Genomic DNA, 267,498 nt, shown 5'->3' on the forward strand with positions numbered 1-267,498 from the left:
GTTTCAAAAGTTCTTTTTGGAAATCAGCAAAGTGTACCCCATGCCCCTTGATTGCACATAGAAGTTCCCAGGCAGAAAGCCAAAGCATACCCGCTTATTCTCTGGCAGGTTAATAATTATCAGAACATCTGAGGTTATCACCCCAGAGGCCATCTACTTTCAGGTTCTCAGGAAGCACAGAGGTATAAGGAATGGTTGAAGGTGCCAGACTGCCAGCTTCCTCTCAGCTCAAGTCCTTCTTCATCACTCTGTAATTTGTCAGGTTGTCTTCTGACTAGTGACATATAAATATGTTTTCTGCCACCAGCCTTCTGGGTTTTCCCCATGACCTGCATATCAGCTTTAACTCCTGCCATTGTCAAAACTTCAATATCATTTCTAATTTCATGGAAACCACTGTTGGAGAGAGAAAGAAAATCATAAAGAGCAAATAGAGGAGGAGGATCACAAGAACCAGTAACAGTTGGGTGGGTGAGAACATGACATGCGTACGCCATAAAGTCCGCCCTCGGGACGACACAAGGGTTCTCCCTGGCTCACAGAAGGCAGGCTTAGTAGAATTTCTGGAGGGGCAGGTCCGGAGGGATCAATATCCTCATTCTCGGGTACCTCCAGCACAGATGCCACTGGCAGGCTTTTCATACGCCGTCTCTGCAAGTCATGTCAGGAATCAGTGGAGTCTGAAGATGAAGGCATTGCAGACTGTGCATAAGCACAGGACTCTTAGCTGGTAAAATAGCTTCGCACATGGTTAGTGGTTAGCGGTCTGGCCCTACTCTATAGAGGTATGCAATTAGGTAAGCAGGTTCAAGTGGGAGCTGAGTTTCTTGTTGTTTGTATAGGAGTTTACAGATTCTATGCAAGAGAAAGAAATAGGTGGGTATATATACATATATATATGATATTCTTTATATACATTGTTTATACACTGATGGTATCATTATATTCACATCATTTTCTTCAAGCATAATGCAGGAAATGTAGTTAAGTGGACAGAGAATTCACAAATCTCAGTACACTTTCTGAAACAGGTGTGATGAGTCATGCCTTTAATCCCAATACTGCAGAACTAGAGGTCAAGAGTCCAGGAGTTCAAGGCCAGAGCCTGCTACATAGCAAGTTTGAGGCTACTGCCTCACACACCACACACACACACACACACACACACACACACACACACACACACACACACATAGTTATAAAATTGTCGTTTAATTTGTTCTAACAGATTATGCTCTGTGGTCTACAGGAGCTGAAAAATTCAGAGCAAATTATTATAAATATATAAAGCAAAGAAAATTATCTACTTGTCAAATAGGGTCTGAAAATACAATTAGCTGGCCTATGTGATATCAGAAGTGTAGATGCAGAGTGGGAATCTACTTTGTTTGGCATACTACTATATGTAGAGGGTTCTATCCCCCATTTTCAGCATGGCATAGATCGACCATTGGAAAGTTAGAATTTTTTTTTCCAGACAGTAATCTTTTTTTCTTCTCAAGGTGATAATCTTGATATAGAGTAGGCACTGGCAGAACTTCAATGTTAAATCATTTCCAAGTGCTCTTAACAGCTCTTAATTAAACATAAAATCTTTCAATACTATTATCTCTCTCTGTTTTAATGTGAAGCTATTTTTCATATGTTCAGGAAGTAGAAAGATGTCTCCCCTGAAACAGAATCCTTCAATGACTCTACAAATTAGTAGAGCCTGAAAACTACCTATACAGAATTCATGGTTCAGACACGTCATTAACTTACCTCAATGCAAAGGCAAATAATTTATGGCAGATCAAAGTTTTGTTCTGTTTAATCAAACTACCTGCCTAGTAACATATATGAAACACTAAAAATGATTATTATGCTAATAGTGCATGTGTCTGCTCACATCTTTTGAAAATAAAGCAAGATAAAAACACAGACAGTTATGAGTGCACCATTGCAGGATCTACACAGACATAGTTATGTACATACCATTGCAGGATCTTCTTGAAGAGTTAAATGACAAAATCAACTATCTGGGTTGATTGGGAGACAGCAGTGTGGGTAACTGCCATGCTCAGGCCCATCATATGCCAGGATTCCCTACATTCTTCTTGCTCAGATTTATGTCCACACTTTCTGTAAGTGCCATAGAACTGATAGCATCAGTGTTTCCTGGAGTCATCATATTTCCATAATGTTTCTCTCCTTCCATCTGAGTATCCTCCTGCCCTCCCTGTATGCCATCCGCACATACAAAGGGTTGTAAATAGTTGGGGACTTCAGTGCAAGGAAAACAAGCATCACACAACTCCTTTCCCTTAATACTCTTGGATCGTTCATCGTTTTGTCCAATTAGACAAATGAAATGGAACTTTGATTTGATTTGATCTGTGATTCTTTTGCCATTCATTCATGTGCATGACAGCACGAAAGAAGAAGAAAAAAACAAAAAACGGTACCTTTGGGCAACATCTGATTTGTCAGGAAATCCCTCGTGCTATGATGTGTGGGTGGGGAGAACACGGGTGATGCGATCCAGATGCTGGAGCTGCCCTCCACCAATGATGCAGATGTGCGTTCTCCTCACATGCCCAGATGGTGACCCCTCTGGCATTGTTAATATGATCCACATGCCAGGCATCCTTCTTTGCATGTGTACGCCTTGATCTCCCTTAGTGCATGTGTTTATTTATGAGACACGGCATTCCTACATTTCATATGTGGCAGTAACTATTAAAAACGAAGAGTTTTAACTGCTCTGGAAATTGATAAAGAATCTTTTAAATTGCTATGAAATATGATCCTCATTTTTGAAACACCTCCTCATACAATTATTCAATTCGTAATGTGAGTTTTTGCCTTTCTCTTGAGAAAATATGGTGATGGAGACACAATTTAAAGATAGTTTAAACCCAGTATTTCATGCTTTCACATTACGATGATACCTTTGCTATGTTCTCATTTCTAATCTCTGAAACCTGTTTTTAAGAATTATGTCTGTACACGGAATGCTACTATTTGTTGCTGGTTAAGTCCAGGCATGAAGGAAACAGAAAATTGGGGTCTTCTAGAAGTGGCTCCTTATTTTTTTTAATTTATTATTTCTAATTATGTGTAGTGGGAGGGAATGTGCATGTGAGTACACGAGTCTATAGGACCCACTTATTGCCCTTACAGAGGACTCTGGTTAGGTTCCCAGCACTCACACGGTGGCTTGGGACCATCTGTAACTCCAGTTACAACTGGAGGGGTTCCCTGGTAGAATTTTTGGGGTCACTTATGTATAGTATCATATTATCTTCAGACAGCAAAAGTTTGGCTTCTTCCTTTCCAATTTGCATCCCCTTGATCTCCTTTTGTTGTCTTATTGCTCTAGCTAGAACTTCAAGTACTGTATTGAATAGATATGGAGAGAGTGGACAGCCTTGTCTTGTTCCTGATTTTAGTGGAATCATTTTGAGTTTCTCTCCATTTAATCTGATGTTAGCTGTTGGCTTGCTGTATATTGCTTTTATTATATTAGGTATGTTCCTTGTATCTCTGATCTCTCCAGAACCTTTAATATGAAGGTGTGTTGGATTTTGTCAAAGGCTTTTTCACCATCTAATGAGATTATCATGTGCTTTTTTTCTTGCAGTTTGTTTATATGGTGGATTACACTGACAGATTTTCATATGTTGAACCATCCCTGCATCTCTGGGATCATGCATCTTGATTTTGGTGGGTGATTTTTGTGTGTGTGTTCCTGGATTCGGTTTGCCAGTATTTTATTAAGTATTTTTGCACCAATGTTTATGAGGGAGATTGATCTTTAAATCTCTTTCTTTGCTGCATCTCTGTGTGGTTTCTGTATCAGAGTAACTGTGACCTCATAAAAAGAATTTGGCAATGTTCTTTCTGTTTCTAATTTGTGGAACAATTTGAGGAGTATTGGTATTAGCTCTTCTTTGAAATTCTGATAGAATTCTGTGCTGAAACCATCTGGCCCTGAGCTTTTCTTGGTTGGGAGACTTTTAATGACTGCTTCTACTTCCTTAGGGATTATAGGTATATTTAAATTGTTTATTTGGTCTTGATTTAATTTTGGTATGAGGTACCTATCAAGAAAATTGTCCATTTCTTTAAGATTTTCCAGTTTTGTGGAGTGCAGGTTTTTGAAGTATGACCTAATGATTCTCTGGATTTCCTCAGTGTCTGTTGTTATGTCTCCCTTTTCATTTCTGATTTTGTTAATTTGGATGTTCTCTCTCTGCCTTTTGGTTAGTTTGGATAAGGCTTTGTCTATCTTATTGATTTTCTCAAAGAACCAACTCTTTGTTTCATTGATTCTCTGTATTGTTCTCTGTTTCTATTTTATTGATTTCAGCCCTGAGTTTTATTATTTTCTGTCATCTACTCTTCCCAAGTGAGTTTGCATCTTTTGTTCTAGAGCTTTCAGGTGTGCTGTTAAGATGCTAGTGTGAGATTTCTCCAACTTCTTTATGTAGTCACTTAGTGCTATGAACTTTCCTCTTAGCACTTCTTCCCTTGTGTCCCATAAGTTTGGGTATGTTGTGCATTCATTTTCATCGAATTCTAGGAAGTCTTTAATTTCTTTCTTTATATCTTCCTTGACCCATTGGTGATTCAGTTGAGCATTGCTCAGTTTCCATGGGTTTGGAGGCTTTCTTCATTTTGTGTTGTTGTTGAACTCTAGCTTTAAGCCATGGTGGCCCGATAAGATACAGAGGGTTATTACAATTTTTTTGTATCTGTTGAGATTTGCTTTATGACCAAGTATATAGTCAGTTTTAAAGAAGGTTCCAAGAGGTGCTGAGAAGAAGGTATATTCTTTTGTGTTTCGGTGAAATGTTCTATAGATATCTATTAAGTCCTTTTGAATAATAACATCTGCTAGTTCCCTTGTTTCTCTGTTAAGTTTCTGTCTGGCAGACCTGTCCAGTGGAGTGGACAGTGGAGTGGGGTGCTGAAGTCTCCCCCTATTAATGTATGGGGTTTGGTGTGTGATTTAAGCTTTAGTAATGTGTCTTTCACAAATGTGTTTGCCCTAGTATTTGAGGCATAAATGTTCAGAATTGAAACTTCATCTTGATTGATTTTTCCTTCAATGTATATGAAATGTCCTTCTCCATCTCTTTTGATTAATTTTAATTTGAAGTCTATTTTGTTAGATATTAGAATAGCTACACTGGCTTTCTTCTTAGGTCCATTTGATTGGAAAATCTTTTGCTAACTCTTTACTCTGAAGTAATGTCTGTCTTTGAAGTTGAGGTGAGTTTCTTGCACATACTAGAAGGATGGATCCTGTATTCATATCTATTCTGTTAGCCTGTGTCTTTTTATTGGTGAATTAAGTTCATTGATATTAAGAGATGTTAATGACCAGTGATTGTTATATCCTGGATTGTTTTGTTTGTTTGTTTTGTTTTGTTTTTACTTTGGATGGTGGTGGTGGTAGTAGTATGTGTGTTTCCCTTCTTTGGGATTTGTTGTGAGATTATCTATTACCTGTGTTTTTGTGGATGTAACTAACTTCCTTGGGTTGGAGTTTTCCTTCTAGTACTTTCTGTAGGGTTGGATTTGTGGATAGGTATTGTTTAAATCATGAAATATTTGTTTTCTCCATCTATGGTGATTGAAAATGTTGCTGTGTATAGTAGTCTGGGCTAGCATCCATGGTCCCTTAGTTTCTGCAAAATGTCTATCCAAGACCACTGAGAATGTCTATCTCCATTGAGAAGTCAGGTGTAACTCTGATAGGTCTGCCTTTATATGTTACTTGGCCTTTTTCCTTTGCAGCTCTTAATAGTCTTTCTTTACTCTGTATGTTTAGTGTTTTGATTATTATATGTCGAGGGGAATTTTCTTTTCTTTTTGGTCCAGCCTATTTGGCATTCTGTAAGCTTCTTGTACCTTCATAGGCATGTCCTTCTTTAGGTTGGGAAAGTTTTCTTCTATGATTTTGTTGAATATGTTTTCTGTCTTTGAGTTGGATTTCTTCTTCTTCTATCTCTATTATTCTTAGATTTGATCTTTTTATGGTGTTCCAGATTTCCTGGATGTTTTGTGTTAGGAATTTATTAGGTTTAATATTTTCTTTGACTGATGAATCTCTTTCTTCTATCGAATCTTTAATGCCTGAAATTCTCTCTTCTATCTCTTGTATTCTATCAGTGATGCTTGCATCTGTAGTTCCTGTTTGCTTCCCCAAAATTTTCCATTTCCAGAATTCCCTCAGTTTGTGTTTTATTATTTCTATTTCAATTTTCAAGTCTTGAACCATTTCCTTCACCTGTTTGATTATTTTTTTCTTGGCTTTCTTTAAGGGATTTATTGATTTCTTCCAATTTTTTGTTTGCCTTTTCCTCAATTTCTTTGAGGGAATTTTTCATTTCCTTTTTAAGGGCCTCTATCATCTTCATAAAGTTATTTTTAAGATCATTTTCTTGTGTTTCAGCTGCATTGGAATGTTCAGGTCTTGCTGTTGTAAGATCACTGGGCTCTGGTGGCGCCATATTGCCCTTTCTGTTGTTGAATGGATTCTTACAGTGTTCTTTACTCATCTGTTCTTCCAACTGGTGTGGGTCATGCCTGTGTCTATGTAGTCTGTCCTTCCAACTAGAGTGTGTTGTGCCTGTGCCTATATAGTCTGCTGGGGTTTCTGGGGAGGGCTGGACACGGAGAGGATGTTCAAATGTGTGGGCTTGGGTGGCAGAGTGGGTCTTGAGGGGACAGAGTTCACTGGGTGGTGGTGGTGGTGGTGCAGCCTAGAAGCAGGTCTCTCACCTGCTTGCTGGCTGGTAAGGATTGCACCAGAGCAGTGGAGTTCCACCAGAGTTCATAAATTTTATTTTTATAGGGGAAATGTAAATAATGAATATATTCTTATAAGGATGAAGAGGAAAAAAAATCCAGATGATAGAATTGTGAAAGACACCCATCTTCTTTAATATCAGAAGTAATAGGTCTTAAAAGTCAGAAAAATGTGTAATTCATGATATATAAAAATGATCAAAAATATAGATGAGGTTTTTGGGCTGATCATTTTTATTGTTAATATCAAAATTCTGCATGTCACCAATTATGAGTACTAATATCTGTGTATCTTTAATCTTGGTTATCTAGCAAGTGATCTCAGGCCCTTATGAAAACTGTTCTATTTCCTAAAGTAAGGCCTGTTTCCTCCTCCATACACACACACACACACACACACACACACACACACACACACAGGCACACGCACGCACACACGCGCGAGCGCACGCGCACACACACAGACACAGGCACGCACATGCACTTGTGCACACACACACACATACTCCTATATGTGCACACATACACACATATGCACACACATGCACACTCACACACATACACATGCACACACACACACATACACATGCACACACACACACATTGACCATATCCACAAATAGAGTGGAAAATGCAATGATCTAATTTGGGAAGAATAAAGAGCATTTTCTCTTTCCTGAAGTAGTCTCTGAGAAGCATAGATAGCTGAATATTTTCACCAAAACTGTTCAGATATTTTTTTTTACCCTGCAGGCACTTTCTTTTTCAAGTGCACGTGAAAGATTACAACCTTAGCATTTTCTGAAAAATGATTTGGAGCAATTTTGTTTCTGAAGCTGGAGGGAGTGAAAAAGGACAATCAAAAGCCACGGAGTTCCTCATTATTTGCTTTTTTCTCACACCTGGATGTCTTGTCCTGTAATTTGGTTTTGTTTTTCGACCTCAGACCATCACAACTGAGACCTTATTTAAGGGAGCCACAGACACAGACAGCCATTTTCCCCTGAGCTCTTCTCTTGTGCTTGGGATAATAAATATGCAGTATATGCTACCAACCTTCCCACCTTGCTGGAAGTGAAATGAACAGGCAGGGGCTTCTTTAGTGTTAAGATAGGATCCAGGACCCAAATCTTCAACAGGGCTCTACAAGATTATCCTAAAATGTAATTGTTCCCACCTGGAGATGAAACCTCATTGGCCATCCTTTGTGACATTTCTGAGCAGCTGAGAGGTGCGGATGCTGTAAAATGCCAAAGACCGAAAGCTTTACTTTCCAGGTCTGCTTTTTACAAGAGAAGTGGCTAGCTGATAGATAGGCCTGCTCTGAGCATACAGCTGTTGCCAGAATAACCCTAGCAACCAGCGGTCTACAGCCGGTCAGTTTAGTCTGTCCTCATCCCCGTCATGTGGGGTTGAGCCCAGCCAGATTAAGTTTACCCTCTGGAGGCCACTTGGCCTCTGGTCAGTGATGCAGACACAGAGCGTTCTAAAAGAGTGAGGTCCAGACAGCATGCTTCCCAGAAAGAGCGCCAGTAGCTGCTGAAGAGAGAGAAGGAAAAACGGGAGAGGATCTAAACAGAGGCAAGAGTTGAGCTATGGAACACACTGTGACCCAGGCCGACGTCCTGGAAGCCGCTCTGCGTCACTGACCACCGCTTCCTCCTTTGACAGCACTGTGCCCTTTTACATGGGCATGTGCTGGTAACCGCAGACCCTGGGCTCCGTGTAACACAGTGTGGCTTTCAGAGCGCCTTCCTCTCTGGGTTGTGTTTTAACTCGACGTCACCCTGCAGGATACGAAGGCTGCAGAGACATCGCTATTCCCAGTTTTACAACTATGTTGACGCTTGCCTGTCCAACAGTCCTACACAGCTTGTAACTGAAGTAGCCAGGCAAAAGGAACAGCAGGGCTGGGGCATTCTGGAACGTTCCCCCGTGACCTCCCTTGGACCCATCTCAAATGTACCAATTCTCCGTGGCTTATCTGTAGAATTAACTCACAGCTGGTAGGTGAGCCAATGTTATGGAATAGACATGATGGCAAGGGTGCTTTCCACCAGAAGGAGTCCGAATCATTTAGTGAGTGGTGGAGGTCCCAGGCCCAAGGTCTCATTCAGAGATTGCCAGCATCAGACAGCAAACGGGGGTGCCATTGGGGCCCGTCTTTGAAGGAGACTTTCTCCTCGTTTCTCTGATAGCTGGTGACCTTGCTGCAGATGTGGGTTGTCCCTTTGTACTTCACAACGAAGCTCTGCTGGTGGCGGTTTCAGTCTATGTGGGGAATGTTCTCCCTTCTTACTAGTGACATCCTCTTCAGAGCTGCCCAGAAACCGCTTTCAGGGCAGACTCTTCCATGTTCTACTCACTCCTTCCTCACGGTCTCTTCGATTTCATTTTTAATTTGGGTTGAAGTTTCCATGTGGCTGCTCTTGGTTTTTGTTTGTTTGTTATTGTTGTTGTTCTTGTTTTATTTCGAGACAAGAATTCACAATATATGCTAGATCTATGCCTAGAACTTATAATCTCTCTGCCTTAGCCTCTCCCAAAGCTGGAATCAACATTTTATCTTTCCTAGTATGGTAGATGATAAAACCAAATGTTTAAGTGGGTAAGTGATCTTGAAAATATTTTACAGACCTCTACTACCATGCCTGACTACATCTCTTTCTTGTAAAGAGTAAAAAGTATATTTCATTTCCTTTTGTCTTGAAGGGTCCACAGGTTTCCGGTCATCCTTTGACCCATTTTTACCCTTGCAGAAAAACCATCCAGAGACTGGCTATCACACTCTTAATGCACATACCCTGTGTGATGGTGACTCAGACTACCCTCTTGTACAGCTCATAACTGCAGACTTTAACCGGCAGAGGAAGGGGAAAAAGGAAGTGAAACTTTTTTTTTTTAATCTCTAGCGCACTCTTTGCATGTTTATTTTTAGCTCCACATTTTGTTTTATTCTCTCATGTCACATACACATTAAAACAGGGCAAAGACTGAAAGTTTATGGTCGGACCTGGCCACATCTAACACATCAGGCATGTAGAGAAGCGTGTCTAGCAACTGGGGTTGGAATATCGCAGGCTGCTGTCATCCTCTTGAGAGTTACGCAATTCCATGAAGTCGAAGCAGGTCTTTCACCAGAGCTTATACGCCTACAGGCTTGCTCTTGCTCCCTCTGTCTGGGAGTGGAGTGCAAATCCTCACCACTGCACCAAGATAAGGAGAAAGTGTGTTGTGTGCAGCGGTCATGAGACAATGGCCAAGTTTTACTCTGCTGGAGAAAAAAAATCATAGGCCTGAAGGAAACATTTTCATGATCATTTCTCCATTTGTGTGTTTGGTTTTCTCCTGTTAAATACTAGAAAAGATGAAATAGTAAGTTTTCCTTTTAGCTTGGAAAAGGAAAAGTATACAATGAGAGATATTTAAATAAACATGATGATATATTTGAATTCACTGCTCTTGAGGAGGACTATGGGTTTAGGCCAGCCTGGGCTGCATAGTAAGTTCCGAATGAGCCTGAACTATATGATAAAACCCTGTATTGTTGGCTTTTTTACTTCTTGCTCTTTTTATTCTTTGGGGGACCCACCACCCAGGCTCCCAAAGAAATCACACATGGAGGCTTATTTTTTCTTATAAAAGCCCAACCTCAGCTTGGCTTATTTCTAACCAGCTTTTGTTAACTTAAATTATCCCATCTATCTTTTGCCTCTGGGCTTTTACCTTTCTCTGTTCTGTATACCTTTCTTTACTTCTTACTCTATGGCTTGCTGGTAGCTAGGTAGCTGGCCCATGGCATCCTCCTCCTTTTCTTGCTCCTCAATCCTCTTTCTTTCTCTCTTTTCCCTCTTCCATTTATTCTCTCTGCCTGCCAGCCCTGCCTATCTTTTCTCCTGCCTTGCTATTAACCATTCAGCTCTTTATTAGACCAATCAGAAGTTTTAGACAGGCAAAGTAACACAGCTTCATGGAGTTAAACAAATGCAACATAAAAGAATGCAACTCATCTTTGCATCATTAAACAAATGTTCCACAGCATAAACAAATGTAACACATCTTAAAATAACATTCCCCAACAAACCTATCTCAAGAAAAAAAAAAACAGTTAATGAATGCAGGTTTGCAGATAGTTAACTTAATTCCCCATTGGGAAGAACTTGGGAGTAGAGTCAGGAAACAAGTTAAACTAGCCAGATAGAGACTTAGAAAGCCTTTAAAAGTCAGTGAAAAGTGGGCACATGGCTCCCTTTCTCCTGACTACCAAATATTATAAGCTATTTAAGGTTTGTCAAAGTGTTTTGAGTTTCAGAACCCAAATGTACTTGAGTTCATCCCTTGAACACAATCAGTACAAGTAGTTCACTTCCAATGAGAACATTTTACTTCCCACTGCATAATTGTTCAATGCAGGCTCCTAAGTAAATGAGTTCACCACAGCAGAGACCCTTCACGACAGGAATTACCCAAATGTGCTTTGCTACTCTTCATGGCCCATATATCTCAGATGGCCAGGGTATCATGCCATCAACATCTCATGTCCACAGCAATCTCTTTCAGCTTCTGCCTGCACAGGGCTCCACATATCTCAAGTCAGCTCATGAGCCAATGTTTTCACTGTATTCTAAAGCAGAGTTTCTTAAATGTTTTCAATAAATTTTTATATATCTCCCCAATACACTGATTTATAAAATATGTGTGTGAATCAACATGTACTGATGATAAATTATAAAGTTTTTTTAACCATTATTTGATGTACCTACAATTTTACCCTTTACTAAAGATGAAAACAAATGTACATGCTGAGACGGATGTGGTTTTCCAACATGGCACAATTCAAAACTATTAACGGGATATTTACATTCAGAAGAACGACAGTAGGATTATATTTTCATATGGAGGCTTCTCTGAGGCAGTAGCACAGTTCCTTACCTGGAGTAAGTTCAAGAGGCCAGGAAGCTCTGGGTTCTACTATTCCCGGAAGTACGTAGCCCAGTGAGTAGGGAAATGAGCATAGACATAATCTAATACACCTGAGACGCTGATGCAGCATGTCGGGGACTTAATGTGTCCAGTCTTTTAAAGTAATGCATTATATCATATAGACTCCAGGTCAGTGTTAGGAGTCAGCCCCATCCTCATCACTTTACAAACGAGGCAGTCATGGGAAGAACAGCCAAGGAAGTTGACCAAGGTCTACAGTGTCAAGCCAGGGTCAATGCAAAAATGACACACTACAAAGCTCTGCCTCTAACACCATGCTGTGGCTTCCTTAAATCTGTAAATCACTTGGCACAAAGTAGCCTTGCAGTTAAATAGGCTATTAGCTGAGAGCATCTTCTATGCAGGCTCATGCCTAAGAGAGGCCTTGAATATGTGTGGAGTCCAAGAAACCTACTCTGTGGTTCTATCTGAGGCTGGGGCTGGGCCAGGAGGACCCCCTTAGTCATTGTTAATGTCCCAGCATACCCACTTTATAACATAAACCTGCACTCTGAACTGGCTGCTCTTGCAGTGATATGAACTGCTCAGCACAGGCAGATCGGAAGAACTGATTACTCAAGTGTCTCTCAGCAGAAGGATCCTGCCATCTTCTCTGGCCTTTTTATAGAGACACAACAGTCTCATAGCATTTGCAAACCAATCTGTGCAGCTGTACAATTGTCTGTTCCACGGACCCCACCATTGCCTAACCCTAATGGGCATGAATGCACCTGGGGAGGAGGCGCCAGTGCACGTGACTCTCAAGTGTCTGTTTCTTGAATGTGGAAAGATGTTCATCATAAAAATTATATAAACAACAACTCAGTTCTCAGGCTAGCCCACATTCCCTATTCAAACAAAATTCAAATAAGGATTCAAAAAGTCCTTTCTAATTGGAACTCAGTGAAAACAAAGTCATAAAGTATGGCCGTGGCAATGCACACCCAACACTTATTTCCAAAAAGAGAAAGAAAGTATCTTTTAATATAATAAAGAAAGCTTAATTTATTAATATCAGAGATTTTAACTATGTATGTGGATACATTGCTTCCAACAGAAAGCAAAATTGGGAAGGTGGAAGGGTTAATAAGCAGATGATTTGAAATCACAGAGGAAAACTGGGGTTTGGAGCGAGGTAAAGAAAGCTGAGGGGCAAGCAGAGTAATCTCACACTCCAGAAGCGGAGGCAGGAGGATCTCAAGTTTAAAACAAGCCTGGCTGCCCACTGAGACCCCATCTTAAAAGACTAAAAACATTTTAAGATGCTCAACCCAAAAATCTATATAGAAAGATTTGGTTTAAAGGCTCTTTGAAAGATAGAGTGCTTTATTTGCTACTCTGTGTTACCTCGACTTTCTGTGTTTCCCACAGATTGGTCTACAAAAGCTTTCTTCTAATCTATAAATCAGCTATACGTTTGGTGTAGTGGGTTATTTGGCCATTGTGTTGACAATGTGTGGATTCAATCTAATATTCAAGTAAGTATCTTCACTTAAGACACTAATATCTCTAAGTGTCTGCTTGGATCGTTCACCTGGCCATGTCCTTCTCCCACCTGGAAACACATGGCCCTGGCATGTTCCATATACATGTTTTTCATAGTAGGTATCTACATAGAGTTTTATCATTGGAGAAGCCAAGAGAACTGCAAGAAAGGAGCATCTTACAAAATAAAACTTTTTAAAAATTAAGAGCTTTTATGATAATTGTTGTGGGATATTTATACACCATGTGAAGGTATATTGTTGTGATGGGTTTAATAAAAAGCTTAACAGCCAATAGCTAGGCAGGAGATATTGGTGGGACTTCCAGGCAGAGAGAGGAAGTGGGAGGAGGTATAGGCATGCAAGAGAGACACCAGGAGACACAGAAGAAGCAGGACAGGCAATATGTGACAGAACATAGATTAACAGAAATGGGTTAATTTAAACTATAAGAACTAGTTAGGAACAAACCTAAGCTAAGGCCAAGCATTCATAATTAATAATAAGTCTCCATGTTATTATTTGGGAGCTGACTGGTAGGAAAAGACTCATTACATATAGCATCCAATGTGGGTTTTGAATATCCACATAAGGCCTGAGAAAGCAGTCTCTTGGGTAGGCCTTGACGTACAGAGGCAGAGGTATGGCTCCTTTAAGAGGTCCTGCTGTACAGCTGAGAACTTGAGCAAGCAGCACTGAGTACAAACTCCTGTTTCAGGCAGACACAAATTCCCAGAGCTGGGGCAGGTAAATGAGGCTAGGGTGGTACCCACCAACATGAGACTAAGCACTCACAGAACCGAGAGGGGCAGAGCCAGCCACCAGCATGCCATATTCTAAGAAGAACCATGCAGCAGTAGCCTAACAGTTTAAGATTTGGCTCATGTGGTCAGAGGAGGCTGCAGACATGGAAAAAAAAAAAAAAACAAGTCCAGACTGACAAAACCTCTGAACAGGTTACAGTGTGTTTAAAAATGTACTTATATGCTAAATAAAGAAAATGGGTATACAGAGTCATAGAAAAAATAGTTAAAAGTAATAAAGTCTTTCTTAAAAAAAAAAAAGTAAAGCAATATAAAAAGAATAAGCCACATAAGGATGGGAAACACACAGAGCACCTGAATCCTGTATGGTGCTTTGTTCACTTTGAGTTTTTTTAATGCTAATGTACAAACAATAGTAATTGCTGAGAGACACTGGATTATAAAAGCTGCTAATTTAAACCAAGTTATATATTTTAAAAATGTCTTCACTTCAGAATGGAAGTAAAAAATATGTTATGTTGGGGGAGAGATTATGTCTTTGTTTCCACAGAAAACAAAAAGTTCTGGTTTTCTTCAAAATTAATGAAGATCAGAATTGATCAGAAGAGACCTTAAAATCTTGACTATGGACATGGAAAAAGAAACCAAGAAAGACTACAGGACAGGTGATGTATATGCTGACCTCTCTACTATGGGAACAGCTGAGATTGAATGAAACATGATAAAACTTGTTGGCTACAGAGTCCTCATGACTTATTAATACATGTCATCCTTTCCTATGGCATGGATAGAGGTTTGGTTATGCAGTCCAAACGGACTTAGAAAGTTGACAGATACCTTTTACCTGCTCAAACATAAAACAAAAAATCATCTTCAACTAACTTGTAGATACTGCACATTCCATACTTGTGTTAATGCAGATATATATTACCTTTAAAAGTTTCTGTGTTTTTAGAAAAGAAGGCCCAGACACCAATAAAGTAGCCCAGGTGATATAGCTTCTCAGAATGTCTCTGTCTGCAGTTTCCTCAAAATTCCAGAACAACTTCAAAGCTGCTAGCTGAGATGGTCTAGCCTCACAGACTATCCAGAAAAGACTTCAAACTCTCTCTACATTTTCCCATCACACAGAGACTAAACAAAAATAATAATAATAATAATAAAGCCAGCTCTCCCAGGACTTGACCATTATCTCAATTTTCTCAGGGTAACCTAAAGATTTCATCACCCCTAGACAACAGGAAGCAGTCAAGAGAACACAACATCCACATTGCCAAGATGTGGGGTTGGTGGGTATTTTTGTCATTTGGTGGGCTAGGATGTTTGTCATCATTTAGGGGGGTTGGTTACAAGTTGTTATTGGTCATGGTCAGGAAAAAAGGTAAACAAAGAAAATTAGATTCAAGGATCTCTTTCTGAAGGGAAAAGGGGATATAGTATAGAAATGATGAAATAAAAGGGTGGATTGTTGAATCTACTTTTGAACAGCCACTCGTCTCAAATATTACACCTTGGTATGGATTTTTGTATATTGATACAAAATTTACAAATTTAAGGTTATTTTTGTTGTATTGTATATATTTCCATTCTTGTTTAAGGTAGTGTACCTATACAGCTAATTTAAAAATGCAGTGTAAAGTTTTAATTTTTGAAAGCTATTTAGGATAATAAAGAAAGACAGGTTAGTAGGTAATCATCTATAACAATCAAACTTATAGTCATGTTAGGTATGTTTTCAAGGTCAAACAAAGATACATTTTAAATAGATACATGATCTTCAGACACTTCAAAGACCTACAGAATATAACATTTAAAATGGTTTAATAACATAAGACTTTTCGTGACAGTGAGAAAGGTCTGCTCCTGACAGCACCAATTTACTTCAAAAAAGGGTGATGGACATGGAAGAATCTCCATATGGAATTTGCTTCCAATGTGGCAAAACTAGCCATTTGGGCAAGAAACTGCCTTTGCCTTGACCACTGACAGTATGCTGTACAAACTGGACAACAGGACAAAAAGAAGGTGACTGCTGAACTTGGCCAAGACAAGGTATAGCAGCCCTTCAAAAATTTCCTGCTTCCTCAAAAAAGTCTGTCAGATAATTTAGGCCTATAGGCCAAAGATGGATGCCCCAACATTATAGAGAAACCCTGGTTGACTGTCCAGGCAGCTATATGTCTCTGTCATTTCTATAGCTTTGGAAGTTGTTTGCTCTGTACTTTCTGTTTAGTTGAATAATATTATATCCTGGGTCTTCTGATGGGCTTGAAGAATAGATAGTTATGGTTACAGTTTTTTTTCTTAGTTATGATAGAAAGTAAATTAGGTATAAAACTTTGGACCCATCAAGATAAGACAGATAATAGAGTAATTTTTCTGAATTTGTCAAATACAAATGGACAACACATTGTGAATGTAATTCTTACTTGATAATTGCTCTTACTATATATAATTTTACTGTATTCGAGTTAAAACATTTCCTTTTTATTTAGACAAAAAGGGAGAAATGTTGTGGAATACTTTTGTACACTATGTGAAGGTATATTGTTGTGATTCGTGTAATAAAAAAATGAGCAACCAATAGCTAGGCAGGAGGTATAGGTGGGACTTTGGGGAGAGAGAGGAAGTAGGAGGAAGAATCTAGGTGAGAGAAAGAGAGAGAGATGCCAGGAGACATGGAAGAAGCAGAATGGGTGGTACATGACAGTACATACAAACCTAAGCTAAGGCCGAGCATTCATAATTAATAATAAGTCTCCATGTCATTATTTGGGAGCTGACTGGCAGAACAGAAAAAGACTCATTACAGATAATATATAGTTCACCTGCAAAGTGAGACCACCATTGAAAGTGGGCTTCTAGTGGTATAGAGTAACTAATTAAAGTGTGTGGTCCATTGCCGTGAAATTTTAGTGTCTAGAGCTCCTTTGAGTATCTTGTTTCTTAAAATCCTTAGAACTGAGCTGGCCATTGCCAAATCCGCTAGCTTATGTGACTACTGAGCATTTAAAATATGAAATAAGATGCACCACACATGTAAAATGCACAATGGATTTCAAAGGCAGTAAGATGAGAACAAGGATTTGTATTGATCCCATGTTGAAAGGGGGGTATTTTAAATATATTGGTGGGATAAATGTCACCTTTTCCTGTTTACTTTTGAATGTGGCTGCTAGAAACTTTTAAATTGCAGGCTTGGATTGCTTAGTGAGGATGATGTGCTCTGAGAATTGTGTCAGGCAGTTTCATCGTTGTGTAACTCACAAGTATGGCTGCATTTTCATCCAACATCACTCATCTCCAGTGGAGGGGGGGTGGGTATTTAGAGATGGGAACAAAAACAAAAAGATACCAGAAAAGTAAAGTCTTGTGAGGAAATAAGCTGGGGTAGGCAATCACATTCTATGGTCAGAACTGCTTCTCCAATAAGAAGGTAGCTCAGGAATTAATAAGGCCATGCACCGTGCCTGTGCTGTGGAATGGAGATTTAAGAAGAATCACACAGCTACAGAAAGCCACTCAAATAAAAATTCCCCAGAATATCCCTCACAGTGAAGTCACTCCAAGTCTCTGGGACCATAACGAAAATTAAAAAGCATAGACTGGCAACTCTTGAGTCATAAAACAAAGAAGGTGAGTGGGTGAACAATCAGCCCTGTGTTGCCAAAGGCACTTCCTTTGGCCGTGCAGTGATCCAGTTTCATAAGCATTTCATGGAACTTGCAGAGAGAGCTCCTAATGTTGCTAGCAGAGCTGAATAGGAAGTAACGGAGCCAACCCCATACTGCTAGCTCAGACGTAGAAGGACACAGACGGCTTCTTCTTCTTCTTTTTTTTTTCTTTTAGCACAACACGTCTATAATGCTTCATTTTTGTAAGTGTAGAAATATTTGAAAGGGTTTTCATGAAACATTTGGGACTATAGTTGTTCCAAAACTATTACTGCTTAGGATTTTCAGACCTTTATCCATGAACTTTCCTACAAGAAGGCATACCAGGAACTTAGCTCTTCAGATTCAGAGGGTACTAGTTTTTCACTGCTAATGGTAGTGAACATATTACTAAGATTCTTCTATATAAAGCAATGAGTTAGTTACTGTACTTTTAATCAATTAGATGATACATACATGCTGCTCTTTATGTAAAAGGAAGATAAGAGTTTTTGTCCTCCATTGTCCTAATTCTTATAAATACATGGGTGAATCCTGAAAGAGTGAATAACCATCTACTTCGGAATTCCCAGTTCATATCACACACACACACACACACACACACACACACACACACACACACACACACACTTGTTTTTTCTAAACATGAAAAGTCTCTACTATGTCCTCCTTAAGTTAATGACCATAAAGTTGATCAGAAAAGCTGGGCATGATGATGAGTACCTGTAATCCCAGCACTTGGGAACCTGGGGCAGGAGGATTGAGAGTTCTAAGCTGGGCCTAGCTCTGGTCACACAGTTTGTTCACTAGTCTTGCCTGATAAGTGTATCTCTCAGCCCTCATCGAAGAAGTTTTGTTTTGTTTTGTTTTGTTTTGTTTTGTTTTGTTTTGTTTTGTTTTGTTTTTGCAGCAGCAGCAGTAGCAGCAGATGAAGACTGTTACAGAAATCCATAACTGGTCAAAATGCAGAAAACACCCGCCTGTAGCATGCCCAACCCGACTCACGTATCTTCAATGCAACACCTATCTCGAAGCTCAGGAACGTCTTAGAAGAGAGAGCAGAAAGATTGCAAGAAGCAGAGGTCTCCTGTGGGATAGTGTCTTCTTCTGTACATGATCGGGAGTGCACCCCTGAAATCTCAACCGTGTCCCCCAAACATAACCTACATGATGACACCGGTTGGCAGGCCAGTGTGGATGGAGGAAGTCTCATGAGGCTCCACTCCCAGATGAGGAACTCCAGGCAGTCAGCGGCTACTGGGGGAATCAGTCCTCTCCAGGGACCGGCCCTTGATAGGTTATCCAGTCCCAAATGGTCAACCATAAATATGTATGAGTGACACTAAATGGACGTGTGTGTGTGTGTGTGTGTGTGTGTGTGTGTGTGTGTGTGTGTGTAAAACAATAATAATTATAGTAGAAGAGATCATGAATTTGAAAGGGAGTGGGAGAGAGAGGAGGAGTCAACAGAGGAAAGGAGTGTGGAGTGGAAATTATACATAAAAACAAAACAGTACTCATGTATGAAATTCTCAGCAACAGATTTGAAGCCAGACAAAAGGAAAAAGTGAGCTCTAGGTCAGCTTGGGCAGCAGAATGAACTACTATTTCAAATAAATAAATAAATAAGGCCGGGCATTGGTGGCACACGCCTTTAATCCCAGCACTCAGGAGGCAGAGGCAGGCGGATCTCTGTGAGTTTGAGGCCAGCCTGGGCTACCAAGTGAGCTCCAGGAAAGGTGCAAAGCTACACAGAGAAACCCTGTCTCTAAAAATCATAAATAAATAAATAAATAAATAAATAAATAAATAAATAAATAAACAAACAAACAAACAAAATTATCTCCACCTCACTCCCTTCCCCAGATCAGTGAAGGCTAGCAGGCCACTGCTGACATTGGAGAGTGTTTTACAGATAAAACACACCAAATAATACGCAAGAGTTAAGATTCATGAATCAAGACTAGAGCTAATTGTATGGTTTGTTTGCTTAAGGTCTTTCCTTTCCAACAGGGGAGGGGACTGTCCCAGAGAATCCTGGTGCATTTGAAATGTAACTCAACTCGCAGAAACAAGCGTCTGTTGCCCTGTGGTCACCACAGCAGGGGAATTAAGGGCCTGAAGACCTGAGCTTCCCTCTTGACTACTGTCCCTCCAGTCTCCATGCTTTTGCGTTCGAAGAAGGAGTGATATCTATTCCAGACACTTCTTCAGGCAATTCAGAGTATTTGCAAACATTCCACAGAGCCCAAAGTCTATGGCAGAGCATCTTCAGCCTTCGATGTGCCTGATAGTCGTTCCAGCCAACCTTCTTCCCCAACTCCAGCATACACGGACTCAGGAGCAATGGAGGAAGGCCCCCTGCATCAGGACATCAGAAATCTCCCCCAGGTGGTCCTAGTCTGTGTTTAGGTCAGGAACTATTTCCCTAGTGGCTGCTAGTGTTGGGGGCCCTTAGCATCCCTTGGGGTCGAGGGACCTTCAAAAATTATTGCTACACAGCCTCTCATCCCAAGACCTGTGACCCCATCCTGGGATTCTTATGTAAATGGGATACAGTGTCCTCTGGAGATGGTTTTCCTAAGCTGTCCAGGCCTTTGGATGTCCAGCCAAACCTTGAAACTGGTTAGAACAGGCTTGTCTAAGCACCACATTACAAAGAAGCGTTTCATGACTCTAGCAGTCCCTCTTCATCCATAGTTTCACTTTCTGAGGCCTCCGTTACTCATCATCTACAAAGATGCGGTACATGACGTGGACAGTTCTGTGAACGAATAGTAGCATTGACTTCCACGCCGTGCTCGGCTCAGCAGCCTGGGCCATCCTTCATCACGCTGCTCCATCTCACCTGAAACGTGAACCACCCTTTGCCCAGCGTTTGTCCGCCCATGCATGTGCTACCCCATACTAGTCACTCAGCAGCCTACTCAGCCATTAGATCAGCTGCCACTGAATCACAACACGTGTTTTCAAGTAACCCAAACTTTCATAAACTTCATTCTCAAAGCACAGACCGTGTTTACTACACCATGTTGTTTCATTGGTAATGTTTTTTTTTTTCAATTCTTACAGTGCTTAATTTATAAATTAAACTTCACAATAGATACATGTGGGAAAAAACACAGCACACAGAGGGCTCGGTACTATCCAAGCGTTCATGCATCCATGGTGGCTTTGGGGCATATCACCCGAGGACAAGGGCGACTCATCAAGGATTCCTTTGTCCACTGGCACTGAGTGATACAATTTGAGAAAGAGAACTTTACAGTCTTTAGTTTTAAAAATATAAAACAAAAAAGTTATTGAACAAATGTATAAGCTGCAAAGCTCTGTTAAATAATATGGCAATGGTATTCCCCAAGCTCCAGCCCTCGTTCCTTCTTGCTTCCACATTTTCCCCCACCGAATCAAATCTAGAGATGCCCTGGAGTTGGGGATTGGAACCTTGTTCCATGGCCTTTACTATGGAATAATAGAGTGAGACTTCGCTGAGATCTGTTCAGACTACGTGGCATCTACTATGGGGCAAGTGTCGTTTTCTTTGTTTGAAACCATTTAAGATGGAGGAAGAAGCATCATCTTCTTCTGTATCTGCATCATTTCTTTTGGTGTTGCCATGGCTCTCCAGGCTCATTATTCCCCGGAGTCTCATTCTATCAAAAACTATTCATTGTTAGTTAATTAGAAAAATACATTCCTGGGGCCAGCAAGACGGCTCAGTGGATGAAGGCACTTGCTGCTAAGGCTAATGACGTGCGTTCCATATCTGGAACCCACATGCTCAAAGGAGAGAACTGACTCCTGCAGATTGTCTTCTGACCTTCACACATGAGCCCCAGGGCGTGTGCCCATCCACTCCACCACCACACACACAATACATTCTTTTTTTTTTTTTTTTTTGGTTTTTCGAGACAGGGTTTCTCTGTGTAGCTTTGTGCCTTTCCTGGAACTCACTTGGTAGCCCAGGCTGGCCTCGAACTCACAGAGATCCGCCTGGCTCTGCCTCCCGAGTGCTGGGATTAAAGGCGTGCGCCACCACCACCCGGCATAACAATACATTCTTAAATGTAGGGAAAATACACTCTTAGTATGGAAGTATTGGGAAATACGTTATTTTCTAAAATAAAATATGCTACTTATTCAAGTTACCATGCCTAGCATATTCCAGTTGCCAGCATTTATGGAATTAATCAAAGATGAGCCATACCAAAACCCACTTACTTCTGACAGAAGCACCAACTAATAGGATAAAAATAACATGTAAGGGGCTAGGACAGAGCTCAGGAGTAGAGCACTTGACGAACGTGTGTGAAGGCCTGAGCTGACTTCTTAGCCATGTAAGAAAATAATCACGTTTGATGCTACCTAAAATATTTCAGAATCAGCAGTAACTCAGGGTAAGCTGGCCATAAAGATTAGTCACCATCATGCAACATGTAAAGAAGTGGAAACATGAAAAAAAAATATGTTTGGACTGTGCATTTGTGACTGGATTTTTTTTTAATCTCAAATAGCTGTGTTGATTTTTTTAAGTTCTTAAAATTAATATTCAGAATGGGCATAGCTCCTGGCTAGGTGAGTTCCAGATTCAGGTATTGGGAACATCCACCTGTGTCTGGCACATGTGCATCTCTGAACACTCTGAAACCGAGGGTTCCGTGTTCCTGTGAGTTTCCGTCCTGCTCTTCCTGTGTCTTGTGCACAGCCCGTCTGAAGTGGGGACTATATGTAAGTGACAGAGTGTGAGGTTCTGGCCCTTCTTCTCCTTTAAGGAGCAGGACTTGAAGGGACATGCACTTGACTTCCTCAGCACCTTTTGTCTCCATCTGCCCCAGGCTCGATTGTACCCGCTTTCCAGAGCCTGCAACCCAGCTTCCGAGGTGAAATTTTGAAATACCACACCGTGTGGTTCCTCTCCCGTGTGTTGCCTTAGGGACAAGTGCAGGAAACCACACTTCTCATAATGGTCAAGGTGTACACAGAAAACAACATTCTCACTCCCAGCTCCAACAAAACCCAGACATCCTGTCTCTAAGATGATCACTGATACCTCTTGTGCTTGTTGATGAACATGAGAGGGAGAGAAAAATTGTATGTGTTCTGTCTTCCCATGGACCAGGAAGAAGAGCTTCAATGGTGGGACAGCCCAGTCATGAAGCATCAACTCTCTAGACATCTCACCAGATCCCACCCCACAGTCCTATACATTATTGTCTTCTATCATCTTCTTTTCAGCTTCAATATCTACTTTTAAAAAAATAACATTTTTTTATAGTCACCAGTAAGTTGGTGTATACATACGGGTGCTTTTGTGTACACAAAGGCTCACCCTTGTTCATGTATTTGGGACTGAGGTGGAGGTGAGGGAAGAGCAGACCTCTATTCCCGTGCCAGTATCTGAGCCCCACACCAGATCAATTAAGTCAGAATCACTGGGAGTGGGGCCAAAGCATCTGCTTTGTTTTAAAACCTCCTAAGAAAAAGGAGTAAGCTTTTAAGCCATCCACAAATGGATGGGCCTTAACTGCATATTTCTGAGTGAGAGGAGCCAGTCCAAAAAGGCTCCACATGATCTGATTCCACTCGTTGGACATTTTGGAAAAGGCACCGCTACAGAGATGCTGAGCAGATCGGTGCTTGCCAGGGGGTCAGAGACTGAGAGGCCTGGCAGGGTGGAGCCTGGGGAGACTTGTATAGTAGTGGAATTGTTGTTTAACACCAGACTGATGGACACATGACGCTGCATTTCCAAAAATCCACAGAACCACATAGCAGAAGAGATGTGTCCTCATGCATGCAAAATTTTAAAAACTATTTATGAAGTCAGAGAATCCCAGGATAAAAAAAAATTAGTCTGACAGAAGGAATCTAACTGTTTTGCAAATGTGTGAAATTGCCATACTGAAGATGGTGTGTGTGTGTGTGTGTGTGTGTGTGTGTGTGTGTGTGTGTGTGTGTGTGTGGTGTGTTGGGTGGAATGATGGTCTTATGCTGACTTTAAACTGAGTGGAGAATATAGGTCTAGAAGCAAAGAGAGACTATATAGCAGTATATTCTCACTAATATATGGTCATCGCCCCCAGGGCTATGGATTAATGAATCTGATCTTTTTATGGGCACATTCTAGAATGGATCCATTAAATAAATGGACAGCTGATAGTGGAATCTGAATTTCTCCTTGCCAGAACGAGAGATTACAGACAAGCCAGGAGAAATGGCCAGAATCCTCCATATTAGCACAGGGCTAGAATCAGAGCTATCAGTACAAATTCCTGTATTGTCTAGTAAAGATGCAGAAAAATACATACAAGAATATTTACAGGCATGTATATATACACACACACAAGTTAGTATGTGCTGATACTAACTTGCTCTCTTGGCTAATAGATCCTGGAAGCAACGGCACTCCGGTGCCCAGATCCTGGTTTCTCACATCATCCTACAATAAAAGGGCTCGGGTCTCCTTAGAGAAGTAGCTGATTATAGATCTGGGTGAGGAATAGTCAGTATGAGCCTGGAGCATCCTAAGCACCCAAAGTTAAGAAGACACTGAAAACAAACGAAACCCACAGTGACAGGGAGGTCAAAGGGAAGAGAGCCTCCGATGTACCCAGCGGGTCGCAGACACAGCGTTAGGTTATGACCTGGAGTGTAAAATAAACAGCCCAGAGTTCGCACTGATATAAAAACATGAATAACCTCAACAAATGCGCGAGAGTAGGCAGATTCTTGCCTATCGCCGCCTCACTGATGATAGACACACACACTCACGAAGCTTGCAATGGCTGAATTTGCTGCAGGCTGTGAAGCCCAGCCGCTTGTTGAAACACTAGTCTAAATGTAGCTCTGAAGGTCTTTTTTTTTTTTTTTAAGCTTGAAGACAATTTTATTAGAGTCTAAAAGAAAACCCCCAAGGCAGGCAAGCTGTAAATCTTGGCAGCTGTCCAGAGAAGAAGGGGGGGGGGGAAATGGGGGGGGGGAGAAGGAAAAAAAAAGAGCTGTGCCATTTTGAGTGAGCATGGAGGTCATCCAGGTGATGAACAAGCCACAATATGGGGGTGGGAGGCTTTAGAGAAAGAGCGGAGAAGGCCAGAGCGACAGGACGAACACGCTTAGAACACAGACGGGGAGAAGGAAAGAAAAAGTGGGCTGATGTGAAGGCCTTTTTCGGAGGGGTGGGGGAACTAAGTGAAAAGCGCCTCCCCTCTGCAGTGAGGGTTGACCTTCAAGCATCCAGAGAAGGAAGCCTGCCTCCGGGGTCGGGAAGAGGGGGCGGGGTGTCCACACTAGCCCCAGTCTTAGCCAGGCTGCCCTGCTTAGCTTCATAGACTTGTCAGCCGGATCCTTCAAATAGATCTCTCCTAACAATAACAGACAAAGCCGTGTGTGGCGCTCTCTGTCCTGTCTCTGAATATTTTCTTTTAACCTAAAACTATCATAAGATAAATGCTATGTTCAGAAGGAACTTCTTCGCTTTGTGAGGGTTCTGGTGCGTTACCACTGTTGATCCAAAAAAGCTCATCGGCGGCTCTGGAAAATGAAGGTTTCCCAAGTTCAAATTCTCCATGTGTTGCTCTCAGGGGCTGATCCGGCTGAGTGCGCAGATAATAATGTGGAAGTCTTGAAAAGGAAATAAACGCTTGAATTTGATCCAAGTCTCTGACTGGGAATCTCCAGGAGGAAATAGATCATGGAGGGGAGGGACTGTATAATAAGCTCAACAGCGGCCCCTGGGGCAGAATCGCCACCCCATGGATGGCAACCGCCACTCAGGGAGAGTAAATGCAGAGGTTGGATGGATGGCTATAATCGCAATGCACTCTGGGTAGGTTGGCACTACTGGGCATGCTCAGCACCTCTGAGCGTTGCCCCTACAGGAAAAGGCATCTCAGATACTAGCTCAATTCAGAAGCAAGGAAGACCCCAGGTCCCAAGGACTGTCTAGTACAGTATGTGCAGTGGCTGTCCTGTGTGCACCCGACGGCAGGCACTGTCCTCTTCAACACCGTTCCGTTTCCCTTCCTTGGTCGTTCCTCTGTGTCGGCGGGATGCCCACCAGGAGTCTGTCTGGCAGTATCTGTGCCATCTGTGGACAGAAGGTCTTTGTGGCACTTGACAAGAAAGGCTACCCGAAAACACCTACCAGTTGTCAGGTGTCCTCTCCACAGAACCCTTTCCTGAAGCCTTTGGCTTCCCATCGTCCCCTTCTGTTCCCATCTCCTCTGCCTTGCTTGATTCCCACAGTCAACCCCCGACCTTTGTCTCCTGGCCTGTTTGTACTTGAGACTTTCTGAGGATCCCTGCTGCACAATGAGCGGCTGATTAAGACAAGCCTCCTCCTTTATTGTCATTTCCCTTAAAAAGAAGGCTTTTCATCCCTCATGGACAAGAAGGCTGATGCATTTGAGCAGGGTGCAGCCTGGAGAAGCTGCTGGAGGCCATAAGTGAGCAAATGGACAAAAAGGAGCAGAGAGAAGGGGCGGTTGAGAGTGAGAAAAAGAGCCAAGTATAGTGTAGGGTGTCATTCAGAGCCGGAGTATGTGTTCAGTGTGCAGGAGGCCCTGGATTCATGCCAGCACCACAAAACCCTGTGGAGTATACCAAGTCCAGGACTGAGGAGAATGCAAGACTTTCAAAGAGAGCAGTGCTTCCCAACCTTCCTAATGCTGCGACCCTTTAATACAGTTGCTCATGTTGTGGTGACCCCCCCCCAATCATGAACTTATTTTTGTTGCCACTTCATAACGGTAATTTTTCTACTATTGTGAATATCATAATGTAAATATCTGTGTTTTCTAATGGTCTTAGAAGACCCCTGTGAAAGGGTTGTTCAACACCCAAAAAGGCTTGTGACCCCCAGGTTGAGAACCATTGATGTAGAGCCTGGTGTCTAAACCTTGGTAGAACAACACACACAAAGTCCACTTTGACTGGAAATCATCTTAGGAACCCACTTGTAGCAACAGAGGGGGAGAAGAAAACCAGACCTCTTGTAAAGTTTCTAGCATAGGGTCTTTGAGAAGGGTGACACCATAAGGCAGCCCAACACTTTGGGACACAAAAGCAGGGACTGGCTTTTGGCATTTTGTTTTTGGACCACCTAGCACTACTGTGAGGTCCTGATCCAACAGCTCCCTGCTGGCTGAAGGACCTGGAGTGGTAGGAGCTTGTATTGGTCACCTCCACATAGCTATGACCAAACCACTTCATGGTAACAACTTGAGGGAAGAGAGACTGGTTCTGGCTCACAGTTTCAGGGGGTCCCAGCTCATTGTGGCGGGGCAGGCATGGCGGCAGAGCATGTGGTGTGTGTTGTGCATATCATGGCTGACCGTAATACAGAGGGCAAGGCTGGAACCAAGGCTCAATACAACCTTCAGTGGTCCTACAGTGACATTCTTCTGCCACAGAGGCCTCACTCACCCCTTCAGGATCCATTTGATTTGGTGCCACCACCTTGGGAACAAGTGTCCAAACACATGAATCCATGAGGGATATTTCACATTCAAACCACAGTGGATAAGCCTGGACCTATAAACCAGGTTTCTATGAGAATAGCCCCAGTTAGAAAATGCTGGCTTAGGACCCTTGAACAAACCAACCCATGATGGCCAAGACTGAGATTGTAGATACCAAAGTTGTGTTTGGTTGGCCAGCAGTCCGTGTTTTCATCTGCCTAAGCATACAGCAAAGCATCGCTCATCTTCACATTTACAGCACTGATTTCATAGCACGATCTCCACATACCTGATCAGACCAACGCTCTGGTGTGGTGAGATGCTTGAACCAGGTATCCTTTGCCACTGTGACCCACTTAATCCAGCCAATCATACCTAATGCCTTTGATGTGCATGGCCAGTGATGTGCATGGTCCTTTTTAATCTGAACACTTACCACTGGTTCAGCTATAAGAGTCAGAAAGTGGTCCAAATGCATCTCAAATGTAATAGGAGCCTTTCCTCAACATTTAAGCCTTAAAAACTTAGGGGAAGAAACACAAAGATATCCCATATGGAATTCTACAGTGTTTTTTTTTTCCTTAGTGTGATACACACACCCCCAAGAAACTATCATTCTTCATAGAAATTTTCCAAGTCTGGCTCTAGTTTTAAGTATGATTTACTTTTCAAATGTTGGAACAGAGCCTCCTCTGCCATTTTCAAGTGAAAATATTTTCTCTCTCCATCTTTAAAAGCCCTTAGGGATTGCTGTACATGTGTGCATATGTAATCTAAAATGTAGTCACCTTTAAATATGCTTTGCGGGGAGTATTATTAATGGCCCATTTTAGCATGAGTCATATTAGCAAGGAGTGAGCAAATATGAGTCATATTAGCCAAGAGAGACTATCTGAGTTTCTCTCTGTAGCAGCTCTGCAAGTTTGCAAGCTTCCAGCATCGAAACTTCAAAGATGAAAGGGCGCAATATAGAGGATGGGGCCGTTTGGCACTGGCTCCCTGACCCCAGAACTCTGTACCTGTCTGGAAGGTGTGGCTCTATGCCAGCCTTTTTAAATAAAAGACTGGCTGTATGGGTTTGAGCTCATGATCCTTCTTATAATATACCACTTTATGTTAATCCAAGCACATTGCAAAAATGTCCCAGATTCCAAGAACATAAAACAGTGGAAACTTTTAGTTGCATAGAGAGCTAGTCTGGAGGCATTAGATCGATGGCCTCACCAGGGTCCCCTCTCCACAGCCCTCTGTTTCTTAGGGAGGGAAGTTTTATGCCATTGCTGTCAACACGGATGGGTAGCAACCTGGCTGGAAAACCATATGCTCTTGGCCCCCAAACCACATTGAGACCAAGGACTGTATACCATTCAGTAGTTAGAGTTAATCATTTTCCCAAATCTGAAATACTGGAGAGCATGGAAATACGAATTTCCAAAAATAATTAGTTTTGAAAGATCCATTCAAATATGCATTTGATAAAAATTTCCTAGACTCCTGCTTAAGGTGGCAAGGGAAAAAGATGAGTAGCATGTGATCACGCGGTACCCTGTAACCTAAGAGGCCATGAGTTTTCACAGCAGGTTCTGGTGTCTTAGAGTCCATCCCTGGTCCTGTCAGAAAGCAGGATTCGTGCCCGATGGAGGACTGTGGGCAGACTTTCTAGAGATGATGTGTATAAATGAATTTGTGCATGCTTGAAGATGAGATGTTTATTATGTTAAAATAATTGGCCCTTTATCTATAATTTTTAAAAGTTGAGGAAAACATTTAAGAAGTTATTAGAAATATTTGCAATTTAGTGGTAATGGTTAGCATGTATGAGGCCCTGGGTTCAATCAGGAGGGGTTTGGTGGGGGAGGAGGAAGATCAATAAGCTTAAGAACACACGTAACCCTGGTGCCTGCCAGTAGGACTCAGACAAGATGACAAGTAAGGTGCAGAATCTATGACTGGGAATGCCAGAGCACACGGAGTGCACAAATGCAGGATCAGGGAAATGCGAAGACGCCTTTGCATAAGAAATCACTGTACCAAAGAGTCCTCACGGTCTTCATCTAATTCTTATTGTAATCAAGCAAGGTGAGAACAAACACGGCCGAATGGTTAGGCAAATTCAACAGGTCCATGAAGCTGGTGCAGCCCCAGCCCCACCCACCCCGGTGTGCCACCCCACTCCATCCTAACTGTCCCTGTCTCTCCCTAAAGTGAGGATATGCACACTCAGAGTGAGTCCCGGTGGCCGACAGACTGCCACTCTCAGCCTCCTATTCCTGGGCAGAAAGATCCTTTCCAGGCCTCCATTATTGGGGTATTGCTCTCTACTGACCTTCCCTAACAAGGTGTTTAGCTTTCATGAATTCTGCATCCGAGGCTGGTGTATTGTCAGGAAGAAGCAGATCCTGACTGCAAAGAGAAGGTTGATCTGAAGAGGATGATCAGCAACCCGTATCCTTCTAGAAATGAACAAAATATTAGCTGAAATACATCTAGGGATGCACTGTGCCCTCTGAACTGCCATCGTCTTTGTTTGGCTGTGGTAGAAAATGTTCGTTGTCTCTGACAACCTATTTCAACATGACTTTATGGATTTCCCATGCCCGTGTTCCGATTCTGGCTAGGAAATTAAATATTCAAGACTATTCCACCTTTTATGGCTCATACTCTCTGTGTTAAGAGACTTAGTGGAAATGTGTTGGGCCAGTTCAAAAAATGGGCACAATATGAGGAAGAATAATGGAAATGATTAGTGGATGGGTAGGTAATTAGTTGAGTTATAAGGGTTTATGGCTAAATCATAGATAAATTAAAATTAAAACTTTAAAAGCTCAAACTGTGAACTAATGTGGAGAGAGATGTTTGGGGGCAAAACAAACTTTTATTTTTACCAGATATGACTAGATTTCTTCTTGTCTTGCATCTTAGCTTTTTTAAATTTCTTGTTATGCCTAGTCTCTTTTTAGACTAAATTCTGGCAATAATGATATTGAAATGAAACAATGACCCACAGACCCAGGGAGCTCATGACAGCAACTAGGACTTTCAAAAGAAATGTATGTGTTTCAGTATTTGGCCTGCATGTATGTCTATGCAACAATTATATGCCTGGTGATTTCAGAGGCCATTGGATACCTTGGAAGTGGAGTTACAAGTAGTTGTAATTGCCAAGTGGGTGTTAGGACTTGAACTGGAATCCTCAGGAAGAGCAACCAGTGTCCTTAACCACTGAGCCATCTCTCCAGCCCCAGCAACTAAGACTTTTATAGCCACCAAGATGCCCAACAGAATAAGCACAAGTCCCATTAGGATCACAAGAGGGTAACAGCCCTCAACCAGAACTAACTAGAAAGACTTAGTCCTCCATATCTCTGTCCCAAGACCACAATATGTTTCTTCTAATGATTAAAGGGATTTGAGCACATTGCCTCTTACGCAGAAGGGCACTGAAAAGGTGGTGTCGGCCTGCTAGACATCTTCTCGTGGAAGGCTGCCCTTCGGGACCTGCTGACAGTCGGTGACTTCACGGTGCTGAGGAAGCAGCTTCCTCCCTCTCCACTCCTCTGCTCCTCACCAACCCAAAGCATGTGGCTTTGTGGTGGCTGTTGACAATGTCTCATCTCTGACTCCTCCAGACAGGGACTCTTTCATCTAGAACATCAGAAGAGGCTGCATCAGTGGGTCTCTGGATCTCAGGGCCAGGCTGTGGGTGAGACCACCTGCCCTGCCCAGAGGCTTGGCCCAGCTCAAGTCTGGAAATGCGCTGTGTGCATGGTGTCCCCTCTCCTTCTTATCTGAAGTCCCTGCAGTTCCTGAAGTCCCCTTCTAAGGTGAGATGATTGGGTTCGACAACTTTCAGTTAATAACTTACAAAACTGTGTTAAGTCCATCTGTTAGAAAACCAGTTATCAAGTTAAATAATAACTTAAATAACAAAGAGCGATCTGTTTCCTTGTATTGCCTAGAAAGAACAAACCACTGGGTACAACATACACTCTTACTGAGATTTATACAAGGGGGGGGGGGGGCTGGAGAGATGGCTCAGCGGTTAGGAGACTTATACAAGGAAAAGCTGTGTGAGAAATTCTGCTGGCCTTCGTAATATTGCAATCAGTGATACTGGGCATCAGTTAAGCTCCCTTGACACAATTTATTAGTGAAACTAGAAAAACAAACCCCGAAAGATGTGTCCTATGGAATAAACTGATGCCACTCTTCCTAGTGTGTCCGCTGTTGGGGAATCCAGAGCTCAGGTTCTGCTCCCATAAAGCACCTCCTGTGTCCCTGGGTTTTCCATAGATGGATTCCTCTTTTCCTTTGTTCGGCACAGACCCTTGCCTTTATCACTGTTTGAACTTACCATGAGTGATCCTAATTTGTTTTCAGAAAATGAGTGTGGTGTAAATAGCAATATCCATAATGCTACAAATTTCCGGGAGATGCTTTATTTATGTATTTACTTTTTTTTTTTTTAACTTTTCAAGAGGCAGGCTCTCAGTATGTTGCTCAGACTAGCTCCAATCTCTCTGGCTCAAATGTTCCTTCTGCCTCAGTCTCTCTAGCAGCTGGGACCACACACATCATGGAACTCACCATGCAAAACTCTTTTAGGAAATCACATAGAATTTGCCAGAGGAATTGCCCCTTTGAGACACTGTTTGTTATATTTACAAGTGACATTGATGGGTATTGCTTCTGCCTGGCTCTGTAGAGAACGAGCCCTTAACTAAGCCTCAGCTGGGAGTGCACACACATGCTGTATGCAAAGGTCTTGGATTGACTTCATTCCTTGGTGGCCTGGCAGCCTAATTGGAATAGTTCAAGGCATTAACTATTTCCTGAAGCTGGAATAGCATCACAGACTTCCGCAATGCATTGCATGGTGGGAATATTTTCAAATCGTTGGTCCTGCCTTTAATATTGGTATGCTGTTTGGAATTTGGAGATGATCCAAAGAGGTCAGGAAACAAAGTTTGATGTCACACTTAACACAGCTTATCTCTATAGAAAGAATTAAAAGCTAAACAATGGGATAAACAAAGTGTGCGTTTTCCTCTTTCCTGGAACACTTACTATTTCGCCCGTGCTTGGAACACACTTGTTAGATCTCTTCCTGCCATGGGCATTGCACCCCTGTTTGGCTGATTAATGATTAGATCTTCAAAGTGTTTGAGAGGCTTGTGACACACGTCACATACACAATGGTGACTGTCAATCCAAGATCATCCAAATGTCAGTAGAGGTGCTAAGTAATCAACAGCTTAAGGAGCACGTCTTCTCTGCTCTTTGTATTTGCCAGCACATGCAGTTCTGATAATGTGAAGCCCCTGTGTACACACTTAGCTACCATTCTCAAAGGTCTATCAGCAAGGCCATGGCTTTTTTGGGGACCCTGGGTACTGCCTGAGGGCTGCCCAAGGGCTGAACTCAAGGGTAAAGAATCACTTCTAGGTTCACACACACCAGCACACATGTACACACACAGATAGGCAACACAGTTCTGTTTTGGTACCTGATGGTACCTTCTCCAGAGAACTCATCAGTATCTAAAATCAAAGTCGTAGCCTTGTGTTTGTCTCCCACTCCATGAAGCCAAGTTTCATCTGTTTCATCCACCACTACCTCCACAGCATCTCAAGCAGTGCCCAGCATGTAGAACCCTTCAGAAATAGTTGTTGAGAGAGTAAGTCCATGTGGCAAAAGATACTAAGTTAACAGAATACATAAGACCAGTTGGAAAGAATTGATGCAAGATATGCTGCATTCCTCTGGTTGTCTGAATGAGGATGCTCTCTCTGGGCTCAGGGTTTAAATGCTTGGTCCCCAGTTGATGGCACTGGTTGGGAGACTTAGGAAATGGGGTCTTCTTGGAGGAAGTCTGTCACTGGAAGCAGCTTTAAGAGTTTCAACACTTGCACCGTTTCGTGTTTGCCCTCTCCGCTTCATGCCTGTGGTTTAAGATATGAACCCTCAGCTTGCTGCTCTAGTACCCATTCCTACCTGCTGCCATTCTGCCCTATCTTAATGATGATGGACTCTTAACCTCTGGAACCACAAGCCCAAATATACCCTTACTTCTATAAATTGCCTTAGTCGTGGTGATTTATCACAGCAATGGAAAAGGAACCAACACTTGCACAGTTAATGGATCTGACATTAGTGATCACATGTTAAACAGCCAACACTTTCTGCACAGTGGTAGACACCCATTCTACAGTTCCCAAGGCTGTGGCACTTTCATGAAGTAGAGGGAACTACACCCATTGCTTTTCTTGCCTTTTATATACCAGCAGTGTGCCATTCAATGTTTCATCATCAGAGTAACTCACTTTGCTTCCTGTTCACACTACACAACACCTCATATTATAATTGGTTCACTGTTCGAACTACTAGATTTAATTCTGGTGTTTCTTTACTTGGAAAAATATCATAATAATTAGACACTGGTTGTGTGCATTGTCTACTAGGCCTATGCAAGGACTAAGAAAAGAAAACGTTCTTCGTATTGTTTGAGCATGTCACACATATGTTTCGATCACATCTTCTCCCCACTCTCTCCCCTCCCTCTTCTCCCACCATTTCTCCACGGGTTTCCCCCTCCAACTTCATGTACTCCTCTTTTTTCTTTTTAACCCACTGAGTCCACTCAGTGCTTGACCGTATGTCCATGGATGTGGGGCCATCTCCTAGAACATGGCCAACCTATCAGGGACTGAATCCAAAGTAAATGGATCTAGGGGTGGGACTTTGTGGTCCATTCCCATTCCATGCTGGGATCTCAGCTGGCTTGATTGTGTACAGGTCTTGTCTTTGCACTCATAGCCACTATGAGCTCATGTGTGCAACATCCTGGTGTGACTGGGAAGCACTCTTTCACAACAGTTCTCTTATCACCTCTGTGATAATGGTGGCTCCTCTTCCATGATGATCCCTGAGCCTTGGGGGGAAAGGGTGTAATACAGATGGTCCAGTTGACAGAGGAGCACTCTGCAGTACTTTGACCAGTTTTGAATCTTTGTATCCATCACCATCTACTGCAAAAAGAAGGTTCTCTGACAAAGGTTGAGAGCTGCACTAGTCTATGGGCATAAAGTTAAGTATTTAGAGTGCAGTCTAATACCACGTCCAGTCAGTTCAATAATAGTAGTTAGTTCTCCCCTAGAACCTAGAACCTAGAACCTAGAACCTAGAACCTATTGAGCCACAGGTTCTTGGCCTAGTTAACAGTGCCAGGCATGGGCGCTCTTGTGGGACAGGCCTTAAATACCATCAGACAGCAGCTTAAAAACATTCAGGCCATTCTTTCACCGATCAGCGCATGCTGTCAGGCTGGTTGTTACCGAGTTGGTTAGGTTCCCAGTCATGTAAGACTGCTGATAACTTTTCTCACCCAATAAAATGCACTGCCCCCTCTGGTACTGTGAAAGCTAGCCAGTGAAAAGGAGCCTTCAAGGTCAGTACTAGCTTGAATTCTCCATGTCCTGTGATTTAGGTATACAGTGTCTTCAGAGACAGGATTCTACTCTATAAAGTTCTGGAGGGCAACCCAAAACAAAGGCAATTGCCTATGTTGTAAAAGAAGATTCCTAGGCTTGTATCACAATTACAAAAGCTTTCACATTTGGAGAAGTGCTAAAAATTAGTTTTATTCCTGAAAAAAAAAAATAGAGAGCCTGTAGGGCCCTCCCATTATGAGTAAACTGTTGCCTGCTTGCCAACCTTGACCAGATGTCCTCCCTATGCTGATTCCCTGCCGGTTTCCTTCTTCCTGAATGATCACCAGAGGTTCTTTGTTTGTGTATTCTGCATTTGGTGTAAACAACTTAGACGCAAGAATGTAGAACATCAGTAGCGAACCTCTGTCCTCTGAGGATCCTCCATTGTGCTGTAAGACTGTATTTAAGGTTTCCTCCCTCCTTCAATAAACGGCATTCGGCATTCTGCTGTGGCGAAGACTCTCTGTTTCTTGTCTCTATTTTTTAATCCACAGCCCCTTGCTTGGACACGGTGAACGGGTGGTGGTCGCGCTGGCGTTACCGCTACAAGAGCCCTTACACTGATCTCTGGCGCGGATATGTCACTCAGCTTTTGTGGACAGTCACATGAAAAGTAGCTTCAGAAATGCTCTGGAACTCTGAGTGGGTAAAGCGATATTGATTTGGATGGAATCCAAAATTACCCTCACAGTGAAGAAATGGCATATAGTCAGAATATTAGCTTTCTGTCACTGTATTGAGAACTTGAGATAACCAACTTACAAGGATGAAGAATGTTTTGGGCTCATAGTTGTTGTTGTTGTTGTTTTGGTTTTGTTTGTTTTGGTTTTTTGGTTTTGGTTGGTTGGTTTGGTTTTTGAGACAGGGTTTCTTTGCGTAGCTTTTGGAGCCTGTCCCGGAACTCACTTTGTAGCCCAGGCTGGCCTCAAACTTATAGAGATTCACCTGCCTCTGCCTCCCGAGTGCTGGGATTAAAGGTGTGCACCACCGCTATCATCCAGCCAGGCTCACAGTTTTAAAGGTTTTAGTTTGTGGTTAGTGATCTCTGCTGTTTTGAAGTCTGTGGGAAAGCAGTAAACCATGGCAGGCAGTGCATAGGAAGGAAGTGACTTCCTTCATGGTGACCAATAAGCAAAAAGCAAAAGAGGAAGGACGGGATCTAGCTACCAATACCCTTCCAAGGGTACACCCAGTGTGAATTAGCTTCCTTCCGCTAGGTCCTACCCACGTCCTAAGGATCCCACATCTCACTTTGTCTGGAGAGACCTTCCCCAAGGTCTCTCCAGAGATTCAAGGCAAACTCATAATTATGAGCTCCTGAAAAATCTAAACACAAGCTACATACTTCTAATTTAAAGCCATTACACATTCCCATTCCCAAAGAGGAAGCATGGGGACATAGGAAGACAACACTGGACCAAATCCCAGCAGGGCCAGCACCAAACCATGCAGCTTCGTGGTAGCTGAGGCACACTGTAGCATCCTCTGAGCTCCAATGGGCTTGGCAGCTCTGCCCTGTGGGCTCCCATTTTTCTTCAGGGCCACCAGCCTGCAAGGACAAAGGGGCAGAAGAGCCTTGGATGGTCCTTGAACATGACAGAAATAGCCTTCCGGGAGACTGCTTCAGTGAGACAGCTCAGCTTTATTCCAGAGTATAGGGGCTGTATAGGATTGGGAATGGTAGCTGGGGAATCACCTAATTTGCATTAAACAGCACACTCCTATTATAAAGCTCCTAGCACAATGCCTAATTACCATATAGGGAGGGGGGAAATCTTCTGCCCGGTACTGTATAAGTGTCAAGGGTTTATATTAGAGATAAGTCAGGCATCAGGCCTAGAAACTGTCTCCAAATAAGGTCAGGTAGAGAGCAGAGCACCTTCTGTCGTGGGAGGGAGTCCTCCATGTTGCCGAGCTCAGGGAGAGCTGCCAGGCCATGGTCGACCGAAACCTCTGACCAGCAGGGCCTCCCAGCACTGCCCCCCTGCCCCTGCCCCTTGAAGTACTTATGAATTCTGAGAGCAGCTCCACTTGATGCCTGCAAATTTTTCTGCCATTAATCTTAGGTTTTTACTGCAACTTATATCACACATAGGCCTCTCGGGACTTTCCCTCAAGGAATCCAACCCAGCTACACACTGCTTCCCCTCCTCTGTTTGTTTGGGTTTTTTATTGTTTGGTTTCTTTGTGTTTGTTTCTGGAAACCTGGTGAAAGCTTTGATCACCAACTACTCTTGTATCTCGCATGCCTATAAAAACAAGCACCGTACAGATGATCCCAAGTCCTGCCGCCAGCTTAGCAAGGATCCAACCCCCCTTGGACTATGACTACTGCAGCCTCCATGGCTGAACCTCCTCAGGCTGCTGTTTCTCAGTAGCCCTCCATATGAGCTCTCAGTACAAGTCCTTCATTTCTACATCAATGGATGCCTTCAATGGATGGAATCTTGCCCTCGAGTTACATTTCTTATTTGACCAGTTCAGGGTGTATGGTTTCCTCTTTATTGTACTAATCCCATTAGCAGCTGCCATTTTCTTTCCTATAGCACTTGCTTTGTTCACAGCTTGAAACATGTTCACATTCTTTCCCTTGCCACATTACAGAGTTTTCAAATCTGCTCTACTTTTTCCTTCTCTTCCTCCCTATAAATGTGGCGCTAACACCAGCAAGCAAAAACCATTTCCCAGCCTATCGGTTACACTGTCTTGGTATTTCTCCCACCAAATAAATTAACCCTTCCTCAAACTTTCGTAACAGAGGCAGACTCTAGACCAATTCTTTGCTGGACTGTAACATGAGTGGTACCTCTCCCCATTCCTGGTGAATCCGTCTTCCCATGAAACCTCACGGGCTGCTCTTTCTTGTCTGCTTTTCTATTGCAGTCTGGTCTTCCAAACTCCTAGTGGAACGGCCAGTAATCTCTGAGTGTAACATTCAAGGACTTGTCACACCTGCAGTTCCCAATGCTTCAGCGTTTCTCCTATAAACCAGTTTCCATGGCCTAAACAGTGCATGGTAGAAATACCATTGCAAAGAACCCACTTCCTGGTACCTTTTTCTCTACCAGTTTCATAGTTTCTCATATCGAGGTCCTTGGTCCATTTGGAGTTGATTTTTGTGCAGAGTGAACGATAAAGTGTAGTTATATTCTTCTATGTGTAGATTCCCAGTTTTCCTAGCATCTTCTGCTGAAGATTTAGTCTTTTCTTCAGTGTGTATTATATCTGGAACCTCTACTTTATTCCATTGCTTGGCATATCTGTCTTGATGCTGGTATCATGCTATTATATGACTATGGTTCTCTAATATAATTTGAAATCAAGTGTAGTGATTCTTCTAGCAGTATTCTTTTTACTTAGGGTTGCTTTGGCCAAGTGGGGTCTTTTGTGCTTTCCTATGAATTTCAAGGGTTTTTTTTCTTTTTTTGTGAAGAATGGCATATAAACTTTCATTGATGTCACACTGAATCTGTGGACCACTTTTGGTAGGATGGCCATTTTCAGAATAGAAATTCTTTGGACTGCCCATTTTGAAGACAGAAAAATATCTTGAGTTAGGTCAAGTGACTTGCCCAAGATTGCATAGTTAACCCAAATGTCTCTGACTCCAAAACCCAATTAACAACACAAACCTAGCTCTGGCCAGGAATTTAACACAGGTCAAAGGAAGTTCAATCCCTTTTTGAAAGTGGTTCCCAACACAAGATAAATATTGCTGAAAATCAGTGAAGAACTCTTAACAAATAGCCCATTAAAATTGATGCACTATCAAATTTTACTTAAAAGCATTAACAGCAGTGTTATTTGTCTTCAGATTACTGCATCTTGTAATAATCGTAAGAAACCTCTAGGTATATAATTATTTTAAAAATATTATGTTCACATGTATTTTTTTTTCAGACAAAAAAATAAAAGAAAAGCTTTATAGAATTAGAAACAAGACTTTTCACCGGAGAAAAAGCAACAGATTGTCCAAGGGGGGCAGGAGCCAGAGTAACCAGACACTGGGAATGGACAGCTGAAATCCAGGTCTGCACCAGAACATGGGAGACTTTCTTCAGCTCCTTCCAAATCAACATTTTATTTATACTCACTAGTTATGCTCTCATGGCAAAAGAGGATTTACTGTATCTTGTGTTGCATACATTATTTCAAAGAATTATGTCTAGAGAAACCGATCAAATACTCAGAAAGACAAACCCAGTTTACATGAAAATGCAGCCCGTGTCATGTATACTGAGAGGTCCGATGAGGGGACAGAACCCTCTCTCCAGGAATAGAAACAAATTTGTCTGAATGCCCCCAATATTGTGACCGCTTGCTCTTGAGATGTTACACAGAGGGATGACATGTGAGCAGACTGGCAAATCCTCCACACCCACCCCCTGTGCTTCTGTACAAAAAGCACACTGACTCAATGCAAATATTAAATCTCCAGTCTACGTGTGCCATTTCCAGATGTGCTAAGGGAACAGGTTATTCAGATATTAGTACTGGAGAGAGATCTTGGCTATCTATAAAATAGAGAAGAAAAAAAAACATTCTCCTAATATAAAATATTTATATAACAGCGTTCAAGATAAAGCTCACAGTTATTAGTCATACTTAAATCCTCAAGGGTACAATTCTATGGTACTTAAATAATTATGTCAGAATAAACTTCGTTACAGTTCATGTCACAAAGACCCATGGTTAGCGCAGGACAGGAACTGGGTGGAGAATCTAGGACTTTATTGCAGTTCTCAGATTTACCCAAAACACGTCCTGCTGGGCTTCATCCCGGGGCCACTCCAGGTAGGTCTTGGTGTTCATTATCTTTCGAAGCTTGCAGAAGCGCTGGGGGATGGCTTTCTTCTCAATGGGCTCCAGCAGAACAAGGATGCCCGAGTCGTTGTTCTCATCAAAGAGCCTGAAGTGGGAGAAGTCCAGTTCGTACTTGCACCACTCGCTACGCACGAAGTTCTCGGAAAGCACAAACACGGTCTTGCGGCTCCTTTCAATGGAGTCGATGATGTTGTCAATGATCCACTTGCCAGGAACGAAGTCCCGCTTATGGAGGCATAGCTTGAAGCGCGGGTCGGAGTTCTCCAGCTGCTGGACCATGAGGTTCTCCACCCAGTGGGAATCCTGTTGGCTGTAGGAAACAAAGGCATCATAGCAAATGTCCCTGCATGGAGCTTTCTTGGGCTTCCTCTTGGCTTGGAGCCACGCCCACATCATTCTCAGGTACCACAGCCCGTGGAAATGGTGGCACAGGCCGACTATGAGCAGGATCAACAGGAGAAGGGCACAGCAGACACCAGACACTAGTAGAGCCTGGTGGCACTCCAAGACTGAGGGCCGGGCGTCGCGGACCCTCTGGCCACGCAGGCGGGGCGGAGAGTCACACAGGTAACTGTCCGGCCAGTCAGCCAGGACCTGGAGCGGGGCTGACTGCTCCATTGTGAAGGACAAGAGTTCACAGGAGCAGATGAAGTGGTTGCCACCTGCTTCCAGAGTCTCCAGTTTGGGAAAAGAACCAAGTTGGTCTTTTGAGAAAGTACTTATGGCATTCTCTCTGATCTTCATGACCAGTAACACGGGGAACAAGGAGGCGTCCGGGAGAGTCTTCAGCTTGTTTCTGGAAATGTGGAGCTCTCGAAGCCGAGGCAAAGACAAAGAAAACGAATTGAGGTTGTTGTTACTAATATCCAACACCTCCAGCGTCCGAGGGATGCACCTTTTCACAGCCTGTATCCCTGTACTGGACAAGTTCAGGAAGCGCATCTTTTCTGGCCACTGACAGGTGTCAGGCATAGGATGAAGGCTGTTCCTGCTGATGTCAAGGGCAGTCAGGTTTTTCAGAGTCAGTAAAATCTTTCCAGTCTTTTCTATTGACCTCAAATGATTCTGTCTCAAAATTAAAGTTTGTAGAGAAGGCCAGCCGCTCTCACAGGCTGAGTTTCTCAAATATTCTTCGACCATCAAATTTTCACTGAGGTCCAAGAATTCTAATGATTTTAAGTGCCGTGAAAACAGGCAAGGGACCAGAAAGACCTTGCTGTTCTCTACTGTGATTCGCTTAACTTTCTCCAGGAGGGGATATACGCTACTCAGATCATAAAATGAATAGAATTTGGGGATGTGCAACCTCCGTATCGTTAGTGTTTCTACTTTGCCTAGCTCTCTCACGATGTCTGACTCAGATGGCTTAAAATCGCCCACTCCATTGAGGGTGCAGTCATCAAATTCAACCTCCGACAGTTCCGGGACATACTGCAACAGCTTCAGAAGTTCATTAAAACTCGCGTCAGTGATATCTGCACTTCGGAATGCTAGCTTTTTCATCGGTGAATTTATTTCATCCGTGGACAGCTCTGAAAAGTGGAAGCTGGCCAAGCTAGCATCCCTCACTTCTAAATATCGTACAGAACTCAGAGTATCTGCAAAAATCCTCAGCAGGAAAGCAGGCTGGCTCAGGTGAAGGGTCAGGTGGCGGATGTTTTGAATCGACTTCAGACTTTGGGGCTCATAATTCTGGAGACTTGGCACTTGGATTTCAAGTTCGTCCAGAGAATTCAGTCCAGCAAAATCTATTCTGCTAATCCTGCTGAAGGTGGCAACATTTCCTACCCTGAGGGTTTGTAAATTTGTGAGGCTGGAAAAGAGTGACGTTTCCCCCAGTATCCTATAAGGATTTCCCAGTAAGTTTAAGTATCTCAAAGAGGACAGGGGACTGAACCAGGAGGAAGATAAACTGGATAAGTGGTTATCAGACAAGTCCAAATGTTCAAGACGGCTCAGGGAAGAAAAGGCACCTTCCGCTATTGTGTTGATTCCACTGGACTGCAGCATCAGAACCTGGAGGTTCACACACCCCCGCAGGTCATCATGGCCAATGGAAGTGATCTTGTTGTGAGACAGGTCAAGGCTCCTCATGGCTGCTGTGAGTCCTGAGGGAATGGAGGTGAAAGACTTGGAGCGGCCATCACACACACCAGCAGCATCACATGACAGAGGTGCCTGAGCAGAACAGCCCTCCCTGGAGAGGCCTGTCATGGCCACCAAGATCCAGAAAGTCCACAGAGCACGTAGCATCCTCCAAGATTTGACCTTAAAATGAAGGACGCATATATGAGTGATCAGTTGTATGGTGATTCTCACTCTCGTGTGCATCTCCCCGCTCTTGAGTGCATGTGTACAAGCAATGTGTTAGAGGCAAATGCATGAATGAGGACTAAAACTTAATTTCCTGATATATACAATAGCACTCACAGATATTCGTCTGCCAGTGAAGGAACTTAAAAACACAGTCATCTGAGAAAAAAAAAAAAAAAGCAGGACTCAGTAAGCACGGGTCGAACAATAAACCAACGAATACATGGAGGAATGAACAAGCAAATAGTTAAAGACATGAACTAGACTTGGCCATATGGGTTTTTAGGTTTCTTAAATGCCCCTGGCATGCCTCATCAAGCATGTCTCTTCCTTGATTCGTTGCGCCCTTGGCTCATGATCCCAAAGGACTAAACCACCTCTCTTATTGGGCACGTGCACCAAATGAAGGTCCGGAAACAGCCCATTCTCTGACCAAAAGCAAAGTTTCATGCCCGCTAAGTCTGCCTTGCATCTACTACTATCGGACAGGAGGATGGTTTGGAGCCCTGGGCAGAGGGGGTTTGCTGAGATGAGGGGCATTTAGATCTTCTCTTTCTGCAGAGGTAAGTCCAAAGAGCTATGTCCAAACCCACAGGGACTGCTTAGATGAATGTGAATGAAACATGGCAGTTTGTCTCGCTTCGCCAATACGCTTCCATGGGAGAATCCAACACTTTTTTCCCGGTGTACCTTCTGGGCCCGATACCCTGTAGCTATTCCGTGCATCCATGTGCCATGGCCATATCTGCTCAGTTAAATAACACCACGATTTTCCAAAATACTTTCTGCACTTGTTAATTTTGGGGAGGAGGGGCATACATGTGCCACAACACATGTGTGGGGGTCAGAGGACAATCTGACAAAGGCTGTTCTTTCTTTCTACCTTGTGGATTCTGGAAATTGAACTCAGGTCATCAGGCCTGGTGGCAAGCACTTACTTTATTATATATATATGAATGTTTTACTTGAATATATATACATGTGCGCCATGTGGACCGTGCCCTAAGAAGCCAAAAAAAGGCAGCAGATTGTCCATAACCATGTGGGCGTTAGGAACCGAACCCAGGTCCTCTGGAAGAAGAGCAAGTGTGTTTTATGGCTAATCTATTTCTCCAGCCTTTATAGCTTTCTCTTGATAACTGGTGGTGCATTTGCCCTTTTGATTTTTAGTGTCCTTAAGAAATGTGTCTCTTGGAATCAGCAGGTGACGGGCCTGGGATAGAGCTCACCAGCAGAGTGCTCTGTTAGTGCACACAACGCCTTTGATCCCCAGCACTGAATGACAGGGCACAGTGGTGCACACTGTGATCCCAGCACTCCGGAGGGGGAGGCAGGAGGAGCAGGAGTTCAAAGTCATCCACAGGCAAGTTCAAGGCCAGCCCATGATGGATCAGACCGTCTCAAAAAGATAAACTAGCAGATGATTTCTAGGTTGTGCATGTTAAGTTGACATCTCTAGGTTGTAGATGTTAAGATGTTAAATGAACTCCCTCTTATTCAGTATAATTAATATTTTGAGGTTTCCAATCATTGCCTATGTACTTTTTATTCTCCCCCTACTTTGTGTGTTCTCTCTTAACTTGACTTCCTTAAACATGGGGGAGTGATTTTTTCATTGGGCATTTATCCAGTTTAAATGTTAATTCACTTACAAATTTAGAAGTACAAAAAGGTTAACTGATAGTTTAGATACTTCCAAAACATACTGTCAACATCTGGCAATTTTCGTAAAAATTAAAAGTTTAAGGTGCAAATATTCCTTTCTGTTCTTGGAACAGAAAGAAACTTGGAATATGGCGAAATAAGACACTTCCCAATAGTCATGATGTTCGCTATTTCCCGTTAGGGGAGGAAGAGGGTCACTCTGTCTAAGCCAAGCCTCCCCACCCATCTTTTGTTCTTTGCTAAAGATTCGGCAATACTTGGGAGGCAGAGGCAGGCGGATCTTTGTGAGTTCGAGGCCAGCCTGGTCTACAGAGCGAGATCCAGGAAAGGCGCAAAGCTACACAGAGAAACCCTGTCTCAAAAAACCAAAAAAAAAAAAAAAAAAAAAAAAAAAAAAAAAAAAGATTCGGCAACACAAGCAAGACCTTCTGTCAGATCAGCAAGCTGAGCGTTTTACATCCGAAGTAATTTCTCTTTTTTGAAAACAGAAAAAAAAAAACTTTTCCCAGCGTCTAAGATGTAAATACAAGGTTCTCGTTTATGGAACCGAAGAAGCCTTAAGGTCCCCTTCAGAGAGTCCTTATGTGAAGAACTCCACACACTGCGTTTGCACGCGGTTTCGTTAAGCTGTTTTCTGACTAGAGATGCGAGGATGCTTCAGAGGTAAGGAACACAGAGAAGAGAAGCCCCGACACACAGAAGCAAGATCACAGTTAGAAAGGAATAGTCTGTGCACCGCCTCGTGAGACATCTTTTTTCCACTTCTAAAAAGTTACAACAACCTGCACTGCTTCCTAGTTCGAAAGGGTGATTGCGGACACACCTCCAGCAAAAGAATGTCCTTACCGACTCTGCACCAGGCTCCGAGCCAGGGGCCAAGAGAGGGCTGGGCTGGAGGACAGCCCTTTCCGGTAATGCTGGGACAGTGCCTCGGTCAGCAGGGTTCAGGGGCACTGCAGAGGCTCCCCTCGGCGACCCCGGAGCTAGACAAGCGGACAGGACACCTGTCACACTGCCCCGGGCTCCGGGCTCCGCAGGCGCCCGCCGCAGCTCTATCCTACTGCTCCCCTCTCTGGGTGTCCCTCTTCCTGCAGGGTTCACCACTAGAAACACGCCAGTCTCCAAAGCTGAACCGCTCGGCTGGGGGCGCATGTGCATCAACGTGGGAACCGGGTGCCCGCACCACGGAGCTCCCAGCGGCCGCCCCTTCGTCCCTGGCCCTGCCCCCGAAAGGGGTACGGAGCGACCGACCTACCTGGGGGACACCTGCCGCCTCTCGCCCGCTCCCTCTGGCTGTCTGGGCCTCGGTCCTCGAGGACCGGGAAGTGAGGGAAGGGGATGTCCCGAGCTTAGGGCCCGAACTTCCCGGTTGCCAGCACCGCCCTGTGCGGCTGGCGCCGCCTGCAGGGGTCTGCACAGGGAGCTAAGTGTGGCACCAAAACTTGGCAGGAAACCCAGAACTGAGAGGCCAGTGGCTCCATGTGGGATTTCCCCTAGGCTACCAAAAAGAAAGCTGCGTCCCAGCTGGCTTTTTAGCTGAGTCGAGCACCCTACTGCAAGGGTTCTGGCAGGAAGGAAATATTTCAAAGGGACACTTACACTCTCCCTTTGGTTAATAGATTATTTTAATAATGAGCCTCAAGAAATTGGAATTCTCCCCCCGCCCAGGTGTCTCCCGCTGCGAGAAGTTAAAGGTTGCAACCTCATGCCAATCACAGGAAGTTTTTGTCAGCACACCATGGGGGAGAGACTGGAAGCCTGGACAACCATGGCTGAATGACTAGAGGTACCACGCCTTCATCAAGACCGTCTGCTTATGGATAGATACTTCTTGCCATACCTAAACTTAAATCTGTGATAGGCTGATGGACTTAGGATGGGGGTGCCATGTGCCTCTTTACTTAGTCGTCTTACCGATGTGGCTACATTGAATAGATATTTCTCTGCTCTCGACGCTTATTCATTGAAGTAGCTTGTTGATGCCCAATAGGAAAGGCTAGCTAGCCAGGGCTGCCAAGACCCAGGTTCTAACCCTAACTCCTCCAGTCACAAAACCTCGCCTTGCCCTCGAACACACCTTTTGAACTCTTTTTCTGATTTCTCTCCATTCTCAAAAGCTGCAACTTGGGCTCCCTCTTTTCAACACTGTCTCCCTGCCAGTATATCTCTAGCATCCATTTCTGCTCAGCATCTGTTAAAAGAGTCTACTCTCCAGTCTACCATCCAGACCTGCACCACAGCATTTTGTCTAGGACACGACTGGATAAGGACAGCACAGATTTCTTTCTTTCCTCCACCCAGACCAGTCCCTGCTGGTGTGCTGAACAACGGCCACCCATCCTCCCTCCTAGCAGGAAGAGTCCAGGCTCTCACTTCTACCTGTGTCTTTGAAGCTAAGTACTTCCCTTTCCCTGGCCCATGTTTGCATCTCAAGTGATTCTAAAAACTGCCTAGACAGAAGACATGGCTCTATCTTCCTCAGCAAGGAATAATTGTAAGCGGAAAACCTCCTACGTTTAAACAAGTTAATAAACCCCCTTTGTGCCTATGATTCCATTTGACCTTTGCAAAGGGAGATCAGACACAGAGCAGGTATCCTTATTCCTGTTTACCTAAAGAAATGTCCTGTAAATCTAAGTGAGATTTGAAGCCAGACTTTTTTCTTAAACCAAGGGTTCTCTTCTGTCCTCAGTTTCACATCTCATCCTTCTTAAGGCTCTATAGAGAGTTACACATGCCTTCTCTCTGTCTCTCTGTGTGTCTCTGTCTGTCGTCTCTCTCTCTGCCTCTGTCTGTCTGTCTGTCTCTCTCTCTGAAAGCTACATCCTTGAACCTGCTGGAACAACCTGAAAGACCTCTTCACATACACACATGCCTGGGCGCTGTACAAGACAAGGAGATTCAAAGAAGGGCCAATGTGTTGGTGCCTTAAAACCTTTTCATGCTGAGCATGGTGGCACATACCTTTGATCCCAGCCCTAAAGGAGGCAGAGGCAGGCGGATCTCTGTGAGTTCGAGGCCAACCTGGTCTACAAAGCAAGTTCCAGGACAGCTAGGGCTGTTACACAGAGAAATCCTGTCTCGAAAAAAAACAAAAACGAAAAGTCGCTTCATGGGAGAGAGGATATGTTTGAAAGGGATTTGCTTCTAGGACAAAGAATGCACCCAGAGAAGGTACCATTGGGCTCAAGTATGATTTGGTTTTCCAATCTCCATGGGTTTAGTCTTTGAAAGAGTAGGTGACAATCATGTTCCTCCTTGGCAAATCCAGACGTTGTGAAGATAAGAAGACTCCCAGAAAGCCCTATCCTGCATTTGCTGCCATCTAAGCTGTGAGTTTGGATTCCAAAGTGACTTCTTACGGATTTCTAACTGACCCTTCCAAAATCAGTGAAACTCGATCAGTAAGCAGCAGTGCGAATTCGAGAGCGAACTGTGTTCTGCAAAGTCGGATTCTACAGGCTGACCACGTGGATAAGCATTCCGGCTCTGCAGCAGCTGCCTGCCTTCCTTGGATTTCTGGGACACTTGAGCAAACATCTTTCAGCCCCCTTCCCCTAACGCTGCAAACTGCTCTTCTTTGTGCTTCTCTCGTTGAACTTCCCAGGTCCACTGAGTTTGCTCATTTGTAATCCTAAAAGCAAAGCTGAGGAAATGCCATTGATTTCTGCCTGGTGTGGTGGCTCACACCTATAATCTCAAGATTTGGGAGGCCAGGGAAGGAGGAGTGCAGGAGTATTAGGCCAGCCTGGGCTACATGAGATGCCATCTCAAAACAAACAAAACCATTCATTTATCCACAGATTCTTAGCAGCAACATCTACATACGGTGTAGGAGACCCTACAGTGATGGCTAGCCTTGACTATTAACTGCACTGGTAGGTGCCAGTCACCAACAAAACACACCTCAGGTATATCTCTAAGGCTGCTCCAGAAAGGATTGACATGTGGGAGAACTATTTGATGTAGCCATATCAGGAAGACGACCAAATAAAGAGGGGCATGACACCCCCATCCTGTTGGGATTCTACCACCACTCCAACTCCAGCTGCGTGACCGTACATGCACAGTTCAGGAGCTAAGCAAAGGGTCTTGTGTCTTACATCATCAGTGTGCACTGGTGATTACATGCATGCAGCATGGTCACACAATCAGCGCATGCGTGGTGTAGCTCCATAAGCCTACCTGTGCCTTAAAAGGCCGAACACAGACTCCTCCTCTCTCTCTGTTCTGTTCTCTTTCCCCCATTATCTCTATCTTTCTCTCTCTCTGCACGTGCGTCTTCCCCACTCCTGGTTCTTTTGTCCCCCCACCCCCCAATAAAGCTCTGATCCTGGGTTTTTTCATGGCTCATGCCTTGTGACCTTTCTGCACGGAAACAAGCGCCGCTTATCATTTTTAACACATTCTAAACCCACCAGCCTGTCACAGGTTTAAGTTTAGGTATGGCAAGAAGTACCCAAAAGTAGGCAATCTTGGTCAAGGTGTGGCACCCCTAGTCATTCAGTCATCATTGTGCAGGCTTCCAGTCTCTCCCCCATGGTGTGCTGACAAAAGCTTCCCATGATTGGCACGAGGTCGCAACCTTTAACTTCTCCCAGCGGGGGAATTCCAATTTCTTGGGACTTCATTGTTGCAATAACCCAATAACCAAAGGGAGAGTGTAAGTGTCTCTTTAGAATATCTCCTTCCTGCCAGAACCCTTGCAGGAGGGTGCTCGACTCAGCTAAAATGCCAGCTGGGACTCAGCATAAACTTCCTTACCCAGATCTCTGCTGGACTTCCTCTTGGCCTGGAGCCAGACCTACATCATTCTCTTGTGCCATCTGTAGAAATGGTGTCACAGCCCCACCCCACCCTTAGCCAGCTCCTTGGAGGATGTTTATTTTTTTCAAAGGCTCTGAGAGACTCTTAAGCATGCATCTAAAAATGTATTGTTCAAGTTGTGACTGAAGGAAAGGTTATGGTGTGGCATCCGGAAGATCCTGAGTTAAATTTGGCCGCCTGATGCTCCACTTTATACTAATGACCTTTCCCACTGCTATGACAAAGGGACCTAATGAAGGGAAGGGTTCCTTTGGCTCACAGTTTGAGACTGTGCTCTAAAGGGTGAGGAAGGTATGGCAGCAGGCATGTGAGGCTGCTGGTCACGCTGTGTCCATCGGCAGGAGGCAGAGAGGTGAATGCTGGTGCTCCACTCACTTCTCCTCGGTATTCAGTCTGGGGTCCCATCACCTGGAACAGTGCTGCCCATGTTCAGGGTGGGTCTGCTCTCTTGAGTCAAGCCTCTCTGGAAATGTCCTCCGGGTGTGCCCAGAAGTGAGTTTCCTATATACTTCTAAGTCAGTAGTGTTGACGAGGAAGATTAACCAGAACACACTCCTTCTGGCCACTGGTAAGTGTTCAGGGAAAAAAAAAGTGCAGATGTATGGAGATGGAGGTGAGCCAGTGTTTCTAGACCAAGACGCATCTTCAGAGTGTAGCAATATTTTGCACTAAGTTCAAGGCATCGAGTGAGTGCCAGGCATCCCTTTGGAGTGAACGCTTCAGTTTTCAACCATCAAAGTTGCATCAAGACTCCAAGCCTAACTTTAAATATGTGTCAGAGATGAAGTCTCCAGTAGGTCTTGACGCTTTCAACTGTGAGGCTCCATAGTTCCCATAAGAGCAACTGCAATCCTCAGTTCAGCCACCTTGAAAAATCCTCCACGGCTAACCTCTGCTGCTGCTATGGCAGCCTCGGCAGCTTCCGTTAAGCCTGGGCTGGGCCTGCTGTCCAGTGTTCCGTCACCCTGGTCTTCCTCCAGCAGCTGATTTACGGGTCCCGCTGTTCTGCTGCTTCAGGCTCTCTCTCTGTTGGTGTTCACTGAACCGATGGTAAGGCTTTCTTCTGTTTCCTTTCATCCTGTGGGAGGGATGGCCGTTTTCACTCTTGGAAGTTTGGAAGACTCAAAACTTCAGTGATTAAAACTGACTGTTTCCGGAAGCTAGCCCAAATGACAGGTCTACTTGCACTTCAGGCTTCAGGGTTCATCTCTGGTGTTCAGAAATATCTGTCTTGACCCAGATGCAGGGTGTGTAAAGAAATCCCATTGGGTTTTGGTTGTTGTTGTTGGCTTTGATTTGAATTCTGGTGCTGGGTTTGAATCAAGGACCTCACATGTGCTAAACACATGCTCTACCATTGAGTTCAAACCCCAGCACCGATATTTTTTATTTTGCTTTTTTAGAGAACTTATATTTCAGGAATATAAAGTTTAGGAGAGTAGAGAAGAACAGAGAAAGAGGGAAGGAATGAGAAGGGGAAGAGAAGGGAGAGAGGGGGAATGGAGAAAGGGAGAGTAGAAGAGGGTGGGAGGGAGGAGGGGAGGCAGAGTGGAGGGGGAGATAGAGAGACCTTGAGTTTCTTATACTAGAAGGGCCAGTCTGTATGTGATAATGAGGTGAGCTACTTTAAATCCAAATATAGAAGACTTCCAAAGACAAGGCAAACGGTTTTCATTCATTGCATGAGTTCTTTTAAACAATAAAAAGAAAGGAGCTTCCAGATCCACACACTTCTGCTGAGTGTGACTAGATGGAAATACCCAAGGCGTGGGTTTTGCTCTTCTGAAAGGAAGTGTGCTAGCCTCTAGGATGCAACAGGTGCCCATTTAGCTCCCCGGAGTCATGCATCCCCCTCCCCCCTTTTCAGAGCTTAAACTTGGCACTGAGGAGTCAAGTGGAGACACCTGAACCAGCTGCTGACAGACACAAGGACGACAAGAGAGAGAAGCTCAACAGCAGTCTCTTGTCCTAAGTGACTCACTAACTTGGTGACCCATCAGCTGTCCCCACTTCAAGAGGAAAATGAAAGAACACAGGGCACTGTTTTCACCCAGAGGACCAGGCAAAGCTGACTGACCAACTGACATCATTTCGTACCTGTCATAACACCAGGCAGAAAAGTATGAAAAGAAGGCAGAGTTTTACTACATCCTAAGTTCTTTGGAACACCTTAGAATAAAGTAATCTCAAGGGCCAATAACTACTAAACCCAGCCATGTGGTACCGTAATACAGCAAGGGTTGCCAATTTCCATGTAGATGGAAAAGATGAGTCATTAAAAAAACCAGACGCATGACCTGTGTGACTACTGTCTTGCTTAGGTTTAGTTTCTAATTATTAAGTGTAACTGGAGTGCAGTGCATGACAGTCAGGGTCACAGACAGAACATCACCAACTTCTTGACCAGCATTATTGAACAGCTAAGAAGGAATTCCCCAGTTATGTAAATGTAATAGTTTACTGTGTGTCTTTCTCAAAGCCTAGGAAGTGATTGTCCTCTTGACAATTTATACAGTTGTATGTGACCAAAAAATAAAAGTTTCCAGGTGACTTATAATTAGCATTTGCATTAATGTTTTATATAAAGGGATCCACGGATGTTTTTTCTTCCTTCTGTGCTAAGGATAGAATCCAGGGGCTCATGCCCACTAGACAAAAGCTGTCGTACTTGCTCTAGATATTTGTTTAATGTATTTCTTGTATTATCATTTCATGCACACATATATAATATTTTTGAGACTTTTAAAAGTATTTGTCACATTTAAAGGAATTTTGGCTCATTGGAGTATAAAGTCAGACTTAAATTTCCAATTTTAAATATATATATATATATATATATATATATATATATATATATGTAGAGTCTACACCTATAGATATAACTAACTGCAGATCAAAAATGTATTTTTTACTTACAGAGGATTCCAAAAAGCAAAACTTTAATTGCCACACACCAACCACTGTGCCAGATGTCCATGAATGAAGGGGTGTGTGGGCATACTCTGTGGAAGCCTACCACTGCTTCAGAAATTCTGAATCTCCTGCCTCTCCCCGCCCCCTCTCATTTGTTTCAGACCCCATTCATGTGTAGTCAACCCTCCATATCCTTGGATTCTACTTACACTAATTCAACCTACCTTGCATTTAAAAAAAAAAATCAGAACAATGTATGGTGATATTTTATTTGCGCTGAAATGTGATTTTATTTGTATGTTAATAAATAAAGTTGCCTGGAGATCAGGGGTAAAAACAAGCCATTAAGCAGAAGTCCAGCAGTGATGGCACACACCCTTAATCTGATCACATGGCAGGCAGAGTCTCTGTGTGGTCAAGGACACAACCAAACGTGATGACCCAAATCTTTAATCCCATTACCAACCATAGAGACCTGGAGGTCTGTATAGACAGGCAGTGATGAGGAAGTCATGTGGTTGGGTTTAGAGCCAATGAGAAGGCAGAACAGAAAGGCAATAAAAAGACAAGTCACACAGGAAGAAGGTCTCTCAGGGGAAGCGACAGCAGTGAGTGGTAAGCTAAAGGTAGTCTTGGCTCTTGGCTACTGCTCTGATCTCTTGGGCTTTTAACTCGTTATTTGGCTCTGTGTTTTTTATTTAATAAGACCGTTTAGAATTTCATCCACAACAATGTGTCCACACTGAGCCTGTATGGACTTTTCTCTTGTCATTATTCTCTAAGTGGTGTACAAATCTTTACACAGTGTTTACACTGCATTGGGTATTGTATGTGACTAGAGGTGATCTGAAGCATTCCCAGTATATACATAGTTTATATGTGTGGGCCAGGTCATTTTAGAGAAGGAATCCTGGAAACCATCCCCTGTGGACTGTGAGGGACAACTGTATTTCATTATACTTTGTGATTTTTTTTTCTGTTTGTAGAAGCATATGTTGAAATTTGTATTCTCTCGTAAAATGCTTACAAGAACTTAAATTTCATTGTATTTATAATTTTATTAATTAAATTTAAGAACTCAGAAAAAATTTATTTCAAGTAACTGAAATATATTTAAAGTATGTCATACAGTATATATATAAATAAAGTTAAAAATACTTAAACGTTTAAACTCTTCATGGTAGGACTGGCTGTAATCCAAGTACTCAGGAGGCAGGGTTCGGAAGATTTCAAATTTTGGGCTTACCTAGGCTACACAGCAAGATCTGTCTCAAAGAGAGGTAAGCAAACACTAGTCCATTCTGATAAGTTTATAAATAGGGATAAATGTATGTCACGGCCTCTTTTAAAATGTTACTTAAATTTTGGGATGTTTCTAAATAAGTAATTAACACTGAAAAGCTTAAGGAAAACAAGTTCCTAACTGTATAACATTAACTCATAAATAAAGTCAAAGTCAAGTCCCGAGTTCTCTCCACTACAGAGAACAATGTTCAAAGACTTTGGAAAAAATAGGAAATAAACACAAGATTAAGTGTGGGTCCTTAAAGAAAACTGTTTCCGCCGAATCTTTCTTTCCTTTCTCTTCTCTGGGAGCCCAATGCTGTTGTTCTCTGGCCTGGATCAGTCAGGACCAGCTCCTCTTGTCTGCTCTGGCATGTTCCTTCTTGTCCTGGGCACCACTACAGCAACCATGCATACGTTATCTGCTATCCAGCAGTCTGAGACTGCTTGGGTTACTGAGAGATAATTTGTACTAAACCAGCCTATATGGTGAGAGCAACTTTATCTTTTCTATGAATTTCAGGCTATTCTACACAAAGCAGTGTGAGTGGTAGAACTCACCTCCCTAGCCAGATGTTCCCACCTCGATTGGGTGTGAGAAAAACAGTTCCTCTGAGGCCTGGCCTCCTGTCACCTGCCCGCACTGTCCTGTGCCTCTTTGTCTTGGTCACCTCCTAGACGTGAGTACCTGTTGGCAGTTCTCTTCCCGAGGCCTTCCAAGTGTGGGTAGCTTCTCTGCAAAGATCTTGGCCTCTGACCCTGTCAGCTGCCCTGGACATGGCCAGTGCCTACAGTTGAAGGTCCAACCTTCAAAACGACTCACTCAGCCCATTTGCTTCTTGGCCAGAACCCACCGATCCTGTCACCTGAATAGTAGAGCACCAGCCACCTGTCCCTCCAAATGCCAACGAGCAGCCCAAAGGCTGGAAATCCTAAGGGGAAACTCTCTCCCACTCACCTCCAGCCAACAGGTTTATAAGAAGGGAGCAAAGGCAGTCATTCATCCCAAAGCCCAGCCTCGTCCCTCTGCTTAGATGGCCAGCCACGTTCCTGAGGCTTGTGACTTCTGTGCCTCTCTCATTATCTCTCCTTGTCCATCTTCACCATCATGTCTGTGGACATTTGGGGTTAGGAGCCTCTTGGAATTCTTAGTTGCCTTAGTTTCCCTGGGTATCAGCCCCACATTCCTCCCGGCACCTCCTGACCTAGAGAGCTGACTTGGAACAAGCAAGCTATTAACAGTGTGCACATGCTAAGCTACTGATAACACACACACACAGATTCCTTTCTACTGTGGAGTGCAGCGGTCCCCTATCCACATCCGTGCCCTCCATCACTCACCACTGTCAGGAGCAACTCTTTGGAGATCTGTTTCACTCGGAGGGTGGCTCCTGCCACCATGCACAGTTAACTCTTGCACAACCTCTAACAGTATGAGAATTCTCCAGTGCACAGTTGTACACATTGGGGTATACACCATATGCAACAATGATAATTGTGCAGAAAACAAGTAAAAAGTGAAAAGATCAGGAAGTCTTTCCTGACCCCGTTAGGCTCAGAAGCTAGAAGGTAAGAAAGGACATGCGGAAATGGAAGAGACCCTCCATCTTTTCACTGTCTTTAGTCGTTATTTTACTTGTGTTTATGTATATGTGTATCTGTGTGTGGGTGCACATATGTGCAGGTAAGTGCAGTGTCTGTAGAGGCCACAAGAGGGCATCTTCCTGGCACTGGAGTTATCAGAAAGTTGTAAGCAGCCCAATCTGGGTACTAGGAACTGAACTCTGGCCCTCTGCAGCAACAAGAAATGGTCTTGATCACTGAGCCATCTCTCCAGCCCACACATCCATCTTTATGTTAGAGATAATTTCACAAGCTTATGCAACTTTCTGCTCAGTCAGCTGGGCATTGTTTTCGTGTTCAGGCAACACATTCCTTCAGAATCCTTACATCTGTGGCTATGGATTACTGAGAAGCAACTACTGTAACACTATTTTCTAGGAACACTTCCCTGGCTTGCCCCAACTCCTGTCCAGTAGCCCTGTGGGTGTGAGATGTTGTGTTTAAGGCTTTTCCATAGCACAGTCCAGATGCTCCAGATGGACATTTAAGAGTCCTATCACCACCGACATCACAGAGTTATAGCCACACATTCCACAGTGCTCCATGACACCCTTAGTCATCACAAGCTGATGGAGACACAAGCCTCTCTAAAAAATTTTGAAGTTGGGGGGAGCAAGCCCCAGGGCTGTTTGGAGGAACCAGCCCAGCAGTAGGTGGCCTATCAACATGACACAGAGACGGTATTGCTACATACAAGCTATGTTGTTTTGGTCTGCCAACTTGAAACAGTTTTTCATTTAAAACATCATATTGATTGATTGATTTGTGTGTGTGTGTGTGTGTGCACATATGCATGCATGTGCATGGCACAGCACACTTGTGAAGAGCAGAGAACAACTTGTGAGTATCAGTTGCTCCTTCTACCGTGTGGATCTCAGGGCCATCAGGCTTGGTGGCAAGCACCTGCTAGTGGAACCAACTCACCAGATCCAGACTGAAGCAGTTTTTAACACATGTGAACTACAACGCCTCCTTTAGCAGGAGAAAGAAACACTTAGGCATTGGAAGGTGAACATTCCCTCGATTTTCCAGCCATAGCCCAAGTACAGGTATTGTAGGCATAGCTTTATCAGGGTGCCCAAATCAAGTACAGTTTCACAGGCCTTGGAGGCATGTGAATGTCTGCTCAGCATACACCTCACCCCCATAAGGCAAAAGTCAGAGATATTCAAAACATTTGGTTTTTTCCAAGTATACTCATATGTTTTCTTATCAGCTGAATGGCATGATGTCTCCCTGGAGGAACAAAAGGCACCCCCATTAACAGACACACAAATGTTGTCTCAGCTGTAGTCTGCCAACAAGGTGGCCCTTTAAGTTGTAAGAAGTAAGGGGAATCTCTTCTGGGGAGACAATTGCCTCCTCTGGCTGGCACCAGGATTTCAGCCTTGCCTTCCCTACAGCCTGGGATTCTTGGAGAAATTTAATTATTTGGGGGTCTGTTGTTTCTGTAGTCTGATCGCTGTTGGGGGTGGCAGTGGACAGGCTGATCACTGAGGCAAGAAGTGGACAGTCTGATCACTTAGGAGGGAGTGGACAGGCTGATCACTGAGTGGGGGTGGACAGGCTGATCATTACAGAGAGAGGATGAACACAAGTGTATCTCTGTAGAGTACCCTGTCTCCTGCAAGGGTGATTACAGTCCCTGACTTTACTTTTAGACTTTACCCTTGAGGGGTTTGGGGGTGATCTTCTAGACTTGGTATGAAATTCCTGAAATATGCTCATGCCCGACACAAATACAATGGAGAACGCTGGTGAGAGTCAGTGTCAGAAAACAAGACTGGTGTCAGGTGGGCACACAGGAGCGCACCTTCTCCACAGCCTCTCCCGTACCTGCTTTTGAAAAGAGACTCCCCTTGTCGTTGGCTTAGAGACAGAGCTTCACCAAAAGGCTCAGGCTGGCCTCAAACTCACAGTCTGCTGCCAGCCTCCCAAGTGCAGGGATTACAGGTGCGTGCCGCCATGCTCAGAGTGATTTCATTTCCACTCTGACTTTTCCCTTTGCCCCTCAACAGTTTGCTCTGAAGACATTGCTAAGGAACCGCTGCTAAGAAATCTTTGCTGCCAGTTCGGCCTTGACCGCCGCTCATGAAAGGAATGAAATCAGTTCCAATTGATCTCATCTGTCCCCATGGTGGTGGTAAGTGGACAGACATAAGGAGCCAGGACCTACACCCTCCCTGCTTTTCCATCAAATTCAAGGAACAGGAGAGGCTTTTGGGCCACACCCGCCTGGCACCCATTCCCGTGTTTAGCTCTGTCTGTCCTGCTGTGGCTGATGTTCAAACATCTCAAAAAAGAAAAATGACTGTGTGGGTTCTATGGTTAGATGCTGTATTTCTGTGTCAACAGGGAAGCGTCACAAAGCTTTGCAGAGGAAAGGCGTTCAGCAACCAGCGACAGCAGATATTCAGAGGAGGCTAGTTTGTAAAGCAGGTGCTTAGAGGGGGTTTTCAAGAGTTTCATAGTACACTCTTTAGAAAAGGACCAAAACTGTGCATGAAAAACAGCTTAGAACCACCAAGGTTAGGATTTTGCAGAAATCTTAGCAACTGGCCAAACTGTCTAGTTACCTTTGCCTCAAACGGACAGTCAGGATACAATTAGGGAAACCTGAGCACAAGCCTGGAAAAGACTAGCATCGCTAACAGTTCTAGTTTGGAGGACCCAGCTTGGCAATATGTTCTAATCTTTTATATTCTTGGAGGGTTATATATTTGAGGAACATGAGCATATTAACATACAAAGACCCAGCAGCAAGCAGTTAGCACACAGTCAGCATGCATATTAATAAAGAGTTCACACACACACACACACACACACACACACACACACACACACACACCTGGTACTCTAAACCTGATCAAAAGCCCATGACTGGGGAGGACACCATGCTTACTAGGAAAGCCACGTCTGTTGTATTACCGAATGGACTTTATGTGCCTACCAATTGCTTCCCAAACAGTTGTTTCTGCCCACAGATCAGTGGTGCTGTCGGACTTGCTCAGAAAAGCCTTTGTTTGCAGTAGGCAGAGGTAACTACAAGACCTCCTGACTGGTCAAAATGCTGATAACGAGACATCTCTGTCACCCCCTCCAAGGCTCAGGGAACATTGTGGAAGAGGGGGCGGACAGAATGTAAGAGCTGAGGAAGGGGTGGAGGGGTGTGGAACAGATGTGGCCTGGTCATTACACTTCTGAACTCTTGGCAATTGTGATTACCTACATGAGAACTACAGAAGGTTGGACCCTTCAGCACTCCTTCATGGAAGGAGGCAGAGCCCACCCCCAGGGCCTCTGTATGATTTATGGGTGGCAAAGGGATGCTGGGGTACGTGTGTCTCACTTCCCTGAAGACCCATAGGCGGTTCATGTTTGGAAACATTTTCTTCAGTGGTGTAGCTGCTGGAAAGTTGCCCATGTGTCTGTTAATAACCTTTGGCCCATGCTGCTGTGAGAAAGCCTAGGGAGTTCTCTGGGTAGCAACAATAACAACACATCAAAGACAGGAAAGCAGAGGGGGCCTAATTGGGAAAAGGAAGAGATCAGTGAGAACGGAAGGAGACAAGAGAGGGTATTTGGGATGAATATGATCAAATGCATTATATACATTTGAAAATGCCACAATGAAATCCATTATTATATATTAGTATATAATCGTGTAAAGTATTTAAAAATCAGTTCCTTTTTCATAAACTAAAATCTAACAAAATCAGCAGAAAACAAGCAAATATGTTAATGAAATACAAAATCATTTAATATTAGGTATTTTTAAATTTTACTAACAGTAGATTGATATTTAAGAACATCTAATTGCAGCTGGGCAGTAGTGGCACATGCCTTTAATCCCAGTACTTGGGAGGCAGAAGCAGGTGGACTTCTGAGCACAAGGCCAGCCTGATCTACAGAGTGAGTTCCAGGATATCCAGGGATGTCTTGAAAAATAAACAAAAAAAAATCTAATTGCTTTGAAACAAGCATAAAACCTTTATACACAATATTTTGGTCATTATCATAATCTAATAACCTAATGTACATAAACCTTAAAGAATTATTTTATAAACTTCATATAAATTTGTATTTGTTTTTCTGATAAATTACAAAAGTCATTTATAGCCACAAATAGAGTATATACATATGTGTGTGTGTATCTATATGTATGTATGTATGTATGTATCCCTGAAGCAGCCACACATTTGATAATCTGTTATTTTCAGAAGGTCCAGGAGTTTAATCAAGTTTTGTTCCATGCTGTTTTAGACACAAAATGACACATAAAAACAGTGACATTAATTCAGAGTGAACTCTTAGTAGACATGAGGTAGGAAGTTTGCATCTCAGAACTTCCTTAAGTGAGAGCAGATCAAAGATGGGGTTTGCCGTGCAGACTTAAGGTAATACCTGTCCTTATTCAGTCCTTGGCAAAACAACAACTTTGAGATTCATCTAATGGCCATTTCCCTCAAGAAGCCAGTACGTAGAGTAATCAAACTATATTATGATAGCACAACATTTTCTTCCTTTTCAATGGGTCATAACCACAGTCAGACCACATTTTCCACAACGCATTCCAAGAGGCTGTCACCAGGAATGGTCACCACCCTGAGTCAGACCACTGAAATAAACCAGACAGAACTCAACAGAAAGGCCCCTATAGACTAAACAGGCTTTATCCCAGGAAGGAAGTGGGGGGAAAAGTTTCCCAGATGGGGGAAGAAAAAACCGAAAGCACTTTCAGGCCAGAGGCCAGATGAGCTAAAACCCAGGAACAAACCCAGAAGGTGCATTGATTGAACAAAGTGTTAGGAACCGCAAAAGGGAGAGTGAAATTAGAGCGGCCGGACAGCTCAGCATCCTGAGACTCCTCATTAACTCAGTGACTGACAGGAGAGTTCTCCAGCCACTACAGTGGAGTCATCAAAACATCTGACCAGACTCCAGGGCTCACGCTGCCTGCCATTGCAAACACCACTGAACAGAGACATGGCTGTTTGAGTTTGCTTCATTCAGCCAGCCAGCAGAAGGCAGCAGGTGAACACTTCAGGAAACAAAACACCTTAAACCCTACCTCCAGCCAGCAGGCTTTACAGGGAAGGGAAAGGTATCCAGTCGGAGCTCAGTCTTGCCCCTCTACTGGGGTGGTCAGCCATGTCCATGAGCCTTGTGCTGTCAGTGCCGTGATCCTGACCACCCCTCTGTACTTTTCTATCTCTGGACACTTGGGCTCAGACATTCCTTTGGAATGTTAAGTCTGGTTAGTATCTGCCAGTATCAGCCATGCACTCCTCCAGTAGGCGCTGAGTTAGAACAAGCAAGCCATTTACAGTGTGTTCATGATAAGCTATTAATAGCATGCAAATGCAGACTCCTTTCTACTGCATGGATACAAATGTGTACCAAGACTATGGTCTACACCCCCTAGCACCTGTCAATCTCTCCTTCTTCCTCAACCCATTTGCTAACTCCTTTCTTCTCAGCAAGCCCTTGGTGTCAACTGAAGCTCCGAGGTGGATGGGTCTGCAGATTCTTTGGTTTCTGAGTCCCTCAGTGTTAGATGGGACTCCACATTTTCCCCAGGGAACTCTTGAGGAGGAGGAGGGAGAAATATTTAGATAGAAAAATCGAGAGCAAAGAAACAGAAACACATGATAGCCTCAGGAGGGCCTGGATCAATATCCACCGGCCCCTCCTGTATCTTCTAATGCCAAGGGGTAGAGCAAAGACCTCCCCCTAGCACAGCCAAGTGCAGACCTTTCCAATCACCTGGTAACCACACACAAGGCCAAGCCATCCTCTAATGCAGCCCTGCTGGGTAAAGCAAGCTCAGATCTCACTAGGAAACCTGTGTGGGCCTCCACAGCTTGGGTGCAGCCGTGAGCTATTCTGAACACGAATGCCTAGTGAAGCTCAAACAGTGCACAGTCATCCTATTGCCATATCAACGCATCACTTCAAAAGCCGAACATTCCAGAGCCCTCACTCTCTTCCTTATGTCCCTGGAGGACCCCGATGTCTACCTTCTTTGAGTTGCCCAAGCGCTCCATTGTGTTTCTTAGACATCCCTGCCTTCTCCACAGTGGTATCTCAAGCTTGCTCCATGCCCCTTCGGCCACAGGCGGGCTCTACCTCCTGGTACCCTCTCTGGGAATGTTTCCTTTGCATCTCAGAAAAGTGTTAAACCACTCAAAGAAATGATTTCAATTATCAGTTCGGACCTGCCCACACCCATCCTTTCTTTCCTGTCTCAGTAAAAGACAGGGCCTCTACCGGGAGCATCAGCACACCCTATCCTGACCCGGGAGCTGTCTGCATCCTCTGCTCTTTACCCATGTGCACTTTCTCTCCCTGCAAGCCTCATATATTTTCTACCCCTCTGTCTCAGCCACGTCATCATTACATTGTATACCTTAAACCCCTCCCTACACACATCCATACCACCGCCATCATCTCCACCCATTCTCCCCATCAGCAGCCATTCTGCCATCCCCCACACCCCCAGGTGCCTCACTACTATCACCAATAAGTTCACCACCATAATTTCCATCAACTCCACTATTGCCATCACCTCTATCAACTCCACTACGCTCTACTCCACCATCACCACCATCGCCATTCCCTCCACTGCCCTCTCTCCACCATCACATCCCTACCTGACCTCTACCACCATCAGTACCAGATCTACCATCATCAGCAACTCTCTGCTGTCATCACCACCACTGACACTACCCCCACCAGCTCCACTTGCCATAGACAGCTCTGGATCCTCCTATAGGTCCTCACGTTCCTTACTCTTCAACTTGGCATGTGGTTTTCTCCTCTATGACTAGCCTGATGCTTATGTAACTATGCACTATGCCAGGGACAGCAATATATATATATATATCCTCAAGCTAACCCTAGTAACTTTGTGAACAACAGCTGTTCAGTAAATACATTGGGATATATATACATATATATATATATGTATGTATCATATAACACACGTTATGTAAGGCAAGGCAAGTAGAAAAATAACAGTAAATGGCATCATACATAATGTGAGGGAAAGATGAGAAGGCAGCAGACACTTCAAGGTTTCATAAATAGACCCCAAAATGGGGATAGAGGAATAGAGAGTAAACTCTACTGACACCCTAGCTTGAGCTAGAATCTATTTTTTTTCTTTTTCTCTTTATGCCATTCTTCAACAATTTCATAAAAGAGGTATTATCTTCTTTTCTGCCAAGGATGCTCAGAGAGTTTGGGAACTTGCCTGGGTTTGGTTCTTCCATTTGATCACAAAGCCCACACACTGTACCCTTCACGGGCTTCTCTCGAGGCCAGTGCCCCAGCCTTCATAACCTCCTCAGTCAGAGGAACATAGCCACACACTCAGGTAGTTCAAGAGGCTGAAGGGTTTTTGTTTTGTTTTGTTTTGTTTATAGTGTGTGAGTATCTTCCCATTTTGCTATGAGTTCTCTTTACAGGAATGTTGCCCAATACATTTTTCACAATTCAACTTCGATTGCCACACAGGAACATTTTAAGTCATAAATCCTGCCTAAAACAATGTCATTTAGGTCTAAGATAGAAGTCAGTGATAATTGAATAATGGCTCAAGTATGAGATATCACTTCAATAACAGGTGGGTTTCCTCCCTGCTTAAATCAAGTTATGCATACAATATGCTCAAAAATGTTGGGTATACAGAAGGAGCTCAATAATGGTAAACTATCATCATTATCCTCAGCCTGCAGGTTGTAAATCTTCATTGCAGATCTAAAATGCAAGCCCTCTACACTGGCTCTAAAGGATTTGCAGCTGATCACTACTCTAAATCATCTCCTGGACATACTCTAGGCGACCTTCAACAGGAGCCCATGTGCCTTTAATCCAGAGCTATGTCAGCTGACTGCTGGGTACCAGAATAATGCCCGCTATGTTGTAGAATATTATTTTGAGGTGTGTTACTTTTGTTTATGTTGCATTTGTTTAACTCTGTGAAGCTGTGTTACACCTGATGGTCTAATAAAGAACTCAACAACTAATAGTGAGGCAGGAGAGAGAAATAGGCAGGGCTGTCAGGCAGAAAGGATAAATAGAAGAAATCATGGAAGGAGCAGAAGGAGTGAGAGAAGGAGGAGGACATCAAGGGCCAGCCACCCAGCTCTACAACCAGCAACAGAGTAAGAAGGAAAAGTATACAAAAATAGAGAACAGGAAAAGCCCAGAGGCAAAAGATAGATAAAATAATTTAAAGTTAAGGAAAGCTGGTAAGGAACAAGGCAAGCTAAGGCTGGGCATTTATAATTAAGAAAAAGTCTCCATGTGTGATTTATTTGGGAGCTGGGTGGCAGGCTTCCCAAAAGACTAAAAACAAACAAACAACAACACCCCTATAATCCAGCCTCCAAAGCATTGTGAGGGCCATGTACTGTGACTCATAAGGGTAAGGGCTTCTGTCGGGCAGACTTGAGCTTAAATCTTGATTGTTCTACTTACTGGCTGTGTGACTGATAGATTACAAGACTCCGCTTGCACATCTGGGAAGTGGAAATATCCTTGTCCATAATGGGGGCCTGGAGCAGAGCAATTGCTCAAGCTAGCCAGTGTTTTCAAGAAAGGCTTTACGATTTAAATTAGTTTCATCTCTAGGTTGCAGTTCATCCAGACTGGTCAAACTGTTGAAGGATTGGAATAAAAATGATGGGGACATTTGTCCTGGAAAAAGAAAAGCATCATGCAATCCCTTGCCTTGTTTACATTTAGCCTTCTGTTTTCAGATTCAACAGCTTCTGCTTTGAACAGATACCAGAATTTGCTAAATGTGGCAATCTCAACAATACCATTTCACCATCCCTGAGCATGTCCTGGGTGCAAAAGGACAGAGTCCCACCACTGATTTGTTTGGTCCAGACTGGCTTTGTAAAGGCTAGGACACCATGACTCCGATATAAAAGATAATAATCCAAAGACACATCTGGCCACTAAAAGGAAACTAAGAAGCAGTTCCTGATTATGAAAGGACTCTCTCAGCTATCCTGCTAGCTGTGAAATCTCAACCAAGTCCTCCTCACTGTGAAAAGCATGAAAGGAAGTATGTGCAGGGTACAAATGGTGCTTGGTGCTCGTAAGTGCTGGGGATGAGTCGGACTGTTAAGAACAGCCATATAACACGTTTATTTTGTGGAAACAAAACTGCCCACCTATACTCATGCAAAAAACACCAGGCAGAAGAGTAATAATAATAATAATAATAATAATAATAATAATAATAATAATAATGCAGAAAATATATAGTTATGGGAGGAATAGGCTAAGAAAGGGAATTGTAAGTCAATTGGCAGAGGAACATTTAGACTCGTGAAACTGCAGTACTCCAAAGTTATGTTGGCAAAAGATAAAAAGTATAGATAAAATATAACAGTGTGAATGGGTGGCAGCAGCTAGGTTAAATTTTGACCTACCTTTTCCTAAAAAGCATTTGTTTCTAAGAACATAAGCTGATGGTCAGGAAAATTACCAGGGAACAATATCAGTGTCTCCCCTCTCTCCACATCCACACCCCGTGTCTATTCTACATGGCTCCTTCACTGAGGGCATCTGTGGTGCAGACCAAACAGTGGGCCATGACTCTCCCACCCATCATTGGACTCTTAAGGAAATAGACTCATCAACAGCTATTACTTGAGAGACCTGGGAAGAACTAATGAGCCAAAGGTCGCTTCTAGAATTACATCATTGAAAGTACTCACTTGACCATGTGTGGTGACTCACACATGGAATTCCAGCACTTGGGAGAGGAAGGCAGGAAGAGCAGGAGTTTGAAACCAGCCTAGGCTGCATGAGACTCTATCTAAAAGAAAACAAAACAAACAAACCTCACACAAATTAACAACAAAAGGAATGTGATTGTCATCAGACTTTCAGTCTTTTATATTTAATTTGAATTAGGTCAGGCTATTTTCTTCCATCAAGAACTGGCTCGTTGGCTGGGCAGTGGTGGCGCACGCCTTTAATCCCAGCACTCTGGAGGCAGAGCCAGGTGGATCTCTGTGAGTTCGAGGCCAGCCTGGGCTACCAAGTGAGCTCCAGGAAAGGTGCAAAGCTACGCAGAGAAACCCTGTCTCGAAAAAAAACAAAAACAAACAAACAAAAAAAAGAACTGTCTCGTTTCTCTCAGAAAAAGCCGGTGTTGGTGGCTTACATAGAACAGGGAGTGTCATTTCCCAGAGAAATGGCCGGAACAGCGCAGGAAAAATAACGTAGAAAGAGCAGAAATAGAGAGTCCAGGCAAATGGAGGGGGCCCCCAACAAGTGAGGCCTCCCGTTAATAGAAGCTTGTCTGTGGCAGTATTTTTGCCTCCCTTAAGGTGGGGCACCAGGCTGAAACTGCCAGCTGAACAGCAAATGAGACTTCCCTCTCAGAGAGGACCAACACTTAGCTGGGGAGATGCAGGGGATTTCCACGGTTGTCCAAGGATAACAGACTGACCTGGACAAGTCAGCTAAGAATGCTGGCACCCCCTCAGAAACTTGCATAACCAAGAGAAGCCCGGCTGCATCTGGAGTTACCATAGGACCCGGAACCCCTGCTCAGGGAGCTCCAGTGAGTAACAGCTGAAACTCCCCTGTTGCATAAGCCGCTTCACACAGGTTGAATTTCTGGCCTGATTGAGCCCTCTCCCATGCCTGGCCTCATGTCAGGCAGAGGAATGCTCGGAGAACCACAGCCCTCAGGCGCCAGAGAGGTGCTGAGTGAGTGCTTACCGCAGGGAAGGATGTGTATGTTACCCTCTCCAGAGCCAATGTCAGCAGGCCAGTGAGGGTGACAGTCGGGGACAGAGGGCGACAGGCAGGCTCTGCCCTGGCGAAGCTCACAGCATAGAGCATATATACAGAGCTCATAACAGAGGGAGATTGAGAAATTTATACCAAAGAACACCCCACATAGTATGTGTGTGTGAGTGTGTGTGTGTGTGTGTGTGTGTGTGTGTGTGTGTGTGTGTGTGTGTTGTTTTAAAAGATTGAATTACATGGTAAAACATGGTGGGACTGCTGAAGTGGTCTATTCTAATGGTGAAGTGGTTTCTAAAGGAAAACCCATCATTCTTGGGCTTGTCACTCTGTTCGGCAGCTGGACACAGTCCAGAGTGCTGCAGAAACGGGAAAGCAGAGTGTCCATCCAATTGTCTGGCATTCAGTACCCTCTTCCTTCCGCTGGATCCACTGAGTCCCGATGTCTTTGTTTCCTACCTAAGATCCCTTCAGTTTGCCCTGCAAAGCATTTTGAATTCGGTATGAAGGTGGATGCCTTAATCCCAGCAGAAAGTTGAAACCAGCCTGAGCTATGGAGAGATTCTCTCAGAGCAAGAAAATAAAAAGGCATCGTGTTCTTCACAGCAAAGAAAACAGTCAAACAGTGCAAGAATGAGTGGCAGATGGGAGAATATTTGCAAACCATATATCCAATAAAGGACAATGTGCAAAGATACCTCATACAATAAGTACAAATAACTAGATTTTAAACATGGATGAAGGAGGGCTGGAAAATTGCTCAGAGGTCAAGGACACTTGCTGCTCTCTCGGAGATAATGGTTTGGTTCCCAGCACCTGTGCCAGACAGATTACAACTCCCCGCAACTCCAGCTGCAGGGGATCCAATGCCCTCTAATACCCCCTCTGGGCACCAACACTCACATGCACAAACCCACACATATGCACAGAATAAAAAAAAAATCTAAAACAGAAAGATGAAGCCATTTGATTGACATTTCCCTAAAGAAAACAGAGACATCACACAGGTGTACAAAACCGTGATTAGCATGACTAATCATGAAGGAAATGCAAATCAAACCACAAGGAGCATCAACTCCCCTCTGTTAGAGTGGCTGCTATCAAAAGGCCGGAAGATAGCACGTGTTGCCAGGGTGTAGAGAGGGAAGCCTTGCACGCTGTTCAGGAGAGAGTAAATCAGTGCAGAAAAATCATTACAGAAAACTCGGTGGGGATTTTCTCATAAAACTAAAAGTAGCTGCCAGCTGAGCCTCTGGTTCCACTATTGGGCACTTGGTCAAAGCAAATGAAAGCAGTGCATTGAAGAGACACCTGCCCCCCCTAGCGGATGGCAGCGTCGGCTCATAGTAGCCGAGATGTGGTGTCAACCTGTCTCCAGTTGCTGCTGATGAAGAAAGAAAGAAAGCGGGTAGATATGCAGATTTATACTCCACAGCCTCGAAAAGAAATCCTGCCATTTGAAACAACATGGGTAAACCTAGAATATTTCACGTCCTGTGAAATACGCTGCCCTCGTAAGACATACTATAATACATGATCTCACTTATGAAACCTTAGGAAGAGACTCAGGAAAGGAATAGGAACGTCAGAGGCTGGGCCATGTGGGGAGTGTGTGAGGAGGCTGAGAAGAGGGTACAGACTGACGTTTATGAGGGACAAATTCTGGAGCATGTCATACTTCACAGCAGCCTTAGTTAAAAGTGCTGTGTTAAACACTTAAGGCTTGATAAGAGAATAGATCATAAACATTCCCCACATGTATGATTCACTGTGGAGAGTAATAAATGTTCATTAGCTTAATTCTGGTCATCATTATACAAAATATATGAATACCAAAGCTTCTCATTATACCATTAAATATATGTCATTTTCTCCAGCCATACTTTAGTGACGCTAAAAACAACAAAAAGAAGCCCTGGAGGCTGACTGACAGGTGAGTGGGCCAATCAGAGTTGATGGAATGCTGTTCAGAAGCTCAGCTTTCCTTCTGTCCACATTAAAGCATTTACATCTATTTGTAGTAGACTTTTTCTTTGGGCCACCAACTGGCACTCAAAACACGACAAGGAGACTTAGTATCAATTATGAATGCTCGGCCTTAGCTTAGGCTTGTCCCACTAGCTCTTATAACTGAATTTAGCCTGTTTCTCTTCATCTAAGTTTTGCCTCAGGGCTTTTTACTTTTCTTTCATTCTGTATGTCCTACTTTGCTGCTTTCTCCATGTCTGGCTGGCTGGCCTCTGGTGTTTCCCTCTCTTCCTACCTCATTCTCTCTTCTCTCCTATTGAGCCTAAATTCATCCTTCTACTTATTCTTTCTGCCCACCAGCCCCACCTATCCCTCTACTGTCTGGCTATTGACCTTTCAACTTTTTATTAGACCAACCAGGTGCCTTAGGCAGGCAAAGCAACACATCTTTACATCATTAACCAAATACAACATACCTTTACATAGTTAAAGTAATATTCCACAACATCTATTCTGCATAACTGAGTCAGTTTCATATCTAAACACTATTCCACATAGGACTGTGTGTATGTGCATGTGTATATATGTATGTGTGTGTATATGAGTGTATGTGTATATATGTGAATGTGTGTACATGTCAGTGTGTATATGTATCTATGTGTGTGTATGTGTATATGTAAGTGTATATGTATGTATGTATGAGTGTGTGTGTGTGTGAGAGAGAGAGAGAGAAAGAGAGAGAGAGAGAGAGAGAGAGAGAGAGAGAGAGAGAGAGAGAGAGAGAGCGCAGCCACTTCTTACATGGCTTCCAGTCATGGCCATGTTCGAGACTTTGCTGAGTTTGGTAGAAAGCACAATTGTGGCTATCATGATCTGGTTTAACTGTCTGTCTTACCATTTCTTTGAAGATACAGCCTAAATTCTCCCTTGAATGTGTGGATAAGCAAACTCTTTACACTATATACTGTTAGTTGGTTGGCTCCTAGTATTGCAGATGCTGAAAAATAAAACCTTGGACAATGAGCCCAACTGAAAACAAAAATGGCATTCAACTCCCCTTGTGGTTAGATATTCCCATGTCTACATAATAATAGGCCCCATTTGTGACAGCTTCAGTGACACATTATTTGGGCTTCCTGCTTTAACAGTGTTCATCTAGAATTGGCTTTAGGAGAGATGCCGTCTCCCGCCAGAGCAGAAGACAGACTCGCAATAGTATTCCTTGATTGGCGACCAGGGTGTGCCCCAACATACCTGTCACAAGATGAAAATATCAAGTAAAAAATTCATCACTGCCCCTAACCTACTGAGTTCCGTGGCTCAGCCTGGTTAATCGTAACTGTGCTCAGAACACAAAACCATCCTCAAGTGTTGCCTGTCTCATGCAATCTATTGAAAATGGCACTGGAAAACAGGAATGTTTATGTTGGGACATTTCCACACCATCTAAAGTTGAAGGCTCATTAAGTCATTCAGTTAAACCACACGAGCCAGTTGTAGAATATCCCTTCAGGCATTCTTACTGTGCACTGTCAAAGATCTGCCTACCTCCGGATTCTTCTACTATGACATAATCTACTGTGAATGTAGATGTCACATGACTTATCCCCATTGCTCTGAGAGTGTCTGAGTTCAACAAACCTCTACAAAATGCTAATCCCTTGGCTTCTTCTATTGCTGTGGAGTAATACTTGCCCAGTGTCTTCTACCAGCAACCAGGAAGCTGACAGGCAGACTGGTTAACGAGTGTGGAAGTTAGTAAGTCTCCAACATCGCTGTAGCCGCTTACCACAAACGAGGTGGCTTGAGACAGCACAGGTCATTATCTTACAGTTCTGGAGGGCAGACACCCAGAATCTGCCTCGTTGGCTAATATCAGGATACAGCAGGGCTGCTCTGCTATCTGGAGACTGTAGGCCTAAACCCGTGTTGCCAACTTTCTGGACCATTAGAAGCTACCAGCATTCCTCCATTCTTGACTTATTCCTTTGTTTTTAAAGCCAGCAGCATAATACATTCAAACTTTGCCCGACTCAGAACCTTTAGCCTCTTCCTTTTACCTGGGCCCACTCAGACGAACCAGAATAATCTCCCATCTCAAAGTCACCCGACGGCATCCTTCATCCCATCTGCAGCCTTCAGGCCTCTCCGCTATGTGCAATCTGTGTTAGTCTACAAAGGAGCAGAATTCTTAGGATGAATATATATTAAAAGGGAATTTATTATAATGGCATACATGATACGGTCTGGTTCAACCATGGCTGTCTTACACTGGAGCATCCAGGAATCCAGTAGTTGTCCAGTCCACCAGCCTACATGTCTCAGCAGTCCCAATCTGGTGCCGAAGGCCTAGAAGATTCCTGGAGCGTCTACATCGGAGGCTGGTCTAGCATCAGCGAAGTAACACAGCAACAGAGTAGATGATCTTACCAGCAAGAGTGAAAGCAAACAGGCAGGAGTTCCCCCCGAATTCATATTCTGAAACTTAATTTCCAAGGTGATTTTAGTAAGAGGGTGGTCTTTAGGAAGTGATTAAGGCATGAGGGTGGAGCCCCATGGGGATGGACTTCAAGGAATAGCTTCACTCTCTTCTGTAGTGCGAAGATACAGATTTATTCCCTCTGGAGCAGTGGTTCCCAACCTGTGGGTCATAATCCCTTTGGCAAACCTCTACCTCCAATAATATTTACGTTAAGATTCATAACGGTAGCAAAATTACAGTTACGAAGTAAGTAGCAATGAAAAAAATGGTATGGTTGGGGGTCCCTACAACATGAGGAACTGTATTAAAGGGGCGCAGCTTTAGGAAGGTTGAGAGCCACTGGTCTAGAGAATGAATCATCAGGCACCATGGGAGACGCAGACAGCAGCCCTCGCTGGACACCAGGCTGCGGTACCTTGACCCCAAACTTCCCATCCTCCAGCACTGCCACATACCATTCGATTTATAAGTCCCCCAGACTTTGCTGTTTTGTTGTGGTGACGCCAGAGGACTAAGACACCACTCAGTACAACTGGGATGAGTGCCAGGGACTGGGTGAGGATGTCTAAGGGAGACCATAATTGTGCTTACCCAAAAGTAGATGAAAGGTAACCAGCATGCAATAGTGGCCAGGAGGAAGCCACTCTGAAGTACAGCGTTCGCCATATGACACCCCAGATAGGAATCCAGCTCTGAGCTTCTGTGCTCAGAGGGAAGAATCCTAAGCATCAGTGTGCAGTGAGTCCCAATGGCATCTCTCTGACACTGCCCGCATCTTCCCCTGCTGCCATGGTTTCCACCTAGACTGTCCTCCAAAGCCCCCTGAGTCAAAGGCTTAAGCCCGAGTGCGGGGTTATCGGAGGTGGAAGAACAGGTAAGCGGTGGGGCCTGGTCGGAGGCCTTGGTTCACTGGGGGTGTGTTCTAGAAGGAACGGCCGGATCCCAGCCCCCTCCTCTTCTTTCTCCTTCACAGTCTGGCCTTTGCTGTTGCCCTTCAACCACAGTGTGGGCTGTTCCTCTACAGCCAGAGGCTGTCACAGTGAAGGAAAACTCACCAACACTAATGCACTAATGGCTTTCCCTTTGAGGCCATTTTACACACACACACACACACACACACACACACACACACACACACACACACATTCAATTGTTGTTTTTAGGGGTTTTTTTTCTTTCATTTTTTTTGAATCTCTTAACATAGTCTAGGCCTTAAGCTCATATCCTGTTATCTGAGGCCCCAAATACTTAGATTATAAGCATGCATCACTGTACCCATTTATAGTCTATATTGTAATTAAAAACTTCCAGACATACTCTACAAGTTTAGTGGAAAGACCAATCGTCTATTTCTCGTGATACATTAAGGCCAATGGAATTTTTGTTTACTTATTTATATGGATTGAGAAATACCCATTTTATGTTAAAATTCTAATATTTCTTTCTTTAAATTTAGTTACTCTATGGATCAATACTTATTTCTTAGATATGAGGAGAATGGGGACTCAGAAATAATCATGGTAGATTTTTTTTATCTATTTTTACTTTAAATTTTTGTATGGATATATATGTGTGTATGGTTGTGTGTATGTTGGGAAGTTTTGGGCTGGGGTCCCAGGGCAACACTGGTGGATTGCTATTTAAGTTTGTGGTGGTTTGAATGATAATGGCCCCCACAGGTACATAGGTTTGAATGCTTGGTACCCAGTTAGTGGAACTATCTGGGAAGGATTAGGAGGTGTGGCATTGATGGAGGAGGTGTGGCCTTGTTGAAGGAGGTGTACCTCTGGGAGTGGGCTTTGAGGTCTCAGACCCACACTAAGCCCCTCACCTCTCTTTCTCTCTCCTTCCCCTGCTGCCTGTGGATCAGATTAAGCTCTTAGCTACTGCTCCAGCACCATGCCTGCCTGCTGCCAGGCTCCCCATCCTCAGAAACTCAGAAAGCGAGCTCCTAATTGAATGTTTTCTTTTGTAAATTGTCTTGGTCATGGTGTCTCTTCACGGCAATAAAACAGTAACTAAGATAAGGTGGGAGATATATTAGAAGAGTTACTAACACCACAGACAGACAACAACACAGACAGACAGACAGACAGCATGAGGGGACGTCAGACACATGTAGTGGAGTGCAGGTCACTGATATGCTTTCACCAGAAGTGGGTGGGAGATAGATTGAAAGGTTTACAGTTAGCCATTGCTAGGCATCATCACTGAGTGCTCAGTTAAAGGATGTCAGGTAATCAGCAAACATCTTTCCTGGTCAGCCATTTCCGGGGGTTGATGAAGCAGAGAAGACAAGAATCTAAAGAAATGAGTTACTTCAGCTCTGAAAACCAAATTACTGTAGTTTGGGTATTGTTGTAGTTCAACCAAAAAGAGGAACTTTACAAAATGGTGTGGCCCTGGCTAAGATATACATGTGTCTTATTTTGGGTTTCTATTGCTGTGTTGAAACACCATGATCAAAAACCAAGTTGGGGCCGGGCGGTGGTGGCGCACGCCTTTAATCCCAGCACTCGGGAGGCAGAGCCAGGCAGATCTCTGTGAGTTCGAGGCCAGCCTGGGCTACCAAGTGAGTCCCAGGAAAGGCGCAAAGCTATGCAGAGAAACCCTGTCTCCAAAAAACAAAAAACAAAAAAACAAAAAAAAAAACAAAAAACAAAAAACAAAAAACAAAAAAAAACCAAGTTGGGGAGGAAACATCACTGTTTATTATCAAAGGAAGTCAGGACAGGAACTCAAACAGGGCAGGAACCTGCAGACAGGAGCTGATGCAGAGGCCATGGAGGAGTGAGTGCTGCTTACCTGCTTGTTCATCATGGCTTGCTCAGCTTGCATTCTTATAGAACCCAGGACCACCAGCCCAGGGATGGCACCACCCACAATGGCCTGGGCCCTCCTTCATCAACCACAAACTAAGGAAATGCCCTTCAGCTGGATTGTATGGGGGCATTTTCTCAACTGAGGTTCCCTCCTTTCAGATAACTCTAGCTTGTGCCAAGTTGACATAGAACTAGCCAGGACAGCATTTTTCCACATTTGTGGGTACATGTGCACATGTGTGAACAGCATGTGGAAGGCCTAATGTTGATATGGAGTCTCTTCCTTGATCACTCTCATCTTGTGTGTTGAGGCAGGGTCACATGCTGCCTGAAGCTCACTATTTAGGTTTGTCTGGCAGCTCACCCTGGAAAGCCCCTGCCTCTGCCCCCTGCAGGAGGGCATGGTGAGTTGCCACTCCCACCTGACTTTTTGAGTTCTGGGGGTCCAAACTCTGGTCCTCATGCTTTTGCAGCAAGGGCTTTAAGCTGTCTCCCCAGTATCATTAAAAATGTTTGTTTTTTTTTTTTTTTTTAAGTTCTGGGAACCTAACGCATAGCCTTTCATATGCTCACCATCCACTCTACCATTGTACCATACTCCCAGCCTCTGCATGACAGACTTTTCAATTGCTATAGGCTTTTTTGTTTGTTTGTTTTGTTGTTTTTCGAGACAGGGTTTCTTTGCGTAGCTTTGTGTCTTTCCTGGAGCTCACTTGGTAGCCCAGGCTGGCCTCGAACTCACAGAGATCCGCCTGGCTCTGCCTCCCGAGTGCTGGGATTAAAGGCGTGCGCCACCACCGCCCAGCACTATAGGCTTTTTAATAATACCATAGTTATCCAGAGTATTATATACATATATATTACAAATTATATTACACTAAATGAATTCATTAGGGACAATAATCCCACCCCTTCTCTTTCTCTGTTTCTCTCTGTCTGAGACAGAGTTTCACTATGTAGTCCTGGCTGTCTTGGAACTCACTATGTAGACCAGACTGGCCTCAAACTCACAGAGATCCATCTGCCTCTGCCGGTCTCCCAAGTGTTGGGATTAAAGGAATGCACCATAATGCATGGCTACAGTAAACTACAATAATCTCTCTTAAGGAAAACAAAGCTTGTCCCCATTTGTCCATTCATCCTGTGAACATTTAGCAGATATCAACATGTAAAGCACTGGGTGAGGTGCTGGGAACGCATGAGCAAGCACGGTATTTTGTTCTTACTGGGCTCACTCTAGTCAGAGAAGTAGGAGGTTGCCATGGTGGCCACAGCTCAGCTAGGTCCACTCCTCAAGCCTCATCAGGCTGCTATCCCAGTACTGGCTGGGCTGCGTTCTCATCCAGGGCTGAAGAGAGACAGAGTACCCCCAGGAAGCCCTTAGTTCAGAGCATCACCCATTCCCTGAGGCCGTGGGCAAAGGGCTCAGCTCCTTGCTTGAGGTGGTTTTAGCTTTCTGCAGTCTGCTTATCACTCAGATTCCTCCAAAATGACTGACTTGCTAGAGAGCTGCTTCTTCAAAGCCAGCAACAGAATCCGAGTCTGCTAATAAGGCAGCATCTTACATATCATAGGCGCAGGGATGACAGCCTACCACCTTGATGAAATTCCATTGGTTAAAGGCAGATTATAGTCACTTCCACTCTCAAGGGGAAGGGATTTTTACAAGGGACTACCCGCCAAGAGGCAGGGATCATGGAGACCACCGAAGTCACACCCAGCACCCCATAATGATCCCCAGGGGCCAGCTGTACTGAGTGGAGACTCTAGGTTATGGACCCGCCTAACCACAGTCCTATGACATGTCCTTACCACAATCCGACTGTGTGTCCTGAGAGAGGAAATGTTTGGTAAGAGCAGTGCTGGCCTCTACAAATAAACAAACACATACATGTTAGGTGAAAGTAAGTACTAAGGAGTAAACAGAGATGCTGGGGACATCGTGGTGATGGTGGTGGCGGTGGCGGCGGCGGCGGCGGCGGTGGCGGCGGCGGCGGCGGCGGCGGCGGCGGCGGCCATGGCGGCAGCGGTGGCGACAGCCACAGAGCATATTGGGAATACAGCCAGGTCCCCAGTGGAATTTTCCTCCAGGTTTTCCCTTAGAATCCCGGCAGATGTCCTTGTACCTCCTACAGTTCAGCTACCTGAATCACATGACCTCAGGTGGGTGGGACAGGGCCATCCTAGTTCACTTTCCGTTACAGCCTTGCCGTGATAAAACACTGACCAAAACCAGCTTGGAGAGGACTGCGTTTATGACACCTTACAACCCAGATCACAGTCCACTGAGGGAAGTCAGGGAGGGAAAGAAACAGAAGAGGCCATGGAGGAATGATACTAACTGGTGTTTGCCCCAGGGCTTCCTCAGTTTTTTTTCCTTATATCATCCAGGACCACCTGCCCAACACCACCCACAGTATGCTGAGCCTCCCCACATCAATCATTAATCAAGAAAATGTCTTACAGACTTGCTTGTAGACAATCTGATGGAAGAAAACTGTCAGTTAAGGGTTTCTCTTCCCAGATGACTCTAGCGTGTATCAAGCTCACACATACATACACATACATACACACACACACACACACACACACACACACACACACACACACACACACACTAACCAGCACACAGGCAATGATTACTTTCATACATGCTTCAACCTAGAAATGACAGATGTAAATTCTGTTCAAATTCATAGTCTAAAGCATTAATACTACACAGGGAAGTAGCATCTGCGCTGACCACGATCAGGAAAGTCCCCTGGTAAAGTAATAGGTAGCCGTCAGGGCATAGGATGTGTCGTGTGGATACACAGGAAATGAGTGCATCAGAGAAAACAGAACTCACAAGGGCTTGTGGGCAAGAGCATCCCTGGTGTATATAAGAGATGGCAAGGAGGCGGTATGGCCAACCGTGGGAAATAAGGATGTGGGAGGGGAAAGCATGAGCCCCTCGGGGCTACGGCACCTCAGCGTCACCGGAAAGCTGGGCGCTGAGGTGGAAGTAGGAAGTGCTTGCACATTTAGGAAAGGGCATTCGTGGCTGTTTGTTTGCTTTCGCTTCTTGGGGATATGTAGGCCGAGCTGCCCCGACACTTGCTGTGTAGACCAATCAATCCTCCTCGCTCTGTCTCCCAAGTCCTGGATTGCAGGTGGGAACCGATACGGCTACCAGAGCTTCTCTTTCAGGAATGGACTGTCCCGGTAGCCTGTTTCTCACACTAAATCTTCTTCACCCCATGGCTGAAACTTCGTTGGGTGTATCAATTACTTTATTCATTGTTGTGATAGAAATATTTGAGGGAAATAGAGAGGGCCGGTTTATTTTGGTTCACCATCCATCATGATGAAGAAAGCTTGGGCCATGGAGGCAGAAGGTCACAGTAGAAGCTTCTCTCAGGGCCACCCAGGAAGCAGAGGTCATTCCAGTAGAGACCAAATGTTCAAATACATGAGCCTATGGGAGACCATAACATTCCACCACCACCACCCCACATAGGCTCATGAGCATCTTGTAATACACGACCCATTCATCCCACCCCTGCCCCATAGGCTCATGGGCATCCCATAATGCAAAACCCATTCATTCTAATTTTAAAAGTTACCATAGTCGTAACAATTTCAATGTTTTCAAAAGCCTTGTCTAAGACTCGAGATAAACTACAAGCCCCTGTAAAATGAAAATAAAAATAAAGTTGTCTCTTTCGATTATATAATGACCCAAAGTAATATCCTTATTCCAAAGAGGGCCAGGAATGGAGAAATGGAGGCATAGGACCAAATAGATTGGACCAAAGTGTGACAGACATGCAGTAGGGCAAGCTCCATATTCATCATCCAAGGTATGTGGTGACATCATCTGAGCTCCCACAGACTTGGGTAGCCTGTTGTCCTCAGGACCCATGGGCTCTCTCTCTGGTCAATTTCACTGGTGTCTACAGGTTTCCTTAGTAGATACCTCATGCTCCTGACCTCTCCAACATCCTGAATCCTCCATTACATCATAGACTTCATCCTCCCCACTCACACAGAAGCTCTTCAGGGTTTTTATTCAGGGAGTTTGCCCCAGCAGCACATTGTCTGGCCTCATCAAATGTAAGCCCCGAGACTCCATCTTGCTTACATTCCAAGTGCCTACAAAACTAGCTCTTGCAGGGACATTGAAACTCTGCTGTCAACTTGATATGGAGCCTGTAGACATTTGACTGTCCCAGGCACAAACAGCAGCCTAGATCTGAACCTGCCACTCTGGGACAGACGGAAGGAGTCATAGATTAAAGGAGCTGGTTATACACGACCCACTGAAGATGGGATTGGAAGCTGGCGTATTGTTACTCAGCCCCTCATTTCATGGTCAAAGCAAGGAACTGGGTTGGTCACCACACTGATATGCCAAGAAGGACAAGAAGAGGGTTCACCAGAAGCCACTTTAGAGGGTACCCACCATAGTCAACAAGAAAACACAGTGGATGGGAGTCTGTAGCCGAGTGACCCCTGGTGTCTGGGGGGGGGGGGTGCGCACGCACGTGTGTAAGAAGTTTTAGGTGTTGAAGCACAATACAGGCACGAGGGAACCCTTCCCAGTAACCTACTAAATATTTTATGGTAACTGGAAGGGGTGAGCCGGAAGACTCCAAGCACAAAGACAAGACAGAAATGCTATTACACTGATTTAATCAGAACACACTGCATTCATGCATGGAAACACCACGCTGTGCCCAATAAAAACTTATAATTATTAAATAGTAATCAAATGATTTTTAAAATGTTGAAAGAGATGGAAACTACCCTGATTCGATCGTTGCATGCACCCAGTTGCTGTACTGTGCTCCATATGTTTGTACAATGAAGATGATAATTCATATTTTTTTTTTATGGTTTTTTTTGAGACAGGGTTTCTCTGTGTAGCTTTGCGCCTTTCCTGGGACTCACTTGGTAGCCCAGGCTGGCCTCGAACTCACAGAGATCCGCCTGGCTCTGCCTCCCGAGTGCTGGGATTAAAGGCGTGCGCCACCACCGCCCGGCCTGATAATTCATATTTTAAAGAGAAAAATAAACAAGTCCAGGTCTTTTTTTTTTTCCAGAAAGAAAATGGGAATGAGACAGAGCATGTGGGGGCACTGAGGGACACTTTTCTGAGGCATGCTGGGTAAGCAGAGAGGAGCGGTGAGGAAGGGCCCACCTGGGAAGGCCACCTCCACAGCAAGCCGTGTGAGAGGTCGGGGAGGAAACAGATACTGAGGGCGCAGGAGAAAGTGCGGAAGTGGGGGGCCTGGTGAGGGGAGGAGGTGCTGACAAGTGCATGTGGTGCCCACTGTGTTTTGAAATATTGAGCAACTTCCCTAAGACCACACAGCATGTCAGAGACAACGCGCACGAGGGTTTGAAACCTCGGTTTCTCTCCTGCTCAATCCATGCAGACCACACCGGTGTCTGGAAAGCTGATTGCAGAATCTACCAGGAAGGATGAGGCAACACTCGCTTGCAACCAGCCACTCACGTCCCAGGATATGACTTTCTGGCTAACACCAGGACAGGACTGGGGATATGGGGACACTGAGTCACCCTGCAGTGAGCTCCTCGCTGTGATGTCAAACCTGGCTGAGCGAGTGGCCTTCCGTCAGCCTGACAGGGACGTAGCTGTGCCTTTTGTGGCCGGGAGAATAAACTGTGGCCAGCCACACGCTGTTCCAACACTTCTGTTTGGATGCTTCTTTTTTCTCTCCAGTTATGTGTCTCCCTGCACGGTGCCTGTGAGAAACACCAGTCCTGGGTGGGGAGGGATCTGGGCTAGTCCTAATGGATCTTAGTCACCAAAGGCTTAGGGGGGCACAGGGATAGGGTCCTCACTCACTTTTTTATAGGGCCCTGACTTAGCAGGAAGTCACCATTACCTCCTAGCATCTGCCCGCACCGTGTGGACCCAGCTCCTTGAGTTCCTCCCCACAACAGAGCTGTGTACTCCCCACCTCACAAGGGCTGGCTGGTGGGAGGGTGTTCATCAAGTTCCAACAAGATGGCTCAGCAGGTAAAAGCCGGCGAGATGGGGGTGCGAGCGGGGGAGCATGCTTTCTGTGCAAATCTGCTGGCCCGATTTCAGTCCCCAGAACCCACCACGGAAGGAGAGAACCAGTTCCAGCACGTTGACCTCCACACAAACACTGTGGTGCGTGTGCACCCCCCACCCCCGCCGAGATACATTCAAAACTGGTAATTTTAAGAACAAAGGTCGTGACAGGGCTGAACAGTTCTGTCCCCCAGTGACAGCACAGAATGGCTGTCCCATCCCAGCGCAGTGCGGCTGCTCCCACAGTGGAGACCAATCCTCTGCGGCACACGTGGGAGTCCAGCACATGCATTTGCGCACAGCACACTCGTGAGGATAAGAAACGACTTTGCTGCAGTTAGTCGGAGTTCCTATCAACACAGTGTGCCGTGTCATCCCAGCAGCACCCTCAGGCATCTGGCGTTTACTGGGTCTCTTGATTGTGCCTCCGGATCTCTTGATTATTGCACACTCTCCCGCTGTGTGTAAGGGCCGCCCAGCAACAGCTTTCTCGGGTTACAACCCAGTTGTAGAGTGATTCATGGCTGTGCACCAAACACTACGTGCTTTAGAGTGGTCGGCTGACAGAGGTTAGCATTTTTCTGTTCCTTAACTGTATTTCCTGCAACTAGTGGAACAAGCGATAATGACACTTGGACTTTTGCTTTCTTTTGGGGGGCAGTATGAGGACTGAACCTGGGGGGCCATATAAATGCAAAGCAAGCACTTTACCACAGACACCCCAACCCCCATGTCTTAACTTATTCATAAGAAGTAGATAAAGGTCCCCTGGTGGGCTTAGAAGTGAGTGTGACAGAGTGAATGAAGCAGTGTGGTGGGGGAGATGACCCTGAGGGAGAGGAGGCCAGAGGCCAGTGGTCACTGTAGGCAAGGCCTCAGTGTCATTTCTACGGCTGTGGACCTGGCCGAGGAGGAAAGATGGTGCCTTATCTTGACTACCAAAGGCATGGCTGCCTCAGAGGCTGCCGAGCTCACTGGGCCTCACCTTCAAAGTTTTCACCAAACTCTTACATTTTCCGGTCCCAACCTGTCTCTTTCACTCCTGTTGGTCACCCAGATTTTCCTACCCAGTGTGGTCTCCATACAAAAGCTACAGTGCTACGCCACAGATGTGTCGAACATCCTCTCATCCAGCTGGGCATGAACTCACGAACTTCCCAGAGGAGTCTGCCGTTACCGACTCTTCACTGAGATGGGGTTGACACTGTCACTGTGCTACAGGGAGCCAGGGTTTTAGCTCCAAGACCACCACTAAGTTCTGCTCCAGAAGCAGCTCACCAGTGGCCACACAGCTGTCATACAGAGAGTCGCTTTGTGAGCTGTTAGTATGCTTGACTATTTGAACCCCGCTATCACATATGATCTAAAACGCTCTTTTCCTGATTGAAAAGCATACTGTATTTGCAGAGCCTGAGTAGGTTCCCACTGAGGCTCCGAACTCCATTTGCAGTGGTGTGGCTTGGATGAAGGCCCGGAGGGCTGGGCGCTCGGTGTCACAGGGGTTTAGTCCTTGGTTTAGGGAATGCCCAAAGCACAGCCAAAAAGGCAGAGTTTCCGCATCCAGGAATGTAGGGGCTCCTTCTGCAGGAGGCTGCCCCGAGGCTTAGAGACCAAAACCTCTCCAGCTAAAGAAGGCATAAAGAAATCATCTCCAACACCATGCAAGCTAAACACTGCCGGTTCTTAAACAATGTCCGGTTCTCCTGTGTGGAGGACACTTGCATGCTTTCATCTTCCTGCCCATTTCTCCTTCGAGTAGAGCCATTTGGTCACTCCGACCTGTGGGCTGTGAACATAGGTGACAGTGTGTCACTGCGAAGACAACACAGAAGAGCAGGCTGAGCTTCAGGCCTTTCTCCTTCAGGGACAGACTGGCATGTGGAGATGCCAGTCCTAAGAGCCAAGTGCCCTGAAAGGAGGAGTCACGCCGGGCCCAGCTGATCTGGAGCATCGTCTAAGCTTCTTTGAGGATTCGTTTGTCATTGTATCATATGCTGGTGCTGTGACTTGAATGTGTCCTCAAGAGATTCACAAGATAATGGAATCCCCAGCGTAGAGGTGTGAGATACGACATAATAGGAGATGTTTAGAACCTGGAGTCGATTCTTGGAAATAGATCAATATGATTCTGAGGCAGGCAAGCACAGAAAATAATTTAGCCTGGGGTTATGGTTATGTTTGGCTTGGGGTTATGCACATCGCAATACCTCCCCTTGTGATAATGATGCACTTGGCAGCCTAGTCCCTTCACCTGTACATACTATGCTCACACACTCTTCTCCAAACGCCTCCGAACCCCTCTGAATGCCAACCTGGGTTGGCCTACATGTACATCCATCTCTGGACAATAGTGTAGGTTTCTCTGCCCCTAACAACAATCAGATTTAGATAATTTCTATCTAAATTTATTCCCCAATATATGGGATGAATGGGGGTAGGGAGTGACGTACAAAGAACAGAAGGGTCAATCCAGCCTGAACTGGTTTTAGGTACAGGCACAGCAAGGCAAACTATATGGTTCAAATGAATTTATAGGGAGAATCGCATCTCCTATGTATCATCTCATATGCATGCATAATTGGGTGTGCATATGGTTAAAGTCAGTTGTATTGTGGGAAGATACATATGTAATAGGAAAAAAGGATATGACGTAATCTACCCACCAAAATAGAGAACCATCCCAATGGCAACCCCAGTAACCAATTCCTTCTTCCTGTAGACCTCATAGAGCCATCAGACTGTAACCTGGGGTGGCTGACTACTCCCACCCACGATGTCTGCAGTCAGTGTTGACAATATATGCCTTCTAATCTTTACTCTTTGCTCTGAAAAGCTTTGCTCCAAAAGTAAGCAAAAGAAGAGAAAGTCATCTTGCTTCCTTTGCAAACCCATGTGAGCCCTTCTTTTCAAGGCTTTGGATGTAGATGACAGGCCAAGAACTGGAAACATCCACCCCGGACTCCAAGAACAGGCAACAATGTACAGTGCTCCTCCAATGAGTTTCACTTCCCCAAAGTCATGTCCTTCCCCCCACCACCACGTGATGACCCAGCAGAAGACCCTTACCCAGCACCAGCACCCTGATCCTGGACTTCCCGGCCTCCAGAAATGGGAAAATAAAATGCCAGTTATTACAAACAACACACTCTTTGGTATGTTTCATCAACACAAAGGCATGCTAACGACCTGGCTTATTCCAGCTACTGAAGAATCCATGTGCGGGCCTAACATTTGATTCAGTGGCTTTTTAAAATGTGAAATCAGAGAAGCAGAGGGGTGGCGGCTTCCATTCACCAGCCCCGTGACTCTACGAGCTGGACTTGAACCTGGCTGGACCCAGCTCTATGTGATGGTTTTGTGGAGGGAATTTGTTTCAATCCTGAGCTGTCAGCAGAAAGGGTGCACTTCGCGCCACTGTTGTGGCCTATTTAATCCCAGGATTGCAGTGGTGGGTCTGTTCCTTTTGTGAGGATTTTAAAATTGTCTTTAAAGCATTCGTGGGAGGAGTAATATGCGCGGCATGCATGCAGAGGTCAGAGGACAACTTTGTGGAGTCAGCTCTCTCTCCCACAATTCTGTGGGCTCTGAGGACAAAATTCCCTCCACCAGATTTGCATGTCAAGCATCTCTACCGACCGAGCCATCTCGCCAGCTACATCTCACTACACATCCTCACAGTTAGAGGAATGTGCCCAGATGAAGTGTCACAGGGCACAAAGATGTGTTTGCAGTTTTGTATTTATTTATTTATTTATTTATTTATTTATTTATTTATTTATTTATTTATTTATTAACTGCTAAAAGCAAAAGATTTCCTTTGCCAATAGTTGGTCCGTGAGGCTGGGGAAACAGCTCAGAGGGGAAACCGCTTGCTGAGCAAGTGTGAGGATCTGCGTTCGGATCCCCAGAACCCATGTCAACGCCAGGCAGGCGTGGTAGGCAGCCCACCTGTGATCTCAGGTCCCCGGGAGGCAGGGATGAGGATCTCTACCAGCTGGCTAGACTAGCCAGATCAGTGAACTCTGGGTTCAACTGAGAGACCTGCCTCAACAAATAAACTGGAAAGCAGCTGACACTGAAGCAGTTACCCGCTGCAACTTCTGATCTCCACACACACGAGCTTGTACACTTGCAGACACATGTAGCCACACTTAGGCGAATACGTATACCTTTTATGTATATACACAAGCACGCACACCATACCCATTTACACATGCAAGTTAGGTTAAGAAGCTAAAACACAAACACTTGGCTGAAATCCAAGTATATTTTACTAGCCTCTTATTCCGACAGGAACTTTGAACTGTTCAGTGTCAGAAGGCTGGGGATAAAACTCACCAGGAGACCTTGCCCAGCATGCACAAGGCCTTGGGTTCAATTCCCAGCACTGCCAGGAAAATACTCAAATGTCTGGGTCACTCTGGATATAGAATTGGAGTTTGCACAAAAGTCACGGGAGATGCATTTGACAAAGCTGTATTATCCACGTGGCTTTTGGAATACTCGTCCGTCCTTTCGATTAGCTGTGATTAGATTGCACGGGTTCTATATGCTGGCTGTACTCTGTTTAAGGACCTTGCTGTGTGCCCTTAATCCCAGCCAAGGCATTGCTCCATACCTAAGTTTATGGGACTTGGTTGGGTAACCGTGTACCAACGCTGCACCTTCCCTCGGCCTTTAAATCATGTGCTTTACAGCATGATGTAAACTTTAAGAGGACTTTAAAATTTGTTTTTAAGATGCTTTTCACCGTTGTTAAATAAAATTCCCCTAAGATTTAATTAAAACTTTCAGGGAACGGAGGGGGTAGTAGTCGTAAACATGCTTATAACAGAGATGCCTTTCCCATAAAAGGAAGGGGAAAAGTGGGAATCATTTGGAATCCTGCTCACAATGGCACTCCAACCTCCCCTGTACTGCGAGGAGCCCCGTCCACCTCCAGCACTGCCTATGACTTTCTCTCACAACTACTTGGCTGGTGGTGCTTTTTTGTTTTGTTTTTGTTTTCTGAGATACAGCTTTACTACTTAGTCCAGGCTGACATTGAATTTGTAATTCTCCTGCCTCAATCTCTTAAGTGCTGGGATTACGTTACAGAGGAACACCAGCATGCCTAGCTTTCACAGTAAATTCTAGAGACTTCCTAATACAGTAGATTTCCACTTACTCTCATGAGGTATATTTTAAGAAAAAAACTCCTGTGTGCACGTGTGTGTGTGTGTGTGCGTGCGCGCACATGCATGCACATGTGCGCACATACCATGACACACATGTGGAGGTCAGAGAACAACTTTGAGGATTCAGTTCTCTCCTTCTACACTGATGAGGCATCATCACCTTTGTTCTTTCTTTTGCTTCCCTGTTAGCTGGCCATGGTGAGCCTCTGGCTGATTTGTATGTCTCCACCTTCCATCTTGCTGTAGGGATTACAGATGCACACCACTGCATCCCACTTAACATTTTTTATTTGTGTATGTGTGTGTGTGTGTGTGTGTGTATGTTATGTGCTCATGGACATGTATACCATGGCACATGTGTGGAGGTCAGAGAACAACGTGCAGGACTCGGTTCTCTTCCCAGAAATTGAACGCAAGGCATTGAGCTTGAAAGCATGTGGCCTTACTCACTGAGACAGCTCAGTGGTCCATATCCTAATTTTTATGTGGCTTCTGGGGATCAAACTTGGGTCATCAGGCTTGCATGGCAAGTACTTTTACCCCTTCCCAGTCTCTCTCAAGAGATTCATAAATACCTGAAATGGCAGAGTACCAACACACACACACACACACACACACACACACACACACACACACACACACACACACAGAGTTTTCCTCTTTACCCTACATCAGCACCAGAGTCACTGGCTCCTCCCACACTTCGGACCCTATGAACTCCTTTGCATCACAATGGCTCTGTGGTGGAATATTATTTTAAGGTGTGTTACTTTTGTTTACGTTGCATTTGTTTAACTCTGTGAAGCTGAGTTACTGTGCCTGTGTAAAACACCTGATGGGCTAATAAAGAACTGAACGGCCAATAGCAAGGCAGGGGAAAGGATAGGAGGGGCTGGCAGGCAGAGAGAACAACATATAGAGGGAGAAATCTAGGAAGAGAAGTAGCCAGAGAAGGAGGAGGAGTCCAGGGGCCAGCCACCCAGTTACACAGCAAGCCACAGAGTACAAATAAGGTTTACAGAAGTAAGAGAACAGGAAAAGCCCAGAGGCAAAAGGTAGATGGGATAATTTAAAGTTAAGAAAAGCTAGCTAGAAACTAAGCCAGGCTAAGGCTGGGCATTCATAAGTAAGAATTTGTGATTTATTTGTGAGCTGAGTGGTACCCCTCCCCCCCAAATAGAGCGAAACCAAACGCCACCACTCTTCATGTGCTTTGTGGCCGCCATGAAGTAGAATCAGTGTTATCAGGGAGGATAGGCAAGTCCCACATGTGTACTGCAGAAGCAGCATGGCCTGGCTGAACATGGCCAGAGCTGGGGACTTTCTTGGTCACAGATGACCCAGCATGATCTTGTTTTTCCATCTGCTAAACTGTTACGTCATGGGCAGAGTTGCACAATCGCCTGAAGGTTCCATTTTTGCCATTTAAAACAACAAAATAACCATGACCTGTACTATAGACCTGCTGGTCTTTAACCCTTCTTCTGCCCAGAGTCAAACATCAGCTCATCAGAAGGACTGCCATGCTTCATCCCCTCATTTGCATAGCAAGAACCAAAAGGTGGGCAGATCCCGCCTAAAGCCAGCCACACCCCACTGTCTAGAGGTAGGCGGTTCTTCTCCACCACCCTGCTCCTGCTCCTTTGCAGTGCAGACTTGGCTTTTTCTACTGTTCTGACTGGAGGGAATCCATTCACCGCCCACTCGTGGACCTTCCAGAGACTGATGTTGACGTAGTCAATCTGATAAGCAGGAATGGTGCTTGCTGACTAATGGTGGTGGCGGAGATGCCCTGAGCAACAGGATGATTCATCCTGTTGCCAGCAGGATGGAGGGGAAAGGCGTAAGAGTTCATTGTATTACTCAGAACAGTGTGCGAGATTCTGGAATTTTCCACTGAATATTTCCTGACCAGAGTTGACCACCAAGTTTACAGAAAACACAAAATGTGAGATTGTGAATAAGGGGAGACCAGTGTCCCTAGTATCTGTATGACTATCGTTTAAAACAGTGGGTCATGATCCCTTTGGGGGTCACATATCAGATATCCTGCATATCAGATATTTACATTATGATTCATAGCAGTAGCAAAATTACAATTACAGTGATGAAGTAACAACAAAATAATTTTATGGTTGGGGGTCCACACTACTATTTGTCATAGGCAGAATGATGACCCAGGGAGCCATCCCCTGTAGCTGGAGCCTATGACTTTGTAGAGAAAAGACAAGGCTAAAGTAAGGACCTTGAGCTACGGATGACCCAGGAGACGCACTCCAGTACAGAGTCCTAAAGCAGGAGAACCTCACCTGCCTGTGCTCAGAGTAAAAGATGCAGCCGTAGAAGCAGAGATAGACAGATGCTATCCCAAAGCTCTGGAGAAAGGTCCAGGGCAAGGGAGTATGGTATCTTGGAAGCTGGAAAAGCCAGGCAAGGTAGTAGAGCCTCCAGAGTCCCCAGAGAGGGACACAGCCTGTGTGTTAGTTGCTCCACCCAACTGTCAGTGCTGGTAACACCGTCATATAAACAGGACTCTGAGTAAACAAAAGGATTGGTGTGGGGTGTCTTAGTCTCTGTTCTACTGCTGTGAAGTCACCGTGAGGTATCCAGCCCTGGGGACTGTGCAGTTCCCGGTTCTTAGCCTCTCCGGAGGGAGGCAGCCACTGTTGGACTGCTCAGCCTGTATTGTACAAGCAGCCAGCACAGCCCTTTTGACTACATGCCCATGCTGTGAATCCTGCTCCTCTGGAGAATACTAAGGAATGTGAAGGTCCGGGTTTTTCTTACCCCTTTGGTGTTTCAGTTTGTTTCATGGGAAACTCTTATGAAAAAGGAAGCATTTAACTGGGGGCTGGCTTACAGCTTCAGAGGTCTAGTCCATTATCATCATGGCAGGGAGCATGGTGGCCTGCAGACAGGCGCTCCAGCAGTAGCTGAGAGTTACATACTGATCCATAGGCAGAGAAAGAGTGCCTCGGCCTGGCATGGGCTTTTGAAACCTCAAATCCCGCCCCCAGTGACACACTTCCTCCTCCAAGGCCACAGCTACTCCAACAAGGTCACACGTCCTAATCCTTCTAATCATTTCAAACAGTGCCATTCCCAGGTGACTGAGCCTTCAAATATGAGCCAATGGGGGCCATTCTTATTCAAGCCACCACATTGGATAAACACACGCCTAAATTCAACATTCCTTGGGAATCTCCCAAGGCCAGTTTCTGCTCACCAGGACCTCCCTTAATCAGACCCCCAGAGTCAACAATCTCAGACAAGGGCATCCACCTCCTGTCAATCTGAACAGCCGGTATCAGCTCAAAGACTCCATCCTGCTGACGGTCACATAAAATCCGCTGGCTTTTCTGCCATTTTGCTCCTCTCTGTCCCCCATCCTTGGCAATAGCTTTGGCAACGTCACCCCCAATAAGCCTGTCTTTCTGCCCATGGAGTGGTCCAGTTTGGTGGCTTCACAGCACCATCACTTTCACTGCCAAGGCTTTGATTTTAGTTCCTTTGCTGTAGTTCAGGTGTGAATTTGGGCCTGCAAAACTGCAAAGGAAACACAAAGTTTGTGGGGATGGTTAGTAGTAATAGAGAAAACAAATGCATATGTTAAAATGTAATCTTTTTTTTTTAATTAAAAAGGTCATTTTCAACCAAACTGTCTAAAAGAAATGGATGGCACTCTGAACTACTATGAACAAGTAAAAAAACTAGCTGTGGAGGTGGCTCAGTCTATCAAGTGCTCAATGTATAGGCTTAAGCATCTATCTGAATTAGATGCCCAGCCCCTGCATCCACATAAAAAAGCCAGCTGCATTGGCACATGCCTGTCTGTAATCCTAGTGTCAAGGAGGCAGAGACAGAAGGGTCCCTGGGACTTGCCATCCATCCATCCATCCATCCATCCATCCATCCATCCATCCATCCATCCATCCATCCATCCAGATCAGTGAGCTCCAGGCTCAATAGAGACTCTGCCTCAAAAAAGAGGTGGAGGGTGCCTGAAGACGCCCAACATTGACTTCCACATGTACTTGAATATATCTGCACCTGCACCAACACATGCCAGTGCACGAGTACACACATGTGCACCCCCCACCCACACACATGCACACATAACCCACCTCTTACACAATCTCTCCTGAAGTCACAGAACCAATCAACCTCAAGACCTTCACTTGAAAGTGTTTAAATCAGGATTTACAAATTCACAAGTTCCTTCCCATGAAACAAACTGAAACACCAAAGGGGTAAGAAAAACCTTAACCTTCGCATTCCTTAGTGTTCTCCAGAGGAACAGAATTCACAGAATGGCCACGTAGTCAAAAGCGGTATGTTGGCTGCTTGTACAATACAGGCCGAGCAGTCCAACCATGGCTGCCTCCCTCAGAAGAGGCTAAGAACCAAGACTCTAGAACAGAGTTTGGCTTGGAAGTATTGACAGGCAGACGGACAATGAAAATGATGGAAATACCGAGAGGGTCTCAGCAGGTCACAGGCAGCCTCCATAACCAAGTTCTGAGCGGCTATTATCCCCATCTCACAGAGGAAGACATGGGTACAGAGAGGTCACAGGGGAGCGGCAGGCAGGCCAGGCTTCCCCCTGCCAACCCTCCCACTGCTGTGGCTGGGTCAGCACCCACAGAGCCACCCAAGTGCGTTGGTACTGCCGGGTCTCAGTGACTTTTCCATGCCTTGGGCCTGTGTGGCTGTAGGCATGCCCTTCTCTTCGCGGCTCCACCACACGGACCCAGACCTCAGCTCTACTCCACATCACCCCCTCGTGTCCCCCACTAGTCCCCATCCACCCATCACCCTTCACTTCGACCACAGCAGCCCACGTCTGCACGATTTTCAAACATAGAGTAACACTGGTTTCTTCTTGCACTTGGAGGGAAACCCGGCTTTCTTTTGGTTCCTAGGGCTAAGTTTACGAAGGTGGCCGTCTCTGTCATTCTGCTGTGACCCTGAGACCAGTAAGCCCAGCTACATCAGTGGTTGGCCTCAGGGGTTCGGCTTCCACTCTGGCTCCACCGCAAACCTTCGCCCGCTGACCAGCACGCAGCAGCTCTCTTGTGGTGAAAGTTTTTACCCCAAAGGCACCTCAGAGACTTTTCCCAACCATTTCAAAGGACCCGCAGCCCAGTTCCCTCACCCCACACAACTCTTACCGCCCCTCAGCGCAACGACTGTGTCAAATAACCTTTGAGGTTTGGGGGCCCTGTCCTGCCTCTGGGAGGCAGCAGTACACCAGGAAAGCATCTTATTCTTTGCTAGGTCTGCCTGTCTGTCCTGTCCACAGCCCCAGAGACAGCTCCCAGCCCTAAGAAGCTGCTTAGCGAATACTGAAGAAGTGAAAGCCAATTTCCAGTTTATTTTATAAGCCTATAGGACCTGTCTCCCTTCAGGGTTCCCCATAACCACAGTCAAGGGAATGAGCTCCAGGTGAAGGATGGCAGCGCTCCACCCAAAGGCCATCCCGCCTGAATCTCCAACAAGGACGAAGTGGAATATAAAAATAAGGAGCTTTTATTCAAAGCTGGAAATGCTTCCAGAGTTTATATACTTAGCTACACATGCCGCCACCTCAGAGCTGGCTTCTACCACCAGTGACAAGCAGACACACCGATCTGCCACCAGCACTCAACTCCCTTGGGTACTAGTACTGAGGGGACCCACTTCCCAGCAGTCCAACACCGACTGGCTGAGCAGAGGGACAAGGACAACTGTCACCATAAGGACACAGAGAGCAGCACCTTTCCTGAAGCGTCTTCCCCTGGGGGGGGGGGTGTTTCACCAGCCTTCACCTTACGGGCTTCAGGGACAGCCTACAAAGTCCTCTTCCAAGGCCCTGACTGCCAGAGACATGCTGGACTAAGTCACATTTTCTGCAGCATCCCCAGGGATCTGATGCTTGGACAGAAGCTACATTCCCCTCCTGAATGGTGGAAGTTATGATCCTGGGATGCCGAATCTCCAACACTCATTTATGAAGGGCTCAAAAAACAGGCACCCAGATTTAAAAAAACAAAAACAAACAAACAAACATTTATTTTTATATAAAAGTGCCAAAATATCCACCAATGTTGTACTCTATCTCAACCACCAGTTTACGGGAGGAATCGACACCACAAGGCCCTTTATTCACATTGCTCAAGACTCGAGCCCTCACACATTCCCGCAGTAGCTGGAGTCTCTGGCCAGGGGGAAGTTGGCGTTGCGGTTGGCTGTGCTAGTCCATATGTCCAGGTTCATGTAGGCACGAAATGGGTTGAAGCCCGGGTAGTACTCCTTGCACATGACCTGGTTTTCCATGTGGGTCGTCGTGGTCGTCGAATGTTCCGTGGTGGGACTGACAGGGCAGCAGTTTTCATACACGTCGCTTTGGGGGGCCCAGATGGAACCAAACAGTCCAGACATGGGAGACAAACTTCGGGTGCTGGTGAGGTAGGACTGGAGTGGAAATGAGGAAGAAAAAAAGAGAAGAATGCTTAAAAACCGAGAAGGGGCTTTCAAGATGTGACACCGAGACTGACCAGACACCCCAGGGGATACAGCCATGTCGTGTCTACCCAGTTACCTGAGAGCTGGTAAACTGCCCTGGACACTCTGGGTTGTTTTAGGAGGTTATGGAATTTTCATGTAAGTCTACTTGCAAATCCAGAGGACTCGGCCAAATGTCCTTCATGTGACAAAAATGTGTGGCATGGACATGAGAAGGAACCGTGTTGGGCAATCCCGACTGGCCAGCGGAACTTCCGCTTCACAGCCCAGCAAGAAGGCTGTGGAGGCCATTTAAGGCCCGTGTCACAGACTTCCCGCCCCTGTCTGCAGGTCCCCGCCATCTGTCCACACATGACATCCTTCAGGATGCTGCTGCCGCTGCTCTTGTGTAGGAAACCCCACCGGCCTGGCCTGATGGGAACTCACTGCTGCAGTGGGTAGCCCGCTGTTCCAGCTTTGGGAACAGGCGTTAGGAAGCGCTGAAGGAGAGGGGGGAGGGCAGCACTCACCGGAGAGCTGACGAAACCGGCATGCTCCCAGGCAGTGGGGGTGCTGGCTGGAGTGTTCCAGGTAGACTGAGCGCTGTGGCCAACCAAGTCGGTCTGAACTTTGGAGGGGCAGGGGAAGCCGTTGGCGTAGTTCATGTTTTCTATGAGGAATGGGAAGAGGAGCGTGGTCATGAAGGGCTGAGCTCTCACTCTTGGATGAGACGCTTTCTGGGGCCGACTGTACTGGGCAGTGGAGGTAGCCCTGCCATGAGTCCCTGCCAGTCTGCAGGTGAAGACACACCACCAGGCAGAGCGAGTGTGTCTGTACTCGTTCATCTCATGGGGATATTTCTAATGCACACAATTTACCGAGAGCATTGCTAAAGAAGAGTCCAAAATTCTTACCCACCCTGCACGCCCCCAACACACTCCGTGCTGGTGATGGAACCTAGCTATGTTCCTTTCCACTTTGTTAATTACCTGCCCCTCCAGCCTCAGTGACCTGCACACGTGCCGTATGGCCTGATAAAGTCATTGTAAACCAAGTGCTTCCAGATATCACCAAGAAAATAAGAGACATAAAAACCTCACAATCCTGGGGAGAAAGTCACCAACGCGCCCTCTTGTGGTAAGATGGCAGTAATGCACGTGTGAGAATAAAAAACACTGGACACAATTAAGCTAGTGGGAACTCATGAACTTTAGACCAGCAGCTGTGGAGCCTCCATGGGACTGGACTAGGCCCTCTGCATAAGCGAGACAGTTGTGTAGCTTGGTCTGTTTAAGGGGCCCTTGGCAGTGGGATCAGGATCTATCCCTGATGCAAGAGCAGGCTTTTTGGAGCCTGTTACCTATGGTGGGACATCTTGCACAGCCTTGATGCAGCGAGGAAGGGCTTGGACCTGCCTCAACTGAATGTACCAGGCTCTGTTGACTCCCCATGGGAGGCCTCACCTTTTCGGAGGAGAGGCTAGGGTGTGGGCTGAGGTGGGATGCTGGTGGGGGGAGCAGAAGAGGGATGAGAGGGGGATCTGTGGTTGGTAATGTAAAATGAATAAAAAAAACTTCTTTAAAAAACAAAAAGAACACTGGACACAGGACTTCCTTAGTCCTTGCTGGGCACCAGTATGAGAAATCCTGACCCAACTGTATCCTGCAGTTTCCAGGGGATCACGGACATTCACTGACTCTTAGGTTACTGAGTATGGCATATGACTTGAGGCTGAGCATCTGCTCCAGGCTCCTTTCCCTCCTCCTCCTGCAGGGCTCCCCACACCTCTGGGGTAGAGTCAGGGCATGCTGAAGAATGAGTCTGTATCCCATAGGAGACGCGCCTGCTGAAGATGAGTGCCCCACCTCCCAATAGATAAGCTACCCTGTCAAGGCTACAGAGATAGAAATGGCTCAGTTCTACCTGATCTACAGGACCAAGTGAGGGAAGGTTACACACAGAAGCCCCCAGATACCAGACTGAGGGCTGCCGAGGGCTCATTCAAAATTGCCCCTTTCAGCACGCACAGTGGATCCAAGCGGCAGCCTCCTGAAGGATCGCCTCGTCTGTCTGTTCACTATGAGTTGCTACATTAAGTGCACACACCCCTTGCTTTGGCTCTGAGAAGGAAAGAGGGCCACTGGCACTGGTCAAAGGCTTTACCTTCTGGAAAGGCATTGTAATCATTCAGTTCCAGCGGGCAGTACACACTCGGAAACTGGCCTTCACAGGATGCACTCCAGTCAATGAAACTGCTACAAAACACAACCAAACAAAAACAAGGTCTGCTTTCAAAGACGGGACACCACGAGATCAAGTAAAGACAGAGGAAGTAGCTTTACTGCCCTGCATCCTCATCTGCAAAGCCCCCAACTTAGGGAAAAGCAATGTGTTTTGTCAAGTCAGAGTCAAAGGCTTATTTCTTTTTGCCAATGACATTCCACCTGCAGGACAGTTGGCTGGATCAAGGGCAACCTGCCATCCTCACCGCGTATGTTAGCCAGACACAGAACCTGGCTGCAGCTTTATCAGCACCATGGAAAGACAAGGTCTCAGTGTCTCCGGATACACCCGAAGGGCTTCGCCATGTTAGGTGTCCTCAGAACACCAGCAGCATTCCACTTGGAAGTCAGCACGATAGCCTGGGACCGGGACACTGAGCACTTCGGACCGGATGCTCATTACGGAAAGAAGGCAGGAATACTGCTGCAAGGAGCTAAGCCGCGTCTTCCAGTGCCTCCGGCGGCGGCCACAGGTGCCCTGACTGAACAACGTAACAGTGTGTGGCAAAGGGAAGCCGCGGCTGCTGTGTGTCAATTCTCTGATGCCAGGCTCTCCGGTCGATTTAATGTATAAATGTGTTCAGGAATGAGCCAGGGAAATGAAGATCTGCCAGAGAGTAGGAAACAGGAGCACTCTCGAATGTGTTCCATGGATGAAATCACCCTTTCGACCTACAGAGCAAAGTCTGATGGGGCTGCCAGCTTCCCTGCTTTGATTTCACGTTTCTCGCAGTGGCTGCTTTAACAGCACGGCGTAACCCCGGAAGGCAGAAAACACCCAGCTCCAAGGCACAGTGCTGGTACCCATGAGGAAGACAAAACAGCTCCAGCTGCAGGGTCTTAGGCCAAGCCGAGCTCTATCAGAGCAGTGGGGCCTACCTGTCAGGGATGGAGGCAGGCTCCTGGGACACATCCGGTGCACTGTTCTCCACGGGGCAGCTGAAGCTGCTGCTGCTGCTCAGACACACTGGCTGGGAAGGCCACAGGCCTCCGGGTGGATACAGACCTGAGGAGAACAGGGAGGTATGTTCAAGTGAGCAGAAACACAACATGGCAGAGGCAATCTGAAGTCGGGTGGTCCAGGCCTCACTGAAGGAACATTCTGGTGAAGAGGTGACAGACGATGCGGGATGAGTCATTCATGTCTGGGAAGCTCCTGCTAGGAGCAGTCTGAGAAGGTCCCAGGGTGGGTGTGACTGGGTCTCCACCGAGGGAAGCCGGTGACTAAATGGTAAAAGGGAGGAAGGGACTCGGGACTGGCTGGGATTGGCCCTGTGCTTTGGCAGGAAAGCCCTGGATGGTGAGCACTGGGAGTGCTGGTCACAAGTGCCCACGGGCATGCCCGTTTATGCACATCTTGCCAGCGGAAGTCCTGGGGGTCAATTCAGGACTATCTTTCCACAGACATGTGCTAAGCCAAGGCCATGGAGCACAGGGCCTCCAGCAGAGCAACAGGCAGACACGCCGGCCGCTGGAGAGAAAGAAGACTTGGGTCCCTTCTCCTGCCACGTCCACAGCCACCTTGTTCAGGTATCTCTCTGGAGCTGTTCAGGACACCTGGCACTAGGGGAAACAGATGCAATAAGGCTCCCGCTGGTGCAGCCGGCACAGCCGCCCTATGTCTAAGACACAATAGCAATCATCCCTCTGGGGAAGTCTGGGCCGCAGTCTGTCACAAAGTCTTCACTGCCAGGCCATCCTGCACCGCATAGAACATGTCTAGCTTTCACGGCCAGCAGGAGGAAGGCATATACTCTGGAAGGGGGCCCCCACGCCTGCCGGAGAGTGCGCTGTGCCACACCACACGGGTCACGGCCGACGTCCGCCTGTGGCTGCACCACTAACACAGGGCGGGTTCTGGAGGACAATGCTTCCACCCGTTATTAAGACTTGAGTTTCCTAAGACCAGGGGTCCATGGGGCTGTGCCTCCTCTGGGGCGACAGGGGAAGAACTGACAGAATGCTCCTGCCCCTGCTGTACTGAGTCCCGTCTCAGGGGCTTCCCAGCCCTGACAGTCATGTGATCCCATTTGGGATCATGGTGACAGGGGACAGCAGGAGCAGGATGCCTCTTAGGAAGCGACTGATAAGCAAGTGTTACCTAAGGACCGGGACTGACGGCCGGGAGCAGGACAGTGAGGAAGGAGAGGGAGAAAGCTCCAGACTACAGAGATTGAGAAGGTCAGGAGGGCTAGAATAAGACTGTGGGTCACGGGTGAGACACAAGAAAGAAAAGGTCCGGGATGGCTCACGGGTCTGGGGCCTAGTTAGGAAGAGAGACTGGAAAACTGAGTACTTGGTGTTCAGAAGCTGCTAGAACTCCAGGAAAAGGGGTTAAAACAGAAGAAGGCTGTAAGACGTGCCCGAGGTTCGGGAGAGAGGCCCAGGCCGGAGACAGGAATCTGAGAGGTGTCAGAATCTAAGGCGAGACTGGAAGTTTTAAACGTGGAGGAGACTGGCAGAGGAGCCGGCGACAGGAGAGAGAGCTGAGCAGGCACCGAGGCTCAGGCTGGGAAGAACCGGGTCACACTGGGTGATAACAACTGAATCAAGAACCACAGCGGGATGCCGTTCTCTAACACAGAGTCTCTCAGGAGGCTTCTGGAACAGGAGCTGAGAAACCCAACAGTAGGCAGGAAGGGCGCCCAGAGGCGGCTCACGGCTGCTGCTGGGGTCCAGAGATGGGAGGGGTCACCGCATACTTGTGTACTGATGGGAAGGACTCACTCTGACCGAAACTGCCGGTGGAGGAGGGTAGGGGATGAGCAAGAGCCTCACTGGAGAAGAAGGTGGTAACCGGAGAGAGCGGAGGTCTTCCGGGATGGGCCGGTGTGGGTGGGGAACGTGTGAAGGTCTGGAACAGCTGTTCTCTTTTGTAGTAAGAAGGAAGCCAGATAACTAGGATGAGGCAGAAGGCAGCTGGGCCAGAAGGAAGAGCAGGTGCAACTGTGAGCCATGAGGAGAGAGTGGTCGGGGACGCCAGGCCTGGCCAGCAGGTGGGCGTGTGTGCTGCTCCTCAGAGCCAGGGGCAGGCAGGACCAGCAACACCGCCATGAGCTTTGCAACGTGAAGACAGCTCCATATGAAGTCCAGGACACTGCGCCCCAGGCCCAGGCATTTCTACAGGGCGGGGACAAACGTGGAGGGGGAGACCAGCACAATGGGTCGGACGATGTCCACACACTAGACCAGGAGACAACGGGTTTCTTTACCACTGTAGGACACGGCCAAGGCATGCAAGAGGGGATTTAAAAAAAAGTAACTGTATTCTTACTGTCTACCAGGTAAAGACAGCTGAAACCCACACACAGACCCAGCCTGGGACCCCAGGTTTCACGGAAACCCTAACAGACCATACAAAAGCAGAGTCACACACACCCAGGGAGATCCAGCCTTTGGTGGTGGGGAGGGAACCCAGATCATCCTTGTGCGTGCCAAGCTGTGCTCTTCTACTGAGCCATGAGAGCCCTGGAGTTTGGAGTATTTGGAGTTTGTTGCTGTTTTTTTAATTGTTCCCCAGCATTAATTAAATCCTTCCCTCTATTAGCTCACAGAAATGACAATAGAGCCTGCTTCCTCCCAATCTTGGCTTGGCAAAGTAGAAATGACGGGATTCTATATTTTCTTCCACTGGAAACATCTGTGTTATATGGATTAATGACTAGGAACGATCTGTTGCCATCAATGATCTGACCAGCTGAGAGCACATCTGTGAGGCAGCAGAGCCTTAAGTTTTCCTCCCAAGTCTCCAGTGGACAGAACAGCTTTTGCCTTGCTGTATAGCTCAGGCTGGCCTGGAACTCTCCACCTCCATCTGAACAGCGTTCTGGTTGTCAAGAATTTCTAGGCATAGCAACGACTATGCATGCCAGAGCTAATGCTGCCATGAAGAGTAAACACCAGGCATGTCCTGCCATGATTCTTGACCCTGATAGGAAGAAGTCCCGTAATAAAACAGGTCGCCAGAGAAAAGACAGAGAGAGAGAAGACTAAGAAGAAGAGAATGGAAGAGTTGGGAACTGATAGTGAAGGAGTGTGGTGGTTTTAACAGGTATGGTCCCTTTGGACTCATGTGTTTGAATGCTGGGCCATGGGGAGTGGCACTATTAGAAGGTGTGGCCTTGTTAAAGGAAGTGTGTCACTGTGGGGGTGGGCTCTGAGGTCTCATACATGCTCAAGCTGTGCTCACTTGACACACAGTCTCCTTGTGCTGCCCAAGGATCAAGACGAAGAACTCTCAGCTCCTCCAGCAACACGTCTGCCTGCCCTGCCACCATGAATAGGCTAAACCTCTGAACTGTAAGCCAGCCCTGATGAAATGTTTTCCTTTATAAGAGTCTCAGGGGTCAACGTGGTGTCTCCTCACAGCCATAGAAACCCTAACAAAACAAGAAGAGAGCGACTCCTCACGGGAGACCCCAGGCAGAAGCAGGAGCTCCTTCTGACCACCCCAGTCTCCAGTCTGGGGCCAGTGTCTTACCGCCTGGAGTGTGCTCAACGCTGCCTCAGTCCTGGTTCAGAAGCCAGGCTGCTGGGGCCCAGCTAATGGGCTCCCGCTTGGCGGCTTGGGGAGAAGAGGGCCAGGCGAGGACAGGAAGCCCACCGTCTGGGCTGGCTTCCCACCTCAGTTTGGCTCCTCTTGGGCCGCACCCCCGCCTGCTTTCTGTTATCTTATTGGGAAAGTGACCTCAGCGCAGTGGAAGGCTCTGGCAAGTCTGTGTAACGTCTGTCTGAGTCTTGGCTAACCAGGGGGTTAACAAGGATGCAGAAGGGTTGGCTGGGGCAGCTGCTGTCTCTCCACAACGCAGGTGCCCTCCTAATGCCAGCGGATAAGGCTGGGGAGAGGCCCCCACCCAAGCTCCTTCTCCAGCTCCCAGCCAGGAAGCCATGCACAGCGCTTGGCTGACGTCTGCCACAGAGAGCCTCACCTTTCTCTGCTCCAGCACCTGAGGGCGCAGCAGGAAGACTGGGGCAGGAAGACTCTGTGAACTGACACAAGCCACTCACATCTCTGTGGGCAAAGGGAGGACAGGAAACCATGACTTTCCTGCACAAGGAAATCCAAAACCCGCGTAACTGGATCTCATGTGAGTCTCACAGGAGTCCCGCCGGACACATACAGATGCAGATTCACAAAGCCAGGCGAGAATTGAGGGTTACGCCTTTGGACTGCCGTAAGGTGGGCTGCAGCTTCCGATCTGCCTGTACAGACAGACAGCAGTGCTTTCTACCTCTGACAGACAGTTCACAGACAGCTTTCTTCTGTGTCAGCCACGTCTGCACACACTCAAACACTGCAGTCTTCTGTCTCTGTGCTGACGCTGCATTCCTCTCACTGTGAAGGGTCCAGCGGGCCCTTGGTCATCCCAGGTCCCACAGGGGTGACCTGAAAATACCTGGAGGAAGGTCTGCATGGCAACTGCCATGGTACTGTGGAATCAGACCTATCAAGGCCAAGTCTGCACTGAAAATACACACGTTTTCCCTTGCCGTCATTCCCTAAACAAGGCCGTCTGACCTCAATCTATAAGTCATTTCTATTGTATTACCCTACCAGTAATCTAGAGACGATGTAATCTAGTACAGGGGAGGATCAACAGAAATAGTTCTACGAGAATACTGTCATTTTGAGACAGGGTTTCACCACGTAGTACTCGCTAGCCTTAGTCCTATGAAGCGCAGGCAATCCTCCTGCCTCAGTCTTCTGAGTACCAGGATTACAGGCATATGCCATTATCCATGTTATATGAGAGACTTGAGTATTTGTAGAGTTGGGAGTATGTGTAAGTCCTGGATACCTAGGAGCAACTGTATCTCTCTCTCTCTTTTTTTTTTTAATCTAATGTTGTAGATTACACACAGAAGAACTGTAAATGTGTCTACCAGTTCCTTGGAGGCTTTCTGAGCCACTGGTGCTCAGAGTGAATTCAAGGCCTAGCCCTGGGGAGACGGTTCCTCTTTCTGCTTCACACAAGTCCCAGTGTGTCACAGCGCTGAGAAGACAGCAAAAGCAGAGGATCCCCACAGAAGCCCTGACCACGATCACAGTCAGATGTTGCTTTTCATTATCTTTAAAAAGGCTTCCATGGTTCAGCCTAGAGAGCAAAGCACCGAGACACACCTCGCTAACAGAGAAAGCAGACTATCACCCCACGGCAGCGAGGATCCTCAGCACTTACGTGGGGCTGCAGATGTGGTGAGAGAGGTTCAAGGGGACGGAAGCTTCCTGTGGAAAGTCCTGAGGGGAAACCCCGTCTCCTGCATCAAAAGCAACACACCATCAATCCAACTGTGCAGACTCTGTGTTCAGATGCAGAAGGCGTTCCCATGGGCCCCTAACGAGGGACTTATTTCCACATCAAACTGACCGTCACGTAGTCTCTTCATTGTGTATTTTGCATGTGTGTGTCATGTTCACATGCGTGTGGAGGCCAGAGGTCCATATTGATTGTCTTCCCCTGTCATTTCTAGCTGGGTGTTTCAGGCTGGGCCTGGCCCTGAACACAGAACTAAGCCTAGGAGCTCTAAACGTCTCTCCTTGCCCTGCCCTCCAAGCCACCACCCCACCGGCCTTTATGTGGGTGCCGGGGACCCAAGCTTAGGGATGGTTTCCTGCTGTGCTATGACCTCAGTCAGGACAGCAACAGGGGCCTGTGTCACTGGCTAGTAACACCATTAGTAGTTTTATTCATGGTGTCTATTAACAGTTCTTCCAATGTCACCCCTTTTCCCGAGCAAAACTGCCTTCCTTGTCTTCTCAAAGTCAGGCTTTCGCTTCAAGCCCCCTGTGCGCGCTGCCTAACAAACTCTTGGTCCTTCGATAAACAGAGTACAAAACGAGTGTGTCAAAACCAAGCTGCCTCTAGCCATGAAGGAAGACCTTTCTACTCCAATAAAATGCCAAAAGGCTGTCCCTTATCTAGTCTGTTTCCACGAGGCTGAAACTTCCTCTGAAGAAGGGGCTGGTCTGTTCATGGAGGCCGAGAGAACCCTACCTAAAGCACATTGCCAAATAGCCACACAGCACTGATCGGTGGCGGTGAAACTTTGGGAGCACCGGGAAACACTGAATGGGGGAGTGGGAACAAGAAGTCACAGATGGGCCTTCTCCAGGGCTGTCTCTCACAACCTCCTCTTCCTTTCTGGTGTTTGAAATTGGATTTGAACCCCGAGCCTCGCACATGCTAAGCCACTGAGCTGTACCACAGCCCTGCATGTTTTAGGTTCCTGAGGGTCTTGCCTCGTGGTCTCAAAGCCATGATCCCTGCTATCAGCTCCCTGAGCGCCAGTGTTGGGCTCCCAGGCCTGGCTCACTACACCTGTCTACCAGCTTCTGTTGTAGGCACCCCTCATGGGGAGGGCAGGAGACAGCAGACAGTGGCAAGTGCCTTGGGCTTCTGGGAAATCCCGAGCTCAAACACGAACGGCCACCGAGCATACTGCCTTGTGCGGGGCCGTGAAGGACGTCTTTGAGCCCTCATGCACACATCTAGACGGGGAGCAGGACTCGCCTGCATTTCTCAGGCCGCATGGGCCCAAGGTGAACATTTCCGCACACACAGGGCCACTCAGAGTGAGCTTCCCCGAGTCTCTGCATGTCCCTTTCACTGTGTGGAGAACAACTCAAGAGCGAGCTGCTGACACAGGACCAGTAAAAACGTCAGCGAAAACCAGAATGCTGTTTTGAGCTAGTGTCTCATTATACAAGCCAAGAACAAACAATTCCCCATCGTTCCGATGGAATTATGAGCATAAAACAACAACAACAAAAAATGGACTAAAAGCATGCAAAAAAGTTCATGATAGTGAGTCGCTTGGGGAGAGAAAAGTGGGTAGATGACCAACAGTTTTCCTCCCTGTGAGTGAGCATGTGTGTGTGTGTGTGTGTGTGTGTGTGTGTGTGTGTGTGTGTGCACGAGTGTAACAAGGCACTTGATGTCACACCTGATGACCTCAGTCTAATCCTTAGAGCCCACAGGGTAGAAGGAGAGGACCAACTTCCACAAGTTGTCCTCTGACCTCCACGTGTGACATGGTGGATGCTGAGTCTGGGGGGTGTATGCATGCAAACACTCAAACACACACGTATGCAATAGCAAATAAATGTAACAACAACAAAACCGTTTACAACAGTAAACTCGGAAAAAAGTTATTAATTCCAGGAGACAGGAATACAATCATGACTCTGATCTCTCCTGTCACTAAATTCTCAAAAATACGGGAGGAGAAGTGCCAATAACAGCATTATTCTTATTCATAATAGCCAAATGTAAAAGCAACCAACTACCCACTGATGAACATATCCAATAAACAAAGATATTATACATGCATAAAGGGATGTCATTAATCCTTGACAAGGAAGGGAACTGACATGTTCTGTAATAGAGATGAGTCCCAAGGAGGTCAAGTGGGTGGAATAAACCATCCACCAAAAGATAATCATATCTGACCCACGTAAAATAACCAAGCATGATCCAAAAATCATATCTGTTCCACATAAGGCAATCATACATGGGCCACAATCGTCCATGATCTCCACACAACAACCATACACAATCTACAATCACAGACTCCACAGAAGACAGGCAGGCGTGTCTACAGTCATCCATGACTTACTCACTGGAGATAACCAAGCAGCCAAATGCTTAGGGTCAGAGAACAGAAGTTTCTTGGAGGGGAATTAGAGTTCCTATGTAACGGGTACAGAGTCTCAGTACGGAAGATGGAAAGTTTTGGTGGTGGACGGCGGGGATGGCTGTGCAGCAATGAGAATGAACAGACTGTGCCCCCTCTGTACATGTAAAAATGGTTTAAAAACGGTCCGTTCTGTGAAATATTTTAGCACAGTAAGAAGACATACAAATGTATAGGTCTTTGAAGTGTTTCAAAGATGGAAACGAAACAGAAATCAGTACCCGCGGTGACCAGGAGGAGAAAGGAAGAGAGTGAAGCCGACAGCCTGAGTGAGGCACACCAAGCCTCAAAGTCATCCCATCTGCTCTGCCCTCTGCAAGGGACCCCTGGCCCTTGTATGGGCTGCAGGCAGGAGGACTCACCGGGCAGCAGGAAGTGCTGTGCATCCACCGCTGGCTTCCTGTCACAGTCGGAGCTGCTGCTGCTCCAGCTGCCCCAGCTGCCCCGGCTGGCCCGCACGCTGCCTGAGGAACTGCCACAGTCAGAGCTGGAGTCGGAGCAAAACTTGTCTGCACACTTCTTCTCCGACTTCTGGTAGTAACTGTCTGGAGAGGCAGAAGAGGGGCTGTGCTGCACCAGGGCAGTTCCCACCAGGGCCACTGGTAGCCAGGGGAGAAGGGGCATGGCAAGGGGAGGGCAGGTCCACGCCTCCACCTCTGCTCAGCTAGGACTGGAGGAAACATCAGGGTACGGGGTAAGTGTGCCCCGCCTGCGGGCAGACAGTAGGACCAAGCAGAACCTTCATCTAAGAACTGGCTCCGGGGCTCTGTGGAACTCAGTAGAGGAGCCTTGCCTAGAATGCACATGGGCCGTGAGCCTCACACTGCCAAACAACTGTATTACATGCAAATGGTTCTAGGAATAAGCGAAATGTCTATCAAGCAAATCGAGTCTATTGTACTGAACTGCCCAAGAGAGCCCTGGTGGACCAGCAGTCTGATCCAGAAACGACAGGGCTACATATGCAGAAACTACCAGTTTACAAGTGAGTCGGTTACACCCCAACTCACCTGGCTCGGCCCTTTCCCCCAGGGGCCCTGCCTAAGGTCTTGTGCATACTGGCCCTGTTCCTTTAACTGTATGCACAATGACAGTTGGGAACAGAAGGACCTCAGGGGTCATCAGCCGTTCTCAGGTTCAAAAGAGCATGTGCTTTCTGAGGTAACCCTGACAACTTCCTGTTGGAGTTGCCAACAGCTACGTGGCCTGTAAAGACAGCTGACATGATATTTCTCGAAGCCTCAAGACTTTCAAAGAACAGATTACAAGGAAACCATTCACAGCTCTGTGCTACGTACCCTCCTCTCTCTGTGCAGGGGAGCTGCCCAAAATGTCCACGCCAGCTTTACACATCTCCCCAGGGCTGTCCCGGGCACACCAGCTTCTGGCATCGCTGCTTGGCTCTGGCCTCTCAAAGTCACTGCACACAAGCTTTAGTTCACTCTGTTCAGAAGGCCTGGGAGAGCCATGAGAAAGATCACATCTCCAAGTCATGACATAATACAGTTTCTGCTTGAGATCTGTCACGTGAAAATTGCAACCTGGGACAAGTTGAGGCTTCCTCTCTGAGTGCCACAGGAGGATGATGAGCCACAAGGGCCCTTAAAAGATGTGGGAGATGGAAGTGTGGCTCAGTGGTAGAACTATGTTTAGCACACACAAGTCATAAGTTCAATTTACTGGACCCTTGCATCCCCAAGAGGTTGCTATTTTAAATTAGAATGCATTTAGGGATATTTAACCTATTTTCATGTTTTATAGTGAGAACAGATTCCACAGTGTTGCTCTAGGCTGCCTGGCAGTTCAGGAGCAGAGCCGGGGCTCCTGGCCTGTTTTCCTGGATTTTCAGTGGGTGAGCTTGCCGCTTAGTGTCTGGTAGGAGGTCTGAGAGTTCATTTAAGTATATTCTTTCTCATTTGCAAACATTGGCTTAACAATTACCATATTCTGCACACTGGAGTGAAAAGTGCAGCAGCTACAATGAATAAGGTTCTTTTCCCAAAGTCTCCAACTTAAACCACACCTCTGCTACAGGGCCATGAAATCCTCAAGGAAACAATTACAATACACTTTTCTAAGTAGAAATACAGAAATGCATGGGCGAGGAAGGTTGCTCACTTGCTAATGTGCCTGTGGAGCAGAGTTTGATCCCTAACACCCATCCCATGTACAAAGCCAGACAAAGCAGCCTGTAAATCCAGAGCTGGGGCAGCAGAGACAGGAGGGTCCCTGGGGCCCACCGGCCAGGCAGATGAGCTAATCTATTATTCCAGGTTCAGTGAGAATGTTCTCAAAATATAAGGTGAAGTGATTGAGGAAGACACCCAACATAGGCCTCTGGACTCCACATGTGTGCTCACACCCCACATTAACACATACTTCCACGCCCCAATATGTGCACACACACCAATAAATTTTTTCTTTAATTAAAGAGAAAATATAGAAACACTATTTGAATAATGAAATAGTTCTCTGCATGGGCCATGGCAGTGCTTTTGTGAGGTGTGTGGGGTGGCAAGAAAGCAGCCCAGACATGGGAGATGCAGAGCAGGAAGTCACTGGTTTCTGGTTGAGGCAGAAAGTATGTGGACAGAAGTAGGCACCCAGAAACAGTCAAGTGGCATCTGCCTCTCAGGTTCTCAATTATGGTGGCTACAGACTGCTTACAAGTTACTTGTAAGCAATTTAATCATTTGCTTGGATCTCAGAAATCTGCTTTAAGGAAAGTTTCCTAAGATGTAACTGGTGACATTGTACTCTTATCATACATATACATATATGCTCATAAAAATACATAGAGAATGCAGAAAGCCCTGATGTTTCTGTACAGGACATTGCTCTCCAACTCTCTAGCAAATATCCATAAAGGATGTGGTATGTAACATGTTTATTTCCACTGTGCTGACTGCTTGTGTGAATTTGGTATAGATTAGAGCCAGAAAGCTACCCAGAGATTGCCACCTGACTGACTGTCTTACAGGAATACAGTCTAGGACCTGTGAGGAGCTATGACAATGATGAACCATAGGCTACGAGCTCGGTGGCAACCTCCTTCAGTGCTGAGCTCGGTGGCAACCTCCTTCAGTGCTGAGCTCCGTGGCAGCCTCCTTCAGTGCTGAGCTCGGTGGCAGCCTTCCTGGGTGCTCTGAGCCCTCAGAGTGCATGACTGTAGCACAGTGGAACCTCATTCCCACGCAAATGTGCAAGAGCTGAAGGACCTTGACAACACCACACTAAACATCTAACCAAGCTCACATGGTGGTGATGTCTCTAGACGGCAGGATTGGGGAAGAGAGCCGGCCAGACATGGCTGTCACGCTATTCCGTGACTGCTGAGGACAGGTGCCGGGATCTCGGAATGGAGTTTTCTACAGAAACTAGAGCACTGCAAGGGGACACGGTTCCGACGAGGGGGGCTGGGGAACTGGAAAAGCCCGCTTGTAGCTAAGGAGAGGAAGGGACTATCTGTGTTAGAGGCTACAACACACGTGTGGTGTGCTGGGAGTCTGCGATGAAAACCTGACCTCACCAGCCACCCCTGCTGGGTGTGGAGTCAGAACGAGCACACAGCGTGAAAGGGAAGGTCAGGGCAATCGGGACTATACGGTCTTACTACTTGGCTGGGTGGTGGGTGTGTGTGCATGCGTGTGCCTATGCCAGGGCTTTCTCCAGCCCCTGCTCCACAGAAGCATAGGCAGAGTGAGGCCTCGTTAGGAGGGACAGCTCAGGACTTTCCTCTAAAAATTTCCCTCGGCTTTTAGCATTTTATAAGGGACAGATTAAAAATCAAAGTCTTAAAAGGTCACCTTACAGTATTTTTAAGGAGTAAAATTACAAGAAAACGTGTGTTAATTCCGCAAATACATTTCAGTCTGAATACAATGCACTATGCTATATCGCCTACCCAACCTCAGAGAAACGAAAGACTGAGCGAAATGGAAGTCTCGATTAAGCTGGTTGGGAAGGGGCTGCAGACATGACGCACCTGGAGGCCTGAGCAGCTCCCCTTTTCTTGTTTTTCCTACATGTTCGGTTTTTATTCCAGTTGAGGGCCTGCGTGCTCCCTTCTCTCTTCTCCTGAAGCTTCCTCCTCCTGTGAGGGTCTTCCTGCTGAAGGGGGGAAAGGAAACATTTGTGGCTTCAGGAGCCTCTGTCTCAAGACAAAACTCCTGACTGCCTGTCTCACTTTTGGGGACCAACTCTATCTGCATCCAGAACACCTCGGCGCTGGCGAGACCCGAGACCCGCCTTTCTCAGTCTCTGTTTTCATTTCCCCCCTTTCTCCACTCTCTCAGGCTCTGCAGACAGAGAGGAGAAAAAGAAAATAAGTGCTGCTCACGAAACTCCCAGGGGGCTGAGGGGACAGATCTGCCAGTGATATGGAGGCGGCTGCGGTAACCCCTCCAGCCCCCACCTGCTCACTGGTGCCTGTACCCCCAAGAATCAACTGCTGAAGCAAAATCATTTGCCCAGTAAGGCACCAGCTGTGCGGGACTGTTCTGATTTGTTTACAGATGAACTCGGTGTGAACAGCCAGACCGCCACAGGATGTTCCAAACTAGCTACAGCTTCTTGGGTAGATCAAGTCCGAGCACACTTCTTGTGTAAATGTGGTTATGAAGAACTTACTCCAGCGGGCGGCATACGGACAGTTATAGGTACATGTGCTGCACACACATACAGTTAAAACTCTGCCAGGCGCAGTCTCTGCAGCCTGTGGCAATGGGGAGGTCCCTGGCCTTTTATACTGTAAAGCACCTTCCCGTCTTTTAGGGGGTGTGCCTTCTCCCTTTCACTCTCTGCCCCTCAAAGCAGAGCTCAGACTTAACACTTCTGAAGCTTGGAGGACTTGCCTCCTCCACGGACTTCACAAGCACTTATTCCCAGAGAGTATCTGTAGCAAGTAAAAGTGTTCAAATACGTAGGAAAGGGCAAACTAAGAAAATTTAATACATAATTATTTGAATGACATTAAAGTATATAGACATATAGAGTGTTCTTAAAAAATGAAGGGAAAAAATAACATCCAATACAAAAGTAGGCAAAGGATATAAAATACAAATTGAAAAACAAACAGAAAAGATGAAAAAAGATGAACTCATCCAGAATATTTCATAATAAAACAATGTGCTTGGGTAGATCAATGTAGGCAGGCTTATATCTTGTATCATTTGGTTTGTAAAAAAACAAATGTGTTTATAAGGCATGTTGACATTCACAAATACCAGGCCATGGCGGGGTGGCAGGATATTGTAATAGTGCTTGCCTCTGGGTGAACACTGAATTTACAGAGCTTGTTTCCAGTGGTGGGGTTTTGGATGGGTGATTAAAAAAATGTTACCCTGAATTTTACATGCATATTAAATGGAGGAAAATGTTCATCTTTCCCTGGGTAAAATGAAAAGATAACTCAAAAGCAACTGTTTCGAGCTATAGGTAATCCTGGATTACCAAAACAACAATAACAACAAATACCCCTCCCAAACCAAACACTGCTGTTCATCCATCACATGCCCAATATTCTGCTAACAATGCCTAGGGGTATAGCTCAGTGGTAGGGTACGAGCTTAGCATGTGGGGGGCCTTGAGGTGGTACAAATAAATGATGCTTTGGAGAGAGGAATGAAGCCGGCACACTCCACCACCACCCAAGTGAAAGTCGACTAGAAACAACTTCCTGGAAGGCAGTCTAACAGCAGTGAGAGGAACCGGAACTGACAGACTCCCATCAGAACCATCAAGGGTGAATCAGGACTACAGTCAAGAGTTAGGAACAAAGTCGTTCATCACAGAGTTATTGATGACATGAGGAGGAAATGCAGCCTTAACGTCCACCTGCAGGAGTATGCTGGAGTATCAGAGTTTCCACTCCATCTTCAATCACATCAGAAAAATCAGAATTATAACTGACGTATATAAGCAATGATAATAGTTACTCTCAGCTACATTACACTAAAGAGATCTTAAAATCTTATTTTAAAGACATTACATAAAAATATTAGTGGCTCATTTTGGATGGATCCCTTTTCTCCTTCTTTTCTATATTTTTGTAATCATGAATTGCTTTTCTAAGAAAAAAAAATGCTCTTAAGAGAAAATAAAAACCCAGAGCTAAGGTTAAAACTTAGTCTACGGCTTCCACACCTGGCCTTCATCGTTCCTTGCCGAGAGAGCTAGAAGAACATTCTCTGTGTACAACAGACAGGCTTATACCGTCTTCCAAGCTACAAAGCTGGGCCCCAAGAATGTGCTGGAAAAACAAACACTACAGACTGCACCCAGGAGTGTGTTCACTGAGAGTGACTTTCTCATAATCAGCAATGCAGTGGAGAGCGCTTTCCCAGACCTGAAGAAACAACTGCCGAAACATCAAGGAAATGACCAAGAACAGCCACATGGTGGCACCAGAATATCGACCTTCCACAAGCTGCCAGCCAGCACTGTGTGCCGATGGCTGGACAGCTACACAGACCTGCAGAGGGAGGAGAGGATACAACCACAGAAAGAGGAGTAGATATAACTGCAGAGGGAGGAGAGGACATAACCACAGAAAGAGGAGATATAACTGCAGAGGGAGGAGAGGACATAACCACAGAAAGAGGAGTAGATATAACTGCAGAGGGAGGAGAGGACATAACCACAGAAAGAGGAGGAGATATAACTGCAGAGGGAGGGGAGGATATAACCACAGAAAGTGGAGTAGATATAACTGCAGAGGGAGGGGAGGATATAACCACAGAAAGAGGAGGAGATATAACTGCAGAGGGAGGAGTGGATATAACCAGTTGACCAGGGACTGGTGGAGCTCCAAGGACAGGGGCAATCAACCATTTGATGGTTAAGATGAATGGAAGAAAACAATAATAACAACAAACCCCTCAGAATAAAGAACCCACATAGATAAGGCCCATCCCGCCCAAGGAGTAGGGAAGGCTTGGGGCTGGAGGCAGAACTAGGGGTTCTGGTACATGTGTGCGGCAGAGGGAGCCAGCAGCAGCACCTCTGTTTCTTAGGGCCACATGAGACCGAGGGGACCTTGGAGTCACTGGCTCTGCTACCTCCTAACATAATCTCAATGTGGACTCTTATGTCACTGCAGGCAACAGCCAAGTCTCCAAAGACCTATCAAAATGACACCAGACTCAACTCCGATTTCACTACTTCCCTGTCCTCAATGTGGTGACTTGATTCTGCCCATGAGAGTGTCCCCTCCTGCATCTATGGGCCCAGCTCTCTGTTCCTCTGTGATGGCTAATCTCGATTGTCACCTTGACTGTATCTGGAATCAACTTGAAACCCCAGGAGCTGGGCACACCTGTGAAGGATTTTCCTGATGGAATCATTTGAGGGAGGAAGATTCACCTTAAATCTGGACCATACCTTCTAGTGGCAGCCCACATAAGAGGACACTGAAAAAGGAAGCCCTTGCTTTTAACCTGCTTGCCCTCAATCTTGCTGGTGAGTTCATCTATCCTGTTGCTGTAGCCAGTATTAAATGCAGCTCTTCAGGATTCCAACACAGACTGAAAACCAGCACCTCGCCAGGAATCCCCCAGGACTCCAGCCCCAGACTGGGACTGCAGAGACATCTAGTCTCATGGACGGAACCACTGCATGGTTCTCAGCCTGTGCACTGTGAGACAGCCCTGCTGGACGGTCCAGACCACACTCGGCAAGTCAGCTTACCCTTTTATTATAAATATTGGCATAGATTACAGTGTGTGTGTGTGTGTGTGTGTGTGTGTGTGTGTGTGTGTGTGTGTGTGTTATCAGTTTAGTGACTTTAGAGAAGTGGTACTCAACTTGTGGGTCAAGACCCCCACAGGGATTGCATATCAGATGTTTGGTTACATTATGATTTATAATTGTAGCAAAGTTATAGTTATGGAATAGCAACAAAATAATTTTAAGGTTGGGGGTCACCACATCATGGAGAGCTGTATTAAAAGATTGCAGCATTCGGAGGGCTGAGAACCACTGCTCTAGAGAACCCTGAGAGTCAGGCTGCTTCAGGTCCAGCTCCACAGGGGTAACCTCCATCCCTAACTCCTGCATGGCAGTCCCAATCTGGAGGGTCCAAGAGCCCTCTTCCCCTTGTTTCCCTGGGGGTGGCTGCCTTTCCGGCAGACAGGGCCCCAGCTGCTCCCAGGGGATGGCTCCTCTCTTTGCAGGTCCTGATGCCTGCCTGCTGCCAGCCTTGCGGCCACCTCCTCTGGGGCTTGCCAGGACCCTGGAGCCCAGCATGAGTCTTGATGCTTGACTGCATGCAAGCGCCCGTGCCTTTCTCAGCCCACTCTGGAATGTTTACGGCAAACCTACGTTGTAGCACTTCCATTTAATTTAAACAAGAGAGTCGTGCCTGTTATATCAAATTTAAAGAATGCAGAGCAACCACTCAGAAATAACTAGGTCACTCCCTATTTCACAAACCTTCCTTCTAAATATTCTCCATGAATCCAAACATACATAAGGGTAACAGAAAAGGCAATGGAAATAGATGTGACACTAAGACAAGAAATTACTTTTAAATCGAATGGTAAGGTCCAATTTTATAAGAATCTATTTTTTTTTTAATATTTATTAATTTATTGCATACACAGTGTTCTGCCTGCATGTGTCCCTGCAGGCCAGAAGAGGGCACCAGACCTCATTACAGGTGGTTGTGAGACACCATGTGGCTTCTAGGAATTGAACTCAGGACCTTTGGAAGAGCAGCCAGTGCTTTTAACCGCTGAGCCATCTCTCCAGCGCCAAAAAATGTAATTTTTTTTTTAAAGTAACCAAGGTAGAACCAAAGGAACTACCAACTTTTAAACATTTTTTTCTGCATAATATATATATTCATTAAATTATTATTATTAATTATATATATTAATTCATTCAAGATCTCTTTAAAGGACAGATGTCATGGTACATGCCTTTAATCCCAGCACTTGAGACACAGAGGCAGGAGGAGGATCCCTTTTGAGTTCCAGGCCAGTCTGGTCTACATGGTGAGTTTCAGGACAGTTAGAGATATGCAGGAAGACCCTGTCTCCAAGAACTAAACAAAACAAAAGAAACAAACAAACAACAAAGATCTCTTTAAAGTTAAGAATAAGATGCCAGGTGGCGGTGGCGCACACCTTTAATCCCAGCACTCGGGAGGTAGAGGCAGGCAGATCTCTGTGAGTTCGAGGTCAGCCTGGTCTGCAGAACGAGATCTAGGATAGGCACCAAAACTACACAGAGAAACCCTATCTCGAAAAACAAAACAAAAAGATAAAACCTTCTGAACAAACATACTGCTGTTTTACCACCATCCAAAGAGGAAGAAATATACCCATGGGAGAAACCTGTACTCTTTGCCTAAGTGTGAGCGCCACTCTTTTCAATAGGAAAGAGAAAGGAATGCAAACCTCTGCTGAAAGTATGTCCTGCTTCTCAGAACACGCGGCCTCTGGAGACGCTCTCTGACTCTTCTTTATTGAAGACGGCTTTGTGTCAGACCCTTTCACAGTCTCACAGACGTCCACTTCATTCTTGATAGGCACTTGCTGGTTATTTCCTTGATAAGGAAAAAAAATTCAAATTCCAGCATTTTTCCATTCATATTCCTCTTAATTAAACGTTTTCCTTTGTCAATTTCATGTAATGAGATTTAGACACTTTTTTTTATACTTTGTTCACTTTGTTTACAAGTGGGAATATAAAAGTTCTACAGTCTTAAAAGAAGTCCAAGTAAGAGCAGGGCACTAGCATCACTGTGTTGTCGTAATTCCCAGTGGCCCAGAGGTGGAATCCACCTGCTGTCCACCAGTGGATGAGTGGACAACCGTCTAAGGGGCTACATTTAACACTGCCAGAACCAACATGTCCTACACTAGTTAAGAGGTTTTTCAGTGGAATTAAAATCCTGGGTGAAAGACAGAGCCTGAGGAACCTTACAGAGGGCATACTAAATGAAATGAGCCAGACAGAAAGGGACGAATGTTTTATGATTTCTGGTTTCAGTTGGAAGGAGAACTAATGTAGTCACATTCAAACAGACAAGAGGATGTTTCCCGAGCTCTGGGGAAAGGAGTGATGGTGTCTAGTTTACTACTTAGCAGACATTGTTTGGGTTGATGACAAAGTCCTGACCATAGACTGAGGTGATACTTGCCCAACAACTCAAATTATAATCAACGTTCCTCTCAGAGAACCCCAGCTATCTTTTACATCATAATATTCTTTATGGAACAGTCAAATTTCCATTTGAGGGTTGTGCCAAATGCATAAAGCCTCTGTAGAATTAATTCAGAGCCTTTCCACACCTTCACTTCGGTATCAACAAGTGATCAGGAATGAGATTTCCATGGTTTGAATATGGGCCTTGGTTCCCAAGATGGCGCTATCAGGAGGTGCAGTGGACCTTTTAGGAGGCAGGCCTCCTGGGAGCGTCTCAGGTTACTGGGAATGTGCCCTCAAAGTGAGTTGTGAGATCTTGGTCTCTCCCCCTACACTTGCCCCCTTGTTTCCTAGCTCATGATATGGGTGTGTTCTTCTGATGCAGGCTTTCTACCTTGCCAGCCTAACTCCAATGCGAAGTTTAAGACAAGAGGCCTCCTGGCGTTGGACTAGAACCCGCGAACCTTCCCCACAGCACTGTTTAGGAGGCACTTCGCTGCAGTAATAGGAAGCTGGCCAACAAGTGCTAGCAGCTGAATGTTAAGACCAAAGCTTGACTGGTATGGTGGCACACCTTTAATCCCAGCACTAAGAGGCTGAGCCAGGTGGACCTCTGTGAGTTTGTGGCCAGCCTGGTCTACAGAGCAAGATCCAGGCCAGCCAGGGCTATTTCGTGAGATCCTCTTTTAAATAAATATACACATACATACTGCTGAGTTTTTCCAACAGTACAGGAGTGTGTTAACATATTGGTCAAGAGAGGAAGAGGAGCGGGGAAGGGAGGAGGTGGTGCAGGCCCTTCTGTGGAGGCTACAGGCTTCAGCTAGCACACGCTACCCTTCTTCTGTCAATAGCATCTGTCACGAGAACAGTTGTCTTTCTTTAACCAAGAGATGCTATTAAAAAAGCAAGGCCAGGAAACAGGAGGTGCTGCAGCCATTAGAAAAGTTGGTGTAGCCAGGTGTGATGGCACATGCCTTTGATCCCAGCACTTGGGAGGCAGAGGCAGGTAGATCTCTGAGTTCAAGGCCAGCCTGGTCTATAGAGTGAGTTCCAGGACAGCCAGAGCTACACAGAGAAACTGTCTTAAAAAACGAAAAAGAAAAGTTGGTACAGATCTGTTTAGTCAGAAACCCTGCAAGGGGTGACTACTTTTTTACAAAAAGCCTGAAGCTGAGAATAAATAATTAGCAATGTATTAATATCTTTCTATCAGTGATATACAACATTAATACTCCCACCTTTTTCTAAAACTTGAAATTCTTAGTCATAGCATTCTAAAACATAGGGTCCTTGTTGTTTTGAATGTCAACATTTATGCCTTTGCTAAAACTGGGTACATAAAAGCACTCAGCTCCCACAATCAAAACCAAAGATCACAGCCGGGCACGGCAGCTTTCCCCTGTAATTCCCTGACTTGGGAGCCTGAGGGAAGAGTCAGATGAGACTGGACTGTACTCCAGTGTAAGAATCCGAAGGAGAGGGTCTGGGGGAAACACAGTGCCTCTCTGAAGGCTACAGGCAAGACCAAATCTCACTGGGAACAGACAAGACACCAAAGGACAACAATCAAAGAGGCGGCCAAGGTTACCATGTTTCCTGGAAACTTCTGGCATGTCTGCCTGCTGGGACTGAGGCGGGCTTTTGGGCAAAGGACTTTCAGGTGGCTTCTTAGAAGTCTTCTGTAGGCAGGGCTCTTGTTCCTTGAGCTCAGCCACATTTTCTGAAGTTTTAATGTCAGTTTCCTTAGGAAACATACATGTCTGTATTCCCTCCTTCATACTACATTCTGAAGAAGTATTATTGACAACTGTGTTTTTCAGGGAGTTTTCCTCTTTGTTCAATACATTTTTGGGTAGGGTTAAATTCTTCTGCAGGTTGACATTCACGCCACTGGCATACTTGAGGCTGACCCAGTTCTCACTAATGATATCAGCGCAGGCATCTTCCTTGGCAGCAGACAGGGAGCTTGCCAGGGTCAAAGTCTGCTTCTCTTCGGTGGTAATGTTGGCACTGCTGGCCACGGATGTACTTGGTTTCTGTTTGCTGTAGTAGAAGGAGCACTTATGCTTCTTCTGAGAATGACCATAGGTGGCCGGACTTCTCTTGGAAGCATTCTGGATCCTGCTCAGGGGTGGGCCCACTGGAAGGCAGCTCTTTCCTCTGCCTTTATCAGATGGGCTGTATGTGTCAAGAAAGTTCTTGCAATTGCTTCTGAATAGAAGAAGAAACGCATTTAGTATGAATGCAAAGCAAACCAAACTTCACTTCCCCACAAGTATGGGATCAATTGGCACAGTGCACTGAGGAGCTGCAGCCGCCCCCTTCTTTCCAAGCCCCATATGTAGTAGAATATTATTTTAAGGTGTGTTACTTTTGTTTATGTTGCATTTATTTAACTCTGTGAAGCTGTGTTACTGTGCCTGTGTAAAACACCTGATGGGCTAGTAAAAATCTGAATGGCCAATAGAGAGGCAGGAGAAAGGATAGGAGGGGCTGGCAGGCAGAGAGAACATATAGAGGGAGACATCTGGGGAGTGAAAAAGGACCTAGCAGCCAGAGAAGGAGGACACCTCCAGGGGCCAGCCACCCAGGTACACAGCAAGCCACAGAGTAAGAGTAAGATTTACAGAAGTAAGAGAATGGGAAAAGCCCAGAGGCAAAAGATAGATGGAATAATTTAAGTTAAGAAAAGCTGGCAAGAAACAAGCCAAGCTAAGGTCAGGCATTCATAAGTAATAATAAGCCTCCATGTGTAAATTTACTTGGGAGCTGGATGGCAGGCCCCCCAAAAATAGTAAAAACCACTAAAAACAATTTGGCATTCCAATGTGGGCCCTGAAGTCCACACAGGGCTTAAGAAAGCTGAGTTAAAAAATATATACATATGGCTCCTTTAAGAGTTTCAGCCAGACAGTTTCTGCTGGTCACTGAACCCCTGGGCAGCTAGTACGTTAAGTAGGAACAAAAAACTAAGTAAAAATGCCTGCCACAGTGCACGCATCAGCATTCCAGAGCTCTAGGAAGGTTGAATACAGTTCCTGTTCATGACACCAAGAGAGAATTGAAAAGAAGGAGCCAGAGAAGGAGGAGGGCATCAGGGCCCAGCCACCCAGCTACACAACCAGCAAGCCCTAGAGTAAAAGTAAGATTTACAGAAGAGAACAGAAAAAGCCCAGAGGCAAAAGGTAGATGGGATAAGTTAAGAAAAGCTGGCTAGAAACTAAGCCAGGCTAAGGCCGGGCATTTACAAGTAAGAATAAGCCTCTGTGTGTGATTTATTTGGGAGCTGGATGGCGGGCCCCCCAAAAAAGACCAAAACCCCACAACACCCATGAGTTTTCTACCGGGAGGCCATCAATGAGACAAGCCCTCACACAGAGCATCTAAGAAAATAGTGCAGATGTTCACACAAGCTACCAAGAATTTGACAAAAATTAAATTTCTCTTACCTTGAAAGAAACACACACACACACACACCCGGGAGGGAGACATCTTACTTGTGAGAGTGGGAGCTGACCACGTCCACTGGACCACCGTTCGGCTGTGAAGACGAGCTGCCGTTCTGCCTCTGTCTTGTTTTCATGAATTCCATCAAAATGTACTGTGCTTGCTGGAAGGCTATTAAAATCACACCCAACAGGGACAGACTGGGGAGGAAACAGGGCCATCCGTTACTGTACGGCTCTGAACAGCATTAAGAAGACCCACTATGAGCCAGGCACAAGAGCTGCAGCTCCAGCTACTCAGAAGCTGAGGCAGGGGGACAGCTTGAGTCCGCTATGGGAAACGTAACGAAGACTACCTCAAAAAAAAAAAAAAAAAGACATTTCCCCCCATTACAGTAGAGTGGTGAATGAACAACAGAAAACTGCTACAGAAATTGTATTACATTTCAGTGAACATATGACATAATTTCTAATGTTTCTTAAAGGCTAAAAACACTCCGTTTTTAAAAAATATGCACATTCATAAGGTTGACATGACAATTCAATTTGTGAACGTATGTTCTAAATGAAGTTACTGTTAAAGGATCACTGTGGTCTTGCTGAGTGGCGGTGTCCCACCCCTGTAACCCCAGCATTAGGGAGCCAGACAGGCACATCTCCCAGTTCAAGGCCAGCCTGGTCTACAGAATGAGTGCCAAGACAGCCAGGGCCAAAACAAAACTCCAAAACCCTGTCTCAAAAAACAAACAAAACCAACCAAACAAACAAAACCAATAAACAAACAAAGGATCACTGTGGTCTTATATCAAATAGTCACTGCACTGAGCTAATACCAGTCCTCAGATCTGCCACTGTGACTGGCAATGAATGACCGTGGAGCAAAGCTGTGAGTTACACCTCTGGCCCCCCAGCCCTCTCAGGCAGTTTCCTCAAATCTTCCCACAGTTCCCATTACCGCCTTGTCCCCTGATCACATGCCAGCAGACTCACTTGGGCAATCTGCATTTCCATGTAGATTCTGCAACATGACCTACTCCTCTGCCTGAGATGCGTGGGGAAGGGGGTAGTTTACCTGACAAAGAAGACAGTGAGCTTCCAAAAAGACTCCTCCCAGCTGGGACCCGGAACCACTTCTGCACACAAGGGCAGCATGTGATGAGGGAGAGTCACGTTGAGTGTGAAATGGAATTCCAGGTCTGCTGCAGTTACCAGCATCAGTTCGCGGATGACCCAGGAAGAGGTAAAGTCCGGGGTAAACCTAGGGTAAGGGGATCCTCAGTATGATCGTTTGCTGGTTTTAATTATCACCACAAAGCAAAAATAACAATAGAAGTAAAACTTAGGCCTACAAAACAATACTCAGGACTGGAGAGATGGCTCAGTGGTTAAGAGCACTGGCTACTCTTCCAGAGGACCTGAGTTCAATTCCCAGTATCCACATGGCAGCTTACAAATGTCTCTAACTCTAGTTCCAGGGGACCAGATACTTCTTCTAGCCTCCTTGGGTACCAAACAATCACATGGTGCATCACATACATGCAGCCAAAACACCCTTACAAAATTTTTTAATTAAAACACAAATATTTATATAAAAGCAGCATAAGTTATCAGTTACCAATGGGCTGGGCACCTCCCGCAACACTACACCATGAACAGAAATGAACTTACACCCCAGCACTTACACGATACTGATGTCCCGAGATGTGTTTGGGTTCAGTGAAAACGGATGGCAATCCAACACTTGGAATCCATAACCCTGGCAGTTATACCCATTGATTTTCAGGGATGTCACAGTTACAGGAAGAGGGCCGATATTCTCAACTTTGAAGTTCTTTGTTATAGATAAAATCTGCTTGCTGTCTTTCATTTCTAGAAAGGAACAAGTTGTTTTATTTAGTATACATAAACTTCAAAACTAACTTTAATAATTGACTGAATCAAAGCATTATTAAAATGTGAAGAGGCTATTGGCTTTGTGTGCTGTGCTGTGAGCCCTGATGCAGGGAGGTGAGCAGAGAGCATGGCTGACCTAGGAACCCCTGACAAGGTTACAATTGGGAAGATCTTGAAGTTGAAGAACATTGTCAAAATTCTCTAAAACATGAAAGGCATGAAAGACCTCATACCACAGAGAAATCCTGTGAATATATGGGGTGTGGTAAAGCCTTTGTATGTCATAGTCATCCTCAAAGGCATGAAAAAACACAAACTGGAGAGAAATCCTATGAATATAATCAATGTAGTAAAACCTTTGCACAACACAATCATCTTCAAAGGCATGGAACAACACACATGGTTAAAAAACCTTATAGATGTAATCAATGTGGCAAAACCTTTGCTTATTGGAAAGTTCTTCAAATGAATAGAAGAACACATACAGGGGAGAAATCCTATGAATATAATCAATGGGGTAAAGCCTTTGCGCAGCACAGTCATCATCAAGGACATAAAAGAACACATACTGGAGAAAAACCCTATGGATGTAATCAGTGTGGTAAAGCCTTTACATGGCGAAGTGATCTTCAAGTACATAAAAGATCACATACTGGAGAGAAACCCTATGAATGTGTTCAGTGCAGTAAAGCCTTTGCATAGCCCAGTCATCTTCAAGCACATAAAAGAACACATACTGGAGAGAAACGTTATGAATGTATTCAGTGCGGAAAAGATTTTGCATGGCCCAGTCAGCTTCAAGTACATAAAAGAACACATACTGGAGAGAAACCCTATGAATGTAATCAATGTGGTAAAGCTTTTGCACAGTTCAGTTCTCTTCATGGACATAAAAGAAAACATACTGGAGAAAAACCCTATGAATGTAATCAATGTGGTAAAGCCTTTGCACATCTCAGTCATCTTCATCGACATAAAAGAACACATACTGGAGAAAAACCCTATAAATGTAATCAGTGTGGTAACGCCTTTGCTTATCACTCTCATCTTCAAAGACATGAAAGAACACATACTGGAGAAAAACCCTATGAATGTAACCAATGTGGTAAAGCCTTTGCACAGCCCAGTCATATTTGTGGACATAAAAGAACACATACTGGAGAAAAAAACCTATGAATGTAATCAGTGTGGTAAAGCCTTTGCTCGTCACTCTCATCTTCAAAGGCATAAAAGAACACATACTGGAGTGCAATCATACAACTGTAATCAATGTATTAAAGCCTTTGTCATCACAATGGTCTTCAATTTTATGAAAGAAAACATGATTGAGAAAAACCCTATGAATGTAAACAGTGTGGTAAAGCCATTTCACAGCCCAGTCATCTTCAAGTATATTAAAGAGTACATACTGGAGAGTAACCCTATGAATATAATCAATGTGTTAATGCCTACTCACAACACAGAGCAACCATATAACCGTAAATCTTTTAGTGTGCAATTTATCTCTGCTGTGAATATCACTCTGTATAAATAAAATGCTGATTCACCAATAGCCCAGCAGGAAGTATAGGCGGAACAAGCCAAGAGAATTCTGGCATGTGGAGGTTGAGGCAGAGAGGCACTGTCAACCCCTGTGAGAAGTAACATATTAAGATAATGGTAAGTCACAAGCCATGTGTCCACTTATGGATTAATAGAAATAGGTTAATGTAAGGTATAAGCACAGTTAGCAAGAAGCTTGGTCTAAGGGTAGATGATGTACTTTCATTGATTGTTGTTTTGTCAAAAGTGTAGGAAAAGGGGGCTGGGTAAAGAAACCCACAGTAACCCTGGGGCCCAGAATTAGGGAAAGATGACACAGATAAGGCCAATTTAAAAAAAAAAACACACTTTGGATCAAATCAGTGCCATCTCTGCCCCTGGCCAACTGACTTGTGAAACTAATCAACCACAAAACAGGATAATAGAATCTTGTCCCTAGGGCCCAGAACCAGGGAAAGAAACACAACTTATGTTATGTTTTGGACCTGAGCCAGAGAAATGAACCAAGGATCATGCCCTGACTCTGAAACTGGTGACAAAATAACACACTTGGTCCCTAGAATCAGAGGTACCAGATAATGTAATAACAGTGACATTTACTTTAAAAAATCTGGTGTGTGTGTGTGTGTGTGTGTGTGTGTGTGTGTGTGTGTGTGATATGTGACTATGGGTTCTTAGGCCATGACAGAAGTGTGAAGAATAGAAGACAACTTTGTGTAGTCTACTTTTGTCCATATTCATATAGCGAACCAGATGAGGTCACAGCCTTGTACAACACAAACATTTCTAACAGAGCTGTCTCATTGATGCTGAAATAAGATTACCTGAAATATTAAAACAAGAAAATATTGGTTTTTTTTTCTAATTGAAAATATTTTCTTTTAAAGATAATGGAAAATAGGAGACATTGACTAATAAATACTATTTGTGATTAAAAACTAAAAAAAAAAAATGTGAAGAAGTTGAATATAGCTCAAAGTCTGATTTCTACCTTGTTTGTAGAACAGTTTCTTATTCTAGCATCTCTAGATGTTGTTATATAATAAGGAAACAATAAAAATACTCAAGTCCACATTCTGCCTTACTCACTAGAGGCGAAACTTGAATGTTTTATTCTTCCTGCAGCCAAATAGTTTGGATTTACTACAGATATCATGTACCCCATATCCCTGGAATTTTCATTTACACTGAACCAGAGATAAGGTAAGAGACAGAATCTCATATATCCCAGGCTGGCCTCAAACTTGCTATGTAGTAGCCAGAGATGGCTTTAAACTAAATCCTGATCCTCTTGCCTCTACCTCCCAAGTCCTGGGATTAGGGGTGTGTGCCACCATCCTAGGTTTTATTTACATTTTTGTTTTAACATCGTCACAGTTACTAGAAACAGTTCAAATCTTTGGACATAAATGAAAGCATATTTTACATTTGGAGTTTTTGGAAAGAGTCAATAACTTAAAATGTAACTGTAAAGTTATTAATTTAGTCTAATTTATATAAGGAGTAATATTTAACCAGTTGTAGTCTTTCTATATCAATCCTTAATTTAATAGCTCTAAGTTATAGAATGAAAGAAAAAGATGTTGCAGGGGTCAAGCCTGTGAACTCACGTCGACGACAGTCCATCAGAGTGGACTCAGGCACCTTAAACCGGAGTGAGCCTCCTGCACCAGGAAGTCTTCCACCCACTTTCAAGAGCTCTTGTGCTCCAAATCCTTCCACAACGACCGCGTCGATGACAGTCAAGTTATTCCTACAATGAAGGAAAGCAGAGCAGCATCACCCAAAGCCTAAGTCAACACAGCCCTAACACACACATAATCCTGAGACACAGTGGAAAGCTCAGCTTAAATGTTACATGCTGCAAAGCTTGCCCGGCACTGTTCCTAGACAGCAAGAATACTGTGAGTTAAAAATACAGCAATCTCTTAAAAGTATGGCATCTCATGCATCTTATAGACTAAGGGGTCTCCAGGAAATGAATACCAGTCCAGAGTGCTCAAGCTACCTGGCAGTAGAGGCAGGGATCATCATTCTCCAACCACCCTGTCACAAATGGAAGCTTTCTAAAACCAGGCATGGGATGGTGGCCACACCCCAAGACATCAGATAAAGTAGCAGACACAGATGCTAACAAAACTCGACAAAACAACAAAACTTATTTGTTGAGTGAATTAAGAGGTTTTCATAGTGATTACAATGAGAAGAAATACTGCCTTATGGATGGGATGACCCTAGAATGAGAACTATGTTTCTTTTTAATCAAACACTCAAAATATCATCCCACAAATTACAGGTAACTAGTCAGATTCTTACTAATGCAGTGGTGCAGGCCAGTATTCATCCTTTTATTAACTGACATCATGCTTCCTAAGATAAAGATTTATGTCCAAAGTTGAAAGGATGCACACAAGACTGAATTCCCAGCACCATGATAACAATGCCACAGAAGTGCAGAAGGGATTTATCCGTATTTCTAATTATGTTAAATGCACTGAAATATGCTTATATCTCTGAAGTTTAGTTAGCTATGTAAAAGTCTGTAAATGATAAATGAGGGATTTATAGAAAACACTGTGTCAATCAATAAAGAAACCATCAAAAGTAGATGAACCATTATTAAAAACTTTATTTTTAATTATTAAAAACTTTATTTTTAAGTCTAGGGAAGCAAAGTTTATCTATATACTTTCCAAAACCTTTCTTCAAGAAGAATAGGTTTTAAATGAAGCACACAACTCAACAGAAAGTTGGGGAGTCTTGGGTCAAGGCCTATGAGGACAAATGCTCTGGATTTCTTTTTAGCACATTTTTTTTAGTCCCACTCAGCTGCAGAAGAACTAATGCTGGCATATTAAAGGAAGCTTCCAATAAACTTTGTGCAATTGATCTGATAATAGAAAAGCTTTTGAAAAGTAACTAAAGTATTATGTATTCAAAGTTGCATTTGGGTTAGGCTCACTAATGCAAATAGCTTCGATTCATGTCTGTACTGTAACTTTTGCAAAAAGATTCTCATAAAGACTACCCACATCAAGTGAAGAATAAAATGCATTTTTCCTGCTTAAATCAACAAGCAGTAACTATCACTCAAGAAAGCAAAATGAGCCAATGGGCCTGCCCAGTAAGGCACTTTTCCCATTTTCCCTGGGGCTACAGAGCACGAGAGGTTGGAGGTCAAAATCTACTCATGGGAATGTCTACAGCAATGCTGTAATATCTTTATTGTAAGGACAAAGAAGTAAATGTGTGTGCACCTGTGGGTGGGTATGTTCTGCCTTTCAGGACCATATCCAACTAGAGGCTGAGTGAAATATGCTCCCCTCCTGGAGACACCAGCTTACTAGGGAAGTGATGTGACTGAAGCATAGGGATTGAGTGAGGACCCCTCTCTTCAGCCCCTACCTCTTCCTATCCCACAACAGAGACCCACCACTATACTCTGAGAAGTGTCAACTTTCAGTGAAATAGATGAGCCAGTGAGAAAGAGACTGACTTGCTGTGGAACAATCCTTCTGTACATTGTAAAAATGTGTTGCTCTCATTGTTAATAAAAAGCTGATTGGCCAACAGCTAGGTGGGATTTTAGGAGCAGAGAGAATGCTGGGAAGAAGGGTAGAGTCAGAAGAGTAGCCAGCCGGATGGAAAGGAAGCAGGACATACAGGAGAGGTAAAAGCCACGAGCCTTGGGGCAGCACATAGATGAACAGAAATGGGTTAATTTAAGTTGTAAGAGCTAGTTAGTAATAAGCCTGAGCTATCAACCAAACATTTATAATTAACAATAAGTCTCTGAGTGGTTATTTGGGAAGCAACTGGTGGAATAGAGCGTATCTCAATTCCAATGAAAAACTGCCTGCACTGACCCTGTGACAGGGACACACCTACCGGATTAGTATGAGGGAGGTGACTTTTCCATAGTCCACTGGTGTGAACACAACACCAACCCTTCTCATTTCCAGAGGCTGCAAGTGCAGATGGAGAGCATCAAAACTGGACTCCTCTGAAGGTTCACCCTGCAAGTCACAGAGGACATCATTAACCACTTCAAACCAGCAGAGTGGGCTTCCATAGTTACTGAGCACACCCAGTTAGAAGCTTGACCCTATGCATCTTTGCCAATCTACTTTCCTTTCTCTCCTTGTATCTGTGGTGCTGGGGACAGAATTCATTGCCTTATACATGCTAGGCAAGTGCTATACCACTGAGTGTCACCCCTTGTCTTGTCAATGTATCTGAACTTGTTTGTCCGGAACATTCAAGTGTTCAATATTTCCTATGCTTTATTTGAGAAACTTCAATGGTAACTGCAGGACAATCTAGCAGGATCCTGCAAAATGGATTTGCCCCCTGGCTTGGGTGGGACTTGGGAGTTAGAAGCCAAAGTCAAACACTTTGACTATGAAACAGTAATCAGAAAACAGACTTTTTCTGCTTGATTCTATAGAAACTGATCAAGATCATCCACCCACATCAGATAAGCATAGATTCTTTAATAGTGAATTTAGGTTTTATAAAGACCATCTTTTTTTTTTTTTAACAAGTTTCTCTCTTTTAGGAGAGAGACTGCTATTTATTCACATTTGCCTTTATTCCCTCCAGTATTCCTCTGAATAAATGTTGTTGTTTTAACACTGATAGGCCAGATTTTTTATGAAAATATTTCTGTTGCTTGTCTAGCTCATAAAAAGTGATTGTTTTTTGACAGGCATGACATATAACCTGCACAGTAATATTTCTCTTTTCAGTTTTATCCTTCAAGCCTTGCTGTTATTTTCTGTGCTAATTAGAAAAACAACTGGCGATAAAACCAGGTTCATTTCCATTAAAATTATAAACTGTACAAGACAAAATTTTGCATTATAAATAAAATATAAACACCAAACCAAAATGATGCCAATCTTTAGTATTAAAGCTATAATAATATCAATAGCAGCAGTCTATTAAATGTTTTTTTATATACCAGGCCCTAGATTATTTAGCCCACATAAAACATTAGGCAGTCTATTTTATAAACCTTATTGAATCTTCAAATGTTGTTATGAAGGTCAGAGGTGAGCTGAAACAACTGCCCCAAATCATATAGGTAGATGGAGTCAAACCCACACCACCCACTTCCATACATTCTTAACCCACTTTAAAAAAAGTACACTAATACAAGCAAGTCAACAAAATTACAATGTTCAAGTCTTTTTTATATGAAAAATAAGTTTTAAGCTTTTTTAAATATTATTTTTTATTTATGTGCACGTATATTTGCCATCCTGCCTGTACAAGCAGCATTTGTGTGCAGAACACCTTGGACTGTGGTTATAGGTAACTGTGAGCCATCATTTAGTCACTAGGAACCACACCTGGGTTCTCTGCAAGAGGGGACAAGTGCTTTGAGCATCCATCTCTCTCTCTCTCTCGTCAATCTAGTAAATTAGCAATGATTTCCCCATCACAAAGGTGTTATTTCTTAGAAGGAAATATCTCTAGATGCCTATATAAACATCATCTAATGAGTTACCCAATTTGTTCAAATCTGGATAAAATAGTTACACATAAAATAAATTGGCTTTTTTTTCTGATTTCAAATTATAAATGACTTACTAAAAAGGCAAAGAATTTCTCAGTGTTTTGAACTAATTATCTCCATCACCCTGGATGCTACTTAGGAAAGAGGAGCAGAAGTGGGCAGGGTCACCATGGAGAATGAGTGACCCCAAGGCACACGGCTCTACCCCTCCAGTGCTGCCCAAACGATCTCAGAGAAGGGACGATTTGTTCATTATTGCAAACAAGTCTCTATTACAAGTGCACTTAAGAACCTGCTCTGACTCCTTCTGTCCCAGGCTCTCTGTGGTCTCCTCCTGCTCTTCTATTCCACATAGACTGAGGCTCTCTGTGGTCTCCTCCTGCTCTTCCAAAGACTGAGGCTCTCTGTGGTCTCCTCCTGCTCTTCCACGTAGACTGAGGCTCTCTGTGATCTCCTCCTGCTCTTCCACATAGACTGAGGCTCTCTGTGATCTCCTCCTGCTCTTCCACACAGACTGAGGTTCTCTGTGGTCTCCTCCTGCTGTTCCATGCAGACTGAGGTTCTCTGTGGTCTCCTCCTGCTCTTCCACATAGACTGAGGTTCTCTGTGGTCTCCTCCTGCTCTTCCACATAGACTGAGGTTCTCTGTGGTCTCCTCCTGCTGTTCCACACAGACTGAGGCTCTCTGTGGTCTCCTCCTGCTCTTCCACAAAGACTGAGGTTCTCTGTGGTCTCCTCTTGCTCTTCCACATAGACTGAGGTTCTCTGTGGTCTCCTCCTGCTCTTCCACATAGACTGAGGTTCTCTGTGGTCTCCTCCTGCTGTTCCACACAGACTGAGGCTCTCTGTGGTCTCCTCCTGCTCTTCCACAAAGACTGAGGTTCTCTGTGGTCTCCTCCTGCTCTTCCACGTAGACTGTATTGAGTACAGTTTTACATAGCGGAGACCACTGTATATGTCTGTGTACATTCTTTTTATAGTTGCTTCAACTTTGATTCTGGACACACAAGACAAATCCTCTACTACTGAATGGAGACTAAGAAATGAGGGGGCTAAGGCCACTGGCAAACAGCAACTTCATCATATGATATTTTAATTCTTGCTCCTAAGTATTTAGATAAGGCATCATGGCTGCTCAGAGGTCTAAGAATCCTAAAGACACCTTTTAAATAGATGATTGATAGTATCATAGGAATATAGTGACTATTCAAAACACTAAGACATGTGAGAACTTTTTATTTGTTTGCTCTTTTCAGATAGGACCTCTCCATAGAGTCCTGGCTGTCCTGGAACTCAATTTGTAGACCAGGCTGGTCTCAAACTCACAGAGATCTGCCTGCTAGGCCTCCCAAGTGATGGGATTAAAGGCTTGCACCACCATGCCTGGTACATAGAACATTTTAAAAATATATCTGCTTTTACCTTATAACACACTAAAAAGGAATCTGAAGGGACCAAGGGATCCTAAGAGAATCATCAATTCATTCTTAGATCTCTAGCTACACCGTTTTTTACACAGCTCTGATTCAGTTGCTGTTTTTTCTCTTGCATGAATCTAATCCACCACGTTAAAATGATGCACAGCCTAAACTAATCCTGCAGCACTATGTACTTTAAAAAGAAACAAACAAGCAAGCACTGCTATGTATGCTTCATGCCCAGAGAGAGAAAACAAGAGCCAACACAGGACATACAAACACCAGAACATGAAGTGGTAAGGCCCACTGTTAACACACCTAGCAAGTCAGTAGTTTCAATGTCTCAAGATAACCTACCTGGTAAGGGCACGCTTTGGTGAGCTGGAATTCACCAGTTGTGAAATTAATCATCTGCATATCTGTGCCGAACCTAAAAACAAAACAAAAAACTCCAATGTTCAAAATAGCATCGGGATCAGCCAATAAAGAATTAATAATACCTATGTGCTCACACACCTACTACCATACTTCATTTCATCAACGGCCATTCTACTTCAGCCCACACCCACCTACCACATCTGTAACTGTAAGTTCTAGGGAAGAATTACTCAATGAAACAAAGAAACACAGCAACAGAGATCTACATAGGAAGCAATACTGAGTCCTCCAGGTGGCTTACTATGGAACTTGAGAGTAAGTTGTTCTCAACCAATGGCAGTTTTATGCCCATGGGAACTGGCAGTGTCTAGAGACACTGATTGACATGGCTAGGGAAGTCTTGGTGGCCTCAAGGGAGCAGAAAACGGCAAGAGAGCTGAGTGGCCTCTAGTCCTGGACCTTCCTTCCTCTAAAAGTCAGTGTCTGTTCTGACACGCTACAGTGCAAAGGCTGAGAAATCCGAGACCAAGTCTGCTACCCAGCTTCCTACTCAAGAGGAACAGTCTAAGTGAATCTACAACTCCATGACGGTGAGGTGCTGTAGGCACCTGGAGGCATCCTGTTTCACATTGTACTCAACTCATTTCTTGAGACAGGTGAACCACTATGTTGCCCAGGCTAGTCTCAAACTCATGATCTTCCCGTCTCAGCCTTCCAAGTGGTAGGATTACAGGCAGGCACCACCGTACCTGTCTTTAAACACACTTCCCATGCCAGTCAAGATCATCATAATTTAAAAGATTCTCAACTTTAGAAGTTTCTATGAAAAATTATGGTAGTTTAACTATCCATTGGACAACAGACCAGGCACAGTGACAATGAAGGTGCCACACAAAACAATGCCAAGATTTTTTTCATCAAGCCACATGCATCCAGGGAGCAGGCTCCCAGAGACAGGCTGATGGGCTCCCACGGTGTGCCAGCACACAAAGCCTGGGAGAAAGAGGTACAGGAGTTCCCGAAAGTCTGCCCAGAGATCTTCCTACCATTTGTGCAGCAGACGCACCGCGGCTTCAGGTTTCGGGTACAGGGAGAGAGGCAGGATCTGCAGGGAGACTGGCCAAGGGGACGGGTTCCTCACCACAAAGTACTTCACCTGGACGTGAGGAGAGCAGGGTTAACACAGCAAAGCACATGGCATCCTCCCAAGGTATCCCTGCCCAAAGAGCAAGGCCCGAATCTCACCAGGAGAGCCTGAATCACACAGCTTAGAAAGTGTGGAGTACACCACATGCTTAACATGGGTTAAATCCCTAGCACTAGGTGTCGGGGTGGGTAATACCATGAACGATTTCCTGGCCAGGCCCAGGAAGATTAAAGCAGACCAAGAAGACAGTGCACTGAGCTCCTGGGTTACATCTGACACCACGGGAAAGGAAGTCCCTGTAAGGTAAGATACTAGAAAGCCTCACCTACAGAATGTAGATTAGGTAACAGCATCATGATGTTTCATTTTATATTATATAAGCAAGTGCCCTTGTTCTTAAATAATTCAGTCAGTTAGAGGAAGGGCAGCCCAACATCTAACATTCAGTAGTTTGTAAAACTACACACATGTCAAGGGAGAGAGAGGACAGGAAAGTGTGCCACATTAAATACTGAGGACTCCTGGGTAAAGGTGCTAGTCACCAAGTCTCATAAACGGAGTTCAATCTCCAAAACCCATGTGGTGAGAGAATCAAGAGTCCTCTGATGTCCACTGCACCCTACACACACCATTAAATAAATAAACATTAAAAAAGTAATGAATCCTAGGAAGGGGCAGTTGGAAGTTCCTCATACTATTCTTGAAACTTGGAAGTGAAGCTAACAGCAGCCCAGGAGCCTCGGGCGCACAAGGTGCGGTGCACTCCTGGAACTCAGTGTGCGGTGTCGTTGGTTTGTTCCTTTGCCCTCCCTGCCGCCCAGACGAGGTGGGGGACGTGCACACGGGGAAAAGCCACCGCACTAAAGATGAGTCAACAGACACAGTGCCCAGGTCACGGGTGGCGTCACACAGCAACCTGGCTCCCTCTAGATTTCCAGGACACAGACACCTGCTTCAGCCGGTATGAAGCAAGCTTCTCTCTACTGCCGGCTGGTGAGTGCTCAATTACCTCTGACGCTGACTTAGGAAGTTCATATCCAGGTGGCATCTCTGTGTCCAAGGGCTTTGACCTTAGCATCTCTTCTGGTCCCGGGAACACATCCCCACTCAGTGTGTGTGTGAATTTCAATTCCTCTCTTCTAAAACCAGTCTCTAGGTATGAACACCCTAGCACTATGCGCGCCCAGGCTCGGGTGCCCGGACCCAGGCGGGAGCCACACCACCCTTACCACACTGTTCCTGAGGGCAGTGGCACTGAAGTTCAACACAAGGCCGGGCTCCACGAGCAGACGAGGCAAGAAGGAGACAAGGGGCTCCGAGTCCTTGGATTTCTTTGCAGAGGCAAACTGAGTCATCCCCAAAACGTTCCTCCTGGAAAAATGACAAAGGAAAAAGAAGAGTAACAATACATGCATACGAAAAACAACCTTGACTTTAAAAAAATGGAAATACTAAATACCACTCCCTCCCAAAAAAAAAAAAAAAAAAACAAGAGCTCTTTGGGGAAATGGCTTTTGGTAGAATTTGGAAAGACAACGTGTATGACTGATTAGAGGTCTGGAGATATATTCCTGGGGATGAGCACATGTTTTACAAGTCAGAATCCCCGGTTCAATGTCTGACATTAAACATATCCGCACGCACACAAAGCACGCGCGCAAACAAAAAACCTGTGTTACTAGCAAGCAAGCAAGTGTCCAGAGAACGATTGCAATTTTGATGCCACATCAAAGAGACACACAAGCTACCCAGAAGGACACTTACAGTAAAATTTGAATTTGTCATCAAAACTACTAACTCCGGGGCTGGGGAGCGCGCTCAGTGAGTAAGAGTGCTTTGCTGAGTGTGAGGAACCGAGAGCGGATGCTCAGCAGCCACAAAAGCAGCTGGGCATGCATGGCTGCAAGCACACCTGTAGCCAGCCTCAGCCTAGCTGAAAATGGTGAGCTCCAACTTCAGTGAGAGACTGTCTTAAGGGAAAAGGTAGAGAGAGACAGAGGACACCTAATACATCCTGCTCAGGCTTCTGAACATGTAAGCATGTGTGTACACCCACACTCTCATGTATACACCCTACACACACACACAAACTAACAAAACGATGACAGAAATAAAATACACACATGAATTGGAAACCGTGGCGATGCTCAAAGGGGGCTTGAAAGGCACAGTATTGGTAATACACGGAGCCCACACAAAGTAACCCTCAGCCTTACCATTTCACAGCCATTAGTCTAACTGAAACATGAACCCTACAACCTTGTCAGTCTTAGGGATCAGCAAATTTATATGATCAGACTACTGAATTACCAAAGGAAAACGGTCTCCAAGGTGAGTATCTGTCACAAATCACCTACAGCAAATGATTCAACGTTACCATGCTAACCATGACATCTATGTGCTTCCTGATGTGACGTAGTCACAACAGCACAACCCCAGCAGAGAACCAGTAGTCTTACTAAAATGGATGTTAACTAGAAAAAACAGTTTAAAAAAAAAAAACCCACAGTGTGGAATTTTCTATAAGACAACTGGTCTAGACTAAAAATACTGTCAACAGGATAAAACCTGAAGACAGATGGGGCTCTAGTAATGTTACATATAAAAATAACTTCCAATCATTGTCTAATAATGAGAGCCTCAGTATGATGGCTATCAAAGATTTCCCCGATAAAGTACTGAGGGCTCAAGGATGAAATTCTCTGCTTATTTTCAAACAAGTCAACAAAAAGTGGCCAGTGAACATGTGCATAAAGGCAGAAATAATACACAAGAAAGGCAAAGTTGTAAGACCTGATGAGCAAGCTCTAGTTGAGGAAGCTGAGAAGAATTTACTGTGCTGCCCTGCCAACACTTCTGAGGCTGGGGGTTTGTACAATCACTAACCAGTCCAGTGCACAATGCACCAGGAAACAGTTACTCCCCACGGCCCATCCAAGGAGGACACACCTGCAAACATCGCCATTTTTATATTTCTTCCATTTTTCATACAGTTTATTTGCAAGTTCAGAATCCACGTCCCAGGTAGACCGATCCAGAGAAAGGCTTCCATCCCATGTAGGAATTTCTAAAAGTTAGATCAGATTCAAAATTCAGATTTACAAAGAACAATTAAATTAGTAAATAATGCCAAGGGCTGACAGTTAAACTTCACAAACTAAGAGGGCTGTGGAGTGAATAACTTCTGTTGCTTTCCTCTGAAAGTCCCTCTAACTCAATGGCACATGATACATCAAATTAAACAAACATGTAGAAAACAAAACTAAAGCGAATCATGTGACGGTAATGACGTAAAAGACACATGGCTCATGACACAGCCTGAGACAAATGAAAACTATGCTCACAGCACTGTCTACAGCTTTGCATCTAAAGGGCAGAGCTGCTTCCACGGAGACACCCTTCGCCAGCTGCACCTTTTAGGGTACTATGTAGGTCAGGGATGTGGAAGGACAAACAGCGGTTCTCAAGGAGGGCACAGACCAGCAGTTGATCCTATACAATCCATATTCACGAATTGGTCTATGAGTACCTCGCCTCTACACATCTGCCCTGTACTGTCTCCACTAATGGAGGTGCTGGGAAGAAAAGGTGGGGAGGTCTCCCAAAGGTAAATCTGTACTTTAAAACTCTCTTTACATCAGAAATCTCAGTAAATCAAAGTACAAAGATAAAAATAAAAATAAAGCAAAACCTAGGCTCAACTTCCAAATCACTACCAAGGCCTTCAGTTTCACAAGACACTTAGCACCTCCTGACATATAGGGATAGAGATATACATATATCTCACTATGACCTAAGTCTGCAGATAAAATTCCCAATGATGCTAACTTCTATCAGCTTTTATAGAGTCTCAATTTTCCAGTTTTTCCTAGAGATAAGGCTGCTAAGATCAAACAATATTATTTTGTAATCTCTCACAAAAGCACAAGCTACATAAGAAAAAGAGGACATTCTTATTTCTATAAGTACCTTGGCTAAGTCTGGAGGATTATCAACTATTCAGATCATTCTGACAATGATCATGCTCTCTAAGCATAGAGTGTGATGGAATTGCTTTAGCAGAATTATTAATTAATTCCATCTATTAATGCTAATTTCTCTCACTGCTTTCCATTCCCCCCAAACTGCGTGCTACAGAAATCCTAAAGCAAAATACTTACCTGTTTTTGATTTTCCCATGAAATAATGCATGCCACAATGTGCTATCACTTCAAAACCCAGACTCCCTTCCTAGATTGAAAAGTAATATATGAATAACTTAAAACACAACACTCAGCATAAAAATCCTAACACACTAAAACAGGAAGCAGACATTAGCCTCTACCTCAACAGACTCCCCTTTAACCAGAAGCCAGACAACTAAGAAGCGATTTCTTTGTTCCTTGTCATCTCAGAGGCATCTGGGCTGCGCCTCACAGGGTCGCTACAATGGCTTCTATACAATCATCAATGCCTACAATGACAACTTACAGTGGTGTCTGTACAATCATCAATGACTGGAACTACAAGGATTTGGAACACTTGTGGTGCTTTTGTGTTCTACTTGTTGGGAACTGCACTCTAGTCCTCGAGACAGTACGCTGATCTCTACTAACTTGCAGCTACCCTCCTACAGGTCTGGAGAGTGTTTGTTTCTAAGTCCACATGCTGCTGAAGCCTGCCTCCCGCTTCCTTCATTTAATCAGTTTTTATATGTTTCTCTTGATTGGGGAAGGGTTTTATTAAGAAATCCCACCTGCTTAAAATATGACTAAATGGATGAACCTCACCCTCTTACTGAGTTTGATGTGAAGAGTCTTACCTTCACATTCTCAGCTAAAGGCAAGGCATTTCTAACTATGAAACATCAATAATAAGAAGTGAGAAAAAAATCATAAAGATGGTTGCATGAATGTCTCATAGTGAAAAACCAGAACTCAGTGTTATACAGAATAGCTTGGCTCAAAAGGAAGCAATAATTAAATGAAAATAAACATTAAGAGAAAAATGAGACATGCTTAAAATAATCTTAGCTGAACACAATTTGCCCAGATTTTAGGAAGAATTCTCTCGTGAACTTTTTAGGCTTTACACCAGACCCATAGGAAAATTCAATGATTATCAGCAACTGAGAACCACTTAGAAGAAGTCTATCTAAAACACTGAGTAATCCGCTTTACTTGAAGTCCCTGTACACACGGATTAAAAGTTCAACCAGGCTTTCTACAGTAAGCAAATGCTCCTTACTTCCCAGCCTTTGGGAATGGAAGCTAGGGACGTCGCTCAAGAGCAGAGCATCTGCTCAGGAGATACAGGACCCTGTGTTTGCTCCTCAGCAGTGAAGAGAAAAATGAAATCGATCAGTCTACTGGTGATGATTTAGTCTATTAAATAATCATCATTTCACGAAAAAAGCCTTTCTAAGTCAAGATTTCCACATCTCAACAAGTCTAGCATCTGAGATTGGCGTGGAGATGTCCTCCACTGTCCTAGACAGCCTTAAAGAAGATGAACTTCACTGAGTTAATAAAAGCCAAACACCACAAGCGGATACTGCTAAACGACACTACAGCACACGGTGTTGTACACAATACCTTGGTTGGAGCCGAGAAAATCTGCAGAGGGATGGCAAAAATGGCACCTGTGCTCGTGGTAAGAAATACATTGGTGAGCATGTTTAGGAGAACGCCTTTAACAGCAAGTTTCAAAGAAAATATATTCCAGCAGCCTGGGGGTAGAAATAAAGGGCCAGGGAAACTCAGAACCTGAAAAGAAAAAAAGCGAGAGAGGTTACTTCCTGACACTCGTTAGGACTAAATCATTATAGGATAATGCTAAATTTGTTCTATCGTCTGGAAATTATAATTTTACTCCACTCATTCCAGATCAAATATCTATGATTTCAAACAAAGTTTCAGTTTCAATGGACACTAGTGTAGATGTCACAGCAGAAACCTTGAAATACTTTGTGAAACCATGTATTTTAATCATCAACAGGACTATGAATTGAGCTCCTAAAAATAACTCTGAAAAAAACTGTATTTGCTTTAAAAATTGTAAGTCAAATTAGGTGTTATAAGTATTGGTTTCATAGCACGATATTAAACAAAGCTTAAACTGGACTAAAAGTTGAAGAAAAGGGACTGTGTGTACCTTTAAAATGTGCTTGGCCTCCTTGGAAACAAACACATCTTTTAATACAATGCTATGGTCAAGATGGCTGCGGTACCATACTGACCACACTCCTGTTGCATTCTCCTGCCTCTCTATGTGAAACTGGGCTGTCGAGGCATCCACTCGGAAATACCTGTGAACAGAAGACATGAAGGGGCTAGCCCTGAGTAAGCACAGCTCTGTCCTCTACAGACCCTCCAAATGAGGAAATAGGAGCAGGAAACATTGTCTTTGCGCTAGTAACTATCAACAGCATCTCCCTCAGCCTTCTGGCTCACCCATAAATACAGGCAAGGCTGAAGTGACCCAGCCTTGACCAGGCCAAAACCAGGATCCAAATACAACTCAGAAAATACTGCAGAGGCAATATTTGCAGAAGCAAAATTTCTTGATTATCTGGTACAAAACTACCCCTTAAACTGAATTATTTAGCCCCATTTTTTCCATTTTGCATTAGTTTTGCTAATAAGGGGAAACCAGTCTAGAAAGAATCATGCAGTAACAGTCATGATTTTAAAGCATTGCCAAATGATAAAACAACAACAAAAACAAACAAAAATCGGTTAAAAAAAAAAAAAAAAAAAAAAACCTAACCAAAACCCAGACTTCAGGAAAAGCCAGAGTGAGCTCACCCCTGAACCACAGGAGAGGAGAGGCATGCTCTTAGTGCGGGGGCGTTTTTTCTTTTCCTCATATCCACAAGTCCACTGTCACATGAGGTACCTGCTATGGGGACAAAGAAACAAATGGGAAGCATAAGTATCATCTCTCCTCTTGTTCAACCTGAACAGAAACGAGACAGGGTCTACCTAGACATCTGGAGTTGCCTGTGCTGCCTCCGTGAACAGTACGGAAGGAACACAGCTCCTTCAGGTTCCCCTTTTCTCCTAACAGTCATCGGAACACAGCATCTACACCCTTCCCTCCCCCTTTAAACCAGCCTCCCAGTTCTTTCAGGGAAAACAGAAGTCAGGACTTGGCAGCCTTTCCTTTACAAAGATCTGTCTTCGCTATAAATAAGAGGGAGGTCCTCAGCACAGCATGAGAAAGCAGCTCACTTGGCCCAGGAAAGAAGAGCACGGGAGGAATGGGGAGGCATGAAATCAAGTGGCCCAGGGAAGAGCCCTGGTGAGCGCTGCAGAAGCAGCCGCTTACACAGACAGTACTTTCAGGCTCCTTTTGATCCAGATCGTGACTGTTGGTGAACTCTTAGCTCACGTACTGAAACTGCTTCTACTTAAAGAGCACGTGGTTCCAAACCAAATTCAGACATTAACAAAAACCCATCAAAGTAGAGCCCACCCTTGTCCTACTTCCCAGTTATCTCCGACAGCAAAAACCAGCGCCTTCGTGAGCACCCCTGCAGGTGTGCTACGCATGTCCGGGGACACTCGGAGCCCTTGAAACACCTCATGTCCGCATTCTGCTTACAGGGTGTGCCCGGAGGCCTCCTAGAAGCTGCAGGTGTACCCTCTGTGCAGGAACAGGCTGAACCAGCATGTCAGGGGCTCTTAGGCCACTCGGCTGCTGTCAAATAGGTTTCTGCACACAGGCTTTGGTTTCTTTGAGAAGGAGGCCTCACAGCTGGCCTCCAGTTCCTTGGGCTCAAGCAATCCTCCTGTCTCCACGACCACAGTAACTGACTACAGACACATGCCATCATACCTGGCCTAGGTAGTTTTGAAAACCCAAATATCTGTAGGGTACACTGCTGAACTAGCATTGAGGATTGAAGCATTTTAAATTTTCATAAAGATTAATCCATTTCCCTCTCAACAGCCCGCGTCAAGTCTCAGCAAAAACACACATACATTTTTCCTTCCTCATTATAAAAACAGAATATGAGTACTCTTTTTTTAATCCTTATTGAGCTCTATAATAAGTTATATCCTACTTGCTTTAAATTGAAGTTCTTTAAATATGAGTGAGCCGGGCGGTGGTGGCACATGCCTTTAATCCCAGCACTCGGGAGGCAGAGGCAGGCAGATCTCTGTGAGTTTGAGGCTAGCCTGGTCTACAGAGCGAGTTCCAGGAAAGGCGCAAAGCTACGTAGAGAAACCCTGTCTCAAAAAAAAGAGTGAGTTTGGGCATGTTTTCCTGTGATTTAGATCCACAGGAATTCATTTACAGAATCCTTTTTAACTCTGAGTACGAATCTGAACACAGGGCTGTATTTAAACTCACTATGGGCATCCACCCATCACATTTTATCAAGTAAACTGAACAGGGGCCCTGCAACTCTGCTCCCTGTGAAAACAACAGAATGCACACACTCAACTGCAAGGTACCAAGTTAAGCCTGAAACTCAGAATCCTACAGGTATGGCATAACACAGGCGGCATCCACAGCAGTCTTAATCACACCAAAGGCTGTGGTTTACAGAACAAAACCCACGCGGTTTCTTTAAACTGTGCCTCACCTGTAGCTGGAACCACCCTGACTGAACTGCCCACTAGCCCACTGGAGACCAGGCAGCAGTTGAAAGGAGTACCTTTGCAAATGAATGAGGCAATTCTTGTGAAGTTTGTTGTGGAAGAGGGTAGCAGTACCGGTTCAAACTGCAGAGCCAGGGCATTTTTCTGGGAGAAATGATGTATATCCTACACAACAAGAAATAAATCCAAGTTACTCCTCTCAACCAGAAGAGTATCAGGAAACAGCATGGAGCAAGACTCCCAGAAACTGCTCAGCAGGTGTGTCTACAACAGCAGAAAGGGGGTGCTGACAACCTCCACATAAACAGGGGTTCAAGCAAGGAGAGTGGGTTCAAATGACAGCAAAAGAGAATAGGACACAAAGGCCTCTGCATCTGCTCCTGGGAATCCCTAAGGACCTGCAGCAAAACGCACACTCGTAATTTCAAATTACTTATGTACAAGCTTCAGCAATTACCTGTATCCAAATAAGGCTGTTTCCTGAATGCAATACAAACATATTTACTGCAGATTCATCTGTCCAAAAGAATCAGAGCAATGAGGTTAAAACAAAGAACCATAGACTCTCCACAACTCAACCCAGTAAAATACATTATACATTTCTAAAGAGACGAAAATGTTTCTACAACACTGAAATTGAATGGAAGAGCCATTTTTCTCTGGCACCTTCTGGGGTGTATGCATGAGTGAGTCCAGTACTAGGGATCAAAGCCAGAGCTTCATGTACATGGGATGGGTCTTTTAAGTCACAGGAAGAGAGAGCCTTATGAAAACAAAAACAAAAAAAGCAAACAAACAAACAGAGAAGCTTCCTGAACATATGGGTTCTCACACGCTGAAGAACATGCAGGACAGAAACTGACATACTTTGCTCTGTCTGAAGGACAGTAACCAACTAGAAAGCTTCAAGCAAAGCTATGCTCTCCAGTTATCTGGACTGCCACGTGTTTCCTCATTTAAATCAACACACTGGGAAGGAATTAAACTCTAGCATCTCAGAAGGCAGGCTTCCCTTTATCCATCCCCCATGGGACAAGGGTCTTCTCGGCCTGGGTGCCTACCTGCCCATTACTAAAACCAACACACTACAAACCGAAGAACAGGGGAGTTCTGTCCATTGCTACTACATCCAATTCTAAAGACTGGAAGGTCGATGATGTTTGTTCAACAATTAAAGCTGTAGAGTTCAGTAATGCATGTGGGAAGCTACAGGCTCGTCCCCAGCATGAGACTGGTGGCGGGGAAGGAGAAGGCACAGCACACACTACACCGCTGACTGCTAATAAATAACTATGCTTTTCTCTATCATCTGTGTCGTTCCTTTAAATGAGTAACAAATATACACACAGATACCAGCACAGCTGCTATAACCAATATGTAACAGCAAATCCCACATTATAAATCTCATGCATCACACAGTATGTATCTCCTGCAAGTGTTCTTCAAAAGCTGAACTGCCAAAATAGGCTACTGTAGTAAGCAGGACACGTTTCCAAAGAGGAATTCTCCTCTGAGTTGTCAAACATCCAGACACGACCAGCTATCAGCTACTAACCATGAAACAGCCTGGTCTGGGGATCTGAGCTTCTGCAGCCCAGTCCACTGGAGTAAGAGTCAAGACTTCAAACCCTTCGTGAAGATTTGGTTTTAGGCAGTCATACCCATTTCGTTTGCTTGCTATCTGCACACTGCCAAAAAAAATTATTCACAAGGAGACTCAAAACAGCTTGCGGTGGTCACCTACTTCCCTGAACTAACACGGCCTGAGTAGCTGCAGACAGAACTAGTTCCTGTTGCAATCTACCTGAAGCAGAGGCTCCTAGTCTTGATTCTTTGACAAGACTGAATAACGATGTAAGAAAACCTAGACATGCTGCAAGAAAAAGGGTTTACGCTTCGGTTTTTGGCCGCGCCAAATGGAGACGGGCCAGGAGCTGGAGCACACCCCCACTGAACTACAGCCCCACAACAGAAACTGGAAAGACCCCCCCTTACCTGTGGCCTCAGACTCAGCAGTGGCTACATAAACAATAGAGAGGTGATCTAACAGGGATTGAGTGTTCTCTTCAGGTTGCCTTGAGGAGTTTTCCACAGCTACAACTATGCTCATCTCCAAGGGGAACGCATCACCAGGCCCCAGATAGCAACTCTGAAATGAGAGGTGTAGGGAAACAAGAAAAACTCAAAAACAAAAAGCCATCTGAACTTCGTGGTTGCGAAGTTTTGAAAAAGAGGAACACTTAAGGTAACAGCATGTTTATGGTGAGTGTGCACCACTGTTTTGATTTTGATTTTTAAGAGGCAGGAAAGAAAACAGGGAGATCTGCTAAATATTGTTTTACCTTTAATTGCTGACACACTTTATTATGTAAGCTGCATTCCAGTTGCACCCGCAGGAGGGTAGTATTAGTGGTTTCTGCCTAAAAGAAGAAAGAGGCAAAAGAACTTAAGAGGAGGCTAAAAGCATAATCCAGCCTTAACAGTAACAACAAACACTGAGTAGCTTCTAGGTGCTGCATGTTATTTTTTACTGGAAATATATTTTGCTATCACAAAGCTTATACTCTAAAGGAAGTAATAACTGAAAGTTCCTAGTAAGACAGGAAGCATGTACGCTGTCCCAAGTATACACATGAATACTGTCTGGGATGTGTTTAACATTGGGTTTAAACAAAGAAATATACTTTTATTTAAACGTGCATTTACCCAGTAATAACCAACTTACTGCTTTTTTTTGCTTATTTTAAGGTATGCGTGTGTGTGCGTGTGTGTTCTTTCCTTATGAGTATTGGTGCCTAAGGAGGCCAGAATCATTAGTTTCCTTGGAGCTGGAGTCATGGGGAGTTGTGAATCTCCCCATACAGTGCTAGGAACCAAACTGAGGTTCTCTGCAAGAATGACACATGTTCTTAGCCATCAAGCCATGCTTGTTTGGTTTTGAAACAAATTCTCACAGTATAGCGCTGGTTGTCCATGAACTTAGGATCTTCCTGCCTCAGTGTCTTGAATGCTGAGATTATGAGTATGTTCTACTATACCCAACCAGTCTGCTGGGTTGGTTGTTGTTGTTTTGTTTTCCAATGTGTGCCTTCTTTCAGCTCAATAAATACTAGAAGCCATGACCCCGGAGTCTGATAGAAACCTCAAAAACAGATGTCCAAATATGAACTGCCTGTCATTTTTAACATGTGAATGAGCCATGAATGGAAGACAAAAGAATAAGAAAAGAATGCAGGAATCTGTCAAGTTCAAAGATCTCATCCATAGGGGATGAATTCTTGATAGAACGTCACAAAAATGAAATGAACACCCCAGTCGAGGAGACACAGCTGTCCAGATGGGGAGATGGGTCTGCAGACAGGAGAAGAGGAAAGGAAGTCAGTAGAGGATGCAAATGTCAGGAACTTGACCCATGAGAGCTTCTTTTTCATGAGGTCTCTATCATAGTCATTATAAAAGGAACATATTCAGCCCAGGAGCCAGGGTCTGAGCATTGGAAAACCTCAGCAGAGAAAGGAAGCTTGCTTAATTATGTGTGAGCATCTGACTCCAGGCGGAGATACTGTTAAATAGAATCACAACCATCAAGTTTGATTTGCTAGTATAAGCCTTGCTCAAGTACATCACATAAGAACGCATTATAGGGGCCAGGGTGTAACTCAATGATAAAGCAAATGCTTTTTGATATTTGTGAGGGCCTAGGTCCATTGGTTCATTCCTCAATACCAGAAAGAATTACTTTAGCTCATTCATACAATTAAAGCACAGAAAAAATTAATCAAGTATGTTACATTTTTAAGTACAGTACAAAATATTTAAGACACTTTGAGCATGTAAGTGAAATCACACAGACTTACAAAATTACTGCTAGTAACTAATAATCTACAGAGTCTGAAACAGAAGAATAATGCTTGTTCTTGAGGGTGTGAGGGCAGCCTCGTTGCTCCATCTGCCCCGCTGACCTCCGAGGGCCACTGTGATCTGGCTGGCTAAGGAGTGTCTTCCTCCCCCTCCAAGTGTGCCCCTGTAGAGTGGGACTGCATAGATGCAGAACATTTCTCACTCAACATGTGGGCCACGGAGAGGAGGACCCCTCTTCAGTCACGGGCAGAGGGGTCTCTGTGCTCCCATTAGAGCCTCCACACAACCTCCCAAAGTAAAAGTATGAACAAGTCCCTCAACCAAAGACAGGCAGGAACCAGAAAGGTCCACCCTTGGTCCAAACTAAAGGGCAGTCTCGAGTAACGGCCACACAGCCTGGTTCAACAGCATCCTCTTCTAACAGAGGTTCCTCCCTCTTGGTTTCCCGCTTCTGTATCCTGACCGTCAGACACGGTTGATCTGGGGGCTGTGTTTACTGTGCTCCCCTCCCCCTCCTCCCAAGGGAGCTCTCCAACAAGCTGGCCCTTCAGCACATGCGTTTCTGCAGTGCAGGCCTTGCTGCACTGGCGGCGGCCCTGAGCTCACCCATCATCTCAGCACCCCTGTCTGCCAGTCCTGTCCTTATTCACATCAGTAAGACCCGAGAAACCAACTTCAGTTCACTGCTTCACCCTCTGTTAAAATAAGTCACACCGGCCTCCTCAATCCCCCTTACACCCGTCTGTGCATGTGTCTCCATTCCTAACACAACGGAGGGCCAGGGTGGCAGACTGCGCCCCCAGCCTAACTCCAGTCTTCTGTCTGTTTCTGGAAATGAGGCCTTTCTGGAACACAGCTGTGCACCTTGCTGTCTGCACCCTGTCTGCTCTGCACACAGCAATGCCCAGTGCCTGCCACACAGAGTACCGAGCCATGATAACTACACTATCAGTCATCTGGAGAGAAATTCACGGTACAGTGACCTCCTCCCAGTCCCCTTCCACTCCACTCCCCATACTGCACAAAGAATGAGTTCACATGGAGACCCAGGCATGGTGGTCACCACCTACCACCCAAGCATGTGCAGGTTGAGGCAAGAGGCCGGAAAGTTCAAGGCCAGCCTGGGCTACACTGTGTCTCGAAAACAAGCAGAATAGTTTGTTCTTTAAGTTGAGTTTCTTTAACCCAAACTCCATCACATAGGGACTTGCTGAAAACCCTTCACGGGCTTTCCTAGTGTCAAATTCTTTCTTGAAATTACAAAGTGTAGTCTCATCTAACTTTCCCTCCATGTCCACACTCCGGCTTCACTGTTCTGGTTGGCGTCTTTGAAAGTGCTGTTCCTTTGCAGTGAACCCAGCCTTCCTACCTACCCTGCCACTTACTATCAAATCGACCCTTCATGCCTCAGCCATAATACCCCAGAAGCCGTATCTCAATAACCAGCTATCACTTACACACGGACACGTTACCTAACTTTTTCTAACATTCCTGACTTACACCGTAACAATCTGGTCAATGTCTACCATCTCCAGTAGATCATAAGCACTCAATTCCATGCTTCTACCTAAGCAGGCACCTGATATACGGCTGGTGACCTAACAAAAGGTGTGTGCAGTCACAGACACCATGGAACTGAGAAAGCTTGAATAGGCAACCACCTAAAGGGAAGAAACACCAACATAAAAGAAAAGAATAAATCAAAATCTGATACTTGGTGTGTACTTTTGACCTGAACATTCCAATTTTAATAGAAAAAAAACATATCAATATATTTTCAAAGTATACATTTATAAAAAGGTGGGTTTAATTTTAATAAGTTTTCTTTCCTCTAGCATTTCTCCAAATGGAGAAATAACATTAAGAGTTCAGAATGACAATTTAAACATGATTAAGGATTAAGAACACGGTGACCTGATATGATTTAAAAGCAAATGTTCTGTTATTCTCAGTAAATCTTTGCATGGGTGATTTTTATAATCTGCCAGTTTAAGCAAGACTAAGACTAACACACTCAGCAGACACCTAACAAATAGAAATCACTAGAGATTGAGTGGTTTTTGTTTTGGGGGCTTGAAAAGAGAAATTTGTTATTTTGGAGTATGGGACTTATGTCTAAACACAAAATTCACTTACTTATGTTTCATATACTTTATACATATAACCTGGACATAATTTTACACAGTACTTTAAATTTTGCCAGTGGAAAAAAAATGTATACATTGAGCTATCACATTTGTAGTGTCCTGCTGGGGCTCAAGATTTTTCAGGTTTTAGAGCACTCTGGATTTCAGACTCTCTGATTTAGGGAGACTCAAACTGTACTTTTATTTGTGATTGGGTATATTTCAGAACCCCACAAGGGGGAGCTCAAGTATGTCCATACTGCCTGTGACCCGAGTGGATTTGTCAAAAGGAAATTGAAAAGTTGACATTTCTTTTGCAAAAGAACAAAATCATTGCAATCTTAACCTTAACAGAGAAAACAACCAAACAAACAAACAAAACAACAATTCTCTATGTTTGAAACTTCCCATTTTACTTTAGTAAGTTAGTGCATAACAAATGCTAGGTCTTTTACTTAAAAAAGAATATGGCCGTATTCCTTTCAGACATGGGGGAAATACAGCTTGGAGGGGGTCGATACTTATCAAAGATCCCGGAGCCAGCTAATGGAAAATAGGGGGAAAGTTCTTTTTGTAAACCAGCACTTTGTTGAAGAAATCGGAATAGATTGAGTCTATTCTTCCTACATAAAAGACCAGACGTAAGATTTTAAAAGCCATTCCAATATACAGCACTCAAGAAAGCAGAAACGCTAAAACCACCTCGTACAGAGCCTCGAGAGTTCATGGTGAAGGAGTAGAAGGGACTAAGGAACTGAGATCTGATGTCATCTCAGTTCTCTTGCTGAGACGTTTAGGGAAAAAAGTATGAAGTTCTGAGACTGTGAAATAAGATAAGAGAGTGTTAAAGCCCTAAGTCCTTTCGACAACTTCTCCCAACAACAGCGAGCCACAAGATGACCAAGTGCACGGAGTTGCCGCTACAATCATCCAGAGCACATGAACAAGGCACTTGAAACAAGGTTTCCAAATGAAAGCTGCCCTGAAAAGCCCCAGCTTCACAACCTATCTTTCTCAGACACTTTCCGTAGCTTCTTTTCTGCCAACATGCCTATCAGTATGAACACAAGCTCTGTACGAGCCGTGGGACATTCCAGTTGGCAGCCCAAACACATGGGGTACTACAACTGAGTCTGCTGAGCAATGGGCCTTGTACAAAGTGAGAGCTATCCCGGGCCCTGCCCCTTGCATACAACTCTCGGATCCTATGACCAACTATCATTCAGTGTACGACAGACAGACAGGCTCAGCTGAACTATTAGGAAATGCAGCATGGCTGTTTCTCCCCGATATTAAACAGTCACTCTGTTTCGTGCCCACCAGTAGTAGTTTTTATCCTCAGATTGGGGACGACTAGGCCCAGAGAAGAGGGAGGTGGTTTACTTCTATTTGTTCATTCATAATTAATGTACTTCCTTTGTTTAATTCCACAACAAATAATTTAGATGTTTGTGGAAAGTGGCTTTTCCCCATTAAAGCTGAGGAGGAAACGCCTTTCCTTCACTCCTTCAATTTCTAAGACAAGTATTTTGTTCCTAAAATACTTCAAATTCTTTTCATCTAATGTAACAATTAGTTCAGAACCCAAAGTCTGGTGGGGGGCAATGTACAATTTACTACCCCTCCCTCAAATTTTCCAGAAACCTTGAAGGACAGATGCAGGCAGTCTAGAGTGAGGTAACCTTTAGATAAGGAGATGGATCAACCCAAATGCAAGCGGGCTACGTTATGCAAACAATTTGGCTGTCCCATCTACAGGGGTTTCTGGGACCACCAGTTGTGTCCGTCCGTCCATCCGTCCTCCCCATCCCCCTCTCCTCTTCCTGACCACCGTTGAGGTGAACAGCTTTGTTTTGTTTCACCTCACACACAGGGGCCATGGCACACCTCCTTGCCTTGCTCAACATGTTGTTCATAGGCTGAAAACGCCAGTCAAAGTCAGTCTTTCCTCCTCTTTTCAATTTATTAAAAAATGGGGGGAGGGCGCATGTGTGGGAGCCAGAGGTAGACAGCAGGTCACCTGCTCTAGCACTCTCCACCTAATGCCTTTAAGACAGTCACACATTGAATCTGGAGCTGGGCTGGCTGCCACAAGTGACCTGCCTGTCTCGACCCCTACAGCAGGAGCATTACAGGCATCTGGACTGCTGGGGATTTGACCCCAGAGCCTCGGGCTTGTGCAGCAAGCATGTTTACCTGCTAGTTAAAGTAACAGACACTTGCTCATAATGGGCATGGTAGAGAGCCAGAGCACTAGAGGCAAATCACTTCCCACACAATGTAAGAAGTCTGCTCAAATCTGCTGAGAAGGAACAGAGAACGTGAGGCTGAGGACTCCCCATCTGGGACACACAGACACACATACCCCAACTGACCCAGGAATCTGCTGAGAGCAACATGCAACACATAGGTAGACAGACAGACAGACACACACACACACACACACACACCTACCCCTGACTGGCTGGCTGCAGAGTCTAGACACCATTCAGTTGAGCATTGCAAACAGGACACAAGGAATAAACAAACCCTCGAAGCAGTGGAGCAGAAACCAAACCTAGGAACCAAGATACTGTTCCTAGCTACTGCCAAGCTCTGAAGGAGGGGCCAGTGACTCGGGTGCCACCTCCTTGATAGGCGGCTCCTCTCAACTCCACAGTACCCAATTAGCCTTTTGACCAACAGTCATACCCACCCACCAAGCAGTATGTGCAAAGGTCTTGGACTTGAAACAATCAGCTGAACCAAGACGCTGTCTCCATCCTCCTTCTGTTTTTGACAGGTCAAAAACACTGGGAAAAAAATGATGCTTAGGACTGGGGTCTACAGAGTGGGGAGGAGCATGTTTTCCAGTTTCAGTGGCTTAAGGTTGATGCTGTGATACTCTTGGGGATCCTACTAGGACTTTAGATGTTAAGACAGGCTCAGAGGAACCTTAGGGTTCATCCTGGGATCCACACACAGTCTAGGAAGAGAGAGCCCTGGAAGTAGCCGCCAAAGGTTCCCCAGCTGCACACACAGGCATGGAGAAGCTCTCTGGCCAAGACAAAGAAAACAAGGAAGGACTTCAAATTCTTTGTCTATGAACTCATGGGCCAAGATAATTTGATATGGCTCTATAGCCTTCAACTTTCACATCCTGCCAGAAGACTAATTCGGAATTTGAAATTTTTCCCTGAGAGCTTCGTAAAAGAAGGTTTAGATTCAAACTCTGCATGTAAAGTTGTGATGAATGAATTCTAGCTGTGTGTCAAGAACTAGTTCTAAGCTCGATCTAATCATTAGCTATTCGGGAAGGACTATTACCATTTTGTGGATAAACTGAGGCACAAGAAGGTCAGCTGACCTTCCTAGAACCCAGAACCACGATTACTGTGCTGCAGGTGGTCCTTACCACTAGCGCCACACGTCACTGGACGGGCAAGGCTGAGGATCTGGGACGGGGAGACAAGGAAACAAGCTTGGTTCAAGCTTGGGCACCGTGTCACCTTCAGCATACCCAGTGGGTTTTTCTAACCCAAAGACAGGGAAGGGCTGCTTCTGAGGCTGGAGGCAGGCACGGTAGGCGAAAGCCCACGGGCTGGTCTCCTCCTCCACGTCCACAGCATGTCAACTGGCCCCCGACTCTAAAACTGGAGGACTATTACAAGAACCGCTTCCCCAGCCTATGTTCTCTCGGCCCAGCTGCCTTCCCAGGAGGCAGAGTGGTTCCTAGTCATGAGCAACAGATTAGGATCCTGTGCTGCAGGGAAGACCAGTGGCTTTTCTCTGTGTCAGGGTGAGGGAATCTGTTCTTCAGCTGCAAAATGCCCTCCACTGGCCCAGGTGGTCTAACCTGGGGACAGGGATACAGTACCTCATCTCAGATATTAAAGGAGAACATGCCTCAGTCATATAAACATGCTAAGATGTTGTTCTATTTTTCTAATTCTTCTCTGCTCAACTTTCTTCTTTTGGTTTGATGTTGTTTGTGACTACGTAGCCCAGGTTGGCCTCAAACTCTTAACCCCAGGCTGTCCAGGACTGCACTGCTGGCTTTCTTCTTATCTCTACCCGCTCTATTTTGAGGTAGGGTCTTGGCCAAAATTCAGAGTTCTGCCTTCTGAGTGCTGGGATAAAGGAGTCCTCCACCATGCCCAGGCCCACTGTGCCCAATTTTCTAACTCCTGATTCTTCACATGCAGCAAGTTCAGAACTGGTCAGAAAAAAACCAGACTGTTGTTGAGGCAGCTTTACACCTTCTAACAGAAGCTTCTACAATACTCCAATGCAATGAATATTTGAAAACAGTTAAAAACAACTGTAGGCCAGAATTTCATAAACAGCTTATCATTTCCTTTGAAGATTATTTATTTAATTCTCTATTAGTGAACTCAATTATTATTCCATCAATACATTACACATAATACTGCCAGAGTGTATCATTTATTAGTTAGGACATAAAGCCTGATACAGCTTATAACCTTGTAGAGAAAAACATAAACATCCCTTACCTAAACTGTAGAAGTGTTTCAGAAAACTGCTCATCCCATTCTATTAGTCACATAGGATAGTCAGGAGATCAAGACCATTATGGGGCCCTTGACCTTTCCCTATTATGTATAATAGTCAGGAGATCAAGACCATTATGGGGCCCTTGACCTTTCCCTATTATGTACAATAGTCAGGAGATCAAGACCATTATGGGGCCCTTGACCTTTCCCTATTATGTACAATAGTCAGGAGATCAAGACCATTATGGGGCCCTTGACCTTTCCCTATTATGTACAATAGTCAGGAGATCAAGACCACTATGGGGCCCTTGACCTTTCCCCATTTTCTGTGTTCCCCTCCATATCATAGATTAGGTTTGTGCAGCACATTTCTAAAGGAAAAGGCGCCCTTTCCATTTCTCCCTTGCCTAGTTGTGAGTGGAAAAGTCTCTCATGCCTCCTTCCCCACACTGGTTTTACCACTTCCCCTACTCGGCTGTCATACTGAGCTGACAGGGATCAGCACCCATGAAGGAAGCAAGCAGTCCAACAGCAACATCTTGGACACCCTCCCATGAGGCTCCAGCACCTGTTCCTGGCAGGCCTGAGGCTTGACATCATGCACCAATATCAAAGGCTGAGCCAATTCTAAAAGGATAATAACTCCTGGCCAGAGGCGTATTAGGAGTAACTCATCTGGAGAAAGTTTCTTCATCACACAGTCCAGCAACAAGATCACTGATGGAGAACCATCCCTCATCCATACACAAAATAGAAAATTACAGAAGACAACAGGTATTAATAACGGTGACCTTTGCCATATGTCTGGCTGTCCTTTGTAATTTTTTTTAGTAACCCGTATTGATTGTATTTATCAGTGGCGTTCAGTGTGATTTTTTCACACACACATACAACAAACATTGCTGAAACCCACCCCCCAACTCAGTTCCACCCTCCACTTTTCACTTCTCTGGTTTGTTTCCTTACAAATTCATAATCTTAACAATCACAGCATATCTTGAAAACATACTCTCTTTAGACAAAAGTGTGGTACCATGCACAGGTGTGTACATATACACACATGTAGTACAACTATATGCCACGAATTCCCGTTAATTTTAACTTCTCCAGATTTCCCAAATAATCTTATAATTGGGTTTTAGACAATACAAATGGTGGGTACTGGGACAACACATGCTTCAAAAATTGTTTTAACCAAATAAATCAATATAACATTCTCCATGTTCGAGCAGCTTAGATCCAAGAAGGCAACGAAGAAAATAATTTTTTTTTACATGTGTTTCATGGGGTGCAACCCTTAAACAAAGAGCTACAGGCAATCAGTAACTGCTGAGAGAAGGAGAATCGGTCTTCCCCGGGGATGAGCCCCCTAAATGGTTATTCAACACCAGGTAGTCAACTCTGAAAACAAATATGCAAGCAAAACTAAACAGGCTCAGCACGCTCTATGTATATATTTATGAGTATATTTTTATGTTTATAAGCATAATAACTAGAGAAAAAGAGGTCATAAGTTTGAAAGGGGCTGGAAGGAGGAAAGGAAGAGTCAATAATGTCATCTTATTTTTATTATGAAGAATTGCAGATAAACTGTGCTGGTTAGTATTTTTGCTAACTTGGCACACGCTAGGGTTATCTGGGGAAAGGGAACTTCAAGCGAGAAAATGCCTCCATCAGACTGGCCTGTAGGCAGGTCTGTAAGGCACAGTTTGATTCATAATTGATACAGACGAGGTCAATTCACGGGGGTAATGCCATGCCTCTGAGCAGGTGTTCCTGGATGGTGAAAAAAAAAAAAAAAACAGGCCGGGCAAGCCATGAGAAGTAAGGCAGTCAACAGCACCCCTCCACGGCTTCTGCATCAGTTCCTGCCTCCAGGTTCCTGCCTTGGTTTCCTGCAGTGGACTCGGGGATATGTATGCCATATAAGCCTTTTTCTCCTCAACTTGCTTTTGATTGTGCTGCTTATCACAGCAATAAAAATTAAACTAAGACATAAACAAAAGTGTTGCCTTCTTGTGAGCTACCACACAATTCACACACTCTACAACAAAGCCACACCACAAGAGCACACAGTCAACCCTGGACATTACACAACTGTGAACCGTTTCCATGTGGACCTCCTAGTCATAGTCTGGAAGAAGCTCTAATATGCTGCTAAGCTGACAATTCAATTGGTCAAATCCTTTTTCCACTGTGGAGCTTTAAACTGTCTCTATTTTGTTACCATAATAAAAATGCTGGAAAAAAAATTATTGGCATTTTTCTTTCCTGTATCATGAATAATTCAATACAGAGGAAAATCATTATGACATTTACTACATTGGGGGAAAAATTTAAATCATATTCAGTTGTCACTTGCAATCCTAGCTCTAATCTTGACCTCCAACCAAGTAATTTAAACTCTAAGTCCTTCAACAATTTCTAAAATAAGAATACTGTCACCTGCTGTGGTGCTAAGGCTGCTGAAGGTCACCCAGTCAGTGTGGTGAAAAGGTGCAGTCCTGCCACCCCTGGACGGAATGACTGGTAAATGTGCTATTTGGGGATCTCGGCTCAAATTCCCATTGACTCACCTCTCTATTTAAAACTCTGCGGCCTTCAGTGCACTACACAGTGAGCTGATAGGGACATTCTAAAAAAGACAACATGGGCCCTGTCCGCGAGACCCCCTGGAAAAGCAGGAGGGAGGGTATTACAGGGTATGGACCCAGGGCTGTGGAGAGCAGTCGCAGGGCTGACTGAGGACCCAGGAAGTTCACAAGGAGCTTACATTTGAACTGGGTCTTGAAATCTGGAATCGGAACACTTAGAACAGGGCAAAACCTCATTAGGAGGAGCTGGTAGAAAGGAATGGTGTGTTCTGGGAAGGATGAGAAGCTCAGAGGAAAGAGGCAGGAGCACCAAGGATGGAGAGGACTGCTGGGCCCTAGGCAGGGATGGCCTTGTGTTGTAACAAAGCTAAGGAGCTTGTACTTCCCACTGTGTGCAACCAATCACACAACCATAGTGACACATTTCACACACACACACCCCACACACACACACACAAATTATGAATCTCTTATGACCCTGAAAATATTTTTAAATCACTCTATCATCTTGGTCTCAGTTTTTATATAACAACTTAAGTGACACATAAAATAATTTTATTTCTTAACTTCACATTTCTCCTTAAAATAATAAAGTTACCTCTCTTCCAATGGAACTAAAGAAACAATTTTTTTTAAGTTGATAATGTACTTATTTCTGTCTAGACATCTCACTCTTTATTTGTGCACGAGGAACTTTTAGGTCTAATACCAGAAAAACAAAACAGTAACAACAAAACACAATTCTGTCGCGAGCAGTGCACACCCAGAACCCCGGGGAGGAATTACGACCTCCCACGCACAACCCTCCACCCTAGGCGAGCACCATCAGCAGAAGTAAAATCCCAAGACAGTATTTTCATACTGAAACTAAGGACTATCCTCTGCCAGGGGAGCTGGCGGCAGCAGCCCCACAAACATGAGGCGCGCACACACGAGCAAACAGCTTGACTGTAGACATACTACAGTAGGGATAGGTCTTCAGGAATTCCAGTTCCTTCTTAGGTTGAAGCTTTGTAGGATTTTACTGTCGGGTACCTATCTAGAATAAGCCCTGAAAAACACTGTACAAACTTTCTTTTCCGAATCATGACTAAGTTAAGGGACAGTGAAATCGCTGCCTTATGGAGAACACCTTCCGGTGTCTCAACAGCACGTGAATGCCGCTTCCCATCAAGGTTTTGCCTACAGACTTCAAAAGCCACTCAGCACAAGAGTGGGGGCAGTGCACTTCGTTCGCAGCCCAGTTATTTACTGGGACACTATTTCTTGACTGACGGACAAACTGACTGACTTTGGAGAGGGCTACGTCCAACAGGGGCCGACTTAAGCAAAACCACAAATCCCCGCCTAAACAAAAAGCAAAGGAGAAAACCTGCATCTGCAAAGAGACACGAGAGAGGGCTGACAAGGCCGTGGAGGTAACAGTGTGGGAGCACACCGCCTTTCCACAGGCGGGGCTGGGGCTCCTGGAGTACGGAAATCTTCCTCACATCACACACGAAACTGAAATCAAACTGGCCACACACAAAAATAAACTACAAAAGCCTTAAAACATAGGGGTACATTTTCATAATATTGGATCTTTTAGGTGGGATCCTAAAAATATAACTAACCAAAGGGGGGGAAAAACAGATAAACTGAACTTTATCAAAATTTGTATCTTTTGTGCTTCAAAGGATACTACCAAAAGATTCCATCCACAGACTGGGAGAAACTACAAATCATGAACTTGGATAGAAGTCAACCCTCAAGGACAGAGAGCTTCTACTTCTCACAAACAAGAAGACAACACAACTTAAAAATGAGGAAAAGGCAGAGGGATAGAACCATTATATCGGGGCTTGTCTAGCTTACGGAAAGCCTTTGGTGTGCTCCCAGCACCATGTACATGGGCCGTGGAGCACACACCATTCCAAAGTTCAGGAGGGAAAGGTAGGACAAGAGGTTCGGGGTCATCTTTGGCTACAGAGGGAGTTTCAAAGCCAGCCTAGTCTACATAAAACTCTAGTTTTTTGTTGTTGTTTTTTTTTTTTTTCTTAAAAAAAAAAAAAAAGAGGGGGCATTGAGATAGATCGATACTTGAAGGTACAAGGAGAAAACACTTAATGAAGCTGACCTCTGACCTCCACCATGGCATGCATGCACCCCTATCCTACCCCACACTATGCAAAATAACTCAGTTTTTAAAGGGAGAGCAAGCTATAGACACTTCTTCAAAAACGATACACAAATTTCAATCTATGATTCAGTCATTATGGAAATGCAAGTCAAAGGACTTCACAGCCACCAGGATGGCTGTCTTTAAAAGAAACCAGACGACAGATAAGAAGTGTTGGCAAAGTTGATGAGGAACATTGCTGGTGGTGCTGTACCATGGCGTTGAGCACTTTTTAAAAGTTTTGAGAGTTCCTAAAAATACATGACTTAACAAAATTGCACTTTTAGATATGCACCTGTGTTGGCTAGTGGTTTTGTTTATTTATTTGTTTGTTTTTGTCAACTTGACATAAGCTCGAGTCATCTGGGAAGAGGGAACCTCAATTAAGAAGGTGCCCTAGTCAGGCTGGCATGTAGGCATGTCTGTGGGGGAATTTGCTTGATTAATGACTGATGTGGGAAAGCTCAAGCCCCTTACTCAGTGTTGCCCCTGGGCTGGTCCAGGGTGTGCATAAGCCTTGGAGAACAGGCCAGTAAGCAGCACTTCGCCATGGCCTCTGCTTCAGTTCCTGCCTCTAGTTTCCTGCTTTCTGTTCCTGCCCTTTCCTCCCCAAGTTGCTTTTGGTCTGTGCTTATCACAGTAGTAGAAAGCAAGCTAAGACAAGATCCAAGAGAAGAAAAAAGATATTTCCACACAAACTTACAAACAAATGCCTACAGCAGCAACATTCATAGCAGCCAAAAACAACTCAAATGTCTATGTTTTGATGAAGTCACACACAGTATGATGCAGCCCATACGCACATACTATTTGGCATTTTTTTTAAAAAGATTTATTTATTATGTATACGGTGTTCTGTCTGCACATATGACTGCAGGCCAGAAGAGGGCGCCAGATCTCATTATAGATAGTTGTGAGCCACCATGTGGTTGCTGGGAATTGAACTCAGGACCTCTGGAAGAGCAGCAGTCAGTGCTCTTAACCTCTGAGCCATCTCTCCAGCCCCCAACTATTTGGCAATTTAAAGGAAGGAAGATGTGGATGAAATTTAGGAAGTGTTAAGGGGCAGATGCCAATCATAAAAGACCACATTTCCTTTCTGTAAGTGTGGAGAATAGACAAATCCAGAGACAAGACAAGGGTAGTAGCTACTGTTAGGTCTCAGGCAGTTCATATATCCAGAAATAAGCTCAATCTAAACTATACAAGAATTGCTCATCGTTTAGAGAAAAGCCAGCATTCTTCAGGAATTTGTGAACCAAGTTCCCAGTCCCCCCAAGGAGTCATTTCCCTCTACTCTGGCAGAAGGGACATACATCTCTCTATTGACATATGATGGCTATCATATTGACCTGTGATGGCTATCAGCATATCACAGTCCATGCTAGCTTCCAAGCTCCCTCAGGCCCTATTCACAAGTGTCTGTCATACATTTCAAAGCCACCACACCAGCTTCCACTATTCTGTTTCTTCTATCTCCACCATTCTGTCTGTCTCCACTATTCGGTTTCTCTCTATCTCTATCTCTCTCTATCTCCATTATTCTTTATCTCTTGCTATCTCCACTATTCTATTTTTCTGTCTGTCTGTCTGTCTCTCTCCACTATTCAGTTCCTCTCTATCTCCACTATTCCGTCTTTTTTTATCTCCACTATTCTCTTTCTCTAACTCCACTATTCTTTCTCTTATATAGTAAGCCCCTGTCTCAAAAAACCAAACCAAACCAAAACCAAGTGTTTCCTCCCATAAACCATAACCAACTAGGGCAAGAATCAGAGAGAGAGGATCGTAAACATCTCTGGAGGCTTGTCACTGCTGGTGGCTCTAGTGGTTATGGTGGTATTCTATTTGTACTGAAATGTGATTTTAATTGTATGTTAATAAATAAAGTTGCCCGGGTGCCAGAGCTATTAGAGCCATAGAAAGAGCGTGGCAGTGGTGGCACACGCCTTTAATCTTATAGATCTCTGTGTGTTCAGGGATACAGCCAGCATTGGAGACATATGCCTTTAAGACCTAGAGGGCTGTACTTACAGGCAGTGATGAGGCAGTCATGTGTTTGGGTTTACAACCAATGGGAAGGCAGAACAGAAAGACTATTTAAAGACATACACACAGGAAATAGGTCTCTTTCGGAAAGCTAGGAGCACTGCAGGAGGAAGGGTAAGATTTTAGCTCTGAGCTCTGACCTCTCGGCTTTCTCTTTTACATTGGTTCTGTGTTTCTTATTTAATAAGATGGTTGGTTACATCTACAAGTGGTTCTTTCTGTCCTCCTGAAAATCAGCTAGTAAGATCTAACAAGCCCTGTAAAACAGCTCATGGTCTATGACTATAGCCTCATCGTGAAATTATACCCCAAGGAAATGGACGAGCAAAAGGAAAATGAAGAAACATAAGCATATAGCCCAATGGTTAACAATAAAGAGACATAGAGCCATTTTACAGAGCAGCAACAGGGCTAGATAAACTGTGAAGTAGCAGCTCTAGGTTGGTGAAAGTATGCAGGGCCGGCTCCAGCTCAGAGGAAGAGCACTTGCCTAGCATGAATGAGGCCCTGCGCGCGCGTGCGCGCACACACACACACACACACACACACACACACACACACACACACACACATGAGAGAGAGAGAGAGAGAGAGAGAGAGAGAGAGAGAGAGATGCATAGATTTCATTCAATGACACTTTGAATATATCTATTATTTCCATATTTCAAGACTTTTCAAAATCAAGAGAGGCATGCCCTAATTTGACCATGTTAAACAGAACAGGTTGTGCAGACTCTACAAGTTAGTTCAAAGTAGCTCTATTAAAATGACCTGTGTCTGTGAAAGCTGAATACTTTGGACCTGCGGAAGCAGAAAGTATGTGTTCGGCAGTTGCTCCGCAGACCCTTCTGTAGAGACTCTGCGAGTGCCCACTCCAGATACCTGCAGGGAAGCAAGAGAAGCATGCCTCTGTCAGTGTCAGAACGCCGTGTCTGCACGCACCTGATGACCATCCGCCCTCATCTACAGAACACTAAATGTTCCTCATGACACCTAACCCTCACAGGGACACCTCTTCTGATGTGTTCAATGGAATCTGGTGAGAATTAGGCACAACTAACCAAATCTGATGCTTAGATTCCCCGGCGCCACATCTTCAGGATGCCCCGAGTACCATACTTGGGTTAAGATCCCTGTTCTGTGAACACCAGCAGCAAAATGATCTTTCACACACCCTTCCCACTATCTTGATTTGAGTGGTGATATGAACGGGGAGCTCCCTAGGAACAGACTGCCATAGAAATACTCCTGAGCAAGAGTAGACAGGCAAAGTGTCAGAGTGGCTCTCAGTGCAGCCCTCTCACCTGTCTGAGAGAGAAGAGCCTGCAAGGTTTTGTTCTAGAAAACTGTATGGTAGATAGTTTGGGCTTCATTCTAAGACACTTCAAAGACCCAGGCTTTATCAGGCTGCAGGGGAGGTTCTGGGGCACACAAAGCGGACGGGTGGAAGTTGATAGATTTAGCATCACTCTAGGTTATAGTTTAATGACATGAAATGGTAGGAAATCTCTCCAAGAGTCCTTTAAAAAAATAGTCAAGTTCTCTAAATCAGCAGGCAAATGATGTGGCCAAAGGCCAAGTTACTTACATGATAGGAGAGGACTCCATGTGAGGAGGTATTAATAAATAAGGAGCTCTCGGTGCTTCCTTCTTCAGTAGGTAAGAAGATAATTCTGAAGGAAGTTCTCCCCATTGCTGGGATCACCTGAAAGGGAAGTTCCTAGTCAGTCATCGGAAGGACTGCTGACAGACTCGCCTTTTGACTGCTTCTGCAAACAGTCCCCTGCACATCCTGCTCCTTTCTCAGTCAGCACCACGGAGCCCTGAGCCTCCCTAAACTGACCACCTCCCGGCAGACTGCCGGCTCCTGGCAGATAACTGCCCAGCGCTCGCACTCCAGAGTGAGTCGTGTGCCCCGCCTGTCTACTCTCTCCTCTTCACACCCGCACGTTCACACCTGTCTTTAGCTAACCCAGGTCTGTTTCTATTTAAGTACAGAGGATAATGTGCATGTGAAGACTTATTACTAAATATGTTGACATATTACTAAACCCAGGGACAGTGTTTTATCCACATAAACCAAACCAAACCAACCATGAACCAAATGTGGAAGGGCTTCTCTGTTAACACTTCCTTGGTCTCAGTAGTTGGTGAACATTGTAACATCAAGCAGATATAGTAACCAAAATAAGTAAAAACTTAAAGAAGTTCAAGGTCATTGGAAAACTACAGAAGACTATGGTCGACAGCTCTGCCTCAACAGGAGTTAACCACAGAAGCCCTGCTCACAAGGAGTCCTGCTTTGTGAGAAGGTCTGAGAGAATACAACTATAAACCCAGCACTAGTTACTAAAGCCTCAGCACCCGTGGCAATCTTAAGAACGATAATATAAACTTTCTCTAGCCATGATAAAGCCATACTAAATATACATACATTACTACAGTTTCTTTAAACATGTTTCCCCATTCGGTATGCAGAGCCACTAAAGCTCTGAAAGAAAATGAAAGAAAAAGTACACATAAAGCAAACAAAAATCTAGAAAATGGAAACACGGGTATCGGGAAAAAGGGATATCAACACTCACCCTGCAATGGACAGGCGGCACATGGAAATGTCTAGCAGCTGTGAACACTGAGTTCACCACAACCTCGCTATCTCTGCTGGGGTTGTACGCATAGAGAAGCTTCGCTGCAGGATGCCCCAGGAACCTGGTTGGGGAAACAGAAAGGCAAGACACTTGTGATTATCAGTACCACTCACATACACATGCATACACTTACACACTATAATTTATGCTCAAGACTGAGCCCAGGGTGCCATGCATACCACTGAGCTACATCTCTAGCCCATGTATTTTTTTTAACTCCAGAGAGCTATCAGCATTCACTAAAAAGTTTGAGGAGGAGGAGGAGATTGTACAGCACTATCCTCAAGGCCAAAAGCCTCCATCATCGTGTGCTCAGCTGTGGCTGGTTGCAGATCACAGCTGGGTGTGCTGACAGCAGACAGTCCCTCACAGGAGGGGCTGGGGAAATAAGTCTTCATAATTGTGTGTGGCCCTGGAGAGGGGCTAGCTGTGGAGACCTGAAGGAAAGAGGCACCATCGACACAGTCATGGCGCGTTATCATCCATGGTGGGTAAGGACTTCCCAGAGTAGCTGGGGTTACCCATGCTCGGCAGTAACCCCTCATCCGTGGTCTGTAAGGAAGCGCAGTCAACCCATTGGTTCCCCTTTGGTGAGATCCAGCTTTATTTTTATAAGCCGAATGGCAATCTCCACTAGCACTCCGTTCCTCTCGGTGTTATGACAATTCCACACATCTGGGTTATTAAGTACTTTCATGTCTGTCTGTTTATAGAACCAAACATGCTCTGGCATGTACTAGCATTATCTAGGGTTCTCGTTCAAATCAAGATATATTTAGATAAGAAACTGCAGTCACCACGAAAGCTTCTCTGAGCCCACCACGAAAACATGAGGATCAAGGCCCGGCCTCCTAAGCTGAAGAAATGTGTGCACAAAAGGTTATCACGGAAATTAAATGGTGGCAGACATATGCAAGGAATATTGGAAGGATTTTTTCCCTTTCTCACAGGACTGATGGATGATGTACGGAGATGGCAAAAGAACAATACAAAGAAACCAAACCACAGCATCCAAGTCTTAGAAGAAGCTTATGGGACCACTGGTCAGCACAGAAATCCGCATCTCTCCTCCAAATAGTCTATGCTAATTTACTCCCAATACTGGGGTAAAGTACATTTTCACACTGAACTGTTGGGCAAATACATTTTTGTGATAGTTCAAAGAGGGAAGAGAGGGAAAGAGAGGGAGTTTTCATGGAACTCAGCACCGTGGGAGAGCACTCAGGAGGCTGAGGTGGGCGAATTACAAGTTCTAGGCCCGAGGAACAGAGAGAAATCCTGTCTCAAAAGCAAAACAACAAACAAAAACCTGTACAGGCAGAAAGCTTTGCACACCATCTGAAAACTTCCCGCCAACCTCCCAGTAATGGTCTAATGGAGAGATCATCGTACCAGGGCTTTGGCTGGCAGCCTAACAGGAGGACCACACGGCACAGGCGGGGCCTCCAGCCCAGCCATCTGCAACGGGTCTGGGTCATTCCATCTGACCCCTTCTGTCTAGCACTGAATTCACTAGTTCAATTTAGGGTGCAGCAGAGCCTGCAAGTCATTCTTCCAGCTACCCAAATCCACGGTTCTTATTAGTATGGCCCCAAAATAAACCTAGTCCAATTTAAGCAAAATCCTCATGTGTTATACTTGTATTTCTTTAATTTTGTTCCAATTTTTCTAATAATAGAAATGTGCCATTTATCCTAGCAGGATCAGAAGACTGAGGACAGGACTACCTACACAGCAAGTCCAGAGCAGCCTGGGTTTCTCCGCCTCCAAAAGGGAAAAGTTCACCTTAGTAAGGACAATATGCATGCTGTTTCTCTCTGTTCAATGGTTGGACATTTTGTCCCAGCTTTCATGGGTACTTTTCTAAGTGCTCATCTTAATGGAAAATTTTAATACATCTGATGTGTATTTTAAATCATAAATAATTTAGAACCTCCACTTATAAATAAAACACACATCAGTGTGATTAAAGCCTTGGTTCTTTTAGTGTTTAAATTTTATTTACTTTTTTTTTCATTTATGTGTATGTGTTTGCATCAACTGAGTGAGTGCATGCCAGAAGGGTATATATTGGGGCAAGGGACATCCACGGAGTTCACACAAGGGCGTCAGATCTCCTGGAGCTGGAGTTACAGGTAGCTGTGAGATGCCCAATACGGGGTCTCTGAAAAAGGAACAAACACTCTTAACTGCTGAACTACCACTCCAGCCCCAAATATAATTCAATTAAAAAAATTTTTTTTACTGCTAGGTATTGTGGTGCACATCTTTAATCCTAGCCCTTGAGAGCCAGAGGCCAGCAGATCTCTGAATTTAAGCCCAGCCTGGTCTACAGAGCAAGTTCCAGGACAGCCAGGGCTACACAGAGAAACTTTGTCTTGAAAAAACAAACAAAAAAACCCTATTATAAACATAAGGGTCACTTAATAAACCAGTCAGAGAGCTGGGCTCATATCTGCCTTCCTTGCCATAAATGAGTACAGACTTCAGTGGCTTTAAGAAAAAGGCACCAAGCAATCAACAAAGGTATTTAGACTTAGCACTTAAACTTATCCCCCAATGCTTTACATACTATGCACATAACTGCACACAAGTGTTCTGGTTTCCAAGAACTGCATTAAGAGGGGATGGTAGTGCCCTCCACAGCAGGGTGACTGCAGCCACCGTCCCGGCTGAGACAGAAGCCTCCTGAACTAGCTATTTTTAGCCTCCTTTTCAGTATTCTATTTTTACATGTGTTAAAAGGGTATGAATTTCCTTTGGTAGTGACAACTGGAAGATAATCTATTAATTTAATATGACAAAAGAATGATGAAAATGTATGAATGATTAGCACTTGCAGTCTTGGGACCAGCAAAATGTTAACCCTTAGAATAAGCTCCCAGGGAACGGAAGGAAGAGAAAGCAGCAACAAGATCCCGATTCTGCATCTGAAACGGAAACCAAACTAGGAGAAAGTAGTTGTCTGCCTGAGGTATCAAAATAATGGGGGCAAACGCTGGACCAGGAAAGTGAGGGAACCCAGGTATGGCAGCCACTCACAGTTGTGAGCTGTCATGTGAGGGCTGAGAACTGAGCCCAAGTCCTCTGAAAAAGTAGCAAGTGCTTTTAACCACTAAGCCATCTCTGCTGCACCCAAATCACAGAATTTTATGTTCTGAAAGAGTAATTGACAGCCAGGATCCTATAAATTCCATTTTTTTCTTCCTCTAACTACATTCATCATGATCCATTTCATCATACCAACCAATCTATAGATTTTAAGATAGCCCTACACACACACACACACACACACACACACACACACACACAAATTCCCTTAAGGAAAAAAAGAACTTTGTGTGAACTACTCACTCAGACTTAAAGTCAGTGAGATTATAAGTCATCTTATTGACATTATCAGTTAAATGATTATAAATTTAGCTTTTAACAAGTTCCTTTATCTAAAAATAAAAATATAGTAATTCAGTACAAAATACTCTGGGCATGGTAGCGCACGCCTTTAATCCCAGCACTCAGGAGGCAGAGCCAGGCAGATCTCTAACTTTCAAGTCAACACGGCTGCAGTGTAAGACCTTGTCATTAATTAAATGATGGAGTAATTAAATCAGCACCTAGAATCTTATAAAGTCGGTAAAATACCTTAACAATTTTATTTCTTCCTCCTTTTAGAAAAATTTCTTTTAAAAAATATCAGCAAGACATTTCATTTCCAAGTCCGTCTGTCTGTTTGTTCTAGCTTCAGAAACTTAGAAGGAAATGACAAAAATGGTAGATGAATGCACAAAGCCACCGACCCCGCTGGCCCTGGTGGTCACTCATCACCACGTGACTCCACCAGCTTTGCCTGAACTCCTCGAGTGTGCGGAGAGGCCCTGTGAGCCTCCGCAGAGCTTCAAGGAGGCTAATTTGAGGATGTATCTTTTTAACACCACCTTCCTCTGCACACAAGAGCTTAGTACAGCTGTTAAGTTTGAACTGCATCACAGACAAGAGTTCTAAGCTGCCTCCTCTACAGTCTCCGCCTCTTCTTCCTCATGGGATCCCAAAGCCCGCATTTCTTCATTCATGGTTTTTTTTTTTTTTTGGTTTTCCGAGACAGGGTTTCTCTGTGTAGCTTTGCGCCTTTCCTGGAATTCGCTTGGCAGCCCAGGCTGGCCTCGAACTCACAGAGATCCGCCTGGCTCTGCCTCCCGAGTGCTGGGATTAAAGGCGTGCGCCACCACCGCCCAGCTCATTCATGGTTCTTAACACCGAGTCTCCTCACAGCTGATCTCACCTTCTCTACCTAAATGTCCACAACTGACTCCAGATACTGTTGCTAGAGTACAACTTCCAGGCTGAAGGCACAGCAGGAAAAGTCAACATCTACATCTGGCCTCAAAGAATTCAGAAACCATCAGGACTCAGTTTTCCTATTATAAAAGAATCCAACTTATTCCAGAAAAACAAAGGCTTGACACTGACTCCCTACTGAAGTCTAGCCACTATCAAACAGTATAAAGCAGATCATTAAATAACTAAAGCGGGGGAGCTAATGGTACGTCTCAGCAGTAAAGCATATGCCTGGCATGGACATGGTCCTAACTTCGACCCTTAGCACTGCAAAGCAAACAACCACAGAATTAAGGAAGGACTTAAAACAACTTTTACACTCTCCCTTTCATGAAAATATTCCTTTAACAAGTCGCAGGATGGATATCCTTTCATGTTATTAATATGCTTAAAATATAGGCCAGGTGGTGGTGGCGCACGCCTTTAATCCCAGCACTCGGGAGGCAGAGCCAGGCGGATCTCTGTGAGTTCGAGGCCAGCCTGGGCTACAGAGTGAGATCCAGGAAAGGCGCAAAGCTACACAGAGAAACCCTGTCTCTAAAAACCAAAAAAAAAAAAAAAAAAAAAAAAAAAGCTTAAAATATAACACTGTGTATATATCATCATATAAAAGATACACTGAGAATAGGGGCTGGAGAGAGGGCTGGGTGGGTATCAGCTCACACTGCTCTTGCAGAGGACTGGGGCTCAGTTCCCAGCACCCACACGGGGTAGCTCACAACTGCCTGTAACTCCAGCTCCAGGATGCAATGCCCTCTTCTGGCCTCTGTGGGCAATCTGCACATAACCACACCTCCCAACACATACATATATAATTAAAAATAAAAAATCTAGGAAGATATACTGGAGATAAATACAAATATGATGAATTACAATAAAAAGATACTTACTGTATTCCAAAATCTAGAACGGATGGCTGAAAATGTAAGCCTTTTCCAATAAACAGTTTTTCTGAGAAGCTAAAAGACAAGAAAAAAGAAGAGACATTAATTGCTGTAATTTTAAAATCTGGACGTTGCATCATATACGTAGGCCATTTACTTTAAATTCAAGAGATATAATTTTACTCCCTTACAAATAAATATGAACTAGAGTTGCAAAAACTTTTAACATTCTTAGTTTATAGTTAATACAACATTTATCAAGTGTACAGATCTTGTCAGCATGGTGATAACATAAATGGAGCCCCACTTAATGATTAGTAGGTTTCTTTCTATAAGAAATCAGGTAATGGGCCTATCTTCATATACCCAGAATAAAGAAAACCTCCCAGGTAAAGGAGGTGTAAGGACACCTTGGTCCCTAAATTTGTTAGTCAACAGAGAAGGGTCCATGCCAGGCCAGCTCCTGAAGGCAGGCATAATCTCCAACCAGGTCTGCATTTTAGTCCTATAAATGATGAGTTACTCTGTAGCCCAGGCTAGGCTGCTAACTTACTATGCAGCTCAGGCTGATCTGCAAATCTCCTCTCAGCTCCTGAGTGCTGGGAATATAGATATGAACCATTGTTCACGGTATCTATTTTTAAGAATAAGAATCACATAATATCTCACATAGTGAGTCACACTTTTAGCACTTGTTATTCATTATTGTGATCTCATTTCCTTTTAAAGGTCACAGGGCTGAAGAGATGGTTCGGAAGTTAAGGGCACTTGCTGCTTGCTCTTTAGAGGATCCAGGTTCAGTTCCCAACATCTACATAGTGAGTCACAACCATCTTAAATTCCAGTTCCAAGGGACCTGACTGCCCTTTTGACTGACTCCTTTGGGCACCAGGCACATACATTCTACACATATATGCATACATACAAGCAAAACATTATACACATAAAATAAAATAAATATTATTTGAAAGTCAATGGCCATAGATCAATTCAGTAGAAAAACATACCAAACACATGTAAATGAAAAATATAATAAAGATATAACAAAATATATAAACATCTAAATAGATTAGTTAGATAGATAGACAGATAGACAGACATAGGACAATTTGAAAGTTACATAATCCAGAGATGTTTAACTGGAGAAGCTCCTTAAGTAAGCATGTTTTATGTGGAGACTCAAAATAGCCTTCCATAATAGAATTCTGCTATCTTTTCCTCCTCCCCAAAAGCTCCGAGGAAGCTGGTCCAGCCTTGGTCATCTGGACCTTAAATCTTCCAGCTAGTAAGTTTTGTGACTGTTAGCAGATCTTCCCTGAAAGCACCATCTACAGAGGGGTTGAGACCCAGCCCCACGGTCCTCACTCACAACTCCAGCTGCAGTCCCTCATCTGTCCCTCTGCATCCATCAAATGCCCTTTCTCTAGTCCTCTAGTCCTCCCGCTGTCCTTTCTTGGTTAGAGGTACCTAGTCTTCATCCCATCTCCAATACCAGCTGTGCTAATAATAAACGCAGCCCTTTGGTCTCATCTACCTAGCTGTCGTCAACTTTCCCCCTCTACAGAGAGTGAACACAGAGGAGGTGTGTCGCTTAATGGACTCCTCCAAACCCCCAAAGCCCAGCATTAATGCTGTGATTTGCTTGTAAAGAAGACCACCAGCTGCCTCCAGAACAGAAGTGAAAAAAATCTCATCGGTCCACCATGGGTTCCCACTCTCTATACCAAGCTGGTCAAGGATTAGCATTCCAGGAAAAACGTAAGCAGCCTTAGAGAGGCTACAGAAATGTTCTGCGTTAATAATGAGCAACAACAATTAATAGCAGTCTTCCTGTCCGGTGCAGTGAGAAGTGAATTGATCATCAGGTTTTGTACATGGTTTCCAAGTGGACAGATGAAGTCTGGAGGATATCCTCAACTCTCCAGGCTCACAAAGCGCAAAGAGGCAGAGCCAGAATCCTAACTCAGATCTGTGGCAGCTGGACTGGAGAATGCTATCAAGTTTAGGCATCAAACAACCTTCAGGGAACCAACTAGGCCTAGCCCACTGGAAAACAGCCTGGATTGCAGCGGTCTCATAAGCCTGGTTCCACACTCAGGGCCATGGCCATCCTGTCCTGAGTGGGTCAGTAACTTAACTTGTCAGTGCCTGCCTTATTATCTAAAGAGTCAGGGGACCGCAGTATTTAGCTTACAACTGTTCAGAGGACAAGGCCTTTGCTTCAAGCCTGAACATGGTTTATGTAATAACCACAGGATCATGTTACAAAGAGGATGACATTCATCTAACCAAAAAAGCAAGAAAGACAAATGGAAAGGCCACCGGGGCTCAATGTCCATGCTGGCCTCTGGAGTGAGAGGTCCCAACAGGGTGACAGTGACTGTCTGTGAATAGAATAAATTAAACACAGGCCTGGACTACATCCCACATAACAGATTTTCAAATTCCGCAGTCAGAAATTTTATGTACTCAACAAAAACCAGGCAACTGGGGATCAATGTAAATAATGCAGCAGAAATGTCCCCAAATTTCTCTAACTTTAAATAGAAAAAGAAAATCCCATTGGTGATTTTCTTTTCCCCTAGACTCAAAGAAAAGATTCATTTTCCTCATTAGTAGATTTTACCTCACCTGCTTTGAAAATTTGGAAAACACACAAAATTTAGAAAATATATCAAGGCATTTGGAAGTTTAACATTAAGCTAAAATAATGATTAATAGTAATAATAATAATAATAATAATAATGGTAAAAGCCCGTTAGGAGACAGTATTGATCTAGAGAGTCCTCACACAAACGCTACCAGACAGGAAGGCTGCGCTGATTAAGATTACAATTCCCTGCCCAAGGCAGGCCTCACAAACTACAATTTCTCTTTTCACAATAAATCTTTGAAACTAATCCTGCCCGACCTTTGTCTTAGGCATTCTCAGAGCCTCAGAGCCGTCCTTATTTAGGTAAAAGACCTTCCTCATCCTGATCCTTCCTCAACCTTCCTGCCTGGTCCCCCCTTATGCCTTGACTCATGCGGGTCCTCTGTCATACCCTTTATAATAAAACAGAGAACAAATGTTCCCCTGACATCTGTGAGCTGCTCTATCCAATGTATCAAAAACCTGGGGGTTGTGGGAACCTTATCTACAGCCTGTGGGTCAGAAGCTTGGGTGAAACAATGTGGGCCTGTGGCTTGGCCCTCAAGTGGGGAAGAGGCTTGCGGGCTGGTCTTGGTCTGTAGGCTCTGACGAGACAGAAAATGTCAGGACTGAGCTAGACTAAAGGTCTACTGCAGCACTGATCCCCGCTGGCTGATGGGGAAAGTCCCGCACTTCCAGGAGTCACAGAAATCCTTTGTGTTCATTATTGTGGAGCAAAAGTTAAGGAGAAGGGGTGGCTGGCTTTCCAACAGTGAGTAAGTAGCTAGTAGCCATAATTTAGTCACATACAGATGTCAAAACATATCCACAAATTATCAGCGCTAAGAACTTAATGCTGTGTTTGAAATGCCAAAGTCATTTCCAAACCAACACCTTCAAAGAAATAATCCTTAGAGGCCCCAGCAAATGAACAATGAGCCACCTTCTCACCTCCATTCTTCCAGAAGCCAACATTCACTCTGAACATTTCACAACCCATTATGCAGGAATGGCAAATCTCACCTGGCCTCTTTTACTCTAGGGAGTCCTATATGGCACAAAGGAAACACACGCATCTTGTCCAAGCCAAATGTACGCTATGTATTTTAAATTCTTACCCTGTATCCCTTAAAAGAGGACAGTACAGGGGGAGCTGTCCCGCTTCTGGGACAGGGACAGGGATGGACCACAGAGGTCCTTTCGCTCTTATCTGTGTACCCACTCTTCCTCACACGCAGTCCTACTGGAAGATGGTGATTGAGACTGAGCCCAGAACCTTGTGCAGGCCAACAGCAAGCTTTACTTCTGATCTACTTTAAGTCCTTATTTTAAAGATGCCCACCTTCTGCAGAGAACAGAACCCTTTCAGCAGCCAGACACAGCTAGAAGGTAAGGTCTATTTTTGTCTAAATGACCCAAAACAAGTCATTCTATACTTTTTAAAGGTTTATCTCTGTCTAAATGACCCAAATCAAGGCATGCCATACTTTTTTTAAAGGCGTGTCTCTGTCTAAATAATTCAAATTCTTTTGTCTTTCTCTTTTTCCTAAACTTTGGCCACATTTTTCTCTATACATATAAAATAAAGCCAAATACAACAAAATTAAATGAAAAATAAGCTTGAAAAGGTAGCTAGTCCAAGAGAAAAGCCGTTTGATCAGAAATGAGACTTTGAGTCAGATGCAGCTGTAACAGGATCCCATGGTGTGGGACTCAGTTCCCTCTTCTGCAGAATGGGTGTGCGGTGCTGGATGTAACTGACATTCTCAGAACTATGTGGACACCTCGACTCCTTACTCCACGTCGATCTAGGTGCTGAGGTCATATGTACCCTTTTAGAAACAAGAGCTTAGACAAGGAAATGAATTAACTATAAGCAGCTGTTCTGGCTGTTCAGGGGGCTTGCCATCTGTTCAAAGACAATGCTCCACTTTTCTAGAGCGAACACCTTTCCCAACCCTGGCAGCACTAGGCCAAGAAATATGGCAGCACTAGGCCAAGAAATATGGCCTCCTAAGGCCACAACCTGGGTGTGTGGGTGAGCGAACAGGCAAACCACAAGGCTCTCCTACCAAGAAGTACAAGGACCTTCCTAGAAAAAAAAAAAATGGAAAAAACAGCAAAGGTTTCTCTTCCTTATTAACCATGGGGGAACCCTGGACCTCGGGTAGCTAGGCTGGCACCCCTCTGTCACTGAGTTCCAGCCCCAGCCCCAACAGAGTGCAGAGAATGGAGCTGTATGACAAGAACCTCAGCGAACAGCTGCCACAGTTGAAGACTAGATGGAGGCCACATCCAGATGTGCTGAGAACGGAAGCAGGAAGAGGGAGTGGGTGAGAGCAGAGCACGGGCAGCCCGGGGCCTGGAGTGGCTCCCAGGAAAGGTTCTGTTGGGCCACCGGGAGTGCGGGCCAGGTCCACGGGTACTCAGCCATGCTCCAGCGGACAGAGACATCTATGCTTTTCTCCTGAAGTTTGCCTCTTCCTTGAGATGAAGCACTGATTCAGAAGATGGCCTGCTCTTTCCACACAACTGAATGAGACACAGTGGCCGCCACGGAAGAAGCAGGGAAGGCCCCCAACTCTTCTCTATGCTTCTCAGTGGTCTTTTCCAACAGCGGCGCTCAGAGCCTTACCATCTATCAAGATGGCTGCCTTTTAATAAACTGTTCCAACGCCTAGAAAGCACAGCAGGTTTTTTTCAAAATTCAAATTTTAAAAACAATTTAAAGCCAAGACAATGGCTTTGGCCAATGAATAAGAACAAAAAGGAGAAATAAACAAAAGAAATGGTCCCTACTCCTATCACAAAGCCTCTGTATCAAAAAGGGGGCACAAATTACTCCATGAAAAAATAATGTTCATGTCTACATTTTGTTGTCCAGAGAAGACATTTTACATTAAGGACCTACTCACTAGACTGTTCTCATTGCTCGCAACAACACACTATGGCAGTTACAGAAATGTTTCCAGACCTGTGGCCTCTGAAGGTAAGGTTTCCTGCATCAATACCTTTGCATCCATTCTTCTCAGTGGTATGGACCCCAATGAGATACCCATTCCCCTGAACAAAAAACAGGTATTTCTAGGACTCAGTCCCAGTTCTCAGAGGCCTTCGAGAATTTAGTTCTTGCACAGTGTGCCCCAAATCAATCCCTGCAGAGACAGGAAATGCCCATCTAGGGGCAGGCCTTACTGACTTGTCTTCTGTGGATCCAGACCATGAAGTGAACAGTTTGCTTTATATGTGTTCCCCACCACTGACATCCAGCACGTCCACCACAGACATATGAGCTATCATCCCACCTGGTCACTGGCAGGACACTCTAAAACCACCAGCCAACAGGAACTTACTGAAGTGTTGGTTACCTCAGCTAACAGGAAGTCGACTAGCGTACACTCCAATTTCATACATGAGGAAATGACCAAATTTGCCAAACCATTTGCCAAAGCCCTCCTGCTCCAGGGTCGAGATGGGGTGTGAACACACTGGGAACCTCTGGCTTCATGGCCTGCCCCCTCCTTGTTATCCTGTAGCCCTCCCACTCTCCTGCTAAAGGAACTAGCGATCCATAGCCGCCACCATGGAGTCCTGGTGAGCTTCCCTAATCTCTCTGCTGGCTGCCATCTCTGGAGCAGCCCTCGCTGGGTTTCCAGGAAACTGTTCCTGTATGCCCTCCTCCTCGACAGCTGCACTATCCTCTGTCTACCCCTCTCTGGCTCCTCGTTCGCTGTGCATCTCTGCACAAGACTGTTTCTGCCCTTCCTCCCGGCTGTTTCTGCTCTTCCTCCCGGCTCTCTTCCTCTGACCAATGGTTCCTGCCCCCCACTAGGTCTGCCATCTCTAAGCCTTTGTTGATTCATCACAAAGACATTTGTTATTTGGTGGCTATTCAGGACCTACCTGACAACATTTGTAGATTTTCCAGGCTATAGCTTCTGAACTTGGAACTGGCCTCTTACCAGTTTTACTAACTCCCCTTGCAGCTAGGGTCCTGTCACATGACCAAGATGTGGGAGGGAGGGAGGGAGGGAGGGAGGGAGGGAGGGAGGGAGGGAGGGAGGGAGGGAGGGAGGAAGGAAGGAAGGCAGGCAGGCAGAAAGAGTTCCTCATGTGGGCAGCTGTGTTAGTGGCAAGGGTGGCAGCGTCCCCGGTTTCTTTGGACAGTCATTCTAGCTGCTAAGTCCCCATAGCTGTGTTCCCCAAGCCTATTCTTAATTCTTCCTAGAGATCCTGTCAGCTTCCAGTATCTTCAAGAAATCCTCCCCCGCCCCCCCCCCCAAAAGCTGGCAGTGGTTACTGTGGTTTAACTGATTCATTCCCCAAGCTTGTGTATCTGTGGCCTAGACTCCTCTGTGAAGCTCCTGGCTTGGCATTCCATCTGTACCAGAACCGCCTCCTGGAGAGACAGCTGCCAGCACCTCCAGGTGGAATCCAAGATGGCAGTGGGCTTGGTGTGTGAGCTTCCCGCCTTGTGGAGTGGCTTGCCTGTGTGCCCACGGGGAAGCCATGTGGGCACCCACTCCGTAGCCGTCCTCGACTCCACAAGCAAGTGGTTCTAAGGAGTCCCCAGGGATTTCATACGTTCACACCACTTCAGTTTCTTGTTCTCCATACCCACTCTCAGGACTTTATTTTCAAAAAGCACTGTATTTGCAATTCAAAAAACTTCAAAATATGCCATTGCATTCACACATTAGTCACAGTGCATTCTGCATGCTGCAAAGAACTCTTGTAGCCACATGGACTGTAAAAATCTGTCAAAGAACAGACCAGCAATTAAGTGCCTATTTCCTGGGTTCCTGCTCCAACTTTTTCTTCTTTCTTCAATTCTTCAAACTCCTTTGCGGTTTAAAGACTGACATCTTTCCTAGACTTACTCTAAAGGTAAGTCATACTATCATGTTAAAATAATTTGAATATGATTTCATAATGTACAAAATAAAAAATCCATTTTGCCTTTCTTCCAGCTCTGGGACACCAAGATAGCACGAAGCATAATTTAGTAATAGATGTCTGCAGCAGTAATCTTATACACAGCAAGGGAGACAATGCAGAACTTCAGAGAACAAAGGTAATAATAGGCAGACTAGGGATAGGGTTTTTTTCTCCCTTCAGTATAGACAAGCAGTTCAGCTCAGTTCCCAAAGCGTCCTTCTAAGTTTTAGTATCTACAGTCCCTGAGGGTGTGTGCTGTGGTTTGGAGAGTCCCCCAAAGACCCAGGTATAAGGACAAGGTCTGCAGTCTGTGGCTCTACTGGGAGGTGGCAGAACTTTAAAGGTTCAGGTAAGGCCCAATAGGATTTAGAAACTGGAGGCATGGCCCTGAAGGAGACACTGAGACTCTAGATCCTTCTTTTCCTATCTCTAGAGCCTTCTCTTCCTCCTTTCCCCATCCCTCACACACACACACACACACACACACCCCAGGAAGAACGACCAGAGGTAAAAGGTTTTATAGCTCTGTCATCACCCTGTGCTGACTTCCCAGACTCCAAACGAGGGAGGCCAACCCACCATGGAATGAAACCTCTAAAACAGCAAGGCAAGATAAACCTTTCTCCCTACAGGCTGATTCGTTCAGGCATTTATCCCCGTGATGAAAAGCCAGTAGTGAGCCTGCCTCTTTAAAAGATTATCTGAAAGCTCTTGGATCAATCTGATAGCTGGACTTGTTTTATGATAATACAGGAATAGCAGGCTATGGACATTCCTTTCTTCTACTGCATCAGGATCTCACCACAGCCAAGGCAGAGAGTTTCAAAAGTCAAAGACAAAGACAACAGCTGCCTCACTATCGTGGACGTCCTACACCCCCATGATGGGCATCACACACATCCAGGCCGAAGTATAGGCCCTCATCATTCCGGGAGTTCACAGGAGGAAATGATCACCTGCTGGAAAGAACCTTTAAAAAACTACTCTGGATGGAGAGCCATCTGAAAGGGGTCTAGAGATCTTAATATACTGTCTTCAGTTCAGAAAAGAGGTTTCAAACAAAGGGGAAAACTCAAGACAAATTATTGAAAAAGGTTAATGTCAAAAACTGAAGCAAATGAAATGTCTCAGTTTCCCAACAAGATGAGAAAAGGATCCTGTAACTGTATTTTCCACAGCAGCATCTCAACTGAAATGCATTTCATTGACTTATCTTTACCTCAACCCAGGGGGCCGGCGGGATGGTTTGGCCTAAAGGTGCTTCCCAGACAGCCTACAACCCCAGTCTGAGCCCCAGAACCCACAATATGGAAGGGGAGAACTGACCACTGTACGCCATCCTCTGACGTCAACATCCATTGCATAAATGTGTGTGTGTGTGTGTATACATACACACATATATGCGCTTCACACATACTACACATACCATAAGTGTGAAATAAAACAAAATAAAAATAAACTTTTTAAAAGTCCCAACATGAGAAAATTATCAAAATAATGTTTATACAAAACACAGAATGTTAGTAACATTGCCTGAGAAATCTAGTGAATTTTTCCAAGCTTTTCAACTGCTTCGTGAAGGGCAGGTTCATGGTCTGCTTGGCCATAATGAATGAAGCAGCCTCCTGGCTTTACAGCAAATATGAGAATCTAGCACAATACTAGCATACGCCTTAATGCTTCACTCTGCCTATTCTTATTTCTATGAATATTTGCATAAATCGGTACTATTCAAAAAGTTCAACTCCTTTCTGTTGAAAGAAATACATATCTTTTTCTCTGAAAGTAATGTTTGAAAAAGTAATGGAGTGTAGTTCCACAGGCCTTGTATGCACAGGCCTTGAGATTAAATCTCAGAACCAACAAATAAATAAATAAACAAACAAAGCAGCAGAGCCCTTCCGAACGGCAATTGCAAGCTGTCTACTGAACACCCATCACATGCTTGGCCACAGAGCATGACTTACTGCCAAGCTCAGTTCTATGCAGTAAGCCTACTGTTAGGGTGGTTCAAAGGCAAATTTCTCCCATATAAACCCCAAAGAATACAAAAAAAATCAGTCTATAATGTGCCCAGAAGAGAAGTATTTCTTAACAGAAGACAGAGAGGATAGGAGGTCAATTCAGAAATGTGTTGTGTCAAAGCAATGTTCTCTTGACCATACAATGGTAACGTTTCTGTTTCAACGCCAGGCTCTGTGGAGGATTGTTCTCTGAGCCCCCAACACCACCCAGGCCCTCCTTCCTCCACATAATGGGGTCTTAGCTGGGCACACATCCAAGGCTCCTCTGAATGTGGGCCTAGCCAGTGATGTAAGTTCTAGCAAACAGGCTGGAAGCTGAAGCTTCCAAGAAAGCTGTGGCCTCTTCTTAGGCCCTCTCCACCTCTGCAATGGATGGCACACCATGAATGTCCGAGAAGGGAAGGGACCACAGTGTCTGCATGCAGTGGGGTCCTGGAGACCTCCTGGAGCAGCAGCTGCATGGCTCTGCCTCTCATGGGAGATGTGACCAAGATGGTTTTTCACTGCAGTTGAGGCCGCTTCTGACCTTTTTCTAATGACAGAAACTGCCAGCAGCCACTACTCAGAGGCACCAGGCCTATGCAAACGCCTGTTATGGCGTCTGCCTGCTATTAGAAAGATAGGCCCGTGCCAGATTTTCATAGTGTCCAGGCCCTGAGCTTCCCAGTTCCAGTAACGCAAACACAACTCAAACCTGTAAGAGGAAAAATGAGTTTCCTGCCTTTCACTGGGAAAAGGGCACTGACTATGACTGTGGTCCTCAGTAGCTTTAGTCAAGTGCTGATGTCAATGAGAAATGCCTACATACGGCTGGTCGAGAATCAGTGCTCTGCCTCGCTATCAGCCACAGAGAACTGCAAGAACCTCTGCGAGACACTGCAGGGAGCCAAAGGTAGAGCTACTCCTGAGTGACACGTTACACCAGAAGCAAAGTGGCGAAAGGAATACAGTGTCCCCATCTGACTCTCAAGAATCAAAGTCCTGGAAGGGAACCTTGTGGTGGTTTGGATGTGAGTGGCCCTAGAGACACATATATTTGAATGTCTGGTTCTTGGATGGTGGAACTGTTTGGGAAAAATTAGGAAGTGTGGCCTTGTTGGGGGAGGTGTGTCACTGGGGGTGGGCTAGTGTCTGTCTCTCTGTCTCTGTCTGTCTCCCTCCCTCCCTTCCTCCCTCCACCTCTCTGCCTGTCTCCCCGACTCCCAGCTTCTTGTTGTAGATCACATACAAGCTCTCAGCTACTGCTCCAGTGCCACGCCTGCTGCCTCCTGTCTGGCTTCCTGGGGTGATGGCCATAGACTCATCGTCTAAAACTGTAAGTAGGCCTCCAATAAACTCTTTCTTCTATAAGCTGCCGTGGCCATGATGATTCTTCACAACAGTAGAAAAGTAACTAAAATAGCTTCATCAATAAGAACCCAAATGAACCTACTTTTTCAAGACTGTTCATAACCTCTGTCATCATTGGTATACAGGACCTCCTTCACCTGGGGCAGCTGGTAGGAAACAGTTGACTTCCTGTTCTACTTCAATTGTTCCACACAGGGACCCCACAAGTGTTGAAGCCCATTTGGTTTTCCTGGTCGCTTTGCCCAGCAGGCCTGCATAAAGAGGATGATTGGACCACAGGTCTGAGTGCAGGTGTTTGGAAGGGTCTAACACTTGGCTGTATCTATCAGGGAGGTGGGGGTGGGGAGTGGGGGGTGTCGCTCCTCCCCTTGGCATTGTTATAAAAAACCCTTTGGAATAAAGTTCTGGGCCCTCCCGAGGCTATCCTGTGTTTTCTGTCTTTCCTCTCCTCGTCGTCTAGGTTTCTCTTTCTAGCTAATATTTCTGCTTCTCCCTACTCAAGGGTACCCTGGGCCGTAAAAGTGGTGGCTGGTCTGTCACACACAAGCTCTTTTAAAACCAGAAAAGGAGTAACGTGGAAAACTGTGTCTTGCTTCCTTGGCAATACTGGGAAGAAGGTGTCCGTGGAACACACCACAGTGGGACAAGAAAGAACTAAATTTCCAGGGCCAACAATATCTCTGGATTCTAGGCAGAGACCATGGGGCTAATTAGAAAGCTATGCGCGCGAGAGTAAGGGTCTTGTGACCAGCCCTTCAGTGGCCTCTATTAGCGCGGAAGACCTGTGAACCCAAGGAAGGACCGAATGAAAGACATCCTGTAGAGAGCTCCGCCCATGGTCAGGTGGAGTACAGGCCCTTACCCGGAAGGAAGGGAAGAAGACGGGCAAACCAGGGACAGCGACAAAGGTCTGCTCCCGAGTTCCATTTATTACAAGCAGAGTCAGGGAAGATGGCAATCTTCTGCCAACTGGAGCCCAGAGAACTGACAGCCACAGGCTGCACTCCACAGGGACCCAGCAACAGTAGCTGGGGCCTCCCTTCCCATTGAGCCCGGGGATTTAATTGTTCTTAATTATACAGATGCCACTCATATGCAAATCATGCACCCAGCACTTTCCTTTTAAATTGTAATTTTTCTTTCAAACCCTTGAGTGCTGAAGTATAATTGCTGAAGAGGTTGTAAAAGAAAGAAGGGCCCTGCTGGTCCCCAAGCCGAGGAGCCGGGGCCTATTTGCTCGGGCCCCTTCTGGGTCTGCTCCCCTCTCCCAGCAGGTCAGCCCCCTCCCTGCTCCAGGGATTCCTTTTCAGCCCACCGCGGCCCTCTAACCACTTCCCCCTCTCCCCCCAGCACTCTAGACCCTGGACAAAGAGCAGCAAGCATCCTGTGCAGATCCACAAAGGCGGGCGGCCCGGCAGCTGGAGAAAGCGGGCAGCAGCAGGAAGTGATGTGAGCCCTCCAATGCTCAGTCAATGGCCATCGAGTCCCAAGCAAAGCTCTCCATCACGGTAGAAGATTACGACAGCAATAACAATGGGGAAGAGGGAGGGGCTATTGTAAGGAAGGGAAAAACTGGGTACAGCTTGATTACGATTCAAAAATAAATAAAAAACCAGAAGGGAACACGAGAAGGCAGCTGCCAGAACGCTGAGCACTGCTGGGATGCATGGGGCGTTTGTAACATTTCCCTTTCCCTGGATTTCCTGAAAACAGTGAAGGGCTTCTGGGTCCAGAACTTTACAAATATTCCGAATGGCATGTTTTTTAAAAGTCCAAGGGCAATAGAAAAGTACAGACCTCCTGAGCACAGCCTGTAGTTGCTCCTGTGTGGACCAAGCAGCACATTTTCACCTTCAGATCCTCTAAATCCCAGCAGTCTCTATTCCACAGTACTCGGTTGTCACCTTACTGCACCTGGCCTAATTCCTGCCCTCAGTGTTCTCTTCTCTGGCTCCTGTCCGGGCCCTTCCGACTGACTCCTGTGACCCAGGCCACTCCTCTCCATCTTACCACCGCCAGTCACTGCGAGTCGCTATCTATCACACTAATCAGTCCTCAGGCTTTCCCTACTTAACATTCCAGCCTACTCATCCCATAGACAACGACTAGGACCATTCTACTTCAATCACCTCTTCACTACACTGTCGTGACCTTTGACCTCTGTCTCAAACTCCACATCCATTTCACCAGACCTGTATCTGCGTTTAAACCCTACGCAGAACCTTGCCAGGCCCATGCCACAGCTCAGCAGACCCCACGAGCAAGCTGGATCCCTTGTAGCGGCTGCTGCTTTCCCTGTGGACCATGTTCAACTCTGAAGGTACAGCCCTTTAAAACCCAATTTAGAGCTGCTCAGTGCTTTACTCGGCATCTCCAAGATAACTCCTGCGTTCAAAGGCCTTACATGAAGTCCATGCCACAGTGCCCCAGGGTCCCCATCCAGCTCAATTCCCTCATCTCCTTGGTCCACATCTGCTCCAGCTGCAGAGGTCTTCCAAGCTGCCCTGAGAACACTCCGGGTACACACCAGGTCCAGCTCAGGGGCTTTTGCTGCAGCAGTCTCTCTCCCAAGCATTCTTCACTCAGATAATCTCTTGGCAAATGTCTTCCCTTCTTTCAACTCGTTGAAAAGATTCCCTGCTTAGACCCACGGATGTGGCCCACAATCCACACTCCTGCCTTTGTCTGTCTTTTTCAGCCTCTTCCAGTCCTCACTGCTCCTCCAACATCCATGAGGAGGCTCAGAGAGTCTGCTCAGGGTCACTGCTGCTCTGCTTCCCACTGTAAGGCTGCAAAGATCCACCCAGACAGGGATGTTGGTCAACTTCGCAAGCTAGCGTGTCCTCAGTGTTCACAGTCTCTTAGTAAGCAATGTTAGCCGAGGAAAAGCAAATTTTTTCACTTGTGCCACGGGCTTATAAAATCACAGTTCAGGCCTCAAATAAGAAAAGCAGACAAGGAGTATTCACCACAAATGTAGATTATGTAGCTTAAAGAAAAGTAAAAATCACCTGAGTGGTAAGATGGTCCCACAACAGGAAACTCCAGTGGCCTTTTATGAGACTTATGATCAGAACTGGATGGAGACTGAGATAATTTTTGTTGGGTTTGGTCACTCACTGAATACGACGCAGGCTGAACCAGGAGTGGCCTACACACCCCTTTGCAAGCCTCCTTGGTCCAACTGGAGAGGTGATCATGTATTTCATCCATTTGGGGAATGGGCACACATCATAGTCATCACTGTACACCCTCTTCCTCAACTCACTCTGCAGTCTACTGAATTGTGGAGGCCAAGAATCACCTCCCTCTTTTATTCTTGGAGTACATGAATGTGGCTAGTTCACAATCAACAGATGCTTTGGGAATCAAAAACTGACCACCAACCCGGTCAGCAACACTGGTTACTACACAACTCCTGAGAGTTCTTCTGGTCTCATTGTGTGAATTATTCATTCATAACTTACAATCCCAGAATGAGAGAAATACATAGTATTTATAAGCCAGTCGTACAAAAACACAGGTGAGCTGAGTGGAGGCCCAGTACATTAGTCCACAGCTCATTCTGCGGTGTGCATTCCATTCCCGTACCAAATCCCCTCAGAAGTAACAGGGCTGACTGTGGCAATGTGGGGGCAAGAGACGGGAGCAACAGAGCCAGAACAACTGAACTGCTTAAGCAAATGAGAAGGTTCCAACTTGAAGTTAGGTCTATGAGCCCAGTAGCCACAATGTAAGCTGTGAAGCTGGGTCCAAAAGTCAGTAAAAATTGGGACTCTATCATATTAAAATCATCAGTGATTTCACTGAAAACAAATGCTTCGTGAGAAATGTGTTTCTTCAAAAGCCCCAAGATGATCTGTGTTTTCACTAAAAAGAAAAAGGAAAGAAAGAGCACTTAAAAGTTATAAACGGAGCCGGGCGGTGGTGGCGCACGCCTTTAATCCCAGCACTCGGGAGGCAGAGCCAGGTGGATCTCTGTGAGTTCGAGGCCAGCCTGGGCTACCAAGTGAGTCCAGGAAAGGCGCAAAGCTACACAGAGAAACCCTGTCTTGAAAAACCAAGAAAAAAAAAAAAAAAAAAAAAGTTATAAACGGGCTGGAGAGATAGGTCAGTGGTTAAGGGTGCTTACCACTCTTCCAGGGCACCAGAGCCCAGTTCTCAGAAGCCACACAGGGCAGTTCCCAGCAGTGTGAAACTCCAGCCCAGGAGATCTGATACCCTCTTCTGAGCTCTTTGGGAACCAGCACATGCCCAGTACACACACACACACACACACACACACACACACACACACACACACACACACACACGTTAAAATTGGGGGGTGGATTAAGTAGAAACGGAGCTGAAGGGTAGCTTGGTGACAAAGCACTTTCACAGCATGCACAAGAGCCTGGGTTTGATTTCCAGCCTGGCAAAAGATTATGTTTTAAGTACAAACTGTAAGACACACACACACACCAGAATGTTCTTTTAGGAAGGGCAAAACTTTATAAAAGACTGTAGTAGTGCCTACGCAACCCTAAAAACATACTTAAAAATCAAATGCAAAACACTGGATCGCACCGTCTATGCCATGTGAACTACCTCAATAAAGTGTGAAGACAAAAGAGGAAAAGGGAGCCGACGGGAAGTGTGCACACCAGCCTCCCAACGCAATCACTCTGTGTCTGGTGTGGGAAAGAACAGCCATTCTGGCAGATGCAACTTCTCCCATGTTCAGCCAGCCTCGCCCTGCAAACCCGGCATCTGTGCATGTGTATAAGCACAGTCCCCCTCCCCTTGTGCATAATGAAAATGTCCTATGCAGATGCATTTGATTAACACCCTTCACATTTCTCATGATTATGCAGCACTCTGTAAGCTGCAGTTAATTCCTGCCTATTATCCCAGTGCAAAACGACCCTACTCCATCTCAAGGGCCTGGCAGCTGCAGAGAACAGCCTTGCCCTTCAGTAGAGACCCATTTGACATACAACCCCTGCTGCTTCAAGGACCCCATCACGAAGGGCTCATCGGTTTCAATCAAGCAGGTGCGATTAAAACAGGACACAGGTGATGCCTTTTGTAATTTGTTAGCATGTATTGTTAATCCTGAGGTTTGTTTGGAAACAAAACAAACAAAAAAAAAGTCCAATAATTTTGAGCCAAATTTGAAGCAAGCTTAACTAAACTATTAAGCGCTGACCAGCATGGACTTTGGTCAGGACCACTGTCTGGAATTTCCTGGTTGAGCAGCCCGGAGACACATGTTGTAGGGGCTTTTTTGGACAAAACCATTCGGCCACTGTACTTTCCCATGAGGCTTTGTTGTTATTTTTCAAGAACTGCAACTCTCAGAATCCCAGGAAGTTCCTTGGTCCCTAGGCGGGTGGAGCTTACAGGATAATTCTGGATATTACAGTACCTTTAAAAAGCCAGCAGAGAACATGAAGAGGGGAAAGCTGGGGAAGTTGGGGGAATCAAAGGACAGAACCAGAGCTCACACCAAGGCCTGGGATCCGGCAACCAACTGTAGCCTCCAGAGCTCAGCCAACCCTACTCAATTACTCTGGTTTCATTAGTTTCCAAATAATCCCGGAATTTCTCAAGAAGCAGTTCCTTGTCCTCCAGAACTCCCACTGTAATTCTCCCTTAGCTAAAAGAGATAAGGAAATACACTACTATCGCCTTATATACTAAAATAGTACGGTTATATAATGAAATACACAACAAATGTTGGACTTCTGAATGATTGATTGTAATGGAGGAAGCACACATATGGCACAGAGTATGTGTGGAGGTCAAAGGTGGCTTTCTGGAGTTGGTTCTCTCCTTCCACCGTCACCGGCTCCAGGGACTGAACTTGGGGGGCCAGGCCTGGATGGCACGCACCTTTAGCATGGCACGCACCTTTACACAGTCACCTCCTTAGTCTTCAGCCAGATTTTTAACTCTCACTGCAGATATTCTATTTTCATTCAGTATGCAGTAACACATGTTCTTCCTCTAGGAATAATAAGACACAAATCCTGTGCACTCTAGACTGGAAATCCTTCTACCTATTGGCAGTGGAGACAGAATTAACTACTTCAACCTAAGTGATATAAATTCTCTGTGGCGGAATCTTGGAAGGCACAGAGCTACTAACACATTCCCTCCTTTCTAAAAAAGAATCCCCACAAGCCCCAGATTACAGAACCAACGGAGAACTTAGATCACTGCGTCCAATCTGGCCATCCCTCAGAATAACTGGTGAAACCTGTTTTAAGTATGAATTCTATTCCATAATGGCTCTTGTGTCAAAAGCCTGATACTGGCTAATGGGCTTTTGGGAAGTGATTGGATCATATTATAAGCTGGATGCTAGCTAACGGGCTTTGGGGAGGTGAACGTATCATCAAGGCACTGTATTCATCAAGGGATTAATTCCTTCATGAGTTTATAGCTGAATGAACTGTTAGGAAGTGGGTCCCTGGGTTCAAAGGAGCATCTATGTCCATACCCTTTCCTCTTTCTGCTTCCCAGCTGCCAGCGAAGTGAGTGGCTTTGCTCCACCATGTTCTTCCCTACCACAGGACTAAGTCTTTGGGGCTCAAGGCATAGACTGAAATCACTGAGGCCATGAGCCGAAATTAATCTTTCCTCCCTTAGCCAGCTTTCTCTGGCATTTTGTCACAGTCAGAAAGGCAATTAACACTAGTTCTCACAAATCCGAACCCCCGGGGATAAAGCCAGATCTCTGTGTTCGAGGAACAGTTTCTCACTAAGTAATTGCACTATGCCCATTAAGAAGGCCAGAGTAAGAATGTGCACATTTGTGTGCATTTGGGAGCTTCGGACAGACCCATTTATCAAAGCACCCAGCTTCTCCGGTCTGCCAACCACCCATCTGCTCACTGTTCACTGAAGACGCTTCAGGACCCTCTGCTTCCAATGAAGCTCTTTCTCACTTCAATATTCTTCCGTCTCAAAGAGGCTGCATGGAACAAGCCAGCTATTTGGAACAGTACGGGATTTAATCCAGAGAGTTCAATTACGCACGAGGTCGCTGAAGTGTTCACAAAAGCAGATTCTATGTTGAGCTTTTAAGACTCACAGAATCACAGGAACTGGTCCAGGAGAGGTGCTGGTGCCTTTGAAAGGTTGGGAAGGTCAGCTGTAGCCCGGTTCTGAGGGGGCTGTCATCCCAAGACTCCTACATCCCAGAGAAACTTAGAGCAACCCTGTGGTGCCTCTTCAACATATCAAAGTGGATGGTAGCTTCCAGGCTCTCCCAGCATCACAAGTACCTATTCCAGAGTCCTGGCTCCCCCAGCATTTCTCACTCCTGCCCCAGAGCGTCATCTCTCCTTTGCCTCCCTCCCGACCCCCAGCTTCTGACTCCTATAACACAGACATTTTGGCCAAGCACTCGCTTCCTCCTCGCTCTCTTGGTTCTCCATCTTCTTGGTCCTCATCTCCTTTCCTGGTCTTTCTTGTGTCTCTCTCTCTCTCTCTCTCTCTCTCTCTCTCTCTCTCTCTCTCTCTCTCTCTCTCTCTTTCTCTCTCTCTCCTCTCATTGCCTGGTCCATTCTGCTGGCCATGTTCAGTCTGGACTCTTCCAGATGACTCTGGCTGTCATATCTACATCATTCAAAGACCAGCTACCTCTACAGCTGGTACTGTGCCAGCCGTCCAAAGTCAACCGGGAGGAAGTCACTCTCTGCACCAGGTTCAGAGGTTGACCCTGTATAAATCAGAGCGCACTCTATTAAATTCCTTTTAAAGTGGTCACCAGAACCCAGGTTCAGCCAGCCAGCCAGCCTCAACCCTAATGCAGATACCCTTACACATTTGCTTTTTTAAGTAGTTCCTCTCACTTCTATTACCTCCTTTGGGCTTTCCTCTACTTCCCTTTCCTATAAAGAAACTGCTAACTCATATTCAAGCTCTATGCCTGATGGCATCGTATCAATTTCTTCTCCAATTCAGCTTAGAATGCAATGTGTGTCTGGATCTTTAAAAACTTCCAATGAACTGGCGCTTTCTAATTCCTGTCATTCCTCCACTAAAAACTGTGGTGATATTGTGTTCCCCAAAATATTGTGCACCCTAATAAACTTATCTGGAGTCAGAGAACAGAACAGCCACTAGATACAGAGGCAAGAAAATGGTGGCACACACACCTTTAATCCTAGCATTCCAAAGACAGAGATCCATATCTGTGAATTCAAGCCACACTGGAAACAGACAGGCATGGTGACTCACGCCTTTAATCCCAGGAAGTGATGGCAGAAAGTAGAAAGGTATGTATATAAGATGTGAAAACCAGGAACTAGGGCTGGTTAAGCTTTTAGGCTTTTGAGCAGCAGCAGTTCAACTGAGATTTATTTGCATGAGGACTCAGAGGCTTCCAATCTGAGGAAACAGGATCAGCTGAGGAATTGGCAAGGTGAGATAGCTGTGGCTTGTTCTGCTTCTCTGATCTTCCAGCTTTAACCCAATACATGGCTCCGGGTTTGATTTTATTAATAAGACCTTTTAAGATTCGTGCTACAAAAAACAGTTGAACTGGTATAACTAACATCATCCTACACTGGAAATTTAAAAAAAAAAAATCATATTATTAGAATCTGTCAACATCCATCCAGCATTTTCCTGGCAGTGAATGGATAAATTTAGACAGAGTTCCTAAACCACAAGGAATGTGTTTTCTCAGGGGGGGTAGCAAAGATCTAAGGAAAATGATAAGGAGACAGCAGGATTTTAGATTCATTTGACACAAATGTTGACGGGAACCAGTTAGATTTGAAATACTGATGCTATGGATGAAGCAGGAGTGAGGTCTCCTGCATGGAACGTATGCAGCCCCTTGTGAAACAGCCCACTGAGTCTGCGCTGGCAATCAGATGTTACTGAGGGCAACACACAAGAGTGATTTCAAAGCAAGGGCACACATTGCTGAGAGCCTCCCACAGGTGCTGCGGAAGGGGCGGGGAGTAAGGGGGTGGCTTTGAAGCAAAGGATGCAGGGATTCGGACTAGAGGAGCCAAGCACAGATGGCACGAGGCTGCCCTTCAATTCCTTAGCTTCCTTTCTCCTGGAAGGAGCTATCACTCAGATCTGCTTTTATATTCATGTTTGACTTAAGAATTCCCACTGGGGATTCAGTTTCCTTTCCTTTTTGGTTTTTTCATGTCTTTCAACCCACTCCCTTCCACGACCTCAGTATCTGTTTCTCAGTCAGCCGTCCGCACACACAGGTTCCCTTATTTTACACATTCGCTCTCAGTAAGTGGAAACGTACACAGTGAATTAAGTTCCTCTCCGAGTCGTGCTGAAGGTGAAAGTGGTACACCCACAAGCCGTACCAACTGACATGGAAAGTGTACCTTCACTTCTTCTGTACAAGAATTCCATCCCACGTACCACATTTCAAAAGCATGGTATGTATGAGTTCCTTAAACAGGAAATTCAACGTAACCAATCATCACATCTTTTACTGCGGCAAGGACAGGGGCTCTAGGTGGAAAAGCACATTTCCATTTTCTAGATAAAAGTCCAAGTTCACAGACTCTGGGTTAAGTGTCATTGCTCCTAAGAACCAAGACAAAAAAAATTCAACATAAAAATGATTCCCCGAGAATCAACTGCTGAGTGTTCTTTGGATCCTGTGGACAGCAGACTGTATGTCCTTCCTAGGCAGACTCTGGGGCACGGCGGGCTTCCGGGACGCTGCAGAACTCTGAAGCCTGCTGTGACCCACAGCATATACAGGTGGATAGGACACCACTGTGAGTGGCTCCTTCCTGACTCCGAGTCTAATTCTCCAGCCCATACTGGGGGAGGGGAGCAGGGGGCTGCTCCCCCACTCCATTTCCATTTGTCTTGGGAACTCTGACACTGAGCTGCATCGTAACTCCTGTGCTTGTCAGGCTGAGACACACATGTGACAGATCGGGCCGAGAAGCTGTAACGGCAAGACCATTACTTTAAAGAAAGCAAACGTGAGAAAGCTGTTTCCTCAAGTTCAGAAGTCAGTGTCTTCCTTCTTTACTGTCTTTCAAACTTAACAAGTTCACTCACCTATTACTAACCGTTTTGCTGTGTTAACAGCCCTAACTACCCACAGTGAAATGGTTTATGGGCATTACGAAGACCAGATTGCTCACTCTGTTTTAAAACACACCACACAGTTTTTCTAGTAACTGAAAAATGACACATCAAACATCACACGTATGTTTGCAGCCCACAGAGTCCACCAGTGCCAACTGCTGGATGCTCACACACAGGCCTGCTCTGTTCTGTCTTCCTAAGCTGGGTCTTCCTTCTCGGCTTTGTTCCCATTCTACTGCTAAGTCACCTGCAGAGACGAGCTGCAACCTAGCATAAACAATCTGATGCCAAAATCTGGAGGAGAGCAGAGGCCACAGTAGTTCATTCCCAGCTGAAAACTCTAGCAAAATCTGTACATCTCACTGTGGATGCAGGTCAAGGGCTGGATGGACAGTGTCCTTCACCACAGCAAAAAAAACAAAAAAAACAAAAACCTAAGATGAGAGAGTCAGAGAAACAGCAGCTCTCAAACTAACAGAACCAAGATTAAAGAAGCCCCTCAAAACTGAGAAAAATCCAGATTCAAAAAGAAGAGGCTGAAGAAAATCAGAGGCAAGGTGGTCCGAGGAGGTATAAGATCAGTGTGTGAACAGAGATCACAACCAGACCCCAGTATTGCAGAGTAAGCCTCATCCTTGGGGCCGAGAGCCCAAGATTGCCAGGCTGGCCAGACACTGCTTAGGTGCATGTGTCCATCACTTTCCCTGAAGCACTCAGCTCAGTTTCCTCAAACAGAAGGGGCCTCCCGGACTCTGACTGGACAGAAGCTGTGAAACTATTCAGAAAAGTCATGACAAGAGGCAGGCATGAAGGTGAAGAGGCTTCTAAGGGTGGACCACGCCCCTGGTCTCTAAGCGGCCCAGACCAGCTTTGGTCAGCCCATTTTCAAAGGACGACAGAAGCAGAACTGGCAGTGTCCTCAGATAATCACAACAACATTTCCTTTTACTTACCGAGTGAGGTGAATCTCCTCCTGTCAGTCACAAGCACCGTCTAGAATAACCCCAGGTCCTGTCTAAGCTCTTTCTGTCAGAGGTGTAACCTGGAAGTATGTGACCTGACCCGACAAAAGAGACCTTTGACCTTTCCACAAGAGGTAGATAACCTCACTCATCCAACACTAGCTGAGCACTACAGTGTCTAGGGTCCTGTCCCAACAAAAAGGACACAAAGACAGAAATACACAATATATTAAACACTGGCCTTCTCTTAAGAGCCCAGGGTCTGATGATAAACTGTAATTACCATAAATAACCTCTGCCACCAAAGCCATGCCACCCTCCATGTTTCCTGAGGCTCTTACACAAGCTTTGATTACAGTACACGTCACAGTATGATAGCTCTCTACAAGCCTCACGAGCCTCGGGCAGGAGGTAGTAAGCTTTGGGAGAGGGGGAATCCCTCACCTTGCACCTGTTGGAAGCACGAGCTCACCTCATTCCTGTCTCTGTCTCTCTGTGTTTCTGTCTCTCTCTATCTCAGTCCCCCCAAACCCCACCCAAAGTCTCCGAACAAAGGAAAGGCACCAAAAAGCCCAGTTCTGCATTCTTGGCCGCTATTAGCTTCCTCTCCTGAAGCTGCCAGGCACCCAAGTCCCCGTCTAAGCCCTTAACTTTTGATCATACTTGGGCACAAACCCAGCTTGAGGCAGGCCCATCATCACCCCTTGCCTACACACTATAAAGTCTCCCTGCCTTCGTTTGGGGGTGCGACTCCTCTGGCCCCAATCTCTGGGACCGGAGGACCCACCTGGGAGTTGCATTGTTCAAATACACCTTTGTTATACTTTTTGTGGGGGTTGGTTTTTTGAGATAGGGTTTCTCTGTGTAGTTTTGGTGCCTTTCCTAGATCTTGCTCTATAGACGAGGCTGGCCTTGAACTCACAGAGATCCACCTGGCTCTGCCTCCTGCGTGCTGGGATTAAAGGCATATGCCGCCGCTGCCGCCGCCGCCGCTGCCGCCACTACCACCCAGCTTTGTTATGGCTTTTCAGTGTAGCTTGATCTGCCTAACTGTGTCAGTGGAGAAATTTATTATAGGCAGAAGGGAGAAGAAAACCTGTTAGTACCCTCTGCCTAACACAGTGGCTGTAGGAATGAATTCTCAGACTCAGGCTGAGCATCTGAAGCTAGCGCTAGGTAAATGACTCTCTGTGAAGATGCCAGACAGTGAGCCACAGAAAGTACCCGAGCCTGGAGAGCAGCAGTAGAGCCAGGCCTGGCCTGCATGCACTCTCTGCCCTCCCTCCCAGAACACAGTCCCTTCTAGCAGCACCCACCACCTGGGAGTCGGGTCACAAATGCAGTCTCAGAGCCACGCCATCCCTAAGTCAGAAGCCCCGGGTTGACCAGGTCATACCTGGTGTTTCAGAGCCACTGCCTCAGAGAAGATCGGAGTAGGAAACCAACGAACACGCGAGAACAAGACGCAGGCAGCCGCTGTAGAAGAGAAGCCTAAGAGCTGGAGGGCAGAGGGTTTGCTCAGGGAGCTGTTCCACTGATGGAAGGACAAGTGCCGGTATAATGATACGATGAGAAAATTTACTTCAGATGTAGGAAGAAGGGGAAACTTTTCATCGTCGTCGTTATCACCATCACTCTGTGTCTGCATGTGCACATGTGCGCATGTGCTGATGTGTCATGCTGTGCAGGAAGACTGTGGAAATTGAACTCGTGCTACCAGGCTCACACCACAAACGCTTTCACCTGCTGGTTTTCTGTCAACTCGGCACAAGCTAAAGTCACTTGGGAAGAGGGACTTTCAACTAAGAAAGTGCTTCCATAAAACTGGCTTGGAGGCAAGTCCGTCTGGCATTTTCTTGATTAATGATTAATGTGGGAGGGCCCCGCCCACTAGGGGATGATGCCACCCCTGGGCAGGTAGTCCTGGTGTAAGAAAGCAGATAGAGCAAGCCATGAGGAGCAAGCCAGTGAGCAGCAGGCCTCCATGGCCTCTGCATCAGCTCCTGCCCTCACTTCCTCTGATGATGGAAGAATAAACTGAAAAAAAGAAGCCTTTCCTCCCCAAGTTACTTTTGGTCATGATGTTTTATCACAGTAACTGAGACACCTGCCGAGTCATTTCAATGACCTGAAAATCCTTTTTTAAAAAACAAGACTAAATGAGACCCTTGAGACGCAGACAGTACCACCGTAGACGCCCAGGACATGCTCTCTTGCAGTACACTCAGTAACTACCCTCAAAAGGAAGAAGAGAGCCAAGTTCCATGGCTCACATCTGTAACCCAGCCCTGGGAAGGCAGAGGTAGGAGGATCAACTCAAGTTTGAGGCCACTCTGAGTCTGCGTAGTGACTTCCACACCAGCCAGGGATACAAAGGGAAATCATATCTCAAAATGAAACAAAACAAAATAAAAATTGATTAGGTAAAATTTTAAAAACTTAATGACCTTCAAACTTTTGAAATCACACCTACAGGATTTGGCTGTGTCGCTCCCACACTCTAGAGAATAGTCGCTCTATGAAGCCACTCTGCCTACGAAGGAGGGGATTCCTGTGGGAGATTTGTACACTGTGTGAATATGGGTTGCTGTGACTGGTGTAACAAAAAGCCGAATAGGCAGGAGAGGATAGGAGGAATTTCGGGGAGAAAAAGGAAGAGGAGAAGGAATCTAGGCACACAAGAAACACCAGGGAGACCCTGAATAGGTCAGGCATACAGTACAGAGTAGAAGTAACTGAGCCACACAGCAGAACGTAAATTAATAAAAACAGGTTAACTTAAGTTACAAGTTAGTGGGATAAGCCTAAGCTAACGGCCAAGCTTTCATAATTAATAAGAAATCTCCATGCCGTTATTTATGGGCTGGTGGTCCTGAACAGGAAGTTGGCCACAGGGGACGCCTGTCAAACTCCTGCACAGTGCACCATTAACACACAGCACCGTGAAGTTTGCTGGGGCAATGTAGACTTTAACACAAGAGCTATCTGTTTAAAGTTACTACGGCTGTGATGAAACACCATGACCAAAAGCAACCTGGGGAGAAAGGGGCTTATTTGGCTTATACTTCCACATCATTCTTCATCACTGAAGGAAGTCAGGGCAGGAACTCCAAACAGAGCAGGAACCTGGAGGCAGGAACTGAGGCAGAGGCCATAGAGAGGGAGCTGCTTACTGGCTTGCTCTTCGGGGCTTGTTCTGCCTGTTTTCTTATAGAACCCAGGACCACCAGCCCAGGGATGGCACCACCCACAATGGGCTGGGCCCTCCGTATTGATCACTAGTTTAAAAAAATGCTCTACAGACGTATTTGCTTACAGCCCAATCTTCTGGAGGCATCTTCTCAATTGTGGTTCCCTCCTCTCAGATGACTCCAGTGTGTGTCAAGTTGACACAGAACTAGCCAGCACACCTTCCAGTCCTCACTCACACAGAGCCAACCCTCACTTTTCCTCCACAGCACATTCCTGGGGTCATAGCATAAAGCCAACCATTTCTTCCAATGGCAGCCAAGCTAAAACGGGAGACTGATGCGCTAGCCAACGGCAACAAATAAATAATAGCAAATACTATGGTGCTCGAAGGCTGTGACAAAGCTGACAATCCTCCCAATAGCACAGCCATAAAATCAGGCCCCAACCCATAGCCCTGGAGTTTTATCGCAGAAGCAACCTTAGGAGATCACAGGACTCAATCTTTCTCCTGGCCAGGAAATGCAAACCCAGAGCAGCTCTGGCCCGAAGTCAGGAATCTAGCCAACAGGCAGGGCTGAAAACCAAGCCCCTGCCTTCTACCCAGCAACCCAATCCGAGGCACTAGTGGAAAGCTGAACCTCTTCACAAAATCTCCACAGACAAGACAGGATATGCTGGGTCAATACCCCTGAGCTCCACGCCCAAGCCCTTTAACTTTCTCTTATACCTGCCCACACACTTTCCTCTATAAACCTATCAGTCAAAATTAGTGATCATCTGAAAATTCAATTCCAACACTCGAATCCAGTTAGAGGCAAGAGGCCTCCTTTTCTGAATGATTCTCAGAAGTGCACCCTTTAAAACAGCGGCCAACAGACTGCAAACATCAGCGTGAGCATGTGCTAACACTTCAGTTCCTCCTCAGAGACTTCCCCTTCTTCTTACCTCAGACCTGACCTTCAGACCTCCATCACGGAGTTGGTTTCCTCCAGCAGCCAAGTCCACTTTTGACACTGCACGAGGACTTTCCTGGACACAAAGCCCACGCTCAAAGGCTACAATCAAGTTACAAAAATAAAACACAATTGCAAAAGAGAATCTCACCATGTTTTAAGGAAGTTTACAGTTGTGTGGCCGGGCTGCATGCATAGCTATTCTTGGTCGTATGTAGCCTGCAAGCTTCAGGTTGCACACACACCCAAAGGAAGAACTATTTTCCTTCAAAATTTTTCGTTTGTTACGCTTCAACTGTTCCCTTCTCCAGCTTTCAGAAAACTGAGAATAAGTCTTATGGCTTTTTTGTTTGTTTTGTTTTTTGAGACAGGGTTTCTCTGTTTGAAAGCCCTGGCTGTGCTGGATCTCGCTCTGTAGCCCAGGCTGGCCTCGAACTCACAGAGATCCACCTGCCTCTGCCTCCCAAGTGCTGGGATTAAAGGCATGCGCCACCACACTGGGCAAGTCTTATGTCTTACAGAAAATACTTCATGTAACAGACTGTAAGGAGTCAGGTATTAGGAAACTCCTCAATTTGTCCATCACTCCTAGCTCACACATCACCATAAGCCAGGCAGTTGGTAGCTACAGTTTGCCAGTGCCTGGCAGAACATCTGGTAATTCACAGCCATACTTCAGGTCACATTTTAATATAAAATGCTAAGGCACAAAGTTAAAACTAGAGGCAGTCCTGTGATCTAAATTGTTTTAGTATTGAAAAGCAGTACCACAGAAATGCCACAGGATGAATAGAGCCACAAAACCTACTTGTTCCTTAATGCCCGGCTATATGACAGATCAGAGGGGGTTGGGGGTGGGGACCCATATGCTGGTGGGAAGAGGCATTATATTTCCCCTACTTCCACTAGTAAGGTAAATCAAGGCAGGGCCTGGAGCACACCCAGTGTTCAAAGTGGAGGTGGGAACTATGGTACAGAAGGAGCCACACGAATGGCCACCTTCTGGGCAGAATGTCATTTACTCACTCAACCTAAGAAACATCTGTTAGGACACCAGGATGCAAAATAACAGGTCCCAGAAGGCCTTGCTCTCGCTGAGCTCCCTCTGACCAGAGGCAAACAAGAAGAGCACTGGGCAGAAGCAACAGGAAACTGGGGAGGGCAGACTTCCCGGAAGAGGCCCCTGAGCAGGCTGTCTGAGGTGCAGAGGGCTGGCCTTGGCCTCCTTGGATGGCACTTACCTTACTTCCACCCTGGGTGTGGTGCCGGGACCCAAAACTCTCCCAACACACTCCCGTTGGCAGAAAGAAATGGCACTTCTGAGGCCTCCTAACATTCATACACAATGAAAGTGAGTTCCCTGTAAACCACACTTAGGAACTTACAAAGTTTGAATTACACAAGCATAAAACAGGAACTCAAAACCCACACGGCAGGCTTCAAAGATGGCAACGGACCATTTCCTGAAGGCAGCTGAGGGTCCCCACTTCAAGCGTCTCCCTAGCTCTTCCACCTCAGCCCCACAGACCCAGATGTCACCTGAACTTACGTTCAATGGTCCTCTTTGTGCCTGAAGAAAGCAGATGTCCCACTGTATGTGGGACTTCCTCTCCATTATACTACCCTAAAATGAAATCTCGGGAGAAGCACACACTCCAAATAGTAAGAGGTATGGTAGGGTAGTGGGCTACGGAACCCCTTTATTCTTCTTCACACCATTGAAGACCACAAATCAAACAAGTTTCTTCTGCAATAACAAAATACTTTCAAATGATCGACAAAAACAAAAACACAATCGATGAAGCTTAAAGACATGCTAAGTTTAACAAAACACTAGCCCCAAAGGGACACATCTGTGTGATTCTACTCCCATGAGGTACTGAGAACAGTCAGATCACAGAGACGGGAAGAATGGTGGGTGCCAGGGGCAGACAGTACAGACTAATGGGGGAGTTACTAAGTTGCTTATTTGCTTTTAATTGCTGTTGTTTTGAGACGGTCTCCCTAAGTATCTCAGGCTGGCTAGCCTGGCCCTGAACAGGTCTTAAACTCTGAGGTGCCAGGATTACAGATGTGTGTTACCACACTCCGCAGTCATTATTATTTAATGGGCACAGAATTTTAGTTTTGCAGGATTAAAAAAAAAATTCTAGAAATGGATGGTAATGGTGGTCACTTGGTAATGTGGATGTCTAAGAAACTGTCCAGTCATCATGTATGATATACTGGATGATATACTGAACTATACACTTGAAGTGGTCCAAATAGTAAATTTGATATTCTATACACTTTCCCACTATGGTAAAAATAACAAACAGTCTTAAGAGGTTTATTTTCTCTAAACCAGAAGCTTACCATACTCAGGAGTACTGTCTCCAGCACTGTACAATCACAACAGAGACTAGCCAGGGGCTGGGAGTGTGGCTCAGTGGTGGAACACTTACTTGCCTAGCATGTGTGAAGCATAAGTTAAAGAAAAAGGAAAACTGCAAGGAGCTGGTAAAGGCACTTGGGGCAGAGCCTGGTGTCCTGTGTTTGATCCCTGGACCCCAAATAGTGGAAGGAAAGAAGGGACACCTGAAAGTGGTCCCAGGACCTCCACACACGTGCAGGGCCACCCACCAGACAAAACAAACAGGCAAACAAACTTTAAAGACACAGGAAGACAGACTGATTTCCACACATAAGGTAACACGCATCTGAAAGTGCCCTGCCTGTCAGTCCAATGCCTAGAACATTCCCTGGGGAAAGAGTTACAATCCAGGGTCCTCAGCACACACTCATCTGATAGACGCTGTTATCACTGCACTCCTCCAGAGACAAGACAAGACAAGCCTTCCTCAAGGGAAGGAACTGTCCTCTTCACAGACACACAGGCAGTGAGGCCCAAGATCCCACATCTACAAAGTGGCTAGAGCTGACGCACTGCCAGCCTGTGGGTAGCACTGCTCTCCAGCATGGACACCCCACGACTACTCCCTCCCTAAACTACAGACACAAAAGCCTGGGTGCCCAGGGTGGGCTGCAAGCCTCCAACTCCTTCCCCGAAAATGGACATGCTGAGCACCTGCTTTGTGAACCTGGAGAATTGTTTTAACAGCTGGATCCAGAGGTCCCAAATGAAAAGCAGAAGATAGAAGGACCTGTGGCAGGGTCCCAGTTCTTCCTATTAACTCACCCAAGGCAAAAATACTCCTCAGCTTTCACTGTTACACCACTCCAGCCAAGAGTCCCTGGCACACACTTACATGCCTGTCCCTTAACAGAACGGCTCCTAGCTGAATCTGTCAGGAGGGGAAAAGGGGCCTAATGAGCTCACAGGTGGTCTGTCCTTGTCTCCCAAGGGTGCTATTCAAATTTCCCCTCAGGTCCCCTGGGCCTTCCCAATTTACTGCTCACTGTATAAAACAAATATTTAAAGGTTAGTCACCTACTTATTTTTAAGAGTGTGAAAACTGAGCATTCAACTTGAGTTTCTTTTAATGCAAATTTAAGTCAATCTTAAAGCAAACCTCAAATTGTAAAACTGGCCAGAGAAAGGTGGTATTTATTCAAAGGCCCCAGGGCCCCCCCCCCCCCCCGCCCCCAAAGCCAGCCCAGAGGAGGAAGCAGACTGCTTTTCTGAGCTCGCACAGGTCCTGGCTGCAGGCTCTCACATGCGAATTTCTGCCAAGTGTTTCCCCTGACCTGTGTGCAGCAGCTGGCAGCATGAAGGTCACCCAGCATGAAGGTCGGGGCTTCTCCCTGGTAGTTTTGTTTTCAAGTGTAGAAATGTGTAAATCCCCTGAGGTCAGGGAACTGCAAGCTTCCTTGTTTCTTTAAAGCATCTACTAAGTTTCTGGCCCACCCACAACACATACTTGGTATGTGCAGGCCCTTGGAATGTTTGAAAGGACAGCATGCGTTTGCCATCAGAACCCACCGTCCATGCCTTTCTCCAAGCCGGACATGCAGCTCAATTCTAAAGTGACTGGCAGCCATGTACCCTCTCCTGCCTACAGGACCCAGCTTTCATTCATCCCTGTCTCTAAAATTAGCCAAATTCACAGGTGCTAACTGCCTGCACCTGCTTTCAGATTACATTTGCTGGGTGCTTCCCTCTTATGTCAACCCACGAGGTAATGCTTAAAGCTGCTCAGCTACTCCCCATTCTCTGAACGTGTAGGCTAGGAGTTACGGATGCACAGAGCTCTCCCATGGCAATGTACAGCAACTCCATCACTTAGCCAGCACTTCTCTTCTACATTAAAGTTACCCAAAGCCAGAGTAAGGCCTTACAGTATCTGCACACGGGTAAGGGAGAGAACTGCCTATTTGGATTGGAGCACAGTCTTTAACATAAAAAAAAAAAAAATAAGCAGCTATGCCACTAAGTACTTTTTGGCAGCTTCTGCTGAAGGCTGAGCTCCAGTAAGCAACCCAGAGAGTATTTGCACATGACATCAGAACACTTGCTGCCCAGTCGTCAAAAGCTCAGAGAGCCGGGCAGTGGTGGCACTCGCCTTTAATCCCAGCACTCGGGAGGCAGAGGTAAGAGAATCTCTGTGAGTTCGAGAGTGAGTTCCAGGAAAGGTGCAAAGCTACACAGAGAAACCCTGTCTCGAAAAAACAAAACAAAAAAAAAAATTAAAAAAAAGCTCTGAGTGTCTCCTTCAAACCTCTCCCATTCCCAGTGACCCTCCAGCTCCCCAGGCCAGTGTACTCAGTCAACCATTTGCAGAACAGGTTATCTGCACGTGCAGTCTGCCCCAGCCCCAGAAGGATGGGGAGGAGAAGACTACAGGCAAAGACCACAGGCTGTTCATGAGAAATAAGGAACTGGCTGTGCATGGTGGTGCGTGCCTGTAACCTCAGGACTTCAGAGGCTGAAGCAGAAAGATCCCAGTTTGAGGGCTGCCATTCTAAATTCCAGGCCAGCCTGAGGTACAGAGAAAAATTTGTATCGAAACAATCCAAACCAAAGAAAAAGATAAAGCATGTTCTTAAATGCAGAAAGAGTGCTCATTTTTTTAAAGACATAAGCAAGTAAACCAGAGTAAGGTCCCCCACTGTCCTCAAGGTTCCCCAGACTCTGAGAGAAAGCTGACATCTGGTTGTGATACACCCCAGGGATCCCGGACAGGGGTCCTGAGACCAGGACAGAGCCACTGACTACTTACAGGAAACACGAGAACCAGCATGTCTAAGAGCCTGCCATGGTCTTTTCTGAAACTGTCATACAGGCTTCTAATTCTGAATAACTTAGCTATTGTTTCCCAGTCACATGCCAGTCCCTCCCCGACACCCCTAAGCCCGCATCATCACGCAGGTTCCACCCTTTTATCCATTTGCTCTCTGGGATGACAAAGCAGAAACAAAATGGCAATCATGAGATGGTGTTTGCTATGCTTTCAAACTCTGGCATCCCATTAACAGTTTCTCAGCTAATGATGTCTGCTTATTTCCCCAGAGCCCAACACTGGGCTCGGCCCTCTTCTGGCTGTATTTTCTCCTCCTCCTCGGGTCTACCCTTCCTGTGCCCTATCACCTGTGGCTCCCAGCATTCTGTTATACCCAAACACTGTCTGCTGAAACACTCACCAGCCTCCCACGGTGCTATTCAGAGGTGCTCAGAAAAGGAGACCTTTTGAAAAAGTGTTCAGTGCTGCAGTCACGGGGCTGGCATCTGTGGTGCTGAGGAAGGCTTGTGAATGCCAACATCTGCTAGCCTTGACCTCATCTGTATGCTGGAATCAATGAAAAGGCCTGCCTATGCACACCTCCATTCTCCAGGTCTCCTCTCTCACAAAAAGCAAGTCAGAAATTGTCTGCTCAACAAAAGTGCTTTGGATTTATGCCCACTGGGTTATAAAATGTGTGTCCATAATAAATTCTGAAAACTAGAAAACAAATCACATGGAGGGGCATACCACTCAAGCTAGACAAATTTTCAAGCAACAGAAAACACGATGCCAGAGACTTATAAACTTAAAGATTTTAAAAGGAGGTAACCCCGGGGCTAGTTAAGAGAGAAGCTTTAGGAAATGAAGGAACTTGGCTGGCTTCTCTCGACTGGTCAGTAGTCTGAGAACATAGGAGGGCTGCACCAACACACCGCACACATGGCTGATCATAACTTGATCATCTTCAGAGGATTTCTTCCACAGCTATTGTACTTTTTATGAGCCTTGGAGGAACTAAGCCGCAGATTAGCCTAAACGCTAAAAATGCTAAGTACAGTGGCTTCCATCCAACTCAATACTGTCATCAACACTGTGTCCTATACACGGGCAGACACAGGCTGAGTAAACTTATAGAGGCAGGGAATGGAGAGTAGAGCATTTTATGGGGAAAAAAAGTGTGTGTGTGTGTGTGTGTGTGTGTGTGTGTGTCTGTGTAAAGAGAGAGTAATATTTATACATAATCTGACTTTCAAAAATTTAACAAGAAGTATAATCATGCAAAAAAAATGTTCCTAGGACCCTTCCCAGTGCCTTGGAAAGAACCCTTGTGAACAGATGCCAAAAGAAGGTGCTTGTGCCTGCGTGTGGGAGGAGGTAGGAAAGCCTCCACACTGAGCACAGGGAATAATCTCTCAGCACAGGAAACATCCTCTAGGCATAGGAAGTAATCTCCCAACACAGGAACAAGTTCAACAGAGAAAATAAACACAACTTCACCAGCTTTATTTTAATAAGCAAATGCAAATTAAAGGAAACATACAATGCTTACCTGAACCTCTTGGATTGAATGTTTAAGAATAAGCAACAAAATACTACTACCCAGTGCTGGGAGGACAGTGGAGAATCTAATGACCACAGCACAGGCAAAGTATGGGAATAGCTTCTGTGGGAACATTTGACTACATGCTACCTTGCTGGTCTAGGGACTGCATTCCAACACAGCACCCAGAGAAAGGAATGGCCCAAACACTGAAGTAGGGATGCAGTGTGGCCGAGGTTTCTTTCCCCTTTCCAATCAATCTCTGTACAGTCGGGGATGTGGCTCAGTGGTAGAGCATTTGCGCGGTATAAACAATGCTCTGGCACCAAAACATAAAATTTAACAAAAGGAAGAAAAATCAATCAAATCTCATATGTAAAGAATTAGATTTTAAGCTATACTGTATTCATATAAGAACTACAAAGCAGTTGTAAAAGGTGATATAATTATGGAAAGATGGCCACAGCATATTAACTTTAAAAAGCAGCTTACAAAATTCTATGTGTCTATTATGTAATCCATTTAAAAACATAAAGTAGGTGCATGGGAGCATGGCTCTGTGGCAGACGGTACGTTTAACATGCTTGAAGTTCTGGGTTTAGTCCACAACACTGAAAACATACCACAGGGAGAAAAAAAAACATATTGCATTAATACATAGCAATTCTGGAAGGAAACATTAAAAAACTTACAGTATACATGCCAACAAAAAAGTACTTAACCAAGTTAAAAAGTTGCCAAAGGATTTGACCATCCATTTCTCCAAGGAACATGCATGCACAAATGGCCAGCAAACACATGAAAAGAAGCTCAGAAGGGTTCGTCAGCAAGGAAACATGACTCAAAGCTGGGTGAGCTGTCTCACGCCTCAGAGTCCCAACACTTGAAAGATGAAAGCAGAAGAATCTGGAATTCAAGGCCAGACTCAGCTTCATGGAAAGTCTGAGGCCAGCCTGGGCTATACCAGATTTCCCTTGAAAAGGAAAGGGAGGGGGAAAAGAAAAAGGGAAATCAAACCATAATACGACACTATTTCTAATCCACTAGTACTGACAAGTCAGAGTCAGGTAGTAGAGAGTGCCTGGAATCTCAGCTCTTGGAAGGTAGAGTAGAGAGGAATCTAGAGTCAGCCTGGGATACTTGAGATCCTGCCTCCAGACAGGCCCCTCAAGCAAGAAAGATTTCCGATAGTAGAGGGTGCTTAAAAAAAAAAAAAAAAAAAAAAAAAAGAACACTACACTTTGCTAGTGGAAAAGTAAAATGCTACCCCTACTTTGGAAAACAGTTTGGCAGTTACTCAAAATGTCATATACAGAGTTACCACACAAACTTTTGTCTATATCCTCAATAAAAGGAAAAACATATCTCCACAAAAAAATGCACTCAAGTGTTTTCATAACAACACTATAATAACCTCAAATGGGAAATAATTGATACGTGTATCAACCAACAATGAACAAAATGTGGCAAATCCATACGATGGATAGTGACATAAACCACGATGTGGATAAACTCCAAAAGCCTTAAATGAAAGCTAGATCAAGAGGACATAGATCACATGACTCCATTTGTATGAAATGCTTAGAACAGGCAAATCTCGGAAGACAGAAGCTGGTTTAATGGTTGCCAGGGATGGAAGGGAGGAAGAGTAGTGGTAAGTGACTGCTAATGGTGTGGGGTGGTTTTTTTTTTTTTTTTTCAATGAAGTAATAAAAAATTCATTTTTTCAATAGTCTCTCATCCAGGCTGGTCTTGAACTCCCAACATAATGAATGACGAATTTCTAATCCTTCTGCTTCAATTTCCTGAGTATTGGGATTACAGGCTTATGCTGGAGATTAAGCCCAGGGCATCAAGTATGCTAGGCAAACACTGTACCAACTGAGCCACACCCCCAATCCCAAGGGGTGAAACTTTTCTAAAATAAGATAACTGTAGTGACTGTGCAACTGTGACTATCTGTAAAAATTATCAGGGGTTGGAAGGAGAGCTCAGCGATTAAGAGCATTTGCTGCTCTTGCAGAGGACCTGGGTTCTGAGCACCCACATCAAGTGACTCAAGACTGCCTGTAACTCCAGTTCCAGGGGACTGGAGACCCTCTTCCGGCCTCTGAGGATACCCACACACGGGGTGCACACACTCACCCAGGCCCACACACATACACAGAAAATAATGAAATAAATATTTAAACAATGAAAGAAACCCCCAGGCCTATGGATACAGCTCAGCTGTGGAGGACCTGCACAGAATGCACAAAGCCCTGGCTTTCATACCAAACACTGCAAAAATAAACACATAAAAGCCATGAAATGGAAAGGTGGCTCAGCGGGTAAAGGTACCTGCTGCCGAGTCTGACAGCCTGAATGGAGTCAGGCCTCAGGACCCACATGGTGGGATGGGAAAATTGACTCCGCAAAGTTGTCCTCTGACCTTCACTCGGGTGCTATGGTACACGTGCCCCTACACACACACACACACACACACACACACACACACACACACACACAGAGAGAGAGAGAGAGAGAGAGAGAGAGAGAGAGAGAGAGAGTTAGTACGAGTTTTTTTTAAACTTCAGTGGTTATCTGTGTATTTTATGATAGCTTTGATTTTATTTGCATTTTACAATGCTCACTAAAACTTAATTGCTAAGCTGCTTGAGTAAGCACTAACTTCAGTATCTCACTATAAATTAAGGACAAGCCAGGGTCAAGGGGCTGAGGCAAGAAGACTGCAAGGTCAAGGCCAACTTGAACTATACAACAAAACCCTGTCTCCAAAGAAAAAACCCAGAGTAAGAGCAACAGAATGCTACCCACCTCGATAGCGCCTAGCTCCTGGTTTTAGTGGGATGGTAAAACAGAGAACACTTGCTGAGTTCTAAAGACTCAGAAAAAAACAAGGACTCCATAATACTGCTAAATACTATGGAGCCAGGCAAGATGGCACATGTCCACAATCCCAGCAGCTTGGGAGTCAGAGGCAAAGAAGGTAGTCTAAAGATTTGGGTCCATCCAGGGATACATAACAAGACCCGTGTCTCCGGAAAACAAAACAAACAAATAACAACAAGACTACTATGACTGTAACCTTTATAATAAAAGAAAAAAAAAACAACCTATTTCTACTTTGGAAGTCCAAACAGGGCCTTCCACTTACACCACCACACATTCTTGTCTGGTTTGTCATCCCTTGAAAAGCGATCCTCTTCAGCTGAGACACATTCACACACACAAATGAAAGGCAGCTGAGGTCCCAGAGGAGCACCGCAAGTAATTCCTGAAAGCCTCTGCAACTCTCCGGGCGGGCGGGCGCACTCAGCTCCGGTAAGCCTTCCCGACAGGCTCTAGACAAGGAACCATAAACCTCAATTTGCAGGAGGAGATCAAAGCTTGCAGATACTCGGCCAAGGGCATCCAGGGTAAGAGGCGAAGTGAGAATTCAAACCAGAGTGAATGACTTCAAGCCCATGCAGTGCAGTATCCGGGGAAAACAGTCTATCAAAAGCTGGCTGCTTACAGAAACTAACTTAAAGTCCACGCAGGTGGGGTGAGAGGAGTGAGGTCTGGAGTGCAGCTGTCTGCCTAGCATGCACAAGGACCTGAGTTCGATCTCCACCATGCTGCAGGCAGGGCCCGAGCAGAGCCCGCTACACAGAGACAACAGACTGATCTTAAAAACAAGTTATGAGAATAAACACTTCAAACTCAATAAACCGCTATAATCCCTATGATGCTGCAAGCTGTCACAAAAACAAAGCATGAACAGAAACTTAAGAATTTTTACCGTAGCTCTTGTCAAAACTGTTAGCTGATGGGGTGTGACAGTCAGGTGTGGAGGTAACATTTTGCTAACATTCCTAAGGGCACATTAGTTTTCACAGGGGTGTCCCTGAATTCTTTTTGATGTTTAGACCATCTTCTCTTGAAGCATCATATCATCACTGTCAAGTTTTTCTCCTGGAGTCTGACCACAGTCCAGGTGGGGGCAGAGGAACAGTCGCTAAGGGTAAGCGGAAGGACATCTGCGCATGGAGAACAAGAGTTACAGCTACCATTAAAGCAATGCAAACATCCAAACCTGCCTGAAACAGAAACTAGGAGACTCAGCAGGGGAATGAGAACACTAAACCTGCTTCCTGAACGTAGTCTGCCCCAGGGCTGAGCAGTCAACTAACCCCTACACCCTAGTTCAACCGGAGCCTACTCATTTGATAAAAATCTTCGGATTGTCTTTTCAAAACTACCAAGGACAAAATCATAAAAGGAAGCCACTAGCCTACTCAGGAGAGGCCCTGAGCCAGCACAAACATGCTTATCACAGGTCAGGTCTTCAGCCTTCTCTAGGCAATATGCAAAGGTACTCGGAAAATGCAAACATCAGTTTCTTCCCCCTTAGGCAAACACTAACACCAGACTGGAAAACATGCAGCCTGCTAGCCATGATGGAGCCAGCATGGAGCCAGCGTGGACCACAATACCCTAGCCACTACTAGCCCTGCCCTGGAATCCAGTCCTTCCCTTTGTCCACCACCACTCTCTCTGTAGACTGTGACACTCCGGACCAATAGATGAAACAGAGAATCGGGAAAAGATGAAGAACAACACAGGTGAGTTACAACCAATCAATATCTCGGACAGTGCCAATAGCCTGCCTACTAAAATAACTATGTAGACCAGACTGTCCCTGAACTCGGAGACCAGCATGCCTCTGTATCCCTCCCAGATGCTGGGATTAAGGTGCCTAGCCTAAAAGAATGCCTTTTTTAAAAGATGAAGGCCAAGGCAGAAGACTTCCAGATGTCAAGAATAAGCTGGAGAAAAGCCCAAAGATGAGAACTGGGTCAGTTTAAAAAAAAAAAAAAAAAAAATCTTCGAAAGAGCACACCTTTCAGATCCAATCAGTTAGGCAATTATCCCTTATTTGTTTAAAAAAAAAAAAAACTGTTAGAGGCCAGGCATTGGTGGTGTATGACTTTAATCCCAGCACTCAGGAGGCAGAGGCAGGCAGATCTCCGTGAGTTCAAGGCCAGCCTGGTCTACAGAATGAGTTCTAAGACAGCCAAGGCTACTACCCAGAGAAACCCTGTCTTGAAAAATAAAACAAAACAAAAGAACTGTTAGAGCCTTTTAACCAAGGAAAATACACAGACATGCTCACCATCTTCCCCGACCCTCATGATAGCCTTCACCAAGCCTCCTCAAAAACAATGGGGGAGGATGTGTAAGGATTCAGTCCTTAATTATGTCATCAGCCTTCAACGGCATCCCAGCCTAAAAAAGAGGGTGAGCCCTTTGTGCGCTCTCTGTCCCCTCTCCTTTCCGCTCCTTCCTCCCGTCGGCCCCCCTCTCTCCTCCCCCCCCCTTTTCTCCCTCCTCCTCCCCCCAATAAAGCTCTAAAAAGGTAACCATGGCTATGATTCTCTTAATCAGCACACTCCTCCGCTGGCATGGCCGCCGCAGGCAGCGACCAGCCACGAGGGGCAGCAGCCACGAGGGGCAGCGCCGTGGCATAACCAACAGGATGGACCTATCACTCCTTCATACATCTTTAAGTTAACATTCTACATTCCATGTGGTCCTTGTCTTTACTGTTGCAAAGAATATACTTCCTGGTGTACTGTGAACTCTGAGTTAAAATCAAACTCTTCATTTGTTCAATGCATCCACTATGGTGGGAATGCCACGGCCATTTCCCACACGGCATCTATTCAGAGAAATAAACTAAAGAGCTCGTAAGAGCTGGGAACGGTACCTCAGGCCCTCGCCTTGACTTCATCTTTCCCTTTACCTTCCACACAGTCCTCCATATTATGACTTCTATGCTAAAAGTCTACCCTACCCTATTTCTCTGCAATCAAGATCTGTAAATGTTTGAAATTTGAGCATAGTACCATCAAAATCAGTCAAGAGTTTGTCAGAAAAGTACACTGTGGTGAAACGGATGGTACTTTCTAGTTTGGTCCTTCTCAGTAGAAATTGATTAATGGAGGGACGAGATCAGATCCAGAACTGTTCTCACAGATGGAGTCTAGGCAGATGAAAATGAGAGCGGATTTTTTTTTTTTCAAGTAAAATGCATCTGCAGGTGTTTAAAAATCATCTGACCGTTCAATCAAGTCAACAAGTGAAAAACTTCTTTGAAAAAGTGCTCCTTTCCCCGGTCATCAGTCACTCGATTTCTTGGCAGCTGCCGAATAGTGCCAGTATCCCTCTGCTTCTGCCCTGGCGATTAGTGGCAAACTAGAAGTGTGCCCCCTTTAAAGAGGGCCATCCTGAAAGAGGAGGTGGGGAACAACCAGTAGGCCCCTGGGCCATGGACATCTTCTCAGCAAGACCATTTAGGACTATGAACACCCAAGGTGTCAGCATGGGTTCCCTTCAAGGATGGAGCCCGAGTGTCCCCTGAAGAGTCTTCAAATATCTCCTTATGCATCCCAGCTTGAAAGCCATAGCTCTCAGTCACCAGAATGGATGACAGACCTTGAGTTCAAAGGCACACAGAGATGACAGAGAAGAAGACAAAGCCTTTTGAAATTATCCAAACTCTAATACAGATTGTTTCACGCACATATCGTCTGGGGGTGACACACATGATTAGCACAGAAGCCCTGGGTCCCATCACCCGCACCACGAAAATGAATGAGTAAGCAGGTGAAAAGGGTTTTCATACTATTTCATTTCAGAGGATGAGCTTTCAAATGAAACAAAATCAACACTGCAGTCCCTCTCCTGACAGATCATATTCCAGTTAGCAAGATCAAAATAAGGGCACTAGAAACAGCTGCCATTCCACTACAAAAGCTACTTTCAAAGCAGTGGGTTCCCAACTGTGACAGCCCAAATATTCGATTCAGTTACTACAGGGTGGGGCTGGCTGCATCAGCAATTCTTCAGAGCTTCCTAGGGGAGTCTGGGGAGTCGGTCACATTTGGGAACCACCAAACTAATTAATATCCAAGCATAAAATTCTCTCTTTTTGTGGCAGGGTGATGTATTATTCTGGCAGGGTGTGTTATTCTAATTTGTAGGTTCATCCAGGTTAACTGCTGTTGTTCTCCCTCCCCTCCCCTCTCCTCCCCCCCACCACCACTAATTGCACTCCAAGCTCAGGATATTTAAACAAAAAACACCAGGCGTTGTATCATATGTAGCAGGAGTCTATGCACATAAAAACACACCATCTTTTTAAACTTATTTAAAAAAAAAAAAGCAAACCATTATTCACACACCACAATTTGATAATTAATTAATAATCTGCCCTGGTAATCTTATGAGCGGGTGAGACGGTGTACAAAGCATGAATGGGAAGCACTGAATGGGAGGGCACATAAAGACATCTCATTGCACACCAACATTTCAGATTAACCGGCAGAACCGAAGTCACAGGCTACGTCTTCACACTAGGCGACATGGCTTTGATGGCTCTTATGCTTTTGTTTTTGTTTCCTGTTTTCTTTTAAGAAGTCAAGATTCACAACGCAGAAAACAGTCCAGACACAGCAAGCACGTGCAGTGCAAGCTTCTTAGAAGCCCCGGGTGATGAATGAGGTAAAACCCATCTTCAAATGTCTACTCATCCTCTGCTACTGAAGAACACTGGGGCCCGGCCCTTGCTCTCTTGGTGCCTTCAGTCGCCATGAGGTGAGCAGCCTCCTCTATGCGCTCGAGCATGATATGACACCTTGTCACGCTGACACTTCCAGAACTGTGACTGTCAGAGCTCTCTCAGGTATGTTCCAGAAATGGGATACTAACACATCCACCCTCTTACTCACTTCTCAACAAGGACTCAAAGACCCTGACTCCCCACACTGCACAAGCTGTTTTCTGGTCTTGACAACTGAGGGACACTTTGGATGAATGTAAAATCCTTGTACCTCGCCCTGTATGTCATTTTGGGAAATATGATGACGGGCCAATTCTCTTGCCCTTCAAAAGTATTCAGTTTCTTCCACGAGTCTTTGAGAAGGCATTTTTTTTTTTCATCTTTGAAATCTCCTATTTTATAGAACTGTATCTTAGAGGTGATAACCTTCCCGGGACGCTGGTGGGCTCTTCCAACAGGAGACTGCCTTGACTTTCCAGAACACGTGCTTTAGCACCACACTTTCCCTTCTCTCCTCCGGGCCTTCCAATATGTAAACTGCTCTTCTCTGTCTGTCTTCTACTTCAAAAACACTTTCTGATCTTTTCTGACGTCATGGAAAGGTTTTCATTTCACAGGAAAGAAGTCAAGCTATCGGAAGCTAGAACAGCACACCCATGCTGGGCCTCTGTTCTGCCCAAGCACTCTTCACCCAGTGAGCTCTGGGTACTTCCCATACCTTTCCATACTTCCAGCAAGTCCCCAGCACTGCTCAAGTCCTGTCTGCGTTTAATGAGTGCCTCCCTCTATTCAGACATCACATTACCTCCGGTTTTCTGACTCTGCTCATTTTTCTGCAGAAGATATTTTAGATGGGAGAATAAAAATTTAGTTCTGTCGTATACAATGTGTGCCAAAGACCCAGAATGAACCTCTACAGAAAATAAGAATACAAACAGAATCACAGAACCACAACAATTTTCTTCACCCCTTCAGTCTCTGTTATGGGGTAAACTGCTTTCTCTTAAAAGGTGTATCTAGGCCAGCACTCAGGAGACAGAGCCAGGTGGATCTCTGTGAGTTCAAGGCCAGCCTGGTCTAACAGAGTGAGATCCAGGACAGGCACCAAAACTACACAGAGAAACCCTGTCTCGAAAAAGAAAAAAAAAGGCATATCTACATATCTAAATCCTAAGGCCCAGCATTTCAGATTCTGACTACTTCAAGACAGGCTCTTGAAGGCTGCTCACTCAAGTGCAGGCCCCCATCCTTGACGATGGCATGTCATCTGCTGCAATGAGATTGTATGAAAAAGACAACGATTCTGCCCTTTATGAAGCCTCCACGTTACTAGAAATGAGGAAGGCTCTTGGTGAAGCATGTTTCAACGCCTACTTAAGAGAAATACAGTATTGTGCTGGTTCTGCAGATAAATGGGGTGGGGGGGATCATTTATAAGAAACTCTACTGGAGGCCAGCCTGGGCTGTTACAGAGAGAAACCCTGTCTCAAAAAAAAAGGAAGAAAAAAATGTAAATTACAACCCAGCCTAGCCAATGAGCAAATAAATTACCATCTGAACAGGTTGAGATTTCTTTTGTTGAGGAAAAAAGGCATTTAGTGTTTTATGTTTTACTACGATTAAAAACAGGAGTTTCACTATATGTTGGAAAAATCAGAATAGTGAGTTTTAAATTGTCTCAACTATGATTTTTATGGATCATAAGCGTATTTTTCCTATCCTTAGTCATTTTCAAAGCAAATTCACAACCTGAATGTCAGTACATTCTTGCAAAAAGGCTACTAAGAAAGACATTAGCCTTGTTTTGCTTGAAGTGAAACTACTTGCCTGAAATCACATTTCTAGAGCACTGCGGGGCTCCATCCTGTGTCTGGAGCTAGTGAAGAAGACAAAGGAGAACTAAAGAATTAACTTTATGCCTAGTGCTTTCTCTTCACCACTGGTAGGTCTTTATATCCAACTGTATTTCTATCCCACAGGTTTTCCAAAGCTGTTGGTGCTTTACATGGAACTCATTATAAATAATTATTAACTGGAAAGTGATATAACTCATAGGCAACCTACTCATTTTGCTTAATTTTTTCTTTCATTGTATGTATGTGTGATAAGCTGCATGTGAGTATCTATATGGGCATATCCACATGTGTGTGCATGTATATGGAGGCCCTGAAGTTTTACTCTGAGAATCTTCCCCTGTCACTCAACACGTAATTCCTGAGGCTCCGTCTGAACTGAGAGCTCACCAACTGCAGCTGGTTTAGCTGGCTTGCTTGCACAGGTATTCCTTCCAGGCAGCCACCACGCCCACCAGCTTTCATGTGGGGTTCTGGAGATACAAATCTAGTCCTCAGGCTCCCATGGCAAGTGCTTTATCCACTGAGGCATCTTCCCAGGCCCTTGCTTTATTTTAATACTCACGTTATGCAAGTTAACTTCAGCCTGTTCTACTCTAACCCTGTCAATCCCGACCTGGTTTACAGGCAATTTTAAAACTCTGTTAGGACCCAGAGACAAGAAAGAATAAAAACAAACAAACAAACAAACAAACAAACAAATCTCTGAAATGAGAAAACTTCCGTTCTAAAAATGAGTGAGAGAAAAAGTGAATGAAGTGAGAAGTTACAGCAATGAGGAACAGTACATATGCACCTGCTAAATGTTAAGGCTCTTAAGAAATTTCCTAAATGAGCAAAGCTCTCCCAGCTACATGTGAGAAACTGCAATTCTGTTTCTCAGTTTTCCTGCACACTTTATATTAAGATTAGCCTCCAGGCATCTTGACTTTTGCATCTAAAAATAGATCTCAAGTATTTAGATCAACAAAAATAAACATGGTCAGGAAAAGCAGGATTCAAGAAAGAAAAAAAAAACTACCCAGCGAAAAGAGGCATTGCTTTCTAGAAAGCCCACATCTAGGAATAGAGTCACAGACCTTCAGTGATCCTCTTAACGGGCGAGGATGATGTAAAAACTGAAGATGTATTTTCCAGAAGTAACAATCAGATTCGTAGCCCTTCTGGTGTGGGCTTCAGACAAACTATAACACCAGAAGTTGGTGGAACAGCCAAAGCCATATGAATGACCGACCACCAGCCCAGATGCTGTCAAACTCAGTCACTTCCAGTCTCCTCCGTATCCACAAGTCTCTTTGACAGTGATATTTAGCTCAACCTTTTCAAAAGAACCCTTTTAAAGGTATAGTAAGCTATATTAAAAAGCTTTGGTGGTTTAAGGCCAAATTAATGCATAGTAATTCTTTTGTCAACAAAAATGTAAAAAGTCAATGGTCCTTTGTTTTCGGACCTAAAGAATTAGCATTCTAGAAGTGTGAATCAGGTATGTGAATGAGTCAAGGCTCGCTCCTGACAAAGAGAACCTGGGGCCAAACACAGCTGTTTTCCCTTTCACATCTCTGTCACAAAGAGATGCTGGCTTGCTTTTGTTTTTGTTTTCTTTTGTTTTTTGAGACAGTCTCAAACCTCAGTAGCACAGGCTAGCCTGGAACTTATTATGTACCTAGGCTGGCCTTCAAACAAAGGTCTGCCTGCATCAGCCTTCTGAGTGCTGCCCACCTTTTATTTTTAGGTAGATCTTATTCTGTTGTCACAGCTGGCCTCAAAACTTGCAGCAATCCTCCTGCCTCAGCCTCTTGAGCACTGGGATTACAGGCATGAGCCAGTATGTTCAAGTTTAAGAAGAGATTTAGAACTAGACACATAGCAGAAAGATAGCTCCTCTTCTAGCCTACTGTGGAAGTGAGATACAACCACAGGACTGTTAGGAAATCATGCATGAATACACACATTCATATGTGCACCCCACCCCACCCCACCCGCCTCTGTCTCTCTCCCACCCACTCTCTTTGGGGCTACTCTCTGGAAAGGATACAGGGCAAATCCTACTTCCGTTCTTTCCCTTCCTGGAGGGGGATCCGAACATAATCCATACGCTAAATGCTACCTTAGACTTCAAGACAGAATAAGCGGCACCTTGATGACATTATTCCATCCCATGATTCCTGCCTGCCTGCTGCACTCAGGACAAGCAATGAGTGCAGTAGTAAACTCCTATACTGCTTACGCCACTGGGTTCTGTCTCGTGAAGCTGATCCCAAACCTCAATGACACGCTTCACTAACACCAAAGCAGTAACAGTGGCAGCAAAAGCAGCAATTGTAATTCCACTAGCACACATGCACACACTGCTAGCCCTCACCACAGGCCAGAAAATACAATAAGGGATTGGTAGCCTTTTTTTTTTTTTTTAAACTTTAGTAGTTGCAAAACCCGTGAGGTGGACATTGTAAGTCTCATGGCCTCAAGGATAGTCAATCTGAAGTCCTGGAGTATATCTTCATTGGTAATCCTCCCCATTTAAAACACACACACACACACACACACACACACACACACACACACACACACACACACACACACACTGAGAACTCTCTCTCCATCCTTGCCTGGGATCACCACATATTGAATGAGTCTTTCACTCCACTGTGCAGACAGCTAGAGAGCCCTCAACTAATACGGAAGTGCTGCAGCCTTCCCTCTGCTTCCCTCACCAGCTTCTGTCTCCACACAAACATTTTTGGGGAGGTGGGGTGGGGTGGGAGGGAGTCTGGTCCTTAAGCATGATAGGAAACTTCTCTACCACTGAGTTGTATCTCTAACCCTCTACATCCATTTTCTATTACCCAGAGTTCTCTGAAAATTTCCCATCAACCGTTTCTCCCATGTTATTTGTTTCCTCTGTGAAGGGGTCTTCTCTTTTAAAGCCTGCCCTGTCATTAAATAGGATTTGGGAAGAGAAAAGAAATTAGGTCATTGGTCATTCTGTATCAACTTTTCCATGACATAAAACAAACAAAAACTGTGTGTCTGTGTGTGTGTGTGTGTGTGTGTGTGTGTGTGTGTGTGTGTGTGTGTGTGTGTGTGTGTATGTGTGTGTGTTTCTTTGGTCTCAACAGGTTAAGACAGTTCCCAGCCAACAATATAAAGCTTTAATAAGAGCAAATGCAAATGCTTTTTTGTTGTTGTTTTCTTGAGACAGGATCTCGTTATGTAGCTTTGACTGTCCTGGAACTCAGATCTCATGGAGATTTGCCTGTCTCTGCCTCTGCCTCTGCCTCCCAAGTGCTAGGATAAAAGTGTGCACCACCACACCTGGTGCAAATATTTATTTTTTAATGCATACACTTACCTAAGAAGATATTATAAAGAGAACTTATTCTGTTAAAAAGAAAAAAAAATTGAAAAAAAAAAAAGGAGGCCTATGGTTAGTCTGTCTGCTTGGTGCTTTTTAGTTTCTTTGGCCATAAAGACTAACATGAGACAGGGACAATGGCCCATGTGGTAAAGGTGCTTGTCACCAACCCTGAGGAACCGAGTGTAATCCCAGTAACCACATGGTGGAGAAGAGACTTGACTCCTACAAGCTGTCCATGGGTGCACCATGGCGCAGTTACACCCACGTACTTACACATCCATGCAAAATAATAAATGTAATTTTCATTTTAAAAAATCAGGACAAGGAAGAGACAGCTAGAGGCGCCAAAGAAGTTTCGGGTTTCAATATAAAAAACACCCAAACCAAAAAAATAAAGGAACCGGGTTCATGACACATGGCACTGTCCACACCACAGTCCTAACTCTAACACTTCTGGCAAAATTTCAACTGAAAAAACAGAGTTTTCATCAAACAAACATTAGGAGGAAAAGGAGAGGAAAGATTTAGTGTGGAAAAGTTAAAAATAACAATAAAACCAACCAATATAAGGGATTCGGTAACTGTCCAAATTAGCACAGCATGGTAAGCCCTCTGGCAGAGAGGAGAATGCCCTTTGGCAGAGCCTGCGGCCAGCCGTGGAAGCCCGAGACACCAAATGTGAGGTCTGACTCACAGGGCATGTTGGCAATGAGAGAGGCTCGGCAGGAAAAGCCATCTCGGAGGCTGGATTGGTTACTTTTCTACTACTGCAAGAAAACACCATGGTCAAAGCAACCGAGAGAGGGAAGCGTTTATTCGGTCTTCAGGCTGCCCAGGATCCGAACCCAGGACGTCAGAGTCAAGGCTTGGCTGCAGGAGCAGGAAGTGGAGGGCTCCCATCTAGAACTGCAAGCTGGAAGCACAGAGCAAACGGGAAATGGCTGAGTCGTTAAGCTCTCAAAGCCTGCCTCCAGAGACGGACATATTTCCTCCTGCAAGGCCACACCTCTTAAGCCTCCCCAAAGAGTGCCATCAGGTGGGGACCGAATACTTAAATGCCAGAGACTATGGGGGACATATCTCACCCGAACCATCACAGTGGCAGTAACTTTCCCATCCTATAAAAGGGTCCACAGAAGCTGATCATCTGTCAATTTAGAAGGACGTCATAGGGAGACTCCCATCTTCACTGGCAGGTCTGAGATGACTAATGACAAGGCGGACATACTGCAGAGGAGGTGCCAAAGCCTTGCTACAGCTGCATCTGCTGCTACTGCAGGTCGGAGCCACAGGCAGAGATGCTGGGCACTATCCAAATCCCCCAGACAGAGTGTGAGCTCTAGAAGTAGACAGCTGAGCAAGACTCCCAGCAAAGAGTTCAATGTCTACGGCACTGCTCTTAAGACACACGTGCTGCCTTGGAATCCTTGACTAGAGGGTTCAGGCCTAGCCCGCACTGAAAGGCTAACAGAAGAGAGACAAATGAGCTGTGTGTCAGGATCAGCCAGAAAGGTTCTGCAAAAGAAGGGGCTGTCCACGTTCTGCACGTCAGACTACACTCAGGAAAACACAACAGAAGCTGTGTTAACACTGGAGTTCTGCTGTGGAGTGCCTGCTGCTTCTGCTGGCCTCTGGGCTTCCAGGCTGCAAATGCACACCTCGTATACTGCACAGGGCTCCTCTTCACTTGAGGGCCTTTGAGATGATAAACACCTGCAACAAGGTAGGCCTTCTGCAAAGGACGCATAACTTCTGTTTTCCATCCCTCAGGCCTAGCTTCCAAGCCTACTAGGGTAGAAAAGGTTGAAGACAAAGAGGAAGCAAGTCCAGCTTTGCTCAGAGTGAGGACACCCTGGGGCCCCAAGGACCACAGGAGCTCATCTTCACTTTTCACACTAGAGAACACCAATGGAGGACACAATTGCTCAGCCCTCCTTCCCGACATCCCCATGCAGCAAAACCAGCCAAAAATATGTGCAAAAGAATGGGTAACCTCCTTTCCATCACCTTGCAAAAGGAACAGCCTTTTTGTAAACCAGTCCATGAAAACACAGACTGCAGGGTCATAGGAAACAGTGAGATGCGCATGAAAGGGAGGGTAGCAGAGCTTGGGAAGCTAGCCTGTCAGCAGCGGCTGCCTTCGGCCAAAGCTCACTGTGAGTAGAAGCTAATGGCCAGCAGAGAGGACCCCTTAGCCTCTTTGCCCCAGAGGGGCAGATGAGGGGCTGCAGGCAATGGGGCATCATGCATAGGACGCCTCCAAAGCAGCCCAGGCTGCCCAAGGCCTTCAGTGAGGTGTGTATGAGTAAAGCAGAAAGAGCTGTTCCTCTCCACTGTCTACTGTCTCCCTGCCCACCCACCTCCTCCAGACTAGCAGCAGATAGGCAACTAACCGAAGGAGAGCTGTGCTGAGAACCTGACGGATCAAAATGTCAAGCTGCTCACACAATGGCTTCTGCTCTCAAAAGTTTTAAGGACACACCCCTAAGAGCTGAACCAGGGGACATAAACCTATCTGGATGTTCAATATACAAGCCTTTCAACCTTATTTTTATTTATTCTTTATTTTTTGGTTTTTCAAGACAAAGTTTCTCTGTGTAGCTTTATGCTTTTCCTAGACTCACTCTATAGCCCAGGCTGGCCTCGAACTCACAGAGATCTGCCTGCCTCTGCCTCCTGAGTGCTGGGATGAAAGGCATGTGCCACCAGCGCCCAGCTTCAACCTTATTTTTTTAATGCTCACTGACTTAAAAAGGAGGGGAGACACGTAAGCATTTCTGCATTTTGAAATACATTTACAAACAGAGACAGAATAATGCAGAATGGGGGCAGATTACAGCACATAAGGAGGCTGGCACCAACGCGCCATCCTGTTCTGTCTGCGAGTTCCGCTGAGAGCCTCTCCTCCCAGAACATGAGAAAGCAGCGCCAGCAGACACAACCTACCAGATTCAAATGCCAGTGGGGGAAAGAAATGCCTTGCCAGAAATGCAGACTGCAAAAACACCTCTGAGAAGATGAAGACAAAACACACAGCCTAACCTAACCAAACTCACTCTCTCCATATAGGGCACTGTGGACAGAGTACTTCAAACTGGGTTAGTCATAGGTTTCTGAGAGATCTGCCTCTAGGGCCAGGAGAAGTACCTAAAACACAGATGTAATCAGTGTTTGTGGCCTGAAGCCACAGGAGGCCTAACCTGGAACAAGTTAACTAAGGGGAGGTTCAGGGCAGCCAGTTTCAAATCCATCCTTGCTCCCTGCCTACCCTTAGCACCACACTTTCCCTGCTGTCTTTCAGAGGCAAGGGGGACCTTCCCCAGGGCCCCACTCCAAGATAATCCCTTCAAAAAATGTCTTCAGGAACACCAACTGACTATCAAAACTAAAAGGACAGAGTTCATGAATATTTGTTGGTGGCCTCTGCAGAGGGGGCTAGCTTAGGCTACGTGAGAGCCAGCTGTGTGGCTGGGGAGGGGGATGTGCACTACCCAACCACTGAATAATACGGAGATAAGAGGTAATGACTGAAAGACAAGCACCCTTTTGCCTCAATGTGCCGCCCTACCCTACTGTGACAGAACAGCCCTTAGTCATCTGCTAGCTTCTGGATACAATTTAGTTTAAATATTCAAGGACTTAAAATGTTTGGACTTGTTTTTCCATACTACTTTAGGGCAAGTTTCTCAGGGAACACTTGTGGGCAAGTATAATGTGAGACATTTCTCAAGAATTCTTATCCTCTAACTCCAGTCTAATCTAGTTTGATACCTGATCAAGAATGGGACTGTCTTAAACCTTCTGATTTGGTTACACGCCTGAAGCGGGGCTAGCATGGCGTTTTACAGCTTGGCTCGCACTCCAGGAATTACCTCCAGATTTCTCTGCTGTCTAGGAATGATGTGCACTCCCAATGCAGGGGCACAGCCACATCCTCGTTAGCCCCTAAAATAGCTCCATGTTTCTCTTGTAGACAGACCCCTCACACCTCCGCAGACTGAACCATGAGGCACCTGACAAGCCTGGTGGGCAGTTCAGTGCACCCTGGACGTTAAGAACACGCCTCCCTGGCCCCACGGCTGCTGTCAGCTCTTGGACTCCTCCCAATCAACAGCCCCAAAGGCCTGCCACTAAGTGACCTTTCTGCATTTCTCTTTCCTGAAGCCCCAGAACCACCTGTTTGCTGGAAGACACCTTCCCATTCTTGAGGCAAGGCAGCCTTCACCAAGACCACAGCTGGGAAAGGACAGCCCGGCACAAGGGACTCTCACTGGGTCACAGACTCAGGACAAAGGGGACTGGCGAGAAGGAGGTCAAAGGCAGTTATCTCTCTATGCGTTCCTTCTAACCATGGGCTTCCCTAAGTCAAGACATCTTTGTGGGGGCCCGTGAGATGGCTGTGGGTATAGGCACCCCCCACCAAGCCTGACGATGCCCACAATGGGAGGAGAGAACGCCTACGAGTTCTCCACTGACCTCCACAAGCACACCATGGCTTGCCTACACACACGCACAGACACAAGAATAAAGAAATTTAAATATGTATTACTGTAAAGCACAGTAAGCAAAAATAAACAGCAAAATAATGAAGTAACAACTCATTACCAAAGGCAAATACTGAACATTTCAGAATGGAGTCTTCCAGATGCATAGATAACATTTTTCTGAAGGGAACGCAACACCATAAGCATCCTTCCTGGTTTGAGTATTTTACTGTAACATTGTCTATACAGATGCGCTATTGGATATTTATCGTTTTTTTCCCTAGTCTTTGGCCCATATAATGTTGTAGAATATTAGTTCAAGGTGTGTTACTTTTGTTTATGTTCTGGAACATTGGTTGAATGATGCAAAGATGTGTTTGATTAAATAAAATTCACCGGCAGTCGGGAGGCTGCATCAGCAGTAACTGGCAGGAAGTGGTAGGGAGGAGCCAGGTGGAGAGGGTTTTTAAGGAGGGCGAGAGCAAGGCCAGGAGGTGAGCTACTTGCTCTTCAGCCTCTGAAGAGCAGAATTCCACCTTAACCTTTGACTCTCGAGTTCTTTAGAGGGAGAGAGGTTTAGTTAAGTTCCCTTGGTAGCTTTGCAAGAGTTGAAGCCAGAGAGAACAGATTTCCCTCTGGCTGTGGCCCTTGCGGCCTGACCGCTGCTGGTGGTGGTGGTGGTGGAGCTGCCGTTGCTGATGCGGACAGCTGTGGCTCAAAAGGCAGCAGCCATTTTTAAAAAGGACAACAATATATTAAGCGCATGGCTCCCATTCTAAGTACAGTGTTACAAACTCATCCTACTTCCACGAAGTTCTCACAAGTGGACTCCCTCTAAAGCACACACACTTGGCTAGTCACTGCCAACCACAGCTCCTGCAGACACAGTTCTTGTATGTATTAAGCCCCATACTCCACAGAAGCACTAGAGTACCCCTGTTTTAGGAAAAGGGAAGAAATGGCATGAGAGCCTTTAGCGAGCTGTCCCCAGCTGATAAGCAGGTGTCCGTTAGTCTGGTAGTCGAAGGCACAAGCAAACCTCAGGCATTGTGCTACAGCCCTCCCTTGAGGTGGGAAAACAATAGCCTGCTTCAGGAGGTCACTGTCACATCTACCTGTACCACACGACCTTATTTCACGGGCCAGCCCACAAACACATGACTCCTGGGAGAAAGCAGCCTGGCCCAGACTCAGTTTCTGCTCACGGTTTCTCCTTGCCAACCGTCAGGTTAGCTCAGCCCGTGGCTCTCACCAGCTCACTCACTACTTCACAGCTCACCAGCCTTGGTCCTCGTTCCCATCCTATGCCCAGAGGCAAATATTACAAAGTCAAACATTTCAGGTAAGAAAACTAAATAGAAGCTCAACTCACAACCATATCTTACTTTATAGTAGCTGATGTCCTATGTTCTCCCAAAACCACATTCCTTTCCTGAGCACAGGGAATGTTTATAACTTACTAATTTGACCAATATGCTTCAGGGCCTTTCTAGCAACTACGAAATGCCAGTTTATTATCACCAACAGACTTTGTTGTTTTGTTTTTGCAGTGTGGGAGACCAAAAGGGCCTCACACATGCTAGCAAGCTCACTACTACTGAGTTAGACTCTCTTCCCAGACTTTTTGTTGTTGTTGTTAACGCAATTTCTTTATTGATTCTTTGGGAATTTCACATCATGCACACTAATTCCACTCCCTTCCCAGCTCCCCATATCCTGTCCCTCACCCTTGAAGTGCGGCCCCCCCCCAAATTTTTTTTTAAAAAATCAAAACAAAGCCAAGCAAAACAAGAACAGAGCAAGCAAAACCCTCTTTAGAGTTTGCCGCCTCTCCGACACCTCTTACAGGTGGCACTGGAAGCAGTGTGTCACACAGTAGACCCTTTCGTCCAATCAGCCTTACTAGCAAATGGTCATTGCAATGAGTCAGTGGTCTGGTTCAAGGCCTCTGAGTTCTGGTACACCATCATCACTGGATCCTCACCGGAACTCCTCTAGGATATCCGACGGCCACCCTGATTCATGGAGATCCCGTGGGTATTGTTCCACAGGACCAGTCCCTTCATGAGCGCCAGCAGGTCCTAGATGGGGGAGATGTCAGGGTGGGCCAACCCAAAGCCAGGCTGTAGGCCTGGATGGTAGCTGAGCTGGTTATTCCTGGCCACTGGGGCCACCTGCCTCAGGTGAGGAAGGGAAGCCAGCTCCCCTAGGACCCTGGGTTCCACTCCTGTGGTGAGGGGTGGGGCCATCTCTCTCAAGAGCTCTCCTGTGAGGGTTGGGGTCAGCTCAACTGCTGCAGTGTCCATCAAAAAGCAGGGTCTGCTTTCCCTGGGCCAGCAAAGCATGGAGCCGGCTCAGGATGGCCCTCTGATTTCATCAGGCATGATTCCTATGGCCCCCTGAGGTGACACGGGCCACAGACATCAACACAGACCCCAGCTGCAGCTGGGCCATGGACCCAGACATGGCCCTCAGCAGCAGCTTGGGCCTGGACAACATCCTGACACCAGGTGGAAGCACTGGCCACTCATATTGGGAAGGGCCTGGCAGCGTCATGGCCCCCAGACACCAAGGCCTCGGGTTGCAGCCCCAACCCCAGGGTTCTGTGTGACCTTTGGTGGGACTTAAGACTTCAGCAGATCCCAGCTGTGGTAGGATCACAGACCCAGGCATGGCCCCTAGCTGCAGCCCTGGGCCAGATATCACCATGACCCTAGGTGTCAAGCAGACCTCCCACATCAGACGACTCCTCACCACCTTCATTTCTTCCTTTCTGCCTCTTTCTCTTTCTCTTCTCTTTCTCTCCCATTTCTCCACCACATATTTGCTCATCGTGATGGGACCCACCTCGGGTGAGCCATGGATGTCTTCCTGCCAGCTCGGGCCTTGAGGGCCCCAGCTGCCTGTGGCTGACTACTCCTTGCCTGAGCAGAACTGCATCAAGGCTGCCTTGGATGTCTTCAGCCAGACAGGCTGGCTACCCCCCACCTGAGCTGAACCCCCATACTATCTTCTAATGGCTGTTTTCTTCCGGCCTGATTTGACAGATTTGAGATATTTAAAGCACCACCTTGAGATACTTGTTAACCTAAGGATTCAAAGTACTTGTTACAAATCTAATTAAAACTTCATTAATGGAAAGTGTAATAATTTGAATAAAGGTTAACTAAAATTCAAATTCTCAACAATTTTTTAAAGAAATTATTACATTTATTGTGTTGTGAGATGGGGTGGGGGGGTGGCATACAGGACAGAGGGCATGTGAATGCAAGGTCAGAGGACAACTTTCAGGGGTGAGTCCTCTCCTTTTACCATGTGGGACCTGGGGACCAATTCAGTTGGTTAGGCTTGGTGGCAAATGCCTTCACCTGCTGAGTCATCTCAAGACCCAAACTTCTGTTTTTAAACTGAAGATGAACTAAAGAGAAATAAAACAGCTTAATGCATTTAATCGTGGTGCAGCATCTACAGACAAACTAAATGTAAGTCACCACCACCATCGTGGACATTTTAATGCACATCCTAGAGCTAGTTGTTTAAAAATAGAAAGGAAGAAAGGAAGAAAGGAAGAAAGGAAGAAAGGAAGAAAGGAAGGAAGGAAGGAAGGAAGGAAGGAAGGAAGGAAGGAAGGAAGGAAGGAAGAAAGAAAGAAAGAAAGAAAGAAAGAAAGAGAATAAACTAACCCCACCTTTCCCAGTGAGTCAAAGTTTCTGCAACCTAACACTACATTTTCCCAGTTTATGTCATTAGCAACGCTGTGATACATGCAAACAAGTGATAACACGCACACTTCTTTTTTCCTCGCCCTCATCTTAGGATACAGAAGGCAGTAAGAGAAAGGAGCAACGTTCACACCACTTGCACACGCAATGCTTGCACACGTGAGACACTCAGATGGCCTCCTAACTGCACTGTCGTCTCAGCCCTAAACCTGTGCATCTGCGGGAAGCCCTGAAGCCCTGAGAGGACAGCAATTACTTCATGTCTGAGGCTCAACCACCAGCATGAAATGGAGCGAAGGCAATCTCATCTCTTGAAAGGTTTTATGAATTCAATAAGATACTACTTATACAAACAACCAGAAATGACATCTAATGCTAGTCTTCTACAACCAGAATCCCCACCTCATTATCCCTGTTTTCCAGCTAAGATGTGCTTTCTTATGCTATTTATTATTAGTGCGTTGGTCAGGGTGGCGTGGCACAATGTACATGTGAAGGTCAGGACAACTTTCAGCGGCAGGTGTTTTTTCTGCTTTTTCCCCCTGTGTTTCAGGGATGCAAGTCGAGTTCAGACTTGAAGAGTATTCAAGCTTGAATGTGCAGCATCCCCATAGGCTTGTGTGCGCCCCCAGTTGGTGGTGCCCTTTGGGGAGGCTTTAGAACCTTTAGAGATGCACTGTTGCTGGACAATCTAAGTCACGGGATGGGCTTTTGGGGGTTTCTAGGGTGACCCCACTTCCTGCTCTCCCTGCTTCCTGGGTGCAGGATGTGATCTCTCAGCTTCCTGTTCCAGCCACCTGCTGACATGCTGCTCCTACCATTATGGACTCTCCCTCTGGCACCGTAAGCCACAATAAACTCCTTTCTGTAAGTGGCTTTTGTTCATAGTATTGTATCACAGCAACAGAAAATCTCTCTCTCTCTCTCTCTCTCTCTCTCTCTCTCTCTCTCTCTCTCTCTCACACACACACACACACGGCAAGCATTTTTCACTCCGAGTCATCTGCCTTCTGAGGCTAGGAGAATCACATAAGGAGACGCACACAGAGAACCGGGATGCAAGAGCAGGTAGGTATACAGTTTTTATATTTTGAGCTCAAAATAAATGTTGGTGAGTTACAAAAATGTGCCCATGTCTGTAATCCCAACATTCCAGAGGTAGAGGCAGGAGGATCAGAAGCTCTGGATCATCGTTAACTACATAGTAAGTTCAACCCCAGTCCTAAGCTACCTTTTTCCTCAAGAAATACAAAATATAAACTCAATGCAAACCATGGAAAGGGAACAGACTCAGCCCACTTTTGCCCAGGAGGCCTTTGCACAAGTACTGAGAAGAGCCCTCGGGCGGGACACATGTGCAGCTTGGCCAGAAACTCCACACCGAGGATGGAGCATCATTGAGCTGAGGGTCCACTCCTCCCAGTGAGAAATAAGCTATGGTTGCCTACTCCAGCAGGGTGACCCCCTGTTTCCAAAGGAAATGATAAATGCTCAAGTCCTGCCAGAAATATCTCACACGAACTTCCCCCAAAATGTCTACAAGAAAAAGGCCCGCCAATGCTGTGTACTGTTTTGCACAGTGTCTAAAACACAGTGCTCGGTAAGTGCTTGTTATTACTACTATTATCATTCTATCTCTTTTTAAAGATCCCCAAAACAGGCTAGAAAAGTACAGAGTCTATGTAACTTTCTGTTACTAAAGGTCTATCTACCAAAACCTAAAGAAAACTTAAGAAAAATGATAACAGTAACCAGGCTGGACCTATAGCTGAGCAACACAGCAGTGTTAGTACACACAAGTTCAATCCTCAGCATCAAAAAACAATAAAGTCAAATCATACTCTACAAAGGTGCCACTAGAAGTTAACAGAGACGACATCAAGTGTGTTGAGGGCTTTCATTACACAACTGTGCTAAAAATAAATGCACAAACCAGAATGAAAGTACTAATACAGCAACACACTTCAAGCTGTCCATAAACGTGTTTACATGAACAAAAGTTATTGTTACTGACCATATGAATAATTAGAGGGGAAGAAATGATATAAATCACTGAGAAAGCAATGCAGAAGACCGGGGATTTCACATCGCTGGACTAACAGCAGGATCGCCACCTGTCTAAAGGGCGTGTGTGTGTGTGTGTGTGTGTGTGTGTGTGTGTGTGTGTGTGTGTGTGTGTGTGTAAAACCCCCTGAAGCCCAACGCCCTCCACATGGCCTTTTCTCCTCTCTACCAGTTCCCTGGTCTACTTCCTGCATCATCCTGCCCCTTCTCTTCTAGTGACTGTCACAGATGCCGAGTCTCTCACAACACTTTTTTTCCTTGTCCAGTCTCCCCTTTGATTCCCAGTTCCAAAGATGAAATAAAAAGTAAATGTAAATAGTATTTAAGTGAGGCAGGCCTTAAACTCCCAAGAGTCCAAGCTACTGACACCCAATCAGCCACAAACCCTAATCCACAAGCTGGCATCATAGTTCCTAAGTCTTCGAAGACAAGATCCAGGTCACATCCCTGAACTTAACTCACTTTGCCATGCTTCTGCCTGGGCTTTAGGCTCGTGTCTTAACCTAGAATTTTGGTTGGCAATGAGACTCAAAGTTAACCTGGGCTCTAAGCATCCATACCTAGGATACCTTCAACTGCACCTAAGCAGGCAATTCAGGATAGGCTCCCCACTAAATAGAACCCAAATGCGGTGAATTAATGAAACGCCTTCCAAGCCACCTAAATATACTTTCTAATTAAAACGAAGCCTCATTTTACAAGCCAGGTTAAATGGATTAAAAGATTAAGGACGAGAGACCAAGTGCTTTCTCTATCCCTCACAATTCTGCCTCTAATGACTAGAGAGGTGTTGTGCAGGCACTTAATTACCCAGGAATTACACCACCCCACCCGGAACCAATTTCAGGATCACAGATCAGCTTCTCCCCAAACACAAAGCTGCTAATTAAGTTACATGAAAGTCCAACTAACAGGCAATTTGGATATGGCATTTATCCACCTGAAAACAGACTTCCAGACTACGTATTTAAACTCCTAATACAGCTGTTCTGTGGACAGCCCTGTAACACCCTTGAGTAATAGTCATTAAAATGCATGGAAGCAGAGACATCTAGGATTCAAGCATTGCCAGAAAACAACAAAAGGATTCTCTGCCAGACCAAGGAATGGTCCTTAGGATCTACCGTGGCCCCACGGCCCTGACACACCTCAGCATACACAACCCACAGCCTCTTCTGTGGTCATGTTTTTCTGAATTCTCATCAAAGAAGCATGGTTTGAATTCATGAACTTGCCTACTTACTCTTTACCTACATAGTCCTAAATCTTCCCACTCAATTTCTCACAATGAACACACACACACACACACACACACACACACACACACACACACACAGAGAGAGAGAGAGAGAGCTTCTCAGAGCTCACAATTTGTCATTTTCTTTGCATGGGCACTTACAAATACACAAAGAAATAATTCAGAAAGAAGATCCATTCACTTTTTGCCAATACTCGGGTTGGCAAAGATCCTTAGGAATGCCTGTGCAGATGATATGGAGCTATACAACCTGGCTGGTGCTGAGCACCAGCCAGGACCAAACCATTATTTCCTGTGAGCGCCAGAGTTGGGAGTAGGAGGTGGGGGGGGGGGGGCAGCAGAAGAGAAGGTGAGTGGCTACTCACAAGGTCTCATAAGTAGTTATATCTGGCTACGAGTTAAATTGTATGGTCATCCTGCCAAAGCCCAAGACACACAGGGACAAAGGCAGAGAGCAGTGACTCAGCTCCAAGTGAAAGGACAGCAACAGCTGCCAGCCAGCTGGTGCAAAGAAGGACCCCTGCACGCTTCAGAAGGAACCAGCCAGCTGGTGCAAAGAAGGACCCCTGCACGCTTCAGAAGGAACCAGCCAGCTGGTGCAAAGGACCCTGTCAGCACCCAGACCAAGACGCTGATCTCCAGACCTGGAGAGGACTCATTTCTATTGCCCTGAGCACCAGCAGTTTGTGGTTCTCGGTTACATCAGCCCTAGAACACCAACACACCGCACTGGAACTTGCTTCTCTTCCTCTCACCCTTCCTCTACCCACCCCCTCAGCTGGCAAATGTTCCCACAGTACCACAGAAGGACCTCAGGGAATCCCCAGTCTATGGTTGAGCTGGGGAGTTCCCTCTCCCACATAACTCCACGTGACCAACCTTGTCCCAATTTTACTGCTTCTCTCTAGCTCCCAGCTGCCTTCTCTGGGCCGCAGCCTGCCCCAGTACCATCCAAGTTCCTGACACCCTGAGTCATTGGGTGGGGCTGGGGGAGGAGGGACTTGCAGATGGGGGAATACAGAAGTCCCCTTTGGTGAGGGTGGTTCCTGTATTGACTGGGCCCACCCCCGTTTCTCAGAGTTCTTCAAACACTTCCAACTTGTACCTAATTAATGTCCTTTTTCACCCCAACGTTCTCCCCACCCCATCCCCTCTCACACACACAGCCCCAACCTTGCCACATGTCACAGCAGACAGCCTGGGCATACACATTGCCCTGTATTATGAGAAGCCGCTCCCACCCAATAACTGAGCCTTCTTGTTATCGGGCCAATGTTTTCTGCCAGACACACGTCCTTTATAATAAGTGGCTGGAGAAAGGTCCTCAGTTCTCTGCTGGAAGCTAGCATGCCATAGCCTAACCCACCTGTCCCCCAGTGTGCCAAGGCAGGCTGGAGACCACTCTCACACTGGCACAAGTGGATACCATGTGAAGAGAATGTGTATTGCATGCGCAGTCTGCTAAAAACGCTGAGCCAGAGATGACAGGACAGACTACTAACTTTCACCTCCCAATGTCTACCTACTGTTTGACCCTACGAGATCACCTCTGCCTCTCATTATTCAGTTGTCAACAAAAGTAATTTTGAAATGTGATCCCTCAGATGTCTCACCCTGGACCAACACTCTCAAGCTGCAGCCTGCATCAGAATCACCCAGAGGGCTCCTGAACACAGACGGCTGGGCCTCTCCCCTGGAGCTTCTGACTCAGTAGACCTGGGTGGGGTCTGAGAACTCAGCTGTCTGACAAGTTCCCAGGTAATGCTGACTCTGCAGGGAGGGCTGCACCGGAGAAGCCCTGACCCGGGCGGCTCACTCCAGACTTGGCCCCAGTCACTCACTTGCTGCTGCTGGCTTCCCACCGTCCAGGCCTCTGCACCCACTTGAGCAAAGCCCTGGTTGTGGTCAATGACCACAACTCCCTTGTGACTAAACCCTGCTTTATCGAGGATAATCACGAAGCTTTCCCACTCCCTAGGCCAGTAAGGGGTCATGGCAGGCACAGATCCATGTGTGACTTGGGAGATTCAAAAATGGGTGCTTAAGGATGCGACTGAGAAAGAAGCCCCTGAGAGGGGTTATTTCAATCTGCCCTTCCGGAAGAGGTCTGTAGATGTGCAAATGTGAGCCTGCTGAGCACAGCAAAACAAGCAGGTAGAAAGAAACCTGCTGAGCCAACCAATGCAGAGCCACCCAGCCCCTGGCTTCCGGTTAGGTGACATGATGCTTTCTTCCTTGTTGGAGCTGGTGGAGTCAGGGTTTTCTGCTCCTTGATGTTGAAAAAGAATCACAAAGCAAAGCAAGCCAACAGGACAACTCATCGGAACACAACAACACAGTGGCATGTGGTTTACAAAGTTCTGGTGTACTACGATACCATGTTTAAATTTTCCAGATTATTTCAAAAGGTCATCCCAGAATGTTCGTGAAGGATTAAAACTTAGCAAGAGTGTAAAAACTAAAGTTCTGATCCAGCACGTGGTAAAAGATACGAAGAGCCAGGCTCCTATTTTCCAGGGGTTTTGCAAGGAACTATAAGCAATAAAGAACTGAATGGCTTTCACAACTCCGTCCTGGCCATGGTTTCATCCCACAGGAGCATGCTGTCATTATATCCAAGTGGGAAAATGGCCCCCAACCGATTTCCCTTTGCATTCAACACCAGGGTAGACTAGTGTACACAGAAAGAGGACATTTATGTAATACATCTGTTCTGTGCTTTTACAGATCTGCAACCTTTATTTATGATCATGAACATCTTTCCTCATTCTCATAGGAGAATATTACCACATATCCACCTGACTATCTAAGGGTAACACATCTGGCACTTACTTAAATCCAATTTTAATGGATTAACTGGATTTAGCTTGGCTTGATTTAAAAAAAAAAAAATTAATCCTGAGCCCAGAAGACATCACCAAAAATTCCTATTGGATGCACCTATCTTAGTATCGCCTGGATGGCTCTGTGTAGACGGCAGTGTAAACTGAATTTCAAAGCGAAGTTGATTGTAGGAGGGATGGCCTGAGTTATCTACTATGCATACTACATCTGGTCTGTCTGGAGACCACACAGGATGGCTGAGTTCTCACGTAAGCCGCACTCTGCCAACCACCAGCAAATGCAGTGGTGGGTATCTCCAAGCATCTATCTCACGGAGGGGGGGCACTGACCTGCTCCCTGTAGGAGAATAGTTCGGCAGTAGTATGTCACTCAGAGAGCCCTTCTCTCTGAACAAAATACAGAGATGGAGATGGAGATGGAGTCGGAATGGCTCTCTAAACCTGTCTCTCAAGCTCAAGAGGACACCAGGAAGTAGATAAGGCCATCTTCTAGAGAATAGGAGTAATCTTTAAATAATTGAAAATTCTCAATCATTTTTTCTTAATTTTATGTGCATGGGTGTTTTGTCTGCATGTCTGGGCACATGTGTGTGCTTGAAACCCGCAGAGGCAAGAAGACGGCCTGGGATCCACCGATGTTTATAAGCCACCCAGTGGGTGCTGAGAACCAAACCCAGGTCCTGAGGAAGAGCAGCCAGAGCTCTTAACCACAGCATCTGTGAAATACTGTCTAGACGACCACAGGAATTATTTGTGACCACATTCTTTTCCTTGTGTGAGACACTATTACTCTAGAGTCAGATTTCACATGTGCAGAACTCTTCACAGCACACTAATTATTCGATGACAACTCATTTAAAGGGGTAACGAGCTCCCAGGAGACCCCATACTCCTAATGCTGGTGTTCCTAGACAGAGAACGTTGCCTTGGGAAATGAAGTATTGAAATCCCAAGCGTGCTGCTATCTTCGGCAACAGGCGGCCTAGAACGCCTTCGCAGAATTAACCAACACTGCTGCTGGATGTTGGGACACCTCTACAATTGGGACCTTCATTTCTCACGGGCCTATTGTAACATGATGGAGCGCAGTTCAAATCACAGTGCCCACCATGTAACAGCAACCTAACACCCTTCTAGAGCCGGGATTTCCCTAAGAAATTCATATTTGGGTTCCCAAGGCTTAAACACCAGTGTCTCCCTTCCTTGGTTCCTGCCTCAGACTGACTTCTCCCAGTCTTTCCTGTGTGTGCTTTGCTTCCGTGGTGGGCATGTCTTCCCAAGCTGTGCCTCTGCCTGGCTCTCTCTGCAGAATACCCATCTACGAAATGGGCTCCCTGAAGTGATTCTGCAGCTGAACACTGTGTCCTCTGGCAATAAATAATCAGCCAGCCACAGAGGTGCAAGTGGAAGGCCTTTGGGTCTGAGATAAGTGACTTCTCTAAAAGCAACTCTATCTGGAGGAAGGAGCAGTGTGATCCCGCCTGGCCCTGGACAGCTCACCACATTGGCACAAGCACAGCCTCTCATGCTGCAAGTCCGCTTGCTTATTCCAGAGTCACTGACATTAGTCAAGGGGCTTGCCTATTTTTTATTGTAGACAAACACTCAATGATTCTCGAAGGATTAAAAAATTATTTGACATGGCACTAATGAAGGTTCACATTCTCAGTATAAACCTACAAATGCACACAAAACTAGCCACCGCAAGAGTCTGTGGAAAGATGTATTTAAACATCTAAAAAACGAGGCAGAGGCAGGCAGATCTTTGTGAGTTCGAGGCCAGCCTGGGCTACCAAGTGAGCTCCAGGAAAGGCGCAAAGCTACACAGAGAAACCCTGTCTCGAAAAAACCAAAAAAAAAAAAAAAAAAAAAAAAAACATCTAAAAAACATCAAATCAAAGTCGGCTAGTCCCAGGATACTGTTTTTCTAACTTATTTCAATTGAAACTAAATAAATATATAAATGACTACGGCTTTGCTAAAATCTTCACGACATGAATTTAAAGAATATTTTTAAAGTTTCTGTGGTTAGAGAACAGTTGTAATACATACCATGAGCCCTGTTAGAAAGCCTGTACTTGTCTGAAGAGAACCTAAATGACAAGACGGATTACAGTCGAAGACAATGCTCTAATAACGTTCAAGCCATGAAGACCGTGACTCCATTCGTTCATTTTGCACCTGCCCCGGTGCCCCAGCCCTGTGTGAGGCACCAAGGAACTTGACATTGACAGAGATCTGATCAACGGTCTCCTGAAACATGTGCTAACTACAGGAGCTCAATGTAAAAGCACAACCCGGTCCCAGGGCTGCGGCTCTCCCAGCACTGACTGACTGCAGGCCTGGTTATGGAGAAGAGGTAACTGAGTTAAAAGGCTCATACTCAAAAGCATACTTGCAGGGCAGCCTCAAGCCGCCTCTCAACTCGGGTGTCAGGTACTGAGTCCGGAACTAGGGAATCAATAGAGGGAGGATCGAGTTGGGCCTTGGGTACCACAAATGGTAATTTCCACAAAGAGGCAAGCACCCTGTGCTCATACTAATGTCAGCAAGGTTCAGGGAGGTAGTCAGGGTGAAGGGAGAAGGAAGGGAGGGGCAGAGAGGACATACAGCCATATGGCTGAAGGGAAGTGAGAATGTGAGGGGAAGACTGAAGAGGTGGACAAGACCCTCAGTCACAAAACGACCTTCCGTATCTGTGCCACGCTTGGGAGTCTGCACTCTATCCAGCAGGAATGTGGCTCCAAATGGGCAGAACTCAAGATGAAGGACTCAATACATCACTGGGATGGGAGTAAGAAGACCTGGCTGGATGGAGGCAAACGACTCACTGAAGATGAGCCACACATCCAAGACTCCTGGTCTCAGAGGGCATGAAAGGAGTAAAGGAACCCTTCCTTCCTCCCTCCCTCCGTCCTCCCTCCGTCCTCCCTCCCTCCCTCCCCCCTGTACCCTGCTGTATACAGCATGTTGACTTAGTATTAGCACAGGTGCTTGCTCTTTTCACCCAGGGCCTGAAGCTGGAGAAGAGCCCAAGGAGGAGCCCAGGAGCTCAGTTCAGGACCCACTAGCTTTGAAGCACCTAAAGACTACAGGAAGATACTGGTGGACCCTAGATGAGACTTCTGGGCAGAAGGTACAATCTGTTTGCCATACTATATAAGTGTGTGTGTGTGTGTGTGTGTGTGAGAGAGAGAGAGAGAGAGAGAGAGAGAGAGAGAGAGAGAGAGAGAGAGAGAGAGAGAGAGAGAGAGAGAGAGACTGAGACACACACACATATATAGAGAGAGAGATTATGTATAATCTCTATATAATAATCTCTCTCATATGTATATAATATCTCCAACGAGAGAGAGAGGGAGAGAGAGAGAGAGACTGAGACACACACACATATATATATAGAGAGATTATGTATAATCTCTATATAATAATCTCTCTCATATGTATATAATATCTCCAACAGAACAAACAAAGGTTAAGCGGCTGGGGTATAACTTGGTAATAAAGTAAGCATTTAACTTATCCTGGCAGATGGGGGAAAGAGAGAAAAGAGAGAATTGTCTTCTCTCATAGAGAAGAAATACAAAAGGGCAGAGGAGGTCACCTCACGAGATGTCAGAGCAGAATGAAAGGAATGTCCACAACGGAACCCGAGGTACCAAGCAAGACCCTATCAAGAGGAGGGCTTTTTCCAGCTCTCTGAAGGCGAGCAGAGTAGTGGAAAGCAGCTCCCTTCCCAGCAGAGCCTGGTGCTGAGGGATCTCCTCCAGGTTCAAAGAGAACTTCCCTCAAGATCAGTTGCTTCACTGATGGGCCATCGGGAGTCTTCTGGTGTCCCCACTCACAGGATCCATCTTTGACTGACTGAGCTTAAACTGCTTTTGCTGCTCTGCTCTTCCTAAGCAGATGAAAATACATTCTGGGCCCAATGGTGGTGGTGCACGTCTTTAATCCCAACACTCAGGAGGCAGAGGCAGGCGGATCTCTGTGAGTCTACAGCCTGCTCTACAGAAAAAGTTCCAGGACAGCTAGGGCCACTAGAAACCCTGCCTCAAACACCGCCTAAAAAATAAATAAATAAGGCCGGGCGTTGGTGGCGCACGCCTTTAATCCCAGCACTTGGGAGGCAGAGCCAGGTGGATCTCTGTGAGTTCGAGGCCAGCCTGGGCTACCAAGTGAGCTCCAGGAAAGGCGCAAAGCTGCACAGAGAAACCCTGTCTCGAAAAACCAAAAAAAAAAAAAAATAAATAAATAAATAAATAAATAAATAAATAAATAAAATAAAAAATAAATTCTGAAATTCAAAAAGGACTGGGGTATAGCTCTGTGGTAGAGTACTGGCCTATAGTATGCAGAAGCCTGGTTTCTATCCTCAGCATGGCACAAATTAACACTAACAGAGCATTTCACAGACACTGTACCTAACCAGGCAGTGTTTGTGATTTCTATAATCATTTTTAAAGCTGAAATAACAACCTTATTCATTCCTTAGCAATTCTTAAACTTTTCCAAGCCTATCACATACTACTGTGCTATTCCAAGAGATGTGTACTTAGGGAGCCAGCCCAGCTTCCTGGAGTGCATTTACTTGAGGAGAGCTAGAGCACTCTGGTTCGCTCACCATTTACCCCAGGAGAGCTGGAGCACTCTGGTTTGCCCATCATTTACTCCAGGAGAGCTGGAGCACTCTGGTTTGCCCATCATTTACTCCAGGAGAGCTGGAGCACTCTGGTTTGCCCATCATTTACTCCAGGAGAGCTGGAGCACTCTGGTTCGCTCACCATTTACCCCAGGAGAGCTGGAGCACTCTGGTTTGCCCATCATTTACCCCAGGAGAGCTGGAGCACTCTGGTTTGCCCATCATTTACTCCAGGAGAGCTGGAGCACTCTGGTTTGCCCATCATTTACTCCAGGAGAGCTGGAGCACTCTGGTTTGCCCATCATTTACTCCAGGAGAGCTGGAGCACTCTGGTTCGGTCACCATTTACTCCAGGAGAGCTGGAGCACTCTGGTTCGGTCATCATTTACTCCAGGAGAGCTGGAGCACTCTGGTTCGGTCATCATTTACTCCAGGAGAGATGGAGCACTCTGGTTCGGTCACCATTTACTCCAGGAGAGCTGGAGCACTCTGGTTTGCCCATCATTTACTCCAGGAAAGCTGGAGCACTCTGGTTTGCCCATCATTTACCCCAGGAGAGCTGGAGCACTCTGGTTTGCCCATCATTTACCCCAGGAGAGCTGGAGCACTCTGGTTTGCCCATCATTTACTCCAGGAGAGCTGGAGCACTCTGGTTTGCCCATCATTTACTCCAGGAGAGCTGGAGCACTCTGGTTTGCCCATCATTTACTCCAGGAGAGCTGGAGCACTCTGGTTTGCTCACACTCAGCATGAATCTCCCAAAGCAATCTCTCTTTCTCAGCAAAGTAGTAGATTGCTGCTGATATCTGAGAACACCCAGGAGGGATGGGAAGGCGAGAAGGAAGAACATCTTCAAATAGTGCTTTCTTGGCTTGCAACCAAACACAATTACAGAGCATCCACAGAAGATGAAGTCAAGATAACACAAACAAAATCTTGACCAAGGCCAATTACACTGATAGCTCCTCAACTGGAGTGAGAGGTAGCAGGCAAGCCGCTCCAGAGGCCTCATGCCCAGAATCAGCAATGGTCCTGGCCAGGCCCCACCTCAGGCAGTCTTGGTGGTGAAGCACTGACTTCTGACGATCTAGATGTTCTCTAGTGATAGATACACAGCATGCTTTCTCAAATCATGCTTTCTCAAAAAAAAAAAAAAAACAGAGTGTTTTATAGTCAAGTTTATTTCTCTAGTCTCAAGTTGTTACAGTAGTAGCCACTCTAGAATATCTTGATAAAAATGCATGGTTTTGTGACTTCATGTCTGTCTGTCATTAAAAGTTAATATTGTGGTATCCTTCTTAAAATTATAAAAAAACTATTAAAAGGTGTAAAACGATACTAATGACTTTATAATTAAGATTAAATATGAATGGTATTAAAACAGAAGGGAGACCTGGTGCTGGGCTGAACCCCAGAGCATACTCACATGATTACTAAACAAATAAGTGAGAGGGGGCAAATCTCCACAGAAAATTCTAAGCAACCTGTGTTGATGTAGCTTCATCCTATGTAATCAATTTGCCTCCTAAGAATATGGTGTTAAAAGAGGTGGTGTGATGAGCTCAGGCAGGGAGACCTGACGAGACAGAACGGTGACCTGGTGACCCAGGTCAGAATCAAAAGACAGCTGGGTTGTGGCGCACACCTTTAACCCTGGAACTCACAGGAGGATCTCTGGGAGTTCGAGGCCAGCCTGGTCTAAAGAGTAAGTTCCAGGTCAGCCAGGGCTACACAGAGAAACCCTGTCTCGAAAAAGAAAAGAAAAGAAAAAAGAAAGGGTTCAGAATCAAGGGAGAAAGTGATCCAAGCATATACCCTTCCCTGACTTGATAGGATGGCAGGGCAGCCTGTCTTTGTGGCCTTCCTCCCCCGGAACCCGGCCCATTCAACCTCGAGAAAAATGATCAAATAAGCTGAAATTCAAGGGCATCATACAAAAACACCTGACCTCCTCAAAAGGCCATCAAAACTTAGGAAACTGACAAACTGAGAACCAACTGTACTCAAGGAAATATGGCAACTAAAACTTCACATGGGATCCTGGGACCTAAAGCTGAGGGACCCATGATCATATTCAAAAGCAGAGGGGCCCCTAACAGGTGAGGGACTTTGGGAATTTGCCTATAAAAAAAAGCATATAGGATTAAACTCAGGGTATAAATATCCATGTGCTCTCACTGACATAAGTGGCTGAATAACAGAAGAGGAAATGCCCACAGAGAAGAACTGCAGACAATCTGCAGAGATGAAGCTGAACTCCACTGATGACTCAGGCCTGAAAAGGAGATTAGGAAAACACTAATGATAGCCAAAGAAAAAGAACAGGACTGGGTTCATAGTAAGACTCCAGGGTTGGCATCACAGCAATAAATGTACCAGAGTATTAGAAGATGTTCACATGACAACAGAGTGTCCTGGGAGAGAGTTATGCGAGACCTGTCTTTGGACCTCCGTAATTTCCTTGTAAATCTTTATTCTAAAGCAAGTCTCGATGAAATTGGGCTTCGCCTTTGTTTTTATAAGACATGGTCCTATCTAGATCTGGAGAGCCTCACTCAAACTGACAATGTGGCCAAGGATGACCTTGAACTCCTAATCCTTCTGCCTCGACATCCCAAGTACTAGGGCCAAAGGCAAATCTACCATGCCCAGTTCAAACGTTTATTTTTAAAGTCACAGGATACTGAACTGGTGTGAGGAAGTTTTGAAAATCAACTGAATAATGACAATTCTGTAGTAGATAAGTCAATGAATAGTTCAGACATGGGTCAGTGACTAATTTACCCATCACATAGCATTGCACTGAGCTAATTCTTAGAACTCCAAATCTGCATTTCTAGAAACAGACACAAAGACGGTCTCTAACAGGAGCCTTCCGTCTGTGTCATGATATGATCTTCACACATCAGGAACAATCGCAATCCCAAAGAGCCGAACAGACAAAATAAACAAAAGGACACAACCGAGTGAGAAATCAGGTTAGAGGCAAAGCGGCTGGGAGCAGAATGCTGGACTAACTGGCACCAGCACGATGAAGCCCACAGTCCAGGCTGACCCAACTGTGAGCCTCGGCTGCTGAGGCTGACCCGAAGGGAAGGCGTTTCTTGGGGAACAGGGAAGTCCCAGAGCTGGGATGTTTGTCCAACCGGGAACATGCTAAAACAGCAGGGAAGAGAACCTGATTCAGCGTCCTCCTCACTGGCCCGCACGCCACACACAGTACAAGGCCATGCATGGCTTGTCTGGTGTGTTACGTTCACCGCCGGGCACAGAGTCTGACCTCAATAGATGTCTCTCAACAAGAGGGGCGGCATAAATACACCACGGGAAAAGTAAGGGAGTACTGCAACAGTTTTCTGTACCATTTTAAAACAAAATCAGATTAATGACTAGAGAGCGTAGACTCCACCGAGGTCAGAGAGAAAGCGGTATGTTTTAGGTAATATTAAACACACACACAGAGATGTGGAGAGCAGACGCAGCCAGTGAGGGCCGGGATGCCTGGCAGGCGGTGATCTGCCCCCACTTTCCTTACCTCTGTTCTTGAGAAGGCTCCTCCAAGTCCTCTTCAGAATCACCCTGTAGGAAAAGAACATCCATTAACAACTCCCTCAAACAGACACAATCAGCAGCGGTGGGCTGACGGGCTGCGTGGATACCTACAGTGACTGGCACAGCGGTCAACAGAGACTTATACCGCGTTACCCTGGGGCTGTTGAGAGGGGTCGGTGGCTCCAAGTGCTTCCTGATCTTCCAGAGGGCCCAAGTTTGGGTCCCAACAGGAACATCAGGCAACCAACAAGCACCTCTAACTCCACCTCCTAGGGAGCAAATGCCCTCTTCTGGCCTCTAGGGGCGCCACACATACCTGTATATACTCAATGACAGACACACAGACACAAATGATGTTACAATGGCAATATAAGGCCATAAACTGCCAAGTGGTCTCTTAGACATTCATGCTAAGAAAATAACCTACTAGTTTAAAAAACACAGCCTAAACATAATTTCAAAACAAGTTAGGTATCATTTCAAGAGCTTTTTTTTTTTTTAACATTTTAAGTTTAATCACATAAGACACTAATTAAAAATCCCTAAGTATAGAAAACATACTATTTAGCTGGGCATGGTGGCCAAGTCCCAGCACTAGAGAGGCAGAAGCAGGTGGAGCTAGAGACCAGCATGGTCTACATAATGAGGTTAAAGGCCAGCCAGACTGTATAGTGAGATCCTGTCTCCAAAAATAATAATAATAATAATAATAATAATAATAATAATAATAATAATTTAAAAGCAGAAAAGACATTGTATAGCTCAGAATTCTATTAATGTGATATACTTTGACATCAATAAAAAGGCCACTAATTTTGTAAACTAAGTAAACACCACCCTCACACGCTCTTCCATGTACGTCAGGAGGAAAAGGCAACAGACACAGGAACAGAGCCAAGCCCAGCTACGCACCCGCAGTGCCCATGTTACCACTGTGGTGTTCCACTTCCCTAAAGCTGGGGACACCCTGACTCACCGGCTCCTCCCCCCGCCTCCCCGTGCAGCAGACCGCCACCCCCTCCTCCCACCTCTTGCCCTCTTAGCCCAGGGTCCTTTGCACACTACAACTTCAGCATGATGCTGGGTTTGGAGAGACGGCTCAGTGGTTAAGAGCCAGTACTGTTCTTCCAGAGGGTTTAGTTCCCACACCAGGCAGCTTAACCACCTGTCACTTCCGGCCTCCCTGAGCACCAGGCACCCACATATACACATAAATAAAAATAAACTTTTTAGAACAAAAAACCTTCAGCATCTTAGCCCAAACTAAAACTCCAAGGCCAAAACTGCTATCTTCCCTCCCTCTTCCGCTCCATCTCTCACTCAATCCCACCGCAGACTTTCCACCAATGCCCATCATTCTCCAAGGCCAAGTCTCAAGCCTCCAAGGCAAGCTTTGCTCTGCACACCGCCAAGCCTGGCAAGCAGTCACGGCCGTGACTCTGCAGACATGGCACACTGCTTACAACTTGGTCTTCTTTCCAAAGGCCAGGACGTGCACTACCTCGTGCTCCACTCCCAGGTGAACACACCCCCACCCCCCCACCCCTCCACCCCCCGTCAGCAGTACCTGTACAGAAGCTGGATGTGTTGAAAACCAGCCTCTCCCGCCCCCCTCCGCTTCTGCTGAGAGTACCCTCCCTCCACCGCCAACAGAAAATTCAGATCTGCCCACTCTCCTCTGTCCTGTCCACCGGCCCACCACCAATACCCGCAAAGGCCTGTCCTACCTTTTTGCTATGCTGACAGACCTGCCTCCATTCCATCCTGCAAGCATCACTGCCATAGCAACCTTCCTCCACATCACTCCCTACTGGCCACTGTATGCCCAGCTTCCAGCGTCCCTGCTCAGGATGACCAAAAGGCTGAGGCAAGAAGGTGGAGAGTTTCCAGGCCAGCCTGGACTAACAGTAAGACCCTGTCTGAAACACCAGAAAGTGCTCCAAAAGCTCCCAGTGTTCATGAGACGTACTCCAAGCTCTTTCAGGAAGGGTCTGCCCAGCACAGCCCTGACACACCCATCCCCTCCTTCCAGACCAGCAGGCTCTGGTTATAATTTAAAATGTCAGAGTAGAAACTGGACTACATTGTCCACCATTTAATACTACTCAGGGTTGGGCCCCTTCTGGCCTTAGGCCTTAAGTGACCCCTCTGGGAGACACTGGCCTCTTCTCTCCGTTCTTAAGTTCTTCAGTACTTGAAGGCTGTCCCAGGCATTACCAGCTTTATCTACTCAACAAAAGCAAGCTCTCAAAGAAGAAGCTCAAATCCTCTTTAGTCCCAGCCACTCCAGTGCCCCAGGGCCCTTGCACTGGCTATTTCAATCCCATGCTGCTTTCAAGGGCTGGCTCAAGTATCTTTTCAAAGTGGCCCACATGGATGGCTTAAACTAGAACAAACATTCCCATCACTGCCTCTTCCTGTCTGCATACAACACGTGTGCCCTTCCTGCAGACTGCAGCGCTTCCACTTCTGGGTCTCTATCATCCACGTGGCTCTACTGAAATGGCAGAGTCTGCACGGGCAGGTGTTCCGGTTTACTCTACCACCATCTGCACCTGAAACAGCGCATGGCCAGCAGGCTGAGTACAGCCCAGCTGTCTCAGAGTCTAACAGCTCTCGGGATTTCCGAAAAATTCTAAGCAACTTTCTCGAGATGAAAACAGAACTCGAAGTTATTTCCCTCCAACACAAGCACTTTTACCACCACCACAGGGCTGCTCAGACGGTACTAAAATGCAACACAGTCAGAAAAAAGCTTGGGCTCTCCAGCTAAACACTTCCTAGGTCCAAATCTTCCTCTGATATTTTTGTTTTGTTTTGTTTTTTCGAGACAGGGTTTCTCTGTGTAGCCTTGGCTGTCCTGGAATTTGCTCTGTAGGCTGACCTGCAACTCAGAGAGCCACCTGTCTCTGCCTCCTGGGATTAAAGGCGTGTGCCACCAATACCCAGCACCTTTTCTTTCTTTTGGTCTTCTGTTACTTTCTTATTGCAGTGAGTGACTTATTAGCTGTGCTGTCCCTCACGTCTGCAGCTGTAAAATGAAGCAATAACACTTCGTCCTCTATAGAGGACCGCACCGTGCTTAAATGACATGACAGTTCTCAACCCATGTTAGCTACTATTTTTCCAATGTTGACAGAAGGAGATCAAGCCAAAAATAAACCTCTATGACAAAAAGACTTCCAAACACTAGTTAATGATTGACTGACCAGAGTTGTGTGCTATTACATAATACTGTACCTGAGATTAAAACAAACAAACAAATGTTCACTGTACTGTCTCTGGTTTTACTTTCTACCAATTTCTATTATCCACACCCTCAGACTTGGGGGGGCGGGGTGTCAACAAGACATGGTATTTTTAAAGACCAGATTTTCTTCTTTATCCCTAAGTCAGGGAGGTTCAACTGTGCTGTGTCAATGCCTGGTGTTTGCTCAATGACTACACAGGCATCAGAGCCCCAAGCTGGGCTGGCCCACCCATCCCACCAAGGCCCCACGCTCGGTCCAGCATCTCCATTTCCACTCTCTGGTGTTCATGAATGATTCCATGAAGACTGGGACGCCTGAGTAAGTCAACACCAAATGTGGTTCTCACAATAACAGGACCATGGACAGGTAGGCATTTCATCTATAATCTACAGGACTGAGTGACCTGAACCATCAATAAGTAAGTGGGGCCAGACAGGACAGCTGCCTCTCCTCCAAAGGCATCAGGGGTGACTTCTGAATGCCCACGACATAGGGAATACTGTGGCCACAAGCAGAGCTCTCAAACCTCAGCAGCCCAGACTCATGGTATGGGAACCCAGTTGAGACAACATGGCACACACAAGCAAAGAAAAGCAAAACAGGACGAGAAATGCAGACAGCAGGGGACGATGGTGACAGCACGAAATACAAGCCTCACAAAAGGACCCAGCCGTCAGGTGCCTCCGTGCCGGGGGTCAACATCCATGGTTCGCACCACAGACAACACACTGGGCTCCGCAGGCCCAGCGCCAGTCTAGACAGTCCCCAGGAGTGGCAGGAGAAAGAGACGAGGTGAGACTGCTGGACCCCAAAGGCCAGAGCGGACCCAGGGAGCATGGCCCTCCACACATGTGGACCACTAAGGCACGCGGCTCGTTATCTGACACAAATGCTGCTGCCACGAGACAGCCAATGAGAAACCGGGCGGTTTCTGTGCCGTCACTACTTTGGAGTCAGGTGCTGGATAATCAGAGGTCGGAGGTGGGGGTGGGGAGGGATGTGCAACTCTAACAATAAAGCCAAGTGGGCTTTTCTTTCCTCTCATCATGACTGATAATTTTTTTTGTGTGCCACTATACCAAATAATCTCCTAACAGAAGACTACACAGCAAAAACATATAAATAGGGAGAGCAGATGTAATTCATTGCTACCACTTGCCTAGCATGCACATGGCTCTGGGTCCCATCCTCTCAGGCCACGCACACAGCCCCTGAATAACAGCATCACCTTAGGCACAGAGCCCATCATACTGAGTTATCTGCCCCGGTACAGCCCCTACAGCGAGGGAAAGTGTTTACGTTTTTCAGTAATGGAGCTTATGAGCTGGCTAAGAAACCACCAAGACAACGAGCAACCTGGATCCACTAAGTTCAAAGAAGGTCATCCTCAGGAACGCCTCTGAAATTAATATGAAAAACACCCCACTCTGTGGGTGAGAGAGCTGGTAACAAAGATACCGTATGCTGGGCCCGGATACAGCCCAGTGACTAGAACACGTGTTTAGCACATGCAAGGTCCTGGGTTCAATCTCTAGCAACAAGAACAAAGTGAATTAACAAGTTAAGTAGTGGGAGGATTCATACCTAGACACTTAAGAGACAAGAGGGTCTGGCAGCTTGTAACCATTAATGAATGATGAGTAACAACTTCATCACTTAGAGTCCCATAAGAAAAAGTTAAGAGAAAAAAAAAAACACTTCTGTATAAATAATCAATATTGAGCAAATCTATTGTTCCTTGAGCACATCCTGATGGTCACCTCTCTGACAACTTTTAGGTTCCAAAGCCACTTTTCAGTCTTCCTGAATGGAAGGCATAAAATTTACCTAACACTTATAAAGATTCTCCAGACTCCTATGACATACACAAGGCAATCTTCTGAAAATAATTCTAAATTCCTTGAAAAGAATTTCTTCCAAATGACCTTCTTCAGAACACTCTGTATCTCAGACACACACACATCCCTCATCCCTGCCCAGGCATATCCACACTGGTACAGTATCTCACGGGCACACACATGGAGATGATATATGCAGAAAATTATTGTGCACACTAGTTTCACTTTCACCACAGCATTGATTAAAATACCTTAGCTATCAATGTCTCTGTGGTGAGTATTCCGGAATGGCACCTTCTCAGCCTTAACCATTTTTAGAACAAACTACACTAAGCACATGAAGTAAAATCAAGCCAGAAACTGGGCATTTCATAAAATTACTTTTGAGCCTATAAATGAAGTAATGTTATCATAGGCCTTGACATTTCCAATTCTGGGCACAAAGAATATATCTTTCACGAAGGCAGAAGCAAATAATGTCTATAATTTATTCTCTTTCTCCGTTAGCTTCCACCCCTACCCAGTTAAGACATGGAGACTCCAATTGAGCCAAAATACAAAGGCGCATCAGTGCATCTTAACCTGGGAAACTCTGCTTCCCAGGAATACTTGGAGACATGCTCATTTGGTAAAACTGGTGGTTGGAGCCAGGTCCAATGGAAGACATCAGTTACTGTGTAGCTCCAGCTAACTCAGGGATGAAACAGGAGGATGGCTTGAGTGGAGGAACCTGAGGCAACATGGCAAGACCTTATTTTTAAATAAATAAACAAACAGAATAAAAACACCCACAGTAGTAGTGACCCAGTGGCAGTCAAAGTGTCACGGACATCCAAGGGGTAGAGACCAGGAACGATATTCAGCATACTGCAGTAAACAGGGCAGGCCCCCATCATGAAGAATTCTCTGGCCCAAAGGTCACCCATGCCATTGTTAAGCATCTGACACTCACAAATAGGACTATTTAAAATAAACACATCAAGTGCTAAGTGTGGGTCTCAGCTAAGGTCATGAATGATTTTGACTTTGGGTTTTGGTGGTGGTTGTGGTAGTGGTGGTGGTGGTGGTGCCCCCTTATCAAAACAGATGTATTATTTAGAATCAAGGGTAAAAAATCCATTTGGTAATACACTTTTAGGAGAAAGACTACTTGCTGGTGGTGCTCCTCAAAAGGTGGGGCTCCTGCAGCCTGCTGGCCTTTCAGAAAAAGGAAATTATTTTCTAAAGAAAAAAAAAAAAAAAAAACATCACCTCTCTGCCTGTCAGCTGTTATTCATTAGCCCTGGTCAAATGAATATTCCAAGTATCTCAAAGCCAGTGCTGCCAATGCTTCACATAAGAGAGGGATAGATACCTGGAGACTTAAAGAAGTTATAGCGATGTGGATGCTGCCACCAACATGGAAAGTAACGAACACTTTGAAATTACCACATGCAAGTTAATATTCTCTTAGCATTCAACAAACACCCCCCCCCCAATGCATTTTGGGTCTCTCCTGCACTGCTGGTGAAAACATCAAAATTTTGTTTAAACGGGTACCTTTTGGAAGTCAATGTGAATTTCTTGCATAATTGAAACATTCTATTCAAGACAAAAGCTTTGCAACATCCGTTGCAGCCTGAAGCCCTCTATGCTACAGATTCCCCAATAAAACGACAGCAATTATTTTTCCACATGTAATCATTCTATCATCGTTGGGGGGGGTGGGGGTGAAAAAACCTGAAATTCAGGTTCTTAAGTGGGTGTATCCTAACAGGAATTAAAGGCACTTGGAGAAAATCCAAGATTATACTCCTTTATAAAGTCACTTCTTCATCCCAAAGCTACTTAGGCTAATGGCAACTACCACTCACTAACATTTATGAAATCAATATTCCCATTGTGTTCAGCCCTCCAGCCACTTGCCATCCACACCACACCCGCTTACTTAGAGACAGCAGTACAGACCCAGAACCAAGTCCTCCGCCCACCCTGGACCACTAGCAGGCCAAGGAATCCGCCCCGAGCCAGGCGCGAGGCAGTGCGACACACAACCCTGCTGAGGTGGCCTGGGCACCCACCTTCTGAACTTGGGGCGGGCCTGACTCACACCCTGTCACATGGCGCGGGAGGAGGCCGGAGGGCCACCGTTGCCAGGTGTTCAGGCTCGGCACGACCGTTTATTTGCCTTGCAAAGTGACCCGAACGCTCCTGTGCCACTGGGGGAAGGCCGGGCTGCCTCCAGGCCTCTCCTCCCTCGCACGCCTACCCCCGCCCTGTCACCTGGTCCTCCTCACCTGAGTGGGCAGCAGGAGTTCCCCTTCTTCTGCCTGCCACAGCTCCACCACGTTCGGCAAGGGCTCAATCGCTGCACGGACACCAAAAGACACACCGCGTTTGTAATGCACGGAAAAGAAACGCTTCCTGTTTCCTCACCCGTCCCCCCGTGCCACCCGCCTGCCCCAAACAAGTCTCCTTCTCCTCCCGCAGCGGAGGCCACCCGAGGGGTGAGCCGAGGATGCAAATACAATGCCCCGCCGGCGCCCCCCTGGATCCAGGAGGTGAGAGCATGCGGGCTTGGTCCAGACCAGGGGGCGAGGCCGCCTCACCAGGCACGGTGATCCCCGGGGCACCGGGCTGGGGAAACAAAGCTGCAGGAAGCCGGGCGCGGCGAGGCACCCGCGCGCCACACAAAGCGGGGGATGCGCCCGGGGCGCAGGGGCCCGCGCACAAAGGCTCCGGGGCGCGCGCGGCTAGCGGTCCCTTAAGCCCCGCGTTGCCCGCCCCTGACCCGGGGCCTAGGGCCTCCGAGGGGACGCTGCGGTCGCAGGGCTGCAGCAGCCCGTCTTCCCCAGCCGCCCGGGTCCCCTTCCTCCGCGATCCCTCACAGATTTCAACAGTTCCCCAAAAGAAAGAGGGGGGGCGGGGCGGCGAGGACAGCGAGCCCCGACGACGGGCTGACCTTGTCCCTGAGCCCCTCCCGGACGGCAGCAGGACAGCAGGACCTGGAAGACGCCCAGCAGAAGGTTCACGGCAGCGGCCGTGCGGCGGTAGGCGCTGGACGGCGGGCGCCGGAGCCCCGCCATGCTGGTGCTCGCCGCGCTCGCAGCGATCTCGTTCTCTCGCTTGCTGGCGCCGCGGCCGCCTAGCCGCGCCCCGGGCCCGCCCCCGCGCCCTGGCCCCGCCCCGCCTCCGGCCCCGCCCCCCGCGGCTGGGCCCGCCCCCGCAGCTGTTGGACTGCTGCTCGGCGCCCGCGCTCCGCTTGCTCCGGAGCGTGTGTGCTCGGCAGATAGGAGGGGGTGGAGGGGGTGGAAGGGGTGGAGGGGGCGGGGAGGGGGGGGGATGGAACGCGGCGGGGAGCGGAGGGACGAGGACAATGCGAACGCTTGTGGCGCGCAGCACGTGCCCGAGGGCCCCCAGCAGCTCGACTCTGGGGGCTGGGGCTCGCGGCCCACGGGGGAGAGGGTGTCCTCGTGAACTCTCAGGGGGTGCTCTTTGTTGGTGACACCCGCGTCGCGGCGGGGACAGGAACCCCGGGGGAGGAGGGACGGGGCGGCGGCTGGGGGGCGGGGGGGGGGGGGGTGTCCTGGGAATGAATCGTAGCCCGGCGCGAGGCCTTGAACAGGATATTAAGTGGAAATAATGCTGTGGTTGTCAGGAAACGCCGAGTGCAGCCGCATAGCTACTGCCAGTTGTGCAGCGAGGATATCCGGTGGCTGCGAGGTCTGTAATTTAGAATAAAAAGCTCTCCCAACACCCAAGAGGCTGACCTCAGCGCCGCGTGGCGGTAATGCGCGCGGCACCCACGGTGGAGACCGTCCAAGTGGTGACAGGTGGGAGAGCTTCGTCGTCGCTTAGACCTTCAGAGACCCTGCAAATGTGCCCACCTTCGGAATCAAACTGCAAAAGTGAGCCAGTCAACTCAATTGCAGTTGAAGTGTGTGGTCGCCTGCCCATTTCCAACGTTCATAAGCAGTGTAAGTCATATTTGGGAATATATTCTCTGCCTCAGCTTTTCAGGTTGCTTTGCTGTGTGCTGCAAACATAGCTTGTATGAAATTCAGCGTGGGAGCTATGCAGTTTAAAGAAGGGACGGGATGGTGCACACCTGTCTGCTTACATTGATCTAATCTTTAATTGCTTCTGGTGCCTTCCAGTCTAGACTACGTGGTCACATAGCAGCAGGTCAGATGCTGGAGAAGGACAAACTGAACGACGGACACTCTCTTCCCAACACGAGACTGGGAACCTAATCTCGCTGTCTGGATGTAACTCTAAATGTGGTTAAGCCATCTGATTTCTTTGCCAGGCTTAACATTTGACAAAAGCAGACGTCCACATGAAAAAGTCACTTTGCTTTGCCTAACTTGAACAACTCCAACCATTTCTTTTTTCCTAGATTGCCTAGCAGGGACCTCCTATCGCATCCCATTGTGACCTTTTCCCAATTCATTTCACTTCTCTGGGTTTATATTTGCCCCTTGGACACTGAAATTCCCTCGCTGTGTTAAAGGGCCTCAGAAAAACAAAGGAATATGCGCAGGGCTGAGGGTGTAGCCTGGCTAGCACGTGGGCTCTGGGCTCAATTCAGAGCACTACAAGCCCAACACTTGCATAGTTCACATTAGGTGTTTTCAGTTGGTTTCTAATGAAAAGTTCCTTCGCAGGCCTATTTCTTTACTGCATGTTAATTTTAAATCTCCTATACTAAGAAAGCAAGCAAACATTGACAGCAGGTTTAGTTTGAGCCACAATGTAAAACTCCACCATCTCTTAAATTAGTTTATCTTTTTACTATTAAAGTCCCACGCTAAAAGTACCACACTATCCAGGAGAATTACTTAAGACTGAGGAATATTGCTGTAGGCCACATGAGTGTGCTCTCCTTTACTCTCCTACCGAAGGTTTCCCAGAATAGCCTGGTTCTTTCAGGCTGAGGTCTTTACAAAGTGGGAATTGCTAGTTGACCGTTGTTCACCTAGCCTGAAGCATGTATCTGCAGTCCCAGGAGGCTGGAGAAGGATCCAGGACCACACAGCTGTCTTCTTAGATAAATCTGACCCACTCAGCTTTCTCTGGAGGTATGGTTCTTGCTGACTCACGAACAACAGGAAAGCGAGGGCCCATTAAGCAGCTCCCATGTTTTAAAGTTAAGTTGTTCTCCAAAGATGACGCTTGTGTATTTGTGCTGTGTTTCTGGAATCCCTGCTGTCAACGGTAGAGAGTCACAGGCTATTAGAGCTGAGAACTTGAGAAAAAAATCTTTATTCTTTTTATTTAACTTTGAGGATTTTTTAAAGTTAAATCTACATCATAAGCTAAAAACAAAACAAAGCAAAAGACAATAACAACAAAAAATCCATCCTTAATTCTGCCTGATGGCCCAGGCCTATAAATTCTGGCTACCAGAAATGCTGAGGCAGGAGGATAGAGAGCTCTCAAGGTCATCTTGGGGGCAACAGAGTTCATGCAAAGACCACCTAGGCGATTTTGTGAGACTTGGTCTCAGAATTAAAAAGGAAAAGCGGGCTGGGGTTGTAGTTCAGTGGTAGAACCCTTGCCCCATCCACAAGACCCTGGCTTTAGTCCTCAGCACCATGAAACTACAATAACAAAATCGATTCCTATTTTAACAATGTTTTTACACCCTTTTTTAAATGAGTGCAGATGAAAAGTGAGTCTACACACAAATTTTATCTCAACAGATCCTGCATAAAGTTGACTCACATGGTAAGCCCCAATCACCTTAACCTCTAATCTAGAGAAGATTAGACACGCCAAGTCAGAGAGTCACTGTGAAGATGAAATGAGATAAGGCATGGTAAACACCTGGCATTGGGTGCTCAATAAATGCTAGGAATCATGTTACTATTTATTCCCATTGTGGAGGCATGCCACACCTATAAAGTGTTACACTTGAAACTAATGCTTCTAATGCATGAATTACCTACTTACTATCATATCATTTATCACTCAGACATTGGGATAATTCATGTACATGAAGCAGCCTTCTGCTGACCCGTTTGTCCGTCAGTTTTAGGTCCTTCCCCAATGAAACAAGACCAAGAGTTCCACTGAGCCACCCCCACCACTGAGATCTAGGCGTCTACTCTGGCTAGAAGGAAATGTCCACAGCAGGGTAGAAACCTATAGTCCTATATTCCTGAGATGCAACTGCCCCCTTGACTCAAAGGCACTCGTTTTGCTATGACTTTTTTTTAGAATTATTATTATTATCTTTTTTTTTTTTTTTTTTTTTTTTTTTTGAGACAGGGTTTCTCTGTGTAGCCCTGGCTGTCCTGGACCTCGCTCTGTAGACCAGGCTGGAACTCACAGAGATCCACCTCTGCCTCCTGAGTGCTGGGGTTAAAGGCGTGTGCCACGTCTGGTTAGAATTATTTTTACATGTATTTATTTGTGTGAGTGTATGTGTGCATAGAGCATACATGGAGGGCAAAAGACAACCCACAGACAGAGTCATTCTTTCCACCGTGTGGATTCTAGGACTTGAACTGCGGCCGTCAGGCTTAGAGGTGATGTCTTTACCTGCTGAGGCACCTCGTGAGCCCACTTACTATAACTTTAGCCCATCTTACCTCCTGAAGCCTCCAGGCTGCCCTGCAGGAAGGTCCTCACTGGATGCACAAACTAGGTATATGGGATTTCCTGGATTTCTAAATTGTTAGGAATAAGTTTCTTTCTTTATAAATTACCCAGTCTGCAATATTAGGTGGTAAGAGTGAAAAACAAAAGACATTATGCAATTTTCTTGGCAGCCTCTTCCTCCCATGCCCAACCTTTAAAGCTTTTATACCCTTCATACCCTCTCTGAATGGACTCATACAGCCCTGGGTCACTATTGTCTCTAAGGAGATGAGTCTCAAAATTTTAACCCAACTGGAAGTTCCACACTCTTAATGCAGCCAGCCACCTGCTTTTCATCAATAGCTCACTGTATTATAAGCGTCTCAAACCTAACACGTCTCAAATTCTTAATTCCATCTATCCAAATTTATTACTCCCTAGCTGTTTTAAGCTCAAGTTAGGTACCACCATCTACCTAGTTCCTTGAACCAAAAGCCAGGAACCATATTTAATTCCTTTCCTTTACATCCTGTAAATTTTTCGAGAAAAATCGTAATGTGTCCATTTCCAGAATATTCCCCATACCCTGCCTTTCCACCATCCCTATCACCCCAGTACATGCTCCCCACTATCTCACGCAGGTGCCTATGAGTCCTTTCACTGTTCTCTCTGCATCCGTCCATGCTCTCTACATCTCCATTGTCCAGATGTGGAATGGCCAATTAAAAACAGAGCTCAGGTTATGCGTAACGCTCTCTCCAGTAGTTTCCCATAGTAGAAATAGAATTTACATCAGAGTAAAATTGTCCTGTAAGAACTATGAGAGCTCACCTTCTGGCCTGCCCACCTTCTGGCCACTTCTGGCTTTTCCAGTAACCTGTGCTCATCGGCTCAGTGGTCTTCATGTCCCAAAGCCCACCAATATTGAGTCCATCTTTGAGCCGCTGTACTTTCTGTCTTCTTTAAACTTTTTTATTATACTTTATTGTAACCCTGGCCAGCCTGGAACTCACCGTTTGGACCAGCCTGACCTCAAATTCCCAGAGACCCAGGAGTCAGTTCTTTTTCCATCTTGTGGGTGCCCGGGGAGCAAACACAGGTTATCGATCAGTCTTGGAAACAAGCGCCTGTACCCAAGGAGCCATCTCAGCTGTCCTCTCTTTCCTTCTGCACTGAAACCCCTTTGTCCTGATTGTCTCATCTGACGCATGCCATCCATCACTGTGACCAAGGAAGAGGGGCTGAAGTCAACCACACTGAGCCCTAGTTCAAGGATGCCTGAAGCAAGGAGAGCATCTCATTCTACAGACTCACTGACCAGTGGCCAAACCATGTGGCCAGGAACTCTGTCCTGCGAGAGGAGTGCCTCTTTCTAATCTGTCATTAGAAACTTGTGGTACCTGTATGGCTTGTAGACTTCAGAAGAACCTGTCGGAACTAGCGCTGTGAACCTTATTTTATTTAGAAACTAAGGCTGGGAGGGAAAATGACCTTTTCCATACCCTGCCTCTTGCTCATCTCACCATCCTGTCTCCTGGGGACAAAGAGACAAAGAGCATAAATTAGAAACCTCCTTTTTTTTTTTTTTTTTTTTTAGATCAGGTTTTAATTCTCCTTGATATAGGATATTTACGGTAAATTTAGAAATCCCTATGAAAACCCAGTTATAGTTGTTAAGCTTAGGGAACAAGCTGCAACTAGCTACAAAATGGCCCACCCACATGCCATTCCAGTGAGAAATTACCGGCAAGGTAAACTCAGTAAAAATCTGCCCTATCTTTGAGTCTCCATACATCTGAACATACAGACCTTGTCCCTCTATGGACCTTTGTGCATGCTGGTTCATGGTTTACTGAGATAGTTATCCATAAAAACCGCTAAGACAGAAAATACATTAACTTAATTAGTTTCCCCTTGTGATTGAAATTATCTACTTGGGGAATCGAAATGTATAACTATAGCACACTGCCATCCCTGCTGGTTTTTCTCCCTTATTCTTGGAAAAGATAAACTGTCCAAGAGCAGCAAGAAAATTGAGGCAGTGTCTTGGTAAGATGGTCTTAGGGAAACTACTCCTCAAGATCCTACGTAAACTACAGTGTGAGACCTAACCCTACTCTGGGAAGCAGAAATGCTACCTACTTTTACAACTCCATCACCATTTAAATCTTCAAGTACAGTAACTCAGCCGCTGCTTTAAGAAAGGATGTTAGAAGTGCTTATATAGCATTTATGATGAGCCAAACCCTGTAAGCCATTCCATCCTCCCAATAACCCCCATAGGATATAGGTTCTCATTACCATTTTACACACGGGAATACAGATACAGTGTCTTAATCCATTCGGGCTGCTATATCAAAATACTCGACTGGGTGGTTTAAAAACGGCATGGATTACTGGTTCCCCACAATTCTGGAGGGAGGAGTCAGCATAGATCCAGTGTCTGGTGAAGGCCCAGCTCCTAGTTCATAGATCCTACCTATTTGATGTCTTCTCATCATGGAAGCAGCAAGGACGTTCTCTGAGGTCTCACCTACGAGGCACTAATCCCATTCCATAGGATTCCTCCTTTATGTTAGTGATTTTTCTCACAACTGAGACAGAATATCTGACAGAAACAACTTGAGAGACCCGGCTCCACCTCCTAAAGATTCTACAACCTCCCAAAACAGCAGCACTGGCTGGGGTGCTACACGGGACCTGTGGGGCACTTCCTATTCAAATCGTAACAACTCTCAGGACCTAATCACTCCCCAAAGGTGCCACCTCCTAACACTGCCACAAGTGAATTAGAGGAGGCACTACCATTTGGTTCACAGCACACAGATAAGAAAGGTGCAATCGCTCAGTACTAAGTCAGTAAGAGCAAAACTAAAATCCAAAACACGTTCTTAATCTCTGCTTTTGGACATTGGGGCCATACTCCTTAACGTCCTCAAGTGAACAGATGGTTGATGCTGACCACTGTTGTAACAGTGATCATTTGAATATATGCAACCAGATGGCGCTGGGTGTATAGCTCAGTGGTTGAGCACTTGCCTTGGCATCCTTGAGACTCTGGGTTCAAATTTAAGAACAACAAAAGGCATGTAATTGGAAATACTAAACAAAAGACACCATGGCACTAGAAATGTAGCACACTTTGACAGACTGTCAAAACCACAGAGGCAGTTTCTGGTTATTGAGTGTTCCATGTTTCCAGAAGCAACATTATATTGAGCAACAGAGATGGAGGGTATCTTCTTTCCAGTTAACTGAGTAACCATGTTGTACTATTAAGTCCTATCACTCCAGCTGTCCCAGGAGCTCTCCAGACTCACTATATACCAGCTTCCAGAGCTAAATGACCATTTATCTGACTTAGCCATCTGAATAATCTCCCTGTAACATGCTTTATAGCCTTTAAGGCCCTTTATGACTCATAAACTGATACAACCTCTAAAGGTCCTTTCCAGTCTGTCCTTGAGTAGTTTTCTGCCCTAACCTGATAGCTTGAAAGCAGAAACCTGAACTCTGAGAATTCATCAATTTTTACTGCTTCAAAATGTACCATGCAGAGCAACTTCACAGCTTCCTGGATCTGCGTGCTTTCAAATTACAGTCATGTTAGGTTTGGCACATAAAGTTCAAATAACCACCTGCTGGGTCAGCACTGGGGAGCCAGATATTATGAAGGAGGAGCGATAAAGGGAACCTGCTTTTTTTTTTTTCCTTCCTTAGTACACCTGGCCAGCCAAGCTAGGGTCACTTGGCAAAGTTAATAAAAATAAATCTAAAAGGGAAGGGCGTCTGAAGAAGCATTTGGATGGGCACTGCAGGAGAAGAGCTCATAAAAGGCTGTCACCAAGTCAGCGTCAAGGCCAGGCCAACAGAAACTGTGGCCTTCACAGGTGCCCCCCTCCACTTCTTCCATTTGACACAGGTTTAAGTCACGGTCACCCTAGCCAGGATAAGGCTTCCTGACTCTGCCTCCAAAAGCTATCTAACAACAGACCACCAACCGAAAAAGGAACGCATAGGTAACCTTTGTTCTACCCCCTTCCGGTGATCGTCCTCTCTTTTCAAAAACTAACAAGGACAGGAAGAGCCAGCCACGGTGGCACGTGCCTGTAGGTCCAGCTCCAGCAGGCTGTGGGGGATCCTTTCAGCCCAGAGGTTTGAGATCAATGTAGACACCAGAGCAGCCTCCCCATCTCTAAGTGAATAAATACATAAATAATAAATCGATAACAGCTTGGGTATGCGGTATATGCCTGTATAAAATAAAACAACAAAATGTCCTGTCAGTGAAAGGAACAAATGCTCACCTACGCAGAGATTAAGAGAACCTCGCTCTGTCATGGAACTAAAAAGCAGGGGCAGAATTCAGACCCAGGCGATCTAACCCCGGACTCTACTAATAGGCCAGGGCATACTGCTACAACAGGCTAAATTCAGTGTCTATGCATTCCTCTGTCTCTCTCTTTGTCTCTGTGCGTGTGTCTCTCTCTCATCTTTCTTTCCTTTCTCTCCTCCCCCCTTTCTCTCTATGCTTCTCTTCTCTCTCCCTGCTCTCCTCTTTCTCACCCCCCGCTCTGTGTGTGTGTGTGTGTGTGTGTGTGTGTGTGTGTGTGTGTGTGTGTGTGTGTGTAAAAATAAAAGTATGCCCTATGGATGTAACAGGATTGACCACTGGGTTGCTGAGAAGAACACCCTCACAGGACGACAGACTATGACATCTTACTCCACATCCTTTTAACACACCCACTCCAGGCTCCCATCAGAACAGAAGCTTCAGATCATGATTAGTGAGGGCCTTCACCTGCACAGAAAATTCTTTCCCCTTGCCTGGAGCCTCACACCCTGGCTGGCCACTGCCAGCGCGTAGAGAAACCGCCTGTCCGCTTCGGGAGACTGCGGCAGCCAAACAGGGCACGCACGGACACAACCTGAGGCAGCTCCACTGCCAACAGTAGCTTGGAGGAACAGCAGGAAGCATCAGAAACTGGAGCCAGCTCCTGAAGGGAGTCCTCGGGACAGTGTGTCAGAGCCAAGGGGCAGAATCACAAACAGCGGGTGTGGGGACAGCAGCCAGCCGTGGCTGCTGGGCCGCTGAAGGAGCGCTGTGAGGGAAGGCTCCAGCATCACACAGCTGCATTCCTGGCACATCTGCATTTCCAGAAAGCGGTGGCAAGTACAGGATGTGGGAGAAAGAACGCTGTCCAGGGCTCGTGACACTTTCGTTCCCATTCTAGCTGGCCTCTTGCCCCCTTCTCCTCCCTAGGGCCCTCACTTTGTGTGAGCACTTTAGGCTGAAAGTGGGGTGCTCAGATTGAAGCTTGAAGGGGGGGGGTGTTAATTAGCCAGGAAACATTGGCAAGTATCAGTGGATGAGGAAATAGGTAACGAGACTACCGCAGTAACAATATTGCCCAACAGCAGTTAAAGGTCCACGTGCCCCCACGCCCCCCGCCGCCCCCCTCCCCACTCCCTACCTCCACCCCATCAATTCTTCTGTGCCAGTCCTTCTGAGTGTTCCCAATAGATGTGATGGAATGGTTTACCCCACCCATCCTGGAAGTTTGACTAGATACTAAAGATCATCTGAGCCCTGAATTCTTATTAAAGATTTGTGTGTGTGTGTGTGTGTGTGTGTGTGTGTGTGTGTGTGTGTGTGTGTGTTGGCAGGTGCTCATGTGGAGATCACAGGACAGCTTTTGGGGGTGTCAGTTCTCTCCTACATTATTATTATTATTATTTTATCATTATTACTACTATTTTGAGGCAGAGTCTCTCTTTGGCTTCTGCCTCTGTACTCCACTCGGGCTGAACCTCCAGTCCATCATAGGAGTGCTGGGGTTACAGATGTGTGCCACCCAAATCCAGCTCTTTCTGGGGGCTCTAGGGGTGGAACCCAGGCCACCACGGCTGAATGGCAAGCGCTTTCGCCCGCTGACCATGAATATTTTTCTATCGACAGATCGCCTGACTCAGAAGTGCAAATCACGACAGCTGAGTGGCATTTTATTTTATCGTAATTAGTCTTGGTGTTGGGGTTGAACAACCCCGATACTTAACTCATGCCAACCCTCCATAGCTCCAGACCCTACAGTGTCACTTTATGGTGATTAAGTTCGTAAGAGCAGAACAGAGGTGAATTATTGTAAAATTCGGTATTGGGGAAAACGTGAAGAACTCCATTCCTACAGTACCACAGGCAGTTTGAGATGGCGCCTTTCCTGGAAGATAAGCTGAACATGGGATAAGACTCCTAAAAATGGCCGCACCCTTGACACAGTACTAGTTATTAGAAATTTAGAGAAAATCATTTTAAAATATTTTTACAAGAGATTTATGCCAATGTTACTTGGAAGAGCTCAAACTGGAAACACTCCAGGGAAAGCCATTAAGCAGGAAAAGCAAAGAACACATTGACAGCCTCTGTGAGCAAGTACCCAATGACAAATATATATGACACACTAGTATATATTTTAATACTATAAACAGGAAGAAGTAGAAGGAAGTGCTAATAAAAGGAACTTCCAAGCAATGAACTTGGGAAAATGCGGAGGAGGAAGAGGTCTGACTTTGGGTAGAGTGTGGGGGTTTGTGATGGAGGAAAGGAGACAGCTCCATCTGGGAGGGTGTTGAGTGGCAGGATCAACATGGCTGAGGGTGTGATTTAAACACAAACCATTACTCAAAAATCTGGGGAAGCCTATGCAATTTTCCATTCATTTTTCTATCAAATGGTCTAAAGATTTTCCTTTGCAGAAGGTCCAGTGAGACACCTCAAGGTACAGGCACTTGCTGCCAAGTCTGAGGGCCTGAGTTTAATGCTAGGATTCACATAGTACAAGAAGAGAAGGGACCTCTGCCAAAGTCATTGTCCTCTGACTTCCACTGGTGTGCTGTGACACACATACACATGTGCACAGGTACACACACACACACACACACACACACACACACACACACACACACACACACCATGTAATTTTTTCCCGTTGCAAAGGGATAAATCTTGCATGCTTGAGGGAGATAAACTGGAAGGCTGGGGAATGGGGTCATCAGGAAGAGAGTGAGCAAGGTGTGGCAGACTTACAAGGCGGAGGAGAATGATTGGATTTCCCTGCCCTTCTAATGAGCAGGACAGCACAGACATCTCTACAGCAGGAAATTGGTGCACAGGCCAGCAGCTCGAAAGGAGCAGGTTCTGGACAGGGAATGGCCAGGATGGTCCTAGTTGTCAGGGGAAGTTGATGAAGTCAGGTCTCAGGAAAAATGATGCTCATATATTAAGACCAGATACTTCTGATACCTCTGAAGAATCAGCCCGTATGTTAGAGTAAAGGGGGGATAGATAGGTAGAGTCTAATAGAATAAGGTATGTGCACTTCGCTGATTGGAAAATGCTTTATAAAGCTTGCCCTGAAGATGAAGAAGGTGTTATGGTATGGTCTCGAATGTCCCCACAAAGGCTCATAAGTTCAAGGCTTGGTCCGGTGTAGCCGCGTCCAGAGGTGGGGCTCTTGGGAAATGACTGGATCATGATGTCTCTGACCTCATGCATGGATTAATTCATTGATGGGTTCATAATTTGATAGACTATGGTGGAAACTTAGGAGATGGGACCTAGTTAAAAGGATTAGGTCCTTGGTGACTAGACCCTGTCCTCAGTCCCTCATTCTCTCTCTCTCTGCTTTCCAGAAACCCTGAGGTGATCTCTGCTCTGCCATGCCCTCTCCATGGCAGACTAACAGAGTCTCAAACAACAGAGCTCAGGGGCAATAGACCCAAACCTCCAAAACCGTTTACCAAAATAATTATGTCTTCCTTTAAGTCATTTTCTCGGCCATTTTGTCACAGCATGAAAAAGTGGCTAACACATTACAGTGCCGCTCTGTACAAGACTGCAAAGCTTAGCCAAAGTGCTCTTTGACTATACTCTTAAATCAAGAGATGGCTCTATAAACTCCCTTTTTGTGGGGTGAGGGGGAGACAGGGTCTCATGTACTCCAGGTTTTCTCCAAACTCACTATGTAGCCAAGGATAACCTTGAATTCCTGATCTTCTGCCTCCACCTTCTAAGCTACACCTGCTTTATGTGGTGCTGGGGTCAAACCCAGGGCCTTGAACATGTTACTCAGGCAAGCCTTCTTTCTGTTCAGTACCACAGATCTACAGCTTTGCCACTGTGCTATAGACATATCTATTTTTTCATTTTTTTTTTAGACCAAGTTTGCTATGCTGCCCATGTTGACCTCAAATTCCTAGGTTCAAGTACCCTTCTTGACTCAGCAGAAGCCTGACTCATTTCACAAATTCTTAAAGTTCTAAATTCCAATAAGCAACGATAAAATAATCTTTCTTCTAACTGAAACTATGCTTTTTTTCTTTATAATTTATTATCAGATTGATTCTTTTTGAAAAATTTTAGTGATATATAATATATATATATATATATATATATATATATATATATATATATATATATATAATTCAGACATACTTGAATAAATCATGTTGTGGATGAGTAAAATATTTTAAAAACGCCAAGTCAGCTATGATTGGTGCAATGATTTTGTAGTCTGGCTATTTAAAATCACATGACCATGGATTCATTCATTCACTCAGGACAATCATTAGAGAAGGCCTATGTGTATACAGGTAAAGTAAAAGCAGCAAGGTGTTCATTACAGGAGGCCAGAACACTATAGGTTTTAAAGATTTAAGTAATTCTGAATATTTTAATGTGAAAATCACATCTTTTGAAGAACAGCATTTCATCTTTTTTGCTGAGCCTTGGCATTTGGTTTCACAAAGGCTGCCGAATGACGCCAGCTTTATGCTTGCGCTCACAAGCATTTACATGTTGCTTGAATGTTTAGCTTCTAGAGCTCAGAGTCAGCTTCCACCTCATGCCTCAGGGGTATCGGATTTCAGCTTACATTGTCTGGATCTTGTACACATACGTTTGTGCCTTATTAAGATGGACCTTTCCATTGAGTTTCTTCTTGCCACCCCTGAGTCTCAGATGTGTTCTCCAGCTGTTGTTTAGACATCACTAACACCAAGCACAGATGAAAATGGGCATACAGCTGTATTTCTAGTTCCCAAAAAGGGCATCCATATTAGACACCAGGTGATCTGTTCAGTAAAGGTAGTTATTCATTTTTTTTTCTTTTTTAATGACCTCAATTTACAGTATTTATCCTGGGCCCATGTTTTGTGTTACATTTATAAACACACACATGCACACTGAGCCCAGTGTTTCTAGGCACTTCTCCAGCTTCAAGTTTGCAAGACTTTGTGCTAATGGGGAGACAGAGTTACAGCTCTGAACATTCCCTGCCCCTGATCCAGAACATGTGTTATCATCTCACACACTGTAAATTGATTCCAAATCCCTGCCAACAGGGTATAGGTTGCATTCCAAACATCCAAAGCTCTGGGACAATGCATTGTAAAATAGAAATATAGCATGCCTCCCCTTTAATTTGGTATAAGACTGAGTATGTTCATTCTACATTTTTCCCCTGCAAATATAAATCAGCCTCTATCTTGAAATCTATCTTGAAAGATAAGGGACTAACTTAAAAATCTGTCTTTTGCTAAAAATGTCTAATTGCTGATTTCTGGTCCAGTCTCTTGGTGAAGGTTGGTTATCAGGAAATGGGGCAAGATGGAGGGACCATTTAAAATAATAAAGTGACTCTCATTCAACTGATGAGAGACATAAACAGTCTGACCGTGATCTCCTGGGAGTAGAAGTCTAGGATTTCAAATGCTGTATAAACAGTTGCAAAATCTCTGCAATTACTCTACAAACGAATTCCTAGCACAGATGACAGATAAAAGAGTCATGGGTTCCCAGTTCTGTGCTAGTCCAGATTCTCAACCTGAGTTTCTAGTTAATTTACTCCTTGCCTAAAGTAAGTCTGTAGATCAACAAACACTGGGAAACTTGACTTCCTTTTTGTGACTATTGAGAAATGGAAGTGGAAAAGGAGAAGCGTCATTAGCCACTGGTGTTGAGAGTATCTTAGGGATAACAGCGAGGGACACTGAGTCTCTTCAGAAGTCTCTGGCCTCCCAGTGTCTGAGCAGCCCCGATTTGGCTACTGTGGTTACAATTCTGCATCCCAACAAAAACAGTTCCACCTGACAAGGTCTACATTGTTCCTTCGTGTACATTCGCTGAACATTTAGTCCCTTCATTCTTTCAAAAACAAAACATTTTAACTAGTCAAATAAAAATTACATGTGTTTATGGTATACAACATGTTTCAAAATATGTAGACATTATGGAATGGCTACACCGAGCTAATTAACATATTCCCATGCTCATTTCTTATGGTTAGAACACTTTAAAAGCTACTCTTGACATTTTTCAAGAGTATAAAATCCATGCATTTGATCCAACGCTTCCTCACTAGAGCCTAAGAAAGCTGCCTGTGCACACACGGAACAGGAGCGGTAGTTAATAATTTCCAATAATTGGCTAACGCCAGAGGGTGAATTGCCAAAGCTTTCTAGAAACAGGTTCTGCATATTTTCAAATGAAATCTCATTCCATATGGACGAGAGCTAGAGTGATGGTGGCTTGATCTTGTTTCCCCCAACTGTATTAGCTAGTGCCAGCTATTAAAGAAATACAACCCGGCTAACTGCACACTGACCCAAACCCATTTTGAAGGTGGTCTTATCTAACAGACCATTGATCCACTGGCCTTCAAGGAGGCCTGGCAACCAGGACTGCCTCATGGCCCACCAAGAGAATGACTTCAGACAGACCCCAAGCCTCAAGAGGCTCAGCCGCCAAACAGAAAAGCTCAGATTGTAGTAGACCTTTCTAGGCGGATGGCTTTGATCTTTGCTCATTTCAGTCCTTTAGGGAATGAGAACAATGTCTGAAGGAAGAATATATATGATCATAATAAAGAAAATGTAGCCTTATGTAGTTTTCAAAAGGTGTCATTATGTCGAAATGGGGGAGGCACGTACAGATTATAAAATAGGAAAGAACAATTAATCTGTTTAATAGACGTCTTCATTTCCTAAAAAGTCAAATTTGTACAACACTGAAGTGGATTCTCCTTAGATGGCAAGACATGAGTCTAGGTGAAGAAAGTCTCTCTTGCGAAATGTCCTCTTCCATTCAGACACTATACTAGCATTTGCTGTGAGAGCTACCGACGAGAAGCAGGTATATTTCTGGACCTGAGTGAGTCCCAAGCCAAGATGTTGAGTTCTCCGGAAGGAAGGGGGTCTGATGTAGCTGTGAAATGAGCGCATTTGAACAGTCTTCCACAGAAAGTAGAGACGATCTTTGTGGGAGAGGGTGACTGGCATGGTGTGAGCGGCAAGTGGGGACAGACACAAGCTTAGACAGGAAGGCAAAGGCAGGCTTCACTAAAAAGATGGCGTATGAGCAAAATTTACCCCACAGCTCTCCGGGGAAAGAGCATTCTTGGCAGAGCACAGCTGAGGCCTTGAAACAGGAGGCTGCTATGTGAGGCCAGGGTGACTGGAGTGGTGTAAGGGGAGAGAACTGGAGATGAGGTCAGAGAGGGACAGGTGGAGGGGTGTCAGCACCTCAGAGGCCACGGCAGACGCTGTGACCTTTACTCTAATAATTTAAGGAGTCACAGCAGGGTTTTAACAGAGTGACATGATCTGACGCACATTCTATGAGGATCCATATGGCTATTGTGCTGCTATTGAAGGCGGATGGCAATAGCAAGGATGAAGTAGCCACACAGTAGCAAGCCAGGCCAGACGTGGTAATGGCTCGTACCAGGCATTAGCAGTGCAGGGCCTGAGGGACAATCAGGCTCCAAATATGTTCAGAAAGGAGCAACAATAGACTCCCCAATATATATGCCCAGTGAGATGGCTAGGAGCATGAAAGTACTTGCCACAGAAGCCTGATGAACTGAGTTTGATACCGGAACTCACGCCAAGGTGGAAAAGAATGGATTCCGGAGTTGTGCTCTGACTCCTGCTGAGCGCTGTGGCAACCTACACCCACACCCCCATACATACTATCCACAGAAACACACATCATACGCACACAATAGGAAGCAGCAAAAAAATAAATAAATAAAATAAAAACTGACAACAGAACAAAAAGATACGGCATACGAAGGATGGGGGTGCCGAGACGGACTCTAAAGTTTGTGGCCTGAGCAGCCAAAGGACGGAGTCACCATCAACTACGATGCCGATAAAATTAAATATGCAACTATAGCTTTTAAAAAATGGCCCATTTGGTAACATGTTCACTCTGCCATTCCAGTGATCTTTCCACTTCACAGACAAGCTTGCTCTCACGTCCCCGAGTCTCCCCGCCTTGGCTCACCCTTCTCCCCGTCTTCTTCTGCCCATTTGAAGTTTGTCCATTGCTGCTCTTCTATCTCTTCCAGAAAGCCCATCCTGACCAGATCCACAGGAACATAATTTTGATATTATCTTTATAGAATTGTCCATAATGATTTATTTATTTTATTTCAAGATAGGATTTCTCTGGGTAGTCTTGGCTGTCCAGGAACTCACTCTGTAGGCCAGAGATCCACCTGTCTCTGCTTCCTGAGGTGCTGGGATTAAAGGCATGCACCACCACTGCCCGGTGACTTATTTATTTTAATAAAATGATATTCAATGTTGAGTCTGTTTTCTCACTCACCGTTTTTCCATTAGGATTTTATAGTCCTCAACTTTTTTTTTTTTTTTTTTTTTTGAGACAGGTTTTTCTATATAACCTTAGCTGTCTTGGAATTTGCTTGTTGTAACAACAACAACAAAAAAACAAAAACAAAAACAAAAACAAAAACGAAAACAAAACTGTGAGCTGTAGACCAGGCTGACCTCAAACTCAGAGATCCACCTGCCTCTGCCTCCCAAGTGCTGTGACTAAAGGTGTGTGCCATCACTTCCTGGCTTATTCTCAACTTTCAGTTCTTGAGAGACAAAGAGAGAGAGAGAGAGAGAAAGAAAAGTGTTTATGTTCATGTGTGTGTGTACTCGTACATGCTGGTATACCTGAAGGTGTGTGTGTCTGCTATGTGTTCACATGTGTGTGCTATGTATTCATGTGTGTGTGTACTTGTCCATGCAGGTGTACCTTCAGGGATGTGTGTGTGTGCTATATGTTCGTGTGTGTGTGTGTGTGTGTGTGTGTGTGTGTGTGTGTGTACTTGTATATGCAGGTATCCTAAGACTCTGTCTGTGTATGTATGTGTGTGTACTTATGCACGTATGTACCTGCAGGGGTGTGAGTGTGCGCACATGTGGAAGCCAGAGGTTGATACTGGATGTCTTCCTCTATTACTCTGCACCTTATTTTTTCTTTATTCTGAAACAGGGTCCCTCACTGAACCTAGAGCTCACTGATTCAGCCAGGCTGACTGGCCAGCAAACTCCAGGCATCTGCCTGTCTCTGCCTCTCCAAGGCTGAGGTTACAGATGCATGCAGACATTCCTGGTTTTCACATGGGTGCTGGGGATCCAAACTCAGATCCTTATTTTACATGGCCAGTACTCTACTGACTAAACCAACTCCCCAACTCCCAGCTCCTAATTCTTAACCTCTTCCACCTCTCCAAGAACTTCACAGATGGCTACTCCAATCTGAATTAACACAGACTTTACCAGGGTCACACTCCAGGCTGTACTGTCTTCAAACCTTACTTCACTCACCCTGTCTGTGGTCCCCTCCTGTCACCACTAGAAACTACCTAACTCTCAGGCATCACAGCATCCTCGGTTAACAATGACAGGATTTTGCAATCATCATTGTTGGACGCTGAGGCAAGCATTTCCTTTGTTCTGTGTTGTACTAGCTGCTTTGCCTGGGAATCCTGCAGACATTTCAAGGCCTGCTGATGAATGCCCAGGTGAGCAGATTCCACACAAGTGTTAGTATTACCCTCAGCTATGAATCTGTCAACTCCCAGAGAAACACTCCTGAACTCACAAGTGCCAGCTTACCCCTTACAGTGCCAGAAGCTACAGGCCTTCTGAAATTGTGTCATCTCTACTTACAACAACTTGCTAGATTTAGATAATTTTTGTAAGAGGGGAAAAAGGCATTGAACACTTAAAAGAGGTGGGGGAACCTGTCTTAGTTACTGCTCTATTGAGGAGACTCCATGACCAAGGCAACTTATAAAAGGAAACATTTAATTGGGACTTGCATATAGTTCAGAGGGTGAGTTCATAAGCATCATGGCAGGAGCATGGCATCAGGCAAGCAGGGATGGTGCTGGAGAAGTAGTTGAGAGCTTACATCTGATCTACAAGTTTCAGGTAGAGGGATAGAAATAGACTGGACCTGGCATGGGCTTTTGAAACCTTAAAGTCCACCCCCCTAGTGACACACCTCCTCCAACAAGGCCCACTTCCAAAGCCTTCCCAAACAGTCCCACCACCTGGGGGCCATTCTCATTCAAACTACCATAGAACCCCGATTTCCATCCTTGCTTCCCTTCTCTGTGATGCCATCTCTGTCTCTTAGCTGATCCAATGGCCCCAAGGAGCTCACCTCAAACTCTTCTCTGACTCCCAAGTTCCCTCCTGGGCTCTCCCTGGGAAGGGTGGGCTCCTTGTACTCACAATGCTCAGAACTATTTTAATGACCCTCCTCCCTCACTCCCTGTTTCTCTTATTTCTCCTATCTTGGTTTCTGGCACAATGTTCAAGCCCAAAGTCAAACCTGATGATGTTCAACTCTTTCCATTGTCTTAACCCTTATAACAAGACTGGGTTTTCTCTTCAGCATCTGGCCTTCCTCTTTTCTCTCGCAAAACATCTGATAGGAACCTCTAACATCCCTGTCTGCAGTCTGCCCGGATGCTGGTACCACAGACCCCTCTGAAACACAGATTGCTCTTCCCTGCCTTTGAATGTATCCCTGGCACCCCAGAAGCAAGTCCAAGTTCTCAGCAGAGCCTAACAGGCTTTCTACACCGATTGTTGGCCACGGTTCTAGCTTTGCTCTGTTCTTAGCCCTCTTCCCAGCCATCTCAGACACCAGGGATGAACTGTGTTCCCTGGAAACCCACGAAACTTCCCAACTCCGTGTTTCTACCGTGCTGATCTGCCGCCGACGTGCAGTAACTTGCCTACTTCTTTCCAACATACTGTTACTCATAATACAATCACAATTAAGATAAACACAGCCATGTGCTACATTCAGCTTCCCTAAACGCCATAGCCAAGAACAGCACAGGGATATAAAGCTAGGCATGTAGGTGTAGATTTCATAACGACACAGGAGGTGAGTGCTGTGAGGCCCGGGGTTTTCCTGCCTGGTGAAGCGTTCCATAGCTCGCACAGTAGTCAATACTTTCCTCAGGCAGACGTGATTGTTCATTGTCTGAATTTACCTAGGCAGAGCTCACCCGCCTCTCACTTATGTGTCCTCCAAGTAGACATGATTGCTTTTTTCCCTTCCTTCCCTTCTTTGTCTTTTCTCATTTTAATTTTTCAGTGCTGGAGATGGAACCCAGGGCTTTGCTTATGCTAGGTGAATGCTCTCCCCTTGAGCTGTAAAGACCCCCATGTAAGGGATCACATAGGGAGAGGGCATGAGCACCAGGAGATGGTCCTGATGTTAACCGTATACCTGAGATGCCTGGGTGCCCTTGCTTCCATCTAGTTTTCATTCATGTTTTGAGCAACATTTCTGAACAAATGGGCAAAACAATCACCTACCAGGATATGCAATAATCACTCGGAATGTGAAATGGAATTTGCTCTGGAAAATGCAGCTTCACAGGCTCCCACCCCTAACCATAGCACCAGACTGTCTGAACCAGGAAGTACCAGGGGAAGAATGGTTTGCCTTCATCTGGGCTGATTTCAGATGAGACTAGCTATAGCTAAGGTGACAGCGAGACAGATGTTAAGAGTCAGAAATCAGGGAGGGCGAGAGTGAGGCTGGCAGCTCCATTACAACCTATGTTCTTCTCACGCTGATGACTCTAATCCAGGGCCTCTTCTGGGAAACCCTGGGTGAGTTTTGTTTTAAGTAGTTTACAGACACAACCATTAGATCTCAAAGCTAAAGGGATATAAATAACTTTGGGTGGGTTGAGAGAAACCCCGTGAGAACTACCCTGGCAACTGTGTGGGTGGAGGTGGCTGTTCACAGCAGAACTGAAATCACTTGGCTGAACGGAAGTGCAGGATCAACCTAATCATGACCCTGAGAGGGTAAGAAATCACAGAAGAGCAGAGGTGCTCATTTTAGAATCTCTAAGTAAAGTTGATGAGTAAAGGGTTCCTAAGTACTATCCTTTGAATAAGACATATTAAAAAGTAGAAAATAATCTCTATGAATATTAAAATATTTTGAAATACCAAAAAAATGTGCTTTATACCACCAGCAGGCTACCTACAAATAATATGTTTTTATATTGTATCTTCATACTGAAGACCTAAGATAGGATCTATTCCATGTTAAATATATGTTCTACCAATAAGCTATACTTTCAGATACATAGGTCTATGGACTATATATACATATCATACGCATAAATATATTACATATACATTAGAAATGTTGGTGTATATATGTGTGTAGATGACTGCATATGCCCAAAGAGACCAAAAGAGGGTGTTGGATCCCCTGGAACTAGAGTCACAGCTGGTTGTGAGCCACTCTTGGTGGGTGCTGGGATCCCAACTCAGGTCCTCTTGCAAGAGCAGTACTCAATCTTAGCTACTGAGCCATCTCTGCAGCCATAAACAATTTTTTTTGAGGCACTGTGTTATGTTCACTTCAAACTCACAAGCCACCTGCCTCAGCCTTCCAAGTAGCTAGGATTACAAAAAGTTACACACACACACACACACACACACACACACACTCCCATGAAAGAAAGCTACAGGTAACACATTTCCAAATGTCATATAGTAGAAAAGTTCTTACTTCACACCACCTACAATACTACCAACTGCTTTTCTAAGTCTCTGGCAATATTCTTAGTTTCCCTGAAAAGCAAAGGGCTACTAAACAGAGAAGTAGAAACTGGGGGTCCCCCCAGGACTGAGTACTGGCGATGGAACCCAAGGCCTTGGATGTCTTAGGCAGCCATTCTACAACAGAGTGATACACTGGGCCCTAGAAAACAGGTGTGAGACCAGAAGTCAAGAGCAGAGTCACAGACACTTATTGATGATCAATAACTATCTCTTGATTACCTTCATTCAAGGTTGGATAGGCAAGACAGAAGTACCCTGTTTCATTTACCAGCAAAGAAAAGGGTCTTGTCACTGAGATGAAAAGACCCTGTCCTTAGCCAGGAACAGTCACACATACCTGTAGTTCCAGGTACTTAGAAGACTGACCCATGCAGACAGTTTGAGCCCAGGAAGCTCAAAACTAGCTTAAGCAATTCCTTGAAGCTTCATCTCAAACAACAATAAAACAAAAATGAAGATGAAAACCAAGAAAACAACCCAATTGAGATAGCAAAGAGGGCCTGGACAATGATACCCTGAAGCCACCTTCTGCCTCCTTTGGAACCTAGTGAATCCCAATAGACCTGCTCACTGCTCTGGCAATTTCAAATATGCCATGGATATATATATATATATATATATATATATATATATATATATATATATATATATATATATATATATACACACACACACATATACACATACACACACACACACACACACACACATATATATATATATATATAGTGGTAGTCCACAGAAGTTTTGGATCAGGACAAAAGGATGAAATCAATACAATATACTCATGAATACAGAGCAAAACAGCACCACTACTTCTTCGTTCACCAGGGAGAGATGGGAAATTCTGGACAAGGTGACTAAGCTGTGGCATCAGGAAGCCTTCCACAGTCCTAAATGTGGCATATGACCCTCCTCCTTCAATTCTTAAAGAGGTCTGTATCTTAGAGAAAACCATGCCCATTGGGCCAACCTGCTCCATTCCATTGGTCATTAGAATGAATGGTGGAATTCCCACAACATTTCCCCCTTTTTGTCTAAAATGAAAAGGAAGGTTCATAATAAAAACTATATACAATAAGAACAATTATCAAGTATTGTCCAGAGAAAGGAAAAAGCAATAATCTTAACAAGGAATGAAACTATATACAACAAGAACAACTATCAAGAAAGAAATACATCTTAGACATCCAGACCATAATAGGCAATTTTTTAATCGAAATTACTCCAATAGTTGTCCTTTCCTGAAGAATCTGAGTTTTGTATCTAATCTGTCCATAGTTAAGATTCAGGAGGATTGTAATTGTATCTATGGAATCTTCCTTTTAAAAAGGGGGAAATGATGTAGATTATGCTCATTGTTAATATTTAAGATGATTGGCTGGTAGCCAGGCAGGAGGTATGGGTGGCACAATGAAACTAGGAAGGAAAGAGAGGAGTGGAGCCAGGCAGATGCCAGCCAGCTGCTGAGGAAGCAAGATGTAGAGAAAATGAGGTAACAAGCCACAAACCACATGGCAAAGCATAGATAAGAAATATGGGCTAATTTAAATGTAAGAGCTAACTAGTAATAAGCCTGAGCCATCAGCCAAACATTTATAGTTAATGTAAGCCTCTGAGTGATTATTTGAGAAGCAGCTGCTTGGTATTTGGGAGTTGCTAGTGGGACAGAAACTTCCACCTTACATATATATATTTTTTGATTTTTTTTAATTGAGATAGAGTCTCACACCATAGATCAGGCTGTCCTTGAACTCACAATAATCACCTGAGAGCTTGGATACAGGTATGAACCAGCATACAGAGACATACATTTTAAATTAATTCTTTGAAAATTTTGTACAATGTATTTAGATCATATTCACTACCAGATCCATCTCTGACCCTATCTATCCAACTCTGTATCTCCCTCCTTAAAAAAAAGAAAAAAAAAAAAAAAAAAAAACCTCATCAACTCCAATTTGTGCTGTCCATAGGGTGTGGCCATCTACACTGGAGCATGACCTACCAAGGGCTACAGTTTTAAAGAAAAATGACTCTTTCACAGCAGCTATCAATTGCCAATCGCTCCTCAGCAGGGGTGAGACTTGTGCCCGCCTCCCCTCTCTGTGCTGGAATTTTGTCTGGCTTGAGTTTGTAGCAGTCTGGTGCATGCTGCCATAGCCACTGTGAGTGCACATATGGAACTGCCCTGCTATGTCTGGAAAACCCTGCTTCCTCATAATCCCCCTGTCTCTGCCTCTCCTGCCTCTCCACCCCTCTTCTGCAATGATCTCCAAGCCTTGGGAGGAGTAAGTGTGAGGAAACTTTTAAAGAAAAGGTTTTTTTATATCATCCATTCCCCTCAAGAAGAACAGTCTCCTTCTGCCTTACAAAGGAAATGCTGACCCATGGTACAGCATAGGTGACCCTTATGCTAAATTAACCAGTTCCAAAGAACAAATATCATGTGATTCCATTTATGGAAGGAACTTAGTTAATTTATAGATACAGAAAGTAGAAAGGTCACTGGAAAGGGAATGGCTAGCTTTTCTTTCTTTCTTTCTTTCTTTCTTTCTTTCTTTCTTTCTTTCTTTCTTTCTTTCTTTCTATTTATTTATTTATTTATTTATTTTTTTGGTTTTTCGCGACAGGCTTTCTCTGCATAGTTTTGGAGAGCCTGTCCTGGATCTTGCTCTGTAGACCAGGCTGGCCTCAAACTCACAGAGATCCACCTGGCTCTGCTTTTCTTAATTTTAATGTTTATATTTTATTTTATTTTGTATGAATGTTTTGCTTACACACACACACACTACATGTGTGTCTGGTGCCCACACAGGTCAGAAAAGGTCACTGGATCCCATGCAACTAGAGTTAAGAATGGTTGTGAAATGCCATGTGGGTGCTGGGAACCGAACCCTTGTCCTCTGAAAGGGCAATAAGGGCTCTTAACCGCGAAGCTACCACTCCAGGCCCTGGGAGCCGTTTTTAATGAGCACGAAGTTTCGGCTGGAGCAGATGAAAACGTTTCTGGAGATTAGATGGGGGCAGTGGCTGCGCAGCACGGTGAACGTACTGGATGCCCCTGAGCTGAGCCCTGGAGAATAGTCGAGGCGAGACATTTTCCTGTTACACATATTTCCTACAACTTGACATTTTAAAAGGCGTCCACTCTTGCCTGGTGACAGTGCTCCTGATGGCTCAGGCTAGACATTTTAATGTGGTGGTAATCAATGCCTGGCTCTCCAAAGGGAGCGCAGCCCGTTTGTACACTTGTACACAATGTGCACTTGCATTGGTTCTTCGTGAATATCTTTGAAATAGCAGCTGGGAACGTGAGAGGGGCTTCCTCACAGGCTACCTTCAGTTCGCAAGCTGCCAGCGACAGGCACAGGCGCACCATGCATTTTTATGACTCGCCTTGAGCACGAATTAAGTTCTTAATAAGATAACTTCCTGGAAGGCTCAGTTTCCATGTCGCTTTCCTCCTTTCCACTCCCCTCCCTTCCTCACGAACACGACATGAAAGGTTGTCAACACCCCCCACCCCACCCCTGCTTTTTAGTTGGGGTTGGGGAGAGCTTCAGAAGCCTCAAAGTCAGGTCTAAGGTACAAACAGGACATTTCCTTCCATTCTTTCTCCTAATATGGTTGCTTCTTGGGGGAGGGGACCTGAAGAGGACTCTGGGAAATACAGCCTTCTGAAGCCCCATTTCCTCTTTCTGCTTCTGTGGCTTTTACTTCCGCTGGCCTCAGAAATCCCCCGAGTGCTGTGAATGCTTTCTCCCCTGCCTCTCCTCAGCCCCCTTCCGTTTTCCCCTGACACTTCTGGGTTCTTCCCCATCTTCTGCTCATTCTGATTTCTCTCTGAGTCCTGTTTCCCACACAGCAGGCTGTCTCTGTACCAGACAAATCTGCTCTCAGTTTTGTGTTTAACCCTCCCAGGCCTGGGTGGCTAGCCCTGGTACACCTGCACGATGCAGGCCTTGAGCGGGGGTCAGCTCTGCTCTCTGGCTCATGTCACTTGTTCACCCCTACCTCTGGCTTCCCAAGGAAGAGTTCACAGGGACAACTTTAGCTCCTGCTGATGCTCTGAGCCACAGCCCATGCCCTCCAGTCACTCAGCTGTGTTTTGGAAAAGTAGAAGTGATACAGAGCTTAACTGGATAAGCTGCCTCTAAATTCTAAAATCTCAGCAGGGCCATCAACATGGCAATCATGCAGGGTATGGAGGTGCAGACTTGTAATCTCTGTACCCCAGAACTGAAAGGAAGCAAGATGGCTGTAGGTTCCAGGCTAGCCTGGGCTACAGAGCAAGTGTCCAGCCAGAGATACGTAACAAGACCTGATCTGCAAAACCAAAGATGCAACCATGCTGGAGAAGTGGCTCATCCTTTAAGAGGGCTTCCGCTCTTGCAGAGGGCCAGAGTTCGGTTCCCAGCACCTGTGCTAGGTGGTTCACAACCACCTGGAACCTCCAGGACATCTAATGCCCTCTTCCGGCATCCCAGTGCTCCTTCATGTTCACATGCCCCCCCCCCCATACACATAATTAAAAAGAAATAAAATCATTTTAAAAACAAGCCCACTATCAATAGCAAACCCACTCAATGGATAGGGGTGGAAGTCCTGCCTAACATGCACCATGCCCTGGGTTCCATATCTAAAACCAAAACAAAACCATCTTTGAAAACCAAGAGCAAACCCTACCTTCTCCCGGCTTCAAATCCCATCTCAGGTGACTCTGGCCTTGGCACTTAGAATCATTCTTCAGCTTTTCCTTCTGGAGCTCTGCAAACCCTCATCACACACACCCACGTTCCAAAGTGTGCACAATGGCCTAGCCATGGTAAACTGAAGTTTATTACCACACTTCCTACAAAAAAGTCAGCTTGTAATCTTTGTAATCTTCAGTCTACAAAGTTACTTTTTTACTTTTACTACAAAGAACATAATTATTTTCTATATGGGAGACTTCACTTCTTCTTCTTCTTCTTCTTCTTCTTCTTCTTCTTCTTCTTCTTCTTCTTCTTCTTCTTCTTCTTCTTCTTCTTCTTTTCTTCTTCTTCTTTCTCCTCCTCCTCCTCCTCCTCCTCCTCCTCCTCCTCCTTTTTAATTTCAGCTATTTTTGAGGGTCTCTCTTCCATTTTCCAAAGATAATGGTACAGCTCTGGAGACTTAGGCAGTATTGAGGATCTTTGTATAATCATCTGCTACAAAGATGTCCACCCGGTCTAGTAGTTCTTGGCAGCTTTAGGGTCAGTTCTGGTACATGAGAATCCTTGTCATCAACATACTCTAGAGTCCCCTGTCCAGGCACTCCTGCCTTGTAGCCACTTCTCTTGGGGACAGGAAAGTGCCTTGCCTTCTCCTGAGGAGCAGTGCACAGCAGGTCACTTTAAACTCTTAGGACTCCCAATTTCCCTTGCTTTCCTCATCTAGCCCCAGGGTTTCAGAGAGCAAGGAAACTGTCCCTTCTTGTCAGGGATTAGTGTTTTGACTAGGATGATCTTGGTTGTCAACTGGACCCACCTGGGAAGAAGGAAACTCCACTGAATCACTGCCTCCATCAGATTGGCCTATGGGCACGTCTGAGGGCACTGTCTTGATTGATGATTGATGTAAGAGTAGGCCCACTATGAGCTGTCCCATCCCCAGGCAGGTGGTCCTGGGCTGTGTAACAAAGCTGGCTGAGCACAAGCAGGGGGGAGCAAGTGACTAAGAAGCCTTCCTCCTTCTGTGGTTTCTGCCTCAGTTCCTGCCTGGGCCTCCCTTGACAGACCGTACATTTGCTTTTAGTCATGGCATTCATCCCAGCAGCAGCAATCTAACTAAGAAAACGATGCTGAGTGAACTCTCTCCTTGCCTTGATTTTTCAAAAGGATTCATTTGTTTTTATTTCACGTGTATAGGTGTGGGCCTGCACGTCTGCATGTGCACCATCTGCATGGGGTACCCACAGAGGTCAGAAGGGAATGCTGGGTCCTCTGGAGTTAGTTACAGATGGTATGAGTTGCCCTCTGGGTGCTGGGAACCCAACCCAGGTCCTCTGCAAGAGCAGCAAGTACTCTTAAGACCTGAGCATTTCTTCAGCCCCTCCCCACTGGCCGTAAAGGAGCACCTGAGCTGGCTCTGGTGAACATCAACTGCCCTCTCTGGAGCTCAGACTTGAGAAAAGTCCAGGGACTTGTGCTTTCCTACAGCGCTGAGCACAAGGCCGCATGGGAACAGTGAGACAGAGGGTCCCAACTGCAGGCCACACAGTCAGCAGCCGATTCTGAACACAAACAATAAATGCAATATTACAAATGATCTTCAGACATCTGATTAAGGAAAACCCCTTTCTCACCAAAGCAACTACCAAGTCTTTATAGAAATCTGTATATATAGACAACTATATTCCTCTAAAACTAGCTCAAGAGTTACAAAAACTATTGTCTAGGAAAAAAATAGCATTTAACTTTATGGATTACAGTCCTCCAGCTGGGCATGGTGGCAGAGGCACCATGGCATCCGGTGGATGTCTGTGAGTTCAGGGTCAGTCTAGTCAACATAGTGACCCTGTCTCAAAAAAAAAAAAAAAAATCCTCACATGGTCTTGGATCACCAACCAGGCTCTAATATGGGGCCTGCTTTCCAATTTTTATAACCAAGAGAGGGAGACAGAAGTAATTACCCACATTAACAGGGTACACAAAACTGTGTGTTTTTTGCTGAGTGAGTCTATAATCACCTGTTTCCATCCTGACTATTTCTCCAGACTGTCTTTCTGGCCAGCTTTGACTGGTGGTACAGGACTGTGGCTGTGACAGCTCTTGGCCTTTCACTTCCCGATTGACCCCCAGTTCTCTTATAAGCTGTTACTCCAGCAGCCCTGAAGGAGTTTGCATTGAAGATATCCATCAGGCATGGACTTAGTTCACAGAAGCTTTGCACCCACTATGATTGGAACCATCACAGCACCAAAAGCGGCAGCTTTTTTTTTTTTTTTTTAAATAAAAAGGATTTCAAAAATAGTAGCAACAACTGACATTTTCCTAGTAATAAGCACTATGCCGAAGCCTTACTTCATGAGAAACTCCAGGTAGTTCTCTGGAAATGTGCAAAAGATGCTTGAGATAGGCAGGTTAGCTAACACCTCCTATTTGCATGCACATGTGTGCACATCTGTACCCAACATAACTTTCCATGCTGCCTGCAGAGAAATAGACTCAAATGGCTGCACAAATCAACTAAAGAAAGGACCATCAAATGGATCCGTGGGGAAAGGGGGGAGTCCTGAGTATTGGACATGTATCACAGTCAAATTTCGAGTGATAAAAGCTGATTGTAACCTTTCGAGTCCAAAGGCTGATCTGTCCTGGAAAGAGAAAGTGGGGCCTTGGAGATGCCGGCTTTCAGCAGGAATCCTCAGGGAGGAGAGAAAAGACAAGAATGCGTCGGGGTGCACATCAGTAGTGGGACACCTTCCTAGCAGGCACCAGGCTCAATCTGGCACCGCCAAGGATTGAAGCCTCAAAGCACGAGAGATAAGGACAGGACAATCATAAAACACTGGGAAAAATGACTTTTAGAATTTTTCCTATTATTTTTCTTCCAAAATTTAACTGAAACTTTTATCCAACTGTACTAAATAAAAGTTACCACCATCATCGAAATTACTCCAAGCTAGAACTGTGTGCTCTTTAACTGCCAGCCAGCTCCTCACTAACCCAACCTCCATCCCACAATACCTTTTTGCATTGTGTGTGGCTTGGTCTTTCTGCATCTCCTTTTTGCCCCGCTCTAAGCTCTCACCACCTCTTACTCAGATTATTACAGTAAATGTAACCACTACCCTCTCCAACCTTGTCCCCACCAACTCCATGCAAGAAACTTCCTACGGTTTTTATCTTATGTGCCCCTCAAAGGTCCACATGTTAAAGGGCTGGTACCAAGGCAGATACCATTGGTAAATGGAGCAACTTGGAAGGGGTGGGAGCCGGTAGGAGCTTCTGTAGATCATCAGAAGTGTACTCTTAACCGGAATTGTGGGACTCTGGCCCGCCCTTGTCCTCTTCTTTGATCTTGCAATGAGGTAACTGATGTTGCTCTGACACGTGCTTCGACCACGACATGCTGCCCTCCCACAGGAACAAAGGCAATGGGGTCACACAGTCACAGACTTAAGCCTCCAACACCGTGACTTGGCTTGGACTTCACTCTACAGCCGAGGGTGACCTTGAGCTTCTGATCCTCCTGTGTCAACCTCCTAAGACAGGTGTATGGCACCACACCCGGTTCCTGGGCTGCTTGACATCAAATCCAGAGCATCATGGGTGGCAGAAAAGCACTGAGCTATATGCCTATCCCCTAAAATATTTGGTTAATAAAGGCACATGGTTTACAAAGTTTACTGACTACTATTCTATATGATAGAGTGACTTTTAAAAATACAGATATGAGCCGGGCGATGGTGGCGCACGCCTTTAATCCCAGCACTCGGGAGGCAGAGGCAGGCGGATCTCTGTGAGTTCGAGGCCAGCCTGGGCTACCAAGTGAGTTCCAGGAAAGGTGCAAAGCTATACAGAGAAACCCTGTCTCGAAAAACCAAAAAAAAAAAAAAAAAAAAAAATACAGATATGAAAATGCTAATTGTTTTACTTAAATGCCCCCCATGTCTGTCTCTGCCCCAGCCCCTCGGTCTCAGACAGGTGTCATGTAGCACAGGGTGATCTCCCAGAAGTAGCTATGCAGCTAAAGATGACCTTGAACTCCTGTGTCCATGTCCCTGGTGCTGGGATTCCAGGCATGTGCCATGATGCCCAGCTCTTCTGTGACAGAGACTGAACCCAGAGCTTCATGTGTGAACAGGAGACAAGCACTCTGCTGACAAAATCCCCAGCCCCATATCATGGACTTTGTCCTATCTCCAATGTCCCAAACCTATTCAAGTTCCTACAAATTTGGAACGATCTACCAGTCCAGGCCTACATACAACCTATTTCCTTCCATGGACATGGGGCTCTGACTTTTTCATCCTTTCATGGCCAGGTTTTTTTTCTCCATGGGAAATCATCACACATGCTCATCCCACTGCCTGTATTAGGAATCAGGTCCCCCTAAAAAACTACCCCAAATACCACTCCAATCCAGTCCTCAATTAAACATTTCCAGTACCCTGTATTTGCCGCCATGGTACCTGCTACTTCAGGTTCAATGTCTCTCATTTTATGAGACTTGATTGTCATCCATACTCACTGAATGAAAGAACGAATGGAATGGCTAGCTCTCTCTCCACACCTGCATCCTAAACTAGGAGACCTGAGAGGTTCTCGGACTACCTTCTCATCTTCATATATGGCTCGTCCAGTGCTGTCAGTCCTGATCCAGGGAGCCACCTCAGACTTTACTCTTGATTTTATTTGAAGCTAATGAACAATAATTTGTAATTACAAAGAATAACATGGTATTGTGTGAGCACCGTGTCTTTAAGAATCAACCCTGATTTCATTCAAGTCTGTGAGACAGTTTGAAATGCCCCAGCCAGTGACTGCCTTCCTTTCTCCTGGATTCCCCAGCACTAGCTGCAAATCTTTATTACAGCATGTACTGATTGATAACTGTCATTTCAGTTTCTGTCTTTGCATGAAGATCATCTTTAGGAATCTGTTGCTCATTTTGTGAATGGTGTAAAGTAGGCATTTCATAAATGACTAGATGTGTGTGTGTGTGTGCGCGCGCGCACCAAGAATCTCTTTTGTAGAATAAGTTTCAGCTTGCTCAGTTTCCACAGTTCTCAGAAAACTGCAGTTGTCCCTTCAAGAAAGGCAAGTGTTCTGGGTTAGGTGGTCTTTTCTTTTGCTTTATTGTAAGCTATTAAATAATACTGAAAGTGGGTGGGCTTGGACCCAGCCACGGTGGTGGAAAGGGAATTCATGCCTGCTACCTGCTTCTGCAGTTTATCTTCTCTGTCCTAGAGACTAATTTAAAGCACAGCTCAGCTGAATACAAGCCTAGAATAAACAACAAAGAGGACCTGGAAGTCTCTCTGGCCATAACTGCAAGGATTTAAGAAAGGGAAGAGTGAGGAAAGAAAGGAAGGTGTGCCTGATGCTTTTCACAGCAATCACACAAAATAAAAACAAGAGAGTTAGAAAAACACACTCTTGGGACTTATGGCAGAGAAACATAAAACAAGGGAATCAATGGGGTTTTTGGTAGCCCATCAACCTCATCTAGAACATGAACTCTGCCTCAACAACCTATCCCAACCCCACTTGTGTTGATCTAGGTAGCATCCACAGATTCACTTCACAGGAGAAATTGTTTTCTCTTCTTGCCAATCTGGGGATCAAGCCCAGGACCTTGCTGGCTTGCTGGAAGCATCGCACTACTGAGCTACATCCCCTGCCCACACACAGGAGATTCTTCAATCTGAGGTCTTGGAGCAGCTCAGCTTTTAACCCGTCCGAATAAGGGTTCTTCTGGCTTGCTTCAGTATCAGAATCTGCTGTGGAACAGTTACCAAACATGGGCAGAGAAGCCTGCAAGCAGGGGAAGGGGAGGGAGGGCAGGGTTTCAGCAGTTATATAACCACAGAGGAGCCTGCAAAAGCACA

General features: G+C 45.3%; 3 protein-coding genes, 2 long non-coding RNA genes and 1 pseudogene across 14 annotated transcripts; 4 read left to right on the forward strand and 2 right to left on the reverse strand.

The window, feature by feature from the left end:
* The first annotated feature begins 5,235 nt into the window (after window positions 1-5,235).
* Window positions 5,236-32,008, forward strand: Rnf175 (ring finger protein 175). The gene is given in 12 exon segments (XM_076575311.1): window positions 5,236-5,256; window positions 8,470-8,760; window positions 8,997-9,144; window positions 13,146-13,184; window positions 13,187-13,259; window positions 21,109-21,228; window positions 25,733-25,830; window positions 25,833-25,858; window positions 29,501-29,555; window positions 29,558-29,606; window positions 31,893-31,961; window positions 31,963-32,008. Coding segments are annotated over 12 exon segments (1,035 nt in total).
* A 6,544-nt stretch (window positions 32,009-38,552) lies between these two features.
* Tlr2 (toll like receptor 2) lies at window positions 38,553-44,840 on the reverse strand. Of its 2 annotated transcripts, none has more exons than XM_006985316.4 (2): window positions 44,709-44,840; window positions 38,553-41,743 (listed from the first exon to the last, which is right to left on the reverse strand). In XM_006985316.4, exon 2 carries the CDS (start codon window positions 41,726-41,728, stop codon window positions 39,374-39,376), a length of 2,355 nt encoding a protein of 784 aa, XP_006985378.1. In that variant the 5' UTR covers window positions 41,729-41,743; window positions 44,709-44,840; the 3' UTR covers window positions 38,553-39,373. The 2 variants fall into 2 exon arrangements, with proteins under 2 accessions (XP_006985378.1, XP_042135137.2); XM_042279203.2 differs by lacking the exon at window positions 44,709-44,840 and adding an exon at window positions 44,300-44,648.
* On the forward strand, window positions 44,552-47,785 carry LOC143273880 (uncharacterized). The gene is made up of 3 exons (XR_013052136.1): window positions 44,552-44,688; window positions 45,122-45,239; window positions 46,678-47,785. It is a non-coding gene; the product is annotated as an uncharacterized LOC143273880 (long non-coding RNA).
* Window positions 47,786-89,413: 41,628 nt separating this feature from the next.
* Tmem131l (transmembrane 131 like) lies at window positions 89,414-236,536 on the reverse strand. 9 transcript variants are annotated; one of them, XM_076574313.1, is made up of 35 exons: window positions 236,329-236,536; window positions 235,664-235,734; window positions 228,282-228,325; window positions 160,093-160,161; window positions 154,805-154,928; window positions 153,808-153,924; window positions 152,991-153,101; window positions 137,281-137,358; window positions 136,934-137,087; window positions 135,396-135,454; window positions 134,995-135,103; window positions 133,136-133,229; window positions 132,483-132,636; window positions 131,924-132,094; window positions 130,511-130,580; window positions 129,300-129,417; window positions 127,580-127,721; window positions 126,250-126,359; window positions 125,183-125,255; window positions 121,776-121,903; window positions 119,498-119,640; window positions 116,135-116,321; window positions 115,525-115,710; window positions 114,504-114,653; window positions 112,595-113,214; window positions 110,253-110,401; window positions 104,840-104,964; window positions 102,153-102,310; window positions 101,217-101,399; window positions 98,340-98,418; window positions 97,089-97,171; window positions 93,040-93,166; window positions 92,042-92,133; window positions 90,409-90,548; window positions 89,414-89,848 (listed from the first exon to the last, which is right to left on the reverse strand). In XM_076574313.1, exons 1-35 carry the CDS (start codon window positions 236,450-236,452, stop codon window positions 89,564-89,566), a joined length of 4,827 nt encoding a protein of 1,608 aa, XP_076430428.1. In that variant the 5' UTR covers window positions 236,453-236,536; the 3' UTR covers window positions 89,414-89,563. The 9 variants fall into 9 exon arrangements, 8 of the variants coding, with proteins under 8 accessions (XP_076430428.1, XP_015859312.1, XP_006985379.1 ...); XM_016003826.3 differs by having other exon boundaries at window positions 104,840-104,961; window positions 112,595-113,217; XM_006985317.4 differs by having other exon boundaries at window positions 112,595-113,217.
* On the forward strand, window positions 116,450-119,020 carry LOC143273788 (uncharacterized; annotated as a pseudogene).
* A 532-nt stretch (window positions 236,537-237,068) lies between the features above and the next one.
* LOC121830190 (uncharacterized) lies at window positions 237,069-237,741 on the forward strand. Its single transcript, XR_006073193.2, has 2 exons — window positions 237,069-237,343; window positions 237,524-237,741. It is a non-coding gene; the product is annotated as an uncharacterized LOC121830190 (long non-coding RNA).
* Window positions 237,742-267,498: the final 29,757 nt, after the last annotated feature.

Source organism: Peromyscus maniculatus, chromosome 6, assembly GCF_049852395.1.
Source record: "Peromyscus maniculatus bairdii isolate BWxNUB_F1_BW_parent chromosome 6, HU_Pman_BW_mat_3.1, whole genome shotgun sequence".
In the NCBI taxonomy this organism is placed as follows: Eukaryota; Metazoa; Chordata; class Mammalia; order Rodentia; family Cricetidae; genus Peromyscus; species Peromyscus maniculatus.

Bases quoted from the DNA above. Each gene is read 5' to 3' on its own strand.
- Tlr2 (XM_042279203.2), bottom strand. From the start codon at position 44,611: ATGCACATGCGCCCCCAGCCGAGCGGTTCAGCTTTGGAGACTGGCGTG. The intron at 41,744-44,299 runs GTAAGGACATTC...CTTCATTTTAAG, and splicing joins CGGAGCCTGGTGCAGAGTCG to GTCAAATCTTGGAGGATGCT.
- Tmem131l (XM_006985317.4), bottom strand. From the start codon at position 236,452: ATGGCGGGGCTCCGGCGCCCGCCGTCCAGCGCCTACCGCCGCACGGCC. The intron at 235,735-236,328 runs GTCAGCCCGTCG...GTGTCCGTGCAG, and splicing joins GGGAGGGGCTCAGGGACAAG to CGATTGAGCCCTTGCCGAAC. The intron at 129,418-130,510 runs GTAAGTATTTTG...TCTAACTTTTAG, and splicing joins CATGGGAAAATCAAAAACAG to AAATTCCTACATGGGATGGA.